This window comes from Sorghum bicolor, chromosome 4, assembly GCF_000003195.3.
Source record: "Sorghum bicolor cultivar BTx623 chromosome 4, Sorghum_bicolor_NCBIv3, whole genome shotgun sequence".
Lineage (NCBI taxonomy): Eukaryota > Viridiplantae > Streptophyta > Magnoliopsida > Poales > Poaceae > Sorghum > Sorghum bicolor.
The window spans coordinates 1810594-2049303 of record NC_012873.2 but is presented as its reverse complement, the minus strand read 5'-3'; the positions used below and the strand labels follow the sequence as shown (position 1 = coordinate 2049303).

General features: G+C 42.9%; 27 protein-coding genes and 1 long non-coding RNA gene across 44 annotated transcripts; 10 read left to right on the top strand and 18 right to left on the bottom strand.

Annotated features, from left to right (window-relative positions):
* LOC110435035 lies at nucleotides 1046-1907 on the top strand. Its single transcript, XM_021460323.1, has one exon. It carries the CDS (start codon nucleotides 1125-1127, stop codon nucleotides 1575-1577), a length of 453 nt encoding a protein of 150 aa, XP_021315998.1. The 5' UTR covers nucleotides 1046-1124; the 3' UTR covers nucleotides 1578-1907.
* Nucleotides 5358-9001, top strand: LOC8055075 (phosphatidate cytidylyltransferase 4, chloroplastic). Its single transcript, XM_002453194.2, has 6 exons — nucleotides 5358-5906; nucleotides 6733-6923; nucleotides 7160-7284; nucleotides 7774-7907; nucleotides 8172-8287; nucleotides 8464-9001. Exons 1-6 carry the CDS (start codon nucleotides 5437-5439, stop codon nucleotides 8553-8555), a joined length of 1128 nt encoding a protein of 375 aa, XP_002453239.1. The 5' UTR covers nucleotides 5358-5436; the 3' UTR covers nucleotides 8556-9001.
* On the bottom strand, nucleotides 9390-11378 carry LOC8055074 (Golgi SNAP receptor complex member 1-2). Its single transcript, XM_002451411.2, has 5 exons — nucleotides 10774-11378; nucleotides 10579-10668; nucleotides 10395-10466; nucleotides 9863-9992; nucleotides 9390-9726 (listed from the first exon to the last, which is right to left on the bottom strand). Exons 1-5 carry the CDS (start codon nucleotides 11128-11130, stop codon nucleotides 9629-9631), a joined length of 747 nt encoding a protein of 248 aa, XP_002451456.1. The 5' UTR covers nucleotides 11131-11378; the 3' UTR covers nucleotides 9390-9628.
* LOC8055073 lies at nucleotides 13503-14852 on the bottom strand. Its single transcript, XM_002451410.2, has 4 exons — nucleotides 14712-14852; nucleotides 14468-14579; nucleotides 14320-14380; nucleotides 13503-14165 (listed from the first exon to the last, which is right to left on the bottom strand). The coding sequence occupies exons 1-4, from the start codon at nucleotides 14743-14745 to the stop codon at nucleotides 13794-13796; spliced, it is 579 nt and encodes a 192-aa protein (XP_002451455.1). The 5' UTR covers nucleotides 14746-14852; the 3' UTR covers nucleotides 13503-13793.
* On the bottom strand, nucleotides 15014-17832 carry LOC8068283 (pentatricopeptide repeat-containing protein At2g03880, mitochondrial). The gene is made up of 2 exons (XM_002451409.2): nucleotides 16077-17832; nucleotides 15014-15373 (listed from the first exon to the last, which is right to left on the bottom strand). Exon 1 carries the CDS (start codon nucleotides 17578-17580, stop codon nucleotides 16288-16290), a length of 1293 nt encoding a protein of 430 aa, XP_002451454.1. The 5' UTR covers nucleotides 17581-17832; the 3' UTR covers nucleotides 15014-15373; nucleotides 16077-16287.
* Nucleotides 17976-24607, bottom strand: LOC110434658 (calcium-dependent protein kinase 4). Of its 3 annotated transcripts, XR_002452276.1 has the most exons (13): nucleotides 24138-24607; nucleotides 22152-22282; nucleotides 21640-21681; nucleotides 21359-21470; nucleotides 21178-21256; nucleotides 20916-21085; nucleotides 20020-20146; nucleotides 19515-19630; nucleotides 19322-19429; nucleotides 19175-19237; nucleotides 18888-19061; nucleotides 18542-18713; nucleotides 18318-18452 (listed from the first exon to the last, which is right to left on the bottom strand). XR_002452276.1 is itself a non-coding variant. In XM_021459220.1 (12 exons), exons 1-12 carry the CDS (start codon nucleotides 24426-24428, stop codon nucleotides 18294-18296), a joined length of 1578 nt encoding a protein of 525 aa, XP_021314895.1. In that variant the 5' UTR covers nucleotides 24429-24605; the 3' UTR covers nucleotides 17976-18293. The 3 variants fall into 3 exon arrangements, 2 of the variants coding, with proteins under 2 accessions (XP_021314895.1, XP_021314896.1); XM_021459220.1 differs by lacking the exon at nucleotides 18542-18713 and having other exon boundaries at nucleotides 17976-18458; nucleotides 24138-24605; XM_021459221.1 differs by lacking the exon at nucleotides 18542-18713 and having other exon boundaries at nucleotides 17976-18452; nucleotides 24138-24603.
* On the top strand, nucleotides 33600-36740 carry LOC8055072 (65-kDa microtubule-associated protein 3). Of its 4 annotated transcripts, none has more exons than XM_002453193.2 (9): nucleotides 33600-34071; nucleotides 34186-34410; nucleotides 34476-34727; nucleotides 34835-35044; nucleotides 35146-35464; nucleotides 35602-35750; nucleotides 35837-35924; nucleotides 36022-36095; nucleotides 36217-36740. In XM_002453193.2, the coding sequence occupies exons 1-9, from the start codon at nucleotides 33985-33987 to the stop codon at nucleotides 36568-36570; spliced, it is 1758 nt and encodes a 585-aa protein (XP_002453238.1). In that variant the 5' UTR covers nucleotides 33600-33984; the 3' UTR covers nucleotides 36571-36740. The 4 variants fall into 4 exon arrangements, with proteins under 4 accessions (XP_002453238.1, XP_021316021.1, XP_021316022.1 ...); XM_021460346.1 differs by having other exon boundaries at nucleotides 36022-36085; nucleotides 36217-36496; XM_021460347.1 differs by lacking the exon at nucleotides 34476-34727.
* On the top strand, nucleotides 37373-41184 carry LOC110434936 (RNA polymerase II transcription factor B subunit 4). Its single transcript, XM_021459977.1, has 12 exons — nucleotides 37373-37540; nucleotides 37624-37712; nucleotides 37843-38113; nucleotides 38198-38244; nucleotides 38403-38440; nucleotides 38517-38562; nucleotides 38761-38814; nucleotides 38923-38991; nucleotides 39745-39821; nucleotides 40014-40109; nucleotides 40707-40815; nucleotides 40927-41184. Exons 1-11 carry the CDS (start codon nucleotides 37510-37512, stop codon nucleotides 40762-40764), a joined length of 876 nt encoding a protein of 291 aa, XP_021315652.1. The 5' UTR covers nucleotides 37373-37509; the 3' UTR covers nucleotides 40765-40815; nucleotides 40927-41184.
* Nucleotides 41188-43272, bottom strand: LOC8055071 (light-harvesting complex-like protein 3 isotype 1, chloroplastic). The gene is made up of 3 exons (XM_002451408.2): nucleotides 42794-43272; nucleotides 41757-41894; nucleotides 41188-41645 (listed from the first exon to the last, which is right to left on the bottom strand). Exons 1-3 carry the CDS (start codon nucleotides 43167-43169, stop codon nucleotides 41398-41400), a joined length of 762 nt encoding a protein of 253 aa, XP_002451453.1. The 5' UTR covers nucleotides 43170-43272; the 3' UTR covers nucleotides 41188-41397.
* On the bottom strand, nucleotides 46811-54863 carry LOC8055070 (probable alkaline/neutral invertase F). Its single transcript, XM_002451407.2, has 5 exons — nucleotides 54741-54863; nucleotides 50195-50624; nucleotides 49472-49906; nucleotides 48293-48848; nucleotides 46811-47472 (listed from the first exon to the last, which is right to left on the bottom strand). Exons 2-5 carry the CDS (start codon nucleotides 50597-50599, stop codon nucleotides 47177-47179), a joined length of 1692 nt encoding a protein of 563 aa, XP_002451452.1. The 5' UTR covers nucleotides 50600-50624; nucleotides 54741-54863; the 3' UTR covers nucleotides 46811-47176.
* LOC8055069 (RNA-binding KH domain-containing protein PEPPER) lies at nucleotides 56405-61488 on the bottom strand. 4 transcript variants are annotated; one of them, XM_021458759.1, is made up of 7 exons: nucleotides 60765-61488; nucleotides 59466-59721; nucleotides 58604-58752; nucleotides 58339-58455; nucleotides 58094-58204; nucleotides 57729-57920; nucleotides 56405-57018 (listed from the first exon to the last, which is right to left on the bottom strand). In XM_021458759.1, the coding sequence occupies exons 1-7, from the start codon at nucleotides 61206-61208 to the stop codon at nucleotides 56791-56793; spliced, it is 1497 nt and encodes a 498-aa protein (XP_021314434.1). In that variant the 5' UTR covers nucleotides 61209-61488; the 3' UTR covers nucleotides 56405-56790. The 4 variants fall into 4 exon arrangements, with proteins under 4 accessions (XP_021314434.1, XP_021314432.1, XP_021314433.1 ...); XM_021458757.1 differs by having other exon boundaries at nucleotides 58339-58512; nucleotides 60765-61487; XM_021458758.1 differs by having other exon boundaries at nucleotides 58094-58201; nucleotides 58339-58512; nucleotides 60765-61486.
* Nucleotides 64106-68829, bottom strand: LOC8055068 (cyclin-P1-1). Its single transcript, XM_002451405.2, has 2 exons — nucleotides 68017-68829; nucleotides 64106-64827 (listed from the first exon to the last, which is right to left on the bottom strand). Exons 1-2 carry the CDS (start codon nucleotides 68817-68819, stop codon nucleotides 64461-64463), a joined length of 1170 nt encoding a protein of 389 aa, XP_002451450.2. The 5' UTR covers nucleotides 68820-68829; the 3' UTR covers nucleotides 64106-64460.
* On the bottom strand, nucleotides 69793-73730 carry LOC8055067 (bax inhibitor 1). Its single transcript, XM_002451404.2, has 6 exons — nucleotides 73364-73730; nucleotides 72327-72470; nucleotides 72088-72179; nucleotides 70637-70823; nucleotides 70341-70496; nucleotides 69793-70191 (listed from the first exon to the last, which is right to left on the bottom strand). Exons 1-6 carry the CDS (start codon nucleotides 73505-73507, stop codon nucleotides 70138-70140), a joined length of 777 nt encoding a protein of 258 aa, XP_002451449.1. The 5' UTR covers nucleotides 73508-73730; the 3' UTR covers nucleotides 69793-70137.
* LOC8055066 (AT-hook motif nuclear-localized protein 2) lies at nucleotides 85672-90751 on the bottom strand. The gene is made up of 5 exons (XM_021458313.1): nucleotides 89948-90751; nucleotides 88504-88571; nucleotides 88176-88307; nucleotides 86468-86629; nucleotides 85672-86299 (listed from the first exon to the last, which is right to left on the bottom strand). Exons 1-5 carry the CDS (start codon nucleotides 90408-90410, stop codon nucleotides 85997-85999), a joined length of 1128 nt encoding a protein of 375 aa, XP_021313988.1. The 5' UTR covers nucleotides 90411-90751; the 3' UTR covers nucleotides 85672-85996.
* Nucleotides 98729-99691, bottom strand: LOC8068282 (probable calcium-binding protein CML11). Its single transcript, XM_002451402.2, has one exon. It carries the CDS (start codon nucleotides 99597-99599, stop codon nucleotides 98955-98957), a length of 645 nt encoding a protein of 214 aa, XP_002451447.2. The 5' UTR covers nucleotides 99600-99691; the 3' UTR covers nucleotides 98729-98954.
* Nucleotides 102208-106584, top strand: LOC8055065 (3-isopropylmalate dehydratase large subunit, chloroplastic). Its single transcript, XM_002453192.2, has 14 exons — nucleotides 102208-102439; nucleotides 102524-102649; nucleotides 102768-103091; nucleotides 103220-103288; nucleotides 103371-103487; nucleotides 103962-104036; nucleotides 104122-104199; nucleotides 104281-104376; nucleotides 104555-104604; nucleotides 104947-105001; nucleotides 105085-105216; nucleotides 105317-105364; nucleotides 105453-105611; nucleotides 106223-106584. Exons 1-14 carry the CDS (start codon nucleotides 102386-102388, stop codon nucleotides 106361-106363), a joined length of 1524 nt encoding a protein of 507 aa, XP_002453237.1. The 5' UTR covers nucleotides 102208-102385; the 3' UTR covers nucleotides 106364-106584.
* On the top strand, nucleotides 118702-127004 carry LOC8055064 (probable tRNA (guanine(26)-N(2))-dimethyltransferase 1). 7 transcript variants are annotated; one of them, XR_002452625.1, is made up of 14 exons: nucleotides 118710-119152; nucleotides 119562-119646; nucleotides 119746-119807; nucleotides 120178-120265; nucleotides 120368-120489; nucleotides 121949-122088; nucleotides 122180-122252; nucleotides 122380-122468; nucleotides 122599-122704; nucleotides 122768-122980; nucleotides 124534-124728; nucleotides 124804-124881; nucleotides 126284-126664; nucleotides 126749-127004. XR_002452625.1 is itself a non-coding variant. In XM_021460166.1 (13 exons), the coding sequence occupies exons 1-13, from the start codon at nucleotides 118916-118918 to the stop codon at nucleotides 126419-126421; spliced, it is 1626 nt and encodes a 541-aa protein (XP_021315841.1). In that variant the 5' UTR covers nucleotides 118710-118915; the 3' UTR covers nucleotides 126422-126969. The 7 variants fall into 7 exon arrangements, 6 of the variants coding, with proteins under 6 accessions (XP_021315843.1, XP_021315841.1, XP_021315842.1 ...); XM_021460166.1 differs by having other exon boundaries at nucleotides 126284-126969; XM_021460167.1 differs by having other exon boundaries at nucleotides 118711-119152; nucleotides 119749-119807; nucleotides 126284-126969.
* LOC8068280 lies at nucleotides 127116-128539 on the bottom strand. The gene has a single exon (XM_002451400.2). The coding sequence runs from the start codon at nucleotides 128233-128235 to the stop codon at nucleotides 127189-127191; it is 1047 nt and encodes a 348-aa protein (XP_002451445.2). The 5' UTR covers nucleotides 128236-128539; the 3' UTR covers nucleotides 127116-127188.
* Nucleotides 131246-132154, top strand: LOC8055063 (GATA transcription factor 5). Its single transcript, XM_002453189.1, has one exon. It carries the CDS (start codon nucleotides 131246-131248, stop codon nucleotides 132152-132154), a length of 909 nt encoding a protein of 302 aa, XP_002453234.1.
* On the bottom strand, nucleotides 135297-137842 carry LOC8068278 (protein LOW PSII ACCUMULATION 2, chloroplastic). The gene is made up of 3 exons (XM_002451399.2): nucleotides 137168-137842; nucleotides 136273-136426; nucleotides 135297-135562 (listed from the first exon to the last, which is right to left on the bottom strand). The coding sequence occupies exons 1-2, from the start codon at nucleotides 137562-137564 to the stop codon at nucleotides 136287-136289; spliced, it is 537 nt and encodes a 178-aa protein (XP_002451444.1). The 5' UTR covers nucleotides 137565-137842; the 3' UTR covers nucleotides 135297-135562; nucleotides 136273-136286.
* Nucleotides 140661-143495, top strand: LOC8068277. Its single transcript, XM_002453188.2, has 4 exons — nucleotides 140661-140830; nucleotides 140926-141009; nucleotides 143061-143142; nucleotides 143272-143495. The coding sequence occupies exons 1-4, from the start codon at nucleotides 140738-140740 to the stop codon at nucleotides 143493-143495; spliced, it is 483 nt and encodes a 160-aa protein (XP_002453233.2). The 5' UTR covers nucleotides 140661-140737.
* LOC8055062 lies at nucleotides 151032-154926 on the top strand. The gene is made up of 6 exons (XM_002453187.2): nucleotides 151032-151487; nucleotides 151624-151783; nucleotides 151880-152062; nucleotides 152158-152241; nucleotides 153789-153870; nucleotides 154000-154926. The coding sequence occupies exons 1-6, from the start codon at nucleotides 151153-151155 to the stop codon at nucleotides 154431-154433; spliced, it is 1278 nt and encodes a 425-aa protein (XP_002453232.1). The 5' UTR covers nucleotides 151032-151152; the 3' UTR covers nucleotides 154434-154926.
* On the bottom strand, nucleotides 156456-168468 carry LOC8055060. 3 transcript variants are annotated; one of them, XM_002451397.2, is made up of 21 exons: nucleotides 166972-168468; nucleotides 165890-166183; nucleotides 165547-165801; nucleotides 165308-165440; nucleotides 165078-165217; nucleotides 164362-164995; nucleotides 163626-163690; nucleotides 163444-163545; nucleotides 163106-163248; nucleotides 162526-162581; nucleotides 161552-162177; nucleotides 161258-161448; nucleotides 160855-161146; nucleotides 160234-160521; nucleotides 160038-160147; nucleotides 159127-159457; nucleotides 158211-158612; nucleotides 157777-158014; nucleotides 157638-157674; nucleotides 156978-157140; nucleotides 156456-156886 (listed from the first exon to the last, which is right to left on the bottom strand). In XM_002451397.2, exons 1-19 carry the CDS (start codon nucleotides 168412-168414, stop codon nucleotides 157670-157672), a joined length of 5748 nt encoding a protein of 1915 aa, XP_002451442.2. In that variant the 5' UTR covers nucleotides 168415-168468; the 3' UTR covers nucleotides 156456-156886; nucleotides 156978-157140; nucleotides 157638-157669. The 3 variants fall into 3 exon arrangements, with proteins under 3 accessions (XP_002451442.2, XP_021314779.1, XP_021314780.1); XM_021459104.1 differs by having other exon boundaries at nucleotides 156978-157080; XM_021459105.1 differs by lacking the exons at nucleotides 156456-156886; nucleotides 156978-157140; nucleotides 157638-157674; nucleotides 157777-158014 and having other exon boundaries at nucleotides 158470-158612; nucleotides 159099-159457.
* Nucleotides 171025-186325, bottom strand: LOC8055059 (probable phosphoinositide phosphatase SAC9). Its single transcript, XM_021458917.1, is given in 12 exon segments — nucleotides 171025-171495; nucleotides 172039-172330; nucleotides 178122-178355; nucleotides 178434-178868; nucleotides 180078-180275; nucleotides 180531-181301; nucleotides 181813-182202; nucleotides 182309-182551; nucleotides 183307-183477; nucleotides 183606-183713; nucleotides 183830-185847; nucleotides 186009-186325. Coding segments are annotated over 10 exon segments (4812 nt in total). The 5' UTR covers nucleotides 185810-185847; nucleotides 186009-186325; the 3' UTR covers nucleotides 171025-171495; nucleotides 172039-172048.
* On the bottom strand, nucleotides 197725-199214 carry LOC110434590 (WW domain-binding protein 11-like). The gene is made up of 5 exons (XM_021458908.1): nucleotides 199119-199214; nucleotides 198632-199027; nucleotides 198286-198543; nucleotides 197995-198202; nucleotides 197725-197783 (listed from the first exon to the last, which is right to left on the bottom strand). Exons 1-5 carry the CDS (start codon nucleotides 199128-199130, stop codon nucleotides 197725-197727), a joined length of 933 nt encoding a protein of 310 aa, XP_021314583.1. The 5' UTR covers nucleotides 199131-199214.
* On the bottom strand, nucleotides 199209-199766 carry LOC110435102. Its single transcript, XR_002452764.1, has 3 exons — nucleotides 199682-199766; nucleotides 199390-199605; nucleotides 199209-199295 (listed from the first exon to the last, which is right to left on the bottom strand). It is a non-coding gene; the product is annotated as an uncharacterized LOC110435102 (long non-coding RNA).
* Nucleotides 227393-231037, top strand: LOC110434589. Its single transcript, XM_021458907.1, has 6 exons — nucleotides 227393-227412; nucleotides 228837-229203; nucleotides 229437-229623; nucleotides 229723-229838; nucleotides 230391-230585; nucleotides 231032-231037. The coding sequence occupies exons 1-6, from the start codon at nucleotides 227393-227395 to the stop codon at nucleotides 231035-231037; spliced, it is 891 nt and encodes a 296-aa protein (XP_021314582.1).
* On the bottom strand, nucleotides 233695-236600 carry LOC8055058 (HIPL2 protein). Its single transcript, XM_002451395.2, has 6 exons — nucleotides 236513-236600; nucleotides 235952-236368; nucleotides 234973-235189; nucleotides 234669-234757; nucleotides 234403-234566; nucleotides 233695-234294 (listed from the first exon to the last, which is right to left on the bottom strand). The coding sequence occupies exons 1-6, from the start codon at nucleotides 236561-236563 to the stop codon at nucleotides 233862-233864; spliced, it is 1371 nt and encodes a 456-aa protein (XP_002451440.2). The 5' UTR covers nucleotides 236564-236600; the 3' UTR covers nucleotides 233695-233861.

The window sequence follows — 238710 nt, the reverse complement described above, 5'->3', positions numbered from 1 at the left end:
GATTGAAGGAGGGGTGAGGCCATCAGCGCCATCCTCCTTTGAAACTTCAGAAAACTCCATTGAGGGTGAGGTGGGAAGATCTTGCACCATGGATGAAGAAGGGAGCAAGATTGAGGTGAGTGATAGAATGTTGGGGGAGAGTTTTGTTGTGTGTGTGTGTGTGTGTGTGTGAGAGAGAGAGAGAGAGAGAGCTGAGAGAGGTGCATGGCAGGTCTAGTGAGGTAAAGGAAACTTGGTATGACATGTAGGGCGACGGGAGTGTTTGTCAGTGCAAGTTGTTCTATCTAGATTTTTTGATGATCAAGAGTTAGGTACAAAGCATACTTTAATTTAACTAAAATTTAATAGAAGGATTTTGAGAAACTTATTTTTTATTCATGAAAGAACCCAATGCTCTCGCTCTTGTCTTTCTTATAAATGTCTGGAGTTGTCGCTTTCTTGCATCCTCTTTCATATGTTTACATGATCAAGTTTGATGAAGACCACACTAAGAAAGCAGAAGGAAATATTATGCTACATGCATGTGGTAAAAAATATACAACGAATATTGTGGGTTGTGAGTCTTTTAAAGATTATGTTTCAACAATATGTAGACTCACCATTGTGTGATGGTGTAAAACCAATTTCTTTTACAAGACGTGTGTGATGGCTAGCGCAAATAGCAAATCAATAAAAGATCCTCCTTTTAATTTTTAAACTATTCTCAACAACATATATCTTCCCTTGAGGGAGTGAATTTAAAATGAGTATATGAGTATATATGACTAGTTACTAAAAAAATGTTCAGACGCGCGCATGCCTAATACTATGGCAACCACATATCTTTGTGACTTTGCGGTAGCCCACATGAAACGGAAAACCAAGAAGAAGCTAGCACATGCACTATACATAGATAGATATATATACATGCAATCAACTAGGACCAAGAGGAGAGAGAGGTAGGGAGGCAAACTCTCATGGCCACACACTTACATCAGTCTCCATGCATTTTGCCACCGATGTGTGCTATATATACATCCAACAACCATATCAGTTCAACAAGCAAAAACCTGTCATCATCAACAACAGCTAGCTAGCTAGCAACACCACCAAATAAACATCCACCTCGCTAAGCGATCGAGAAAATGAAGACCACCATGGCATCAGCCGCGCTGCTCTTAGTGCTAGCCCTAGCGCTAGTGTCCGCCCCACTCACAGCAGAGGCAAAGAAGAAGAAACCGGCAGAGAGCGTGGCCGCCGCCGGCGAGGCGGCGGAGGCGAAGAAGGTCCAAGACAGCTTCTGCGCCACGCTCTGCCAAGGCAGGAAGGGGATGGACCTCATTGTCTGCAAGGAGTCCTGTGAGCTCTCCCAGCGCTCCAACCTGGTGCTGTACGGGCGGATCCAGTGCAAGGGCAAGTGCACCGAGCAGAAGGGCATCACTGCGCCGGCGATGAAGGTCTGCGAGGAGCAGTGCGACAAGGACTACGTGGTGAAAGCGGCGGAGGTCACCGCTGCATGCAACAAGACTTGCGACAAAGAGAAGAACAAGATGCTCAGCGACAATTGCAAGAAGTCCTGCACCCCTCCTGCAGCTTGAAGCATGCACTTCAATCTTCTGCTGCGTGGCATTCAACTCAAGCCGATGATCGTCGTCACTGGCTAGCCGCGTGCAACAATCATTTTTGATGGGTATATATATGGACGAAACTATATATACCCCTATTAATTTGGTATTTTTCTAAGCTAATTGTTTTTGTATGTTCAAAATATATCGCCAATCGATATTGATCCATCGATGATATATAGTTTTATGGACTGCTCTGTAGCAGGCCAATGTAATGTCACGCAAATAAGCATTTGTATTTTTGTTTGATTGATTGAATGAATGAATGAAAAGGCATGCTGGCAGTTGTTATCACTAATTAAATAATCTTTGGTTCTATTATATCCACATTGGTTGAATGAATGTTGTAAATGTCAAACACAGTTTTTCTTTGCTAATGTTTCATGCCTGGATTTTTAGTCTCCATTATGTGTGTGTTACATATTGTGATTCACTAGCTACTGCCATGGAAATTGGTATGTAAGTATTGGCTGATGAGCAGGTTTATATAAACATGCATAGAATAAAGAAATTAAACCATAGTGCAAATAAGTTGATGAAGATTAAAGATGATCATAAGGTGTAAAAGAATATGAAACAAAAATTCCTCCATTACCCAAGAAATATTAATAGGCAGTGGACATTAAGGACCTCTTGGTTGTTGTCCTCCTTTCCTAATAGGCAACACCAGGAAAAATCAATGGCTTAAATTGCTGCCTAGCCTAGACAAGCCTATTTGGACAAGCAACTAAATAAACCCTAATTGGACGGTGGTTGCATATCAGTCACACAATCATGAATACGTTTCACGGTCGAGTACAATTGCACAACACCAGGTGACGATTGGTGAAAGTAATTCCATCCAATTAGGGCCTTGTTTAGTTTCCACCAAAATCCAAAAAGCTTTCAAGATTCTCATCACATCGTATCTTGCGTTACATGCATGAAGCACTAAATATAGACGAAAACAAAAACTAATTACACAGTTTGCCTGTAAATCGCGATATGAATCTTTTGATCCTAGTTAATCTATGATTGGACAATATTTATCACAAACAAACAAAAGTGCTACAGTAGCGAAATCCAAAAAATTTCACATCTAAACAAGGCCTAGGGTAAATGGATAAAAATGTTCTCATTAATAAACGTAACTAGATGAGTTAATAAACACCCATTTAATTCACCGTTTAGTTAATGAGAGCATTTTATCCACCATATTTACACCCAACTGTAATGCCCTAAAAGTAAGTTTCATAACGAGTATTTACTTTATTTATTATTATTTTTACATATGCCAAATAATAGTTCTTTACTCCCTCCGTCCCTGAAAGAATCAATTCCTAGGATCCGTGCCAGTCAAACTTTTTAAAGTTTGACTAACTTTATAGAAAAGAGTAACAACATCTATAATATAAAATACACATTATATGAAAATATATTCTATGATGAATCTAATAATACTAATTTGATACTATAAATCCTAGCATTTTTTTCTAGAAATTTGGTCAAAGTTTAAAAAGTTTGACTTAGGACAACTCTAGAAATTGACTCTTTCGTGGACGAAGGGAGTATTTGTATTTATACTGGAGCATACTATTAGAGGACGTAGCGGGACTACCAGGGGGATCATTATTTTTCATTGAATGATTCTCCCTCCTGTAGCTCTATGGGCATTCAATAGGCCGTGATGAATAAAAGTTTAGGATGCGATGGTTTTTAGCCTTTAGGCTCGTTTTGAGTTTTGGATCATCGGACAGTACAGTCTAGGACATAAGGGTTCTGGTACTACTTTTTTTGTTTGATTTGTTAGATAAATTTAGATTTCACGTGGTTATGTGTTCAGGTTATAAAAACCATAAAAAAATTAGGCTCTCATGTTTACTGTTTCTTGCACCCACCCTTCACCCTCTCGGCCTTCCTTGCCTCCTTCTGTTGGTTATGAGCTCATGAACTTGAGTGGCTATGCCACTATGGGTGAGCGAGGCAACCGTGGTAAGGCCTTGTTTAGTTCCAAAATTTTTGGCAAAATGACCACTGTAGCAATTTCGTTTATATTTGACAAATATTGTTCAATCATGGACTAACTAGGCTCAAAAGATTCGTCTCGTCAATTCCGACTAAACTGTGCAATTAGTTTTTATTTTTATCTATATTTAATACTCCATGCATACGTCTAAAGATTCGATGTGACGGGGAATCTGAAAAATTTTGCAAAATTTTTGAAGAACTAAACAAGGCCTAAGGGCATGACATGGTGGCCCGCATAGGTAGAAGTGTTACTAAGGCCTTGTTTAGTTTTGGAAGGAAAAAATTTCGCGACATTGTAGCACTTTCGTTTGTTTGTGGTAATTATTATCTAACTATGGACTAACTAGGCTCAAAAGATTCATCTCGTCATTCCGACCAAACCGTACAATTAGTTTTTATTTTCATCGATATTTAATACTTCATGCATGCGTCTAATGATTCGATGTGACGGGAAATCTTAAAAAATTTTAGGGTTTTGGATGGAACTAAACAAGGGCTAAGTCCAACATAGATTATGTACTTAGGTGATAGATGTATCGAAGCGTTTTATATATTTTGATCGTGGTGTAATGTGATGACGGTGATATTTATGGACTTCCAATAGAACCTAAGTAGGTACAATGTTAATTGCTTTGTCACACTTATTATTTGGTTCTAAATTTGTTTAGATATACTTCATCTGAAAACGATATGTTTGGATGGAGTATATAATTAATCTCAAATTCATACCACATGCATGCATTGTGTTCGATAATGTATACATCTGCACAACTCAATGCATGCCGTGAGAAATTTTTTCTGCTTCTTCGTGCTTTTTTTTTCTTTTATTTTTATTACTTATCTTACGGCGTGTGTTCAAAAACATTTTTCACGTTTGTACTTAGCGAGAGGTCTTCTTTGTACTCTCCTCCTACTTTCACTAAAGCCTTGTTTAGTTATATTAGTTTTAGATACAGTAGCACTTTCGTTTGTATTTAGCAATTATTATTTAATCATAGACTAACTATGATTAAAAATTCGTTTCGTGATTTACAGTCAAAATTATGTAATTTTGTTTTCGTCTATATTTAATGCTTTATATATGTACCGCAAAATTTGATGTGACGAAGCATCTTAAAAACTTTTTGATTTTTACGGTGAACTAAGACTCTGTTTGACACAGCTCAACTTCACTAGTAAAGCTGATTTTTAGAAAATAACTTTATGAGCAACTTTCTAGATGAAACTAAACTATTTTGAAAAAAGTATTTGGTAAAATAACTTTACCAACTGCTTCTTGCATAGATGAGAGAGAGAAATGAAGGAGAAAGCTATAATAAGCTACTTTTTTCAGCTTCATTCTAACTCATGTTTTTGTAAGAAAGAAAAAAAAACACCTTCATCCATGAAGCTGTTTTGAAAACAAGTATTTAGCAAAACAAAAAAGCTCACAATAGCTCATAAAGATGTTGTGAGGTGTACAAAACATGCTAAGGCCTTGTTCAGTTCCAAAAAAAATTTACAAAATTTTTCAGAATCCTCGTCACATTAAATCTTTAAACATATACATGGAGTATTAAATATAGACGAAAATAAAAACTAATTACACAGTTTGATCGGAATTGATGAGACGAATCTTTTGAGCTTAGTTAGTTTATGATTGGACAATATTTATTAAATACAAAGTGCTACGGTGTCGATTTGCCGAAATTTTTTTAACTAAACAAGGCCTAAAGAACAGCGGCGAAAATTAATGAAGAGAGAAAAAAAATCTCTGTTCATTTCACATCGAAATCTCCGCCTCCGGTCCGTCCAGCGCTCCCGACCCCCACACTTCCCACCTGCCATGGCGGCGCCGGCGCCGGCGGCCACCCGCCTCCACGCCCCGTTCCTCCTGTTTCCTTCCCCGCCGCGACCGCACCCTCCACTACGCCTCCGCTTCCTCCTGCCGTCCCCGCCGCCGGTCCGCCTCCGCCGCCGCTTCCCGCTGCTCGCGGCGGCCGCTGTCTCCACCGCCGCCGCTGGCGGCGATGGCGGCGGCGGGGAGGACGCCACCGCTTCCGCCAGGAAGGCCGAAAAGGCCAGGCAGCTGCAGAAGCGGGTCGTCGTCGGCGTCGCCATCGGGGTGGGCGCCGGCGGCGTCGTGGTCGCCGGCGGCTGGGTGTTCGCCGCCGCCGTCTCGGCCGCCGTACTTGCCGGCTCCCGGGAGTACTTCGAGCTCGTTCGCGGCACTGCTGGCGGAGGCGGGACGCCGCCGCCGCGCTACGTGTCCCGCGCGTGCTCCGCCATCTGCGCTTTCATGCCCATCCTTGCGCTGTAAGGGCGCTTCGCGTTTCTTCTTGCGTTGCTTATCTTTTAGCTCTGTCTCTCGTAGCTGAATTTTGCTTCGAGGGGAGGTGGAATTTAGCTACCATTTGAATGAAGCGTCATCTTTTAGCACAATGTGATTGTGAGCTGCCTACTGCTTAGGCCATAGAGTGGATCTGACATCTGAGTGTTCCAGGAAAGGGAGCTGTGCATAGAACTGATTCATCCTATTCCTATGTGATTTTGATGACAGTTTGAGAACTTGGTTGCAGTGGAAAACTGTTCTGACAAATAGAAGATGAAAATGAATGAACAGCTACATTGAAGAAATATTAGCTTTAGAACTTTTCAGCCTGTGAAAATTAGTATTCTGCTGGTGTGATTATTAACATTTCAGGTTGTGGGATGTTGGGATTATTTGCAGTTTACCAATCTATGGAAATTAGACCAGAGTGGGACTTCAGGGTCCAGTACCTCATCATTATATTCTCATTCCTGAATGCAGTAACGAAGAACTTCAAGGATCATTGCTTATTCTAACATCCCCACAATATAGTTGAATTTAGGCGACTTTGGAGCTTACAAATTGCTTCTTGTTTGGGATTTCTAGCATCAATAGCACAAAACCTCTTTTAAGTCATTAGTTAGTTTTCAACAAGATAAGCTGGGGATTGTCAATATATCATGGTGATACTTAACAAGGATTCACTATCTCATTCTGAGAGCAAAAATAGACCACATGCATGTATTTAAGCATTTTACATATTCAGCTGTCATTTCATGTAAATATTACTATTGCTTTGATTTCTGATGTTTCACCTGTCTATTTGCTTAGGTACTATGGACGCATGGATGTTACTGTGACATTTTCTGCATTCGTCATTGCAATATCATTGCTTTTACAAAGAGGAAATCCTCGTTTTGCTCAGCTAACTAGTTCAGTTTTTGGGTTATTTTACTGCGGCTATCTACCTTCTTTCTGGGTTAAGCTTCGATCAGGACTGGCTGCCCCTGCCTTAAATACAAGTAAGTTGCTTGGTTGAATCGTCTTTTTTGTTCTGCCAGCCTTTGTGCTGTTTAGTTTGCTACTGTTGATACAAATAATATGTGTATTAAATATATTGGCATGTGCCCTTTTAATTAGTTTATGAGGACAAGGATATTTTTATTATCAAAGTCCTTGCAAGGTCATGTGGTTCTAGTGTTTCTGTTTCTTTGTTACGTGTAGGACTGTCTCCCTAATCTGCAGTGTGTTTTGCCAGGTATAGCATACAGTTGGCCAATTCTTCTTGGTGGACAAGCTCACTGGACAGTTGGACTTGTAGCAACCTTGATGGCTATTAGTAGCATCATTGCTGCTGATACATCTGCTTTCCTTTGTGGAAGGGTACACTCTTTAATTAGTAACATTTTATTTTCTTTTCATTTCTTTCTGCTGTTGAGTTTCATCTCTAGACTACCCAACTTGCGTCGGGCTAAAGGCTCTGTTGATGTTATTTATTGTGTCTTTCATAACACCATGGGTTTACTTTTACCAATGCACCAGTGTAATATTGGACTAAGAAACAGGTGTAGTTGTTTGGGTTCTTGTAGGCTTGTAGCTCATTATTTTAATTACAGCAAATATCTATTATTTGTATACCTTAAGACAGTTTTTGAAACGTGTCCTGTTGTTCAAGAATCATATCCAATGAACCATGCGGTTCATCGTGTATAGTGAATCACTGAAGCTTCACCTTAAGACTAGCTGCACTCAACTAATTCCTGCTTTATGCAGTGCTCAGTTAATTTATCAGTATATAACATGGTCAATCAAGTTTACAGTTTAGTAGTTGAAGGAGTATCATGTGACCAAGTTATTTATTCTCTGTTTCAGGCATTTGGTCGTACTCCTTTGACTAACATAAGCCCTAAGAAGACCTTGGAAGGTGCTTTAGCTGGCCTAGCTGGCTGTGTACTGACCACTGTGCTGCTGTCAACCGTCTTTCGCTGGCCAAGATCGCTGTTGAGGTGTGAATTCTGGAATTTCTACTATTACTCTAGGAAAGTGCTACCTAGCACATCAAGAGCAAAACAAAAAGGCAAACTATATTATGTGCTTATTAGATTTTGGACTTGATTATCCTAAAAGGAGTTGCAGCCTGTCGTAACTGTTACCATTTTCTTCGAAGTTGCAACATATAGATTGCGACACTGTGTTCCCTTGTTTGTGAATGGAAAATGTTTGTGCTGCATTTTGTTTCATTACCTAATAGCTATTTTTATTGATATCAGTGCTACAGCTTATGGAATCCTGATCTTTCTGGGTTCATTATTTGGAGATCTTGTTGAATCTCTGATTAAGCGTGATGCTGGTGTGAAGGACTCTGGATCACTCATTCCTGGTCATGGTAAACCATGTTAATCTCCCCTATCCCCTTCTCTTCACTGTTTGTACTGCATTGAAATAATCATCCTTGGAGAAAATATATATATCATAGAAGGGGAGAAATGCATGTGTATTATATTCCTGTTCTATCAGCATTTCATACATCATGCATGAATATGACACAATGCTACAATGCAGGTGGAATTCTTGACCGAGTTGACAGCTACGTTTTCACAGGGGCACTTTGTTACTCTTTTGTCAGAGTAGCTCTACCCTTGTATGGGGTCTGATTAAAGCACCTGGCTTTTTGTTGCTGTCTTTCTCCTGCCATCAGCAATGCAGTCACCATATTTTAACATAACGATGAGTATTGCTGAGGTGCCCTAGATCAGTCTTCATCTCAGGATAACGTGCTCCAACTATCCAAGCGAATTTGGTGGCCGAGTTTCTGACAGGATAGAACCAAAGATTACGGCTGCTAACTCGACATCGACAGTAGTGTTTCTTTGGATTTGAGATGGTCTTTCCAGCTCAACCAGTTCGTTGCAAACTTGTAACTTTGGATGTACATAGTTTATTTTTTTATAGAGTAAAAAGGAAAGGATAATTATTCATCACAAAGCTGTTAACGGTGTATTGAGGCAGCTATGTCAATATGTACCAAACTATACTTGTTGATATCGATCATTTGATTGTCGACCGATGATGTGTTTGGTTTAAGGAATAAGGTGATTCATCTGCTTCTCACTCCTCACCTTTTTTTTTTTGAGGAATCGCTTTTTTATTTGAGGAATGAGGTGATTCATCTGCTTCTCACTCACTTTTTTATTTGAATTGTGAAATAAAATGAGTTGATGCATCGTCACCTCATTCCTCACAAGCTAATAATTAATATATGCATGAGGAATAAGTTAATCCACCAAAATTCATAGGATTGACCTCATGAATCATAAGGTGACTCCACAAACCAAACACACCATAATTTCCTCACTCATATCAGTTTCTAAGGTGTTAATGGATAAGGAGAGCAGGGTATAATTGCTAGTCTTGACGGGTGGATTCCACGCCATCATTTACAACTAATAAAGCTAAGCGTTCGAATAGCACTTTTCTGACAGAAAGCATCAGCTTAATGTTACCATGTATGTGTAATATATATTTACTGAACCAGCAAAAATTCTCTACATATGTGGAATCTCAGAATCTCAGATACAAGGTACAATAGATGTCGAACAAAATCAATGAAAGCTGAGGAAACTGGCCTCTCGTTCCATCTTTCTCGGTGCTGATACACTATCAGATATTATCGGCTAATCCGGGCCAAGAAGGGAGATCTAGGAAGTTTCTTTCAGTTGAGATACCATCATTTTGAAAGCCAGTAAATAATCAAAAAGATGGTGCAGGCCGCGATCACTGCTGAAAGAATTATAGTGTCCTTTGATTTCTTCCGCTTAATGGCGCCTGCAAGGAAGGATAGACATAATTATATGGCTGTAGCAACACAGTGGCTGCAGGGAGTCCATGGAAAAAAAAATACTACACACACAAAAACAAAAAAACAGTGCTGCAGCATGCAAAGATGGGATCAAAATATTACCAAGAAGACCTCTGATTATCGGAAACTTTTCACCCAACTGCTTGACTTTTCCTTGAATATCTCCAAACAAGGCCCTCTGATTGGAAAGAGCTACTCTTGTGCTTTGAGCTTGGCCAATTACCTCATCAATCTGGAATTGAGCAAATGTGACTTAGTTACTTGGCACCAGAGATAGAGATCTGAACAGATGTATGTTGACAGGCATTGGCAGAGTGCAAATCTTCTTGAGTTGTAAATGTTCCTAGCGACCTATTCCTTTACACTCTTTTTGAACAAGTATTCCTTTACACTCGAGATTGCAGAATGAGTGAAATGGGATCTGCTGCAGCAGTGGCTAGTGAAAGATACATTTGCTTCCACAAGTGCCTATCATACAGTTCCACACATGACATCATCCGTATCAGCTTAGGATGAATATTTAATTTCTTAAACGAAATTATTCCAGGGCAAGGTAAGCAACTGTGGTATACTGAAACTACAATAAGAAAAATGTAAACCAGTGCAAGCCTTGTCTGACTCCAGGAAGAGGTACCTGGTTGATGCTGCCATGAATGGAAGCTCGCTCCCTGAGCAAATGCACTCTTGGCGACATGCCACCGGTGGCCTGGCCAGGATTTCCACAGAAGAGTGTTGAGACAGGCACAATACATACAGCAGTGAAGACGGCAAGTACTACTACATTGCAGCACTGGAAGAGTTCCTGGGAAGAAATGAACCTTGGACTCAGTGATGTCGTCTCTGACGGAGCTGAGTAAATCGGCGTGCTCCCTCATGGAGCTCAGGTTCCCCCTGGTCCTCCTGAACTCCTGCCTCCACGAACGAACGAACCACCACTTGAAGCAATTAACCAGTGGTTCAACGAAACAAGAGTGCGAGGAGCGGAGCGGAGCGGAGCGGAGGAGGGAAGGGACCTGCGTGAACTCGTGGAGGATGTCGCGGTGGCGCGCGAGCTTCTGGGAGACGGAGGTGGTGTTGGCGCTGGAGGCGGCGCAGCGGCTCATGGCGTCGTTGACGTCCTGCAGCTTGCCTAGCAGCGACTGGATCTCGAACTCCATGGACTTCCAAGAGGAGCGGTCGGCGGTGGGGGAGGCGGCGCCCGAGGCGGATGCGGCGGAGGAGGAGGAGCGCGCTGCGAGGCGCGCGTAGGAGGAGAGCTTCACGTCGAGGTCGCCCTCCAGCTTGCGCGCCTCCCGCCGCAGCTCCTCCCACCCGGACTCCTGCAGCTCCAGCGCGGCAGCGGCCGCATCCGACGACGACGACGACACCATCTCCGGCTCCGGCACCGACGCCGCGCGAGATCCGATCCGGCGAGGCGTCTGGGGCCGCTTGTGATGCGAAGAAGCGGGGGAAGTGGGGACTACCTCCGATCTGGATCGGACCGCGTTCCGTAGTGGGGAGGTTAGGACTCGCAAGGAGGAGGAAACGGCGGCGGCGGCGGCGGCGGCGGGGAAGGGCGAGGTGAGGTCTGTTCGATCGGTGGCGGAATGGAACTATGGAAGGAATCACGGTTACACCCCTACTTCATCGCAATATTTCAAAAAACTCCCTCCTGTCTCGTGGATTGTTACAGGAGTATATTTTCACATTTTGAAATAGAATTTCGTGCTGGGAAAAAACGGTGGTGCTCTGTTTTGCCACTATTTATATGAAAAAGGTCCGAGGAAATTTAAACTATAGTAAATTTTTGTATTTATACATAAATAAGTGATAGTCTAGAGACACTGAGTGAAAACATGTGAGATGAGAGAAACTAGAAATACCATTGGATAACCATACCTGTCGAACACGAATAGCAAAAGAACTACAAATTTTAGTGGTAAAGTGTAAAGTGCATGTCTGTCATAATTGTTATATGAACCCCATAATAACCTGTTTGGTTCCCCTTGCTAAACTTTAGCTAGCTAAAATTATTTTAGCTACTCTTAGGTGACTAATGGAACTAAATTATTTTAGCTTCTTTTAGTCAATGTGTTTGAAACTTTAGCTACTAAAATGACTAAAGTTTAGCTAGCTAAATTTAGCAAGGGGAACCGACCTTAAAAACTACACCAACCCTTATAAGGATATCTCCGGCTAATAACTTTTTTTCAATATTAGATATAGATAAACGATAGACAATGGTTAGAACAATTACTAACTAGAGTTAGTTTGGTGCTTAAACTAAGGTGTTTAAAGTTTGGTGCTATTTTTCATCTCCTCTTTTATGAAGACAAAGAAATAGTCACATTTAGGGCATGTTTGATTAGTAAGAGTTAGTTACAAGTTATGGCTACAAATTAGCCTAAATTAGTTGAGGTTAGCCAGCTAGTTGGCTAATAATTTTTCTCACTTATTAGCCTTCTGTTTGGACGAGCTAGAGCTATTTGGGTTAAAAATTAGGTGGCTAACAATTAGTTATGTGCATCCAAACAGAACCTTAATTTGTTGGTAGTGTATGCTCTTATGATAACTTAATCAATGCAATGCAAATATACATTTTTAACCATTTAGTTTATATTGTGTACATGTCATAGTCCATGCTTACACATGTTCATTCAACGAGTTCAGGGTGATATTCTAGAACCAATATTTGATTTTCCTTTTGGGTAAAATAGTTTGTCCAATGATAGGATTGGAATAAATTAGGGCATGCAACCATTCGGGGTCTATGACTAGTCCACATAGGCGCTTAGTAAGGGGAACCAATTTTTGACATTTTTGTTCTTTCCTTTTTAGCAGAAAGGGGATGTTTGGATGATGTCTCGAGAATCTTGCCTGGTCCAAGTATCAATCTTAGGCTTTCATTTTTTTACTGTCCGAGGATGGATGCACCTGTCTAGACTAGGACCCTGTTTGTGGAGCAGTCAGAAAAAACGTTTCTTTGATAAGTTGTGCAAATGAAGCAAAAGCACGATCAAAATAAGCTGGTATGAGTATGACCCAGCTTCTATGAGTTTTAGTATAAACTAGCCGGGATCCCCGTGCAGTTGCACGGGGTAGGAACCATTAGAAAATACTAAAAGGTGTGCACTGTTTATTGGACCCACTACTGTTAAACATAATGGGTACGCACTGTTAATTGGATCCATTACTATTTAGCATAACGGGCGTACTGTTCATTGGAGCATAATGGTTACACTGTTCACTGGATCCAATCTGCTAGTGTTATATTTATTGGGTTTACTGTTCACTGGATCCGTTAATGTTAATGTACAGTAAATTGTGAGAGAGGCAGTGGTATACGATTATAAGGAATAAGAGGTAGATGGCGTGGTAAAAAAGAGCTATAAAAATGTACAAATGGACTTTTAATTTCAACTTATTTTATTCATAAGCAGTTTATAAGCGGTATCAAACAGTTTCTAGAGCTCTCAAGCCAAGGCTCCAACCAAACATGCCCAAAGTGCACATGAAGATCTGGCTCTTGGAGCACAGCAGAGGGTATAGTGAATTTGAGGACTTTCTTATGTGAATATGAGGCTGTAGTGATTTTTCTCTCTCTTTGTGCACATATAAACCTGCCTAAGTGCCTCTATGTATAACTTGTCGATCAGCCAGGAATGATGAAGTGAAGTGTTGTCCAAGACATGGATTGATCTTTAATTTGCAATCGAGTTGAGTTAGCTTCGCTATTCTGCAAGGTATCTCAACTGTCTCTTGCTTCAACCCGTAATAACTTGTCAGCTTTTGCCACAACTTGCATGTCGCTCAAAACACTCGTGTTAAGAACGACAGACACAAGAAGGAACATAAAATATGCATAATTAACGCCCAACTTTACATTTTGCACCCATGAGGAGATAGATCGATTATTTGTGCCGCTGTGCACAATAAAATGCATGCTTCATCGAACAATAAATAAATCCCTTGGGTGATGATCATGCATGCATGTTATTTTCAAGCGCATTCATCAGTCAAGAGATCATATATAAGGACATATAGATAAACAAGTCTAAGGCGCCTGGTTTACATCCTTCTGCTCCTCCGCCGCGCGCTGTTTACTGGTCTTCTTCTCCTCCTCTTTGGCGGCGGCGCTCTTGTTGCCCATCTGCCACGCGGTGGCGCCGACGATGCCCAGCAGCGTCACGAACGGCACGAACACGACGTTGGGGACCAGGTCCAGCCTCACGCTCTTCACGTAGGGGATGTGCCCGCTGGCCCTCTTGCCCACGACGGCCGCCACCGGCACCGCCAGCCCCGCCGCGACGAAGAAGCTGTCGTCCACCACCTTCGTTTCCTTGACCTCCTTCTTCATGAACTCCAGAAACAGTCTCTTCCTCTCTTCCTCGTTCTTCTCCGGCTTCCACACGTTGTCAAAAAATTTCTGCGTTGCAACGCATGCATGCCATCATGTACGGTAAGCAGCTAGTCGTCTACTATGCATTCCATGCTGGACAACGTTTACATGGGACTACTACTCTGTATATATATACATATTCCCCACAGAAACGAATGGACTTTGGATTATTGATGGTTACCTGAATCTCCGTAGTTGATGGGGTGTCGAAATCCTGACCGGGCATTACTGTGTTGAAAAACCTGCAGGGAGCAAGGAAGTCTTTTAATTTTGTGACGAAGTGCTAGGGCAGGAGTAGTGGAAAACCACAGAACAGCAAGGACACCCACTTGCAGAACTCGACGTAAGCAATATGGAAATCTTTAAACTCCTTAGTGTCCTTGTTGGCGAAATGCCGTTCATAAACTTGCTTGGTAGTTGCCGCGCTCAGCCCTGGGACTCCTGAGAAGGAGAGCACAAACTGTCAATTCCCCTTCTAAAATGAAACACGGCCCCCCAACTTATTTAGGCAGATCCCTCCAGCATATCGTGTGATACCACAAACAGCTAAAGGAATGATTGAGAAAAAATTACCGAATTTGTTGAGGACACTGAAGTTAAGACCCATCTTTGGTCCAACAGCAGGGCAATCGATCAGGGCGTGCGTGTGTGCTCACAAGAGGCAAACCTGAGTCTGAGTGCTTATATAGTTCCACGGAACAAAAGAAGTGCAAGCTTGGAATGCATTCCTTTCCTTGTTATCATAACAAGGTTGTTTCTGCTCCCTCCAATTCGATTCCTGCCCTGGAAGTCAAGTTAGAGTTGGCCTGCTTCTGAAGCTGCAGGTATCATTTAAGGGAAGGTTGCCAGCCTGGCCTTTTCTGGGTTTCCTGCAACAGTGAGAATGTTATCCACAAATTTTCCAGCATATTAAAAATATGGTCCAAATGAAGAGTCTCTCCTCAGGTCAGCTCTAGGAACGTGAATAGCTGATTTCTGCACAATTGCGAGGTTCCCAAATAGAAATGGACTCCTTAATCTAACAGTGATCTCTGATCTAAACCTCACTTTAGGGTCCTAATAGACATGCTTTGGCACATGTGTATGCTTTCTTGCTTGCACAAGACGAATTGAATAACCATGCTTTATCTGACAAAAGAGAGATTCCTGGTGCTGCTTCTTTTTTGTCTCTTGGATATCAGTATTTTCAGATCCATGGAACATGAGTTGCTAAGTATAGCATTGGTAGCCGGACACTGCATTCACATAAATTCAGTTTTGATATATGCCAGAGTTATGTTTGTCGCTCTTCCACTGCCAAAATTTAGACTATATTGATTGTTAGAAAAAGAATAACCCTTCCAGGAACACCTAATGGTAGAGCAGGAGAGAGCTTGGAAAGGTCATCGGTTCAAGTCGACACTCTGCTTAAAATCAAAGGTACTCAAATCCATGTGTCTGCTCATTTCTTTCTCAAAAGAACAGTAATTCAGTTTAATCATTCAGGCTGGGTGGCCAACTTTTGGTACTAGTTTTGTCTAGGTGATTCAGTACAATTTTAATGCATCTAAAAGAAAAGGTTTTGGCTGGTGTAGCAATGACCAGTTTTTCAGTTTTAATGTGGTGGGACTGATCTATGGAATGTGAGAGCCACTTCAAAGATAAAAATTGCAGGTAGGAGCACACAGATTAGGAAGAAACAACATGTTCCAGTATGAGCACACATAGCAGCAACCATGCTAACCTTAGATTCAGTTTAGTACAAATATACAACTATCGGACCAGGGTATCATGTTCCAGTCAGAAAATTCACGGCAATGTGTCAAAATGCATAGCATTATATCTACTTGTCACAATGCATTGATGGTATCTTATTTAGACTAAACAATGGCAGGTACCAACTTGTTATTATCGTAAGTGCATTGTTGCACGGTGAGCCAGTGATACATCTCAATTTACCTCAGGCATGAAGAAAATGTGGCAACTGTTGGTCTCACTTACAATTCCTCCATGGCTATCTTAATTTCGACCGCAAAGAAAGATTGTGCTTCCAATTTTTGTCCCAGAAAAGGTTGGTTTCTATGGATGTGGTGGCAGGTTATCCAAACATGAAATTGCTTCCCACAACTCCAATCATAATGGTTGGATCATACATCAACATGAAGCATTTTCAAGTTCTTTCGTGAACCAAGCTCAGCCCCCAAGTACATCCAACATCCTTTTCCAACCCTTTCTCCTTCATCACCTCCCGCAGCTGGTCAATATCATCCCACAAGCAAGCCCTTGCATACAAATTTGACAGCTCAATGTAAATCCCAACATTGGTAGGGTCCAATTCGATTGCCTTCTGAGCTGCCATTCTCCCAACCTCAACATTTAAACACGCCTGGCAAGCACTGAGCAGTGCCCCCCATGTGGATACGCCGATTGCACAATCACAGCCATCCTTGGTGGCAATTTCCCACGCCTTGGTCACTTCCCCTGCCCGGCACAGCATGTTGACCACACAACCGTAGTGCTCTGGTGTGGGCACCAACCCGTAATCTGCGTGCATGGATTCAAAGTAGTTGAGCCCCTTGACCACCTCCCCAGCGTGCTGGCAAGCTGAGAGCACAGCTAACATAGCCAATTCATCCGGGTAGACACCAGAAGCCACCATCAGGTCATACATCCGGATAACCTCCTTGCACTGTCCATGCCGCGCATAGGCATTCAACATGGCCGTCCACAGCACGACGTCACCTCTGCCACCAGTCTCCTGCTGTGCAAGGCCGAACACACACTCCGCTTGGCTGATAAGCCCACACTTGGCATACATGTCCACAAACGCGCTGACCAAGAACACATCCACCTCTATACCTCCCAACCTCCTGATAGCATGCCCGTGCGCCTGGACACCGAGATCAGCATTTGCCACCTCACCACATGCCCGCACCACAGCCGTCATGGTGTACCCGTCGACCTGCAGCTGTAGCTCTGAGAACCTCCGCGCGAACCCCAGCACGGGCACCCACTTGGCCGCGCCCACATAAGCGGCGAGAACGGCGTTCCCGAAGACTCCATTCTTGGAAGGACTTTCGTCGAACAGCTTCCGGGCGTCCTGGTACCGGCCGGATCCGCCATAGGACGCGGCGAGCGCGCAGGACACGAAGACGCTGCCGAGCCAGCCAGACTTGGAGGCGAGCGCGTGGAGCGTGTCCGCGGCGGAGGGCGTGGAGCGGAGCGCGGAGCAGAGGGCGTACGAGTCGAGAGGCACGCGACCGGAGGCGTGGGCGAGCGCGAGCGCCGGGAGGGCGAGCGCGCGGAGGCGCGTGTCCTGGGAGGACGCGGCGGCCGCGAGCAGGGAGTTGAAGGAGATGCGGGGAGGCAGGCGGCAAGCGGCAGAGAAGGAGGAGGCCCTGAGGAGTGCCGCGTGGAGTACGGCGGCGGGGTTTGGCGCCAACCGCGGCGGCGGCGGGGGCATTCAGCCTGCCAACGAGAAGCCCGCGCGCGCTTTTTTGAACAGTCTGCTATAGTGCTATCTAGTACTACAGCACATTTGCTTATAGCAGCAATGAATTGCAAATGAAATCTGTCATTACTTTTTATGCTGAAACTTGGTGTCGTGATCTGTGTGAAAACGCATAAATTCGCCAGGATTTTGTACAAATTCTCAACTGGATTTTGTTTTAACCTGGCGAAAAAAATGAATTTAAGCCACAAATTGGAACACATGAATCTTGTAAAGCTATTCCGTGTTCCAAATGAGGCCTAAAAAGATGTGTTGTAAGTTTTTCACAAACCAACAGTTACTGTACAGACCATACTAATTTAGTAAATAGGATTTCATTCAACAGTTTGAAATCACACCGTTTCAAATTATGCAAAGGACCAGCATATCCTCACTGCTTCAGACAACTTTATTGTGACCAACAGTACAGTAAAATCATACGTATTTAGTATACTGTACAGTGTACAGGAAAGAAGGTGAGTCTTGTTTACCATTTTGACCTCGACCTCACATACTTTTCCGTAAAATAAACACTAAATATTTACTTGAAACTTACTCATTGCTGCACACAACCTGGATGCTAAAATCAGAAACATCACATGGCACGCTAAAGAAACCAAAAAAGAACGTGACTACTGTGTGGTATCTTCCTAAATTTGCTCCTCCCTAATGACTGGCGCTGCAATTCACAGAGCTTGAGGATTTGGAACCCCCCTTGGGCTGGGAACGTTGCTCATGCTTGCGGTTCGAAGGAGTTTGCGGAATTCGGACAGGCTTATCTTCCCGTCTTTATCGATGTCGGCCTCCTCCAGCAGCGGCTCGATAGATCCCTTCAAGCCAGTGTGCTGCACCTTGAAAGAAAATCTCAATGAGAATACTGTCGATTTGGGTTTCTATGGTGCAATTCTCAATAATTGTTATTTTTGGTAGAAACCTTCACATGTTTTATCTTTGTTCAAATCTAAATGCTGAAACTGTCACAGCATTAAGATGGTATAGGAATGATTGTTTCGATCCCTGGTGCGTGCAGATCGATTGATATGGAGTGTAGACTTTTTTCTTGATTCAAATATTACAGCGCTTCCATTGATAAATTACTTCATTCACTGAAAACGGAAAATCAGCAAGTGGAACCAAACCAAACACACAATACGCAACTACAGCATCTCATGATAGTCAAGCCAGCTAGTTATTCATGGGAAGCAGTGATGATAAGGATTATGTGAACTGTGCATTCACTGATGAAGCAACATGAAAACAAAATAGGAATAGAAAATTACCATTCTAAGTTCCTCCGGTGTGATATATCCATCACCATCCAGATCGAATTTACTGAAAGCAGCTTGGCAGCGTATACCCCATCTTTCAGAGTCAAGCTCCGCCATCTGGTGTATATGGAGAGTTGCTGCAACGAACTCTTTGAAGTCCACAAGCCCATCGGTGTTGCTGTCAATCTAGCACAAAATAAGATCATAGTTTTAGTTACATCCTCAAAACAAGGCCTGCTATTAGCTTGGAAACAAAGGGGGCAACAAAGAAATGGACAAAAAAAAAGGCTCAAACTTACTGCTTGAATAATCTCGAGCACACGGGGACCCTTCAATCTCCAGGGAAGATCCTTTGCAAGGGCCTAATGAAACATGCACAGATCATCAGCACCTCAGAGTAATTCAGGATCTAATGCATTTTCATCAACAAATACTAACAAACCTACATGGCGCATTTCCTCGATACTAATTGATCCACTTTTATCAATATCAATTGCATCAAACTGATCCTTCAGATCTGCTAGCTCTTCCTCATTAAGAGTACTCGCCAAAGCCTGACCATGCCACAAAGAAATATTGTAAGGAAAAATAAATGTAGTGTTAAATTATTTTTTGTAATCACTATAACTAGTTAATTACCCGAAGTGCGAATTGCTTAAAACGGCTGTACTTGACAAACTGACGCATGTTTGATAACACAGATATGTCAACAGGGATATCGGATGCTTCTCCTCCTTCTCTTACCCACGGATGTGCTGAACATATCAAGAACAATCAGGATCAGTGAAGATGATAGTCATTCATAATACAAATATAGTGGTGGTGGGCAACAAACCTCCAATGACTTAATAGTTCATTATAAGAACATACGAGAACTAGAAAACCTCAGTGGTATATGCTTATTTCATGTGACTTCTCAAATCAGAATTAAACATCTTTTACTAATATATTATGGTTTTCCATTAATGTTCTACAATGGTGCAGGATAGAAAAATCATCGGTCTTGTCATATTCAGATTGTTACAACTGATTGAAAGGCATACTGCAAGATGTATATGTGTTCTCTGTTCTCACATAGAAAAGAAGGTGAATCTGAGCATCATGCCTAGGCTAGTAAATTAATAAAAAGTATACCAAAACTTACAGAGAGCTTGAGCAGCTGTTAGCCTTGCCCTTGGGTTCTTCACTAGTAACCTTTTAACAAAATCTTTAGCACCTAGACTGATGCTTGACCAAGGCCTCTTACGAAAATCAGGTTTGTTCCTTAGAACCTAAATTATGAGAAGTGAAAAGATGTAGAATATCACATATACCATCGCATCATGTCCTTGCTGATTAAAATGCATATAAAGATATTTAAATAGCAAGAAAAAGGTGAAGGTATAATGAAAATGGAAACCATATTGCTTAGCAACTTTTACAGGTAGAGTATTAGAGTTTAAGACAGAGTAAAAAAAAAAGTGACCGCAACATATTTTGGCTGAGACAATGATCTCAAAGGCTAATATCCTATAAAGTTGAATCAGATGTCCAAAACTAAGACGGCTAGCCATATCTGAAGGTCATTCAAGCATTCAAATTAGCTATGCCAATGGCAATGCCTTGGTTTCTTGAGGCCATAGGTACCACAAGTCATCTTCAGACTTCAAGTTAACTAGAAGTGCAAGGCAGTTTTACTACTTATAATCATTTTAAGTTGCATCTTAATGAAGTTTGTGTAACACTGAACATTACAAATCTGAAAGGCGATGGGTGTTATTAAACTGAACACCTGCATAAAGTGGGTTTCTGGTAGCTAGTACAGAAATCACTGAAGGATAACCTGACCAAATAGGTTTCAGTGTTCAAAATAGTAAAAATATATTGCTGAGTGCTGACACTGACAAATAGTTTGACACTGAAATAGTTAAGAAGGTAACACTGCTATATGATGTAGAAACAAATTGTAGAAAATAGTATCAGCACACTGAAAATGCTGGTCCCTGGTACGACACTCTAACCAAGCATATTTTACATGTTATGCAAAAGCCATCCACTTACCTCCTTGAATATACCGTCTTCAGTTTTATCCCAAAAAGGCCGCCTCCCACAGAGCAAAATGTAGGTTATAACTCCTATGCTCCAAACATCTGACTCAGGACCAGACCGTCGTTTTAGTACTTCTGGTGCGACATAGTAAGCACTTCCAACAATGTCATGAAACTTCTTCCCTAAAGCATGCATTAGACAACAAAATGGTCAGCTAAACTGCAGACTTGCCCTGTCAGGTTCCAGGCAGATTCAGATGACCCCAAGTAGCTACCTGGCTTAATGAAATCTGACAAACCAAAATCTGTTGCCTTTAGTGGTGAGTCCTCCTTATTTGATTTGAAAAGGAAGTTCTGGGAAGGAAAATAGGTACAGTCTTACATGACCTGAGGAAGTAATGAAATATCACCAAATGCTTACTGTGTGCAAAGAGATGCAAAGTATTTGATTTCTACCTCAGGCTTCATATCTCGGTGAACTAACCCACGCAGATGACACTCAGCAGCTACTTTGAGCATTTGGCGGACTACCACTGCAGCATCTTTCTCACTATAACGGCTATTCTTTCTGTCCAAACGAACACAACATTAAGTAAGGACCTTGAACGAGCAACTAGAAATCAAACAAAGCAAACAAACAAAATAAAACAATGCGATTTTACAGCATAAAAATCTAGAAATTCAATGACAAAGACTGAGGTATATGAAACAAAGAGATGGAGATCTTGTCTACTTACTTTGCCAAAATCCGGTCCAATAGTTCACCACCCTCACATAGCCTGGAAAAATAGAAGGTAAGACTTAAGAGTTAGTTCTGGCATATAGGAACATTTATCTGAAATAACATGACCATGTACATAGCTACATTTTGGAACCAGGAAGATCCTATAATGGTGACTGTGGAAGATGATGTTATATTATCTAAGAAGTGCATCAAGTTGACAAACATAGAACAATGCAAGGAAAGTGTTAAACATGGTAGAGTTCTGAATTAGTGTTGTAGTTCCCTCCATGAATTCAAATTCAAAATGCAGATTTGAAAGAACAGTCCCATATATCCATATGTTAAGAAAAATGAATCGAGAATGCATCTGGTATAGCTATAGAATGATTTATATTTAGGAATGACATTTTAGTGTCTAGGATTCTGGAAACAAGATAAATATTGTTGGCGTTAAAACTTGGAAGAAAAAAAGTCATAGCAAAATTGATATGCTCTATTAGCAGGAGTAGGTATGGGCCTACTTACTCCATCACAATATACACGTATGAATCATCCTCAAATGCGTTGTAGAAGTGAACAATATTCTGATGTCCTTTAAGTGCTTTAAGAATCTTCACTTCTCTTTTCACATCCTCCACAGCAACAGGACGGGTCATCTGTTATAGAAAATTATAATTTTAATTGTCATAAATCACATGTTCTAACTTTAAAGATGATGTGGAGTAGAAAATATATGAAGGCAATAAGGCATAACAGTACATGACAATCATATAATGCTCAACTGCCTACTTGGATGAATAAAGATAGAATGACAAAACACCTGGGCAGGGTTATGATTTGTCGAACTGCACATGTTTATACTCTATTTTGATTCCTTAACTTACCATCTCACTGTATTCTGATGTAAATTAATCTAAACAGATTATAATCACTAATTATGCAAATACAAATTCATTGATGGCATATTGGTTACTTTTGGAATATTCCACAAATACTAATGACCATTTGGTGACAATATTATTGACATCCATGTGCAACTTGAGGTCATGATCTCCAGGAGGGATACTAGATTAAGCTAACAATGCAAGCCTTAAGGTATACAAGACTATGTTACAAATCATGATCAAAAGAGGTATCCTACTTGTCTGTCTCAAAATTTGAAAACTTGAAGTCCTATAAACATAAATAGTCAACAATATCGCCAGAGTCTATAATCCTATCAGCACTGATGCTCAGACTCCTTCCCTTACAATAGCAGGCCTAATTTTCAGACTCTCGTTTAGTGCCTTTTTGACAAGGATGTCACCTATTCAGCTTTCTAGTAACTCACAGACACATGAACGATGTTTCCAATGACACTATAACACTAACTTCTAAAAGATACTATCAAAGGTTCCACAAAAAATTGACATTTTATTCCAGAGGTTCAATTTTTCAAAAGACTAATAAAGTAACTTTGACAGTTCAACAGAAAGTCCAAAACATTTGATGAAATCAAAACCGCGTTGATTAGTACTGTATATGTGTTTCAAGGTCAAATTAATTATACCTAGGAAAATGTTGTCCACCTATAGTATGGAAGACAGGGAAGCGTTGTCTACTGCAAGTGGGCAATGGTTTTATCTTTCCTGACTTTTTCTTCGACAGGAACCTTCCAAGTCCCAACCATGCAAGGAGACAATCTTAATGATCAATTAAAAAACAAACTATTTGGACGCCTGTGCAAAGATTGAAATTGAAATTGCCTCCCCGCACTCCCCCCTTGGAAAAAAAAAGGTTCAAGAAATGAAGCAAAGACAACAGAGCAATCACACAAAAGCCATAGCTCCATATGAATTGTATGCTGCATAGATCGATCGTAGTTCCAAATAAGAAGCATTGAGGATCATCGCAGTAAACCCAGCACCGTCTTGTCGAAATTAGTAGGACAACCGAACAAAGCGTTTCCATGAATAGCCAGACGGAAACACTTTTTCGGTTTCACAAATACAGTGATTTTGCCATTTCCATGAATGAGTCGTGTACTGAGCTGGAGAGAAACAGCTCGTTCCCAAAAATAACACAGCTGTAGTGCCAAACTAAGAGGCCATCCCGAGATGCCCGAGTCCGAGTGTCAAAACCACCTCCAAATATCGTCCCCAAAGTCGCACTTAAATCCCGCAGCTCATAACCACCAGCAACAAATGACAAAAGCTTGGAAGAAATGAAGCGGCCAAACAGCTAGAAATGGACTGGAAATGAGAGCAATTACCTACTCGTTGAGCTAGACGCATCCCAAATCTACCGGAAACATCCGGCAACAATCGCGTCCCAACTGAAACACCGGAACCTCAGAAAGCAACAGAGTAAAAAAAATCCCTAATTTCATCGGAATTGCACGGAATCCCTCTCGAAATGCACCCAACACAAGGAGGCACAGAGCACAGTGGTTCGATGGACCAAAGGCACGCTCGGAATCACCACCTGCTACTAATACTAGGAGAAGCGCGGCGACTTGGGGCGGCAGCTCACCTTGGCCTTGTCGATGCGCTTGACGGCGACGCGGTCCCCGGAGGCGCGGTCGGTGGCGGCGAAGGTGTAGCCGAACTGGCCGTGGCCGAGCAGGCGACCGACCTCATAGCGCGCCTCGAAGTCCCTCTCGTAGCCGAACTCGACCCGCACGGGGACAGCCGCCGCGGCGGCTTCCGGCGAGGCTCCGGCGGCGCGGCGCCTCCTCTTGCCGTCGTCGTCCTTGGACGGGCGGCGGTCGTCGGCGGCGCCGGCGGGGGCAGCGGAGGCGGAGGAGGAGAAGCAGGCGCCCATGGCCGGAGTCCGGGGTCCGGGGGGCGGGGATAGGGGCTGAGCATATGGATGTGCGCGTGTGGGGGCGCGGGGGGCGGAGGTATATAGGCGGCAGGTTGGGACGCCGTGTTGGTTGGTTGGCGCGGTGGGGCGCGGCGCGGAGGGGGAGGAAGGTGGAGAGGAAGGTGAGGGGGAGGAGACGAGACGAGACGAAGGTAGGGGAACACAGCGCAGACGACGACAGACGAGACGATGCCCATGGTTGGTCAAGCGGTCAAACTGCCAATTGTCAAACACCTCTCACTACTCTCACTCATTCACACACACCTCTCTCTCTCCAATCTTGTTTACATTTGCTATCTAGGCCTTGTTTAGTTCAGAAAAATTTTGCAAAATCGACACTGTAGCACTTTCGTTTGTATCTGACAAATATTGTCCAATCATGGACTAACTAGGCTTAAAAGATTCGTTTCGTCAATTTCGACCAAACTGTGCAATTAGTTTTTATTTTCATCTATATTTAATACTCCATGCATGCGTCTAAAGATTCGATGTGACGGGAAATGTAAAAAATTTTGCAAAATTTTCTAGGAACTAAACAAGGCCCCAAAAAATTTGCAAAATATGAATAGTAGCACTTTCGTTTGTATTTGACAAATATTATCTAATTATAGACTAACTAGACTCAAAAGATTCGTCTCGTCAATTCCGACCAAACTGTGCAATTAGTTTTAATTTTTATCTATATTTAATACTCCATGCATACGTCTAAAGATTCGATGTGACGGGGAATCTGAAAAATTTTGCAAAATTTTTCAGAAACTAAACAAGGCCTAGGATAGATTATATGTAGACCTTGTTTAGTTCATCCCGGAAACCAAAAAAATTTTAAGATTTTCCGTCACATCAAATCTTTCAGCACATACATGAAGCATTAAATATAGACGAAAATAAAAACTAATTACACAGTTTATCTGTAAATCGTGAGATGAATCTTTTGATCCTAGTTAGTCTATAATTGGATAATATTTGCCACAAATAAACGAAAGTGCTACAGTAGCGAAATCCAAAATCTTTTCACATCTAAACAAGGCCGTAGTATGATAAAATTTGTATGTTTTCGTATAAAAATGTGTTTCAAAAAAACTTTTTCACAAAACGAATTATAACATCTCTGGACGAAGGGTTATTTATAATTTATCTTCTAGTTTGGTGTTGATGATATTTAGACCTAGTTTAAATGTACGGCATTTTCGAGATCTTAGAAGATACCAGGGGGGACTGTTCCAGACTTTCGAAAGCCATATAACTATACAATTTCAAAAACCAAATAGTCTTATGAAAACTGTTGTCGTTAGGAAGTTCTTATAGAAGTTTCACTTAGATCTTTTATTTTCTAATTCTATAAGTCATGGGTTTGCGTGTCATACCAGTAGAGTATGAATAGCGAGATTTCCCATAGGTGCATAACCAAACATGACCTTAAAAACCAAGTTATATTCACTAGGATAGCTTTGTTGCTGGCTAATTTTCAAAGAAAAAAATGATTTGTTTGGGTTGTTATTTTTGGTTGCAACCTGCCCTTGACATTTTGTTGGGTTAATTAAGGGATAGTTGGTTTAAAACCTTTGGCTTAATATGTGCGTTTCATTTGTCTAGTTTATTTCTCTTTTTTAAAACAAGCATAATGATGTACATTTCTCCTGCGCGTTTGGAGAAAAAAAACACTTGCTATTTGATTCAACATCACATACAACACATTTACCCTAAAGACCGTACCGGTTCTTTTAAAAAAATACACCTTGCATATGTCTCTCAAAATCTCAAAATATATACCATCAACTGCAAAAAAAAGATGTATGACAAAAGTACCAAAAATGTTCGAGATCAAAATCCGAATAATCACTCATTTCGGTGCTTTGTATAGCCTAGGACCTTCTTTGCCTTGGTAGAACGGTCCGGTTCGCTTGAGTTTATTTTTAGCTGTAAAGTATTTAGCAGTGTTTTTCTCTTACAATTAAATTAGTGAACAGTAATTTCAGTCATGTTTTTTTAGGCAAGTGAACAGGGCTAGTTCCTAATAGAGTTTTTCTCTAACAAGAAGCCTCACACAAAAGAAGACTGTACCCCATAATCTGTCTGCATGACAGCGCTATCTTGGTCAGCGCTCTAGCTCCAGTGCCGCCTCCTTTTAATTTAGGCCTTGTTTACTTCACTCTGAAAACTAAAAAGTTTTTAAGATTCCCCGTCACATCTAATCTTGTGGCACATGTATGAAATATTGAATATAGACGAAAACAAAAACTAATTACACAGTTTAGCTGTAAATCACGAGACGAATCTTTTCATCCTAGTTAGTCTATGATTGGATAATATTTGTCACAAACAAACGAAAGTGCTACAGTACCAAAAAGTGGAAACTTTTCAGAACTAAACAAGGCCTTAGCTACACAAAGGATGCGCGTGATGACTGATCAGTCACTACCGTACCGTAGCTTGTTGTGACTCCCGGTCCCAGGCCTCCTTCCTTGCACCTGGATTACATTCCTCCTTGGAAGCAGTCTTGGTCAAGACCCGTCCCTGTGAGAACACTTATACTTTTTTTCAAACTTTCCACGCATGTAGCATGTCGTTGTCCTATCATGGTTACCCTCATGCCTCAGTTTCATGAATTGTCACCTAGGCTTTGAATTACGCTGTTGCCCGCGTCTTATTTATACCTCCAATTCTAATACTTTCTCCACTCACAAATAAGTAATATGTTAAGATTGTATAAAGTTTGTTAGTACAAACTTTGATTGTTATTTTATACATAGCACTTCCTTTTCCAACTTTTAAGTTGTTTTGGTTTTTAGATATTTAGCTTTTATTGTTCATACATAATGTATGTCTAGGTACGTAAAAAAAACTATATAAAATAAACTTACAATTTGAAACCAAGAGAGTATATCGTAAAATGTAGCACATTTGTAGTACTTCCTCCTTACCTGTTTTTCTTGACGTTTTGGGCGAGATGACGAAGTTCATAAAAATTGACGTCGCGGCGGCGTGGAGTTGCATATGGGCGCAAGTGCCCTTGTGCTCAGCTTAATCGTGGTTCGCTTCATCCCCGAGACTGCTCGGCTATCCCAAGAAAATGGCGTAGCAGTAAAAAAAAATATGGCACCAAGATGAGTCAAAACCAGCCACTGGCCTCAGACTTGGAGGGCTCACCAATCGAGCTACATCAAGTTGTTGTAGAGAAAACACCCACAATACTATTTAATAGGAGCAAAGTAGAAAAACTAATCTCTAATTAATTACTTTTTAGTTACCACAATCCTATCTTAAACGTCAGCTAATTCGAGTACAGAGAGATTTCTTCTTATGAAAGTATATCTCTAAGGACAGATCTACTTGAGAGGCTACCTCACTACCTGGTACTCTCACACATTTAGGTGAGTGAATAAAATACGCATCTGAAAAAATCCAACAAGATATGGATGGATACAGCATCAATCGTTTATGTTATTCATACAAATTAAAAATTGAGCTTTGACAAAACTGTGAACAAATAAAAGAGAGAGAAATTAGAATGATGCAACTATTCACGTGTGATCCGCATCGTGTGCATCAGTTAACATGTTGACTAGTTTCCTCTTTTTGTTTCTCCTTGCAATTTTTTTTGTTTAAGCTTAAATTTCACAATTAAAATAGATGATTGCATGCTCTATCCATTGTTATTAGACCCTTTAAGCACTTATGAGAAGTTTCTCTTTGTTCATGGGAGCACGGGAGCACTGTATATTCTCTACTCATGACGGCCTAAGAAATACTTTGACGGCCTAAGAAATATTTTGGGAGTGTTTAGTTACCTTTTATCCTAAAAATTTTTAGGTTTTGGTCTATTATTTTGCATAATGGAACTAAATATTATGCAATTTTTTTTGGCAAAAAGTGACTATTTTTTTATTTTGAATTTTGGCCTCGAGAGACAAAAAAAACGCAAAAGAGCCTTAAGAGACCCTAATGAGGGTAACAAATTATGCATTTTGGATGGAACTAAACATAAGCTTAATTTTTTTGGTATTTTACATTTCATCGTTCTAAAGTAGTTGGCATTTTGTATTTTGTATTTTATGGAGAACTAAACGCATCCTTTGTCAACAAAGTTTGGAACGACTAAATTATTAATTAAAACAGACCCCCCAAACATCACTTGTTTATCACTGTACTTCTGAGGGAGAGTAACAAGGATGCCACCTTCTTATTTACACAAGCCATTTTTTTCTATAATTCAAGAAAATAGCAAATTACTTTTTAAAAAAATGGAAACCCAACCTGCACAATCTCAAAAGGTGGGTCTCATCCTACTCCAGAGCAGTGGGGCATGCACTGGGAAGTAGGCACGTAGCTGCTGTATGGGCCCGACCGATGCCCAAAACTAAGCTCTCTCAAGAGACCGTACCTTCAATAAAAATATTTTTATGACCGGGTCAGGTCAACAAACAATCGATTATATATATAAGTATGCCCTGCTTACTTCTTTCTTGTTTAATTTCTTCCTCATGGTCCCCTTTCCATGCTTCCCACTGGCGTCCTCCCTGGAAAGCATGTATCCTCACAGCATGCATTATCCTATCACACACATTCTTCCAGCCTAATAGCTAGCCTCGTGGTTAGTACTAATGCACCATCTCAGTGGTGATTTTAGTAGCAGTTCAATGGTATGGTGTTCTAGCACAACCATAGTCTAATATAATAGTAATAGACATAGTTGTTCTATGTTGCCATAGAGTTCAACCTTTTTTTGGCGGCCGCTAAGCCAGAGTTCAACACTACAACTTACTGCCAGAATTTTATGGATCGATTGACATAGACAAATCTATATTAACCTCTCATGTGACAACAGTCGTCAATAGGTATAGCAATTGTTCCATTTTTTTTCTAAAGTGTTCCATTTATTTATGTACGGCGCGTTATAGAATAAAAATTTTCAAAAGTAAACCTTTGTTTGACCATTAATTTCTCCTAGAATACTGTCAATGTTAAGTAATATCATATTAAAAGAAGTTTGAAAATACAATCTACTAGTTAAATTGTCATATTAATTTTATCAATTGTTTGCCAAAATTTACAAAGTTTGATCTTTTAAAGCACAGAAATTTAAATGATGTTGAGTGTACCTGAAAATCAGGTAAGACGTATTTTTGACTGGAGCGGAGGTGTATGTATTCCTTCCTTCCTGAGTTATAGACATTTGGCCTACACACTCTATACTATTACTATACACGCGGCCCCACCTCCAACAAGTCTTTTTTTTCTTATCAGAACTGGGACCCACCTGTACACGATATGTTGGTGATAGATTTCCCATTAATTCTTTTTTGCTTGGCTATATTATGACGTACCATTATTGTAGTATTATTGATGCCGACCAATGACAAATTAAAAAATAGGTATATATATCGACAATGTTTTTTTTCTAGGGTATACATCCATGAAGATATCTGAGTTGCCGAATGCATCGCACCAGTAGCGCATTACCTTAGGACCGGCTCATAAATCAGCCACTCTAAAAGTACAAATCATTAAGTTACATGATATAGTTAAGGTGCTGCATTTTAATTACTTCTTTCTAAAGAAAGTTAAGGTGCTGCAGTTTTTTTTTTCTCTTAAAGCAACACGTGCCGATGCACGTTTTCGAAAAAAGGTGCTGCAGTTTTACCTACTTGTTCCTGCAGTCGAAAGTTCTTTAAATTATTTTTTATTTTGTTAGCTTAGATCAACTCCAAGACTTTTCTTTTATATATCCTGTCTAATCTAATCGGTAGAAATTTAGATATTTTGTTGAAAGAAATAACCTCCAAGCTACCGCGTGTATGACGTATTATATTGCTGATGAAATGCATGCCGACCTATCTATGTAGCACACGTACGTGTGTATGTACATTATACATAGTGGTCAAGCTACTATACCGCTTGTGTGTACACGTACGTACGTACTCTCTCTCGCGCCGTGCTAGCTATAGCTAGCGCAGTAGTTTGAATTCAACGACGACGACGTCGCTCTCGATCGATGCAGCTCTCGACGTGTGTAGATGCATCTAAAAACTCAAACAAGATTCTTCGTCACATCGAATTTTAAGACATATGCATGGAACAATAAATATAAATAAATATAAATAAATAACTAATTATACATTTTACTTGTAAATCACAAGACGAATCTTTTAAGTCTAATTGCTGCGTGATTGAATAATATTTGTCAAATAAAAACGAAAATAGACGAATCTTTTAAGTCTAATTGCTCCGTGATTGAATAATATTTGTCAAATAAAAACGAAAGTATTACAGTGTCAAAATAAAAAAAAATAATCTAAACAAGGCGATTCCATCTCGATCGGCCGGGCTGTGGTTTATTTTATTTGTTGACCAGTGCGGCATGCGGGATGTATTACATGTATATATGCAGATGCATGCAGCGGCGTCCGTACCCTGGCTGCGACGAAGCTTCTCGTCATCACCGTCGACGTCGCCGATAATCTCGAGCTTGCCTGTCGCCGTCGCCGTCGTCGTCATCGACCTCCTTGATCGTCGATTCGTCATGACTAGGACTAGCTGCTCTGCTGCTAGCTAGCAGCCAGCGGACGGCGACTCAAGTCCAACACCGCGTCGAGAAATCGAGGCACGCACGCGCGCCCGCCGTCCGGCCGTCCGACGACGACGACGACGACGCTGGCGTGCGCGGCCCCGCCGGTCCGGGTCGGAGACTTAGAGACACCATGACTGATTGGGGGTGATGACTAGCATATATGGATTTAGGCTTTGTTTAGAGCAACTTCAACCATTATGCAAATGAACTTGGCATTTATCAAAATACATAAAACTCAAAAAAAAATCCCCTCCAATCGTTATGCATTTGAACTTTGCATTTTACATAGCTATGCATTTGGAGGGGAAACTTGACATATATGCCAAAGGAGTCCGGCTATGCAAATAGAGATCACGGGATTCTCGGTTCCACCTCGCGGGCTTTTTTCTTCCCTTTCCGCGGTTTCCCTTTGCGCCGCCACCACTTCGCGCGATAGGATCTTGAAGCCCGCAACTGATAACAACTGCGCAGCTCAGTACATCGAACAAAGACCACATGAATTGGATCAAGATATTCGGCTACGAAGTTCAAACCTTGGCGATGCGCTGTGCAATACGGCTAGATCCATTCTCCGGTACCCTCGATCCCATGTTGGCTTCACGAAATTCGGCTGCTCGCGAGCTGCAACGGCTTGACTGATGGCGGCGACATGCCTTGACGACGAACTGATGGCGGCGACCGGAAACTGATGGGGAACAGGACCTGATGGAGATCGGTACTGGAGCCAAGGGGCGAACCTGTACGACGATGAACTTATGGCCAACAGACGACGAACTGCGCAACTCACGATCGGTACTGCGCGGCTGTTTGGCGCGGGAATTGGTGAACGGGAGACGACGGCGGGCTGTTTGGCGCGGGAATGATTGGCCGCGCGGGAAGGAGTGCCGCGAAACAAAATTTCCGGGAAAAAAAAGATGATGGACTTGGCATTTTGCATAACGGTTGGAGATCACCCGATTTTAGCCTTGCCATTTTCATTTGGGGTTTGCAATTTGCTTAAAATGCATAACTTCAAATGCATAATGGTTGGAGATGCTTACAAAAAAAAAACAAAAACTTTTCACTATTCTTTATCATATTTAATCTTGCAATATATGTATCGAGTATTAAATATAGATGAAAACAAAAAACTAATTGCACAGTTTGCCTGTAAATCGCGAGATGAATTAATCTTTTGAACTTAGTTAGTCCATAATTAAACAATATTTGTCAAATAAAAACAGAAGTGCTACAATATCTAAAATAAAAAAAAATTAAGAACTGAAAAGGCCTCTGGCCTTGTTTAGTTCACCCAAAAAATCCAAAACTTTTCAAGATTCTCCGTCACATTATGAATGTCATTATGAAATATATTTTCATAGTCTACTCTCTATTGAAATGGTACATATTAAAATATATTTTCATAGTCTACTCTCTATTGAAATGGTACATATTAAAAGCATCTCTGTTTTTTTAAACTCACTCTAAATCAACATTTTTTTAAAAAAACATTATCTCTATATCTTTCTATATCCTCCAACAATTTTACTGTATCTTATGTGCACTCTAGAGAGCCAACAACAACACTCTTCAGCTTTGACTAACGAGAAATTAGAAATGAACGATGCCAATAATTGGAGATCTAGTTAAAACAACCATTGGAGTTCTTTTTTTATCAAGATTTTATTCCTATCAATTAGAAAAGATACAAAAAGACTCTTTGAAGTTGTTCTAATACCTCATTTATAAACCTAGTCAAATGTAATATTTCAACTCAGGAAAACCCCCTCAAAGTGCTTATCACTAGTGGAGGCACGCTCTTTATTGAGTGCCTGCAGCACTTTGCAAAGTTCCACTCGGCAAAGGCTTTTGCTGAGTGCCACACTTGACAAAAAGCACTGGTCAAAAAAATGAGTCGGCAAAGGCACCTTTGCCGAGTGCTCACACGACTCTCGGCAAAGAAAAGGTGCTAGCACGGCGCCGAAACCGTTGATGGTGGCTTTGTCGTCATGGTACATTTTAGGTTAGAGGGAGTATAAACAATTTAGTTAGCAAAACCTAGTTCAGATTAGATAGCTACACTATCTACTTGTTCCATTTATTCCATATAAACCTTGTGATGCACCTTAGGGGAAGAAAAGCTATAGTTGTCACAATGTGCTTGTAGTTTATTCTACATTTTGTATGCGTAGAGGTCACCCACAAAAGAGGCTTAAAAATGTGGGGTGAACGAAACACAATATTTTTCCCGCCATTAGGAGAATATATACCTCTACATGCTACTCTATTCTATTACTAGGCTCGTTTTGAGATTCATGCACAAAGAATATAACGTACGCCTGGAGCGGCATTGATGTAATTTTGAAAATTTTCTCCTTCTAATACAATGTACACATAGTCGTGTGTATTATTCGAGAAAAAAAAAATCTTCCCCTCTTGGTCCTAGACTCGTCGTGATACTATTTTGGGCCACCATTGCTCGTGGTCGTGGCCACCCGAACCTCACACACGCACACATATCGATCCATGCATTGCGTGGATCTTTTATTTAGCAATACTTTCCCCTCAATTTCCTCCCTTTCCGCGCGCATTCTGTCCGATTCGCGGGCGGAACAATCCCCGGCCCGTGCAATAATCGCAGTCGTCGTCGTCGTTGTCGTCTGCGCCGGCCGGTCATGATCCACTATCCACGCCGTCAACCTCGTCGGCCGTGGCGTCGTTGTTAATTAGTTGCAGTTACGCTGTTGCTGTTCTTGTTCAGGTAGCATTAGTTATTATCCCGTCGTCGGCCAGATCTGCCGCCATTGCCGCGCGTTGTCCTCGAGCTGCTGGTCGATCAGATCGATCGGAGCCGCCGGCCGGCCGGAGGACAGGATCGAGAGGCGGCTAGCTTTAAGAGAAGGGGGAGAAATCAAAGATATATAGCATGGGGCGAGGAGCGCGCGACGACGACGGATCCCCCCGATGGCGATGCTCTCCCTGAAGCTGAGGGCCATCCTCTTCCCCTTCCAGATGGAGCCCCGCCGCGAGGAGCTGCTGCATGAGCTAGGGGTCCGTCCGTCGTCGTCTCCGTCTCCGTTCGTTCGTTCGAGACCTCCTCCCTCCTCTCCTGCTGTCCTCTCATGGCCATGGATGGATCATGCATGGATGCATGCACGCGTGCAGGACATGTGGGACGAGATCGGGGAAGCGGAGGATGACCGGCGAGGGACGCTGCAGGCGCTGGAGGAGGAGTGCCTCAACGTGTACCGCACCAAGGTGGATCAGGTCCGGCAGCACCGTGCGCAGCTCAAGCGGGAGATCGCCGACTCCGTCGCCGAGGTCGCCGTCATCTGCGCCACCATCGGCGAGCCGCCCTCAACCGTGCACACGGCATGCTCCTCGCTCCAGGTACGCGCGCACAGTTCGGCCGATGGGCAATGGTGATGTCGGTCGTGACGGCGGATTGGGACCAGGGCACAGGGAGCCTGAAGGAGGAGCTGGGCCTGATCGCGCCGGAGCTGGCGGAGATGCGGCGGAAGAGGGAGGAGAGGCGGCGCCAGTTCGCGGACGTCACCCAGCGCGTCAACAGGATGCAGGAGGAGATGAACCTGCTAGTCGGCCAGCCGAATGCTCGCGCCGCCGCCGTCGTCGTCGACGGCTCCGACCTGACGACGACCAAGCTCGACGAGCTCAGAGCCTACCTGCACCACCTGCAGCAGGAAAAGGTCATCCACCTGATTCGTCCTGATCGGCTCCTGGCTGGTGCTGTGCATGCATATATAGTGTGGTTCTTGCTTTCGATCGATCCCGATCTTGACACATGTACACGCAGGAAAGTCGCACCAAGAAAGTGGCGGAGCTCATGGCTCAGCTGCACTCGTCGTCCTTGGTTCTCGGCATGGATTCCAGAGAGACGACCAATGTCGTCGTCAATGGCGGCGGCGTGCAGGTGCAGGCCGGCGACATCAGCGACGGCGCCATCGCGGGGCTGGCTGCGGGCATCGAGAGGCTTCGAGAGATCAAACGGAGTCGAATGGAGAAGGTACGGTACGATACGGTGGCCGTCGACGCCGTTGAAATGCAAATGCCTCCGAGACAACTAATTAACTTTGTTTCAATTGTTGGCAATGAATGAATGGCCAGCTGCAAGACCTGCTTGGGAGCATGCTGGAGCTATGGAACCTGATGGACACGCCGGCGGAGGAGCAGCGGCGGTTCCAGGGCGTGGCGTGCAACATCGCGGCGTCGGAGGACGAGATCACGGAGCCCGGCGCCCTGTCCATGGACTTCATACGCAACGTGGAGGCGGAGGTGGTGAGGCTGGAGACCCTCAAGGAGTGCCGGATGAAAGACCTCGTCGTGAAGAAGCACGAGGAGCTCATGGAGATCCGCCGCCGCGCGCGCCTCCCGGAGCCGGAGGACGACGACGCTGCCGTCTTGCTGCTGGACGCCATCGACAGCGGTATGTGTATATATGTCCGTCAATTGTCATCAACACGCCTCAACTTTTCTTCTTGCTTGAGAAATGCATGCGTGTACTATACGTACGACTGACACGATGGATATGTGTGTCCCACTGTCCACTACTACTGCATGCAGATGCTGAACGGGCTGTGATCCTGGAGCGGCTGGAGGTGCAGATCTCGGAGGCCAAGGACCTCGAGTTCAGCCGGAAGGACGTGCTGGAGAAGATGGACAGGTGGCAGGCCGCGCTGGAGGAGGAGTCCTGGCTCGAGGAGTACAGCAGAGTGGGTCCCTTTCCCTTGTGCAATGTCGTCGTCTCCAACTCCGGTGGAATCACTGATGTGCTTCTCCTTGCTTTCCGTTCTTGCAGAACGAGAACAGATACAACGTCGGCAAAGGGACGCATCTCGTGCTCAAGCGCGCCGAGAAAGCGCGCTCCTTGGTCAGCAAAATGCCGGGTAACATATATAACCTTTGTTCTGCTTGAGCCATGGCGTTCTGAATCTGAACATACATAACAATCCTTCTGATAAGGAATTGATGTGTGAGGTGCAGCAATGGCGGAAGCTCTGATGGCGAAGGTGGTTGCGTGGGAGAAGGAGAGGGGCGCCAAGTTCGAGTACGACGGTGTACGCCTGCCTTGCAAAAACCTCCATCACCTAGCTACGGGCTATATATGGCGGCCAGCGCCATTGCCGTACCTCAAATTTCCTCGGCTCTGCTAGCTCATGCATGTCGTCGTTGATGCAGGAGGTGCTGCTGGACATGCTGGAGGACTACGGCAACACGAGGAAGGAGAAGGAGCAGGAGCGGAAGCGGCAGCGGGACCAGCGCCGGCTGCTGCAGCAGGTGCAGGGCGCGGCGGCGGCGGACCGGGACGTGTCGTCGCCGCTGGCCCGACCGCCGCCCAAGAACATCAAGAACGTGACCAGGACGCTGTCCATGGGGGGGAACGCCGGCGGCGGCGGAGGTGGCAGCGCCAGGAAGGCGGCAGCGCCGGCGTCGTCCAGGCCCGGCACGCCCAGCTTCCTCAAGTCGCCCATGTCGGCGCGCCGCGGTGGGAGCGACGAGGGCCAGATGCTGTCGTCGGACTCCTTCGAGTGATTTGAATTTTTTTTGGTTGTAGTCAGCAAAGCTGGGATGCCCATGATTCTCTTCTCCTTCTGCAACGCCCAAAATTTGGATGGATCCTCCGTTGAATTGAAACATTTTGTTGTAAAAGTTCTCTCATTTAGGCCCTGTTTAGATTGGAGATGAAAATTTTTTGGGTGTCACATCAGATGTGTCGGAAGGATGTCGGAAGAGATTTTTAGAAACTAATAAAAAAATAAATTACATAGCTCGTCAGGAAACTGCAAGACAAATATATTAAGCATAATTAATCTGTCATTAGCACATGTGGGTTACTGTAGCACTTAGGGCTAATCATGGAGTAACTAGGCTTAAAAGATTCGTCTCGCGATTTTCAACCAAACTGTGTAACTAGTTTATTTTTTTATCTACATTTAATGTTTTATGCATGTGTCCAAAGATTCGATGAGATGGATGAAAAATTTTTGGGTGAGGAAGGGCATTAGTGATTTTTCGGGGGTTTCAGACTACAGACTTCACAAAAAAAGTCGAATGTGCATCACTGCATGTAGAGCAAATGCTTTACTAGAACAATGACAAAAATTGGAAAGCATACGGATTTTCATTTTTTTTTTGAACTTGGGTAATTCTCATTGCACTAGTGTTTGACAGTAAAAAAGGGGTTTAAACAGACACAAGAAGACAAACCAGCTGTTGGATTCCAATTTTTAAAAAACATGGGCCTAATTTAGGCCCAAAACTTTTAAGCCCAAGTACACAACATTGGGCCAGGCCCACGTATAGTCCAGGAGAGCAGGACTCACCACAGCATCTCCAACCGCGGCAAGTGCCACTGCCAGCGCCGCCGCCCCAGCGCCGCCGCCGGCGCCTCGGAGCATTGGATTGGCTGGGAGCCTGGGAGCGCGACCCGCCGCCGCCGGCCCGCGAGCAGCAACGACCCCTTCGCCGGCCATGACCTCCGCTCACTCCAAGCTCTACTCCGGTGAGCCACGCGCCACTCTCGCATCCCCCTACTCCGCGATGCACCATGGTTCTAACGCACACACGCCCCGCCGGCGCGTGCAGATGACGTCAGCCTCGTCGTGGTCGTCGTCGACACGAACCCCTTCTTCTGGGCCGCCGCCGCGCTCCCCTTCGCCGACTTCTTTGCGCACGTATGCAACCCTAACCCTCCCTTTGCCTCCTTCCTTGCTCGATATTCAAGATGACTCGTTGCTATCCATCCATTGGGCATTTGCGCTTTGGCTTTCCCCCTTGGTCTTGATGTGATATCCATGTCTGCAGTTGATCCACTTCGTGAACTCGATCCTGCTGCTGAACCACCTCAATCGTGTGGTCGTCATCGCCGCGGGAGTCAGCTCCTGTGCCTACATCCTGGATTCCAGCGATGCCAGCCCCTCTGGCGGCGTGGGCGTCTCGGACACCTTCGACAAGGCAAGCCGCAAGGCGGAGGAGTTCATTGCACAAGACGCCCGTGCCACTGCAGCCAACAGTTCTGTTGCTTCTGCCAATGCCGCGTCGCTGCTCTCTGGGGCGCTGTCCCTCGCTTTGTGCTGTATCCTATCGCATGAAGTTGTTGATTGTTGTGGTTTCTCTATCTTATTTTATGCTTGTGTTGCTTAACATGATGGATGTTTAGATATACAGAGGATTTTCCGGTCTGGGACTCGGCATCCGCAACCTCGGGTGAGTAGCTACATGCTGTCATGTAGAGTTCTGAGTAACATTTAATTTTCATCATTTGTGATCAACAAATCATTCTTTGTTTGGCCCATAAATTGTTGTAGCCAGTATTTTTATACTTTTTATAATGCCACGGCAGTTGATACTAACACAGGATACAGATTCTATGCCTGCAGGGATCTCCAGATGGACCTGAACAGTATGCGTACACCTTCATCAATGCCATCTCTAATTTTTTCAGGACCTAGTTTTCACTTAATCAAATGCACATGCAGATATGTGGCAGTGATGAATTCAATATTTTCTGCTCAACGTTCCATGGTATTGCATCAATTGCTTAATCCATTTTAATCCCTTGAGATTTATTGATCCTTCAATTTCACCGGCCAGTCGCTATGTAGTGGGTTCAGAAGTAGCAAGACATTGAAATGTGCCTATATAGATATGCATCCATAATTGTTCTAAAGCTTTTAATAACTAGGGTGGCATAATGACCAAAACATTTTACAAATCTCTTAGGTACCAATTGATTCTTGTATTGTGGGAACCCAGGATTCTGCTTTCTTGCAGCAGGTAATGCTCTTTAATGTGCTCTTGAAATTTATTGATCAAATTCATCCACATGTTATATACTGTCACAACATCCTCTTGCTGAATAGTTACTGGTGTTATATCATGCAGGCTTCATACATAACAGGAGGAGTTTATTTGAAGCCCCAAGAACTAAATGGTCTGTTTCAATACCTTGCCGTAAGTTATCCAGGGTCCCTCCATTGATGTTGATATATCTTCTCATATAGTCCTATTTTTTTCCCCTTTGGGAGCCTCTTGAGAATGTATTTACATACTTATCGTTATGATCCTTTTGACAGAATAATCCTTTTATGGTTGTATTGTGCTCTCTTATCTCACATAATAGTGAAAGGGATTAGCCTAGGAGCATCGAGCACACTATGCTGAATCTCCTACCCTCTAAAAGGGTGATCACATAACTACCATTTTTGTTATCATACCAGTTGAAAACTTCTTTAGATTCATTTTCCACATGTAATTGGTTTGCTATTATAATTAGTAAATAAATCAGGGACCTTTAGTCTTTTGTGCTTTCCTGAACTGTCAATTACTCAACTGGCATTAAGAGCTGTAAAAGTTTATTGGTCACTTCTGTATCCGTTGTATTAAGATCTTTCTTCATTTTTTGTTGTTTCGCATTAAGTGTTGCGAACATTTATCTGATGATACCTTATATTCGCACAAAATTTTGGATTTTACTTATAATATATCTAAGTAAGAGATTAGCCATGTCTGATAGACAGAACTGGGATCTACTTGTGCGGATGTCTTTCTTCACTCTAGTCTGGCTATACCAGTCTACTAGAGAATTTGTTGTTTGGATATCATATTATTTGATATCCTCTTCCTTTGTTTGTGTAAATAACTTTGTGTGGGCTTATTTCTCTTTTAGTCGCTCAGGCTCATTGACACATTTCAACAATAATGCAGGCTGTATTTGCAACTGATTTACACTCTAGAGCATTTCTGCGCCTTCCAAAAACTCTTGGAGTGGACTTTCGTGCTTCGTATGTGCTTCTAGATTTTCTCTAATAAGCATCAATACTAGACCTATCTTTTTTTTGTGAAAATTTACAATCAGGGCAAAAGGCTGCCACATTAGCAACTCTGGTTCCATTTTATTTCTTTCCATAAAAGATTGCATTCATCTAATATTGGTGGCATTTCAATGCACTCAGTATGATTTTACTGATTTGCAGGTGTTTCTGTCATAAGAAGACCATCGACATGGGATATGTCTGTTCAGTTTGTTTGTCAATATTCTGCAAGAATCAGAAGAAGTGTTCAACCTGTGGGTAAGTTTTATGTTCAAGATTGTTCCTCTGATGACACCCTTTTCTTTTTGGGTACCTTTTGATGATAACAAATTTGTGTTCTGTTCTTGTTTCTAGACTCAAGTCTATAGTTTCATGAATTAAAATTATTGGTTTATTTGCTATGAGCCTATGACCAGTTGACCACCTATGGTCTTATTACCTTCTCCCTCATTTAATTCTTTGTTCCTGCAATTTGGTTATGGCAAATTTGGTTAGGAAAGAAACAATCAGATGCTTACCAAGTTTACTCTTAATTCTGCTCTTTACTGAATAGTTTTACTTTGACTTGCACTGCCATTTCCCCCTCTAATTTCTACCAACCTGATGCAAAATTGAAATCATCTCAATGTTTAGTTAGCTTTTGCAGTTTATATAAGCCTACCACAAAAGCATGTCTTGCCCAGCAGTTTGTACATCTAATTTAGTTTTTGGTATCTGTTAGCATTGTCTTTATACTAGTGATTTTGTCTTGCTGCTTGCATAATGATTGTATAAAGATACTTGTTAAGTTGTTATTGCTTTCTTCTGGTACCATAAATCTAGTCATGGAATTTCATTTGCTTGCTTTGGTTGCAGGTCAGAATTCAGTCGTGTCATGCCTGATTTGAATTCCATGCCAGATCAAAGCAAGTAGTACTCTGTGGAAAGTTAACCATCAAGAGACATGCTTTTCTCAGTGTCACAGGTTCGTTTCGGACTAATCTTCTTTGATGAGTGCCTTAAACATGTACCTGACATTTCTTTGATCGATATGTAAATGAATTCTCTGATATCAAAATATCTGTGAATTGCTCAGGACGGACCATGCGCCACTGTATATCCAAAGGGATGTTGGTTTAACCGAAGGCAATAAGTGGTGTAGCATAGGCAGTGACAATTTTGTTAAGGAAACGATTTTAGGGCAAACACTGTTGCTTTTGGAACATAGTTCTGGCAAGAAGAAATTTGCAAACCTGGTGATAGTGATCTGTTATGAATTGTTGTAAAAAAGAATGAAGACATACTACTGATGAAAATACCATGGCATGGTTGCCCTTACTGCTTGGATGAGAAATGCTTTGAGATGGCAAACCATATAAAGCATTGAAACTGCACGTAATTATCTCTAGCACACAAAGTGAGTCCATACTATTTTACAGGATCACGTAGATTATTACGGTTTGTCAAAATGTTCCTCCAAGCCTCACGAGACGGCGAAACAAAAAGGCCGAAGAAAGAGGTAAAGTACATCACAAGAACGATTCTGCATCTGTATCCCAATGCTGAACTAATTCTTTGGTCCCCCAGTGGAATCATCTTGCCAGGTTGCCTGCCATTGCTTGTCATAGAACGTAGTCTCGTCGATAAGCTTCTTCAGTGATTCAATGTCCTCATTTTTCCTGATTAGCAGTACACCAGCGACGGCAACAAACAGCAGCGTTTTGCAGAAGAAGTTGCCCATTTGGTCAACAAGGCCCACGCCCGTCAAGCTATCCACAAAGTATGCCATGAAGAAGCCAACCATGGCAGCGCGACCTGCATTAGACGAGAATAATAATTGGTTCTGAATGCACAATCCCTAGTAGATACAAAATGTCATTTGCACCCAAAGTTTGTAAGTGAAAATAGAACACATCATATTCAAACCATTTAGCTTCTCGGCTTCAGGAAGGTGGAATCGCTTCATCCATGCCCACCATGGGATAATTGAAGTGTCGAAGACGACAGCCTCGTCTGTGCTAGTGGCCTCTGGATAATCTTCAAGCCATTTCCTTCTCCTGGCCTCTGGAATCAAACAAAGATTAGATGACTGGCATCAGTTGGCTGTGGCATTCCCTAGGAGCGACAATGTCGGGAAGCTAGCAATGCTTGGTTGCCCCTCTCATTGTAGCAAACCAACAAATGCCTGAGTTTACACAAGCATGTCCTGCATATGCATGATTCTTTCCCTAGTCAGTTCACGTGAGCTATAGCAGAATCACAGGGACACAACTGATGAAAAAGCACGACTCCCCAGTTCAGAAAATGTTTTTGCTAAATCAATTCAAGACCAGCTGAGCCTCAAGTGGGACTGATGCATCTTCCTCCCCTCACTTCCCCAGTCCTAACTCCTTAACATCTCTTTAGACTGGAAATCCATCTTCAACCATCAGCTGTTGCTAAGTCGCTATTCTACAACTACGAGGAAAAAAAATCAGATCCAACCCTCAAATCTTTCAACTCTACAACCACAAGAAAAAACAGAAGTTCAGACAGACACTGCAGCCAAGCCTTTGTCCAGTCAGCGAGCATGCCATTCATTTGAGCACACCAGGCTGCGAAAGGATGCAAGCTTTATGCACATTATGTTCACAGGGATGGCAAAGCCATACCCCTGCACACCATAGCTTAACCATCTAGACCTTTCCTTGCCTGACGCTAAGCATTCAGCAAACTAAAGACACACTTGTGATGATTACTCATGAAGCACAGGACGAAGTCGCCACAACCTACAGGCTAGAATTGGAATGGCTGGCAGACAGGCAGCAATGTCCACTCCAGCATGTGAATCCAGTCCAGGGTTCCACATCAAGTTGTAATATCAGCGCACACTCTCCATGACTTGGGTGCTTGCTTAGCAACCCTTTCGCTTGCTCACACTAGCAATCTAGCACGACAGGAGGGAGGAGTCAGAGAGTCCTCACCGGCGTCGATGACGGCGTCCCAGTCGACGACGCCGCCCTTGTCGAACTGGGTGAGGTCCCAGGTGCCGTTGACCCACCTGGCGTCCCGGAAGGCCGGGACCGGCGCGGGCGCCGGCGGGGCCTCAGCCTGCACGGCCTTTGGGGCGGGCGCCTCGGCCTTGACGGCGGCCCCGTTGGAGGCCGCGGCGGGGGCCGGCTCCGCCTCGTCCCGCTGCTCGACCTCGACGGGCGGCGCCTCCCCGGCAGCGGTGGCGCAGACGAGTCTGCCGGCACGGCGGCACGGGAAGGGTAGGAGGCTGGCGGGCTTGGCGCCAGGTCGCAGGGGCTTGTTGAGGGTGGCGGGGCGCGGGGAGAAGGTGGAGGTCGCCATGGCCATGGCGAGCGAAGGGGAGGGGAGGGAGGCTGGCAGTGGCAGTGTGGGGAGAGACGGAGAGCAAGAGCAGAGCAGTGGAAGGAAAGGAAAAGGATAGAGAGGAGAGGATAGTGTGCGGCCAGGGGCCAGCGGGCCAGGCCGGCAGTTGGGCTTTGGGCCATGGGAGAGCCCTTTTTTTTTGGTGACGTGGCATGGCCGCGCTGACGTGTCCGGGCGTGTGGATGGGGTGCCGTCCTGGCTGCGCTGCCATTGGTGGACAGCAGCAGAGCAGCTGTGTCCAGTGTCCGGGTACACCGTAACCGTACACGTGAAAAATCTGTGGCTGTGGACGTGGAGACGGACGCTGAGAGCTCAACGGAAAATCCATAGAGCTGCAACTGTTTCTAGAGTGGCTACAAATGCGTGAACTGGACTGAGGCTTTAGTTCCTAAAATTTTTCAAGATTCCTCGTCACATTAAGTCTTGCGGCACATGCTAAAAAAAATAACTAATTACACAGTTTACTTGTAATTTACGAAACGAATCTTTTGAGCCTAGTTAATCTAAAATTGGATAATAGTTGTCAAATAAAAACGAAAGTGTTGTATTAGCCAAACATAAAAAATTTCACGAACTAAATAAGGCCTGCCCGGCAACAGATTGAGTGAAGTTTGAAAGCTTGAAAAACCCCGATCAGAACTGAGGATTCCAATTTACAAAAAGTGCTAACAGACAGTTATGGCCACGCCGGAGTACCGGGTGCCTCACAAACAAACCCTCAACTAAAAGCCAAACATGGTAACATTCAACAACATCCTCCAACAACAACCGTGGTGCATCACGTCTTGATAAGTATGACAGTCTTGTGGAGCACCACCACCATAGTCTATAGGAGACGCCACAATTTTGTTGTTTTTGAAGACCACATCGTGTCCAGAGAGCACCTGCACAAAAATAATAAAAAAAATGATATACTCCTCAACTCTCACCTTCAAATGCAAATGGTCCAACACCTCAACAAATAACCCCTTCAAATGGTCCACCCCAGCATAGAACGAAAGTAAGTCCAGAGAAAAGGAAGCAACTGGTTGGGACATAATATGAACCAGACCAATTCCTCCTTTTCAGTTGTCTCAACTTGCCCACAAGTTTTACACAGAACAGAAGCACACCAACTCCTCCTTTTTCAGCTGTACACCACACTGAATTCTGTGGCGGTAGACCATCCATAGAAAGATCTGAATCTTTAAGGGGGACCCTGCATTAATTCCCAGATTTCCTTCAACCTTTGATTCCTGACACCACCAAAAAGTCAAGTATCTGTAAAAGGGACTTGGTGGTATATTTGCCTTGAGACTGAGACCTCCAATTCCCAAGACACCTCATTCCAATGGCTCTTGCGCAAGGAAGCAGCAACAACCCTGACGACATCGACCGCTTATCTCCATCCTCTTCATCTTTCACTTCACAGAAATTTCGCTCCTCCCCATGCTGCATAGAACTGAGATGACGTCTGCTAGAATTTATCACAAAGACAATAGAATAGATTGGTAAGCAACTGTTGTCGTAGTTAAAACTCATCAAGAACATCCGCGGTTGTACGCCCACAGCGAGAAAAAGAATAGGACAGTCAGAGAAGCATTGTTGAATAGAAGATGGGTGAGTGATATTGCACACAATCTGAATCAGGATCTGCTAAAGGAATATTTTGAGTTCTGGATGGCTATCGACCGTGTCTCTAGACAAGGCAGGTGAAGACATGATTATCTTGGGCCTTGAAAGTTCAGGTCAATACTCCAGCAAATCAGCATACATGGTTCAGTTTGCTGGCCAAGTCCAATCCCCTTTCCCAGCCTTAATCTGGAAAGCCTGGGCACCGCCAAAGTGCAAATTCTTTTTATGGCTGCTGCTAAAAAACAGACTATGGACCTCAGCACGCCTGCAACAGCGTCATTGGAAGAATAACTACTTCTACGCACTATGTGAAAGAAACCTTGAGACAACACACCACTTATTCTTTGAATGTCCCTACTCTGACTAGTTTGGCAAGCTGTATCTTCCTGGAGTTCATGTCCTAACTTGCAGCCGGCTTCATGGGAAGACAGGAGCCACCTCGAGGACTATTTCAGCCAAACCTTGACAACAGGGGAGAAGAAGGCGCATACCTTGGCAATCCTAACTCTATGGAGCATTTGGAACCGACGAAATGCAGTTGTTTTCAGGGAAGATCGAAAGACGACAACTTCACTAGTTGTGGAGATTAAGGACATGGCTCGCCAATGGTCGTTGGCAGGATGCAAAGCTCTTAGGCCTCTTATGGTTGCACATGTAACTAGTGAGTAATTAGCTAAGAACCAAAGCCCCACGCGGTCTAGGCTGCGCTGGGGAGCGCTGCTCGCGCTTGTAACCCGATGTTTCCTGCTTCTCCCCTTATTATTAATCACAAGCCGGTAAAACCGGATCTTTCAAAAAAAAAGAACATCCGCGTTAGCATCAAAGTTGTATATGCATACAAGCATCATATCACGAGGAAATCATGATCCGGATCAAAGCTAAAGTAGATTACAGGGATGAGCTTAAACCAATGGTCTCCCTGCATGCCTAGGCGTTATATATCATCAAATGAAATCTGTCCACAATTCTAAAAATCAAGCATTTCAATTCTTTGACTATTTTATTTAAGTTCGGTTTCGGTACTAACCAAACTAACCAACTGTTTTAGTCGAGACTAAAACAACAACAACAAAAAGATGTAATTCTAAAGCAAATTTTAACAACACTAGATAATAATAATTGACGGGAGAACATTAGCAATATAGTAACACAAATACACAACATTTTAAATGAGACATCACATATAAACCATAACAAAGTTATAAAATGTAAGTACATGCATTTTAGTTCTTTCAGTTAATTTCGTGAACCGAGAGTAGGAATCCAATTTTCTAATCTAGGAGCTGAGTAGGGAATCGTATCAATTTTGGTTCTTGGGTTTCAGTTAAGGCCTTGTTTAGTTCCAAAAAAATTTAGGAAATGGACACTGTAGCACTTTGTTTGTATATGACAAATATTGTCAAATTTTAGACTAACTAGGCTTTAAAGATTCGTCTCGTAAATTACAGATAAACTGTGTAACTAGTTTTTGCTTTTATTTATATTAATGCTCTATGTATATGTAACAGGGAATCTTAAAATTTTTTGGGTTTTAGAAAGGAACTAAACAAGGCCTAATTTAACCTACTCCTATGTGTGTCAGTGTGTGTGGGTGGTGGTGGTGGTGGTGGGGGGGGGGGGGGGGTTGGAGTCAAGAGTGAAAGACGACAGAAACATCTTCTCTTTAATTACCTCTTTAGGACCCAAATTTTACTCTGAAAATCTTTTTTTTTCTCACAAGTCACTCTTGCAGACTGACTTGCACTGAACTAGAATATCAAAAACAATCTCGTTGGACAGCTCGGGGATACGCCCTGCTGTTGATGTGTCTGTGCTCGTCCTCCTCTCTTCCTCTTTTGGCACGTCTTCTTCCTCTGTTGGTTCATACATACCGTTCATGCAGCGAACAAAGAAAGACTGGAGATTAGTTACGATTCGGCGTGGGTGCGTACAGATCGATATATATAGTCCGTAGACATGAATGTTCCATTTCGAATCGAACACGGACGCCGTATCGGTCTCGGAGCACAGAGAAGATTTTTTTTTTTCTTCGGTTCCTTCAACAGATGGTTCAGAGTTCCGCATCCGGACGCAGCACTAGCCGGACCTACCAAAATCTCCACCAGTTTAGTAGCAATCTGATCTAGCGAACGGATAGTAGTACCTACATACATACTCGGTATCCTGTCATCATCATCCACTTGGTAGCACGCTAAGAAGAATGCACTGCACCGCGTGGGTAAGTATCCTCTCCTTCACTATCCTCCTGCTATCGAGAATCAGAATTCATCAGAACGAAACTTTGCGGCTGTACTCGTAGTCTCGGTATGGGCAAAAAGGGCGTGGGCATGCGGCGCGCGGGGCGGCGCAGCCTGGGGTCATGGGCACGAGTTGGAGCGCTTGAGGAAGGGAGCACGGGAGTGGCCGTCGTCCTCCAGCGCCACGATCCGCAGGTGGGAGGGGTCGTCCAGGAGCATCTTGGCCACCAGGTAGCCGGCCACCGACCACGTCTGGAACTTGCGCGCCTGCTTCCCCACGTACCGCCCCGCCTTGCCGTCGTAGTACTCGGGGAAGTCGTCCTTGGCCAGCCGCTGCTCCATCAGCTCCACGGCTCTCCGCGCCAGGTGAGGGCGCCCCAGCTTCACGCTCACCGCCACCAGCAGCCACAGCAGCACTGCACGAGCACATATATATTTTTGCACATGTGGGTCAAACATATCAGATGAGCAATGCCACATGACATGATTAAAATGGATGCTGATGCAGAGTGAAGGATGCACAGATATCAACTTAATTTGTCAAATGGAATGACCATTCATAAGTATTTTGCTTCTGATTGACAACACAGCCTCCAGTTTCTACATTTATCCTTTTTACCAGCAACGCAGGTCACATTTGCATTTTGCACCCAAAGATGAAAATTCAATAAAGAAAACTAAGGTCGTATTGTTAAAATAAAGTTTAGATTGACATATAGCCAATCTCATCTACTTATTCGATTTTAAAACGAAATACCAAGTTCCTAAACCACATAATGCACAACACATCTCATGGTCATCAGCAGCCAGACCAAAAGGGCTCATGCCATAAAAAGGGGATGCTAATGCAGGGTGAGGAATGTATAGATATCAAGTCACCAAACAAAAGGACTGTTCATATTCGCAAACTCTGCTTTGTTTCAACTGAGGACATATTTCAGTACCTACATATAGTATCTTCTCTAACAGAAGTTGGCCAGTGGATTATGCAAGTACAGCTTTGCTATATGTTCATACCGACAAACAATGTTCATATTACTACCAATTTGTCAAACCCAAAAGATGAGGTTCACATCAGCAAATAACCAATCTCATTTGTTTACTCAATTGAAAATGTAATTACTTACTTCCTATAAACCATAAAATGCAAAAACAAAAAAACAAAAACACATAATTGGCAAGAATGTTTAACAACATAATGCAGTGCTAAATATCAAGTTCCTAAAGCACTCTCACCTGGCCATGAGCCTCCGTTGTGGTAGCTCCACCTGGTGTTCTTCGGGTCGCATCCAGTGACTATCTGCCATTCCTGATTTTCCATCGCAGGGTAGCAGATCTTGAGTGGCATCTCACCAATGAGTTCTTGCCAGCGCTCCTCCACAAGATCCAGTATTGCTTCAGCCTGCTCTCCAGTCGCCAATGATGATAGAATTGCAATGAAGTTGCCCAAGCAAAACCAGCGGAAATCCATCCTTGCAGGACTAACATTACCAATGAAGTATCCACCCCGGCTAGGCATGAAGTCAAATATCCAATCAGGTATCGATTCAGGTATCACATTGAACTTGTTCAAAGCTGTCTGTGAGTACTCTTCAGTCTTGTAGCGGTATATGTCATTAAGTCTTTGGAAGTCTAACCAGTAGTAACTGTGCAAATGGTAGCTCAAAGCTTGGATTCGTTTTGTGATGTGATTCACAAAGTCAGCGTCAGAGTCTTGCTTCAACAAGCTTAGGGCACATCTCATAGCCATGAAAAAGAGAGCCTGGATTTCAATTGGGTAGCCATATATGCCCTGCACAGATTTCAGTCAATAGTTCAATAAACAAGGTGCATGATAAACATGTACAACGTTCAAGACAAGCATTTAGATAACTTGCTGTTCCCAGGACCAAGAGCATCAAAATGGTTAGTAAATTTTCTAGGTTTTTCACGAGATGAATATGTAGTCTACAGGAAGCACAGCCACTGGGAATTAACAATACCTTCAATAAGAACAAAGAACACGATCAAATTAAAAAAACTAACACTTGCATAGAGAAGCTTAAGAAGTTTGACAACATGTTCGCTAACAGCAAAGCAAACTATGCTGTCATTCACAAATCACAACTACATACTTCCTGTATGTTTCCAAAACCCATACACTACACAATCCACTTACGTTCCAAGTATTTGGTCCTGATTTTAATAGCTATAACAGCATCCTATAAATGGTTCCTCCTATTGAACCCAGAGAGGAAAATATCCAAAGTATTGATATATTTTCATATAAGCTCGAGCAGTTTCAGTTATGAACGAGATGGGACTTGCAAGGATGCAATTGAACGATAAGTTTATAGTAAGACATAAGAGGTACAAGATATACAGTGTCAAACATAATAAGAAACAGAAGTAGCTAGATTGAGGTGGGCAGCCTACCATTCTTCGGTCTATCATGGAGCACCCATCAGCACAAAGCAAGGCTGGAGAAGTATCACATCCCTCTGAGAGACACAACCTGAGAATAAGGTGCATGGCCCTTTGGCAGTTAGGACTTTCAGCCAGAGAATTATCCCCTGTCCATTTGGTGTAAGCACGAAGGAGAATAATCCACCATAAGCCAGAATCTACAGGAGCAACCCTCCCAATGGCAGTTTCACCAAAATCAGCCAGTAAGCTTTCTGTCTTCTGGGTAGGATTGCGATGATGCACCTTAAAGCTTGCAGGCATCACACCCTGACCAAGCTTGAAAAGGTCAACCATCTTCTCCCTTGACTGAAGGCGTGCAGTTTCTACCAGAAAATTCTTCACTATCAAGTGTTCTCCTTTCATAAGAAAAGCCAATGCGCTAGGAATGAAATCCCTCATGAAAACCTGTCCCAATGTACGAAAAAAACATAAATCATTGCTGATCATTTTGCATGCCTAGGCACAATGAGATGTATAATTCTTGCATGAGATAGCTATAATGTATTTTTGCAGGAAGTTGATAATGTACACATGAATACTCACCATCAGGATTAGGACTACCATTTATGATAATGATAGATGCAAAACAAACAGTAATAGAAGGGTGTATAGAATAATATGAAAATAGCATGAAATCTTTAAAATTGACAGTGCCACCGCTTTAACTGGAAATAGAAAAGGTCAGTAGATCACCTGGTCATAGTTGAGTGCTGCCCCCTGAGACTTGTCTATTGCAGCAACAGTCCCAATTGGCTGGCCTCTGAAGTAAACTATTGACCTTTTGAGGGCTTCCCAAGCAGCATCTGCAATTGCATGCCTGTGTGATGCATTAGTATCTGTAGGTGTTTCTTCATGGAGCGAACACTGTGATCCTCCTCCTGGGCTTTTCTCAATGGTCTGGAGCAGACGACGAGGTTGCAGACCATTAAGTTCTATGTCAGATAAGGTCACAACACAAGATCTGTGCCTCTCAATGTGGTGCATCCTTGTCCTTTTCTCAAGTTTTGGCGGCGAATCATGGTTCTCATCATCTGTCAGTTCTGTGATCTTACTCTCTGGGAGCTTTAACTGGGGAGGAGGTTGAGTACATTGTACCATCTTTGCTAGTTTTTGAATGAGAGCTCTGGTCAACAGAATGAAAAATAAAAATAATAAGCATATGCATAAATTGTTTCAAAATCTCAAAATCAGGGCATTATACCAAAAATGCATTAAGTTCTCATGTCCCAAAACATATAAAGGAACTGTCCATTAGTTGCATACTTGCATTGCTAGCTCTTGGCACTCAAAATGAATACAGGTACATTGTGAAAAGTTTCCACATCATGAAAATTTCTATTGGAAAAATAGAAAGCACAACAGTCACACAAGGTTTAGTTGAGAAAATAGGGACAAGTAAAAACTGTAAGATCTATTTTAACTAAGCCGCCACTGGCTTTCTTTTTTTACTGAACTACAAGTAAACTAAACTACAATGGGGCAGCACCTGGCCACATATGCCTGAAAGAAAGGAAGTCCATGCAAAAAAGAACTATGTACTGCAAACAACCTATGTATATTCTAGCGGTATGATATGTCAAATACTTCTCTCACATCAAACATTTAAGTCAATACAATTTATTTTTCCTTAAGGTTGCTGAAGCCGATACAACATGCTACTGCAGTACTCTTAATTCTTGATCATACTCTCAGATTTCAATGGCAAATGGCAGGGGCGGGCCTAGGACTAGGGCCACCAGGGCCACGGCCCTAGTCGCGGTCTAAAAATTTTGGGAACAACTCTTGAGGCCTGGTTTAGTTTTTTAAACTTTTTAAGATTTTCCGTCACATCGAATATTTGGAGACATGTATGAAGTATTAAATATAGACAAAAACAAAAACTAATTGCACAGATTACCTGTAATTTGCGAGACAAATCTTTTGAGCCTAGTTAGTTCGTGTTTGGACAATAATTGTCAAATACAAACGAAAGTGCTATATTAGCAAAAACCAAAAAAATTCACCGAACTATTAATATGTGATATAGCGTGTAGTTACTCCTATGTCTATATCTGTATATTTAGGGTACATATGACCGAACGAAATGTATGTAGACGAAGTATGTGATAATACTAGACCATTTAGAGTGATATATATATTAAGTATGCATACATACATAGAGTATGTGGTTATATTTATTATATATACTAGTGGTATTTTAGTAATTATATTAAAAAAATATGGATTTCTTTGAAAAAATTTTGCGTGGTAAGATCTAGAATATGAGTATATAAATATATTCAAATCGATCAACAGTATGAACACATACGCAGTGTTACTCAATAGATTATATTTTAGACCGTAGCTTTTGGATTTTGCCCACTAAAATTTGGCCCTAGTCTTCGCTAAATCCTGGGTCCGCCACTGGCAAATGGAAACTACTAACTACAGATTATTCCTATTCCATAAATAATGACCATTAACTGAAGATAGTATACAACTTCTGGGCCAAAACTGTTACAACAATCTAGTGAATCTAGCACTTTAGAAAGCAACCCACAGAATAACAAGGCATTTCAGCTTCCTGTATAATAAAATACCCCAGTGCACATGCATTTGGCTACAAATTTCTAACGTACGGGGCCGCTTCCCAGTTCCCCCGCATCACCACCCACACCCAATTGAAACTGCACGGAATCTCCAAACCTGATAAGATCGGATGAAGCAAAAGTTCACAAGTGAAACCCCATAAATGCTGTGAGGTCTTGCTGTAGTAGTGTAGTGTAGGTGACGCACACCCAAGACTAGGTTAATAAGGATGTACACGTACAAGAAAAAAGATTGAGAATGGTAAACTTAGATTCATATTCAGGTTTTGAACGTAGAAGCACAACAATGATTAGGTTTTGGGCATCGCAGCCACAGTGCCCTCCTCATACTTGTAGATTCTAGGAACTGTGACGTTTAGCAGAATAGGAAGCAATGATATATAACCTATAATGATATACAACCTGTCACATGCACTGGCACACACATGCCATGTTAACACTTAACACTAAGTTTCAATGAAGCTGCTGAACATTAATCCCATTTATTTATACTTTCCTACTTGGAATTTGTTTTAAATAATAACCTTATGCAGCATAATCTGTACCAAATCAAAGTATCACCAACCCCCAAAAAATTGGAGTTAGCTTGTAAACAGGGGAACAAGCTGACAAATTCTTGAAGGTTTTATTGACGTATCAAAACTCAGTGACATAAGACTAGTAAGGAAATCCCAGAGCACTGAAACATACTTCCTCTGGCCCAGTCTGGAAAGTGAGGAAATCACAGAAAGTACTAGGATGCAGACACTAGGCCATAATAATGAACCTTCCTCCCGTCAGGGACATCAGAATCCAGACCACAAGCATAACCAAAGCACAATAAGCAAAGGTCCGGCTGCAAAAATCCATGAACTAGCAAATAGCATGCTGTTCAGTGATTCAGTGAATGGGATGCAAAGGTGGTAGCCATCTGTCGTTGCCCAATTGACACAACAACTAGATTCGAAAGTACGGATAGAAGCACACACATGGTACATGCATCAATCGTAAGAAAACAGGACCCTAGAAAAACTAAGGCCTTGTTTAGTTCGCAAAAATTTTCAAGATTCCCCGTCACATCGAATCTTTGGTCGCATGCATGGAGCATTAAATAAAGACAAAAATAAAAACTAATTACACAGTTTACCTGAAATTTGTGAGATGAATCTTTTGAGCCTAGTTACTCCGTAATTGGACAATGTTTATCAAATAAAAACGAAAGTGCTACAGTAGCCAAAAAACCAAAATTTTGCGAACTAAACAAGGCCTAAGTCACCAGTCTAGTGGATGTATAGGACTCAAGAAAAGCAACAATCAGAAGGGCATTTCCGCTTGCACTGGAAGCAAACACCACACCGCGCATGCTTTGGGCTACAAATCAATTTCTGACGCACGGAAGCACCATCCATGCGTGGCCACCACCCAGTGGAAAACCCCAGCAAAACCCCAATCAGATCGAACAAAGCCAAAATTTCAGAGGAACAAACCCCTCCGCTCGGCCCCGATCACCGGATAGAAGAGCGAGGAACTCCACATTCCCTAGCGATCCGTTATGTTTAGCTGAATAGGAAGCAACGATATATAACCAATCACATGCAGTGGCGCACACACACCATGTTAACACTTAACAGTTAACACTAAGTTTTGATAAATCTGCTGCACATTAATCCCATTTATTTATACTTGGAATTTGTTTTTAAGTAAGTAAATAACCTTATGCAGCATAATCTGTACCAAATCGAAGTACCACTAATCCAAAAAAGGAAGTTGCACTTAGCTTGAGAACATGGGGGAACAAGCTGGCATATTCTTAAAGGTTATATTGACGTATCAAAACTCAGTGACATAAGAACAGTAAGGAAACCCCAGAGCACTGGAACATACTTCCTCTGACCCACTAACAATATGTACAACTCTAAGTCTGGAAAGTAATGAAATCACAGAAAGTACTACGATGCAGACACTAGGCCATAAGAATGAACGATTCTGGCATCAGAGACACCAGAATTCAGACCAAAAGCACAACCAAATCACAATAAGCAAAGGTCTGGCTGCAAAATCCATAAACTAGCAGATAGCATGCTGTTCAGAATGGGATGCAAGGTGGTAGCCCCCAATTGGCACATCAACTAGATTCGACAGTATATAGATAGAAGCGCACACATGACACATGCATCAATCATCAGAAAAAACAGGACCCTAGAAAAACAAAGTCATCAGTCTAGTCGATCTGTAGGACTCGAGAAAAAGCAACAATCAAAAGGGCATTTCCGCTTGCACTGGAACCAAACACCACACCGCGTACGCGTGCTTTGGGCTACAAATTAACTTCTGACGCACGGAAGCAGCATCCACGCACGCGTGGCCACCACCCAGTGGAAAACCCCACCAAAACCCCGATCAGATCGAGCGAAGCCCAAATTTCAGCAGCGAAAATCCTTCCCTGCGGCCCCGATCACCGGATAGAAGAGCGAGGAAACCCACATTCCCCCGCGATCGGCCGCTTCCCTCCCACGGGGGCCCGGCGGGACGGCTTGGAGTTTTGGGGGGTTTTCATCGTTAGCACGCGGGGGAAATTAAAGCATCGCAGAGACCATTTCGCGGACGCGGTACGAGAGAGAGAGAGAGAGAGAGAGAGAGAGAAGGGAGGGTGAGAGGGGCGGGGGGCTTACCTCCGGCGAGCGGCGGCGGCGGCGGGCGGTGGAGGCGGGGCGCGCGAGGTGGGTTTTGCGGCTTGCGCTGCCTCCCCCTCGCCTGCGGCTTTATTGCCCTCTGCTGCTCCAAGTGAACTCCACTCCAAGTCGCGGGGGGCGACGATGGACAGGACAGCTGGACACATGCGGAGGCGTCTCAAGTACTCAAGCGGCGTGAGCTCCGGTCCTTGCCATTTCGGTGTTCCGGCCCGTTAACCCCTGAACTCGATTTGGGCCCGTGTCGGAATGAGGCTTTTTGAAATTCGAATGCATTTTTCATTTTTATAGCAAAAAACTAGAACCCTAATAAAAATGTTCCATCACAAGAAACTGAATCAAACTGATTAGCATAGTACGGTCTGTTGATGATGGTAATGCAAAGCATATAGGCATCATACGCACCACATGTGGCTGTGGCCTTCGTTTACATCGTGTTTGATTGTAACACATCCTTAACACAAATGGTCGTGTGCTCATGTACACTAACAACTTCATTGTAAGGAAGAGGAAAGATGATGATACATGTGGAGAGCACACATGGCAAAAAAAAATTTGGTCAAAATAATAATTTAAAAACTCGACATTAAGTAGCTGAAGTATATAAGAGCAAGAAGGAGATGATGTATCTGAAGCTCTAAGATCCTAATCTCAAAGTCTAGAGAGTTTGTGATTTCGCAATTGAGAATCAATGCTATAAAGAAAAATGCGAGTGTGATTGAGTATGTATGAGAGCATCCAATGTGCTCCAACATTGACTATAGGAACCAACGAAATTTCCATCGATGATCATAAGCTGTTGGAATACTTTACAAGTACAACATGGAGTTTATATCCTATAAACAAACTTAAACACCTTATATAATAACAAAATTGAGGGTCAGCCAAGTATAAAAGCTATCCATGTCATCCCTTTTAAGTGCAATTACCATTTTTTATGTAATTTATCCACATAAACGAGCCACCTTACCACTAACATTTCAATTTTTTCATGCAAGTAGTCCACATCATCCCCCTCTATGTGCAAAAATTATATATATTATTTGCACTAAATCCAATTACTATTTTCAATCTCAATCTCAATAGGCAACCTATCCATGCCATGCTATTTGTTGGCAACCACATTCTCCTATAATGTGATCCAATATTAAATACTCTTGTTGGCAACCACATTCTCCTATAATGTGACCCAATATTAAATCCTCTTTTTTAGTGGATTCTTGCATTAGGTTGCTTAGTTTCGACTAGCTAGATCTGATGCAATAACGCAAATACAATAATTTTATTTCTAACAAAATCTAGTTGCAACATGCAGACATCATACTAGTGTGGTAGGAATATCTGGTGTTTAATTAGATGAGATTACACCATGGTGCTAATTAGATGAGATTACACCATGGTGGTATGGTGATAGTATGAATGGCACTATTGTTTCGGCTCCTAGATAGAGAAGGTATCGGACGGCAGGTCAGACGAATAGTGCCATAGTGGTGTTGGGTGCAAGGAAATGCAGTGGTGTTGATCATCTGGTGGAATATACCAACAGGCTTTACGTACCCCTGGAATATGGAATTTACTACGTACCCAAATTTCCGATGATTACTAAATCCCAGTCGCTTGTATCCATGACCCTATCAGAAGATGGATTCAGCATATAAACATGTACTCCAGTGGACATAAGAGAAGAAGAGGTTCATCATGTCTGACTGTCTCAGGCCTGAAGAAAGGAAATAAAGGGGCCAAACAAGTGATAGGGCCATAGGGGCAACAACTGATTGAGACGCTGATAAAGTTAGCCATACACTCAAGCTGCTGGGATCAAGTGAGGCTAGCAATGCAAGGTTATTGAGGACTTGTATCTCTCTCTCAAGACTAGAATATACAAACTAGCTAGTTTGGTCAGGTGAACATCGTCTAGCGTCAGGATCGGAGCACAACCGTGGATCCATTTCGTTCTTCCACTCCACATAAATCATCTACAGAAACTTGTCATGATAGCAGAAAACAGTGACTTGGTAGATGAGTTCGTTTCCTATGGCCTGTAGCCTCTGTAATCATAGTGAGTAGGGTTTCTCCAATGGCCATGGGGTGTCTGTTCTTCGTATTGCCATGGCAGGTATTCCCGGCTTGTTGCGATGGCACGTGGAGAGTGCAGAAACCTTGAGCCAACATGTGGAGAGTTTAAAAGACCTGGGTCAGCCCCCTCACTGTTGTAGTAACTGCTCCTGGATGGTGGCGCTCTGTCACCTGATATAACCTCCTGCAGCAATCACAATGAGCAGTGTGTTCATCAACACAGGATTACAGTAACTGGAAATTCATCTCTATAAGATAACTTTATGTCCCCTTTCAAAAAAAAAAGATAACATTATGTCTGTAGTACTCATGCTTTTGCGATTAGCCTCTATTGGGTCACAATGTCGTAGACAAAGTCACAAACAGTTCAACTGTGCATGTTCTCCACTTTCATGGTAATCTATCAGGTGTCTTAAAGTGTAGTGTGTTTTCTAGTTTCATGGTAATCTATCAGGTGTCTTAAAGTGTAGTGTGTTTTCTAGTTTCATGGTAATCTATCGGTTGTTTGTGTTAAGATTCGAGCTAGGGAGATACTTGAGATCAGGTTAAAACCATCACCAAGTGTAAAAACAGACTTAGACAGGAAAATAGATTTCTCCAATCCCTTATATTACTTTCAGGATGAAATTAACTAGCTTAGTCTAACAGATCGTATTTGTATTCTTTGCAATAGACAAATCAAATGTGATAAACGCCTGAAATCTTAAAACATTTTTTTACTATAATCTTAACCCACAAACTTACTAGATAACCTGAGTTCTTGGACTCTAATGGTGCTACATTATCATCCATATAGATAACCTGAGTTCTTGGACTCCAGTGGTGCTACATTATCATCCATATAGCATCCTAGTTTAACTCAGCAACCAAGTACAAGACTAGATGCAAGATCACCTGTACGAGTTGATGTGCAGTTTGAACTTGTGAAGGAGTGCCTTCAATCATAACTTGAACCTCTTGATAATCTCCAATCTCCTCAAGAGCCACAACTGCTCCACTAACAGAACGAATGTATTCAATGTTTTCTCCCCTCACACCAATTACGTCTTCTGCATATGCCAGTGGGACTTGCATTGTCCGTGTAATCTGAAAGCCAAAATGTTATGTAAGTCAGCACAAGTGTCATTGTTGCAAAAGATGATTCCTGCAGATAGTGCTTAAACTTAACAAAAGAAACCTGGATATGATAGCTCATAACTTCAACCAAATTAGACAAACAAGATGAAAAACTATTTCAACTATAGCTATGGGGATAAGACCTTTGTTATTAGCGAATCAGTTGGTTGGCTCAGATCTCGAGAGTATGGGTCATGAAAAGATGGATCACGTCCATATAAGAATCTACTGCCTTTTGGGTTAGCACGACTCTGCTGATCAGACAACAAAAACATGGAAAATCAGATGCAAAGAAAAATGGATATAACCTTTGTAATTTGAATGAAACCAGCAGGAAGCTGACAAAACATCTGGGCTGCAGCTACTAGCTATAGGCTATAGCACACACCTGTATCATTAAGGAATCAGTTGCATGGTGTGGACCGCAAAAAGATGGATCATGTCCATACAGAAGTCTACTGCTTATTGGGTCACCATGACTGCGTTGATCAGACAACAAAAAATCCTGGTTCACAGCAAGAGGATAATTAGAAGCATCCTGTGGTTGAACTACTTCTTGGTTCTGCAAATAAGAAAAACAACTTCAATTCATTAGATCACCAATGCTACAACATTTAGGCATAAGAGAGCAGGAGAAATAAAACTAGGATTACCTTCCTTTCAAAAAGATGAAGCACACCATGATCAACTAAGAACTTCCGGAGAAGTTCAAGCACTGATTTTAGTGCATTCAGAACCTTGAGGGAAGCACCACGTATCTCAACAATTCTTTCATCCACTGTCTCATGACTCAAAAGCTCATCTAGAAGAAACGGATGCAATTGCAAATGTCACACGTGGACTATGGAATTGGAAGTCTATATATTAACATAAATCTCGGAATAAGTAAATAGAAGACATTCAAGGGCATGGAGTTCACGATTTCAGCCCTTTATTAGAAGACTGTAAATTAAGAGAACAGTAAAAGGCACCCAGATTCGAAAATAAAAATTTTTTTACTATGGTTTGTATTTTTTTGTTTGACTTATTAGTCACTACTAATCAAATTAATTAAGAGAAGAATAACAATATTTTCTTAAAATAGGAGACATTCATGTAAATAGGGCTAGTGCACGTTCCGATAGAAGGTTGGGCACTAGTTTTCCTTAGAAAAAAGTCGGGTCCAGACTCTGTAGAAAGTTACACAGAAAATTGTATAAATCTTAACAACATATAATAAACCCTTAATTATGGGTGAGTGTAATTTAGCAAAAGTGAGACAAAAAATGCATTATGCACATTTTTTAATCAAAAGTTGAAAGGACCGATGGTGAAGTATATTTGAGGGAAATAATCCTAAGCGGAAGACATAGGGCTGCAAGAATGAAGCGTAACATTATCACGTCATAGGTAACAAAGAGAAAACAGTAAACTAAAATTAATTTGACTACACATACGACATATCCTAGCTAATCAGCCAATAATGAATGCAACCTTTTAATTGAACGATTTGGATGGAGTTGCTTAACAACATACCTTCGTCTCTAATCCTTACAGTAGTACCTGTACTTTCTTCAATTGACTTAATTGTGACTCCTTGCTTGCCAATTAAGTGGACAGCTTGTTCAAAAGGAACTAATAATCTAACAGAACAAATGTCTGATGCAGAAGCAGATAAGGTTCCATCAGAATTGATCTCTTCTATCTCGTTTATATGCTTGAAGATCTTAATTGCAGCATTCATCGCAGGTGACATCTCTGCTTCAACTTCTTCTTTTGCAGATACTAAAACCTAAATAAAGGCAAGAAAACAAATAAAATAGTGTTACTGCAACTTTTTTCTGGGCACAAATAACATTTGTAGTGACCTCATTTGAAATTATGATATGCGCCGTACCACCTGTACATGTTAGTATGTTACATTAGTTATGTATACCACGTTTTCTACCCAATACATGGTTAAGATCTTTTGTTCCAATGCTTGCAACAAAGAATGAGAATAAAACAGCAATTCAAAGCAAAGCATGAACCATGATTTCTACTGACAACAATGTAGCTTTGTAAAGTAGCTAAGCGAAAAGTCCAAAATAACATAACTCTAACATTAGTGTATAATAAGGTTGATAGCATAAAATAGCATACAGAAAACAATTTCACAGTTATGAATTGAGGCTTGAACCACATAAAGATTGATAAACAAAACGAGCAAAATGCAACAGTAACATGACTGATTACGCAGTTACAGCATGTCTGGCAAACACATTGCAGAACACAGCAGGTATGGTTTATGTCTCCACTCTCCAGAGCAAACTGCAATGACCCCAATTGGCAGGCACAGCTCCCAGAGCAACCCAATTTCTTATTAACATAATGAGGTGAGACTGCATCAAGGCATGTTTCACGTGCGCATACTCAAATAAACAATTGAACAAGCCGATTAAAACACTGCTTTGCTTGGTAGCTTCACACATCAGTACATCGCCTTCATTAACGGCTGCTAGGTGCCGAGGTTCCGACTCCAGAGTCATAAATATAAACCATTTAGAAACCTGTAGCTGGAACGAAACAAATTTTGCGGAGGGAAAAGGAGCGGGAGTCTTAGGCCTCGTTTAGATCCAAAAAGTTTTTGGATTTTGACACTGTAGCACTTTTGTTTTTATTTGATAATTACTGTTCAATTATAGACTAACTAGATTCAAAAGATTCATCTCACGATTTACACGCAAGCTGTGCAATTATTTTTTATTTTTGTTTATATTTAATGCTTCATGCATATGTCGGAAGATTCGATGTAACACGTAATCTTGAAATTTTTTTATTTAAACGAGGCCTTACTATCCGGCAGGCGGCGCCGAGCGGGGCGTCGAGGACGCGGATGCGGGCGCGGGTCTCGTCGCAGAGGCGCTTGATGGTCTCGCCGCGGCGGCCGATGACGCCGCCGACCTTGTCCGTGGGCACCACCAGCCGGAACACGTTCGTGCCGGGCCACCGCGGCCTCGCATCAGAGTCCCCATCGCCCTTCTTCTCCGCCTCCACCGCGGTGATCGGAGCCGGCTGCTGCTCCGGCGGCACGGCCCAGGCGGGGGCGGGGAATGGGATCGGCGGCGGTGGCGGCTCGAGCGCTGCCGGGCGCTTCGGCTCCCGCTCCGCCTCCGAGTCGGAGGAGGACGTGAACCACGGCTCCACCTCCTCCGGGTCCTCCTCCTCCTCGTCGAAGTCGATCTCAGCCTCCTCCTCCTCCTCCTCCTCACACGGGCGCGGCGGCGAAGGTGGTTCCATGGCCGAGTGGGGTTTTGAGGACGCGGCGGAGCGAGGCGAGTGCGAGCAGAGCAACCGCTTTTGGGGGTTTTCCGGCTGGGTTGGCCGTTGGGTGTGGACTCGGAATAATTTGCTACTGGTCCATTCCGTAACATAGATGAGTTTGATTGGTCCGTGCCCAAAATTCGGTCGTCACAATTTAGGCAAGTCAAATTTTTGGTTTGTTTGGTTTAATCCTAAAATCTATCAATACCTCACATTTAGCATGTTAAATCCACGGCAAGTATTTTTGTCTAAGTTTTGTCAGCTTTATCTTACTAAATTTTTTTTGAGTGAAATCTTACCAAATCTTGGATATGATAATTTTTGGTAGCCAACCACCCATCATTAGATATTTAGGCCTCATTTTGTAGAGCTTCTACGGCTCCTCTCTAACACATCATTGTTCACAGAGAGCTCTTCCAAATAGGGCCTTAGATTCATTGTAAAATACTTTCTTCGTTTCAAATTATAAACCATTTTGACTTTATTCATTTTGCTATGTATCTAGATACATAATAAAATGAATGAACCAAAAGAATCAGTTTTCCATTCCCACATTTGAGAATTTGACCGGTAATTTCTTAGATGATATATTAAAAAAAAGCTTTAAATTTATTAGGTTTTGCAAATACTTTTGAAAACTAATTCTACATATATGTTGCATGCCCTCAAACTAAGGCCTTGTTTAGATCCAAAATTTTTTTGGATTTTGACACTGTAGCACTTTCGTTTTTATTTGACAAACATTATCCAATCATAAAGTAATTAGGCTTAAAAGATTAGTCTCGTCATTTACAGGCAAACTGTGCAATTAGTTATCTTTTTTATAAATATTTAATGTTCAATGCATGTGCTGCAAGATTCGATGTGATGGGGAATCTTGTAAAGTTTTGGGGTTTTGGGTGCATCTAAACAAGGCCTAAATTCATTTTAACTTTAAAAGCTATAGATGTTAGTAACTTTTATTTAAGATTTGACATATTACTTATATTTCGGTATCACGTGATTTGACAAAAATGAACTTAACAATAACTTAAACTCTTTTCATTTAAGATGATATCTATATTTAAAATTTGTTAAATGGCCCTTTTGTGTAAGTATGTTGGCTGCACAAAACTGTTAAATGGCTCTCGGTGTAATCCAGTTGGCCACAACTGTTAACGGGCCCTAGCTTTGATAGGACCGGCATCGGTGCCAACTACATCACCCACCTACAATTCAACAACAAAGAAACTAGACGAGTACAAGCAAAATACACACATTGCAAGACAAATCCTTGTGGAACCATAACACTAGTTCGGCATAAAAAAGGGAAAAATATCCTCACTAATCTGACTAGCGTTCGGAGCGTCTAAGGAACCAGTAGGGACCACCATAGTCACTGTGGCGGTCGTCGCGGAGCTCAGCTCAGGAGGAGGGAACGAGGAAGAGGAGGATGACGGTGGGGAATGAACACGAGCAGATACCGATGGGATACGACAGGGATGTCTTTTCCCTTCCCGATCCACCATGGGAGGTCTCACATTCCACGAAAGGATAGATAAATCTTCATTCATTTGGAGACTTATTAAACTTCATCATAGCATAGCCCACTGGCCTATAGATCACAAACTTCATCATAGCATGGCCCACTAGCCTACAGATCACTCGGTACAAGACGAAGACAGTGGGACAGGGCTGCCCCGGGCTACATCCCACTCCCTGACTTACTATAACTCCTGACTCACTACCACGATTACATCTCTCTCGCCAAACTGCTACCTTGCACCTTGCTAAGAACACCCACACATTTTGCAGGAGCCAGCCCTTTATAGTGACAGGGTAAGCTACGAAAACAACGGTCCTCACTAGACTAGCACTACTAGAAATAAGAACTTCCACTAAGACGATACAACTGATACAATTGATCATGATAACTAAAGGGCAATCCGACACCCCACATCCTCCAGTCAAACAGCTACCTCCTCGGCCCCTGCCATCTCATGCTCTGCTGCAAGCTGCGCCGCTGCTGCGAGTGCCGGTCCACTGTCCAAAGATGTTAGCATACGCATTGCCTTGACCCGCTGCTCAGTCATAGGCGCATCAAAGGATCTGATGTAAGCCTCCAATGCCTGCTCACCAATGGGCTCAGAAGGCCCAACCATGTCGAAGGCTCTGATCAGGCGGTCCGTGGCTCTCCTAGAAACTGGCACTGAGTTGTTTAGCGCCTGCTGCCTGGTGCTCTTCCTGGTGGCCTCTTGCCTTACTGTTTTGCCATTGGCCACCTTCTCCATTGCTTTGCTCGGCAGAGGAGCCTCTAACAGTGGCTGTGCACATGGCACAAAGATGCTATCCACGACAGCGTTCCTCCGCTCCTCCAAGATCATGCTGGTCACCTGCTCAGTGGTCGCTGTCTCCCTCTGCTGCCCCCGATCTCCTAGGTCAGCTGGACCCCTGGACCGAAATGTACCACATTGTTGTAGCCCAGCGCTGCTGCCTCCTCATTCAGCTCTGCAACTTTCCCCCACAGGGCGGACACCGGGGTGTAAGTTGGTGAGCCCTGAACCTCGTCACACAGGGATGGAGGTGGGGAGAAGGATAATGGCTCATCCACCATCTTGCGGCACCAGGCGGAGGCCTCCCCGAGCATTGGGTCCTCGCCCAAGGAGGTCCTCGAAACCGCAGCTCCTCAAATGTCATCACCGCAGAAATCCTTGTAGAAATCCATCATGGGGTTTGGGTGCAACGCCGGTGGTGATGGGGCACCTTCGGCCACTCTCCCCTCAAAAATGTGAATTAAGATTCGTATCCAAGAGGAGAGAGATAATTTTTTATTATCTTTCTCCTGGGCATGAATCTCAGAGCAAATTATGTGGTTCGCATTGCGAAGACATATGTTTTTAAAGACAAATAAACTGCGTTATATATGAGAAGCGTCATGAATCATGATGCGCATATCTGTACGTAGATACATATATCGATCCGTCGTGCACTCGTGCTCGCAACAGCTGCTTCTGCACTCGCAGCACAAAAAGTCACGGCCGGGCTTACATACACGCATATATGCATGAGAGTAGTACACGCAAACGATCGAACGCGTTGATTGAACAGACAGCGCGAATTTGTTTTTAGCACTCCACGCACGCACACCCCACGCATGTACAAAGGCTCGAAACAAATGAAAAGAATATATATCATGCGTGTCGACGTGTGTTCTGCCGTACGACGACCCTCTATGCATCTCCGAAGTCGTCATTGGGCGGTCGTCATGATTTGTACCACCGCTCTCCGATGATGATGACGACTCTCGACGACGGGCACGGCGGAGCCGCCGGCGGCAGCGGCGGCGGCGGCACTGCCCTTCTCCGCCTTGGTCGCCGCTGCGCCGTCGTAGTCGTCTTCGGAGACGGCGGGGGACGGCGGCATCAGCGGCAGCGCCACGACGGCGGGGTCATCGGCCATGACGATGTGGCACTCGAGCGCGGCGCAGTAGCGGGCGAAGGTGTCCGGGTCGACGTTGAGGCGGAAGCGGAGCGCGAAGAGGAGACGCAGCTCCAGCGCGTTCATCTCCGACACCTCCACGCCGCCCACACGCGCGAAGTAGGCGTTGTTGTAGTGCCTGCACACGTGTCATGCATGGAGAAATTAATGAGAAGCATGCAAAATGAGTACTCAATCCATCTCAAATTACAAGACCTTTAATTTTTTTTAATATAAAATTTAGTCATTCGTCCTATTCAAAATTTTAAATAAAAAAATATTAATTCTTTTGTCATGTTGTTTGGACTGAAGGCACCTCCGGTGTTCAGTTCGATCCGAACCCGACTGATCGGACTTGGAAAAAAACAGGCGGTTCGATAGCTCCAACTTTAACTCTCACCTCCTTCAATCAATGCATTGTATCTCAGTGACTAATAAGTTTTTTTATTCCCTGTGTCCGAACCATGTTTGAACGTCGAATGTGGAATCGATTTCTACCCTCATTTCTCTCTCCCCATGGTTCGATGTGATAGTACAGTACTGGATCGCTGCGCTCTACTCCCTCCGTCCCAAAAAGAGTGTTGTTTTAGGTTTTTGTGCTACAAGTTTGACTCGATTTGTAGAAAATATATACAATATTTATATCTCTAAATAAATTTGTTAAAAACTAGACTTAAAGATCTTTCCAATGATACTAATTATGTACTATAAATACTAATATTCTTTACTATATATTTAGTTAAAGTTATTTCTCGGGAAACGAAAACGACACTTATTTTGGAACGGAGGGAGTAAGCAACAAGACAGTAGACAGATGCATATATACTACGGCCTTGTTTAGTTCCAAAAAATTTTGCAAAATCTTACACTGTAGCATTTTCGTTTGTATTTGACAAATATTATCCAATCATGGACTAACTAGGCTCAATAGATTCGTCTCGTCAATTCCGACCAAACTGTGCAATTAATTTTTATTTTCGTCTATATTTAATACTGCATGCATGTGTCTAAAGATTCGATGTGATAAAGAATCTGAAAAATTTTGCAAATTTTTCTGGTAACTAATTTGTGCTGCGCGATGATTGATGGAATTATGCAGGACAGGAACATGATCTATGGTGGGTTTGCATTTTTGGTACGTTTAGGCCTTGTTTACTTTAAAAATTTTTGCAAAATATGAATAGTACTACTTTCGTTAGTATGTGACAAATATTATTCAATTATAGACTAAGGCCCTGTTTAGTTCCCCACCAAAAAATTTTCATCCATCCCATCGAATCTTTGGACATATGCATGGAACATTAAATGTAGATAAAAAAATAAACTAATTACACAGTTTAGTTGAGAATCACGAGACGAATCTTTTAAGCCTAGTTACTCCATGATTAGCCTTAAGTGCTACAGTAACCCACATATGCTAATGACAGATTAATTATGCTTAATAAATTTGTCTTGCAGTTTCCTAACGAGCTATGTAATTTGTTTTTTTATTAGTTTCTAAAAACTCCTCCCGACATCCTTCCGACACATCTGATGTGACACCCAAAAAATTTTCATCCCCAATCTAAACAGGCCCTAAGGTCTTGTTTAGTTCTCAAAAAATTTCAAGATTCTCCATCACATCGAATCTTACGGCACATGCATGAAGTATTAAATTTAGACAAAAATCAAAACTAGTTACACAATTTGCTTGTAAATCGTGAGATAAATCTTTTGACTCTAAGTAGTATATGATTGGACAATATTTGCCACAAACAAACGAAAGTGCTACAGTACCCAAAATCCAATTTTTTTGTCAACTAAACAAGGCCTAACTAGGCTTAAAAGATTCGTCTCATCAATTCCCACCAAACTGTGCAATTAGTTTTTATTTTCGTCTGTATTTAATACTTCATGCATACGTCTAAAGATTTGATGTGACGGAAAATCTGAAAAATTTTGTAAATTTTTTTGAGAACTAAACAAGACCAGTTTCTGCATTTTGTTTTGGATTTGAAGTTTCCCTTTTTTTCTCTCTGGGTAGGTGAGCGAATCGAGTGGGCAATTTGGGCATGCATTGAGATGGGGATCCGGACAGCGAGCGAGAGAGCAACGACGACGACGACGACGACGACACGAGCTAGCCTGCCTGGCGAGTGAGAGCGAGCTGGAGGGACGTCCCAACTGACGACCACGACACATGCACCTACCGCTACCGGCTGTCACATGTTGTTTAGTTATAGCAGGTCAGGATGCAGAAATGGCTGTGCTACCTGCTCGCCCGGAGGTAAATGCGAATGATCAATAGGATAGGACCATTTTTATATATAATTGAACATACGTTTTGCATGCATGTGACTACTGGGACAGGGTAGCCGGGCCATTATATATATACTACAGTAGTATATACTGGGGCTGGGCCGGGTACATGCATGTATACAGCATGTATACCGGTTGTATATATATGGTTCCAGATAAATACAGTTGGAATTGGAATTTTCTACTCTGTTTAGCATATCATCACGGCTGTTAACCAATGAAAACCTACTGAATTGGTTGACAGGTCAGGGTAGCAGGTAGCTTATAGCTAGTGGGTGGTGAGGTCTTGTTTAGTTTCTAAAAACATTTACAAAAAATTCAGTCCGTCTGCATGTATGAAATATTAAATATAGATAAAAATAATAATTAATTATATATTTTACCTGTAATTTGCAAGGTAAATTTTTTAGCCTAATTAGTGTATGATTAAATAATATTTATCAAATACAAACGAAAATACTACGGTATCTATTTTGTAAAATTTTTTGAAACTAACAAAGGCCGGTCCATGACACCATGCTGGCTCGCATTGCTCGCTCTACGACTCTGCTCCTCTATCTACATCTCTTTTTTGGCGGGAAATGTTTATCCAAGGTGGTAGACCGCAGGAAGAGGGAGGACACTAATCGCCGGCAGGGCAGTGCTCTGCTACCGTTAGTCCGCTACTACTACGGTTATTTAGTCAACTCTGGCATAGCTGTATCTGTATAGCTGGATTTAGTTAATCGTCCTACGGTTATGTTGAGCGTCAACTCTTCACATTGGCCACTGCAAAGCTGGATCTAATTATTCAGTGGCCGCGACTAGCCGTGGCGTACTGCGTGGTACGTGCTCCTCAATTTCACAGCTGAGCTCGGGGAAATGCAAGCTGATTACTACTAGTAGTATTAACAGCCAGCTACCGATCGATCCAAAGATGAGCACTGACCGAGCACGCAATGGAGACGAACACATGCATGAGCATGATTGATCCTGACCAAATTAAAGGCCACTGCAGATAGATAGATAGATAGATGCATGCTCGACTCACCTGTCGTCCATGAACTTGGCGGCGACCAAGACGGAGGTGATGAGGAGGCGATGGACGGTATACGAGTCGATGCCAACCACCGCCGCGGCCTCCTGTCCGCCGCCGCCCTCCTCATCGTCGGCATCCCGTCCCCGCGCGAGGCGGTCGAGGTAGACGTAGGCGACGACGAAGCAGGCGGGGCTGCACCCGGCGTACCGGTATATCCGCTCCACGTACCGCCGCACGGGGATCCCCGGGAGCGCGCGGCCCCTGAACACCACCACCTCCGCCGACGACGCCGCGGCAGCAGCGCCCTCGGCGTCGCCGCGCTCCGCCGCGCGCTCCAGCAGCCCCGCCAGGACGGACACCACCCGTGGCGCGGCCGCGGCTTTATTCCTGCTGCTCCGCGGCGACGGCGACGGTGGCTCCATGGCGCGCGCGGGCGGGGTAAGGGAGGGAGTGGGTGTTTCTGGTGTTCCAGGCGAAGGGATGAGCGAGTGCCGGCTGCCGGGGACGGGGAGTAGAAGATCGAGGCTGGCTGGTGGCTGGTGGCTGGTGGCGTGGTGCGCTGGCAATGGCAGGGCGACAGCCGACCGACCGGCCGCGACGTTTGCTCGCCGACAAGGGTGAGGGGAGCTGTTCTCGTGTTGGGGGTTTTCCGCTTCTGTATTGCGGAGGCGTAAACTCAAGGATAACGCCCCTTTGGTTTGATGATGAGGGAGAGAAGCTCCTCTGATCTCGCTGCTGTTGATGATCATGCATGGATTTATTTTTATATGTTGTGTAAGTGTAGTGTCCCGTGTCCGCAAGGCTGCTGCAAACATGATGTTCTCTCTCGCGGACGCGAGTCGCGCTCGCGCGTGCTTCAACAAGGACCCGACCCGCAATGGAAAACAAAGCCGAAAGAGACCCCGAACGCGAGCGAGCGCCTGCTGATGCTGTTGTTAAACAAAGCAGAGCCAGGAGCCGACATGTAGGTGCACGAGTATTTGCTATCTGCAGGCTTCTTTGGCCTGTGTCGGTCCAACGTCCAACTCGATCTTTACTGACGCATTGACCATTGAGGGGGAAAAAAAAAGAGGTGGCTTCGCTTGACCATTGAGTGATAAAAAAAAGAGGTGGCTTTCTTGGCTTCCTGTCCTGCGGGCGGATTTGGGGGATTACTGTATGTGCACGCGTTTGAACAATAGCCAGCCTGGACTAGATATCCGGGAGAGAGAGAGAGAGAGTGGGACTACTAGTACCGCAATTCGGTCCACATCGACGAGCGTGCGATGTGATGAGGCAGCCACCACCACCCACCGGTCGACGACAGGAACGACAGTACGCCACGGCAGCGCGCGCGTCGGTCTCACTCGTCCCCGCCGCCGGGCCGCGCCCCGTCATCTGCTCCCACGGGCCCTTCGCTCGTCACGGCAGCGGCGGGCGGCGGCAGCAGCAGCAGCACCTTGGTGTGCTCGTGACAGGTGACGCGTTCCAGCCACCAGTATAATACTCCATCCGTCCATGAAAGAATCAATTCCTAGTATCCGTACCAGTCAAATTTTTTAAAGTTTAACTAACTTTATAAAAAAGAGTAACAACATCTATAATATAAAATGCACATTATATGAAAATATATTCTATGATGAATCTAATCTAATAATACTAATTTGATAGTATAAATCTTAGTATTTTTCTAGAATTTTAGTCAAAGTTTAAAAAGATTGACTTAAAACAACTCTAAAAATTGACTCTTTCGTGGACGGAGGGAGTACATTAACAATCACAGGATTGGAATATGGAACGGAGACAGGATTGGACTGTGCAAAGGCAACATTCTTAATCGCATTCCATCCATCTTCAGAGTTTTCAGGCCGGAAAACACCGGCAAGCAGATCCAATTTGTTGCAGCGCTCGTATCGTTTATGCAACAAAACCTTACCAGACTCAATTTACAGGACAACTAACAGACTAATAAGAGAGCAAGAAAACGAAGAAACACTTTCTTTCAGTTCCATCACAAGCACCCAGTTACTCCTCCTATATATAATATGCAGGAGCTTCGATTCATATTCATATATATTGTACTACTAGTAGCAGCAGGCAGCCCGCCGTGCCTTTCCTTCCTTCAGTGTTGCACTTACGCACAGGTGAGACCGCTCACGACCTCTTCTTCCTCTTCTTGTCCTCCGACTTGTCAGCCGCGTTCTTGAGCTGCATGCATGCGTGCACAGTTCAGTTCAGTCAGTCAGACATTACCACCAGGCCAGAGAGGAATAATCATGCACAAACTCCACCAATAATCCGACAACACTTCATGGTAATCAGGTATGCAATAATCCATCACAAGAGATCGAGCTCACCATGATGACGAGGATGCGGACAAGGACAGCCACGAAGTCGGTGAAGAGGGTGAGGGCGTGCTTGATGTAGTCCATGTCGCCGTGGTGCGCCCTCTCGATGATCTCCTGCGTGTCGTACACCATGTATCCCAGGAAGATAAGCAGCCCAAAGTAAACCTGCAAGGATCAAGTATTCAAAGATTCAAATTAAGCCGGCCGCCTGCATCAAGTATTCGTGCATGCCCAAGTTCTACTGCTACAATTAATATAATGGTCATCAAACAGCAGGTAGAAGCACGTCTCTCATGATCTCTCACCTCAAACATGAAGGTGCTAGTGGAGTGGCCAAAGATGGAGGCGGCGAACTGCAGCCAGAGCAGGATGGAGAGCCCCGAAGAGAGCAGCCCGCCCAGGTAGAGGTACTCCCTGCGCTTGGCAACCACGGCCGCGCAAGAGAAGCACGCGAACGCAATGGCAGTTCCCACAAACGCTGTCACCAGGATGCTGACAAATACAACGACACAAGCACAACAGGAAAGAGTATACTTAGTACGGGATTCAGCATATATAATCAAACATCAATTGATCATGCCAAAATACAAAAAAGAAACAAGAAAAAGAACTTGGACACCATCAAGTGCAAGTAACAGTGCCCAGACATTTCAGGTTACCCAAGTTTTTTTTTTTTGAAGAGCCTGGAAGGGCTTTCGCCCTTGCAGAAAACTTTATTGGAAAAAACTAAATCCTTACGTTACCCAAGGCCTTGTTTAGTTCACCATGAAAACCAAAATCTTTTCAAGATTCCCCATCACATCGAATCTTACACCACATGCATGAAGTATTAAATATAGATGAAAATAAAAACTAATTACACAGTTTATCTGTAAATCACGAGATGAATCTTTTAAACCTAGATACTCTACGATTGAATAATGTTTCTCAAATAAAAACGAAAGTGCTACCGTTACGAAAACTTTTCAGTTTTCGAAACTAAACGAGGCCCAAGTATTCATCCAATAAGGAGAGGATGCACAAGCTAAATGATCAGGACTGACCAATTATCTTCAGAAAATTGTTCAATGCTTAAATTGTCCTAATATACCCATGCCAAGTTCCTATCAAGCAACTAGGAAGCAACTTTAATTTCTTTTTTCCAAATACAAAGTGCTACGACATGCACGTGAAGCACACTTTTGACAAAAGGTGTGTAAGGCATGAATAGGCAAAGCAAAACAAAGGGCAAAATCAATTCTATAACTAGGTGCCGAAATTTTGCAGCTATCAGGGCCATGCAAACTTTTTACTGGCTTTAGCTCCAAAATTGGGATACATAACTAGTGACAGCATCATGCATGTATGTGCCGCATGTTGTTTGAGATCAATTGCCTAGCTAAAACTCATGCATGATGATTCAATGAAACTGACAGTTCTCATAAAGCAAGTTAAAATTCTTATGAGAAGATCGCACTGTAATTTACATGCCAAAAAAAATCCCTGCTCTGACCTCGAAATCCCAGTTACTACCGAAAAACTGCGGCCAAGAATCGAAGCAGATAGCGACTGGCAGGACATGCAGGCAACACACACATCCCATAGAAGCAATTCGTATGTCACTGTCATCATCTAAGCATTTACTCCTATTTACCACAACTTATCCGCTCATGCATGATCAAACAAACTCGTAGTGTTTGGTTTTGATTAATACTAATCAGTCGCGCACAGCGCAGGCAATTTACGAGAGACAAGTGCTAGGTAAGTTCGCTGTTACCTTGGGTCAAATTCCACGGCCAGCTTGATGAGGGGTCCAACCGAAGCCCCTTCCAGGAGGGCAGCCGCCATCAGCAGTCCGTACCTCTTCCTCTGCACAAACACACGCAGTGAGAAAGAGAAAAAAGTCAGCAAACGGCGCCATTGACATTTTCATCAGTTGTCAAATTTCTCGCTGGCGATCCTGCACAGCTCGCAAGATGTAGGCAAGGTCAACTGACGAAGGAGAGACGAACGGACCTCCTCGTAGACGGGCACCGAGAAGAGCCAGGCGATACTGCCGACGCAGCCGAGCATGGTCAGCATCCCGCCGATGTTCCAGACGACGTGCAGGTAAGCGCCCAGCGCCGACGAGGCCAGCGCCACGCAGAGGGTCAGGTAAACCTGCAGGCAACCAAACCAAACCAGAAACCAACAACCACCGTCAGATTTGGATAATTAATCGAGCAACTAACTAATAACCGCCGTTAGAACGACGTGGGGCATCACAGATACTGTCACACAAGATCGCACCAAGCATAATAAAGGTAAACCGAAATGCACGAATGGAATCGACTTGCTAAAAAGTTCAGTATATCGATCAATCACACAATTAACGAATCATATTCTTTGTGACGAATCAATCAATTGGTGGCATTCGCAGTTCTCAACGCAAGGAATCCAGCACGCGCGAATCACAAATTCCTAAGCAACAGCAACAAGCAAACCGGTTGTGATGGTAACAATAAACAGAGGAAATTCCATTGCGCAAGGAAATCCCCACGAAACCAACAACTGATAAAAAAAATACTAAAGGCTAATTGCGTGAATCACAATCACAGAAGTATTATTATCGTTTATTTATATTTATATGTCTGACAACCAATCTGGACAATTCGAACAGCGAGGTGCAATCCAAACCACCGGGCGCACAAATCTAAACCAGGCCCACCGCCCACATAGACACAGATGCCGCAAAGGATGGCAAATTGGCACATACGACGGCGAACAACCGACCGAGCCCAATCGGAACAAAAAAAAATACGCCCCCCAAAATTTGTGAAAACAGAACAGCCATCGAAACCGTGAGATTATAGCACCCGTACAACTACGAGGGCGCCCGAATCCGCTGCCACATTCGACCCTCAATCCCCGAAACGAAGCCAAACCGGCGATTCAGAGAAACACCGGCGACGAGCGATAAACGCACGCACGCACGCACGGCGAGAAGAAGAAGATAGAAGAAGAAGCGCGAACGACGGTAGGGTGGTGGGGAGGAGGAGGAGGGCGGGACGTACGAGCTTGAGGTGGGTCTGGACGGCGGGGCTGATCTGGCGGAAGTTCTTGAGCGAGTCGTAGCCCCAGCCGCTGCCGCCGTACGCCGCCGCGCCGTACGGCCCCGAGGACGACGACGACGAGGAGGTCGAGTAGAACGCGTCCATCTCTCTCTCTCTCTCTTCCGGCTCCGGCGGCGGGTGTGTCGTGATCCCTCTGGTAGACGCGACGCGAAATGGATCGGATCGGATGGGATCGGTGGGCCTCGCACCACACGCAAAGGGGGAATGGATGGATTTGGATTTGGAATGGAGGAGTCGTGTCTCGTGCTGGGTCGGAACCAGGTTTTGTTCTCGTCTCGTGGATTTGATTTGATCTGGAGAGAAATGCAAGAGGGCCGAGGCGGTTTATATATGGGGTGGGGGTCGGCGGGAGGCGGTGGGATTCGCGAAGAAGGAAGCGGCCACGCACTGGGCCGGTACTTTTCGCGAAGGACACACACACCCCCTCTCGCGACTGCCCTAGAAGTTTCCTCAATGTCAAGTTGTACGTCCGTACCGGTTCTACTACTCCAGTTGTACCAATGCGCTGCGCACGCACGCTGTTTTGTTCTCGTTCATCACGTCGGGTCCTCTCTGCGGGTGTTTGCCATGCCAAAAACATTTCCGCTCAACTAACTTCCTTCATCATCATAGAACGAAAATTATATATATAATAATAATGTAGTTTTAGAATAGTGTTCACTAAAACTATTTGTTAGTAGTAACCAAAATTCATATAAAAATATTATTACTTACTCCCTCCATCCATAAAAGAATCAATTTCTAGAGTTGTCTGAAGTCAAACGATTCTACTTACTCCCTCCGTCCCACAAATAAATACATTTCTTTAACTGGTACGATTCATGTTTAAACATTTGTCTTATTTAAATTTTTTGTGCAAATAATAAAATAAATAAATTATTATAAAAATATATCTAACAATAAAATAAGACATAAAAAATAAATAATATTTATTATATTTTTTTGAATAAGATGAATGGTCAAATATGAATCATAGAAGTCGAAGAAATATGTTTATTTGTGGGATAGAGGGAGTACTCTAGAAAGCGAAGAGAGTGTATGCCATCTTCGTTTGTCTATTGAGGCCTTGTTTAGTTGTCAATTTTTTTCAAGATTCTCTATAACATCGAATCTTGCGGACCCACGAAGAAGCTTCGGGCCGGGTCGTGCAGCTGGCAGGCGGGCCCCAGGAACCTTCGGGAGTGGCGCTCGCTCGCTTTGCTGGCTGCGGGCCGCCCGCCCCGCGCACGCGCTTCGAGAAGCTGGTCCCACTGGCCCGTGGGCCCGGCTGTGCATGGCCTGCATGGAATGCGCTTTTCGGCCACGACGTTTCCACGGCTGTCGTCGTCCCTCCTGTCGGGTTTGGCATTTTCCCGTATTCGGGAAGGCCACGACGTGTGTACAGTATGTATTTGAAAAATTCCCGCCGGTGGCTACGTACTGCGCGTATACTACCACTAATAAATAAATACGACCGTATTGCGTATACGGGTGTCAAATCAAATCTACTAGTCATGTATCCTAGACTTCTTCTTCTTGAAGCATAATTCAGGGAAACTTATGCGCTCCTGCCTATAGACTAGTACATTCCTTCTCTCAAAATTCAAACAGAAGATGAAAATTCAGAGAGCCAGATTGATTAGTAGGAAGAGGGGATAATCTTCCCCCCCCCCCCCCACCCTAATTATCATGTTTGTTGGCTGAGCTTAATATATTTAATTTGCGCGCAGGGGACTGTTCACCTACATAAACATTTATTCCTCATTTATCAGCCTGTTCATATAATAGTTTGGTACTACAACACACTTCATTGTTCATGACCTACTTTCTCGTCACAAAGTTTTAAAGCTAGCTGGTCGTAAAATTATAGTCCCATTTTTCTTCTCTTTGTCTTAGCATAAAAGCTTAGACTAGAACAAAGCTTCCTAAGAAAATACCATCGATCATCGTTTGGCAGAGAGACCTTGGTTTAAAGTTGTCCTCATCACCTCCCAACCAAATAAATGGCTTCTTCATAGAATTGGCCACTTTCAAAGGAGCTTCCTCTCCAAGGTAGAGAACCGGGAAGATGCTCGGAAAGATTTGCCTAGTAAAATGGGCAATTACGACTATATAGATCAAAAGACAAAGCACACAATGCCAGAAATCCTAATTGCCAACGCATCGCAGACATGGAAATCTTCCATCTGATGTGATGATGTTTCATCATAGACTAGTAATTAATGACCGGTCCACGATATCACATTTCATCACGTATATACTCCAACACTTACTATTGTTTCACCCGCCTGAGCGATACAAAATACCAACTCCGATGTAGTCTAATCAAAGACATGGATTTATAGCAAAAAGTTTGACTGCTCGAGAAATGAAATGCCTAGTTATTTTAGGACGGAAGAAGTTGAGTACATGTGTATTTGATCTTTAAATTTAACCTATATCATGCCTGATATCTAATCTAATATTAAAGGACCAAAATTAACAAACAAGCGCCATAAGGGCACTCACAATGGAAGACTCTATTACAGAGTCTAAGACAATTAATTACATATTATTTATGATGTTTTGCTGATGTGGCAACATATTTATTGAAGAAAGAGGTAGAAAAAAATAAGACTCTAAGTCTTATTTAGACTCTAAGTCCACATTGTTCGAGGTAATAAATAACTTTAGACTCTATGATAGAGTCTGCATTGTGAGTGCCCTAAGAACATATTTCCTGTGTTAGTGTTAGAGAAATATGTTTTTTTTTATGATGAATACAAAAACATTGACTACAATCTGTATACGAGTACTCCCTCTGTCCATGTGATTTTCTAAATGGACTTGACTGACATGAATTCTAAGAATTATTTTTTTTTGTGGACGGAGCAAGCAGTCATTAGTCAAAGTAAAAAATATTCAAGTTTAAGAGGAAGCTAAATGGTGGACTTGGAATCGAAGAGATTGCCATCTCCGGGGAATTAATTTGCTGAGAAAGTTGCAGTAGGCAACCAAAGCCAGCCACCTTGGGATCGCAATGTACTGTCAAAATTTCGACACATCCGATATGATATTCAAAAAATTTTCATTTCCAATCTAAACAGGGCCTTTCAATCGTACAAATCAAAGATGCACGGAAATCATACCCCTATGCTGCTTTTGTCTGAACTGCAGCAGAAACTGTCGGGGAACCTGCTGCGAACCTCTCGAAGAAGGCGCGAAAGTTTACCAAAATTGTGCTCAGGAGCTGCATGCAACAACAACAACAACAACAAACACGACGTCGACTTGGGTCTTGTTTAGACCTTGTTTAGTTTGCAAAAGCTTTTGGTTCGGGGTACTATAGTATTTCGTTTATTTATGATAAATATTGTTTAATTCTGAACTAATTAGGCTTAAAAGATTCATCTCGCGATTTACAGACAAACTGTGTAATTAGTTTTTGTTTTTAACTATATTTAATGTTTCATGCATGTGCCGCAAGATTCGATGTGACAGAGAATTTTGAAAAATTTTAGGTTTTTGGGGTGAACTAAACAAGGCCTTAGTTCACTACTTTACCCGGAAAACAAAAAAGTTTTTAAGATTCTCCGTCACATAAAATATTGCAGCACATGCATGAAGCATTAAATATAAACGAAAATAAAAACTAATTACACAGTTTGCCTGTAAATCGTGAGACAAATTTTTTGACCCTAATTAATCTATGATTGGACAATATTTACCATAAACAAACGAAAGTGCTACAGTAACGAAATACAAAAAGTTTTCACATCTAAACAAGGCCTTGGCCTCAAGTCCGGAGTGGAGTTGAAATTTTCCATGCGATGGACAAGAGAAAGCGGTGTACGGTGACTTCAGGCTGCTCTAATTTTGGTCATCTTGTTTGCTGTCTCTGTCTCTCTGAATCAGGGAACTGCATGCATAATAAGTACTTTATAAGTGTCGTTCTCAATCGATTTCCAAGAAATCAAACACTTATAATTTTAATTAAACATATATAAGAAAATATTAGTATTTATAATGCATAATTAGTATGATCAAATAGGTCATCGAATCTATATTCATAATAAACTTTTTTGGAGATATAAATATTGGTAATATTTTTAAAAATCTAGTCAAACTTAAAAAGTTTGACTAATTAACACGAATACCGTAGCGACATTTATTTTGGAACTGAGAGAGTATAATATATGCATGCATTTAGTCCCAAAAGATGGAGACTTTGTAGTTTCTTCACAGCTTCGTAGCTCTTTGTATAGTCTAATTTTTTTCTCCAAATGTCGACATCTAATAAGAGAGGCGCCGGCTGCTGCCTGCTTGCATATATAGTCAGGCATACATTATTGAGCGAGAACATTGTCACTGCACACTCTTAGACCTTATTTGGCATAACTCCTCAAGCTGTTTGGAGTTGTTTTGTGTCAAATAGAGTGAAACCAAATCCAAATGGCTTCACTTATTAAGGAGCCTCTTATATCGTGCTTTCACAAAAGATACATGGAGTGTGGAGCCAAAGATACTAAGATAGCAGCTTCACTAGGGTTCACATCTCATCCCGATGGGTCCCACATGGGGTTATATGAGAGCATGTTTTAATTAAAGGAGCCCTATATTGTCAAAGTATCTACCGATGAAGTAATTTATAAAGTTGAGAAAAAAATGACTTCACTGATAAAATGGAGCCGTATCAAATGGACGATAAAGTGCTCTAAGTCCTTATTTAGTTCACCCAAAAACCCAACAAATTTTCAAGATTTTCCGTCACATCGAATCTTACGGCACATGCATGGAGCACTAAATACAGACGAAAATAAAAACTAATTGCACACCTGTAAATCGCGAGATAAATCTTTTAAACCTACTTACTCCATAATTGAACAATGTTTGTCAAATAAAAAACGAAAATGCTATAGTTCCGAAAACCAAAAATTTTTTGAAAAACCTAAGTATATTTTCCCCGAACTTCCTTTTTCATGCCCTCATGCATGGCCGGTCCACCGAACTTCCTTTTTCCTTTTGCATGCCCTCTCATGCATGCATAGCCGGCCGGCGATGGAAAATTTCGCAGATCGATCGGTCGAGAGCCTGCATGCATGCAGCTACAGGGTAACTGAACCTTTAATTTGCTTGAAGAAATTACACTGTTATTACTGCTGGGGCTCATGTTCATGTCTTGCTGAGAGCGAGACGTGCTACTAAGTGCTCTTGCTAAGGGTGTTTGGTTTGATTTATTAAAATTTAATAAATACTGTAGCAGTTTCGTCTTATTTGATAAATAGTATCTAATTATAAATTAATTAGACTTAAAAGATTTGTCTCTCAAGTTACTCTCCAATTTTTTTTTAATTTCGTAAATAATCAATGTGACGGACGGTAATAAACTTTAACAAGGCAAACCAAACGGACCGGTGCAAGCCACGTCGAACGGCCGTGCTGGAGAATCTGAAGAAAACTGAGCTGTGCGGTGGATCGGATCGGAATCGGATCAGCGACGTTGGTTTTAATTTCCGTCGAGGCAGTGTAATTAGTCCCAAGTTAGTCTCCGGCAGGCACCATGCATATGACTAACTTTAAATTGCACACTCCACAGACCACAGATGAGTGTGTGTGGCTGGGGATTTTCTCTTCACCAACGTCCAAATCACAATGCATATATATGCGACCACTCTCTCGGTTATTGTCAAATGGTGAACCGTGCATGACGACCATATGTATATATTAATTATTAGTAGCTCTGTCCATTGACATATCTATCAAATATATATAGGAGTACTTCTCTCTTGTGTGTCTTGTGTGTGTATGTGTTATTGCTTCCTCCTTTTGCTTTTGTATTATATACAGTACCTTATGATACAGGAGTATTCCCGAGTTTGCATATGCGCACCGGATCAAGGACATGACCTTATTACGAGAAAGGAAACAATCTACGGACTCATGGATCTACATCTACCTTTTTTTCCCTAAAAGACTCAAAAAATTCAGGCGTGGGTATACACAGTCACAGGGCATTGTTTTAAAGTAGAAAACCTCAACAACACTGACAGAGAATTTGTGCTGGAGTATTTGGACCTCAAGGAACAATTTCGTTTTCAGAAATGAAGAAGCGACAACAGATAGGAGCAAGTTTATAATTATCCTCAAAGAAGTCTTCAGCCTAGTTATTCTTCTTGCGAAGAAAAAATACGTACATCCCAGAAATTAGTTCATGGCTACAACAAAGGATGATGTAATTGATCTTATCTTTTTCATTTCCTTTTGGGTCTCTTGAACCCTTTCTGTGTACTTAACTTCCATATGTTTGTTTCAGTTTTCTCCTCCTGTTCTCTCAAAAAAAAAATGCTGACAGAGAAAACTCCTGAATAACTTCGGCTTTGCCGACAAGAAGGTTATTTAACACCACGAAATTTCGCGCATGCGAGACGGAGAGTCGAATTCCCAACCATCAGTTGGTTAACACTATGGTGACCCAAATTAAAACCACCGAGACGTCGTTCGGTATTAACAGAATAAGAGTTTTAGGAGCCCAGGATGCCCATAAACTTCCATATGGACAATCCGCCCAACCAATGGCACAAAAAAAAAGGGGTTAAAAATGACTTCTTGCTGTGTATCAGTGTATGAGTGCCAATAATAAGAAACTGAGATGCTTTGCGCCCGGCTGCTAGGCAGCATCACAAGGCTTGACATGCAGGAAATTTTCAGGAACTTGCGTGTATGCGTGTGCAATATCGATGCTGCGAGCGGAGACTTCTGCTCATGCATCTCTCTATCCTGAAAGTTTTCCAGGAGTTGCACATCAACGACGACGACAGCACACAAAGTTCCTGTCTATATCATCTGTGATATATAGCTTTAATTTATCTCTAGTCTAGTCCAGGATATATATATATATATATATATATATATATATATATATATATATATATATATATATATATATATATATATATATATTCTTCGATCAATTCACCCGATGCTAGCTAGCTCTAGCAGCTTAAATTTCTCCTCTTTTTCCACAAGCTGATGGAGCTAGCTCCTCGATCGACGACCATATGTGTCCGTAGCTAACTAGCTGCACCAAGCTTTAGCTACCCTCGAACGGAAGTTACATGCGCAAGTTACATGCATAGTGTACACCAATGCTTAAGCTCATCTGTGGAATAAGAGCGAGCAGTAATTGTTTTGTATTTAATTGTGCTAACCAGGATTCAAATTTGAGATCTCTATCTTTGATATCATATTGAATTAAATAGACCAACCAGTTTAACTCAAAAGTTTAAACTAGTGAAGAGGAATGAACATTTCACTTATATTCCAATATATATAGTCGGCATTATTGAGATACTCTTATCCTAAAAACATTTTGTAACACCCTAAAATTTGCTCCTTTCAAAATGGATGAAAATTGATTTAGTTTTGTATTTTTGTGCTCATGAAAATATAGGAAAAATAATATTTTTATTAATTTAAAATTTATCATAAGGATTTAGCAATATTGTTGTGCATACATGCTGGTGCATTCGATTTGATGTAATGTTTGCTTGTTGCTCATTTGTGTTGAGAGTGAGCAAAATCTTTAAATTGTGTTTAGTAGAACGGTCTTCCTTGATCGGTACGTCTTTATCTTTATCTACAACAAAATTTCTTTGTTTTTCAGCTCAAGTTTTTATTTGAAGCTTCCTAAAATATTTCTTGTGTCACCCAAATCACTCCTTTCAGTTCCTCATCCGTCAAACAATCTCTATAACTTCTCGGGAATTTTTCTGGCCTTTTCCGTGGAACATAATCTAATTTTTAGATGCTCCAAATTACCTTATCATGAGGTCCAAATACTTTATTTGAGTTCCTCATATTCCATATTGTCTCTAAGAATTTTTTCCGAATTTTCAAAGCTTTTGGAGTATTTTTCGTGACTTAACTACTAATTCTGGACTTTTCTAGAATTATTTTATCACAAAAATAATTAATTCCGAAAATAATAAACCTTTTCCTATTTGTTTCCAACGTCAAAGCCCATAATAAGTTCTAAAGACCATGTATTTATTTGTTAGTGGGTTTTAATAATTAATTAGGCCTACTAGTAAAGATGAAGGGTGCAACATCAATTAGTACCATATTGCTAATTGACGTTGAGGTGGGAAGTTCTTCTCCCTATATATACGTACTAACCCTTTAGGCAAAATACAATCAAATCACTTTAACGATTAGCCCTTCATCTATCATCGATTCTCGCTTGAGAAATTCCACAAAGCCTCCAGAAGTCCATGCCCTAGATTGTCTTCCTCGAAGATGTTTCTATCTGCACAACACAATAATCAAATGTGAATCAATCGGAGAAGACCATGTGACTCTCAACCGCAGCCCCTGCTCCATCGTTGCTACAAACAGAGCAAAAAGATCAACGGTGCCACCAGAGAATCGTCGTGCATGCTTTCGTGCAGTTGACGTTGCTAGGCCTTTGCATCGTCCAAGGCTGTCGTCTACATATGGCATCTACGCTGACCGGCCTTCAGTTCATGATCGCCGCAATTGTTTCTGAGTTCATCATCGCCATGCATGCTCTTGTAAGAAACCGATCAGGTACTATCCGTGTACGTGATATACATGCTGAATTTCTATACCAATCTACTCCTCACCAAGTTTGCCACTAAAACTGTGTCATAAGATACTCGTTTTAACTCCGTTTTTTCCATTCAAATTTCGTTAGATCTGTATTTACGAGCTCTACATGTTAGAAGTATTATTTCACTGTTTTGAAACTTTTTAATTTCGTGATCCTATTTAATTAATTACTTTTCTATATAAAATCTTAGAAAATTCATAACTTCTCCGTTTTAGCTCCGATTTTCGCGATCTTTACGTCTATGAAATCGTAGCGATGCGTAGAATCTTTTTATAAACTTTTCATACTGTTTTTATATGATTGGTGTACTGTTCTAATTGTAGCCTTGTTTGCTTCGTGTATGTTATCTCCGTTTGTTGTGTGATCGATGATCGAGTTTAGTCGATGAGCAATTCGTGGTGATCAAGAGTGCTCCAGTGATCAAGATCAGAGCCTTGGACAACTAGCAAGATCAGCAAGAGCAATTAGATTAAGGCAAGTATAACATTTGGATTTTATTTCTGTGACCATGATCCTGTGACTAGATTAATGTTAAGTAATAAATGATAAAAATGACTTTTTAGCAACTTGATGATTTATCTGTACGTGATCACCCGGGACAACAGTGCAACCATGAGGGCTATAATGGCTCTGGCTTTAGCTCAGTATGAAGACCTTTTCTAGCTTGTTAGAGGTTACCCGAAAGGGCGGAGGGGCTGAACCGTTTTGGGTATAGTGCGAGCCCCTGTCCTTATGTGTATAGGCTGCGCGTCATTGTGCCATTTGGAAGGGGGGTATCTATATCTGCGCGCAAAGGAAACCTTGCGGCCCTAACATGTTAGACGAACTTTTGAAAGGCTTCATAGTGATCCCTGCCGACCTTCCTTGGAAGTGGGTTAAGAGGCTGATCACCTCGGGCGAAAGGGTAAATCATGACTCATGGGTAAAGATGTACAACCTCTGCAGAGTGTTAAAACTAGTATACTAGCCGAGCTCACGGTCAGGAGCGGCCTTGGGGACATCTACATTAAGGATGATGAATCTTGTGTGTTAAATATGCTCATTGTTTATTGTTTAATGCTTTACATTATTTATGTCACATTGATCATGAGATTGTGGGATCTATACAATCTAGTTGCTATACTTGTGGAGTTCGACATGGACTCACTCTTGCTATTTCCCCCAAACCTCAGGAGAAGTTTAGGCTTGTGATCAACCAGTCAGTTGGATCCTGTAGAGAGAAGTTAATACCCGAAGTTTGGAGTTGTCTATCCGTTGTTTGCTATCAAAGGTTATCTCTTTTATATTATGTACGTTATATAATTTTTGCATTGTCTTTTGATATTACCCCTTATTTGTAGCTATATGTGAGATTTGGCTTCTAAGACTCACATATGGTGCATATCTGGTTTTGTTCTTAAAATCAGGTATTACACATTTCATTATGATATTTTATTTTTCGAGAAGTCAATAAATCTCAATACAAGTTTAGTTTAATAAGTATCATTAGATGAATGATACAATATACTCTCTGCGTTTCAAATTATAAGACGTTTTGATTTTTCTAGGTATATTATTTTAGTATGTATCTAGTATATATTTATATGCATAGCAAAAGATACGTATCTAGAAAAGCCAAAACATTTTATAATTTGGAACAATTGATTATATTTTATAGTAAATCTGTTTGGAGATATAAAAGTTGCTATCATTTTCTATAAATTTAGTTAAATTTAAAAAAATGACTTAGTTTAAATCTAGGAATGATCTTTTTTGGATGGAGTAGTATATTCTGACTGAATTTCCTGCCCTGGCTGGGAACTTCTTGGACCATCATCGGTCGATATATCTTGCTAGGAGTCTACGACTCTGCCACTGTATTTTTCTATGATGGTGATCGTAGCAGCAATGTCTAGTATTTTTCTACGAGTTGTATTGATCGCGAGGGCGTCGACTTGTGTTAAATATATTTTTTCAGAGCACGTCAAGGTGCATTTTTTTCATTAAGCAGGAATAGAGTGTTTGTTGCGACCTGGTAACACCATGGTTAACAATTAACACCCCCACCCAAGCCCTCAACTGAACGTAGACGATTACATGACGAAAGATTATGCGACAAGGGGCAAGGTAGACCAACAGATAGCCAAGAGCGACAACAGCAACCGCAGCTGTTTGAACCCGGCTTAGCACCACAGCTGAATTGCGGTCGCCATCACCACTGACCGCTCGTCTTATTCAAAAAATTTATACAACATAGTCAAATGTAAGTTATATTTGAAGAACTTTTATTAATAAACCAAGCCACGACAAAAGAAGTAATATTTTGCACAAATTTTTGAATAAAATGAGTAGTCAAACTTGGTGTTAAAAAAGTCAAACGTCTAATTTGGAGTGGATTGAGTACTCTACCAATGCAATGCAACCTCGTACCAAGGTCATACGCAGTCAGCGTTCAGAGTTTTCAGACTTTACTACTTTGTGTTTTCGAAACTGGGCTGCCTTGGGAACTTTTTTTTTTTTGGAAACTGGGCTCTTCATAACTCATTGGCTGAATCGTTAGCGACAATTACAGTTATCTCAGGTACAGAATCAGTAATGATCCCTTCCCCTTTGGTGCATAGATAACCCAAACAAGCCAGCTCATGAGCTGTTTAACATGAACACACACAAAACTTTCAAAATTTGAAGTAGCCTGAAATTGTCAATCAAAAGTCATAAGAATTTTTTTTCTACAAACAATAAAGAAGAAGAGTCTGCTTATTATATGCTGATATAAAAACAAGTTAAACCTAGACGAGACTAAATGTGACAGGGAATACCAAAAAAACGATAGGGCACTACCAACACAAGTCCCAAATTAAACAAAACTAACAACACATAGCAATAGCACAAAGGATTATACTAAAATACAAGGGATTTAAAGGGCGGGATGACATTTGCATTCAATAAGCATGTAAAATTTGGAAAGTACATTATTGTTATTGCCTGTCATTTATCAAGCAATCCCTTTTTGGATATTTTTGTTTCTTTTGTATGTCAAAGGTGGGTAATTTAGGTGATTTACTTCTGTAGTAATTACATGGATAGTTTATATGAAAATTTAGTGTTTTTGTTTCAAATTATATTATTTGATTGTGGTGGAAGTGAAAAATTTAGACGCAAATTTAGCATGTTGCTTTATGATGTTTTTCATAATGATAAAAGTGGGTAATTTCTCAATAAACAAAAAAGATCCAGTGGTTCCGTTGCATAGACCTTCAATAGTAAGACCATGTCGGCATGACAGAGACTTTGATGAAGCAACGATCTGTCATAAGTCGTCTTCTTGTCATTGTCCTGGGTGGTGCCAATGTAAGGTGACAACCAAAGAGGACACGTTCCCTCTATCTGTGGATCATCTAGGGTTTTAGGGCATTCGCCTTATTAGCTTGGCCTCAACATCAGACTGTGTGGAGCCATCTATGACGATGTTGGTGAAGACAGAGTTTATCTGCACTTGAGGTTTTTTTCTTTTTTTTTGTTCCACCATCACAATATCATTGTCAGAGCTTCCTCTATTAATTGTGTTCGCCAATGGAACTAACCTTTTCATGGCAACTTGGTTGGATTACCTTATACTACCTGTTATTTGTGCATAAGCCATAAACAACAATACAACATGATATGTATGAGGCATGAGAACTTCTTGTAAGAGGTCATCCATAGGAGACATCGATACTTCATGCTATGTATATTTGTTTCAGATGAACACACAAAAGTTGCTACTACTACTTAATTATAATACTAACAAGGATACACTGATATTAAACCATGGATAATGAAGCTCCATACATGTATAAACCGGAAAAATGTCGACACCTAATTAAATCATACTTACCACTTTTGTACTAAAATGGCATCATTATAAGGATCATAGATTACTGAGTTCCCTACAAGCTGCAGGGCCTGATGGTCACCAGCCTACAAGCCGGCTAATGTGGAGGATCCTAGCCTCAGCCACAGTCGTCTCACCCTCCGGGAACGGGGACTTTGGCCTCGGACGTCGGCGGCGGCGGCGGTGTCTTCTTCGCCTGATCGGGCGCGGGCGCCGTCCAGTTCTCCACCTTGAACAATGCCATCGTCGAGCTCCCTTTCGCTCCCACTGACCGTGGCTGATGGCTGCCGCTGTACGCGTCGTCCATGTCCCCGCTCGAGATGGTGAACCCGACGGTCGCCGGCGGCGGTGGCGGCACTGTCTTGATCTCTATGACCGGCTTCTTGTTGGCGTTCTGGTCCATCTGGTAACTCGGTAGGAAGCTTCCCACCACGACCTGCCACGCCACAACGGTAAAGGCACCTCAGGTTTTTGCACATTGCAATCAACAAAGATTTGTTGTGTCTTGATAATAATGGACTAGTGACTACATACTAGTCAATCATGTAATTAACCACAATTTTTAATTTCCGTGTTTCAGCAATGGCTCCACATAATGGCATACCTGGACAGGGCTAGCAGCCACGAGGAGGCCGGCGACTCCGCCTCCGATGACACGGCCGTCGGCGGCTGCTAAGGAGACGCTCATCCCACCTGAGCGGCTTCTGGTGCCACCGCTATCGGTGGGAGTGAAAGATCCAGACAAGGAGAGAAGCTCGAACCGGCCCTGAATTAAAAGGATGCATGTCAGTTAAAAAAATCACTACAGAATATGAAACAGCACTTGCTTTCAGAGATCCAAGGATTCAAAAGATTTTGTCTAAACAACACTCATTTTCTCATAATGCATATAGTTTCTCTGCAGCTTCTTACTGGGACGCTACTAGTTTCCATACATTACTTTTTCTCATAAAGAGTCGAAAGGTCTTGATCATGATTGGTCTAGTCACATAAGTCAAACCATATGGATATTGTCAAACAACATACGTATATATATGGCGTTGATGTGCAATTTGACATTCATATTTTGTTTGCACTCACTCTCAATGTTGTGGCAGCATTTCTACTAGTCTGCAACTCTTCCTTCAGAATTTCTATATGAGGAGCCTATTCAAACATGAATTGCTATACATTCAAATTAAAGGATTAATTGCACTAGATTTAGTTGTGATATGTGATTTGACATTCCATTGGGGTACAACATAAAGTAAACTAGAACCTTTCAGTATAAATATTTCCTCTGTTAGCATTCCTCCTGATAGCAAATCCATGACTGAACTATCTATGTACCATATAACAAGACACAAGAACTATCAAACAACAGGCTAGCTGGGCACATCATTTTCCTACGACTATACACTAATATGTAACAACACATGACTGATGCATATATATAATTGTACATGCGTATAGTTTCTCTGCAGCTTCTTCATGGTGGGATGTTACTAGTTTCCATCCATTTACCTTTCATCACAAAGAGTGGAAATGTCCTCATCCTGATTTGGTCTAGTCACGTAAGTCAAACCATACTAATATTCTATAGCAACATATATATGGTGTGATTTGAAATTTGACCTTCATGTTTGATTTGCCCTCGCTCTCAATATGAGGGCAGCATTTCTACCAGACCACGATAGCCACCACTTCTGAGTTATTCAAAAATTAGTTGCTAGACATTCAGATGATTAATTGCTTATTAAATTTAGTTTTGTGATGATATGCAATTTAACATCCCATTGGGGTACACAGGAGTAAACCACAAACTTGTAGAATTTTGCTGCTATTAGCATTTCTTCTCTACTAGCAAACCTATGCTTCAACTTTTCAACTGATACTACAGATGACCAATTAAATATTTGAAATCTGCAAAGCCATTATGGCACATCTTAACTGGAGAGGACTATGATAAAATTAAAGAAGGGAAAGCCATAAAGCTTGATTAGGCAAACAACAAAATCACAGTTAAGGCTATGAAGAGTGTGGAGTTAGTTACAAAGGGTGTTTACTAATGTGGAATGAACAATTGATTGCTAAAAAAAAGTCAAAGAACCCTCTTGCAAGGAACAACAAAAAAAAAAAAAAAAAAAAAGTCAATGTAATCGCTAACATGGAAGTAACATGGTAGGTAAGAACTGAAGTTCATCCATTAGCTTCACTTCTTAAATGAAACGTGGGTGCTTTACTGCTACTGCATATTCTAGAATAATCTGGCCAAAAAACTGTTAACATGTATATGTATATGTATAACTCTTCAGAAGTCAATATGGACAAACCTCATAAGTAACTGTACCACCTAATGAGTCTTGTTGACGCAGTGTAACATTTGCAATAACACCATTGGCCGATAGAATGCAAATTGCCCTTGGACCTTGTTGGGAGAAAGATATGACCTTCATATTGACATCCTAGTAAATAAAATAAAAAGTTGGTAAGATACTGATGAAATTAAAATAAAATGTCTTGTAAAAAGGAAGATGTCTGAATTCTAAAGAATGCTAATTCAAGAGCAAAGGGCATCAATCAAGATGCAAATGTATATAGTGCATCAAGCTATTAAGTACAAAGTCTTTTTATCAAGCAGAGGAGACAAATGATACTTACCTCACCAGCAGCAACATTAATAATATGAGGTGTAAAGTTGGCACCAGAAGCACAAGCTACCAATTCACCTGCCATCACCAAAGATCATGTCTCAGAAATGAAATGACACGGAATTGTCAGGAAAATGCTCACTTTGAATATTCTGTATGCCTTTCTTTTTTTTAAGTGCAGAGGGGGTACAAAGAATACCAGATGGCAGCCCTAATATGCATACAGCAATCTTATTCAACTAATGCACCCAACTATTTTTTCCTATTGGGCTGTATAGCGTCCTTTCTTGGGCTGCCATCCAAGAGTTCTGCCTAATTTGTTAATTTGGAGGAGATTCAGAGTGTAAACTGTTAAGTTTTATTCAACGCAACTCTGATGGTAAAAAAACAAAGGAAAGTTCCAATGACGAGGAGCAGTCAGAACTGTTACTGTAGCACAACCGACAACAAAGTGATTTCATGACAGTGACTTCTGCTGAATCACCTCCGAAATTTGTGTTTTATGCTTTTAAGAGTCCCCATAATCTTTGTATAGAAATTTGTAAGCTATCCCACCAGGCCACCACACTTTATCTGGCTACCCATGCCAAACAGAAAACAGTAGAAACATACAGGTTTCATGGATGAAGGAAACATCATAAACCACTTAAAAGATGCAGATATCACACGTAACCCATGCCCCATCCACCCAAGCAACTTTTTAACTATCTGTTTACCTCCAAAAGGAAGGAATATGCTCCTGGCAGACATCAACTAGTTTAACATCGCTATCAGCCATAGTTATGTGTCCAACTAAATATCAATGAATAGAATTCTAAGTCACTCAATGCGGTCATCTATGATAACACATCGATCATAATCATACAATATGTATATATCGGTGTTTACAGTCGTGAGATTTCTATTGAACTCTCAAAGGCGTAACATTCAGGTAGAGGCAGAATCCCTAATTCCCTGAACAGGCATGACAGACAGTTCCAGTTTCCCTTGTCTTTCATTCTCTTCCCCGGTTTAAGGTACTAGTAAAAGAACCCAGACATGAACAACAATCATCCAGTGGTCAATTTATCAGATAGGGTTGCAAGCATGTCACAGCATGAAGAATGAAAGCCTGAAATCACTTGCAAAGCACAAGTAAAACACGACATGGATACCCGACAGACGCCACGTCTGAGCACTACTGAAGTACTGGTCCAAGCAGAAAAACCTGAACTGAAACTAGTTGCATGTCTCTTTCAGAGTTTCAGTTCACCTACCTAGAATAGCAGAACTCTCACCAACTATGCTCCGACAAAGCAGAGTTTCTTTGACTAATAATAATTAAAAAAACTTTGCAATCTGTCAGTTTCGCCCCCAAACTCCAATCTCGGATCGAAATTGAACGAACTCGCGGTGAAATTTCTCGGAATTATGGAACAAAAGGCGTGGGGAAGGAAGGACGGAGGACGACGTACCGAGCGGCGCGAGCTGGGAGTGCGGCGCCGGCGCTGGCGCTGGCGGAGGCGCGGACACGACCACCGCCGGGGTGGGCGCGGCGGCCGTCACGGCCACCGATATCGGCGTGACGCGGCTGATGAACCCGACCGGGCGTCCCCTGCCCCTCTTCATGACGGCCCCGACGGCCGCCGCGGGCGTGTACTGGCCCACTCCCGCGTCGTCCGGCGCCGACGCAGAGATCGGCGTCGCATTCAGCGGCCGCAGCGGGGTCCCGTCGGGCCCGTACTTCCGCGGCCTCCCCCGCTTCCTCTTCCCGTCTCCCCTCCCCGCTACCGCCGCCACGGACAGCGCAGCCTCCGGAGCTGCCGGCGCAGGCTGAGAGCTCGCCAGCGTCGTCATCGTCGTCGCCGTCTCCGGTGCCGGCGCTGGCGCCGGCTGTGCGGCCGGGGCCGGCGACGGTGACGCCTCCGTGATCTCCATCGTGGGCTTTCAGGCTATGCGCTAGCGCTACCACCACGTCCCTGGTCGGGCCGTGACCATCAGAGGCTCTGTTTGCCTGCTGCTCTGCCTGTTCACAGACACGACTCACGAGCGCGATCACAACGCAGGAGCTCGGAATTATTCAGACTCCAACCCCGGAATTCAGCACGAGAACACGGGAAAGCGAGCGAGCAGCCGTTACGGTTCTCCGGCGAGCTTCCGCCGGCCGTGTTCCGGCGAGAAATTCAAGAACAGAAGCGACGAGGGGGGAGAGAGGAGCGAAGGAAGGAGACGAACGAAGAGATATGGAAATACAGCGAGGAAATAAAAGCGATCGATTGGTTTTTAATAATTTAATTTAAACAAGGACAGAAAGTATTTATTAAAAAAAATATTTTTTGCAAATGGATGGAGGAGGGGTTTAAAAAATTTGGAGTTTGTTCGGTTTGGTGATTGGGGCTAAATTAGTGGGAGATTTTTAATGTGGGAAAATTAATGGTGGGATTTATTTTTTAATTGTTTCCTTGTTTTGTATCGTCTAGAGGGGGAATTTTTAATCCTCGCTGGTGCTAATTTCGAAATATGCGGTGTGACGCGGAATTAGTTTATGGTTTTTGTGTGTTTTTTGTGGGTGAGTCCTTAATGGTTTTTTGAATTTGATTTGAGGTCGGAGAAGGAGTTCGTGTTGTTTGAATGGTTCCCGCTTTCACAATCCTTTGGTTGCTCGACGGTACAAAGAAGAGAAAGCATGTTGTTTTCCTTTCTATATTTTTTCTCTTTCATGTTACAAAAATGTGCCTCAGTTGGTTAGAATTCAAGTGCTAGAATTTATCGATCTGAACATATATGCTCATATTTGACTATTTTCTTAATTGTGATATATGTTTATACTATAATCTACATGTTTTGAGAAAATAATATTTTTAACGGAAAAAAGTCAAGTAATTGCTAGTACAAAGTACAAAATATATTCACACCCGTAGAAAATTTGTATCCATGTCTCTGGTTTTTAAGTTGTATGCAGTATTCGCTGAAGTACTTAATACGTTGTTATGCAGTAACAAATATATGGACCACAAATCCATCATAGATTCCTGTCCTCTTGAAAATGAAGCTGGTGCCTTCCAGGACATGAAATTGTAGAAAGACAAGAGTGTTTTTGCAAAACAATATTCTATATTGAAGTTTCTTTTGTTAAAGCTATATTTTATAGCCTAGCTAGCGACCGAAACATTAAGAAATGTATGCAAAGGGCATATATGTGGAAAGCAAAAGTATGACTTTGTCTAACTAAAAAACTATACATATTATTTATGTGAAATTTCTTTGGTGGAGGAGAGCCTCTTGCGCACCACTAATCTACTTCTTATCTATGAACACTTTAGTAAATGAATTTCTATAAATCAAGAAATATTGTAATATTATAGGTAACTACTACTTTAGTGCCACCTCACATGTGTACGTAAATCATGGTGACCAAGAAGGTTAGGATTAATTAATTGTCCTACCTATCATAAATCCTCATCTCATCTAGACTATGTGTGTTGGCTTACCTTTTTTTTCTTCCTCAATATTTTAGTATTTTATATTGGGGTTCGCACTTTAGATCAGTGATCTATATAAAAGATAACATCGACGTAGTTTGCACTCAAAGTAAACCGGTTTAAGATGGTTTTAGCCATAAATAATCGAATCGTTTTGTATGACACTAATCACCTAGTAAAATATCATTTTATTTCCCTATCCAATATCGACGTATTCATCATCAATGATGTTATTTACTTGGCTACTAGAAGATATATGTATATATACATATATAATACAGAGGCGGTTGGTATTATTATTATCTTAAGCTTGGATCGATGATAACACCTTCAAAAAATAAATATAGAAATCAACATTGCACAAGAAAAGTCAGTACATGCCAAACCACCTTTCGCGCAAGTGGCAATGATTAGATTATCCTAACCGATGACCATCTTGCAATTAGCACATCGGCTCAATAGTTTTATAAATAATTAATAGTTAATGGTTTGGTTCATTCCCACAAAGAAAAGTTTGAATCTTTTGGTTTCTAAAGAAAAAGGAGCTACCAGTTTTTTCTCAACATCTAGTTCACTTTTATTTTTAACCATGGGCGCACACTAACCACTAGTCCTTACACAAATGCATTAGATGCTTTTCTTTCAAAGAAAGAAAAAAATATGTAAGATGCTTTCCGACAAAACAGTTTTGATGAGTGCACTAGTGAGCCTCAAGTCAATCTATTTAGATCCTTAGATTTAATTTCATTATTGCAGCGCAAAACACATATATAGCACCTGTACATATGAGAATATGTCTCAATTCTCAGCTAATGAAAGAAATGTAGCAAAATAATCAGGGCAAAACATATAAAAAACATTTTGTTTCCAACGAAAGCAACAAATAAAAAATGAATTATATATATTTTAAACCCCTTATGTATATTGGGGAAGGGTGTAGAAGCACTACTTACTAGTTAATTACAATTTCCAAAGTGTTCACATGCATCCGGGGCCCATATTTCTTGCAGCAGAATTATATATATACTCAGAGCATCTTTAAAAATATGGTTTGATTATTGAGGCGTAATTTGACTGAATTATTTTTTTAGTGGGGGACAAATTTTGACCGATTTGATATGATCAATGGGACAAGATTATAGTATCTTATTTTACGCGAATTATGGATTTGGGTGATCTAGGTGGTTTAGTCAGTGTGACGTGGTAATAATATTACATTATGTGCCAAAGGAAATGATGTCGATTAGCGTGTTATGGTTCTCTGGCTGCCAAAAATGCTTTTTTAAAACCGTGGGCACATGACGTGTTGCTGTTTGTCGATTAGTTTACACACCCTTGTACAGATAAGTCCTACCCAACGGCCTTATCTCTTTTCCAATTTTTTATATCATATATTAAAGTACATTAAATACTTGATTTTATATTAATTATTGAAATCCCAGATATTTTATTTATTCGTCTATCCTTATGAAACGATGCATCTTCAAATGTATTTCTCTTTCCTATAAATTTTAGTGGTTTTGTATATTCTATAATAATTTCGATAAAAAAAACTCGGCCAATCAAGATATGAGCTCCGCATTATAATTACGGTAGAAGGCCTCAACCACGTTGGCCGAGAAAATTCGTGAACCACGGCTTTTGTTTTTAACAACACGTCGTGAGCTACCCAATCTCGGGCCTTGTGTGAGAATTTTTGGTTTTGAGGTACCGTAGTATTTTCGTTTGTATTTGATAATTATTATTCAATTATAAATTAACTAATCTCAAAAAATTCGTCTCATAAATTATAGATAAACTATATAATTAGTTATTTTTTAATCTATATTTAGTGTTTCATACACGTCTCACAAGATTTGATGTGATAAGAAATCTGAAATTTTTTTGAAACTGAACAAGGCCTTGTATAGTCGTATGCACAAACAAGTCTATTTAAATTTGCCTCCATATGGAATTGAAACTAGAACCTAGGGTAGTGCTATTAATTTGTATCATAAAAACAATCTTGCGAGCCACTTATCTAGTGTATACTCCCTCTATTCTTATATTTCAGAACGAAGAAAATATAATATATCACCAGTTAAAACTCCAAAATTCTATCCACTAGGGCGTCTTAGAATGTATTTTTAGAACACGGAAATTCCACAAATTCGAAATGAAATTGCATTGTTTCCTTGTGATGTTCAGATGGAATTCGATTGGAGTTTTTTGCACCGGAAGTTGGAATTATGCCACTATAATATAGGGTGAGAGGTGCAGACTGCAGATGGCCTCCGAATCGAAGCAAATTAAAACGATGTTCTAAAGCGGGCCGTCGAAACCTTTGCTTCGTTGGGCTGTTCTTCAGTGGGCTGCTAAATTAGCAAACTGCGTGCATCGACCACGTTGCGCGTATTCATCCGCTGTCTGATGACAAGGCCAAAATGAGCAAGCCAAGTCTGCAGATGCTGTCCAGCAGTAGTCCAAGTCTGAGGTTGCATTTGCATGTGTTGGCTCTCGCAGCCTCTTGAAGATGTGGATGTGATGACTCTTGCGTGGCCAAGACTGTCTCAAGGCTAAAAGAAGTACTCAATTTATTCTAAATTACAAGACGTTTAATTTTTTTAACACTAAGTTTAACCACTCGTCTTATTCAAAAATTTATGCAAAACATTGCTTCTTGTGTTGTGGCTTGGTTTAAAGTTCTTCACAAATAACTTAAATTTAACTATGTTTGTATAATTTTTTTAAATAAGACGAGTAGTTAAATTTGAGGTTAAAAAAGCCAAACGTTTTATAATTCGGGATGAAATATTTTTTCCCTACTGATATCTGTTCTGTCCTTGTTTCGTATAAACAATTGGAGAGAGTAGTGGCCAAGAAACCATGAGTTCCAAAAAGATGAACCAAGCAACTAGGTAGCAAAGTACAAACATGGTTGTTAGCAATAGTTGAGCAATTTGTTTTGTTAAGGTAGTTTTTTTTTATGAAATTTGGAACAAGTAAACGAATTTATTACGCTACGGGTTTCAAATTATATGCCATTTTGGCTTTGTACTAAGTCAACCTGCTTTAACTTTAGCCAAGGTTTTAAAGAATATATATCAATCTTCTTTATGTTTGATTTCTGCATTATTATCATATTGGGCAAGGTTGCAGAAGGACGGAGAAGCTGCGCACCTTGGAGGTGGCGATCGATTCCATTGGAAGGGGGAAGTGAAGGTCCACGACAGACGGAGACAGTCATATAACACTGGAGCCACGCGCGCTGAAATGAAGTTGGAAAGTTGGGTTCTTGAGAGATCAACCGAGGGCATGTATTTGCACTATTTCTTCAGAATGCTTATTCGCGTTTTTCATTTGTTGGCGTGAGGGTTAGTAGTTGTTCTCGGTGGACGTTCAGATGGGTTAGTTGCTTGTTGGGTAAAGTGTTGAGCCCCTTGTGTTCACTGCAACTTCGCTTAGCGTACGTTGACCTTTTTTAAAAAAACTCGGCATAGTACATTTCTAAATTACACATGGAAAAAAGTTTGAAATAAAAAATACATAATATTTTATTCAAATTCTTTCGCCGCCTTCTTCTCCAATGGCTTTCCTCAAACACTACAGGAAAACTGGGCTTTGCCGACTGCCAAAATCCTTTGCCACCTGCCAAAGGCAGGGCAGTCGGCAAAGGATTCTTTGCTGGCTGCCCAACTATCCTGGCAGGTGGCAAAGAAAGGCAGTCGACAAAGACATCCTTTGCCGACTGTCTGGCAGGTGGCAAAGAAAGGCAGTCGGCAAAGGTGGCTGCCTGGCAGGTGGCAAAGAAAAGCTGATGCCAAAGGTGGCGGCCAGCTAACGGCCCTCATCTCCGTCCCCTTTGCCACCTGACAAGCTGTTAGGCAGTAGGCAAAGACAAAATTTTTTTATTTTTGAAATTTAAATTTAGGTTTTAGACATTCGATGTCGTCACTTGCTCCAAACTTCCTCAAACTTTTTTCATAGCCTCCACATGAAATAAGAGTGAACCTTATAAACTTTCGTGATTTTGTGACACTTTTTGCTATATTTTGTAAATTAATTTCTTTTAATTGTATTTTCCACCGCAGAATCCTACTTTGAACTGCAGGTGCGTCAAATAATAGAACTTAGCCATTCGAAAAATGATATTCATGTTGCAGAGTCTATTTTAAGGTCGTTTTCCGAAACTCACCTAAATTTTTGATGTCTTTATCCACGGGACATGACTATCCACGTGTGTTAGAGGTGATTTTTAATTATATAAAATTCAAACAAAGTCAGAAAATTACGAAAGTTGACGAGGTGTCATGTTATCACATGTGAAGCTTATGATAAAAGTTTGAGAAAGTTTTAAGGAAGTTGCAACGTCGAATGTCCAAAACCCAAACACCTCTACATATGATCACATACAGAAGTGTTTGGGTTTTATACATCTGACATCACAACTTGCTCCAATTTTTTTCAAATTTTTATCATAGGCTCCTCATGTGATAACATGACACCTCAACAAGTTTTGTATTTTTCTGATTTTGTTTGAGTTTTATATAATTAAAAATCACTTCTACCACACTTGGACGATCATCTTCCGTGGACAAGGACTTCAAAATTTTAGGTCAGTTTTTAGATACGGTCTAAAAATATATTATTCAACATGAATATTATTTTTCGAATAGCTAAGTTTTAGTATTTCATGCACCTATAGTTCAAAGTATAATTATGCAGCGGAAAAATCAATTTAAAGAAATTAATTAATGAAATATAGCAAAAAAAGTCAAAAAATCACAAAAATTTTTGAGGTTTAATGTTATGACATGTGGAAGCTATAAAAAATTTTTGTGAAAGTTTGGAATAAGTTGCAGTATCAGATGAACAAAATCCAAACATTTCCAATATGATCACATATGATCATATGTTGAAGTGTTTGGGTTTTGTACATCTGACATCACAATTTGCTCCAAAATTTTTCAAATTTTTCAAAGTCTTGATGAATGGTTGGGTAAATACTACATATGTTTTACCTTTTCTTTTGTGTCGCATCTTTCTATACCAATATTCTTTTTGGAGCTCCTTTAGTTTCTTTGTTTTTCTATTTTACACATATTCCATCTATTAATGCTTTGGACATAATTATATGTGGCCTTTTTTACCTAAAATCAAAGGGGGGTTAAGTCAATGATCTCTTGGTACAGATATCTGCAGCACTAGAATTGGGATTGGGAGCAACTATGCCATATTAAATATCTGGATCAGTAGAGAAGATGGTGCTTGATGTTTGAAGCTCTAATACCAAGGGTAGAGGGGACCTACTAACTGGTGCATCTTGAGTCATTGGACATCAAGAAAAAGCACCAGCTAATTGAAGCTCTAAAGGCACCTTCTGAAGACAATGGAGTTTGAAGACATGAAGCCATCTTGCTGCCTAGTCATGTGCTCCTGTGCCTAGGCATGTGCTCCTGCAGGAGATGTATTTCTCTATGTATTGTCCCAAGACTTGCAATATCTTATTGGGGCTTTCTGTTCATAACTATCAATACTGTAGGATTGTAGAGCTAGCATGTGTGACTAGGTGATGTTTGTTATTTGAAATTGTTTAAACTGCTTTTTGTATGAATTATAAATATTTTCCCAATCTATGCTTCATTACTAAAAGATATTAGTTCATTGGTTCTTTAATTTGCATTCATAGATGATGTCGTAGCGTTAGCACGGGCACTATACTAGTGTGATTTGATTGCTGTGATGCAAAACAGAAAAAACAGACCAAAATTTTACTTATTCCAGCTTTGCCACCTGCCACGTGGAAAGCAGGTGGCAAAGCTGTAATCTCATGAACCATGACAGCTTTGCCACCTGCCAATAAAGGCAGTCGGCAAAGAGTCCTTTGCCACCTACCAAGAAAGGCAGTCGGCAAAGAGCCCTTTGCCACCTGCCAAGAAAGTCAGTGAGCAAAGAGCTCCGTCATCTCACAACGGCGTTCGTTCCCTTTGCCGACTGCCATACTGGCAGGTGGCAAAGGCTTTGCCGACTGCTTTCCTCTTGGCAGGTGGCAAAGGTTTCTTTGCCGACGAATTCTTTGCCACGTGTTTTTTGCCGACTGCCACGTGTAAAGCAGTCGGCAAAGCCTTTGCCACCTGTTTTAGGGCCTTTGCCGACTGCTTTTGGCAGTCGGCAAAGAACAGAATTCCAGTAGTGAAATGCAGAAGCCAAAGTGCAGTACTTATGTCGAATCCAACTACTAACACCAAAACATTGGACATATGCCGCAAGATTGAACACTTACTAGTTCAAAGCATATTTGAATTGATGAAAGGATATCAATAGTTGCATCGTTGAGTACAATATGGGGTGCAAGTTCATCACCTCAAAACCTTGATCTCTCCGCTCCCATCGACAATGAGATCAATGATCCATAGTAGTTATCCTCGTTAGGAGCGCCTAGAAGCACCCCTCCTCTTTAGATAAAGGCTACTTATTAGTCATTAACACTTGCAATACTGATCTTATTGTGGCAATCACCAAAATCATCAGAAGAATCACATTCCCGACGAAAATCATATGATTTTGGTAAAATATTTATATGGACTAAATCCTAAACAACTTAGATATATAAAACTGCGCGAGAAAGAAATGGGTTTCTAGCAGCGGCGAGGAACAGGAGATGCGACAGGCGGCGGTTGGCCTAGACCCTAGCTTTGTAATAGCGTAGGTTGAACTATTGTGATTTGGTTGGTTAAAAAGTAATGAAATTTAGTTGTTTGCGGTGGAAAAAAAAGACGAACACACAATCAACCATGCATGTAATTTGTCCCTAAATTGATTCCTTTTTTGTTTGATCATCTGTTATTCACAAGAACGCCTCACCTCATCTATAGCTTCCTAAATTAGTCTCAATTAATCTCCCCCACAAAAAGAAGACGAACAAAGTGAAAACTGGGAATGACCAACAAGAACTGAATCGACGAACGATCGACAAAATCGATCCAGGTTGTGGCTGTCAAGCTATCGATCCGTCGGTCGGTCAGTATAAGATGTTGTCAAATGCGGCGGCGGTGATGGCGCGCGAGAACTCCTGGAAGTTGATCCGGCCGTCGCCGTCGGTGTCCGCCTCCTTGATCATCCCGGTGAGCTCCTTGACGGTGAGCGCGTGGCCGAGCCTGGCCATGGAGTGCGCGAGCTCGGCGGCGGTGATGAACCCGTTCCCATCGCGGTCGAAGATGGCGAAGAGCTTGCGGAGCTGGTCCTCGGAGTACGGGGACCGGTCGGCGAGGAGGTCGGGGGCGACGAGCGCGACGAACTCGGAGAACTCGACGAGGCCGTTGGAGTTGGTGTCGGCGCGGGTGATGAGCGCGTCCAGCTGGTCGGCGCTGGGCGTCAGGCCCAGCGACCGGAGCAGGGACCCCAGCTCCAGCTGCGTCAGGCTGCCGTCGGCGTTGCGGTCGAAGGACCGGAAGATCTCCCGCAGCTCCGCCAGCTGGTCGTCGTCCAGCCGCGACGGCTGCTGCTGCTGCTGCGATGCCTGCTGGCTCATGGTGGCGGCCACGGAGCTGCCGCCGCCCCGTCGGATGCTTGCCATCGTCGTCTCCAGCGACGACGGGGCGGACGACGGCGCCTGCTTGCTGTGCGCGGCAGCGTCGGCGGTGGGGGCCGTGGTCGCGTCGCTCATGTTCAGATCTCGGGAGCGCGAGGAGGGAGGCGGCCGGGAGGACGACGAATTGGGTGGAGCGGCCGGAGAAGACGGATCTTCCCGCCTCCCTTGAAAGTCGGCAGGCCAACCCATCTTCGCAACTGCATGCATGCGGTGCGGCCGCCCAGCTTCTCTTGTATTCTACCGCCCATTGATGCTTTGCGATTCGTGCTGGTCAACACCTACTTACCTACTAACTGTTGGAGTTTTTTTTTAGTTTTTTTTAACAAAAGTAAGGAGTATTTTTTAGTGGCCATATACATCTATGCTATACTATATATATGTCCTGAGAAAGAATAATAGTATTTTTTTTATAAAAGTAATTCAAGTAATGTTAGTGCATAGTACAAAATATTTTTCACATCCATAGCAAATTAGCATCCATCTCTCGGATTTTTAATTTATATGTATTTTTCATTGAAGTACTTATACGTTGTTATGCAAGTAACAAATATATGGACCACAATTCCATTATAATTGATTCGATCTAAGTGAAGCTGGTGTCTCCAACGACTTAAAATTGTGTAAAAACAATAGTGTTACTCATGTGGAGTCCAACAAAATTAGATTTTCTATTTTATGATTTTTCTATGATTCGGCCAAATAAATAAAAAAAGAAAGACAAAACCTTTACTGCAAAAGCTTTGTATTAAAACATATCATATTATATATTTACTATGTAGATCTACTTTTGTGAAGTCCAAAAGATTGGATTTTTCATTTTATGATTTTTTTATTTACTATAATTTTTTAAAAATTCAGCCGAAATAATTTAAAAAAAACAAAACCATCATTCATTGCAGCAAAACCGCCTTCGAAACCGCTCTAAGGAGGTAAAATACATGATTTAAAAAAAATTAAGGGAAATAGTTTGCCTGGTTTTAGAGTTGAGGAAAAAAAAGCGAAATTTCATAAAAGTTGGGGAGGAAAAATATTTTTCCAAAGCAAATTAACGAGTCCAAATGTCTTCACCTTGGGCTCCGGTGTCCTAAAGCGGGCCGTTCAAATTAACCCTGCGTGGTTGGGGTGGGCTGAGTTTCAGTGGGCCGCCAAATTAGCATACGTGGGTTGGTAGAAGAGAACGCAAGTAGATAGATGGACATGGACAACGTGCGTGCGCGTATTCATCCACGGGCTGACAGAGACAAAATGAGCAAGCGTAGCGGCCAAGTTTGCAAATGCTGCTGCTTGTCCAGCAGTTTGATATATTTTTTTTTGTCCAAGTCCATGTCTTGCATTTGGATGTGTTGGTGTTGGAAACTGGCTCTCCCTTCTGGAAAGATGTGGATGTGATGACTCTTGCGTGGCCAATTAATTGCCAATTGGGGAGAGTAGGGGCCAAGGAATCATGAGTTCCAAAAGATGAACCAAACAATTAGATATGAAACATGGCTGTTAGCAATAGGTGGGTAGATTTGTACTAGAGCATATTTATGTATTGACACCTATAAGTTTGAAGAATGCAGTGGATACGTAATGAGAAAACAATGAGCAAAAGTAATTTGATGCTAAACATGTTTATATATCTTGTATAAATCTATCAAAATTAAAGAAATGTAAATTTAGAATAAATACCTATAATTTAGGACCGAGAGGGGTAAAAACATAATTGATCATTACTTGTAAATATTTAGTTCTCTGTAACTGTATGAATAGTATTTCTTTCAAAAACTATACGAATAGTAGCTCTGTTGGGCTTCACTTCTTGTAGTTGCAGCTGTTGCAGCGGTAAGAAATTGCAGATGAGCACTCCTTGTGTCACTATAATCTTCTAGCCTACTATATATGTTTTCCAATGCAAGACATGTTATATACTGGTTATACTACTATGTAAGTTTATGGTCAACAATTAGTCCAATATGCCCCGTTACTACAAGATATTTTCCAGTATGTTCCCTTATTATAGTACAAAGTCCACGACTAGGATTATATTGTTTTGTAACTATTGGAAAATGTTGGAATATAAAACATTGAATTTTGTTTGGCTCGCTATGCTGATTTGCTATAAGGCTCTGTTTAGTTCCCCATCTAAAAATTTTTCATCCATCCGGAACATTAAATATAGATAAAAAATAAACTAATTACACAGTTTGGTTGAAAATCGCGAGACGAATCTTTTAAGCATAGTTAGTCTATGATTAGCCTTAAGTGCTACATGTGCTAATGATAGATTAATTATGCTTAATAGGTTTGTCTTGCAGTTTCCAGACGAGTTATGTAATTTATTTTTTTATTAGTGTATAAAAACCCCTTCCGACATCCTTCCGACATATCCGATGTGACACCCAAAAATTTTTCATCTCCAATCGACCCTAAGAGAAAAATATAGTTCTTTTGCTGAAAAGCATGGTTAAAGTAGTAACGAAAAACAGGATGCGAGCTACGATTTGAAAGACCCTTTTCATCTACACCCAAATGTGCTTTTGGACGGATGAAAGCACTCCAAGTAAATGCCATTTTTCCATGTCACAAAGGTATACCGACATCAAAGTCGTGCTGGTTTTGCAAACCCATCCCTTTCTTCCCCCGTTCCTCGTTATATATCGGTCCCATTCGCAGTCACAGCTGCCTCGTGTGCTCGCCCACTTCCCACCTCACCCCGGTGACCCTCGCGGGCCCCACACGCCACGGCGGCCAACACCACACGACACTTGACTCCCCAAGCACACGCGTGAGACGCGCCGCACCACCCCCCGCCCCAAATCCCCGATCCCTCCCTCACTCTCGCCGCGCCCGCCGGGTGTTCGACGCTTCGCCGCCACGCCATGGCCTCCTCCATCTCCGCCGCCGCCAAGGCCTCCACGGCCTTCGCCCACAAGGTCCGTCTCCTCCCCCCCCCCTTCCCTCTCTCCCCCCCGCTCGTGCCCCGTTACTGACTGACCCGGCTCCCTTTCCCGTCGCAGAAGGAGCTCGCCGCGCCGGCGCCCGCGCAGCACCGCGCGGGCTCGAGCCGCCGGACCAAGCCATGCCGCGTGCGCGCCGTCGCCTCGCCTGCGCGCGCTCCCCGCGCCCCGTCGTCCACCGGCTCGGTACGCCCCTCCCCCCCACCCTGAATCCCAAACTGCTGCTGTTGCTCTCTGCGCGCTGCGTTCGATTCACACACACATACGAATACGCGCGGCCACGCGCTTGCTCTCCCCTCTGCAGGTGAAGAGCGCGATGACGATGACGGAGAAGATCCTGGCGCGGGCGTCGGAGCGCGCGGCGCTGGAGCCCGGGGAGAACGTGTGGGTGGACGTCGACGTGCTCATGACGCACGACGTCTGCGGCCCCGGCACCATCGGCATCTTCAAGAAGGAATTCGGGGAGGACGCCAAGGTCTGGGACCGCGAGAAGGTCGTCATCATCCCGGACCACTACATCTTCACCACCGACGAGCGTGCCAACCGCAATGTCGACATCCTCAGGGACTTCTGTCTCGAGCAGAACATCAAGTACTTCTATGACATCAAGGACCTCAGCAATTTCAAGGTATGCCTCCCACTCCTTTGCTTCTCAGTTCATTTAGTTCATATACCTTGGCTTCTCAGCCTCCTACAGTACATTCCTTGTAGTTTTCCACCCTTGCAGAACAGTTTACATTTCAGAGTTGTTTGCAGGCTAATCCAGACTACAAAGGTGTCTGCCACGTTGCACTTGCTCAGGAAGGCCACTGCCGACCAGGCGAGGTACCTTGCTGAGTCTTTCAAGTACAGGTCACATGTGAATGTATAACATGGGAAGCATTAACCTGCTTCAGTTGCTCTCTAGGTTCTCCTGGGCACTGATTCTCATACGTGCAATGCTGGAGCCTTTGGTCAATTTGCTACCGGAATTGGAAACACCGATGCTGGTTTTGTGTTGGGCACTGGAAAGGCTCTTCTCAAGGTATGCCCATGGTTATCGTTACTCTCGGAAGTTAAATTTTAAAATCAGTCTTACAGAACCAGTCATAAAAGAAAAAAAGACAGGGTATATGCATACTGAACTGGACATCTACTTCTTCTATCGGTCAGTAGAGTGACATATTTTTATATTATAAATCAAAGTCCAAGATAGATGAGAATCAATAAAATATTAATGTTGTTACACTGACTTACATTTCATTGAGGGTAACAACAATAGAAATATTGCGTGTTGTATCCAGTATTTCAGTTAGCACTACTTATACATCAGTTATGCATATTTATTTTCTTTTCAGTGAAACAACACATGAAACTGTTATTTCCATGGACTAAGGCAGGACTTTTCTCAAATCTGTTATGTGCATCGTCTTACCGCATTGTCATATATTGTGGATATGCTTCAGTCAACTCCAGAAAAGGAATACAGTGTTTTGATCTGTTTTAATGTTCATTTCAGGTGCCACCTACAATCAGGTTTGTATTAGATGGAGAAATGCCGCCTTATTTACTTGCGAAGGATCTGATTTTGCAAGTAAGCTTACAAGCTGTGCTAAATTTGTTCCTTTCTTAGGATCTACCTCTAATCGGGACTTATTCTTGTTAATTGCTACTTACAGATTATTGGTGAGATTTCAGTATCTGGCGCAACCTACAAATCAATGGAGTTTGTTGGATCAACTGTAGAGAGTCTAACTGTGCGTTTCCTGCTCAAGATTACCTTAATTAATTGCTACACTGCGTAACATTGAACTTAGTCCTTTTCACACACTTGCTAGATGGAAGAGCGTATGACACTATGCAACATGGTTATTGAAGCTGGTGGAAAGAACGGTGTTGTGCCTGCTGATGAAACTACATTTAAATACCTTGAGGTACAAAACTAGTCAGCTTGAAATGCCCATAATAAAGTTGGACCAATATGCTTTTCTTTCATAACATTCCAATAACTTTGAGATAGAGAGTGCTCAGAACAATTTGCAAAAATGAGCTGCTACTGTTTAGTTTGTAGGATAGTTCTGACATCATTGTTGTTGTGCTGGTGTACTGCAGGGTAAGACATCAGTTGATTATGAACCTGTCTACAGTGATGCTCAGGCCAGGTAACTATAGTCCGCCCTTGCTTTCCTTGACCTTTAGCTCATGTTATGTATGCATCTATGTGCATGTTTTCAGTTTTAAAGATATTTGCCTTACAGATCATGAGTCCTTGTTAGACAAAATCGAACTTTGAAAGTAAATGGATAAAAGATACACCACTAGTTTTTCCATGTTCTCTTATCTCTTGTCTTTAAAAGTTGATTATGTTATGCACATACAAGAAATATAATTTGTTGTCTAATTCTTTCCTTCCAGACATTTGACTCTGTAGTCTATGTGTGATCATCTGATATAGCATGCACATGATTTATTGCTTATTTTATTTGATTGCCTTTCTTTCCCAGATTTTTTAGTGACTACCGTTTTGATGTATCAAAACTGGAGCCAGTAGTTGCCAAGGTTTGTTGATGTAGTATTTTGCAATCTTCATCTTTTGTTGATTTTCCTATAAAAACGAAGCAATAACTATATTGAATCTGCAGCCACATTCGCCTGACAACCGTGCTCTAGCAAGAGAATGCAAAGATGTCAAGGTTGACCGAGTCTATATTGGTTCTTGCACTGGTGGTAAGACTGAGGACTTCCTTGCTGCTGCAAAGGTGTTCTTAGCCTCGGTAAGAAGCTTGAATCCTACCATGGTGTACGTACTTGTTATCTTTCAGACCTCCTATCCCATGGCTACTTGACTTACTGGAAACTTTTTTCTTAATCCAGGGAAAGAAGGTTAAAGTTCCCACATTTCTTGTCCCTGCCACACAAAAGGTGATATTTAGAATAAAAATATTCCAATGTGATAACTGTGTAGAGTGTGGACTTGCTCATAATTTGGAATATTGTGAAATCTCTGCAGGTGTGGATGGACGTATATAGCCTCCCTGTACCAGGATCTGGTGGCAAAACTTGCTCCCAGATATTTGAGGAGGCTGGTTGTGATACACCAGCAAGTCCTAGCTGTGGTGCTTGTTTGGGTGGTCCTCGTGATACATATGCACGGATGAATGAACCTATGGTAAGTATCACATGCAAATCTAGAAGCATTTCTATAGGCATGGTACTTAGTATATACCTAGGGTGGGTAACTATGGTTCTAGTGCACAAATTAGTATGTTACTATGTTATCTTAACTATTGAATGATAAAGCTCTGTCTGTCACCTTAAAAAGCAAAGAACTATCGAATGATAAATATATCCTGTGCACATACAAATTTCACTCTGATTGGCTAGCTGATATGCAAATTATGCTTACTTGGGTACATAATTGTACCTCTCAGTTTTGTGCTAGGTTACTGTTTTAATGTTGTTACAAAATAGCTATGGCTGGAATCACTAAACAAAAATGCGCCCTGTGCAGATTTTAGCACAAGCACCTTCTTAGAAGACATTACTACTAGACCCCTTCCCCCTCCTGTCGGGGGATGCATATATTCTTTTTCCTTTTTTTTTCTCTACATATAGATGTTACCAATGGCAGTTAGAACTACAAGTATTGTAGAGCTCTTTGTCATTGATTGAAAGTATGTGAAGGAAAACAGCAAGTGCTCTGAAATTCTAGTTTGTTGACATGGTCGGCTTGGATGAGAGATGAATTTAACATATGGATCTGGTAACCTGGATGTGCAGGTCTGCGTGTCCACTACGAACAGGAACTTCCCGGGCAGGATGGGGCACAAGGAAGGGCAGATCTACCTGGCGTCTCCCTACACTGCAGCTGCCTCAGCCCTGACGGGGTATGTTACGGACCCCAGGGACTTCCTCATGTAATTTTGAAACAACAGAGTTCATGATGTAACAGATTGCCTGTAGCCTCTGTTTTTCGTGTTGAACCTTAGTTTAGGCGTGTCTTTCGTTGAGGAATAAGCTGCATGTCGGGAGGTTGGCATGTATGGTTTTGCATTATTACAGTGTACTACCAATTAAGAACATACTTGAGTGTTACAAGGGAAATACATTCTTCTGAGTATTGATGGCAGTTCCTAGACTCATTTGTTCTTACAAAAAGGCCTGTTGAGTGATCTAATGGTTCATACACTGAACACTTTTTCTTACTATGAATATGAGAAAAAAAAACTCAGCTGATCTTTCTTTATTCTGAATACTCTAGCTCTACTGCACGCCAATGCTCTGTACTAGGAGTGAATGGCATTTTGTGACTATTATACAATCAACCCATATAAATGACAGAATCTATAGCCTTGTCGGAAAGGCTAATGTACACTTCATACTACATCATGCTACTTGAGAATAAATGAAAACAAGGAGCAGGATTCCTGCTGGGGTTTTGCAGTATGTTGTTTCCCACGGAGCCCACTTCTATCTTGCAAGCCGTTGCAATTCTACTAGCAGCATGCTCTAAAGTAACTAGTAGCATAAATGCATAGTCTTGACTGGCATTTATAGATGATATAACTACTCTCTTCTGGGGTGTAGCACAAGCATAATGACACACCTGGGATACTTTTTCCCCTCTGTTACAGTATCTGGTGAGTGGTATGCAGATCCAATCTGTCATTGTAAAGGAATATAGAGAAGAAAATACATGCACTTAGTCCATAATAGTTTTGATTTAGAGCAAAAGTCACTGACGGAGTAGCAGTTTCTTGGACATTGACAAAATGTGTACTTGTCTTCTACATGACACCACTTTTATGAGCAATGATCAATGATAACATATAGTAACAAGACCAGTAAGTACTAGTAAGCCAAGGTGACAAATTAAACAAATCTAGGTTCCACAAGATTACATACATAAAACAGCAAACACTTATTTTGATGTGCTAAGGATAGCATAAACCATACTGTATAAATTAGCTACCATAGAATATGCAGTACCACCAAGTTGTTTGTGCATGACATATTGCACCTCCTTTATAGCAATCGGGCACCTTCAAGTCAACATAGGATCCTGAAAATATGGAACCACCTGCTGATCCAATAATCCAGTCTCAATAGAATAGCTGCTGCAAATCCCACTCCGAAGCCCACACCAACAAAGAGAAACAAAGCAACATCGACACCATGAGAGGAGTTTTTCAGATGTGTTTCACTTGGAATATCGGAAGGGCCACATTTTTTGGAAAGAGGGGGTCCACAGAGTCCTGCATTGCCATCAAATGAGCTCTCCTGGAACGTGTCGAATTGATGTGATTGTGGTATTCTTCCATCCAATTGGTTATTGCTCAAATTCAAGGTGCTAAGGAAGGTGAGATCAGCTAACTCTTGCGGAATCTCACCTGATAGCATGTTGGAAGACAGGTCCAGGGACTCGAGAGCAGTTATGCTACCAAGTTGGGGTGGAATGTGTCCATTGAAGGCATTGCGAGACATGTTTAGTACATGCAGTGAAAGCAGATTTCCAATGGATGTAGGAATGCTTCCTTCCAGTGCATTGTCTGATATGTCTATTGCAGTTAAGGTAGTTAAGATCCTTTTAAAGGTCATGGTCAACCCTTTGCATGATATTGTGATAGAGTCTTGGTAAAGTCCCAGATGATCTATTATCTGTCCTCTGTTGTCATATTGCTTCATTGATACAAAATTTTGAAACAATTGAGGATTCAATTTTCCAGAGAAATTGTTTGAGGCGAGATCAATGATTTGCAAATTTGAGAAGTTTCCTCTATATTTTTCATCTTCAAGAGGACCTATTCCATGGAACTTGTTGGATCTCAAGACAAGTACACGAAGATACGGAAGTCCCCCTAACCAGGACGGAAGAGTGTCTGCAATTCGATTCCTTCCCAGGTCAAGAACCTCTAATTCAGTGCAATTAGAGAGTGCCCTTGGAAGCTGACCTTCAATCTTATTGCCATTCAAATTTATTGTCTGGATAGGACATCCAATTGGAATATTGGAAGGTAGCATCCCTTTGAATTGATTCTCCCTCAAATTTATTATGCTCAGACGACTATTTTCCATCAAGCATCGTGGTAATAGTCCGCTAAAGTTGTTATATGACAAGTCAAGGACTTCCACAGGTGAATCACAAATTGAACGTGTCAAATGACCACTTATATTATTGGTTGATAGCCTAAGATAACTAGTTTCGTTAAGGTATGATGTGAAGTTTGGAAGAAGGGAAGAGAAACTATTGTTTGAATAATCCAATATCATAGCTGATGAGCTTGGCATAGGAATCAGTCCCTGTAGCCTGTTGGAGCTAAGATTGAAACTATCCAAGGTATCACTGAATGGGATAACATATGAATTGAGTTCCATACCAGTGAACATGTTGTCTGCAAGATTTATTGACACGAGGTCATAACTCCATATCCAACTTGGTATATCCCCGCTGATTTTGTTACTTGACAGGTCTAGATGACTCATGTGCTTGGCATGCATTATTAACTTTGGTATTTTTATCATATTGCAACTAGCGAGTCCTAGCTCAACAAGCTGATAGTGATAGGTCGATGAAGAATTATTAATACCTTCCCCTTCTATTACAGTCAGATTATTGTATGAAAGAAATAAAGAAGTGAGGTTCTCTTCCGACAATGATGCAAGATCCACGGAGCCCATTAAGCTGTTTCCCTCAATATCTAGATCCTTCAAGTTTGGGAGTACCAACAATGACTGTGGAATTTGCCCTGTCAACTTGTTCATTTTTAAGTTTACACTCTTCAAGCATGAAGATGCACCATCAAATTCATGTATGGGACCAGAAAGTTGGTTTTGCGAAAGATAGAGGTACTTTGGCGATGATTATCTCCCAAACCACGATGAATTAGGAGATGGTGCAGTTGACAAACTTGGAGAACTAAGCAAGATCTACAACTTTGTCAATTGGAGAAAGAGCTAAATCGGTCTGGATGAGAAGTTACAAGGTTCCCAAAATCCTTAAGGCAATTTGAGTTCACCCCGAGGACTTAGAAATATTCTAAGTGCCAAAACAGCACCCAAAATTGCCTTGTGACCCAAATTTAGGCATGTTGTGATCGTTTTCATGAGATGACCCTAAAACATCTTTTGATCCTTATAAAATTTGCAACAACATTGCTGTAGGGTGTTTTGACATGCAAATATTTTAAGAAACACTTTTTAAAAGGGCAAGCAAAAGAGGTCTAGAAGTCAACCTAGGCCAAACTATGACTTAGAAGCATAATTAGAGCAAATGAACAACATGAACATTGATCCCTAGGACATGTTAAGCATAGATAAACTATTTACCAAGGTTATAAGCACACTCTAGCACAAGGTACGAAGATCATACACATAGAAGGCATAATTAAAACAGAAAGACAAGCATAGCACATGAAATGACATGATGCTCATGAAATGAGATGATAATAATTATGCTCATGTCAATACAACCATAACACTGGGGTGTTACACCAATCACCACTTCTGCACTGCCTGTCACCTTGGCACCAGCAGCCCCTTCGTTGTCGATGCAGGACCCTTTGGTCAAGGTAGTCGCTAACCATGCTCACTCTGTCATCAAAATCTACACTCACCTCGCTGGTGTGGAGATCTAGAGGTTGTCGCTCCTATTGGTCATGGCTTCTGTGCAGCTGGTTCCCTTATGGGATGCTAGGCTATAGCACAACGACACTATCGTTCCTGGGCGCGTGTAGGCGACCGCTCCAGTTCCCTTCCAGCAGCTGTCGTTCCAAGGTGTGCAGACGGCCATACGGTTCCCATCCATCAGCTATGAATGTCACCCTCCCCTCACCTATCTCTTCCTACGTCATGGCTTCAATGATCGGGCCATCATTCACCTTGGCAGACACTTAGCCTTTCACAACCACGACAGCCACCACCAGTGCCGCCCCCATCTTGGTGGCCCGAGCCACTAGTACCAGCACATCAACGGGGACTTCTACGGGGGCATGGAGGGCCATGTTTTCTACGGTGGCAGCTCGTTGTACATGTGTATGGTGCTGTCCTGACCGGTGCATCACCATACCTAGGTGGTGTTCCTGAGCAAGCCATTCCAGGAGCCATCTAGGGTGTGGCTCCTTCACGCTTCTACAAGCTGGAATTCACAACTTATGATGGTGTCGAGGATCCCTTGAACTGGTGAACCTCCGCGAGCAGTTCTTCCACAATTAGCTCACCCTTGCCTCAGACTTGGCACTACGCTCTCGATCAAATCCTAAAGATTAACAAAGTCACAATGTCTTGTTGTCAATAGAAATATCGTCTACCACTGAAAGCACAAACACCATTAAATCCCAAAATATTCGCTCCAACGGAGAGTCGAACCATAGAACCTAAGATGCTACTAAGGCTGCTACAAGGGTACCTACCATTTGCATATACATATACATATACATATACATATACATATACATATACATATACATATACATATACATATACATATACATATACATATACATATACATATACATATACATATACATATACATATACATATGCATATGCATATGCATATGCATATGCATATGCATATGCATATGCATATGCATATACATATACATATACATATACATATACAAAGGTCAAAGAAAATACACAGGTAGATTTTGCCTAGGACCGTATGGCCCAAACTCCTAGTGCCCCTTAAAAGTTAAGGCCCAATCTGATTGGACCATAGACGTTGGTGGCCTAAAATTTCTCTCTAGCCCAATATCCTCTTGTGGCCAGAGGCACAACGGTTGCCTCTGTTTTTTTTTTAAAAAAAAGTCAATACTTGATACTCATCATTTTCTTTGCAATTCAAAAAACACGCATCACAGCATTTATTTCTCTTATTCTTTTTTTTTTAATTAAAAAAAAAGAGTAGGAGTAGCACAGTGGTGTTGTGCTCCCCCCGATTGTTGAGTGAAACGAACAAACCGACCATGTATAGGCTAGTAAATCTGGGATTGCACGACGTGCCCACGTATCTGAATACGTGTATACTGCATGCCAACGAAAATGTGCTGTATATTTTTTTAAAAAAATTATCTACAAACAAGAAACACACAACCGCCAATCGGCGGCGAGCTGATCGAGGGCGACTAACACGATGCGGTCGTAGCTGCGTGCTTTTGTACGTGAGCGCGCGCGTACTAGCTATATATAGGCCGGCCGCCACAAGTAGTGCAGCAGCTCGACGTCGTCCATCGCTTTGCTAGAGCTAGCTCTCTCTTCTTCTTCCCCGGCACCGGCATCGGAGAGAGAGAGAGAGAGATGGATCGAGGAATAATGCTAGCGCCGGTGGCTACAACGGAGCAGCGGCCGGATCTGGTGGCGGGGCAGCCGTATCACCTGCCGGCGGCGGAGAGGGAGATGGGACGAGAAATGATAGGGAAGGTGGTAAAAACGGAGTGGCCGGAGCTGGTGGGTCAGCTCTACTACCCTGCGCACCTGACCATCATGGCCGAGCGCCCGGACGTGACAATAGTGGAGCTCGCGCCGCTCGAGGATCTTCCCTATGCATGGCCATCCGACTACACGCGTGTCTGCGTCAAGGTCGACACTAGGACCATGACCGTCTATGGTGACCAGTCCTACCCGTATCCACGATGTGGCTAGCTAGCTCTTCATCGCTTCTCACAACAGCCTCCTGCTTGCATTGGCGATCTACATATATATTTTTTACTACGCGTGTGTCCAACGGAATAATGCGATCCATGTCTGGTCGATCGCAGTAATAATGCATTTCGATGCATGGGTGTGACGAATAATACATCGTGTATTTCGATGCCTGTTATGGAATAATGAATCATGCATGTGTTTATTTGTTCTCCCATCATGTTTACTAATGCTAGTTTTATACCAAATAGTACTACGTCCATGCATTTTAAGGGTGTTGAGTGCGGTAAAAGTTTACACCTGTCACGCAAACTATTTGACTAAAATTTAGCAAAGAGAATCAATAGACCCATAGTCATCCTCTCCCCCACCCTATTTTCCACTAGAACAAGATCCTCTGCAGTCGTGCAAAGCGACTTGTCTTGGCGTAATCGGAGACGTTGGTTATGATCCAACGGTGACCCCAACTAAACTCATCTAGCAGGCTATTCCAGTAGCCCATCTCAACCCAAACATTTCAATATGGCGGCCACACCATCGCGACTCCCTTGTCGCTAGCCTCGTCCTCTTAATCACCCGCATCGCGACTCCCCTGTCGCTAGCCTCGCTCGGCCACGATCTCCCATCGCCCCACCCTACTGTTGTATCACGACCACCACCCTCAAAGCCTCTTCTACTGTCGGTTAGTGGATTTCCTAATGTCAGAACCCTAACTTTTTCTTCTTCCTCCCAATGGACATATAGGTGGGTCGATTGGGTGCGCGACCTATAGTGTGATAGAGTTTGTGTTGCCCTTTCTCTTCTTTCGAGGCACACAAATTTTTTTATACTTTTGTTTTGGCTTTTTTAGACGAAATATTTTATTTTTGGCTTATCGGGAATTCTCAGTGCTGAAAAAATCAGAGAGCTGCTACACGAGTGTTGCTCCCGTGGATCGAGCTAGAAAAATCGAGATATTTAATTTTTTACCATTATAGCGGTTGTTACCTTCTCAGATATCATCTTAACAGTTGATTACCAGCCAAAAGAGAATACAAATACAAAAATACCACTTTTACTGATGTGGCAAACTAGCTTCTCTTGCCAGCATGGATCCAAGTCAGCTAGGCCTGTGAAATGTCTCTTCTGCCCCTGCTTCTCTTACCTCACCGCAAGCCTCACTCTTATCTCCCGGCCCATTGTATTCTTCGTCCGTGCGTTGGGTTTCGCCGCCTCGGCCATGAACCATGTCACCGCACTCGCAGCTGCCTGTTCGTCGTGGCCTCCTCTGCGTCCTTGGCTTTATCGCAGCCTGCCACCTTCCTTGTGCAGCCGATGCTCGTCTACATGCGCATGTCCCTGGCTGGTGAGTCCGTGAAGTCGTTATTCGCGTGCACAACTGTGGCAGGGCACGTGCTCGCCTCCGGTTCCATCACGAACGCGATCGGCATCCACACGCATCCTGCCTGTACTTGAAAGCCCTCCTGCTAAACCACGGCCTGTCACAGTCAGACGGTTTGAAGTAGAATTTGGAATCAAATCCTAGATCCAACATTCCAGCCATCTGAACTTGAACTTTGATTTCTGGAGCACGGTCAATGCGGCGGCCACCACTAACGCTAGCTCCTGGAGCAGCAGCAGCTCCACGTTCAGAAATCAAATAATGGACGTGGAACGAAGCAGCAGCAGCAGCAGCTCTCCACGTCCGGAAAAACATCTGTTACTCTCTTCTGTAAGCTAATAATGGACGTGGAACGAAGGAGGATGCTGTTACTTTGATTCCTCGTTTTGCTCTTGAAAATCATATGATGTAACATGTTCAGCGTCGCTTCACGTCCAGCCAACGAAACTTTGATTTCTCGTTGCCGGCCACCTTCGATGGGAACAACGACTACTCGATCGAGCCCGGTAGATCGATATTGAGATGAACATATATATATGTCACTACCAATGCAATAAAAAGAATAGCACATACGACTAAAGAATAGCAATTGTGTCCAATCGATGAATTAATTAATCACCACGAGGAACCTATAAGCATTAGTTGATACAGTGTCCTAGACGATAAACCACGCCTAATATCTGGGTTATGAGTGCCCCTGACTCGCTCCCTCTGGGTACATCACACATGCATGTGCTTTGTTTGGAATCATGTTGGGAGCATCAGGCTTGAGTTACACGGCAAACTAGGGCGGTGATTGCAGAGCTACACGCCTCTCAAATCTGGTATTCGACGATCTACTACCCACGTATGCACTTGAAATCACTCCTAATCTCACAAAGATGTTTAATCTATAAAGGAGATAAGTGGAAGGTGTTTGCTTAGGCTCACAAGGATGTCAAGTATGTTAGAATGCCAAGAGGGTGAGCCCCAAGCCGGCCAACATGTATTTATAAGCCCCTCAAACAAATAGAGTCGTTGGCTCCTTCACTGGACAAAACACGGGGGCACCGGACGCACAACCAGTGACCACCGGACGCACAAACCCTACGTCCGGTGCACCAGAAGAAGCCACGTGTCAACCTTTTGAACCAGGCACATTGATTTCTAACGGCCAAACGCGAACCACCGGACGCGCACAAGTTAGGGTGCACACCGGTCACGTACGCAGAGAGATCTGCAAAAATGCACGAGCACCGGACTCACACCACCGGACTCACTCCTGAGCATCTGGTCCCTTACTCAGAGAGGTTTGCAAAACGTGGGGTCATTGGACTCACTCCGAGTGTCCGGTGCTCTTAGTCAACCTCACTACTGAAGTCAAGCCACACTGGACGCAAGAACAGGGTCTAGCCTGTGTCCGGTGCTCAACCCTAACTATGCCAGAAACTAAAGGCACACCGGACGCATAGCCTCAGCGTCCGGTGCCTGCGAACAGAGCGTCGGGTGAGTGTTTTTCAGTGAGAAACACTTCGGCGACTTCTCCAAACTTTCCACCGACGCAATAGAAAATATGCATTTCATTTTCTCAAAAGTGCCGAATCTCGCCTCGCAAGCTCGGCGGGAGGGAGAGAGGAACCCAAACCTCTCTCTACCCTTCAACCTCCATCTCCTTCTCAAAATGTGCCAACACCACCATGTGTGTATCAAAGTGCACGAGTGTTAGCATTTTCACAAACATTTTCTTTGAAGAAGTTAAGTTAGCTCACTAGGTTCTAAATGCATGCACATGAACAATAATACCTAGTGGCACTTGATAACCACTTAGCCAAAGAATTTCTCTCTTTATAGTACGACTATCTATCCTAAATATGATCACACCCTCTATGGTGTATTGATCACCAAAACCAAAACCCTAAGCAATACCTTTGCCTTGATCTTCATAGAGTTTTGTTTTTCTCTTTCTTCTTTTCCAAGTTGAGCACTTGATCATCTTGTGGTCATCACCATTATCACCATGATCATCTCTTGCTCCATCACTTGGCATGTACCAACCTCATTAAGTCTACACAGTATAGAGGTTAGTACTAGGGTTTCATCAATTATCCAAAACCAAACTAGGGCTTTCAATCTCCCCTTTTTGGTAATTGATGACAACCCTTTTTACAAAGATTTTCAATAAATTTTTTTTGGATTAATGTTGCTTGCCCAAGTATTTTTACCATGTACAAAGGTTATGGACAAGTTTCATAAACCCAAAATGGTAGCAATTGCTCTCCCTACATATGTGCTAAGAATTTGGCTTTGAAAGCTTGCACATATGCTTGAATAGGAAATATAGGAATCAATTTCTACCAAATGATGCTAAGGTGTAAAGAATGGACCTTTGAAGCGTGATACCAATTGGAGTAGCCAATATACACTATCCTTAGCACCATTAGTAACTAGACATTCACAAAACCAGAACACCCCGTGAGATCAATATTATAAACAAGGTTCTAGTACCACTTGTGAAAAAAACTAAAATTCTAGTTACACTACCTATGCATACTAGTTCTTTATTTCAACAATCAAACCTATAACTGGCACACACCACACACGCAAGGTGTCGGAGAGAAAACTTTTAAAGTTTGACCAAATATATAAAAATATATAATAATATTTATTATATGTAATATGTATCATTACATTGAGCATGAAATATATTTTTATAATATACTTATTTGTAGATACAAACATTGATATTATTTGATATATTTCTAGTCAAACTTTAAAAAATTTGACTTCTCGGAAAGCGAGATGTGCATATATTTGTGGACAGAGAGAGTACTTGATACTCATCTTTTTTTTTTGCAATTGCAAATACACGCATCACGGCTATTGTTTCTCTTATTCTTTTTTTTTAAAAAAAAAATTATAAAAAAAAAGTAGGAGTAGTACAGTGGTGGTATTGCTCCTCCGATTGTGGCAACGCCGACCATGTATATATTATGGCTAGTAAATCTGGGATTGGAGGCTAGTAAATCTGGGATTGGTGGACGACGTACTGCATACGTGTATCTTTTCATCAAAAACTGCATACGTATCTGAATACGTGTATACTGCATGGCAACGAAATGCGCTGTATAAAATTCTTTTTTTAGTTTATCTACAAACAATAAACACACAACCGCCAATCGGGCGGGCGGCGAGCTGATCCAGGGCGACTGACACGATGCGGTCGACGTGTAGCTGCATGCTTTTGTACGTGAGCGCGCGCGTTCTATATATAGGCCGGCCGCCACAAGTAGTGCAGCAGCTCGACGACGACGTCCATCGCCCTGCTAGAGCTAGCTAGCCCTCTTCTTTCTTCCCCGGCACCAGCATCGGAGAGAGAGAGAGAGAGAGATGGATCGAGGAATAATGCTAGCGCCGGTGGCTACCACGGAGCGGCGGCGGCCGGATCTGGTGGCGGGGCAGCCGTACTACTACCTGCCGGCGGCGGAGAGGGAGATGGGACGAGAAATGCTAGGGCCGGTGGTAAAAACGGAGTGGCCGGAGCTGGTAGGTCGGCCCTACTACGATGCGTACCACGCAATCATGGCCGACCGCCCGGACGTGACAATAACGGAGCTCGCGCCGCTGGAGGATCTTCCCTATTCATGGCCATACGACTTCACGCGCGTCTGCATCAGGATCGACAATAGGGACTTGACCGTCTATGGTGGTGACCCGTCCTACCCGTATCCACGATGTGGCTAGCTAGCTAGCTAGCTTCGCTTCACAGCCCCTCCTGCTTGCATTGGCTAGCTTGTGCTTGTTGCTAGCTGCATGCATGTCCAATCGATCGCAGTAATGCATTTCGATGCATGGGTGTGATGAATAATCCATCGTGTATTTCGATGGGTGTTATATGGAATAATAATGAATCCTGTGATTTGTTCTCTCATCATGTTTACTAATGCTAGCTTTATACCAAATAGTACTACGTCCATGCATTTTAACGGCCAATTTGGTTGAGTGGGTTAAAGTTTACCGCCCATCACATCGATTATTTGGATAAAAATTAGCAAAAGGAACCAACAGACCCATAGTCATCCTCATCCCCACCCCAGTTCCACCGGAACAAGATCCTCTGCAGTCGTGATGCATGCGGCAGCCACTGTCGCCGCCGCCACACATCTTATTGCGAAGCGAGCTCTGGCCTCGGCCGTCGCTCGAACTGTAGTCGACACGACACCACCGCAGCGTCCACTGACCCCACGCCACCACAGCTGGAACTCTTGTAGTCGTGACCCGTGCTGCCACTCCTCTCTCCTCCTCGTCTTTGATCCGTCAAGTTCGCCGTCGTTTTTTCTTTCCTCGTCGTTGTGGCCGGAGGCTCTCGTTGCCGCGGCGGCCGTAGCCGTGCTCCGTCGAGCGCCGATGACCGTGCAGACCTCTCCGGCTCAGCGCGTGCAGGCGACCGTGGCCCCGCACCGTCGAGCACTAGTTTATCTTCCAATCCCCATTTGATTGCTCCTGGAGCAAGCTAATCCAATAGAGAAATAGATGCTCGATAGTGGATCGGAGCACATCCAGTGATGGTGGAGCTGTTGACAGCATGCACAAATGTGGGCGTCACGCCTAGTAACTGCAAGTGTGGTGGTATGGAGGGCCGCGAGATGGGGAATGTCAACACGCCTAGCCATAGAGCGGCATCATCCGCGGCGACGATGTGAGCTTTTGCGATGATGACTTGGTGGATGCGCGCAACATCCTTTGATGGCCCGGCTGCTGGCCCATTATTATGGGTAAGTTTTTTGAGTTGTAGAGTCACGGTTAGATCTGAGATACACGGCTCAGATGGCGACTGTAGAGAAAAGTCGACTGGAGTGACTGCATAGGATCTTGTCCTATTTCCAGCACCTATGGTTGGCGACTACCGCTGCCTCGTCGCGCCACCCACCTCCTACTCATGTCTCTTGACCCCGTCCTCTCCTAATCACCCACATTGCGACTCCTCCGTCGTTAGCCTCGTCCGACCACCATTTCCTATCGTCCCACCCTGTTTGGCTATGGTCTTGTTCATCACCACTATTGTATCGTGACCACCACCCTCAAAGCCTCTTCTACAGTCGGTTAGTGGAACTTTAACCTTTTCTAGATCCTCCCAATGAACACATAGGTGGGTCGTTTGACCGCGCGATCTATAGTGTGATAGCGTTTGCGTTGCCTTTATTTCGAAGCACACAAAATTCTTGATATTTTTGTTTTGGCTCTTTTTTAAACAAAATATTTTATTTTCGACTTGCGGGAAAAACAGAGAGGTGCTACACGAGTGATGCTCCCCTGGAGCTAGAAAAATCTGTCGCGCATCCTATCCTACAGAGTACACAGACCGACCCAAACACTGAAATTTCTTAGCTTCAAAAAAAAAAAAAAAACCACTGAAATTCCCCTAAAACCAGCACGGACCAACTTCACCGGCGGCTCTCCGCCGCCGTAAACCGATGACCCTTGCATTATGCTTCTCGCGGTCAGGGCTTCTCAACCGGCGCATCAACCATCTGGCGAATCAAGTCCTTCGCCTCCACCTCGCATTCTCCTCCTCGGCCTCGCCGTCCCCGTCCGACCCCTCCTCCTCCTCCGCCGCCGCCGCCGCCACCGGCCCCCAGACCACCATCAGGGAAGGGAAAGCGGAGATCTTTTTGGACGAGTCGAACTCGGTCTTCTACAACAAGGCCCAGGTTTGTGTTTTGGATTTTTATATTCCATTTTATAGGAACAAAATGATACTCCGTATTTTAAATGGATGTCATCGATTTGTGCAAACATGATTTATATTTTACTGTAGCATAGACGTCGAGTGGTCGAAGAGCAATCTGGTACCTTTTATGTTCTCAGCGTTTAGCTCCAATTCAAATTAGGGTGCTAACGTTGCTCTTCATTTGCTATACTGTGGAATATAGACAATTAGTGTTGTGGCTTTTTTTTCTAGCACTACATTTCCTCTCACCAATTACTAATTTTACAGTAGTTTAGGTCCCAGAAGTTGTCTTTAGCTGTCGATGGTTTGAATTTTTATGCAAAAATGGCTTCAGAGTGGCGTTTTTGTTATGATTTATTATGATCTTAAGAGAGAGCATTTCTTGCTAGGTTAACAATAGAGATATTTCTATTGCTGTACTGAGATCATTTATTTTGAAAAGACATGAAGAATATGCCACCCGATCAAGAAAAGGTATTGAGCTCGCACCAGTACCGATATTCTACTTTTACACCAGTATACTCCAACTGCTTCTGACTGGGCAGCAGTACTGAAATACTGCAAATATGATAGCAGGAACAAAAGACACTACATTGAGCGAGCATGCTAAGTATAAAGAACCGAAAGTTCTTGAGGTGGGTTTTTTTTTGGTTTACTGCTACTATTATATGGTTATATACCCCCTACATTTAATTGGTAGTTAGTGCAATATTTCACCTTTTTAATCCCTTTGTGTGGGTTTCTAGTTATGCCTACTGTAATGTCTGTATGCAGTATTCTTCTATGCAGATATGATTGATAGATCGTTAAAGAATTTCTGATTAGTTATGAGTTTATATGATGTCACCATATATGTTTGAAAGGAAAGGATATCTGTTTCTACTGTTCCTTGTGAAGTATTTGCTACTAATTTGATTCATGTTAGCTTTGAGTAAACAATCAAAGTGCTGCTGGCATAACAGTGCTGAACTGCTGATCCTAGTCCTAGTCTTATTCTTTTTGCAGGCGTTAGCTGCATCAGGACTAAGAGCCATTAGGTATGCTGTTGAGGTTGATGGAATCGGTGAAGTTACTGCTGTTGACAATAATGAAGGTGCACTGGTTACTTTCAGCATCAGTATTGTAGATATTTTATAGACTCAAGTACAAAGCTTATATTTTATTAGACTGATTCGAAATATTTGCTAAACTGTAGCTGCTGTAGAAGCCTGCAAGAAAAATATACAGCACAATGGCAGTCTTGCATCTTCAAAGGTGGTACCACATCACGCTGATGCACGTGTCTACATGCTCACGCATCCAAAAGAATTTGATGTGGTACTACCTTCTTCCTATTTCCATGTGTGCTTTCTTTTTTCAGCACCACTGTTACAAGGTTCCCTACCATTCTTAGACTTTCTCAAAGATGGCTGTGGCAGGCAAGGAGGCAGGGGCGGAACCAGAAAGGCAGAAATTACTGATAGGAGGGGCCAAGTGCTCAAAAGATATGTTATTAGGGGAGACAAATCAATATTTTTACTGAATTATATAGCAAAATATCATGTGCATAAGAGAAATTCATCTAGCATAGGGGGTGTTTGGCCTCCCACCGCCCCTGAAGGGAGGGCCCCCTATAAGCACTGAGCAGCCACACACAGACAAAGTAGGACATAGGACTTTTATCGGACCAGGAGCCTGAACCTGGGTAAATCGTTCTGTGCTCTTAAATTTCTCTGCCACTTGTGGACACTTGATTATTCTTCTTGCACAAGTACTCCTTGCCAATGGAAGTCTCCACAACATTTCATGATTTAAGAGATAGGAGTGTTGATAGTTTTTCTTGGTGTATTGATAATTGAATTATCAAAATGCTGTACTATTTCAACTGGAACTTTAACACATATAATAGAGAACTAACAAAATTCTCTTACCTTTTCAAAGTTCATAGAACCAGTTTAAGTTTTATCATTTATGTTTATGTGACATTGAGTAGTCAATGCCCCACATACAGACATGTTGATATTTTTTCTTGTGATCCTTCCTGTCTACCCTTTTTCCTAATCAGTTTTGACAACATTTGTCTAGGTTAGCTTCTATAGGTTACTAACCATGAATTTAGTTTCTGTCAACACAGCATGTGTGCATCTTTAGGTGATCATGAATCAATAACACACAGCACATAAGACAACAATGTGTTATTCACATAAACTCTGGCATGGATTAGAAACATTGCATTGAAAGTTTAGAACCTTTTTAATAGTATATAAGACCTGGTGGGTTTAGAAGGAGCAGATTGATTTGAAAGTTTGTTCACTAGTTTAGAATTCAACATGTACATTTCTACCCCTTTAAAAGCCTCTCACATTGCAGTTTTGCACTGGCCTGTCTTGCTAGCTAACTTAATTACTCAAACAAGCACGGAAAAGCCATGTAGTATCTATTGAATCCCCTGCACCAAAAATAACTAGAAAGGGCCAGCCTGCCTAATGCTCTTGGTTGCGCTAGAGGGAGGGAGGTTTAATATTAGGAACATTGTATCATGGAAGTGCTTTTGGTGACGAATTTACATTTGTTGAGTTCATATGACTGATTTAGATATTTGATTACATAGTATTAAATCTGTGAAAATTTGTACCACAAGGAAGCGACAGAGGCATTTACTAACGGAACAAATCATATAATGTACCTGTCACATATTTGCCACCTGCAAATGGCTCATTCTGATTTAAGCATAGGGAAATAATATGGGTTGGCATGATTTGAATTATGTCCTAATGTCCTATACATGCTGAATCAGGTTGACCTTGATCCTTATGGATCACCAGCTGCATTCCTTGATTCGGCGGTTCAGTGTGTAGCAGATGGGGGTATCTTAATGTGCTCAGCTACAGACATGGCAGTGCTTGCTGGTGGAAATGCAGAAGTTTGTTTTTCTAAGTGAGATTTTCAGTTTCTGAATTAAATATGAATTGCTATCTGCAGGACTTACTGGAGTTATACTCATGATACCTGCCATATGCACTTGCAGGTATGGTTCTTATCCATTAAGAGGTAAACACTGCCATGAGATGGCGCTAAGGATCCTTCTTGCCTGCATTGAAGTAAGACATGAGATTGTTTTCTTGTGCCCCCATATATATTCATGATGAATGATCTTGAGCTTGATTTCTTGTGTTTCTATATGTTCATGATGATGATCGCAGTTACATTTTTCTTCTTGCCTTGCAGTCACATGCAATCCGTCACAAGCGCTACATAGTTCCTATAATATCAGTACACATGGATTTCTACATTAGGGTTTTTGTGCGAATCTTCACGTTGTCACCTGCTTTCATCTTTTCCTGATACATTCTTTTCCTTATGGTGAAGATGTGTTGTTTTCTATATGATGGTACTTTTTTGGTATCTAATAACATATCTTTACCAATGTTCCTATATTATATTCAGCTCGGCTAGTACAGTAAAAAGCTCACCACTCAAATTGGCGCATGTTTACCAATGCACTGGGTGCAATTCATTTCACCTGCAAAATATTGGAAGAATTAATTCAAAGGTAGTCTTTCTTATCTTCTTTTATTTATCTTGCATGTTTTAATGTTATAATCATTTGATCCAGGATGAGAGAAACATTGCTGTACCAAATTTTTGCCCTACTGTGCCTGAAGTATGTTCTGAATGTGGCCATAAATTTGTCATGGGGGGACCTATTTGGAGTGCTCCAATACATGACAAGAAATGGGCTACCTCAGTATTATCAGATATTCTTGCTTTGAGAGAAGCATATCCAGCTTATCCAAAAATTTCTTCTATACTAACATCAGTCTCAGAGGTAATGCCCTTTTCTTCCGCTGTACACAGTGCAACTGACATAGAGTGGAAAAATGGAAGGATCGATCTTGTAAGTTGGTGTTAGATTAGATAGAATAGGCTATGTTATGGATGATAGATCTGTAGATGTACCAGAAATTCTTGTCTAGCTACACTCCATCTTGATACATAACTTTTTGTTTTGATCTTGACATGGAATGCTTCCTTGTATTCTTGCATCTTCTGCCTGACCAAGTAGGTGATCTCTTCTGAGGGCAATTTTTTTTCACTACCTGCTGTTTTCCCACCACCATTAACAGATAATATGATAATTTTTGTCTCTCCGTTCTTCAAGCTCCATAAATCTTTGACAACATATGATACATTTTTATGGGCATAATTGCTGCCTGGACACCAGTTTGTGTCATTTATTGGACGGATGAAAAATATTTATCTATTCCAAGGTGCCAAAAAATGGTTTCTTGCTGTATGACAACATGCCTATCAAATATGTCATTGTCGATTCAGGAAACAAATGGTTGCTGAACAGTCTGTTTTGCCTTTCATGAAGTAGCTCATGCTGTTGGCCCAGTTAGGATTTATGACTTTTGCACTGTTTAGACATATGTTTGAGCGATGTTGAGCTCTATTCAGGAGTGCCACCAATAATTTTCTAATCCATCTTCTTGTCTTATTTTGATTAACTAAAGGAACTGGCATCCTACAATTAATACATGTGAATCTGAGACAATCCCTGTATCAGTCTCCTCCCTTATTCCTCGCATATGGAGCCATCATTGAACTGGGTATGCCTCTGTTAGATATTACTGTAGAAACTGAAACATTATTAAACATCTGCCTAGATGAACTGGATCGCTTGTTCCTGTTCTTTATTCCTGTTGCACCTGGTCCACTCCCCAAGGCTGTCAGTTTCTCCACCAAATTGTAGAACAAATCTCAAAGATTATTGTCAGAATGTAATATTTGCTCATCTCCTTTCCTTTTATCCTTATTTGAAAGCATATAGCTGACATATACAAGGAGCTAGTCACATATCCTCTTTCTTGATTCTTTAGAGTCTACTGTCAGCTGGGTCTAGTCGCTTTTGTGACTTCAAAATAGTTTCATTAGCTTCTGAAGTAAATTCTATTAGATGAGATACATATCCAAAAAAAAAAGATAGTATAATTTGTCTCATATATGCTTTAATTTCAAGGATTCAAAGAAAAATGAAAACATGCTGATTATACAAAAATCGTGAGGGGCCTAGAATTAGAGGTTTCTCTCTCCGCCCTGTTGGAAACACAAATTTCTAATAGACAATGCCGTAAAGAAGAGCTAAACTGAAGTGTCCTTGAAGGTCAAGCTTTTAATTCTTTTTTACACAAATGCCACGAATTATGATGGCTGATATTATTTTTTCCTTTCGAAGGCACTGAAATAAAGAATGTTTGTTTTTACTCTGTAGTCCAAGTTAAATGTACATGTAAACATTTTCACATCTATGGATTAATAGTTCCATAGATACTTATGGTCTTTGTGGATTGATGAATCACATCACATGTTTTCATGCAGGAATTGCTGGAGGCACCTTTATTTGTGAGTCTTCACAGTTTGTGTGCAATACTGAAGTGCACTAATCCAACCATGGTTATGTTACAATCTGCTATCAGAAATGCTGGGTATCAAGTATCAGGAAGTCATGTGGATCCACTAGCTCTTAAAACAGATGCCCCAATGTCAGTGATCTGGGACATCATGCGATGCTGGGTATGATGCATTTCTTTGTTTTATCTAGGCTAATCAATCATGTTTGGCTGATTGATTAGTAACTTTGTTTTGCAGGTCAAGCTTCACCCAGTTAAACATCGACCTGGAAATCATCCAGGCAATGTGATACTTTCCCAAGAGCCTAAATTGCAGGTAGCTGATAAATCACAGTTTCGCATCATTTCTTTGAAAATTGCGTGAAAAAAGTTATTATGCAAAAGCAGCAAGCCCTGTATGGAATAACTAAGCTGCATATTATGAACTTGGTTCATTAATGGGGTAAGCACCGCTGGGAAGATACCCAGATGGCGTTGGGTCCTTAGAAGGGGAGTAGACTTGGATTGGGGTGACATGCTTTTTGTAGAAGATCTAGTCAATCTGACTAATCAAAATGTTCTTTTTTTTTACAACAACTAATCAAAATGTTAGTAACCCCTTATGAACAAAGTGTAGAAAATCCACATTAGTTTGTAGCTGTTCTTTGTCCTAAATTATCTTCTCCATCTGTTTTGGACCGGCCCTTTGTATTGGGCCATTTTATCTGTGATGCTGATTGGCTTAGTGGGTGTGAGGTTGACACCCTCTAAGTGCAGGTGCCACGGGAAATTGGCAACTGCCTGGGGGCTGGTGTCTTGGGTGGTCGGTTAGGGAATGAAAAATTGTGGTCAGGGAATTGAGAGACTTATTTAGTAATCAAGTATATGGGATCAGTACTCCATGTAGAGAGTTGACATAAAAAGAGAGAAACAGACAGCCTAACTCAGACTGGCTGCTCGTCTTAAGGGGCTGCCCCTGGGCTGGGCTCCTTTGGATTGATGTCCGTGCCTTCCCAGCCAAAACTTGGCCATTGACCATAGGCAGGATAGTAGTTTGGATCCCAACCGCATTTTGGCTTGCCCAGTATCACACGGCCAACACGTTCATTTTCTGGCCAATGCATGGCAGATTCTTTGGGCTGCAGATTCGGTCACCAAAGTTTGGCCGGCCAACTATTTGGCTTGGCACAAAACACCATTAATCAAAACGTGCGCCCTCAAATGCCCAATGGCCTAGGTACATGTTGGCTCTGAAAAGTAATAGTAAGCATAGTGACCACATTTAACTTCAGTTGAGCTAAGAGCTCTGTAGCTGACTATACAGCTTAGTTGGCTTGTCACAGAACAGCATTAATCAAAACGCGTGCCCTCAAATGCCCAATGGCCTAGGTACATGTTAGCTCTGAAAATTAATACTAACCATAGTGGCCACAGTTAAGCTTGAGCTGAGCTAAGAGCTCTGTAGCTGACTACGCAGCTTCTCTGCATGTTTAATTTGATTTCTGAAAGATATTTTTAGGAATAAATAGTTCTTGGAATGCTTAATTTTTTATTGTTCTTGATTCTGGTTTCCTCTAGCAATTTTGTAGTCATATTTGTTTTATATAATTTTTGACACGTTTGTTGAACAAAAAATGCTCCCCTTGCCATTATAATAAACGTTCAGAAAAAATAGGATGGAGTTAGCATTTATTCCTCATTTAACATTTTCATTATTTCCTTTTTTGAATAACTGCCAGGCAAATTTTTCCAAAGTACTTGTGGCCTCAGTCACTCGGAAGAGCCCAAGATTCATGCCAAATCCTGAGAAGTATTGGGGTCCTGGGACAAAGGCTGGTAGGCATCCGAAAACATTTCAGATGAATAATCGTAACTGACAAGATCTCCGCGCCAGAAGATGGACAAGGGTGTTTGGAGAAGCATAATACAGACTTTTGGCTGGCAAACCCCTTATTAAGTTTTGGGGTATATTATTAATTGCTGCGGGTCCTGAATTTTCTTTTTGCTTGGAGTGCATTTAAGTTTTGGAGTGCATTTTCCTTCCACCAATCTCATCAAGACAAGCGTAGAACAAGGTACCGGGGTTGGAAGAGATTAGGGTTTGGAATAGCAAAAATAAGGTTGATCTTTTTTATCATTATCAGTTGGATTGGATACCTTAATCGATTATGGACCTCTCATCATCATATATATTGAAACATCAGATCGAAAACCAGGTTATGCAGCTCAACAAACAGATCCAAAGGAATCCAATGACCAACGTGAGAGCTTGTGGGAAAGAAGGTACACAAGGTTGCATGGACCGTGAGATTTTGATTGTGTGTTATGTTATATCTTGTTATTACACTTAATGAGATGGGGTTTCATGCAGAACAAGGTTGCATACCGCATCATCCATAGATACTATTATAAGTCATTCCAAGAATATTGTAGAGTCAAAGCATTTCAAGTTTGATCAAATTTATATGATAACATAATAATATCTATGATACCATCTAAGTACTATTAGGTTTTTGATTAGTTATATTTTCATAGTAATATCTGTTTCTTGAAATGACTTATAAATTGGGATGGAGAGAGTAATACTACTGCATTAAAGTTGGATGCATTATAGTTGGAGATACAATAGGAAAAAAAATACTAACTAGAGTATCCAGTATACTGATGCATTATAGTTGGAGAGCTTGATACAGGTGGACCTACGCCTAACCATCTGGATCCTCTGGGCCCCGTCGCCATCGTGTTGTACTTGTACCTCGAGGGCGGTGATAACCGCCACAGGGCATCGCTTTCGCCAACGTTTGTCAGTGGGGTCGGTGGCGAAGAACCTGACGGTGCACAGCCTGCCGCATCCCAGGTGCACTATGGCGGAGGTGTTCCAGAACCACTCCCTAGGCGGCCTGAAGTCCTCCCACACACCGCGCACCTCCGGCGGCGACGAGGCGGTGGCGGTGTTGAGGTCCGCGGCGCAGAGGCGGCGGTCTGGCGAGGAGGAGATGCCGAACCAAAGGTTGCACCCAGGGACGTACTCCGCCTTGCCGCGGAACGGGAGCGCCCAGTCGCCTTCCTTGCGCCAGGCGCGGCGCGCCGTGTGGAAGGAGTAGGTGCCAACGCCATCCACGTACGTCCAGATGGCTGCGCCGGCGACGGCGTGGGAGAGGACCTGGGAGCCGCCGTACCCGGGGTCTTGCACGTACGGCGGCTGCGGGAGGTCGTGCCAGTACCAATCGTCGCGGTCAGGCACGTAGTGGAGGGCCTCGAAGCAGCTGCGCCTCTCGCTAGGGATGTGGTCGAGGACGTACAGGTTGTCGCCGTCGCCGTCGCCGGCGGGGACCGACGCGGAGATGGTGTGGTACTTCTCGGCGCCCACCGTGGGCCCGGCGCGGATGGCGCCGTTGGCGGCGTCGCAGATGAGGGTCCGGCGCAGCTCGTCGATGGACACGATCCGGTCGCCGCCGAGGAGGTGGAAGTTCAAGGCGGTGGTAGCGTCGGGTATCCCGCTCGGGTGCGGGGGAACCTGGAAGCGCACGGCGGGAGGAGGAAGGGGCACGCCCACGTCCATGGCCTCCGGCTCCGGCTCCGGCTCCGATTGGAACAAGGGTTCCACGTCCACCGAGTGCAGCGTGTAGGTCCGGTCCCTGTGGTCGGTGAGACACAGGTGGACATGCCTCCGCTCCGCCGCCGCCGCCATGCCTGACGTCGTCGCTTGCCGTACGAGACAGGAGAAACCAGCTATTTTGTTCAATCACCGGCCTATAATATCCATCCATATATATAGAGAGAGATTAATTAGAGAGAGAAATATTGTCGTCCTCCAGTCAGTCCAGGTCGGTCGAGGACTTGCTGGATCGATTCCGAATTGGAGCGGATCCATACGCCCCTACCTACCAAAATTAATAAACCCTCAACAGGAGGAGATCACATCACATAACAGCATGCTTCAGCTTTCGTCTCTCTGGCCTCGGCAGACTCGACGTCGACGTCGCAGACTGCGACGCCGACGACGATGGTGGCAGCCGGTGCCCGTGCCTCCTCCACAGCGAGCTCTGCTGCCCCAACGATTCTTTGGACGACGACGGTGTCGTCGCCATAGAAATCATCCAGGACGAAGAGTTGTTAAAGGACCTCGCCATAGCCGCGTCGCTGCCAGTGCCGACCACCACCACCGGACACCACAACGAGAACATCAAGTCGGGGTGCTGCTGGGGCGTTTCCTCTTCAGGTGGCTCGCCGCCGGTGCACGCCGCCGCGCTGCTGGACAACAGCTTATTATGGAACGCATGGACTACTACCACGTCGTCCAGTTTGGCGGCCGAGCCGCCGCCGCCGCCGAGTAGGAAACGGGACAGGTCGTCGGCGTCCGTCATGCGCGGCACGCCGTGGTCGTGGTCGTCGGCGCCGCTGGACATGCCAAGCACCCCTACACGTCGCCGTAGCCCTAACAACAACTGCCGCGGCAGTGGAGTCCGGCAGCAGGGCCTCGTCGTGTCACGGCGTCGGGGGCCGAGGAGCATCAGGCGAGTTCAGAGTCGGGTGTGCAGCCGCTGTGACAGCACGGAGACGCCGCACTGGCGTGCGGGGCCGGACGGGCCAGGCACCCTGTGCAACGCGTGCGGCATACGGTTCACGCGCGAACAATGCAGCAAGCCGCCGCTGCTGCTGCCGGAGTACCGGCCGTCGGCGAGCCAGAGCAGCAGGAAGGCGTGGTCAAGCTAGGAGAGAATTGATGAATGATGAAGAAGGCATAGATACGGTAGTCAATCGGCATGCCACCGTACGCAGCTAGCCGGCCGGCCGGCCGGCCACGTGTTGTTTGAATCGATTCCGAATTGGAGCCGATCCATGATTCGATATACGGTTCCAAAAAAAGAAAGAATTTGGAAGCCGAACGCACGATATGATCACATATCGAGAGGAGGCAGAGCCTGAGAGCCTGAAATACAAAATTCCCTTTGTTATTAGGAGGGACAAACAGTACAATTTTCACTAAAATTTGATTGAGTTCAAAAATTTTGACTTCCTGCAATCGTATATCCTTTCAGACGCCCATGTGTACCTACCCTTTCCAAATATATTACGTATGATAATACGTGTGTGAACACTTAAGGTTTATCTCGAGTAAAATACATGAGTGGACTCTAATTAAACTTATCCTAAAATGTCATTCAGGTACTAAAATTCTTAAAATGCCTTTTAGGTCCTAAACATTCTTTTTTGTGTCACTACTCTAGATTCCACACTTTTCAAATGTTATTTTTAGGTCTCTGGACTTGTCTCCTTGTGTCATCTAAGTTCCTGAACTTGCCATGTAGTGTTAATTAGGTCCAAATAGACCCAAATGCTTATAGGAATCCGACTCCATGTTGTTGCTAGAGGCGAGTTGTTCTAACTCGTTTAAATGCAGGCATGAGTCCGAGTCACATACGAGATACTCTAGGGCATGACCCAATATGCATGGGAATCGAACTCCATATTCATCATCGATAGACACAAGTTGTCATAACTCGTATGAGTATGGTCACTAACTAGTCCAGGTCATATACGAGACATGGAGAGCATTAGTGCACGGAAGAAACTCTTCACTACGTGGGCAATTAGTGAGAGATGGAGAAAAAAGTTGGATGGTGAGAAATTAGGTATAGATTAATTAATATTAGGTATAAAAGATATAGACTAGGATAGGAACTTAGAATGGTATATAAAACAATTGTTCATCTACCTCCGCCTAAGGAGCACTAGCTTTGCCTTTGCCACATGCACGCCATTACTGGAGACGTCATGGTCTTTGATGTGGAAGATGAAGACATGGATTGAGGACGATAAGTTAGTGACTATGATAGATTGGAACACAAAGAGAGGGGAAGACCATAGAGATGGAGATAGAAGAAAGAGAGGAAGAACATGTGGATGGAACATAGAGACCAACATGTGGGCTGGTTGGAGTTTGTTTAGACTTAGATGACACACTATAACAATGAAAGTTTGAGGATGTAAAAACGAAATTTCAGAGTTTTGAACCTAGATGACATCTCAAGATAAGTTTGGACATCTAAAATGTATTTTGAACTTCCGGAAATTGAGCAATATCACAAGACAAGTTTAAGAGTTGTTCATGCATTTTACTCATATATCTTCCTTTGTGGCCAACCCAATCCCGTGTGTAATATGGCCAGACCAATCCAACTATCGTAAGAACAACTCTAAGAAACTCTTTGTATTTTTCCTATCCTAATTTATAGGAATAGAGATGTTGGTTAAAAAAATTATTCAACAATCTTTAATTAGATCTTCAAATAGACATCCTTTATTTTAAATTTCTCGCTAGGCAAAGACAAAGAGTGAGAACTACTCTATAGAGTGAGCACAAATATAGAAAAGTTGTTAGAGGATATAGAGATATAAAAAAATAATGTTTACTCAAACTCTTCAAATAATAATTTAAAAAGTATTTTTTTTAAAAAAAACTCTAGAAGATGCTCTAAAGATCCTTATCGACGTGTAATGTACATCCTTATCGACGTGTAATGTGTACACACAATCCTAACCGTAGATATCTCTTCTCCTTCTCTAACAAGGAAGAAAAAAGAGACTTTAAAGTTCACGCGCACGATGTTATATCTTCCGTCCAGTATGGTATTTTAATTTACCGTTTTCACACGTACACCCGGCCGATATCCATGCCAAATAAATAAACCCTAAACATGATCAGGAGACTAGCGGCGCCGGCTGCTTCGCGTAGCATGCTTCAACTCTCGTGTCTCTCTAGTCTCGGCTTTCTCGATGCCGGCGTCGCGGACTGCGACGGCTCGTGCGGCCTCGACGGCGGCGGCGGCCCATGCCTCCTCCACAGCGGGCTCTGCTGCCCCGCCGATTCGCTGGACGACACCGTCGTCATAGAATTCATCAACAACGAGGAGTTCTTGGAGGACCTCGCCATAGCGGCCTCGCTGCCGCCGGGCACGGAGTTATTGCTGCCCACCGCCGAGCGTGGGTGCCAGGGCGTTTCCTCTGCAGACGGCGCGCCACGGCTGCCGGTGCGCTCTCCGCTGTCGTCGTCGGACAACAGCTCATGGATGACGTCCAGTTTGGCGGCCGAACATCCGCCGCCGCCTCTGTCGCCGGCGGTCGTCTCGCGGCTCGTCGTGCCGAAGAGGAAACGGGACAGGTCCTCCGTCATGCGCGGCAGGCGACCGTGGTCGCTGGACATGCCAAACATCCCTACACCTCACGCAGCTAACCCTAGCAGCAGCGGCGGCGGCGGCGGCAGTGAAGTCGTCCTGCAGCAGTGCCTTGTGCCGCGGCCGCCGGCGAACAGGCGGCGAGTTCAGAGGGCGTGCAGCCACTGCGACAGCACGGAGACGCCGCAGTGGCGCGCGGGACCGGACGGGCCAGGCACCCTGTGCAACGCGTGTGGCTTGCGGTACACCTTGAACAAGCTGCTGCCGGAGTACCGGCCGTCGACGAGCCCTAGCTTCCAGAGCGACAAGCACTCGAACCGACATAGGAAGGTGGTCAAGCTAAGGGAGAGGAACGCAAAAGACACGGTGGTCATCAGCATGCCACCGGCGCCGCCGCCGGGCGACGGTGGTGAATTCATGGATCATTTGTGAATATATGTTTCAGTTTCACCACCAGGTCGATGACATCGATCCAAGCAAATTGACTGTAGTCTATTATTTTATTCTTGTTTTGGATTCTAAAGATTCATTCATGGACATGCATGTTTGTAAATGTATATATATCAACATGTTGCTGAGGACATGGTTAACATGCATCCAACTGATCATGGATATACCTTACATGCTTTTGGTTGCGGTTTTGGAATGTGCTACCAATTAGCAATGTATATATATCCATCCACTCATGTAAAGAGCAAATTTAATTGAGACACATAAGGTGATGTATGCTACCAAAATCTTATAAGCATATGCATGGTCAAAATCTCTTTCAAATGTTGGGTAATTATTTTGGGCCTGCGTTCGTTCTTGGTTTTTCTATATGTATATGTTCCTTTTATGTTTGTAACCAATACTTGTAATACATAAACATGCATGTGAGCATAGGTCACTACCACACAATCCTATGATGTTTCATGCTATTGTTGCTTTTCTTTTCTTTTTTGTTTATAAGGGTTTGCCAATTATGCTTACTTTCATGTCTTGTTTGTTCAAATTTTTTTTATCATGAAGCTAGAGTGATTCAGAAATTTGACATGAGATAGGGTGTTAACATTAATTAAGTTGCAGATGTGGTCCAACATGGGACTGGAGAAAAATGGCGATGGTGCTTCCATGGCAACTAGCTTTGGCTTCAACCGAAACATGTGAAATAAATTTATTTTTTAGGATAACTTTCATGTTGATTTGGTGCTCAAACAATTACCTTCATATAGTTAGCATGATGTACATCGGCGCTAGAGGATGGTGGTGAGTTCATGGATGTTCTGTAAATATAAATATATCTTAGGTTGTGTGTGTGTGTGTGTGTGTGTAATCAAATGTCACTACTAGCATGATTATGACATCATTCAAGTGATTTTATCGTGGCTACTTATATACTTTCTTGTTGGGGTTTTGGATATTCTAGAAGTTAGTAATTATCCATCCACTCATGTAAGGAGCAAAATTTAACTCAGAGGCTTCGCATGATGTATACTACAAAAATCTTGTAAGAATGCATGAAAAAAATGGCTTTGCAATGTTGGGTATATATATGTATGTGTTCCTTTTGTGTTTGTAACCAATACTTGTAAAGTATAAACGTGTGCCCAGTACAGAATGTGTGTGTGTGCATAGGTGGACATTATTAGGTTATCACTATGATTTTTTATGCTATTGTTGTTTTTCTTTCCTTCTCTTTTTTTTTGTTTATAAGGGTTTGCCAATTATGGATAGCGTATTATATTCAAATATGTGCCTATACATGCACGTGGTGAGTTTATAAATGTTTTGTAAATATAATAATATCTCAGATGAAGATAGAGTGATTCAGAAATTTCACATGAAATAGAGTGTTAATATTAATGAAGTCACTGATGTGGTATAAAATGGGATAGAAAAAATGGTGATGGTGCTTGACAACTAAAACAACTGGATTCAACTAAAACAATATCTGAAATAAATTTACTTTTTAGGCTAACTTTCATGTTAATTTGGTGCTCAAACAATTACTTCTATAGTCAACATGGCACTAGCACTAGAAGAAGGTGGTGAGTTTATGAATGTTTTGTAAATATAATAATATCTCAGATCAGGGACATCTAAGCAAATTGACTATAGTCTATTACTTATTCTTGCGTTGGATTCTGAAGATTTATTCATGGATATGTTTGTAAATGTATACTCCCTCCATCCTTGAATATAGTGCATTATGGCTATTTTCAGACAAAATAAGAGAGAGAGAGAGAGAGAGAGAGAGAGGGAAAGAGAGAGCAATAGACACATGTACCCCTCATTTAACTTCCTAATTTGTTAAAATCTGATCATATTCCACATGATTAAAGGGTGCAATCTAAAATTCCCTATAGAAAATATGGTAAGCACTCAATTACTTTCATCTCCTGTATTTTTATTTAAGTAAACATTATCTTCTTGTTCCCAAAATGCACTATATTTGGAGACGCCTCTCAAATGCCAGAATGCACTCTATTGCAAGATAGAGGAAATATGTATCAACATCACTAACGACACAATTATGACATCATTCAATTGATTTTATCGTGGCTACTTATTCATTTTTAATTAGAGCATCTCTAGTGGTACCTCAATATCTTTGGGATAAATTTGTTTTTTTATTGCTCCAATAATTTTCTAATACCTCTCCTTTTTTTGGTGGCCACCGGTATCTTCCTCATCTCCCCTCAAACAAAGGACAAGTGTTGTATCTCCCCCAATAGTATGGGGACAACTACTACTTTTCAGCCATCTTTTCTCCTACACATGTGAGACCCATCTTTTATATAGGTAGGGAGATATATCAGCGTATTGTTGTAGCAACTCCCCCAATATTTACGAGGGTTACCTCAATACATACATATTGGGGATAGATTATTAGGGAATTGGTGGAGATACTCATGTATCCTTCCATTCATGTAAGGAGCAAATTTAATTCGAAGACATCGTTTGATGTATGCTACCAAAATCTTATAAGCACGTATGGACAAAATCTCTTAGCAATGTTGGGTTACATTCGTTCGTGATGTTTTTATATATAGGCATATGTTCCTTTTGTGTTTGTAATCAATTTGTAATGTATAAACATGTGCCTATTACAGAATGTGTTTAGAGAGGTAGAAATCATTAGGTGATGCCATGATGTTTGATGCTAAAGTTGTTTTTGTTTTTATTCTCTTTTGTTTATAAGGGTTGGCCAATTATGGGTAGTGTATTATATTAAAGAATTGTGCCTATATGTGCATGTCTTGTATGTGTAAATTTTTATCTTGAAGCTAGAGCGATTCAAAAATTTAACATGGCATAGGGCACTAATATGAATTGAGTTGTACATGGGTGTCAAAAGGGACAGTAAAAAAATGGTGTTCGTGCTTGCCAACTAGAACGACAGGCTTAACATCCGAAATAATTTTTTAGGGTAAATTTCATATTGATTTGGTGCTCAAACGTTTCCTTTCAAGTCCCAAAGAACATTCATATATGCCTTAGCTATTTAGTTATATTGGACCTATACATATTACATATCAAGAGACCATAGTCACAAAAATGCGCCTAAATTGGTTATCAATGGATCAATCAATTCATGATAAACTCTGACAGCAATCTACCATGCAATATGTGTAGTCAAAATATTCTCAACAAGCCAATTAATCGTCAAAAACCGATATACAACTCAACTTAATACAGATTCTGGAAAGTATAAAAAGAAAAATTAGGAATTTGGGATGCAGGATACAAGGGAAAAACTAAAACACACCAGCCTGTTCTCTGGCACCTATCTCCTAAGCTACTTCATACATAACAAGCATTTTTGCTAACTCTACCCTCATCTTTGCTCCAAACATGCTGCATCAAAGAAGATAAAATTAGCAACACCATCAGAGGTAGGGAATGAATGGCAGAGACAGACATAGACCTATGAAAAAATACATGAAAACTTCGCGTGGAACATGATTTTTTGGACATCTAGATTCTAGAAGCTACTAGTATAAATGTTATCATGAAAGTCAATATCATGATAAAACTAATGATATTCGAGTATTATCTACCAGCCTCGTTAATTGAAATGTGAAACTTTTAGAAAAAAATTAAATATGCATGCAAAAAAGGCTTTGTGATGATATTATGAACCCACTTTTTCCTTTAAAAAGCTATTGAAGGTGCATCATCCAGAACCTAATTATGAAGCACTTCACTATTCGGTGTTACTCTCTTTTGCCTCTTCTTGTACCTAGTCTGCAACATTGCAGGATTTATAATTTGTAGATACCACAATAGCATCTTTATGCATTATTAAAACAAATGCAAGGAATAAAACTGTTTAGAGCAACTTAACAACCTATAGTGAAGCTGGAATAAGAGGTTCACTCATCAATCTATATTTCTATTGTGATATCTAGAATAAAAGATCCACTTATCCACCAGCAGCTCTATCGTGAAATTATTCAATCCTGACTTTCTGGGGAAGCATAGCATATCATAAACTATAGACTACTCTGTGAACAAAATTAGAAGTAAATCCCAGATATTCACAAGACGAATATATTTAGTCTCACCTTCATGCTATCATCTAGCTTTTGCTTTTCTCACTTTCAAAGTATTTGAGGACACCATATCCAACCGTACCAGCCAAAAATAGAACAACTGTTGGAGTGAACGATGGATAAAGGTACTTGACAAAGAAGCTGTCATATTCCTCTGGAAGAAAACCTGCATGACATACAAGTTCAAAACATGACTACTTGGCTCAACAGTTCTGCAGTACCAAAAGCTTGGCATATAATTCACTGGATGAGTCAAACTCACAACTTAGCAGTTAGGTTACCCTTACATAGCAAAATGTCCCTTACAATGGTATTACTGCTTCTGGTGCTCAACATTCTCTCTCATTTAGATGACCAAAGGTAAAAATTTTCTTTGGTAGTTTTGTGCATCATGCTACAGAAAAATTCAGTTCCACATCACTGATTACTTCAGCACATCATGGTTCAGGATTCAGGAATCGCGCCTGGCAATTACAGAGTTGTGATGATTGCTGCACCAACATCTTCCATTTGAAGATTTCTCGTGTCTTTAGTACTATAATGTGATTTCTGTTAGGTGCAGTATCGGTTAAAAGTTAGGGTCGTTTCCATGTTTGAATGTGTGTGATTTACTGATTTACCATAGGAAGTTATAGGATGGTCAGAAATCTTTTGCCATGTGGGCTGAAAAGCTACCACAGGGTCACCATCATGGCAATTTTCATCGATTCACCAAAAATTGCTACAAATAAAGCCTCATCCTCTATTGATGTAGCTATATGTACTCACACAGTTCAACACTAAAGTTCCTCTTTTGGGGAACTATAGTGACATTTAAACTGAATTCACCAACAGTCCATCACATCACCCTAAGCAAAGTGAGTGCAGCATTGTAAATTGGAGACCAAATTGCGACTGCAGATATTACCGGAGGCGGCGAGCGCGATGCCCTCGACAAGGATGATGATGCCGAGTCCCAGCCAGGCGAGGAGGAAGGCGTTCTCGTTGGCCTGCCGCTGCCGCAGCTCCTCCTCCGTGGGCCCCTTCCCATCGGCGCCTCCGGACTTGGACGCTGCCTCCTGCTGCTGCTGGAAGATGGACGCGCTTCCCGCCGGCGCGCGGCGGACTACGGGCGCCGGAGGCTCCAGCGCCTTGGTGTCCTTGCCCTTGCTGCCGCTCTTGGGCTTCTTGCTCTTCTTCTTGCTCCCCGAGCCCGACGAAGAGGCGGCGATGCGGAACACGGATGGCGCGCGGAGGAGGGGCACGCCGGCACGGGGGAGGAGCGCGGTGGTAAGGGACGCCATGGCGACGGCGTCTGCCTGCATGCCACTCACGACGGCGACCCGATTTTGTGGTGGCGATGTGCCGATGTGACGCCGCCGGCGAGGGGGTCCCCGGCCAGCCGAACCCGACCAGGGCGGGCAGGGCACCAAGCGAGGCTTGAGCCAACGTGGCGGCGCGGCGTTCGACGGCGGGAAGATTTGGGCCCCCACCGGAATCGACGCGCGCCAGCAGCAACCTCAGCCCCGGCATCCCCTTATCGCTTTGGGACGCAGCGAAGGGCAGGCACCCACCCCACGTCGCCGCACTGCATGCGCCCGGTCCATAGGCGCGCATCGCACGGCCAAAAGAAAAAAGACTGCCCCTTTCATCAAAAAGAAGAAAGTAAATGTTTCAAAAAAAGAAAAAAAAAGAAAAAGAGTGTCTATTTTTCTCTCCTTTTCTCACATTATTTTTTGAGTTTTAATATATCTCACGAACCATGTTATATCAACGAGCCGGCCGGAGCCCTCCAAAAGGACTCTAAAAGTACTAGGAGTCTCTTCCAATACTCCCTCCATTCTAAAATAAATGCCGTTTGCGTTTCCTAATAAAGCTTTGTTTAGTTCTCAAAATTTTTCAAGATTTCTCATCACATCAAATCTTAGAACACATGCATAAAGCATTAAATATAGATAAAAAAGATAACTAATTACATGGTTCACCTATAATTTGCAAAACGAATCTTTTAAGCTTAGTTAGTCTATAATTAAATAATAATTATCAAATAAAGCCGAAAATGCTACAGTAGCGAAACCCAAAATTTTTTGCGAACTAAACAAGGCCTAAATAACTTTAACTAAATATATATTAAAAAATATTAATACATATAGTGCATAATTAGTATTATTAGAAAGATCTTTGAGTCTAGTTTTTAACAAATTTATTTGAAGATATAAATATTGTATATATTTTCTACAAATCGAGTCAAACTCGTGTCACGAAAACGGTCTAGCCCTGTTCGCTTAAGCTTATTAGCTGAATCTGCGAGCCACTTAGTAGTGGTTTTCTCTCATAATAAATTAGTCAACTGTACTTTCTATCATAAGCGAACAGGCTTAGTGATTTTTTTTTCTCATAATAAATTGGGAGTTTTTTTTCATTCCTAATTAAATGGCATATTACTAGGGGTTAGTGATTTTTTTAAGAAAAGGTTTCCCCAGCTTTATTGCCATAAAGCTAACAGTAATGCAGTTCAAGTTCAGAGTTTAAGTGCCAACAAGGGCAGGGCCACATGGCCAAACAAAAAGCCAAACATTTAGGCTATGGAAGAAAACCACACTCTAGCTCACGCACCCTATTACACTGACAGGATATCGCACTTCCTAAGCCCTCCGAAGGCTGAGCAGTTGATTGAGCCAACCCTAATAACTCCACTCTCCACGTGATCTGTGGTGCTGATCTTGCTTCGGCTTCCACTAGACAAACTATCTGCTCCACACTCTCCTAGACCTCCGTTGTGAACATTGGCATCCAGTTTCTCAGCATCCTTCCCAACATAGCAAACACCATCTTCATCCCATCCATGGTACACCCTGAAAGCAAAGAGCATTGCGTATTTCCAGATCACCCACAAGACCGCTGAAGAAACTATATTGCACACCATGAACTTTTTATTTGAGATCCACAAAGAAGCAACATAAATGAAATCATTACCCATGGATCTGTTAAGCCAAAGAGATAAAAAATCCCAGACATTCCTAACCACACAACACTGAAAGAATAAATGCATAATTGTTTCATTTTCCCCACAAAACAAGCAGGTCGAGTCTTCGACTTCCCTTCTTTTAACTAAATTGTCTCTCGTCAGCACTCTATTATTAGAAAGCAGCCAGAGAAAAAATTGCACCCTAGGTGGAATATTAAGCTTCCAAACAACTGGAACAAACACTGGAACCACACCCCTGTGGTTGATAATAGCATACAAGGACTGCACCGAGTACCTCCCAGTGGAGTTGTAGGACCACAAAATTTGATCCTCCTCATTACTCAAGATAATATTCTCTACAGCAACCTTTAGCTCTTCCCATAAACCCATAAGCCCCACAGAAACATGCCTCCGAAAGGAGAGCTTAAGATCCTCACCATCCCATACCTCACTGACCTTCTTGCCCTGTTGTTCATTGATCACATACAGAGGCCAAAAAAGAATAGCTAAACTAGTATTACCTAACCATTGATCTTCCCAGAACCTCACTTTTTCACCATTCCCTACTACCCATTTGATGCCCATATGGGCAGCTTGCATTGCCCAAATGACTCCTTTCCATAAAGGAGAGGCACCAACCTCTGAGCAACAAAAGATATTTGGTTGCTTAGTTTTATACTTAAAATCAACATTTTTTGTCCAAATGGCAGAAGAATTTAAATGATATCTAAAAATCCAGGAACTTAACAAAGCCAGGTTCAAGCTTCTTAGATCAGGTATTCCCAAACCCCCCATTTCCTTTTTCTGAGAAACAAGCTGCCAGTTGGCTAAATGGTATTTATGCTTCTCATTAGTGTTCTTCCAAAGAAAATGCCCCATATGCGTGTTGATCAAGTCAATGGCCCACCTTGGAAACTTAATAACAAAAAGTAAGTAGATTAATTGGAATGCTGGCTAGACAAGACTTAAGTAGATAAGTCTTCCTGCATATGACAGGAGCCTGCCCTTCCAACCAGCAATCTTTTTCACTATTTTGTCAATCACCGGCTGTAGATCCTCCCTCCTTAGTTTTGAAAAATGTAAGGGTACTCCTAAGTATTTAATAGGGAAATCACTTCTCTTACAACAGAAGATTTTTGCAAATTCATTTGCTCTCTCGTCATCCATTCCCGAAACTAAAAGCTCACTCTTGTCATAATTAATCTTCATGACAGCTGCTCAAAACACACTAAAATCCACTTTAAATAGCCGCCTTATCTAAATTGTTTTCAAGAAAAAGGAGAGTATCATCAGCGTATTGTAAGCTAATAATGCCCCCAGGTTCAGACCTACCAGGCGTGATAGGTGAACGGATTTTCAAGAACCTTAGTGTCATGTGCTTATTCTTTTTGCTTAATTTCGTGTTCATGTAATGTTTGAATTTTATTTGGATGAATTTGGACCGGGCCTCCACAGTACCTGAGTAGCAGTATCTTTGAGAACGCTACACCCGAGGAAGTGAGGGACTTCTTCGGGGACGATGAGTTCTGTATGTCCAACAAGTGGGATGATATGCTTATTTATCATAAGACACTAGAGGAGTGCCAGACCACTGGGACGATGAAAGCACATTGGGTCCGGAAGGTAAACGTGTCGTGGGATTTGATTTAAGGTCTCTCTTATTGACTAATTTCATGTCTATCAGCTTTTGGTTTGATCTCTTGCTCTTGTTGTTGCAGTTCCCCTTCTTCTGCAGTGACAGAGAGTACATAATTGCTCGTCGGATATGGAAACTGGGTGGCGCCTATTATTGTGTCACAAAGGTAAAACAGACTTGAAAAACTACTGCAATGTTCTTTTGTAGTACTTCCTTATTTGGGGATTGATTCCAGGAGGTAATGGGACTTATGCTTGACCCCTAATTAAAAATATATACTTTCTTGGTTGAATTTTGTCACATAGCCTGTTGGCTATAGCATACGCTACATATGGACTGTAATGTTGACAATTTATGTTGTTGCCCCACAACTAACTCAGCTATAGGCACAGATGTATGGCTCAGAAGTCAGAAGTTCAGTGGTTGTAGTAATGTTGTTGCCCCTCAACTAACTCAGTTTGGAATAGGCAGACATACGGTTTAGAAGTTCAGTGGTTGTTTCTCAATCCTGACATTTCATGATGGCTATGTGTATCTAATGATACTGACCTGAGGCCACCTGTCCATGTACACTTAGACAAGCTTTTAACATCATTGAAGTTTTGATGTTAATGTTGAGTTGTTGACAGTGAAGTCTCCAATTCTTCCTTCCCATAACTATTCCTTTGAAAACAAACTATGGAGGGAAGAGGAAACCTCTCCATTGAATAGCAACTGCCTGTTACAGCAAGGAGAAGCTGGGAAGTAACGATATATCAATGTTGAACTTAGAAATATGCCAGTTCTGGCTATATTTTCTTGCGTGATGTGTTCTTCCACTCTGTTATCTCAACAAAGAAGCCATAAGCGTTGGCAAAAGGTTAAATAAACAAAGAAGCCACAAGAGCGTATCTTTAAATTAATACCCTGTCTGTGTTTTGTATTTCTACACATGTTTTTAGTTTATTCCAATTCATTCCTGAAATGGAAAGAGCATTCTTAAGGTTTCTTTCTTTTTTTTTCACTCTTAGAGAATCATGTACACTGTTAACAGTATTTCTCCTTTTACTATGCTTCTGTGTTCATATTTTCATAATAAGCTTTCGCCTGTTATTCCATCTCTATTCAATCTTCTATTTCATCCAAATTTTTGTCTCGTTGCATTTTAGAATATCTGTTCCTATGCCTTCACTTAATAAATGGTATCTCACTATAGTTTTCCTTGACTGTCTGTATACTTATGTGCTGCCTTATTTTTACTCCTTCCTAACCCATCACTCTTCACCCAATCGATATAAATAATTTTGCTATTTTTCTGCATCAACTTTTGAGGCCTTGTTTAGTTCCCAAAAATTTTCAAGATTTCCCGTCACATCGAATTTTACAGCACATGCATGAAGCATTAAATATAGATAAAAAAGATAACTAATTGCGCAGTTTATCTGTAATTTACGAGACAAATCTTTTGAGTCTAGTTAGTCTATGATTGGACAATAATTGTCAAATAAAAACGAAAGTGCTACAGTAACGAAATTTAAAAATTTTCGCGCACTAAACAAGGCAGGAGAGAGAGTACAGGGAAAGAGCCCAAACAACACACACGCACGCACTCACACCCACCAGAAGTTAGTTAATATAGGCCTTGTTTAGTTTGAGAAAAATTTTGGATTTCGCTACTGTAGCACTTTCGTTTGTTTGTGACAAATATTATCCAATCATAGACTAACTAGGATCAAAAGATTCGTCTCGCGATTTACAGGTAAACTACGGAATTAGTTTTTGTTTTCGTCTATATTTAATGTTTTATGTATGTGCCGCAAGATTCGATGTGACGGGGAATCTTGAAAAATTTTGGGAACTAAACAAGGCCATAGTATGAATGAATCACTATTTTTTTATTCCATCAGTAAATACGGGTGATGGTTTCCCCTCAGGGTTCTTGCTTGAGCCTATATATAATGGCTGTATGCCTAAAAGAGATAAAATGTTTAGGTCCAAATTGCAGTGGAATCTTTTTTATTTTGTAATATATTGACATGGTTTTTGAGCATATATTCTTTCATATACAGTGGTTTGTAGGATGCTTCTCTAATCCTAGATGTTTTCTAAAGAAATTGTTAATGATCCTGTTAGCAACTAGTAGTTTTGAGGCTAGTTCCACTTGCATTGATCAGATTATCAGGTTACTCATATCATGCGTTCATGCCCAACCATTGATGTATTGGTAATGTGATGCAGGGTATACCATGCTCATCCATTCCACGGCGTAACAAACCTCGAAGAGTTGATTTGTATTATTCAAGCTGGTGCCTCCGTGCAGGTAATAATTTTCCTTGACTACTTTACTTAGAGGTCGGGGAGTAATAAAAGTTGAATAACCAAAAATTCCCTTTACTTTCTGTGGCACTTCTTTAACTAGGAATTTTCTTTTGAACTGATGTTGGAACAGTGGAATCCAAGAGAGGGAACGGAGGGTTGACAGCCTGTGAGGTTCTCTTGTTTCACCATGAGGACATGGGTATCCCATATGAGATTGCTGCTGCTGGAAGATGGACGCGCTTCCAGCCGGCGCGCGGCGGACCACGGGCGCCAGAGGCTCCAGCGCCTTGGTGTCCTTGCCATTGCTGCCGCACTTGGGCTTCTTGCTCCCCGAGCCCGAGGAAGATGCGGTGATGCGGAACACGGATGGCGCGCGGAGGAGGGGCACGCCGGCACAGGGGAGGAGAGCGGTGGTAAGGGACGCCATGGCGACGGCGTCGGCCTTCTGTTTCTGCGGCGCCGGCGCGGCTTATCCGACAGTTTGAGGGGAGATGACGAGGTGGGCTTTGTGGGCCGGGCCAGGCCGGAGAAAATAATGGGCGTCCGTGTGTTGTTGAGTGAGCCACGGTTTCCTTTCATTGGTAAAAATCTAATTTAACTCCCTCAAATATTGCAGTCGGCCGATTTTTCTCCCTGAATTCCAAGATCAGGAATATGGTATAAAGGTTTTGCTATAAAGATTTTTATGTAATTTACTATGATTTTTCAAAGATTCAGCCAAATAAATAAAAAAAAGAAAAGGACAAAACCTTTATAGCAAAAAATTTGTACTAAAGTATACAATATTATATGTTAACTATGTAGATCTACTTATGTGGAGTTCAAAAAAATGGATTTTTCATTTTATGATTTTTTTGTGATTTACTATGATTTTTTAAAGATTCAGCTGGAATAATTTAAAAAGAAAAGGACAAAACCACTATCACTATAGCAAAACTGCTTTTGAAACCGCTTCATGAGGTAAAATGCACAGTTTCAAAAGTTGAGGGAGGTGAATTGTCTGGTTTCAAAGTTGAGGGAGAAAAAGTGGACTTCCGTAAAAATTGGGAGAGGAAAAATAGACTTTTTCCTAGGCTTTACACGTGTGTTCCTGTGCTTCCCTTGATTAAGCTCTGCATTTCTCACCCGTAAAAGGCTATGCATTTTCTTCCCAAAGTACATATTTTTCTGTGAAATATATAGTACAAATTAAAGGAGTACATTGTACTTGATGTTTCATGTTAGGTGATTTATTAAAACTCATAAGGAAAAAGAAAGTTCAGTGGGTGTAGCTTTGACTGCTTTGTTAGGCTCTGTTTGGTTCCCCTTACTAAATTTTAGTCAGTTAAAATTATTTTAGCTACTATTGGGTGACTAGTGGGACTATACTATTTTAGCTCTTTTTAATCTTTAAAAATTTAGCTACTAAAGTGATTAAAGTTTCGCTAGCTAAAATTTAGTAAAGGAAACCAAGCCCTTAGTGAGGCTAACAAATATCCACGATCGCAGATAGTGGGAGTTGAACTGCTTTAATTGGTGATGGTGAATTTTTTTTGTAAAGTTGTTCCAATTATATTATCCTCGTTAGTTGCATCGAATTATCAGTTATATATGGACTGCAAATATAATAGTACTCAGTCAAATCTGAATAATCCGCGCTAGCTAGCTAGTTAGCGACATCCCATGCAACCTCTATGCATAAAACAATTGGTACAAGATCGCCATAGTGGATAAGATCGGCTGGTGTATATAATATGCTTTCAGTTTTATTCAGATGTGTATGCAGGAGTAGCATCTCTGGGAAGCAGAAGACGACGATACCTCAGATTTGTACGCATATGTGTGTAGTTAATAATCATGATGCATGAGTGGTTATGAATGAAAGCTACGTGTGCATTATATTATATACTACATGTACGTGTGTGATTTTAATTTCTTTCATTTCAAAAAAGAAATTAAAGTGCATGCATAGTTGTCATCACTCAACTCTGATATGTATGCATATATAAAATAACTACAAAGAAATTGTTGTTTCCCAACAAATCAATGATTGATGTTTCCCTGAACAAAAGGGGGAAAATGCAAAGAAACAAAGAAATTGCGTATTCGGGGGAAAGATATGTTGTATTGTGGTTGGTTTGTTCCCGATATATGAAGGTATGGTAGTTGGATGATGGTGCCACAATAGAATTTTATTTTTCTCGTCTAATAAAAATTACGGCAAATAAACTTTTTTCATTCTTTCGGAAAAAAAAGATACGATAGTTAGAAGAGATGCATGGCCATCAACGATGTCGGATAAGAGTATAGAGCAACGATTATTATTTCTGTAAAAGAGCTTTTTTAGAGAGAGATAGAGAACTGATAAGTTGAGGTTTGTTGTAGCAGGTATCGTAGGGCCGGCCTACTGAGATTCAGTCTATGATGACTGTGCTCGTGTTTTCAGGTATTTTTTTTAAAAAACATACGTCTGATCGACAGTGAGGTGCCTAGCTTAATTAGTATCTTGAAAATGTCCAAAGAAGTGATTGTGTGTGCGTGTTCGTTTAGAAAATAAGTTAACAATTCTACGTACGTGTTTACGTCAGTGTGAACTGTGATGTGAAGCACATGGTTTATCATTTTTGAACACGTTGTCACTTTAATTTGGTTGACTAGCTAGCTACAGCCTGCTACGCGTACGATCATAGAATTGGAGGCATATCTCACATGCTAACTTTCGGTGAAAATAAAAGCAAGCATTAGCTAGTGGAGACGGTAGTGGTCCAAAAGCTTGATAGCTTATTTAGTGTGGTTCGTCAGTTTCATGTCAATGCAACGTTTAACACACGGCTCCACTGATGAGGAGTTTTAAGTAGCTAGTAGGGCCGGCCAGCAGCCAGCCAGCGAAGCTTTAATTTGCAGCTGTCCCTTGACCTGAGACATGCATCCATCCATATGATAAAATGTAGATCGGCGTCTCACCAACTTGTTGTCAATATAATGATAAAATTGTTTTTATTGCAAAAGGATAGCTGCAACTTGTCAAAAGTTAATTAATGAAGCCATGAGCTTTGGCCTTGTTTAGTTCGCAAAAATTTTCAAGATTCCCCGTCACATCGAATCTTTGGTCGCATGTATGGAGCATTAAATATAGACGAAAATAAAAACTAACTGCACAATTTATCTGTAATTTGTGAGATGAATCTTTTGAGCCTAGTTACTCCGTGATTGGACAATGTTTGTCAAATAAAACCGAAATGCTACAGTAACCAAAAAGAAAAGTTTTTGCGAACTAAACAAGGCCTTTGTTAATTAAAGTCTCGGTCTCGCGAAAAAAAGCTTTGTTAATTAAAGATGTTTCTTGCGTTTAGAACCCTCGACAAATGCAAGTATGCAACCTTTATTATGACAGGCAGCTCTCTTGTTAAAATCTACGATTTCACCATACGATTTTAGTTAAAGGGTCTAATTCTACTACCCTAATCATCAATAGAGTCTATGTTTTTATGATTTTTTTTGTTTGAACCTTACCTAAGGTCCTCCACTTCATTTTTTTCAAAACACAATACAAATATAAAACGCTCACATATATGCACACACATTTTCGCATATATGAACACGTGCACACATCCTTCCTACTCCTAAGAGTACTTTTGAATGACTAGGTTGAGAGATTTTGAGATTGACAAAAATCATCATAAAAGTATGTGTCACAGTCAAGGGATATGTTTTCTATCACAGAAAGAATAGCATTGTTACATCCTCAACTCTGAGCAAGTGTATCCTCTCTCTCTATCTCACTTGTTAAATATACGTAATAACAATGTTAGAAATTTTCGAAAGGGGGGGAAATATTGTGATTTTCTGCCGTTATGCATGAATGGACATTTATACCATCTGTTGGAAAAGACTAATAAAAATAAGAAAAAAAAAAGAGTTCGAGGGGCGGAAGTAGAGCCACTACACTCACGTACTTGTCCTTTGGCAAAGGAAGAGGCCGCGGCCTTCCAATGGGTTGCACTTGCAGTATGCGAATCCATCTCGAGCGGTGGGGAAGCAAAGCTAAGCACTGCAGCTGAGATAACATTCGAGTATCTACTTTCTATAAAGATAAAGTCTTGTTTAGTTGGTGAATTTTTTTGGATTTGACTACTATAATATTTTTGTTTGTATTTAACAATTATTGTTCAATTATGAATTAACTAAACTCAAAATATTTGTGTTGTAAATTACAGACAAACCGTGCCATTAGTTATTTTCTTTATCTATAGTTAATGCTCTATGCATACGTTCAAAGATTCGATATGATAGAAAATTTTAAAAACTTTTAGAAACTAAACAAGGCCAAAATTCGTTGGAACATCAACATGCTCTGCAAATGTGTCACTTTAGCTCTGCAATTTCGCATATTATTTTATAGCTGAATGTCAAAGGCTCAAAGCTACTAAAAGATGGAATATGAGAAACAAAGATTGTGCTATGAATTGAAAACTGTTCACCTGAGTTTAGATCCTCCATTTATATTTTTCTCGATCTATTCAAGACCTAAAGGTTTTACTCTTTCAGTGCACGTCGTGCTTCTCGACAATCTTTCATAGATATTGATATACGTACTATGAAAAAAAACTTACATTTGCGACTTGCTAGAGGGAGAATAATAATAGGTATCAATAAATAAAGATTGGCTAAGAAAAAAATGTCCGAAGTGTTTAGTGCTTGGTTAACTACTAGTAGTACATAGGCCTTGTTTAGTTCCTCACTAAAACTCAAAATTTTTCAAAATTTCCTGTCACATCAGATCTTTGAACACATGCATGAAAACAAAACTAATTACACAGTTTATCTGTAATTTACGAGACGAATCTTTTAAACCTAGTTAAATTAAATAATATTTATTACATACAAACGAATGTGCTACTGTGCTCATTTCGTAAAATATTTTTGGAACTACTATTACCGTATTATCCAAAAGGGGCTGTTACTGACAGGTACAGCTAGGCGTACGTTCATGTGCAGAACCGCAAAAGAAGAAACGGGGTCAACCGTCAAGCTCTCTAGCCTGTAAAATCCTGTTTGACATATCAACCAAGGCCTTGTTTAGTTCCCAAAAAATTTTGCAAAATTTTTCAGATTTTCCGTCACATCGAATGTTTAGACGCATGCATGAAGTATTAAATATAGATGAAAATAAAAACTAATTGCACAGTTTGGTCGAAATTGACGAGACGAATCTTTTGAGCCTAGTTAGTCCATAATTGAATAATTTTTGGCAAATACAAACGAAAGTGCTACAGTGTCGATTTTGCAAAAAAATTTGGAACTAAACAAGGCCCAACCCTGGACGGAAGGCCATTGACCACGCTAGATGTGCTTGGATAACTACCCGCCACGTGTCAACTCGTGCAGCAAGAGAAATTGTACTACGTGTTGGAGAAGTACCAACACCAACAATATAGGTGTAGGCACAACGGAAGAAAATTTGCAGGTTTTTTTTACACTCAGGTCTTGTTTAGTTTCCAAAAAAAATTAAAATCCTTCGTCACATCGAATTTTACGGCACATGTATTGAGCATTAAATATAGAAATTTTTTTAAATTTAGTTAGTCTATGATTAGATAATACTTGTCAAATAAAAACAAATTTAAGAAAAATCCAAAATTTTAAGAACTAAACAAGACCTGAGAAAAATAGTAGTAGTAGCACTGTAGGGGAGGCTTGGAGAAAACAAGAACGACAACAGCTAGTTGCAGCTGCAGCCCCACCACAGAGCACGCAAACGCCAGCCACGGCTGCCTGCCACTCACGACGGCGACCCGATTTCTGTGGTGGCGATGTGCCGATGTGACGCCGCCGGCGAGAGGGTCCCGGGGCCAGCGGCCGAACCCGACCAGGGCGGGCAGGGCACCAAGCAGAGCCGACGTGGCGGCGCGGCGTTGGACGGCGGGGAGATTTGGGCCCCCACCGGAATCGACGCGCGCCAGCAGCAGCCTCAGCTCCGGCATCCCCTTATCGCTTTGGGACGCAGCCAGGGGCAGGGCACCCCCAGCCACACGTCGCCGCACTGCATGCGCCCGGTCCATAGGCGCGCGCGCACACATGGCTGTCGGCGTTCCGTCGCATGGCCAAACGAAGAGACTTGTGCGTGTCCCTTTCATCATAAAAAAAAAATAGAAAAGAGTGTCTTTTCTTTTCCTTTCCTTTCTCACATTATTTCTCTTTTTTTTCTCTCCCATAAACTATTTTATACCCAATATGAGAGAGAGAAAGGGGAAGAGAGAAACAGTACATACACTACGAGGTGTTTAGTCAATTAGCCGCGAACAGTTGACCGCGCATCAAATAACAAAATAGGAAGTCTTGCATGGGCCTTGTTTATTCCTTCTAAAAGTTAAAAACTTTTTAAGATTCCCTGTCATATCGAATTTTTCATCACATACATAGAGTATTAAATATAAATAAAAATAATAATTAATTACACATTTTAGCTATAATTTGTGAGTCGACTCTTTTGAGTCTAGTTAGTCCATGATTAAACAATAATTATCAAATACAAACGAAAGTGGTACAGTATCTAGAAACTTTTCACCCTAGAAACTAAACAAGGCCCAACACACTCTCGGTGTTGTACAATAAGTTTGCTGCATTAACTATTGGGTACGATGCTCATATTTAATAGAGTTTAGAGAAAGGGTCAGGCTAATCGCAATATTATTGACACCATACTTCGATATCCAAAGCTACCACATTACAAGTATTAGATTTGTAGGAAGGAACTCGGTCTCCAATGTATGAAACTCAATTAATTATTTCATATGTTGTGCCTATGAAAGTTGACTCGAAGGATTTAAATAATGTTGAATTATTGGACTTCATTCCAAAAATAGTGTAAGAGCTTCATTCTCTCCCTTAATTATTTCTTTGTCACATAAGAAAAACATCCTACATGGCATCTAATAAATGTGTAACCTATTGGCAGATCTAGCTAGCAAAATGTAGAAAATAAAAGTACAAGGAGCCTCACATAGTATATTTCTCTAAATCCGTCATTGATTGGGAGTTCCTTTTGCATTCCTAATTAAAATGGCATATTTCTAGGGACTAGTGACTTTTTAACATGCCTTCATTTTGTTGATCCCAATATAGGGTCGTTTGTGTAGTTTGGCAAGCCTAGAGCCTAGAGGCCCGAGCCCTAGCACATTACTAGCTCAGTGCCTTTTGCACCTTTAAGGCTTTGTTTACTTCCACCTAAAAATCCAAAATTTTTTCAAGATTCCCCATCACATCGAATTATTAGACATATGCATGGAGTATTAAATATAGACGAAAATAAAAACTAATTGCATAGTTTAGTCGAAAATTACGAGATGAATCTTTTGAGCCTAGTTAGTCCATAGTTAGACAATAATTACCGCAAACAAATGAAAGTGCTACAGTGTCGCGAATTTTTTTTCTTCCGAAACTAAATAAGGCCTAAGGAACAACATGGGAACATAAAACTCTTAGGAAAGCGACTTCACAACCAACAGCTAATGAGATGATGTTGTGAGCACACAAACAACAGCACACTATAGTATATAGTACCTGAGTTAGATCACTAAAGAAGCAACCCACACCTTTTACAAAAATGCTAAAAAATCTTAACCAATAAAGAAATGCCCACCAAACTCCTTAGCTTTTGTTTACCATATCACCTAGCATCCCTACGACGCTGCAAAGTCCAAGTAAACTAGAGAGAGACTATTTAAACTCTCAAGTCCCAAGACTATACAAAAACAAATATTTGGAAAACAGATAAATAGGGAAAAAACAGGAGGTCAAAGAGTGAGGTAGTCCATGCACCATGTCCACCCCTCAGTGACCTCCATCCCTGCCCGTGCACCACACCTTCCCCTTCCCCAAACAAACCAAAAAAATCCAAAAAAAATCGAGTCTTTAATCCTCGCCATAGGCCGCAAAGCCCCCCCATTCCTTCCTCCCTCCCCCACCCTACCTCCACACGCACCGCCGCGTCCGTCCCCCCACGCCGTCGCTTCCCGGCCGGTCGGCTCCGATGGGGTACGTGCTGTCGGCGGTGGCGAGGGTGCTGGAGCAGCCCACGGCGTGGGGGGCGGCCTGGGAGATGGCGCTCCTCGCAGGGCCCCTCTGGGCGGCGGCCCTCCTCGGCCTCCTGCTCGGCTGGGCCTGGCGCCCGCGCTGGGCAGCCGGCCTCGTCGTCGCCACCGCCGACGGCGGCAGCGCCGCTGCTGCTGCGCAGGCGCTGGCGCAACCGCCCTTCGCCACGCTCGACTTCTGGAAGGCCCAGCTCCCCGCCCGTCTCCGCGCCCCGCTTGGCTACGCCGGCGCCGCCGTGCAGCAGAGGGAGGAGGACGAGGACGCCGTGCAAGGGTACGTAACTGTGTATGCTGGGAGGCTATCCGCAGAAATGCGCTGGATGGATGGTTCTTGGTGCGGGGTTGTGGTTCTTTGGTGGTGATTTGGCGTGCCACCTTTGACGGAATCACGGAATGGTGGTGCTTGGCAGGTCGTCGGAGGGGGCGAACGAGGAGCTGGCGGTGGGAAAGGATGACCTGGTGAACCTCTGGAGGCTGGTGGAGGGCAGGGACGGCGGCCCGGCCTGGATCAAGATGATGGAGAAATCGCTGCCCACCATGACCTACCAGGCGTGGAGGAGGGATACGCAGGTGAACGGATTTTCAAGAACCTTAGTGTCCTGTGCTTATTCTTTTTGCTTAATTTCGTGTTCATGTCATGATTGAATTTTATTTGGATGAATTTAGACCGGGCCTCCACAGTACCAGAGTAGCAGTATCTTTGAGAACGCTACACCGGAGGAAGTGAGGGACTTCTTCGGGGACGACGAGTTCCGTATGTCCAACAAGTGGGATGATATGCTTATTTATCATAAGACACTAGAGGAGTGCCAGACCACTGGGACGATGAAAGTACATTGGGTCCGGAAGGTAAACGGGTCATGGGATTTGTTTTACGGTCTCTCTGATTGACTAATTTCATGTCTATCAGCTTTTGGTTTGATCTCTTGCTCTTGTTGTTGCAGTTCCCCTTCTTCTGCAGTGACAGAGAGTACATAATTGCTCGCCGGATATGGAAACTGGGGGGCGCCTATTATTGTGTCACAAAGGTAAAATAGACTTGAAAAACTACTGCATGTTCTTTTGTAATACTTCCTTATTTGGGGATTGATTCCAGGAGGTAATGGGACTTATGCTTGATCCCTAATTCAAAATATATACTTTCTTGGTTGAATTTTGTTACATAGCCTGTTGGTTATAGCATACGCTACATATGGACTGTAATGTTGACAATTTATGTTGTTGCCCCCAACTAACTCAGCTAGGAATAGGCACAGATGGACATGTACGGCTCAGAAGTCAGAAGTTCAGTGGTTGTAGCTTATGCTTCATATGGACTGTAGTAATGTTGTTGCCCCTCAACTAACTCAGTTTGGAATAGGCACAGACATACGGTTTAGAAGTTCAGTGTTTGTTTCTCAATCCTGATATTTCATGATGGCTATGTGTATCTAATGATACTGACCTGAGGCCACCTGTCCATGTACACTTAGACAAGCTTTTAACATCATTGATGTTTTGATGTTAATGTTGAGTTGTTGACAGAGAAGTCTCCAATTCTTCCTTTTCATAACTATTCCTTTGAAAACAAACTATGGAGGGAAGAGGAAACCTCCATTGAATAGCAACTGCCTGTTACAGCAAGGAGAAGCTGGGAAGTAACGATATATCATTGTTGAACTTAGAAATATACCAGTTCTGGTATATTTTCTTGTGTGATGTGTTCTTCCACTCTCTGTTATCTCAACAAAGAAGCCATTGGCAAAAAGTTAAATAAACAAATAAGCCAGAAGACCGTATCTTTAAATTAATACCCTGTCTGTGTTTCGTATTTCTACACATGTTTTTAGTTTAGTCCAATTCATTCTTGAAACGGAAAGAGCATTCTTAAGTTTTCTTTCTTTTTTTTCACTCTTAGAGAATTATGTACACTGCTAAACAGTATTTCTCCTTTTACTATGCTTCTGTGTTCATATTTTCATAATAAGTTTTCCCCTGTTATTCCATATCTATTCAATCTTCTATTTCACCCAAATTTTTGTCTCGTTGCATTTTAGAATATCCGTTCTTATGCCTTCACTTAATAAATGGTATCTCACTATTGTTTTCCTTGACTGTCTGTATACTTCTTTGCTGCCTTATTTTTACTCCTTCCTAACCCATCACTCTTCACTCAGTCGATATAAATAATTTTGCTGTTTTTCTGCATCAACTTTCAGTTAGTTGATATAGTATGAATGAATCACTTTTTTTTTATTCTATCAGTCAATGCGGTTGATGGTTTCCCCTCAGGGTTCTTGTTTGAGCCTATATATAATGGCTGTATGCCTAAGAGAGAAAAAATGTTTAGGTCCAAATTGCAGTGGAAGCTTAGTTATTTAGTAATATATTGACATGGTTTTTGAGCATTCATTGTTTCATATACAGTGGTTTGTAGGATATTGCTCTAATCCTAGATGTTTTCTAAAGAAATTGTTAGTGATCCTGTTAGCAACTAGTAGTTTTGAGGCTAGTTCCACTTGCATTGATCAGATTATCAGGTTACTCATATCATGCGTTCATGCCCAACCATTGATGTATTGGTAATGTGATGCAGGGTATACCATGCTCATCCGTTCCACGGCGTAATAAACCTCGAAGAGTTGATTTGTATTATTCAAGCTGGTGCATCCGTGCAGGTAATAATTTTCCTTGACTACTTTACTTAGAGGTCGGGGAGTAATAAAAGTTGAATAACCAAAAATTCCCTTTACTTTCTGTGGCACTTCTCTAACTAGGAATTTTCTTTTGAACTGATGTTGGAACAGTGGAATCCAAGAGAGGGAACGGAGGGTTGACAGCCTGTGAGGTTCTCTTGTTTCACCATGAGGACATGGGTATCCCATATGAGATTGCAAAGCTTGGGATTCGGCAAGGAATGTGGGGATGTGTAAAGAAAATTGAGCCTGGACTCCGGGCCTATCAGGAAGCCAGGGCTGCAGGGGAGCCAGCGTCACGGAGTGCCTTGATGGCCCGAATCAATACTAAGGTCGGTGACAATTTTGTTCGGTCACTGGAATCCAACAGCGACGAATCAGAAATCGTGGAAGCAGAAGAGAAGCCTGCGAGGAACCACGTGGCAAGGTTCCTTGTACTCGGAGGGGCAGTTGCTCTGGCCTGTACTCTTGATCAAGGGCTCCTAACCAAGGCTCTCATCTTTGGCGTCGCACGGAAATTCGTTGGGCAGAGGAAGACATTGTAGCATCTCTGATCTTTCCCAGCGTCCTCCACGTGGCCCATGTGCTGATTAGACTCGCCCTGATTCGCTGACCTGGAGCGGAGGAAAGAGGTGATTCAGTGGCTGGTTTATTGGCGCTAATTCCATTGTGACTGGAAGAGAGCAGATGAAGAGCATTTTGGTGTACATATATTCTGTGCCGGCTGTCGGATAATGAGGAAGAGGGAATAGGGTAAACGATGTACTTCCCATTTGGAAAAGGAATTCCTTACTATATATATAAATTTGTTTCATGTAATCTTGTATCTCAGAACCAGACCAGATCAGATGATTATGCAGATGAGAAGAACAAGTGTTTTTCTGTGTAGCGTAGCTGTTCTTGGTAAGGGTGAGAAAAAATGGGTGGCACTGATCAGACAGTTTGAATCCATATGCTAGTGCTCGAATTTTCCTGGAAACTTATACTGATATGAGGGTATTGAATGTAGAACTGCAGGGCGACAATAGTTTGAATATATCACTGATGATCTCCGTGGACACGGTTTCCCTGCTTACCTATAGCCTTTTTTCCGTTCTGTTCCGTTTCTGTTCAATCAACGTGGATGGACTCAGAGATCAAAAAAAAAAAAAAGTTGGATGGACTCGACTTGGGGCCTGTTTTGGTTATGAGCCGTAAAGTTTACTTTTTGTTAAATCAAATATTTAGAGATATATATAAAGCACTAAATATAGACTATTTACGAAACTAAAAATATGACTAGAGAAGAATTTACGAGATGAATCTTTTGAGCCTAATTAATTTACAATTAAAGACTAATTATCAAATAAAACAAAAATACTACAATATTTAACAACCCCACAACAGCCCCTTACCGGATTCGAAGTCGGAGCCCCGGAATCGAAGTCGGATCCGGAAAGCGTAAGGAATCGAAGTCGGATCCGGAACCGCCACGCCCGGCACGGCACCATAAATATGGCGCGAAACGAACCATCCAGACGGAGAAGAGAGCACAGACAGAGACGATGGCGGCCGTCGTCTTCGCGTCGCGCAAGCGCTGCGCCAGCGCGTTTCTCGACGCAGACTGTCTCGATGAGCCGGGCCCGGCGCCGCCCCACCTCGCGAAGCGCGGACGGTTCTCGCCCGCGCCGGCAGCCTTCGCGGCGTATCCGCAGCAGGAGGCGGCGGAGTCCCGTGTCGCCAGCGCGGCGGCGCGCGCCGACGGCGACGGCATGGAGGAGTGCGCGGGCATCCTCGTCGATCAGATGTCCGCAGCCGCCGACCTGGGGGACGCCAGGGCCCGCGCGTCGGCGATCCTGAAGCTGATCGAGGCCGCCGTCAGCAAGCGCGCGTCGGCGTCGTCGTCGTCGTCGTCGGCGGCGGCCACGGCGCTGCGGGAGGAGAACGGCGCGCTCATGGCGCGCGCGGAGGCGCTGGAGCGCGACAACGGCGTGCTGAAGCGCGGCGTGGCGGAGCAGCACAGGCGGCAGGAGGCCCTGGAGCGCGACAACGGAGTGCTCAAGCACGGGGTGGCGGCGCTGTACCGGCGCGAGGAGGCGGCGCAGCGCGCCGCGGCGGAGTCGAAGGCGCGCGAGGAGGAGGCCAGGCGCGAGGCAACGGAGCTGAGGAAGAAGGTGGCGGAGCTCGAGGCGGCCAACTACGCGCTCGCCGCCCGGATGCTCGGCAACGACAGCTGCCGCTTCCTGGCGTTCCACGGGCCCGACGTGTTCTGAGACGAGACAGGCGGCGGCGACTTCACCGAACCAGATCCATCTTCTTCTTGTCGTCTAGAGGTTAGGGCTAGCGACAGAGATTAGAAGCATGTTGCTTACGGATCAGATCCATGTAAAACCCTAGATTGATCTTGTAATCGAACCAAAGTTTGAGTACGACTTCTTTTTTGTTCGTAGCAGCAGAAGCAGAATCAGAATCTGACGACTTGTTTCAGGGGCTGTCAGCCCAGATTTCAAACTGTTATGATATCTGATATCAGTTTGTACCAGATGTATGTATAATTGCAAGATGCAAAGAGTATTCAGTTCTGTATCTTTCTCTGTAATAATAATAATAAAAAAACGTCGATCATGTGCATTGATATCAAAACTGACAGTATAGCAGCTATGTACAGAAACTAATCACGATGAACTGCAAGGATAATTGGGCATGCTGTACCAATTAGCCATAGTTAGTTACTCTAGGGCGACACATGCCAGCGCTCCTGTGTTAAGCCTATATACTGTGTATTTTACAATGAGAAATATGGATTGAAGCATCCCACTTCACTGTGAATGTGTGTTTGTACAAGGATCATGTCACCACGTGTATGCTCTGTACAGAAACTAATCACGATGATCTGTAAGAAAATTTCTTCTCACAATTTACTCTAGTTCAGGTTGCCTCATGTTTTTTCTTACTCTGGCCAGTGCTTAGTGTAGCTCCTCCCTAGCCCAAACCACCCTGGCTCCAAATTCCACAAAACCTGGAATTAAGAAGATAAGTTGTAAGCAACAAAGATGAAGTCCACCCAGGCAAATAGCAAACTGGTTCGAAGTAGCTACTCTACCACTGACCATGGTACAGGAAGAGAGGATCTCGTCAGCAAGATGCATCCCCAAGACGAAAAAGGAATTATGTACTGATGAGCAGCTCGATCACGCTGACAAATTAGTGGTCCTTGAAGATTCAATTGTGGTGATGGCATGAAGGAAATTAACAATCAGTTTGAATCTGGTTCTGCACCAAGCAAGAATGTTGGTAGCCTTACTATTAATTGAGCAAGCAATACCAGGTAAGCAATTAACCAACAAAGGAGATGCTAAATTGACGCTCTATCCAACAATCAATCGTTGCAGGTGGATTTCAGTACAAATTCTGAACTCAATTCAAAATTTCAAATACACATGCTTTCCTTTTAGTCCTGCCATTTGGTCACAGCAAGGGATCAAAATAAAATCTCACATAAACAGCATCTAACTTGTGGTGCCATGCTGCACTGTTCCATCAAATGTTTTGCTAAGATTCAAAAGAGATGAAGGTTTAGCATCACTTTGAAAGAGCTACTGCAGTGATAAGTTCAGCCTCATCGTGCATTCAGCCATATATATGCTGGAGTCTTAATATCCTTCTTCTAGTCATGATCTTAAAGACATTCTCCATAGATCTCACATATATTAAAACAAGAAACACAATACAAGCAAGATTACTGAAGGCGTAAAGCTTGAACTACATACCATACTTAACAAAGCAGCAATTCTTTCTTCTATTAACCTGCAGAGGATCAAAGAAAGTAAGCAAGCAAACAGAAGCCATAATTGAATCAGCACAGTGAAATTAATGCTTATGATGTCAGTGACTGGAATATGAACTCACGTAGAAAACTTGACTTTTGTGGATGACGACTCCCAGTCTGTTTTGATTTTTGCTCCTTCATTTGCCATATTTTCTGGGGTTTCTGACTTCTAACTGAATGTTTGCTAGTTTCACCAACTGAAGTGGTCCTCTTCTGTATCTTCTCATGATATATAGCTGGAGGTGCAAGTTTCAATGGAGGTACGGTTTCTATATGAAAGGACTTCTGCGCTTTCTGAAGATTATTCAGTATTTCATACTGCAAAAAGAAATGATATTGGCATATCACATATCGATTAGAAGAGACACAATAGAAGATTAGAACTAGGTACAGTTTCACTTTCCACTTGTCAGAAAGGCGTCCAGTTTTAGTTGCAAGATTTGTAATCCAGTTTTAGTTGCGAGATTTATGATACAACCTAAAAAAGGGTAAGACCATCTGATAATAGTCATACCCGTGACATCTGTTGAAGCCCACGAGATCTCTCAGCATGATCAACTTCATGAGTCTGATGGATGCCATGTGACACTTCATGTTCAGCCCCAGAATACTTCATTAGCCCATTCTCAAACATAGGTGATTTGCTTCGAGATTGCGTATCACTCGTTGAGAGACAGACAGGGCATCCCTCTTTGGATTCCCGATTGGATGATCTGGTCTGCTCAGACTCACACTGAAGATGGGTTGCATGCCCACAACTGAACAACCGTACAGCTGAAATAGCACCTTCTTTAGAAAGTGAGCAGTTGCATATGCAACATACAAAAGTCTGTGGAGCAAACCCATGACAAACTCCTCTCTTTAATAAGCTCAAGGTGTAAAATGAGTCATCCTCAATTACTGACTTAGCTGTTTCCTGCAGATAGGTGAATTAGGTATCAGAGCAGAGAAGCTAAGAATTATTTTCTATCAGAAAAAATATGGGAGATTACCAGAAACTAAAAGCAGTGATGTTTTTCATTTGGCCTTAAGCCAATTGGTACGTACTAGGTAGAGAGCTCAACACTTGAATCATGAGGTAGATTTAAATGAGCAAAACCAAACAATCAATTCCAGGAGTCAATGCAGGAACATATATCAGATCATGGATGAATATTTCTAGTTTAGAACATTATGAGGTAGTAGCATTATTAAAATAAAAAAAATTAAGGGTGCATTAATGAGCTGGTCTCATACTTGGTCCAAGTTACTAACAAAGTAACAAGAATACATGGACCACCAGAGCAACCTTTTCAAACCTTTGCTCTATTGCAATGAGTATGCTATGTGATTCAAAATTTACCAATGATCTTCTACAGTGTTCCACAAAGCAGTAAATGGAGAATGTAATAATAGCCTTTACCTACAAGTAAAAGACAAATGAGCCATACCAGTATTCTTTTTTCATAAAGATACATAGATAACATTCTGTGTATCACAAGTTTGAAATCACCAAACTCTTGACTCCCATTATCGGATAACAGTTTTGCCATGATTGCCGGTAGGGGTATATACCCGGCCATGGCCTCTATTATTTCTCCAACACATTGTGAAAATACTTTTCGCAGAACATTTAGGCACTTTTGTTTAGTTGAAATCCTCATTTGTTGAGATAGTCCTTTTTCCTTCAGATGTTCCATTTGTGCTTCACTCCAATTTGACCTGGCACCTTTTCCACTTACATCCTTGATTCCATACAGTTTTTTCAATGGCTCTGAGAAGCTGAATCAATAATCCAACAGTGTTGGCAGAAGTAATGGTATACATCAGTACAAAAGATAAAATATTTAAATATGAATTCAGCAAACTATGAACATGACAATGTTGAGAACAGTTAGGAAAAACTTCCGCAAATTATCCCACAGCAATAGGCTCGCATTGTCTTTCTAGATGTGCTGTTGGATCTAATAGATAATTTCCTGACAAAATATTTATGTTATTGGCTTATTGCACGACTTTTTATCAGAAGTTAACAACCATAATTAAGGCATTAATAATACTTCATATTCCATTTTCGAGAACAGGGACACATTGGTGTTTTCTATATTAAAAAAAACTAGAGCAACCTAGGAGGAACCAGCTGGCATTTTGTTACGAAGAATAGACACTCAAATTCGCCTCGACAAGGACTTGAACCTGGATGGTCTAGGCATACATTCACACCCTCGACCAACTCAGCTAGCTATGATCATAAGTAGCAACACTGACTCACCAGATGGAAACTGCCAATAGATTCATCATACAATTTTCTTTGTAACACTATAATGCTAGCTTAATAAGTATTCATGTAAGCATAACTTACGAGTCAAGCAATTGGAACCAAAGGGACTGAGATTCCTCTGGGTCCAAGCGCTGTGAATTCCTTTGGCACAATCCAATGGAGGCATGCAATGCATCAAGCACTGGATGAGCCTTAAACAAAAAAGTTGAAAAATGTTAATACCTGCACAGAAGAAGTTAAAAACCTAGACAAGAATTCAAAAGTGTGAGAAATAAACCTCACTCATTTCTAGAACGATGTCTAGTTGCTTAATTTCAGAGATACTTTTCGATGTGACACCAGAGAAAGTATTTTCCACAGAAGAGATAAATAGGCTAATTTTCTCATCAAGTCCAGCCAGAATAAGGTCTAGGGCACTCCCAACATCACCAACCCTCTCTTGCAAGAATGCAGCAGCATCTGTAACTCCATAATCTAGGCAAAGATGCAAGCACCGCTCCAGTCTGTAACTGTCAAAAGTCTCCAGAAACTTCAGGACTGACCTTCGCTCATACTGACATAAAAGCTGTGAAGGAAGATGTGTTAGATTAACAAAGATCATGAGAAATATTCAGCAATAAATTTTATTTTCCTATTATGTATTTTCAGAAAGAAAAAATTTATGCCAGTTACTTCAAAGCTTGCAGCTAACAGCGTGCAACTTTTTTATATTCGCAAAGGAAAATTGCTTATGTGATGCCTAATTATTTCTGGAAATTCACTGCCCTACCTGCCAATATATTTGTAGCTTGTTCTTATAAAATTCATGTACAGTATAGCAGCTAGCACTAAAATGTTCAGTGATTATCAAATGCTCCATACCATTTGAAAGGTGCTAAAGTTCAAAAGCTATCACTACCTCCAGATAAAGTTCAACTAACTCGTCGTCGATGTAAACAGGATTGTGGCATAACTTGGAGAGATTTGATAGCCTCTGCTGATAATCTTCAATGTCAGTAGAAGAGTACTGGAGTTCAACAGTTTGTTTGTTTCTTACTTCAAGCTTACTGATGTCAAGTTTCCCAGACAAGTGTACTTCAATAGCAGTTTTCAAGAAAAGAAAGAGGCTGTGTTGGTCAGAACGAAGCTCTGCTAATATTTGCTGTATCTTATCACAGAAATGATCAATGGCCAAGACAAATGCACACTCCCTGAGAGTCCAGGCATGAGAGAGAATGAGCACATTCAGTTGCAAGACAAACATGAGAGGAAGAATGAAGGAAAAGAATATGATTTGGTTGATAAACAGTTGACAACTTTACCTGCTTAGCTTGACTAGCTCAGGAAAGCGAGACATTACTGTGGTATGAAATGACAAAGCTTCATCATCCACCAATTCTAGTAACTTTTTATCAATGAAGATAAAAGCATGGAAAGGTTCCTCTTTATCCTTCATGTAACTATCTAAAGCAGCCAAATTCTGATTCCTGGTTGTAAATATCAAGCCACAGGCCTGCACAAGCACAAGAATGTTTTCATTCATAAGCTGGCAATTTCGAGTAGCAGTACTACATAAATTTCATAGGAGTGAATCTAACAGAGCAGTGGTAGCAAACCTGATAAAAATGAGCATGTGAACAAAGGTTCAAGACAAAATCCGAATTCCAATCATTTTGGGGAACTGCATTGAAGAGTTGAAGAACTTCTTTTTCTTTCTGAGTCCTTGTTCTTGTGTCATCATATGATGAAATGAGATAAGTAAGAATGTGCATAACAACTCTCTTAGATGCATGAGCCCTTTTGTGAGAAACCAAAAACGACACAAACTCCATTAAATAGCCAAAATCCTTCTCCGAAGGCCAAAATTCTGATTCAGTTTTACCCATGACAACAGAACAAATCACATCATTTTCCAAACCAACAATGTCAACGATGGAATCAACTGCACTTTGTACCATAGTATTTTGGCCCTCTGGGCTTCCAGCGTCAGTACCATCTTCATTGACAGTACTCGGAAGTTCATCTCTAGGTTCAAAGTTATCCTGTACAAAAGCACATTTGAGGACTTCCAAAGTAGCTTCAGTATCCATCCATAGCAGATAGCATATGTTTAGGCACTTTCCACAAGAAGCATTGAAACCCTTAAATACTTCAGAAGTGAGTGGCTTAGACTCTTCAAGCAGAAATTGCAGGAGTTCTTCCCTCACTGAATGAAGCCGGGATCGGGGAATTATCCCATGCCCTTAAAAAGAAAGTCATGTCAGAACATCTATCTGAGTTCTATTTATAATACAAGAGAACAAATCAACGTAATATAATATTTACTATTTCTGGTTCTACAAAAGAATCTGCTGGTAGTGGTGCAGACATTCTGATGACTGACAAAGCATCTTATGGTAGATTCACTCTCTCCAATTTGATAATCAAGCTTTCAACAAAGTTTTACTAACAAAATATACAGGATTCTGGGCCCACCCAAAAAGCAACACCACATGGAAAACAGGAATTGTGGTCTAACGATATACTAATCTGCCATTGATATAATGAACTGGTAAATGATAAATCATATGACACAAATGGAGGCACTAACCTGGAGGAAATGCCAAGCCCTGAAAGCAATATTTCAGATAGACAAGCATCCTATATCTGTTTGAACAAACAATAGGTTAGAGGCTAAGATATTACTGTATATTTCTATCTGATTCTAGCAACATACTAAAACCTAGCAAAACTATATTAAGTTGTATGTGTAGCTTCAGGAATATCTAAGAAAAATTAAACAACAACAACCACATCTCGTCCCTTTATATTCACAAGATTGAAAAACTTTTACATAGTATAACTGTTACATCCATCTGTGCACCAGAAGAATGAGGGAAAAATCAAGATTCATTTATTCTATTCTCATTTCTCAAATAAAAATGATAGCCAGATAAGGCACAACAACAGTGTTCGCTATAAACACTGTTTTAATAAAAGTTTACCTGAAGATACATTTTTATCAGGAATGTCAGAATTAACAAGACCAAGGTCAATTCACAATCCACAACTAATGGACAATATAAAATATTGTATCATGTTATATGTAGGAATGGTGTTCACCAAATCAGAATATAAAATATTGTATCATATTGTTTCATAGAACTACTGCTAGCCAGAATATTACGTACCCACTAGAAGTATCATCTTTACTGTTGGTGTTCTGAACGACTGATAGAAGTTCCTCTAGAGGTGTACGGAAATCATTCAGGCCTTGGTTAAATAAATAAATTAGTGCACCGTATAGCCCATGTTCACGACAAAGTCTGACTACCTGCACACAACAGAAGCATAATAGAATGTGTTGGCAAACTTGAACTATAGCTCAAGCTACAAAACAGAACCACAATAAATCCAATAGCAAATTAAAATGCTACTATTTTCTAATCAATATAGGCAAACAGACGAAGACGATACATAAGAATTTCTTACACTAGTCACATAAACAAATTAAAAATATTTCCTATACCTGATTAAAGTCCAATGAAGAAATATCCATGTGAAGGATGCATTGTTCAACTCGCTGCAACCATCCTTTGCCACTATAATGTTCCACTAGTGCTTGCATGATCTACAAGTACAATTGAATTATATGCATATTCATTTACAGATTGTTATTCTAGCACTAGTACACAACCAGATGATGCTCACCTCAGGGGGCAGAGAACCAAGCATATCCTTCAATATATAGGGCTCTAGCACCTCCAGAAACATACCTGTTATCATGTTATGTCAAACTTTTCAAGTTAGCAACAGTTTAACAACAGATACATGTACATGCACTGTCCCATAAGCCTGCAAGTATGTTTACATATGCAATGTTTATCTAATATAGAGACTACAAATACATATAATCTGATGAAATTTTAAACATAAGTCAGAATATATGTTCCAAGCCTAAGCCAGTGGTGAGAGAGAGAGAGAGTGCACATGCATGGTGAGTGTGTGTTGTCTTTAATTTTTTGCACTATTTCTTCTTAATGAAATAATACACAGTTCTCCTGCGTATTCCAGGGGTGTGTGACTGTGTGTGTGTGGGGGGGGGGGGGGGGGTGTCAGGGGTGTTCAAAATATTCCAAGACAGAAAAAAAAATAAGGCTAATGCGCCACAAAAATATAATAGCACAAGTAGGAAGATGGAAAACCTTCTGCATTGGTTCAGATTTCAAAAGGGATTCATTAAAAGTGGACAGCTTAGATCAGAAGCATGAAAATATCTTTCGATGGTTCTGTGTTTCATGTGAAAAGTTCAACAAAGATCATATGATGGAATGATCTATAGGACATACTACATGTTTAGTGTTTCACAAGGCATGAATAATATAGTTCAGAATTTTCAAAAGGAAATGTTACTGCTTCTACTGAGAGAGAGTTAGAATAAGCCTACCTCCACTTTGTGCAGCAACAAACTTAGAGAAGACTGTATCAAAAAGGATATCATTACGTCCAATGTGGACACAATACTCAACTGCAACTCCTCCTACACGAGCGTACTGCTCATCTCTTTGTGTAAGCAGGGATCGATCTGCCTCTATTAGAACATCTGATTCTCCCCCTTTTCCAGTATGATTTGACAGTGCAATCGAGATATACTCAAAAACATAACTTATGTATGACAGCAGCAACTCTACTAGGTAAGGCATTATGGCTTCTCTAATCAAATCAACTGTTCTTGGGAGATCCACAACACCCTGTGTCTGACCATCATAAAGCCTCATTGCCATGTCTAGTGCACCCATCCAATCGCCGGCCCTCTTTAGTGCTTCAATTCGCTCTTTCCATGGAAGAAGTCGGGAAACCGTGAGAAAAGATGGCCCAAGAATATACACTGTAGCACCTCTTACTGCTACTGAACTGTTAAAATGCCTCTCCGGGTTACCAAACCTGTTAAAAAAATGTGCATGGTGCAATATTGTGTCATCAAAAAGAAGGCCATCAGGAACAAAGGTAGTTCTGCGAAGCTCACTGCCGTCTTTAGAGAATAAACAGAGCTGCCCTCTCAAATTAAGGACAACTAACATCTGAAGAGAAAAGAGAGTAATTTAATTTGTTGCCAAGTAGAGAAGATATTTAATGAATAGCAGAAAAGAAACTTTTGCATACCTGGTCATCCAACCAGGCAACACCAACAGCTGCGCTATCAAGCTTCCACTCCTTGTGTTTAAATATCTTAGATTTAACAAACTTTGCAACTTGGACTTGACGGTCCCATGCAAGTGCTAACCATGACACTCGTTCTTCATCTATAGCATCATCATCATCACTTTAGTCCCCAAAAATTGAAATACACATTAAAGAAAGCACCAACGCTCATGAAAGAAGGCCTACTTTACCTACTGATGATGATTCATTCAAAGATGATGTGTATTTCCAAGCAGCATACGCGATGGAGCCCTCACGTGCTCCATCTGGTCTAGAGAAGGTCTCAATATGGTCAACATGGTCAATATTGGTACGGAGTCTAACCTAACAGGAAAACAATAGAATATTACGCTCATTATAAGAATTCATGACACATGTAATAGCTACTAAAATCACAGAACATGTTTCCAAAATCATAACTGGTTCATACCACAAGAGCATGTTGATGCATAATAAACATGACTACAACACCATCCTCCATTGGAGAAGAGCCTTCATTGAAAAACTTCCATCCAGAATCTACTCCAACCACACCTCCAACAACACCACCCATCATGCTACCAAGACCACCACTGGAGGAAGTTGTCTGATTTCCCTGGGCAGATGAGTTACTAAAACCAAAAGATTCATCCATAACAAGAGGACAGGCTGATAGCACAATTCCAGTATTCCCATCAAAAAGGCGCTGTCAAATTGTAGCAAGGTTTTGTCAGACCACATGTTCAACACGAAAACTAGTGAGCACAGTAGAGTAAAATGATGTTTCTTCATACCTGAGTTCCCTTGACAGTCAAACGATTAATTACGGGGATAATGGAAAACGTGTGCAATAGAACTACCCCCTTTGAATCCCCAGTGATGGCTTTAGATTGGCGGATAAAACAAGCATGCACTACTGGTGCTGTATGCTCGCCATATATAACTTTTGCTGCTGCAGATTTCTGTACATCCCAAATTGTCATATGACCATCACCATATCCTACTAGAAGAAGATCCCCTTGTTGGTTAAAGCACATGGCAGTCACTGGTGATTGAGTCTTCTCGCCTTGGTTCCAAAAGAACAGCATCTGAAATTTTTTTGAAAAAGTGTTTATACCCTCAAAGTGATTCACATAATTTATAGAAATTTTAAGCCACCAAACTGGAACAGGTATTGGTTTATCCAAGTTCGTCGAACAAGATTTTGCATATGGGTTTCTCAGATTTATATGTGCAGCCATTGGTTCAACTCAATGTGTTACCTTTGAAGAAAAAATAATAGCATTTCAATTAGCGAGAAAGAAAGAGAAAACAATGTGATGTTCCAATGACACCATGATGTATGGTGTCCACTAAAAGGGCACAACAAACAATGGACTTCCCTAAGCAGCTTCCTCACAAGAACTTGTTGCATATTCTAATTCAAATTTAGAATCTGATATACTTCTGCAAACTCTACCTAAATGTTGTCTTTGTATCAGATTTTGGTGCAGTAAGGGACACTATATTTTTGGCAGCAAACCACATTCAGAGTCAGTTCGACTTAATTCTTAGAGGTGCAAGTGCTATTCTGATCACAAGAACTCATCTACAGAATTATGGACAAATGCAACATTAGAGCTGTTGCAGAAACAGAAATATAGCAATGTCCCTTCCTGTTTATATTCCTTAAGACAAGAAATTAAGAAAGTCAACACTTCCAGTAAGTTGACACCAAATGATATAGTGATATCCAGCAACAAATGTTTTTGAAAGAACAATCTCGAACTTCCAAAATAATGCATAATAAATATGTCCATCTTTAAGTCAAAATATACAACAATACCAATTAGTGTGAAGCAAACATGCCTTATTCACTCCAGCACCAATGACTAACCTTTGCATCTGTATCATCAGCTTGATGAATGGAATATTTGCTTGGAATGACGATGACAGCACCTTTTGATGTGCCCATCGCTAGATAGCTCCTATGAACAGCCAGCACCTGCGGAGAGCCATGGTCTGACCTAAACGATGGTGAGGACATGGCACGAGTCACTGGGTTGTCCATCTCAATTTGCATGTAACCGATAGCTGGTGGACCCTTTCCGATTCCCTCCAGTTGCATGGGCTGTGCAGCTGCTCCTTCCTCCCAGTGCTGACCAAACGAGGCCTGCCTCTTCTCAAGCTCCTCTGCCCACTCCAATGGTTTCATTGACACCTTCAGCTTCTTCTCTGCATTCTTCTCAGCCTTCCTGCTGGCCTCCAGCTGCCCTACCCTCTCTTCAATCACTTTATCAATTAAGCTCCCAGATTCCACTTGTTCTTCCATGATATTGTCAGATCTTTCAACATGTTCATCATCAGAACTTTCCTCATAAACAACCCCAGTTAGATCCATATCCTGACCTGATTGCACATGATTATCATCTCCAATTTGGTCATCCCCATTTTCCTCATTGACAGCCTCAATTTGATTCCCAACTTGGTTGGTTTCCGCCAAATTGACATCATCATCTTGCTCATGCCCAGTGGAATCCTCCACAACAACAGAGCCTACAGAGTCCAGAGAACTTGCCTCCACCAGCTTTATAGCCTCAGCATTCTCTTCACCTCCCACTTCTGCCTGTTCATCCTCTCCCAATTCCGTACCCACACTCTCACCTGAAGTTTGATCGGTCGCCTCAGCAACCGCTTCCGAATTACCCTTCTCTTCTGCCTGTGCTTCCAAGCTCCCAGTGGAAGGAAGCTCCTTGGAGTCTTTGGAGCCACTCCCCTCTTCCTCCAGAACTTTCTCCACGGGCGCCGAGAGTGATCGGCGGGACTTGATGGCAGCAGCGTGCGGGGTGAGGACCGCGCGGGACGCCGCGGCGGCAGCGGCAAGTGCGGCGCCGGGCTTGGGGCTGGGGCGGACGCCCCGGAAGAGCGAGGGGAGGGGCTTGGACGACGAGGAAGCGCCGTTGCTCGAGAAGGTTCTCGCGACGAGGGAGGAGAGGGTCTCCGACGGCGAGGCCGATGCGGATCTCCTCGGGGGCGGGGACGGGGAAGGCAACGGCGAGGGCTCAGCGGGAGGCGGCGCAGGGGCTTGGACGCGGGACAGCGTCCGGCTGCTGCTGCTGGTGCTGGGGATGCGGATGGACTCCTCGGAGTCGGAGTCCGAGTCTGAGGAGGAGAGGAGGCGGAGCAGGTCGTCGACGGCGCGGCGGTGGTCGGGGTCGGCCGCGTCGGCGTCGGAGGACGCGGAGGAGGTCGGAGAGGAAGGGAGGAAAGCGTCAAGGTCCAGCTCCCGCCGCGGCGGGGCATGCTGCGACGCCATCGCCGGCGACGACGACGCCGGCATCGGGGTCGACGTCGACGCCTTCGCGTCCAAGGTTCTGCGCTGCTTGCGAGCTTTTTTGCGCAATGCGTCTGTTCGTTACTGATGATGACTGCGCTACTTACGAGTACAAACTGGGCCGAGGCCCATACTATCAGTCCGTAGGCCCAATGGGCTTTATCGTTGACGTTGACCAAATGGGTCTTCTAGTTTGACTAGCTCCTTTCTGTTCGGTTGGTGAAAGAAGCCTCGCCCGAAGAAAATTGGCCTGGAATAAGTCTATGTAACCCTCAACTACACCGGGTGAATTATTTCATCCCTTGAAATAAAAATCAGATTTTCTATTCTTTCTAAACCGATTAAATAACTTCTTCAAGCGATTTTGGATAGTGGTTGTGCTACAATAACAATAATTTTATCTTTTTATCTTTTTATTTTTATCTTACTTTTTTATCTTATTTCTTTTCTTCTTTTATTTTGGTTCTTTTTCTTACTATTTTTCCATGATTCAATTTTTTTATTTTTGTTTCATGTGGTTTTTTTATTCTTTTCATTTTTATGTTTTTTATTTTATTTCTTTTGTGGTTACTATTTTTACAATACATGGCTTATGGACGACACGTCAGCCATACATCCCCACCGTATTTCTTTCTTTGAAAAAATGGCAGGAGCTTTGTCGTTCAATTAAGAACTGAAGTAGAAAAGTGTTTTATGTACAAATAGGACCAAAAACAGTCCAGTCGGTACAACAGCAAGAAAGAAAAACTCCCTATTAAAACGCTCTTGTTCTTTGCTCTATGTCGTCTTTAATTCTCGTGGCCACCTGCATCACCGTTTCATAGACATTATTCAATATTCGTTTGTTACTCTCTTCGAGGTTCCAATCCCCACCGTATTTCAGTAGGGATGGTTCACCGATTTTTTTCGTGGGCAGTCAGATCGCTTTGCATCACCGATTCATCAACGCAGACTGTCATATCAAATACGCCGATCTCCACCTCAGGCGGACAGAATTTTCTCTGATACACAAAAGAGAAAACTGATCATCCAAGCAGTAGTTTCCAGTTCAGCATGTGCGCGTAATTTGTTCGGGGCTCCTATTTTACAGTTTTGGAATCCAAAATTGTTCCGAACAGGTGCTAAAAGCAACTCCAAGAGAGTTGATAAAAATGAATGATTAAATTCAAGATTTAGTCAACCTTTAAAATAGAAAATCATAGCTCGGCCTAATAAACTGGTAATTCACCACGTGATATGCATTGTGATATACTCCATCCTAAATTGTAAGTCATTCCAAAAATCTTGGAGAGTTAAAGCATTTTCACGTTTGACCAAAGTTATAAAGTGAAATACTAAGATTTGTAACGTAACGTGAGTATACTATGAAAATATAATTAAGAAAAAATCTAATAATATTTAATTAGTATTATAATTATTATTATTTTATCATATAAATTTGGTTAAATTTTGAAAAGTTTGACTCTCCAAGATTCTTGGAATGACTTACCATTTGGGATGGAGGGAGTATTGTCCACGTATTATAATGTCATCCAACCGTTCTCACAAGTAGCATGTATCGCGATGCACATCCAACAGTTCAAAGAGCAATTTTTTTTAATCACAGCTCAAAGAGCAATTTTTACTTTATCCTGCAAGGTCACGAGTCGCAAGGTGAAGTCCTTGAATGCATTCTTCCCATGCTAGGCTATGATATATATATTTTTTTAAGGTCGTTCATTCTGGTGCTTCCTAACCAGCTCCATGGAGCCGGGAGAACCAGTGGCGGAGGACTCGGTAGGGCGAGGTATGGCCCTCGCCATACCTCAGCTCCGCTGCGTATGCCCTTGCAAATTAGACGCCATTCTAGTGTTTTGTGGTCAAATAATCAATATATATAGTCATTCATACGAACACTGTTGGAGGCCTGGTGTTGCCGCTCTAGCCCTGCAAGTTGCAAGATGCCAAGATCACACAGTTACAAACCTATTTAAGTTACTTTTTGTTCAGTTGTTTATTATTTAATTATTTTTTAACCGAGAGCACAGAAAATGAAACATACTGCCTCTTGATTAATTGTTGTTCGTTCATTACTATTCGGTTGAAGCTATATATCAACTCGCCATACCTCAAATATATTTCGTCCTCCGCCACTGGGGAGAACCCGGTATTCTTGAGCTCCATTCCGGCGTGCACAAGTCACAGATGGAAGACACGTCGGCTGAGGCCTTCTTTAGTTGCGAAAAAATTTTAGATTTCGATACTGTAGTATTTTTGTTTTTATTTAACAAATATTATCTAATTATAGACTAACTAGGTTCAAAAAATTCATCTCGTGATTTATAGACAAACTGTGCAATTAGTTTTTATTTTCGTCTATATCTAATGCTTCATGCATGTGCTTCAAAATTTGATGTGACGTGGAATCATAAAAAAAATTTTGGTTTTCAGGGTGAACTAAACCAGGCCTGAGATGACGAGTCTGATCTCTGATGACACGAGAGTCCTCAAAAAGTCCAAACTATTGATTATTAAGCTTCGCTTTAACCAAACAATATTTGTACAGGATAAATAAATTCCTGCTGCAATATGGTGCAAAAGGCATTACAACTTTATAGACCAGATACTAATTTCAGATGAAAGAGGGAACAAAAAATACAAGTCGATGACATAAAGTTTTGCGAGTTACAGAACCGCATAATGGCCATGTACCATACAAACGAACAACTGGTGCAGCCAGTGCTTAAAATATGTATGAACCCCACCCAAAAAATGTCAATGCAAGTTTATAGCTCTATACAATAATCCAGGTCCCAATACAGGTATTGACAAATGTAACTAGCAGTTTCGGGAACTGTGATCGTATTGAATTTCCAGCTATTCTACATTAAAAAGATGAATTTTCAGAAATTCTAGAGGCAAAATCGCTATTTCCCTTGAATCGGGTCATTTGATCACCAACACAAAGAAAAAGAAGCAAAAAAAAAAGTATTACAAAAGACATCATGTATTTGTAGCAACAGCTCTTACTCCCACATCAACACGTAGAAACAGTAGGTTACAACAATCTTCTAAGGACTGTTAACATCCCAGGTTGGTATGTACGACCTAAACACAAGTAAACACCAAGTTAAAGAGCAGTATCAGACAGTCTACTAAACAGATGCAGGCTTTAGTACACCAATCCACATGCCACACATACCATTTCCATAGTTTCATGCTTAAGTTTCTCATTCATAAACACCAGGGGCAGAGCAAAAGTTATATTGCTGAGTTTGTTAAAAAAAGTTCTATGGCTGAGTCCATGGTTAAAAACGAGATGCATTTCTAAAATCTTAATTCCTTTTAAGGCCTCACACGGGTAAGTCAGTATGAACAGGATCCAGACCCATCAAGTAACTCTAATTCGAAATAAGAATATTGGGCCAGGACCAAGACCATAACGGCTGGCTATGTGGTTGACTCGAGTATGTTAAGGATCCATAACTTAAGCTAGGGAAGAGAGGCTCAGTAGCAGATTTGTATTGTGTGTTTTAGCTGTCATATATCATTTGTTAATTGAAACTTTCTTCTGAATGTCAAAAATCAAGTTAAGAACCCTGTAATAAAACAGACTCATTTGAGAGCATTTAGAACGTCAGATCTTCATACCTCACATACATTATACAGCTGAGAGACTGCCAATCTTTCCCATCTCATATGTATCAGCATAGTAGTACAACTTGATCTTATTTGACAAAGACAGTCCGGTTGCCAAAGGAAGATTTCGCAAGTTTAAGTTCTCAAGCTCAGAAATGTCATCAACAAACGCAGTGACATCACCAAGTAATCTAAAGATAACACAGCGAGCATCATGTCGTGGATCTGGGAAATCAAAATATAGTGGTGTATTCGCTTTTACTTCTGGTAAACGGTATTCCTCTACAACCAACTTGCCAGACTCCTGTACAAAATCACAAGCACAACAGGATTGTTTTATGCACACATACAAAATAGGCACTGACAAAACTACAAGTAGCAAAAGGTTCAACCCTCAATTAACAGCATGTGGAAAATTATTGTAAGACATAATCTGCTGCCCCCTTTCTCTCTTCTTCCTGTCCAGGACAAAGGGCAGTAGTTGGATCAGCTCATGGCTGTCCAAGTCCTAGGTCCTGTAGAGTATATGGCAATAGGCCATACTATGTACTAGTAGAGGTACACCAGCAGTATGGCTGGTACTAGAGTAGTTGTTGGCTGATTTCAGCCTTGTACCTTAGGAGTATGTAGTAGGTAGTTCTGTACCTTAGAAGGTACATGTATTGGTGTATATAAACCAGCCCAATGCAATGGAAGAAGGCAGTTCAATTGCCACTCATTCAGTCCCTGTTTCAGTTCAAGTCTGAAACCGTGTGTGTGCTGTGTGTGTGTGTGCTGTGGGAGCTCAGGGCTCTTCTTCTACCTTGGAGCAGGGGAGAGGGAGAGGGGAGGAGAGCAGGTGCTGCTCACCTCGGTGCAGGGTCCCTGTGCCAACAATTGGTATCGGAGCCGTACAAGCCATAGCTAGGTCCCCTGACCAGCAATGGCGGAGAGTGCGGGCCGGAATGGTGGCGGGGAAGGTGGTGAGCGACAGCTCCAGCCGGCGCCACCGCAGGTTGAGGTGCGCGTGGTGAAGGAGTTCGGTGGCAGCGGCTCCTGGCCCATGCTCACCCGGACCAACTACGGTGAGTGGGCGACGCAGATGAAGTGGAAGCTTCGCGCGCGCAAGTGGTGGCGGGCGATTGAGGAGGATGACCGCACCGAGGACGCCCAGGTGGGAGTCATGGAGGCGCTCATGGCCTCGACGCCGGCGGAGTACCATGAGGCGCTGGGCGCAAAGGACACTGCGAAGCAGGCCTGGGAGATGCTGGAGTCCCTGCGCATTGGCTCGGATCGAGCTAAGAGGGCAAGGATTCAGCAGCTGCGCAGGGAGCTGAACGACATCAAGTTCAAGCCCGGGGAGTCGGTGGAGGACTTCACTCTTCGCCTCCAGTCCCTGGCCACGCAACTGGCCACCTACGGCAAGAAGGTGGACGACGAGGACCTCGTCACCAAGTTGCTGTGCACCGTGCCGGCAAGATACTCGCAGCTCGCCATGTCCATCGAGACCATGCTGGACATCTCCACGCTGTCTCTGGAGGACGTGGCCGGGCGGCTGCGGGTAGCAGAGAGCCGCACCACGCCGGCGCTGGAGAAGGAGAAGCCCAAGCTCCTGCTGACCGAGGAGGAGTGGTCAGCACGCATGAAGGAGAAGAGGCGGTCCGGGGAAGGCTCCAGCCGTGGTGGCGGCGATCGCGGCGGCGGCAAGCAGCAGAACAAGGGGCCGGCGGACAAGAGGAAGGGCAAGAAGAAGTTCTCCGACCCAAACGCCTGTCGCAAGTGCGGCAAGGTTGGGCACTGGGCGCGGGAGTGCCCAGAGCGCAAGGAGAAGAAGGATGAGGCGCACCTGGCTCAGGACGACAGTGACGGTGATCACGCACTCCTGATGGGTGTATACTGCGCAGGGGCGTGCGGTGAGGCAGAGCTGGAGGTGGTGGAGCAGAGGAGTGCACCGCCGGTCATCCATCAGCTCGAGGAGCCCCGCGTGCAGGGGCAGGCTCATCTGGGAGTCGCCGGGGAAGAGACGGAGCAGCGGTGGTACTTGGACTCCGGCGCCAGCAACCACATGACTGGTCTTCGGGCGGCCTTCTCCGAGCTGGACGAAGGACACACAGGGAGTGTCAAGTTCGGCGACGGCTCGTGGGTTCAGATTCGTGGGCGCGGCACGGTGCTGTTCTGGTGCAAGGACGGCGAACACCGTGCGCTCACGGACGTGTACTTCATCCCGGAGCTGCGTTCGAGCATCATCAGCCTTGGGCAGATGGACGAGCACGGAGCGGAGGTCATCATCCGCAACGGCGTGCTCAGGATCAAGGACCAGGATGGCCGACTCCTGGCGAAGGTACAGAGAACGCGTAATCGTCTCTATCTCCTTGATCTGAAGGTTGAGCAGCCAGTGTGTCTGGCGGCGGCGTGCGCGGAGGAGCCCTGGTTGTGGCACGGCCGGCTCGGCCACCTCAACTTCGACGCACTGGGGCGGCTCGGGAAGATGGTGACCGGCATGCCAAGCATCAAGCACGCCGGGGAGCTATGTGATAGCTGCCTCGCCGAGAAGCAGAGGAGGATGGCGTTCCCCAAGGCGGCCAAGTATCGCGCGGCGGAACGGCTCGAGCTGGTCCACGGGGACCTTTGCGGGCCCATTACGCCGGCGACGCACGGAGGTCGGCGCTACTTCCTGCTGCTCGTGGACGACAGCAGCAGGTACATGTGGCTCCGGCTGCTGTCAAGCAAGGACGAGGCAGCGGACGCCATCAAAGCCGTCAAGGAAGGCGCAGAGGCAGAGTCTGGGAGGAAGCTTCGGGTGCTGCGTACCGATCGCGGCGGCGAGTTCACGGCGGTGCAGTTCGCCGAGTACTGCGCAGGCGAGGGAGTTGAGCGCCATCTTACTGCGCCATACTCGCCACAACAGAACGGTGTGGTGGAGCGGCGGAATCAAACGATTGTGGGCATGGCCCGATCGATGATGAAGGCCAAGAGCATGCCGCCGGAGTTCTGGGGGGAGGCAGTCACCACGGCCGTGTTCATCCTGAACCGGTCACCAACGAAGGCACTGAAGGGAGTGACACCGTACGAGGCATGGCATGGGCGCAAGCCTAATGTCTCGTACCTGAAGACGTTCGGCTGCATCGGGCACGTCAAGAAGGTGAAGCCTGGACTGGCTAAACTCGAAGACAGGAGCGTCAAGGCGGTGTTTCTCGGCTATGAGTCGGGGACGAAGGCTTACCGGCTCTATGACCCGATTCGGGGTAAAGTGCTGGTATCCAGGGACGTCGTCTTTGACGAAGCTGCAGCCTGGAGGTGGGAGGAGGCCGAGGCCGGAGGTGGACGAGGCGACGGAGGGATCCGGGACTCCTTCACCGTGGAGCACCTGGTGATCCATGGCCACGGCGAGACAGCAAGGCAGCCGGTGACCGGGGAAGCACCCAACGGGGCGGCAAGCGCTGAGCCGCCAGCTGCGGTCGAAGCAGAGGAGCCTCCTAGCCCGGGCGGGGCTGGGAGCGTGGGCGTGCCAGGATCGATGGGGGATGAATCCCCTGTCTCGCTTGCGCAGAGGACGCCGACGACGGCCACGGTTGAGTATGCCTCGCCGCCGTCCGATGTCTCTGAGTTCGTGGACGCCTTCCACGAAGGGGAGGAGGTACGGTTCCGCAGGATCGACAACGTCATCGGGGAAGCAGAGGTGCCGGGCCTGGCGGCTTGTGGGCTCGGCAGCGACGCTCTGCTCCTCATGAGTGCGGAGGAGCCAACCACATTTGCCGTTGCGGAGCGCGACGCGGCGTGGCGCAAGGCGATGCTAGAAGAGATGGAGGCCATCGAGCAGAATGGGATCTGGGACTTGGTCGATCCGCCGGCAAGCTGTCGGCCGATCGGGCTCAAGTGGGTCTTCAAAGTGAAGCGGGACGAGCGCGGCGCAGTGGTGAAGCACAAGGCGCGACTCGTGGCCCGTGGATTCGTGCAACGCGAGGGGATTGATTTCGAAGAAGTGTTCGCCCCTGTCGCGCGCATGGAGTCTGTGCGGCTGTTGCTCGCGCTCGCCGGGGCCAAGGACTGGCAAGTTCACCATCTGGACGTGAAGTCGGCGTTCCTCAACGGGGACCTGGCTGAGACCGTCTACGTCAAGCAAGCGCCGGGGTTCATCGTCAAGGGAGCGGAGCGGAAGGTTCTGCGCCTGCGGAAGGCCCTCTACGGGCTGCGTCAGGCGCCACGAGCCTGGAACGCCAAGCTCGACGCCACCATGGCGGAGCTCGGGTTTCAGCGGTGCGCCACGGAGCACGCCCTGTACACCCGCCGACGGGGGAAGGAGCATCTCATCGTCGGGGTGTACGTGGACGATCTCATCGTCACCGGAGCGCGCGCAGCAGACATCGCCCAGTTCAAAGAACAGATGGCGGCGCGCTTTCGGATGAGTGACCTGGGTCCTCTATCCTACTACCTCGGCATCGAGGTGAAGCAAGGAGAAGACACCATCAAGCTTGGACAGCGGGCTTATGCACTGAAGCTGATCGAGCGGGCAGGGATGGCAGGCAGCAAGGCGGTGGCCACGCCCATGTTGGAGCGCATCAAGCTCTCGAAGCAGAGCACCGCGGTGAAGGTGGATGCCACACTCTACCGGAGTGTCGTCGGCGGTTTGCGCTGGCTGACTCACACACGGCCGGACATCGCTTTTGCGGTGGGTTATGTGAGCCGTTTCATGGAGGATCCACGGGAGGATCATTGGGCGGCGGTCAAACGACTGCTGCGCTATGTTCAAGGCACGGCGGAGTGGGGACTTGTCTTCCCCAAGCGCGGCGGGCTTCAGCTGAGGGTGTTCAGTGAAGCACCGCCCGAGACCAAGGAAGGTGCGTCGGGACTCACGGTCTTCAGCGATGCGGATATGGCAGGAGACATTGATGGACGGCGGAGCACTTCCGGCGTACTCGTCTTCCTCGGCGGTGCGCCAATTGCCTGGCAATCGTTGAAGCAGAAGATGGTGGCCTTGTCCACATGTGAGGCGGAGTACGTGGCGGCAGCCACGGCGGCGTGCCAGGTGGTCTGGATGAGACGGCTGCTGACAGAGCTCACCGGAGTTCAAGCGCAGCCGCCGGCACTCAAGGTGGACAACCAGCCAGCCATTGCGCTGGCCAAGAACCCAGTCCTCCACGACAGGAGCAAGCACATCGACGTGAAGTTCCACTTCCTTCGTGACTGCGTCGAGGGAGGACAGGTTGTCATCGAGTTCGTCGACACCAAGCGACAGCTTGCTGACATTCTCACCAAGTCTCTCGGGCGCCTCAGGTTCATGGAGCTTCGAGGCATGATTGGCATGGCTGAGGTCAAATGAGGGCAGCAAAGATTAGGGGAAGATTTGTAAGACATAATCTGCTGCCCCCTTTCTCTCTTCTTCCTGTCCAGGACAAAGGGCAGTAGTTGGATCAGCTCATGGCTGTCCAAGTCCTAGGTCCTGTAGAGTATATGGCAATAGGCCATACTATGTACTAGTAGAGGTACACCAGCAGTATGGCTGGTACTAGAGTAGTTGTTGGCTGATTTCAGCCTTGTACCTTAGGAGTATGTAGTAGGTAGTTCTGTACCTTAGAAGGTACATGTATTGGTGTATATAAACCAGCCCAATGCAATGGAAGAAGGCAGTTCAATTGCCACTCATTCAGTCCCTGTTTCAGTTCAAGTCTGAAACCGTGTGTGTGCTGTGTGTGTGTGCTGTGGGAGCTCAGGGCTCTTCTTCTACCTTGGAGCAGGGGAGAGGGAGAGGGGAGGAGAGCAGGTGCTGCTCACCTCGGTGCAGGGTCCCTGTGCCAACAATTATCATAGTTCATAGTTTGCAGGTCATTCGTCAGCTTTGACTACCACCACTATACATAAATGAAGTTTTGACGACAGTTCAGTTGGATATTACACTAATTACTACTAACAAGGAAAAAAATAAATTTTGCAAAATGCAGAACTGTCTGTGACACAGGCCTTACTCGACAAAACTAGGTCACATGACCACGTGGACCCATTCCATGGCGATTTGAACCGTTCAGGGACAAGCATTAAAGGAGATCTCAAGAAGCATAAAATAACCAACCATAGCCACCAAAGTAAGTGAATTTTGAAGAGTGACATTGGCCTATTACCTTAACAACTGTGACCTGTATATAAAGAATTGCGGGATTCAAAAATCTATCATCCATTCGTGTCAATGAAAACTCCCTCATGTCCAACTCTGATGAGGAAGGTGAATGGGTCACACGAGGTCTTATAACACTGAAAAAATCAAGCCGGAATCCAGCTATTCCAGGTGAATTAGCTAAGACATATTGCTCAAGAACAAGATCATTATCTCTCAGCCTCTCAGCTTCAACTGGAATCTGGAAAACAAAGAAGAAAAGTTTCAGTCACAGCTAGAATGCAAAGCCCAAAACTGTCAGCAAAGACAGGGGGTTTACCCTAAATCTCCCCAAGGGTGGTGATCTGTCTAAATAACTTTTCATTCTCATTATTCCCCCTGATGTGTCAGGCCCCACCTCCTTTCTCAAAGAACTACCAAAAACAACAATTCTTTTTGCATGGATAGATGAATTCTGTGGATTGGTTGGCTTCGATTCATAAACTGAACTATCATCCAACGATAGAAGATCAAACTCCTCATTAAACTTTGTTGAATGAGAACCACTATGGGGAAGTGTCATTTTTATTGAAATTATACGACAACGGATAGGATTTGGGAAGTGAAATTTAATGTGTCTTGGTTCTTCACTCAACCTACTAGATTTTTCAGGTCCACAAAGCAGTGGAGATGAAGATATTATATCCTGTACATCCCACTTTCCTATGAATGTACGATCTTCTCGGTGTATTTTATTACTGGCCCATATTTCTACCTGCACAAGCAGCATGGTTATTAACATACAAAGCAAACAAGTAAAAAATGCATCAAAGGAACAGAAGAAATGAAAACAGCTCAACAGGCTAGTTTGTTATGCACAGATAGCTAGCTATGACAGAGTATGGAGACAAGGTTTTGTAGGAAAATGCACTAAAGAACAGAGAACGCTAAGATAGCTCAGCGGGCTAGTTCAAATGATCCACAAGTTGTGCATAGATAGCTAACTCTGCAGTATATGAAAAAATACATCTTGCAGTTCTTGCACATTGCACTAACTCCAGACAAAGATTATGTCAACAAGATATATTTGCTTTTCATAGCAACACTGTATGTACAGAAAGATAGGTGATTGACACAAAACTATGAAGCCACAAACATCATACAGCTGTTAAAACAAGATATAGTAAATCAAATTGCAAAGGACATAAGTTGTTATCTATAATCTTGTGTGTCCATGCATGTGTCCAGGTTCATTGTGTCTAGGTGCAGTCTTTAGTACTAGCAGATTTTCAGCTAGTAGCTAAGGAATGATCATAGGAGTTATGACTGCAGTAATTAGGATGATATCATGGGCAGGTTTATCAGCTATATATATGAGAAAATGGTGAGGGCTGAGAGAGCCACATCAACCAAAAGAGAGATAGAGGGAGTGATTTCCTAGTATGTTTGTGATAACACTGAAGAGAGGAGTGATTTCCTAGTGTGTGTTTATGATAAACACTGAAGACAGAGGGAGTGACTTCCTAGTGTGTGTTTGTGATGAACACTGAAGAAAGGAGAGGGAGTGATTTCCAACATAAGTTCTTTACTTCTTGGAAATAAGTGGGCTAGGAAGTCACAATTATGTAGGTGAAGATAGTATTTTCATATTGCTTAACATGTAGCATGCTCAAGCTGTCAAGGATACAACTGTACTAAAATGTTTTCCTTCTCTTGCTCAGGAAGAACACATATTCAATCAAGCCATGTGATTTTATGATTAAAAAAAATATGATTTCAGTAACTCCAGTAAATATCCTTCTTTGTTCTCAATCATTAAGAAAATGGAAATGAAAGATATACCCATAGTTCCATTAGGATACTGTAAATAGAATATTAAGTATGCCTGGCTAACATTGTCCGTACTGATTTTATAGGTACTGATTCATAGATAAAAATAAGGATAGCATGATGAAGGAAGAGAAAGTAAAATAGGCTATCTTACAATTGGGCAGTCAGATGTTGAGTACCCACAAGAACTGACAATTATAGCAACTCCTGCAACATCTGATAAACCACCAAGAACAATTGAGAAGTCCACTGAAGTCTTATCTTGCGGAGCTTTCCAGTAAGACTTGCACTCTCCAGTCCCAAAAGGCGCCAGTAACGAAAGCAGTGGTTCAGAGTCATTGGCAGTTTCAACCTGAGTACAGAGCATAAGGCATGACCAAAGCATTATCTATGGTAAAGCAAACTTCATAGAAGAAAAAGAGAAAGGGGGGAGGGATCTTAAAAAGAATATGCTATCACAATCACAAGGCCAAGTTTATTGAATGCTTTTCCATAGTCCATGGGCAACATCAATAGTGTGGCAAATACATCAGTGTATGAATAACACAGGGCCACAAATCATGCAGGAGTGCAATTTATGATGACTTGGTACTAAGCTGAGAAATACCATTTGTAAAAAGTTTGCATATGGAAATTCTGCAAGGGATTCTTCACCAGCAAGGATCTGCTTCAATTGTCTCTGACCAAATTGAATACTTTGAGATAGATCAGATGTTTCCCTGTACTCCAGTTGGCAGACCTGATTCACTGCACTCAGTGCCGCTTTCTCTGAACGATCTTTTCTGTGCAAACTATGAAGAACTCGGACATAATCCACATACAATGCACGTTTGACAATTTCACTGCAGCATGATTTGCACACAAAACTATCTGTGAGTGCTGAATAGCCACCACTTTGACTCCCACCATATATCTTCAACTCCCTGTAGGTGTTAAGCAAAAGGAAGGCCCCTTTCCCAGCACAGCAAGCTTTGCAAACTGTCCTTTCACACTGAAAACATTCCACAAATACTGATTGATTTTCTCTAGTGGCTGAAGCTTGTAATGAAGACAGAGCACGAACTTCACATGCCCCATCATAGCAGGATTCATCATTTTCATTGATGTTCCAAAAGTCTATAGCATGTTCACTGCCCTTTTCAAGCCCTATTGAAGCATTCACACGATCCTCAAGGACTGTATGGCCCAGCAGTGCCAGATTATCAGCTAAGCTGGATAACTTCAATAGGTAAGAATAATCAACTGAACGGTTTGGATCTAATGTGGCAGGAATTACACCAATTGATAACAATGCCTGGTCCCTTTCAGCGGCAGAAAGACCAAGACGGAGACGTTTTATTTCAAGCTTCATCATTTGCTCAAAGTCAAGACCCTTTCCCTGGAAAGATAAATAAAGTTTTATGTATTTTGGATTTAAATTCATAAACACCTTTTCAAAATAGGTCTACTTTTGTTCCTTCATTATTATTATTTTCAGAATAAGCAAGTATGTATTGAAAAGCAAGGAAACTAATAATGCCAGAACTCTAAACATATGTAACCTGAATAGACCTAAAGATTCAGATAATCTGCAATAAATTGGAACCTGTCTTAGTTAGGGGAAAAAAGGGTCCAGTAGTGTTGCTACTAGAAACTTCAAACTAGAATGGTAGAACCATCTTGCTCATTTATCTGAACAAAGAAGCAATTCAAGATTTTACTGGCAACTTCAGGACAAGGTCAGTTTCAAAGTATTTTTTAAGGAATGCTCAACAAAGATTCAAGAAAGTTTACTAAGAACAGAACATAGAAGAATAGAAATAAAAGGAGATGAATTTTTCACAAATGGATACCTTATTATAGCCAGAAAGGGATTCAAAAAATTTAAGATAAAGCTGTGTTCTGCCTCATTCTTCAACCTGCTTATTCACTTTAGGAACAGGCACTTCCAATGCAGGGGCAAAAGGATTAACATCAAATCCATCATCTAAGAAGTTTGTTTGTTCCCCATTACCAAAAGTATTTTCAGTTATATGTGGCTCCAACATGTCAAAATCACCTGTGAGAAAATCCAACAAATTTTCTGAACCACCTGTTTGAACTGATGATGAACTTTTAGTGTAAGACCCATCAATACCATGAGAATCATTCCCAGGCATGGAAGAATTTCCAAAAGACTTGGAACCTAGATCACAGTGAAGACTTGATGATTTTTTATTAAGAAACTCCATAAATTCAGGAGCACATTCACCATTGGTTAACATGTCTGCCCATGGAAGAGAAACTCCAAGTACTTCAATCTGTTAAAGAAATTTATACAACTCATCAAGAAAAAGATAGACAAATAGTCATAGCCAAAAGTAACTTTTTAAAAGCATCGCAGTCTAGAGAATTCATCAATTTTACCTCACCAAGAGTAATGGGTGTTCTTGATACAGCGGATGGATGAAAAGATAATGCAACAACTCGATTCAAAAAGTTTAGTTCTCCTTCTAGCTCTTCAAAGTCATATAACAAAGGAAGATAGGAGCTCTCATGAACATTGGGCCTAGCACTTTTCCCTGTAACAGCCAAGTCCTCTGGATCAATTCTCCCAGTGACTGGAATCAGTAAATTTGTCCCATTCAAGCATTGTGAAATGCAAGCACCCTACACAAGTAATTTCCCAATTAACATTCATTAACCAGTTAAGATGTTCAAAATACAACAGAGTAAACAAATGGAAACGATTCAAATGAAAAGGCCATGCTTTGGCTAGTAAAGAATGACAAATTGCCTCACAAACAAGAGAACTCTACTAAAAGGTTAAATATAGTTTTTGATGCCTCTGCATGCTTTAATTGGATTTCAATTCCATTGACAAAAACATATCAATTATTCAAATTCAAAGCTGTTAGCGCACACAGAAATTGTTGAGAGAAACAATTGTATGACCGTACAAAATGCAAAACAACACTTAAGCAATGACACTAATGTATCAGACAAAACCAATACAAAATGAAGCAATAACCAATTTTAAATCAACAATACCTAAACATGATGAGAATAGGATTATGAACCTAACCAAAATCCAGGCCAAACTCAGTAAATGTGGTTAGTTAATCTCATCTCATCCAAAGTAATCAGCACACAGTTCAGCATTGGTTCTGAATCAAGCAGAAGCCATGGTCTTAAAGTCAGAGTTAATGCACATGAAGCTCAATTTTAGCAAGGATGGCAATTTTTGTGTCTGCACCTCTGGGATTTTGACTTTGGGTACAGTGTTGTCAGTTCACCAAGCCAAATCTTAAAAGTATGGAAACTAAATTGGTATTTGCAAAGAAACTTGATGAAACAGCTGGAGCAAAATAAAAGGATATTATAATAAAACCACTAAACCAGTGAGGTAAGATAGAGACAAGGACCTCGACCACGAGTTTGAGGGAGTCTATGCTTGAGCCAACTCTAACATCTAAGGTTGCTGGATATGAAGAATCTTCAGCACCGTGGGAGACAGTAAGAAGCAGTTGACAAACATGACAAGGTTCCCCAAGGTATATAAAAAGTTCAACATAGTCTGCACCTTGCTGACACACCTGCATGCAACAAGAGTCTTTAACATGCTATGTGAAAAAAACACCACAGCAATAATTAAATAAACCAGAAAACTATCAGGAAGACTCTTCCAGATGCATCAAGAAGAGTCTTTAAGGAAGAACTATACCCAAATAAGATCCTTCCTTTTGAAGCTGAGAAGACTGGAACCACCATCAGCCATTGGGGTGATACTAGGAACTGGTTTCAACATGCATCCAGCCGGCCTTGATAGCACCTGAATTGTCAATATCAATAATGTTATCACAAAAAAAGTATAATGTAAATAATATAATACTGCATCAAGACTAATAATATCAGTTTGAAGAGATATACATGAGTAAGTTTACCTACTTTGAGAGGGAACATAGGGATGGACGGGAGATGCTTATATAGCCTCAATCCAAGGAACATCTCTAACTGCTTTTGACGGGAACTATCATTCACAAAATTTTGGTACCTTCTCTGCACCGTAATCCTCACATTCTGAACAGCTGAGAATTTACTAAACTTTCCTGTTTCCTCCTTGAATATGTTCAGAATCTCACTGTGCATAGCTTTTGAGCCAGTGTACAACGTAGCATGGATATCACCAGCCAAAAGAAAAAGTTCAGCAAGGTTGCTCACTGGAGCAAGCATTGTTGAGCCTTTGAACTGATCAAATGTCATATCAAATCTTTTCCAGGGCTTCTGTGGAGCCTCCTGGAATGGATGTTCCCATGTGGTAGTACGTGTATTATGATCGATATAAAATGATTTCCCTGTTACAGAGTCAAAGCGCTCCTCCCATCCAGGGGGCAAAGAACGAGTGTTTCTACCATCATATTCAGAATATCTACTTGACAACCCAAACATTGCATCTATGTCAAGCGAGATACTCAATCAACTACACTGTTCAACAAAAACTTGAAGTGCACCAAAGTAACTAGCAGCATTGGTTCGATCAAGAGAGTCTGCACAATTGAATCGTATCACCCCATTTTGAATACAATCCATGCAAAACCCGCCATTTACATCGTCATTGCAGATAACTGATCCTTTACATTCATTAAGCTGCTGCCTTACATCATAGTAATTCCCTTCACTGAAGCCAATGACCATTGTAGGTGCTTTAAGATGCCTCCATAGGCCCTCAACTGTCTGCTGCTGCCCTTTTAACTTCACAGTGGCATGCCAGTCATAATTTATCAACTGAATCCACGTGCTTCCCAGCTTTCCAGTAGAGTTCATGTACCGTATAGATTCTTTGAAACGATCAACAAGTACAGACTCTGTTTTTCCTTCGCCATATCTTAGCAAGTTAACACAAATAATGGGAACCCTTCCAGATTTCTTTTGCCTGGACACACTCGCTTCAGATGATTTATGGCCGTATCTTCTACCCAACCGTTGGTAGTATTGTAAGCTTCCATTGTAAGGATCATTGGCAACATAAATTTCAGCTTCTACTGACACTGCATTTTTTATTTCTGCGCCCCACCATATTGGTATAGTTCCACGCCGCCAGATATACGAGCTAAAAGGGATACGCTGTCCACCCTTCCGTGGAACCCAAACCAGTTGCTCACACTCAACCTCATTGCCTGTACCTGAACATGCATTCAGTCCACAGGCCAAATAGCGGGTTCCAGGGTGCAATCGACTGCGGCGTGCGATAAGGGCGACTAACCCACCTTGCTGCCCAGCACCTCCAAAGTTCCGGCACTCAGCAAACCCCTGCAGAAGAATGACACAGTGTCCTGGCAAGCCAATGTCCTTAAAAGGCTTCGACAGCCACTCATTCCAAACGAATTCCTCATCTGGTTCCCGTAGTGTCATAGGACTCGGGAATGGCCTGGTAACATCCCTTGTCTCACAAAAGAAGTGCTTCCCGTCAATGTCGAGCTCAGCCAACTCACGTATATTCTTTTGCTCTCCAGTTCCCTGGGATTGAGGGTTCTGCAGCTGGATCTTTATCCACTGGCTCTCCACCACCGTGTATATGCACCCGCCTCCTGGCAGATTGGGGACCGACGTGCTCAGCTGCGTCGCAACCAGAAGCAGAGCAGAGCCTCCTAACACTGCGTACCCCAGCACTGCCTTGGCATATGTGGTGCTCTTGGATAGAACCCTTGACCCGTCAGTGATGTAGTTCAGAGCTGCAGCCTCGGAATCGAAGACATCCTCCCCATGCTTCCCCAGGTAGCAGAGGGCACCGGTGGTCGGATCGACGTATACGACTTGGGTGTCTCTCCTTGTTGACAAGCTGATCACAATGTACACTTCGGTCGTCTCCAGGATGACCACCACCACCGATGTGTCCTTGGGCCTAGGGAGCGACTTGCTGTGGAACATCTTGGATTTCTGGAGAAATGGACTGATCGGATTCGGACCTAACAGAGGAAATGGGTGTGCACATTAACTTTTTGCAAACAAAAAATAGTAAGCATGTATACACTAGGTCAGATCCAGATTCAGATAGCCAAATCGCTTGAGTTAGGGTTCGGGCGATCAGTTTCGCACGGCAGGAAGGGAAGAGAAGGGGCGCGCATACCCAGGTGGGTGCTCGTCGCCGGTGTAGACCTGGCCACACCCCGCCCCCGACCGCGCGCCGCTGGACCCGCGGGTGCCGCCACCGACTTCGGCAGAGCGAATTCAGCGCCGTAGAGGTGGAGCTCGGCGGACGGGAGGTCGTAGAGGCGGACGGAGACGTCCGCGCCGCCCGCGGCACCGCGGCCACGCAGCGCACTGAGCCCGTCTGAGCGCAGCCGCACGCCGAACGCCGGCCTGAGCGATGCGCCATGACTCTATGACGTCATGATGACGTCATATACACTTTTTCCTTTAAAAATCAAAGAAGAAAAGGCTTGGAAAAAATATATATACACTGGGAGTAGGAAAATATGTACATATTTAAGTTGGACCAATTTACGCCTTAAAAAGGTTTTTCCTTTTTTATTTCTCTATGTACAAATTGAGTTTCATTTAAAAAATTTGTGAGGTGATAGAGAACGTCATATTTTGTGTTAGAAAAATACTTTTCATCATTATGTTTGTACAATATTATATCTATAGTGTTAATTTATTATTAAATTTTCTAAGCCATCAAAATAGTGGCGAAAAAGGCATATCTTTCTAACGTAACTTAAGGTGTTCTTGTCACGCGTCAGAAAATTAATATTGCTAACGCTACGGTTTTATCTCGGAGAAGTACATAAAAACAACCAACGATTTTGTTCCATAGTTTTAACTTTTACATAATTATATTTGGGCATGTATACAATCTCGAAACACTTTTGCATAAGAATGGAAAGTAAAGTTATTTCTCGTATTAACCATCTAAGTTACATTTTATCTAAGTCTTTAATCATAACTTGAAGATTTTTAGGGAAGCTGTCAAAACATTCATTTGAACTCTCTTCAAAATATCTGTCAAGAATTGTATCCTCAGTGTGGTTGATAGTTATGTATGGCAGATAGTAAGCTAAGTTATTAACTTCCTATGTAGTGTACGGACTATAATTAAAGAATATTCCCTCCATCCTAAATTGTAAGTCATTCTAAGAATCTTGGAAAGTCAGAGCATCTCAAGTTTGACCAAAATTATAGAAAAAATTATAAAGTTTTGTGGCATCAGATAGATATACTATGAAAATGTAATTAATGGAGAACCTAATAATACTTAGTTGATATCATAAATATTATTATTCTATCATATAAATTTGGACAAACTTGAGATATTTTAACTCTGCAATATTCTTGGAATGACTTACAATTTGGGATGGAAGGAATGACTTACAATTTGGGATAGAGAGAGTATATACTTACAGTGTTGATTGGTGGCAATCTTACGCCATCCTATGACTTCATGAAATCTCTACTATAATGGAACACTTCAAATTATACTAGGTCTACCCAGTAAAACCTCCCCCGCTGAGAGTTTCTAACCTCTGTACACCCAAAAAAATATACACAGGAAGTCGTCCTCATTAAAATCAAGGGCTACGAAACATTTCTCCTAGGCTTCAACCCAAACGTGCGGCCAAGATCGATCGCAGGCTTCAACTCCAGGCTTCAACATTCCTCCACCCGTGCAAAGTGCCTTCACCTGCGATCAATCAATAGAAAAAAACACCGGAAAAAACAATGAAAGAAAAAACCGCCATCGTCCGAGGCTCCGACTTCGCCGCTGCCGCGCCTCCCGCCGGAACAGGAGAACCGAGAGGGAACAATGAGGAGGGCGTCCAGCGGTGATCAGGGTCGAGGCAGCGATCAGGACCAAGACGCAGTCCCCATCTCGGGATCTGACAATCCGCGGACGCTCGCTCGTCGTCGAAGCCCACCGGCCGGTCGCCTTCGAAGCCAACTACACGCTGGCCAGAATCACGGAACTTCGATGACACCGGCTACGGCCTCAGGCCGAATCGGTGGAAAGGTGTGTGCCAGACTGGCTAGACGTTCAACGCGACCAACTGCAACTGGAAGATCATTGGAGCGCGGTGGTACGCCGGGGACGCCAGCGAGGAGGACCTCAACGGAGAGAACAAGTCGGCGTGGGATGCCCACGATCACGGCACGCACACTGCCTCAACGGCCGCCGGCTCGCCGGTGCGGACTGCGGGACGCGAGAGGTGCCGTACATATCGTAGGCTTGCAGCCGAACTGAACGGCTTTCAGTTGATCGGTAGTATGATGTGCTTGAGTAAATAAATAGAACAATGTCTTGGTTACCGTAATGCTAAAATTATATATGAAGAGTATTCAGTTAGAAATATCCTGAAGGATATGCTATCAGATATATACTATCAGATATTTTTTTTTAGATAAGGGATATAAATATGCTATCAAATTATTTACTTAGAAATATCTTCAACGAGATGCTCTATTTGTTTCAAAGCTAAATAATTTTCTACACGTTCCTTGTTAGAGATTAATGAGTAGCTGGATATTCTTAGTAGACTTGCCGTCAAAAAGGAATTTGACCAGGTGCATTTATTGGGATATGGTTATATGATTTTTGATTGCTTTCTATACCCAAATTATTTGGATAGAAAACTCCGTGTCCAACTGAGCTGATATCTGTGCGCGAGAGATCCACGTCAAGCACAAAGCAATATGTCTACGCCGAGAGATATACATGGAGCACACAGAGAAATGTCTACACCGAAAGATATACGCAGAGCGCTAAGCAAATATCACCAACGTCACAAGTGTGCTTACAGTATTTTATTTTTGTATGCTCCTCTTTACGCAATATTGTCATACTAATGGACTAAAGGTGTCGTCCAAACGACCACTTTAGATAAGGCCTCGCGGAAGAGGGATGAAAGGAGCATGTAGTAGCGGAAACGTCATATGTCCATCGACAAAGGGAAGAGGTTAATGAGAAACAACGTAAATACCGACAGCGGAAGAAGGCCGCAGCACAAAATAGTAGCACTTCTGGATGAAACGAGACGATATTGAATGTCGCACGAAAAAGTATCCACTCTTTAGTCTTTTGAGTTGTGAGAGATGAACATGCAAAACAAAACTTTGCACATTATGCATCCACTTCTAAATGAAGTATGTTTCAAGGGTTATGATCAGAACATACCTACATTTCACACTATTGCTAAAAGGTTCCATCTCACCATGAAACTGATAAATTATAAGTGGAACCATAATATTTATGATTGGAAGCGAAGATTCCCTACATGTGTTACAAAAGTTTCAACAAATAAAGACAGGTAATCACTTAGAATATGTTTCATCTTTCTTATCACAAAATAGTCATTTGATTTATATACAACAAATAAACAAATGCTCTTCTCTAGGAGATTGGGAGGCTTCCTTTGTTATTATTATTCTATCATATAAATTTGGTCAAACTTGAGATATTTTAACTCTCCAATATTCTTGGAATGACTTACAATTTGGGATGGAAGGAATGACTTACAATTTGGGATAGAGAGAGTATATACTTACAGTGTTGATTGGTGGCAATCTTACGCCATCCTATGACTTCATGAAATCTCTACTATAATGGAACACTTCAAATTATACTAGGTCTACCCAGTAAAACCTCCCCCGCTGAGAGTTTCTGACCTCTGTACACCCAAAAAATATACACAGGAAGTCGTTCTCATTAAAATCAAGGGCTACGAAACATTTCTCGTAGGCTTCAACCCAAACGTGCGGCCAAGATCGATCGCAGGCTTCAACTTAGTTATTCTATGTTATTCTATCATATAATAATACTTAGTTGATATCATAAATATTATTATTCTATCATATAAATTTGTTTATTTGTAATCTTGAAATAAATTCAGAAAAATACGAGCATCCATGCCAAGTTAAGAACTTAAACATGGTGCTACTATGTTACTTGAGGCTATTGATATCAGTATTTACAAAGTAGGTGGAGACCATATAGAAAGCTAGAGAGACTTGTTACACTTGAAGATACACTCCACCTATATGAGATCTTAGTGATCATATCAAAGGCACAATAAGAGTAATAAAAAGGGTGATGGGTGCATGTTTATATTAGGGCGTATTTTGAGAGAGTTGAGTTGACCTCCAAGCTTGATGTGGAGTGGCGGTGACGTGTGTGGAGTACAACAAGACTCCTTCCTTGATGGAAATTGGAGAACCTCACAACAAAGATGGGCATGCATAAGACTAATTAGGAGCTAGCACGTATAAGTGTTCTCTAGTAGTACTTCGAACAAAAAGACTAGATTATTTTAGATAATTAAAGTACATTTTTTGCTTCAGCATTACAAAATACAGCTATAATGCTACCACACAAATTAAACCAACTGTACTTGCATCAAACAAAACACACTTACAAGCTCATATCTCATGGAGAATGAAGAAAACGCATGACGATCAACCACACACATGCTTTGAAATAATTAATGTGATACACAGGCTTCACTTGGAACACGATTACTACTATTACTGCAGTATCTATTATTATTAAGTGTGCCACCACCACATCTGTTATGCCTAGCCGGCCGTGAGCGGCCTAGCCGACGACGGGAATGGACACGACGGGCCCCAGAGAGGTAGCGGCGTCGAAGAAGACGCGGATGCGCTTGGCGTTGTACCCCGGCGCCACCATGGTGCCGGTCGGGATCACCTCTATTGCCACGTCCGACCTGTCGCTGTTGATTTGTGACACCGCCTGGGTCACCGGTCAACCCACAACCTCCGGCCACGACATCTTCAAAGTGCTCATTTTCCCTTCACACGTGCGACGACAATCTCCTCCCTCCTCTCTTTAAAAACCTGCTAAAGGGATGCATGGTTAATGTGATTCCAATACAACAACAATAACTTGTGTTTGGATGTACTCCTATCTATCCTAAATTCATATTCCATGAGTATTGAGATAGATTTGGGGTGGTAATTAAACTAAGTTTCACCCTTATCCACTTCAACACACGTGAATTGAGATAGATACAAAATCGCATCTACATAAGGCCGACATTGAACAGTGTGTGTATAGGTATGCTTGGATCAAATGCCAACCTGACAAATCTCTACTCCTAAAAAGTCAATACAAGGGACGTCAACACCACTCCAAGTACGTCTTCAACGTGCCCACACTCTCACTCCCAAGGCAGCAGGTGCTGCTTGGGAAGACACAAATTGCTTGAAAGCAAGATTTATAGCAGGGGAAGATGCTAGCGTAGGTTCTATAGCAAGTGATACTTGATTTGAATGCATGGACAGGGGCGGTCGTCCGCTATGCTGGGCGATGTACATTTCCATGATCAGGAGTTCAATCAGGGCCTTATTTAGTTCCAAAATATTTTGAAGAATGAGTACCGTAACACTTTCGTTTGTATGTGACAAATATTGTCCAATCATAGACTAAATAGACTTAAAAGATTCGTCTCATAAATTACAGGTAAACCTTTATTTTTGTATCTATATTTAATGTTCCATGCATGTACCGTAAGATTCGACCCTAAACCCTAAACCCTTGTTAAAATATTTTTATTGACCAAACAAGTCATAAAAAATTAATAATATTTATAACAAACTTTAAATAAGACCAATGGTCAAATAAGAAGAATGAAAAGTCAAAAACGACACTTTTAATGGGACAGAGGTTGTATTGAGAGGATACGACGGGAAGAGAATGAAAAAAATGGAGAGAGAAGAGAATAAATTAGAAATGAAAAAAAGAAATGAAAATAAGAGGGGTATTTTTTTTTATCTCAAGCTATATTATCAGTGCAGAACGAATGAGTTGATATTATTAATATATGAAGATGATACGTCGTTTCCATGAGAATGAGATGATGTACCGTTATATGTGTTAAAGCTAAAGATTAGCTAGCTGGTCATATTGCTTGGGAATATTGATTTTATAAATAAAATTTGTAATGGTACTAGGTTTATTATACGGGGTTCTAAAAGAATACCATAGATACAGAAATTATGTTAGAACAACATGCTGAAAAGAGGATTTTTCTACCTCGTATAGCCTTATGCCCATCGAACGATGAGATGTTCCCATTCCAATTTAAAAAAAATAATTTTGATGAATTGATGTTAAATTGCGTGCCAAGAAAAATTCAAAAAAAGAAATACATATTGATGAACATATATGACGAATTGATGATTTTTCTTAGAAATTGAGCTTTTTTTATTTGCAAGTATATCAGAATAGTATGTTTGTCTATATATTTTGACTCGGTATAGTTTTTTTATTATTGTTGCATTGAAATTTTACTCCCGTAGCAACGCACGGGCATATGCTAGTAATGCAAGAATTGCAGAAGGATGCAGTGTGCTGCTATTGGGTAGAGTAGTACACGCTTCTCTCAACTCGATAGATGTGTCATGTGTGGTATATAAATAGGGATGATGGCGTTAACTATTAAGCAAGTGTGCATACTACATTGTTCGTGACGCCCTTGCTAGAGCTCATCAAAGCTTTGGTCGTAACTCCGCCCTTGGTTACTGACCGAACCAAGGAAGCAGCATGCAGAAGAATCCATGCATGTAGTTTATTTCTTGCTATAATATATACACATGTTTCCCGGCCAAGGGCCAGTACACTAAGTAGAATAGCACCACCCTATTTATTTTATCGAAAACCTAATAAGCACACAAAACAAGGATCAAACGTAGATAATTTTTCCTAAGTAGTACTCCGTAATAAGTAAACAAAAGGGTTCAGCCTTTTTCCCTTCCGGCCCAAGTTGTTGTTTTCAATTTGACTGATAAGCCACAACAGAAAGTACTGCTTGCTGATTTGTTGTGAGAGGAAAAATACTACTGAATGACTGACAGATTCGGCTGATAAGCTCAAGCGAATATGCTGGTGGTAGAAAGTCTTAACAAATGTAACATTTTAAAATTCGAGTTTCGTTATTTTTCTTATCATGAACTGCTAGCAGGGTAGCCTCTGCGCAGTTGTGTGATATAAATTTGTATTTTACCTTACCATTGCTATCTTTTTTCTTCAATCAATCACTATATTATAGTCCTGTTTGGAACGGCTTAAACTCTACGTTCATGGAAAATTTAAATTAAACACTACTCTAACATTGCTACTTTATGAACTTTGAGGACCTATGCTCTCATCTCTTTGGCTGATTTCAAACTAGGTCTAACTTTTCAACGATGCTTCATCAAAATATCTAAACATCACATATTGACGCCAAAATCAACTCTATCATAATCTACTTGGTTCCTAATACATACCACACCTCGACCTTTACAAACTGATAACATGAAACTTGTAGTGCAAGCAGTAATGCACTTCAGATTTGTATATATAGAGCCAAGTTTAAGGTTTGTAGTAAAAAACTTGAAGCCCTAGTTTGAATAACTGTGAAATCCAGCACTTAAAGTATTTTTCCTAAGACTGAAATACAAGACTAAGGTGTTTGGTACCGCTCCGCTTCATGTTTTCCAACTCTACTCTACGGTTTTTTTGCCAAACAGTCTTAGCTCCACGCACACTCTGTTCGAGGAAAAAGAGTGGAGTTGTGAAAGCACCTAAAAAAGGTGCTCCACAAACTAGTTTTTCGTAAAGCTGCTCAAGGTGGAGTTTGTGGAGCAGTTCCAAACACCCAAGGGTGCGATTGGTAGGGCTCCAAACTCTCACATAAACGTTTCAAATCTAGATTCTTTCTAGAAATATTTTAGGTGATGAATTAGAATCACTCTGTAAAACCGTTGGTCGTTAGAATCGATTCCAATCCACATTAAATTATGTTTCCCATTAAAAATATATAAATGAAAATATGCTTCAAAAAATGGTAGAATTTTTTGTGGGTGCAGGAAAACTTAATACAAATTGTTTTATTTTTTGCACTTCAAAATAATAAATTGAAAAAAACAAGAGTTAAGTGCAGAGGAGGGGCTGGGAACGAACCGACTCGAGCGAAACTGGGTTCCAGCCATTTCATTAGCGTACGAAAAATTGCAGAACGGTTCCAACCACTTCTCCTCAGAAACGAATTGGCAAAATACATTTGGTGCGGATTCTAGTGTTTCACTTTCACGTGAGAAACAGAACCATCCCTCATGTCCAAACGCACCCAAGGTATCTATGTTTATGGAGCTGGATTGTAGAAGATTCGATCTATATATGAACTTTACAAAAACCAGTAACCAAATTTGAAATTTTATTATGGTATGACCTTTCAAATGATCAAGTCTATATATGCAAAGTAAGGAAAAACCTCTGGTTTGGACACTGAAACCATAGTCTATGCAACATGATCAAGTACCCATGAATCCATGATGAGAGGGCAATTTCAAATGATTTGTATATAAAACTTGATAAACCACTGAAACAAATAAACTTGTGGTACCATGCTCTACCAATTGGTATGGATATTGATCCCAAATTATCAAGTGTTGATTGTTTTCAATCTGTAAAGTCATAGAAAATTCATAACTCATGACTCTAGCTAACTTAACATTGAAATTGAGTAATGTAATGAAACCGTGATTCTTGATTTTCCCTAAGCTTTATTAAACTAGATCTCTTAAACCAGTCATCAGTTGACCTTTAAGCGCTTACACCAAACTTGTATCCATTGTTACCATCTACAACTGCTAGTAGGTAGTCACTCTTGCGTATCAAAACATGGCATGAAAATGTGGACCTGCCCTGTTTGTATCTTATAATATGTACTATTTCAGAACGGTATCTTATAAACAGAGAGAGTAATTTAAGGTATATCTTATCATACTGTAGTAAGATGGAGACACACGTCACATTATTTTCATCCCATGCATATAGTTACAATATTAATCATCCATGGACAAAAATAATAATAATAATAAGTAGAGATATATATACTTATCAATAATACACAATCTGCTCACGTTTATTCCAAGATATAACCAAGACTCGCAACCGAATAATGCAAGCGAGTGTGATGGCTACCGCCGTACATCCATCTCATACTTTGTCCATGGATGCATGGTGGTAGACATGACAGCCGCTCGCACTGCTCGGTTGCAAGTCTCACACACATCAAAGGCATAAACATAAACACACATGTATTTTGATACTCAAACGGCATACCAGACTAGCCGACGATTGGCGTCTGGGCGACGGTGGTGATCGGCGGCGTCCAGGTTGACGAAGACACGGATGTGCCTGCCGCCATTGCTACCCGGCGGCAGCGCGTCGCATCCACCGGCCGGGTGGACTTTGATCATCCACACACAGCTCCGGCCAGTCGCCGCAGACCTCGAGCATCGTCGGAAAATATACATGCTACATATATGTAAAGTATCGAAGAAGAAGAAGAAGAAGAAGAAGAAGAGGAGGAGGAGGAAGAGGAAGAAGAAGAACTGTTGTCTGCTGCTGCTGTGTGGCTGCGCTAGCTTTTATTAGGTACACATGGAGCTTATTATATAAACATCATGTCATCTATGCATACATACGCGCTTACGAATGTTTTACATAGTTTGCTAGTCATCATCGATGATTGTAATAAAATGTATGCAGGTTATTTCCTCGTCATTACGCAGCTAGCTAGGAATGCATAGCGTAGATCGCCCACACGTTGGTTGGGAATGACACAACTTCTGCATACAAAATTGTTTGCCGTCGAGACATTGCGCGTCCGTCCAATGACTGTACACAATCGTATAGAACTAACAGCTAGCTAGCTAGGAATATGCTATTGGAGAGAGTACATGCTTCTCTCCAATATACTACATTATTGTTCATGACGGCCTTGCCGAAGCTCATCAAGCTTTGGTCATAACTCCAAGGAGCTGTTTGCTTCGGCAAAGGCAACACCAACTTAAAATGAACGGTTACATGGCGGGAATGGGAAGGAAATTAATCAATAATTTACTTACTTTGTTTGGTGCGGCAACCGGAATCGAAGCAAGTTTGTTTTGATGTAGATGCGAGCGTAAGCGATTATTACCACCCAGGATCAGTTGTAATAAACATGCTGAACGGCTGTATCTATTTCACTGAAATCCAATTACACAATATGCGGAACAAACAACAACTAGCGTAAACGAGTACCACTGTGATCGGGTCACGCTACAAAATAAACCAACACTCCGACACAGTTCCTTGTGGCAAATGATTCATAACAAATTTCAAACTGCAAGTTCTTTGAAAAGAAGGGTTGCATGGGAGCCCTCTCTGCTGTGTCTAGGGGCAGACTTGAAACAGTAAATCATATTATCATATCATATATACTCTTATAAAGCTAAACCCCATTAGATGAATTCTCTCTTCATGCAAGGTGTATACATCATTCCCCACTATAAGTGACCCACTAAATGTTCTATCTCTTCATACAAGGCGTCCACATCATTCTCCACTAAGTCTATGTCATCCCATATTAATTACAAAATTTATCCATGTCATCTATATCATATAAAATACTTTAAATATTTAATCTATTAACATACAAGTCATCTACATATGCTATTTGTTTGATCACCTATGTCTCTATAATGTAATCAAATATTCTATTATTTTTCTTCTATTAGCTTAGCGATTGTTTACCAGATCTAATACAACAAAATAACATACAAGTCAAATTTATATATATATGTATACAAAATATATTGAATATCATATAGTAATGCTCTCTATATATAATGATTTATTTTTAAGAAAATTCTGCAGCAACGCGCGGGGAATTTACGTAGTACTCTTATAACCCACTAGATGAATTCTCTCTTCATGCAAGGTGTCCACATCATTTTCACTAAATGACCCACTAAATGTTCTATCTCTTCATGCACATATTAATTACAAAAAATATCTATGTCATCCATATCATGTGAAATACTTTAAATATTTAATCTATTAACATACAAGTCATCTGCATATGCTATTTGTTTGATCACCTATGTCTCTGTAATGTAATCAAATATTCTATTGTTTTTCTTTTATTAGCTTAGTGATTGTTTACCAGATCTAATACAATAAAATAACATGCAAGTCAAATTCATATATATGTATACAAAACATAGTGAATACCATGTAATAATGCTATATATATAATGATTTATTTTTAAGAAAATCCTGCAGCAACGCACGGGGAATTCATCTAGTTTTTTGAATGTGTGTATGCCCGCCAGTATTTGAGGTGCTGCATCAGAGATGCTTTTGGGTTGAATGACTTCGAAATTTCTGTCTGTGATTTCATTTCTAATTGGTTGCCAAGCTACACTACTGGATCCGGCTTCTTTGCCGAGAGCCGCGAGCCCTCGGCAAAGGCCTAAAAGCCCTCGGCAACGGCTTTGCCGAGAGCCTGCCACGTGGCTCTCGGCAAAGAGCTCTCGGCAAAGAAGCTCTCGGCAAAGAATTCTTTGCCGAGAGCCACGTGGCAGGCTCTCGGCAAAGACTTTGCCGAGGGCCAGAAACGCCCTCGGCAAAGCCTACGGCGCCGTCGAAAAACGTCAATATTGACGTCGTCTTTGCCGAGAGCCATGCTGGCAGGCTCTCGGCAAAGATTCTTTATTTTTTTAAAAAAAGCCTTTGCAGAGCCTGTTTGTCTCGGCAAAGGGGTTCTTTGCGAGAGCCCTGCAGGAAGGCTCTCGGCAAAGACCACCTTTGCCGAGAGCCAGACAGCCAGGCTCTCGGCAAAGCTGTAGTTCTTCTGAACCCGGCTTTCTATCTTTGCCGAGTGCCAGCCATCCATGCTCTCGGCAAAGCTGGGAATTTAGTTTTTTTTCTGTTTTTTCTCTGTTTTTTACATGCACAGCCACATATGTATATATATATATCACAAATCCCTTTGTCTATATCACAATCCACATATATATCACACATGAAACATATCGAAGTCCACAGATATCACAAATCCACATAGATATGACAAATCTAACATTACGTCCAACATAAACCATAAGTCACCACAAGTTCATAACATAAACCACAAGTCCACATGAATATCACTCCTCGAAGTCGCTAGCGCCTCACCCCTAGTGCTGTGACTCTGACCCGTCGTCGCCGTGGCCTCCGTCGTGTCCCGAGCCTCCATCTGGCCAAGCCGACCAGGGTGAGTGCCCCCCAGGGTGTGGAGAGCTCGCACCTGCCCACGGCGCCCACATGGCCTGCCCTGGCACCGACGGGTACGGGTACGAGTACCCGGGGCGCGGAGGAGGGCTGCCGGACAACCCGGGGTGGCCGTGCTGCGGATGGGCACCAGGCCACGTGTGCTGCGTACTTGGGTGGCCATAAGTAGTAACCTGCCACCCACTCTCTGGAGAAGGGGTCGGGTTCGAACCCCACGACTGATGCTACATAATATAAAAGCAAACTCATTAGTATCTGCAGGACGGCCGCACAAGCCAAAGCAATAGACAAACATATATACACTCACCGGACTACCTGCAGGGGCAGGAACAGGGGGTGGAACAGGGGGTGGAGCGAAGAGCGAGGCAGGCAGCGGAGGAGCTGTAGAGCTCTGGATGGACTGGAAGTATCCGACTAGGTCCGAGATCTGACGCTGCGTGTGCTGCTGCTGTGCCTCCATGTGGCGCCGATGGGCCTCGTCTCTGGCCGCCAGCGCGGCCGCCAGCTCTCGCCGATGAGCCTCCTGCAGCTCGTCCTGCCTGGTCCGCAACTCCTCTAGCTGCGACTGCAATATTACACCCGCAATGGTTAAACAATGCAAAAGGAGATGTATATATGTAAAACTAATGGACGATGGATAAAGCTGTAGTTACCTGCATCGCAGCTATCTGCTGCACGGAGCTCGGCTGACGAGGCCGTATGGGGACGTCGGAGGTCGAGCTGCTCCCCTGCCGAACCTCGCGGAGCGTGGGTACGGTGGCCGGGTTGATTGCGCTGTGGGCAATCATGTACCGGCCGTGCTGCTTCCCTCCTCCCGTCCTCATGAGCAAGTCCGTGTCCAGTGGCTCGGTGGTAAGGTCGAAGTCATCCCCATGGCGCGTGCGAGCTGCAGTGGCGTACGCGGACATCTTCTCGTAGGCGGCAGTGTTGGTGTATGCATCGGGCCCGTCCTGTGGGTTGTAGACGTTGTTCGGATCCGACGCTCGCCCCTTGTTAGCCAGGGCGTACCCAACATACTCGCTGATGGGCACGTTGCCGTGGGTCTTGCGCTGCGAGAAAAACACAAACAAGGTTGATTAAACGTAATGAGAATAAAGCGTTAGCAAAAATAAATAAACAAACAAAAAAAAAGAAACATACATATGTGTCCATGTACCCTGGGAGGGGCACGCTCCCCTGGTGGTGTGACGCCCCTCTCGTCGCAGCCAGGCGGTTCTCCCGTCTTCTTCTGCGCTCCACGTACCCCTCCGGCCTCTGCCACGAGTCCACAATCTGAGCCCAACAGTCGGTGTGTGATTTGCACCAATCAGCAGGAAACTGCATGACAACGTGCATTTGATATGTCAGAAGATGAATGAGAATTAATGTTTCATACTTATTTTTAAAGGCAGAATAAATGTTCCCTACTTACCTGCATGTACTGCTCTCTGGTGATATCAGTGTCGGGGAACATGATCATCTCCCTGGCCTGTTTCTTTGTCACCTTCTGGCCAAGCACCTCATGGTGGTAGGAGATGACGCACTGGATGTGCGCCTCGGAGTACATGTCCTTCAGCCGCTCTCTGCAGACCTTGTCCTGGATTTTTGCCGCCTCGGCCTCTTTCCCCTCCTCGCACACGAACCACTCCTACATACAAACATCATATATGTTTTATTTCATTATTTCAAAAACATCCAATGAATGCATAGTACTAAAGACTTACCCAGAACTCGGCCTTGATGACCTGCGCAAGAGTGGTGTCGTTTGCCACGACGCTAGAGAAGTGCGGCCAGGAAAAGGGTGGCTCCCTTTTCCCCTTGTGCTCGACCAAGCCGGGGTAGTGCTTCTTAATAAGGAGGCCCTGTATGCTAGTGATATGGCGTGACTCCGTCGCATCCACCTTGACAAAGTTCCTGCACGAGGCATTACGAAAAAATGTTAGTCTGAAGTTCGATTTTCAACATGTCATATGAATTAATCGTAAAAACATGAATGGTTACTTACCTATCACCGCAAGGTGTGATCAACGCTCGGGCGTGTCGCGCGGGCGGCCGATCAGGGAGGCGCGTGATACCCCGCGCGTAGAGCTTGCTCGAGCTAGACGAACTCGCCGCCTCAACAACTAGCTCCTCATCGTCGTCCTCGACGTGGTCACCCTCGAAGTGCTCCTCCTCGGGCTGGGCCATCGGGCTAGAAGACGCCGTGACCTGGCCTCGTCCATGGTCCCTGCTCATGGACGACTCCAGCTAAGGCTGGAGGTCCGTGTCGTCGGTGTCGTCGGTGTCGTCGTGCCTCATGAAGGTCGAGGCGACCCCCTTTCGCCGCGGTCGCCTTCCGCCCGGCATTTTGTCCTGTACCTGCAATGACAAAGCTAAAACCAATTAGTACAATTAAACAAGGAGTACTTACAAAGATATGCAAAATGAACAAAACATAATTGCAAATTAATAACTATAAAAATACAATATTACATGAATTAGAAATTATCTCCACGAACGGCGGTGGTTGGCTCATCGTCACTATAGTCATCATCACTGTCAATATTGTCGAGCTCTCTAAGGTCCTCGACATATCCATTTTCAACACCAACTCCATCGTCCTCAACAACATGTCTATCACGTTGAGCCCTCCATTCCTCAAGCATTATTAAGTCCTTAGCATCTTGCACTACTTCACCCTCGTCCTCATCGACGTCATTGTCGCCTTCCATGCCCATTAGCGAAAGAATGTCTATCTCCAATCTCCCGTCTAGCCCCTCAGGTTGATAGAACTCTCCGCTATTATCTTGTGGGTCATAGTTGTAGTCATCATCGTTTGGGAGAGGCGCTTTACCACGTGGCGATACCAAGTGCACAAGGTACCAACCCTCAAGATCCTTGTCTTTTTGGCACGCCCATGGGAGATAATAAACTTGCGTGGCCTGTTGAGCCACAATATAGACATCTTCTCCTTTATAGATGGAATCTTTTCGAATTTCAACTTGCCCAATGTCATCAGCTCTTCCGATGACCCCAGGATCGAACCAATGGCATTTGAACACCACTGGTTTAAGAGCTTGGGGGCCCTCGAAGTCAAGCTCATATATTTCTTCGACTATGCCGTAATAGTCACGGTCATCGTTGCCGGGTGTACGAACTCCTGTGCATGTGGTCTTTAGGTTGGGCCGACTCTCCTCGTGCCTTCTCGTGCGAAAGCGATAGCCATTCACATCATAAACGGTGAATGACTTTACCCTTGTAGCAAAGCCCCGTGCAACCTGTTTCAATTCACCATCCATTTCTGCATCCGTGCAGGCCTGCAAGGTGAGGCCAGGTAGATTGTTACATTACTCGCTCCTAGGAGCAAAGTGGAATCTCAAAGTTGGAACGAGGTAGGTTGGATGGTACCTTTGTACGGAACCAAGAAATAAAATCGGGCACGGCATTTTTGAGAAGATTGTCTTCTTCTTGGATGGTGGGAGCCCTTCTCCCTTTCCATTGTTCTTTCACAAACTTTCTGAAAAAACAAGAGACAAGCTCACTGTTCTTTTGATATGTAGAGGATATTGACGGCGTATGTAACAAGATCATTGAGAACTTACATTCGATAAGGCTCCACATCGTCAAGGTTCATCAACACGTAGAGCATGATAGTGCGCCACTCATGATCTCGCAACTGCTTGTGGGTACCTGCGCTTCCTCTTCCGAGTTGCCCTTTGAATAAACTCAGGGTCGATGAACTCTCATCGGCGTTGTAACGAGGGGGTGCGCCGGTGGGAAGGTTCTCAGTATAGTACGTCGTTGTGAAGTTTGACACCTCCTCCACTATGAATGCCTCTGCCACGGAAGCCTCAATTTTGGCTTTATTTCTACACTTTTTCCGAAGAATCTTTAGACACCTCTCGATTGGATAGCACCAACGGGCCTGCACGGGACCCCCCAGCCGTGCCTCACGCGGTAGGTGCAAAATCAGATGTTGCATCGGCAGAAAAAAGCCAGGTGGAAAGATCATCTCCAACTTGCAGAGCAACAGAGGTGCAACACGCTCCAGGTCAAGAATCACTGCCTGAGATAACTCTCTAGCACAAAGTTGTCGGAAGAAATAGCTCAACTCTGCTAGGACACGCTCCAAATGAAGTCCAAAAATCACGAAACTTAGCGACGTGTCGTGTTATCGCATGTGGAGGCTGTGTTAAAAAATTCATAAGATTTCGAGCAAGTTGCAATGCCGGATGTCTAAAACCTAGACATCTCCACATGTGATCAAATATGATCACATGCGGAGATGTTTGGATTTTAGACATCCGGAGTCGCAACTTGCTCGAAACTTTATGAATTTTTTACCACAACATCCACATACGATAACAAGACATGTCCCCAAATTTTGTGATTTTTAAAGTTCATTTGGAATTTATATAATTAAAAATCACATCAACGACACATGGATGGTTATGTTTCGTATAAAAGACATTCAAACTTTTGGGTGAGTTTATAGATATAGCCTCAAAATACACTCTCAAACATGAGTACCATTTTTCGAATGGCTATATTTTATTATTTCATGCACATGCAGTTCAAATTTACTTTTTCAAAAAAATGCAAAGAAAATAAATGAATTGATAAAATATAGCAAAATGTTATAAAAAGCTCCCAAATTTTAACATGTGCTTGTATATAATATGCAAGGGCTATAGAAAAAGTCTAGGCACAAAATTCAAAAAAAAACTTCAATCTTTGCCGAGGGCAAGTGCTAGCCCCTCGGCAAAGGTTGTCTTTGCCGAGAGCCTGGAGTTGCCCTCGGCAAAGGTCACCTCTTTGCCGAGAGCCTAACGGCGCGGCTCTCGGCAAAGGTGACGACTAGGGCAGCCGTTCACGGCACGGCATCTTTGCCGAGGGCTTGCCTTTTCCGAGAGCTAAGCTCTCGGCAAATCTGGCCTTTGCCTAGAGCCCCTCTTTGCCGAGAGCCTGGCCGTCGGCAAAGGCTCTTTGCCGAGAGGATGGCAGGGCTCTCGGCAAAGGCTGTCTTTGCCGAGGGTCTGGCTCTCGGCAAAGCAGGACCCTCGGCAAAGCTCGCGTTTCCTGTAGTGCTAGTAGGCTTGAGTCTCTCAAAGGCTCGTTCTTATTTTCTTTGCAAGTTTTGCTTGGGCGGCATCAGTATGGAAAAATAGAAATAAGATGGCAATACGTACAGAGAGCTTTCCCATCTGATCCTAATGTTGTCTTCTGAAGATGGTGTCACTGGCTTGTGGTCGCATGGGGGCCTTTCCCATGGAAGTACGGTGCTGATGGCAGAGACCCGTGGCGACGAGGAAGCCCTCCCATGCATCTCCCATGTGGAGCGGTGGCGTCCTTTGGATGGGTGTGTGGGTGGGGGGCATGGAGATGCAGCAAGCCACCCATGCATGGATGTGCAACCCATAGGGATGCAACGGCTTGCTTTGTCAATGGCTCACCAATGCGGTTGTTGGGGCAACGGCTCATCAGTGTCTCTTGACTAGCCGCCATGACCAGCTCTTCTTGATTGCTCCAATGAAACTTAGGCCTCATGACCAATATTGCAAATGCTGCTTGCATTGACCGCTAGCTTGTTCGTGATGATATCGCTCCCGCTCCCTGAATCAAACCAAAAAAACTAAGATACTTCTATGCCCAGAACCAAACATGCTAGTGAGATTATTCCATCGTCTTAAAAACTAGGGAGAGAACAGTCCCATCTAGGTGTCTCGAAATGAAACACATGTTGTACAGATCATTACTGGATGTAATGCTTATCGACCGCTGGATCGGAAACTTCACATATTGCAGAAACAGAGCACATGGATGTATTGTCTAGGCTCATTTGTAACATGAGATTTTTATATTAACGCCGAAATAGGAGAAATACAATAGTGGACAGTCGGCCAACTTGTTGAATCCTCAGTACCAGAGAGAGGAATGGCCCCCATTGGCCAAAAAACAGTAAAAATTAGATTTATGACGACAAACACCCCTTATCATGTCTTTGCTTCCTAAAGTCAGACTAGTAGTCACTGTTGCGTATCAAAACATGGCATGAAAGATAAGTGGCAGTGTTTCATGTAGTCGTTGTGCCTCTATCTTGTAAACAGGAAGAATAGTTTATTAAGGTATATCTTATTATAATGTAGTAAGATGGAGACTTTATTATTTCCGTATCCAATACTATATCATTACATTAATCATCCATAGACGATAAACATAATAATACTAATAAATAGAGGTATACTCATCAATATACTATCTGCTTATATTTATTCCAAGATACATTCAAAGCTCGCAACCGAATAATGCGAGCGAGTGTGACATCGACCGCCGTGCATCCATCCCATATGTTGTCCATGCATGCATGGTGGTCGATATGACAGCCGCTCGCACTGCTCGGTTGCGAGCCTCACATACATCAAGGCATAAACGTAAACACACAAGTATTTAGATACTCATGCGGCATGCCAGTCTAGCCGGGCGACGGTGGTGATCGGCGGCGTCCAGGTTGACCAAGACACGGACGTGCCTCGCCATTGCTGCCCGGCGGCAGCAGGGTCGCGTCCATGTGGGTGGACTTTGATCCACAGCTCCGGCCAGTGGGTGCAGACCTTGAGCATCGTCGTCGGGTAAACAGGCCATAGCCCACCACCTCTGACCAGGACTTCGTCTTTCCCAGTTATAATGTGTGTGTGATGAGTACTATTGGAGAAGAATTGCTGGTCTGCTGCTGCGCTTCTAGGTACACATATGGAGCTTATATATACATGTCATCTATGCAGACATATATGGGCTTACGAAGTTTTTCTTTAGTTTGCCATGTCGTCATCGATGATTATAATAAAATGCAAAGCAGGTTGCTTACGTATATGTAAGATAGGGATGCATAGCGTAGATCGTTGCCATGTCGTCATCGATGATTATAATAAAATGCAAAGCAGGTTGCTTACGTATAGGGATGCATAGCGTAGATCGCCCACGTTGGGATTGACACAACTTTTGCATATAAAGCTGTTTGCCGTCTAGAGGCAAGCGCCCCCTTGTCCAATAATGACTGTACTCAGTGAGAAGATCACCATATACTTAATTTATGTCATATGAGACGATGGTATCTTGGTATCGTATTGGCATCTTCGGTTTGCCACCCAGCTAGCCGTACTTACTATGCATCTGTACATTTGATATTGTACTTTTTAATACAAACTAAATGGCATATGCTTAGAATTTAACTATCCGGTGCTTTGTCATGCCCTCCCAGCTGGTTGAGCCTAAAACTTCGGTGCAATCTCTGGTGCTTGCACCGGAGAGCTTCGGTGCCTTCCTCTCTCCACCGTGCCACTCAAACTCCACATCTTCCTGTGCCCATTTATGAAAACTCCAGTGCACCCACCGGATAAATTTGGTGCCACCGCAAAGCTCTCTACTACTGCTCTCTGAATGTGTTTTCTTAGCTTCCTTTTGTCTGAGCTTCTTCTTCTTAATGTCTTGAGTTTCTTGTGTTGTCTTCAAGTCTTTTTAGTGCTTCTCTTTGGTCTTCATTTGAGGTGTTGATTTCTTATTCATGTTCAACGTAGCCAAGCTCAAGTTCATATTTTCACCCCTATGACTAATATAACTTGTATACTAGCAAATGTTGTTAGTCGTAATGCATGGTTATGTTGTCATTCAACCACCGAAAATCACTAACCCTTGCTAGATAGGGTCCATGTTTCATATGACACAGATCTATTGGGTATTCATATACTATGAAAGCGGTAACAAGCTACGAGAGTGTTAAACTGGAAGGAGGAAAAAATGTAATACTTGACATATTAGTGCTTTGGTCTAGGCCCATTTGTGGCACATGTGTTTCGTTCTAGTAAAATTCAGGCACCACCAATGGTTTGACTTAGAGCTAGATGGATACTTTTTTAAAGGCTGGATAGTGCAAAAAGTAAGAGACTAGCATGGAGCCAAGAGATAGTCTCACATATTTCACGATATTCTCTCACAGCACAAGGTCGAAAACTGCTTGCTGCAGTCTCTCTACTCCACATTTGCCAACTTAGAGCCAATGCTAACTCATATTTTTGGACACGCCCTAGTCCCACCTTGATTTGTTTTCGGCGATGGCCTCACGACTTGTTTTTCTTTTTTTTTCAATCGATCAATGGAGTCTACTATTGACACAATAGAGGTGGGTGACACCCCTTAAAATCTATAGTATATAATATATTTGGCGGTCTCAGTTAATACTTTTCATAGTAGTGGGGTTACAGGTCTCGCCTAAAACCTAAAAATGACTAGTATTGCTAGTATCGAGGAGGAGCATATCCGTTCATGCCCTAGAAATAATGTATATGCTTCGTCTTCGTATGAAATATCTTGTTTCCGGTGTTGTTCTATGACCTTACCTGCTGGTCTATTAGAGCGTCCTTAGGGCACTCACAATGCAGACTCTATCATGGAGTCTAAAGTTATTTATTACCTCGAACAAAATCCGTGTCTAGCCCGGCGAGAATGTACGAAGCCACCTCCTCGTCGTCAAGTTTCTTCCCGGCCGCCGCCATGTCGTCGGCGAGACCTTTCATCTTGCTGAAAAATTCAGCAACAGTGGACGATCCCTTCTGCGCGTGTGCTAGCGCCATGTGGGTATTGATTACCCTGCCGCGGGATTGAGCGGCGTTCATGTCTTGAATGACCTTCCACATCTCGGCAGAGGTTGTGCAGTTGGACACCTGTACTTGCACATCCTTGGACACAGATGAGTAGAGATAATTGAATATTGTCTGATCCTTACCAACCCATTCATCATAGTCAGGATTGGGGATCAACTCTTCTGGCTTGTCCGCAGCTTTAGCCACCATCCTGGCCGGCATGCCTGCGGTCTTGGCGTCGAGGAAATGTGCCAATCACGCACCGCGAATGGCAGATAGGACGTGGGTGCTCCATGTGGAATAGTTGTTCTTGGCAAGTTTCTCTGTAACTGGGCAGCCGATCAAGGAAAAGGCTGTGGGCTGAATGGAGGAAGAGGCCATTGGAGATTCTTGCGAATTGGCTTGATATTTCGTGGATTGGTTTACCTAAGCTCTGATTACCATGTTAGAATGAATGAATGGTGGTAACGTGATGCCTGTTGAGGCTCACGGTTGCGTGTTAAGTAAAGGTGGGAAAAGCCCCCACCGTGGCTTACAGGAGATGAGTTGTTACAACCGTACAAAGCCCAAAGACAAGGATCTAGTCTATGACTAATGCTCTATGTTTAGTACAACACATATGCATGATCACGTATGAAGAGGCCTACCACTAATACTAGTCAAATGCATATGCATGATCACGTATGAAGAGGCCTACCACTAATACTAGTCAAATGCTGAATATTTCTAACACCCACCGTCAATCACAACTGTCTTGACAAGTTGAGATTGTTCCTGAATTTAATCATCAAATTTTTTGGAAGTGCCTTAGTGAAACCGTCAGCAAGTTGATCCGTAGTGCTGATAAATCTGATGTCAAGTAGTTTTGCTGCAACTTGTTCTCTCACAAAATGATAGTCAATTTCGATATGTTTTGTTCGAGCATGGAATACTGGATTTGCTGACAAGTATATGGCACCAATGTTATCACACCACAGACACGCAGCTCGAGGATGTGGAATACCTAGTTCATCCAATAGTTTACGTACCCACATAACTTCAGCTGTCGCATTAGCCAATGACTTGTATTCTGCTTCTGTACTCGAACGTGACACCGTAGCTTGTTTCCTTGCACACCAAGAGATCAAGTTGCCACCAAGAAATACGGTAAATCCTCCTGTGGACCTTCTATCATCAGGACAGCCAGCTCAATCTGCATCTGAGAAAGCACTGACTAACATAGAGTTAGATTTTGTGATTTTTATGCCTAGACTGATAGTACCTTGGACATATCTCAAAATTCTTTTAACTGCCTCCCAGTGTACTTTGGTTGGAGAGTGAAGAAACTGGCACACTTTGTTGACTGCGAATGATAAGTCTGGTCGTGTGAGTGTAATCTAGTGCCACTTGTGATAGACAACTTTTCAGTTGTACATAATGGTGTCTTCACAGGTTTACATAGTTGCATATTGACTCTTTGCAAAATTTCAGATGCATACCGTTCTTGTGTCATTAGCAATTCATCCTTTTTTCTTTGAACTTGAATACCCAAGAAGTAGTGCAACTTACCAAGATCATTGATTGCAAACTCCTCTAGGTCTCGAAGAAGTGCATCCATGGCTTCCTGAGAAGAACTAGCCACTATAATGTCATCAACATACACAAGCATAAAGATCACATAATTCCCTTTTTTGTAAAAGAATAGTGATGTGTCAGCTTTGGAAGGAACAAAACTGAGACTCTGCAATTTCTTACATAGCCGAGAGTACCATGCCCGGGGTGCTTGTTTCAATCCATATAGGGCTTTATCAAGTTTACACAAGTAGTGAGGTTTGGTTTTGTCTTCATATCCTGGAGGTTGTTTCATATATACTTCTTCTTCAATATAACCGTGTAGGAAGGCATTTGTAACATCTAATTGCCTTAAACACCAACTTCGTGACATGGCAAGAGATAGCACAAGCCTAATTGTAGCTGCCTTGACAACAGGACTGAAGGTATCTTCATAATCAATACCATACCTTTGCTTGAAGCCTTTTGCCACTAATCGAGCCTTATATCTATCAATCGTACCATCTGATCTTCTTTTTATTTTATAGACCCATTTGCAATCTATTACATTCCTATTATTTTGAGGAGGTACTAGGTGCCAAGTTTTGTTCTTATGTAATGCATCAAACTCAGTGTCCATGGCATGTTTCCAATTTTTATCAGCTAAAGCATATTTCAACGTTGGTGGTTTCTTAGGTGAGACAGCTAACTGACCATATCGAATTGTGCCATCAGTGTATACCTTTGGTTTCTATATTCCATGTTGTAGGCGAGTGACACGTTGATGTGTAGGACCTACATGATCTATAGGGGTAGCAGATCTAGCCTCTTGTGGTGACAGAGGTTGGTCGGGAGCACCAGCAGTAGCGCCCAATTCAGCAGCAGATTCAACAGCGCCCTGCTCCCCCATCTGCAACGCACCACCTGGCGAAAGTGGAGGCAGAGTGGACGCGTGCTGCTGATCTGATGCTAATCCGCCTGCAGGTTCTGCTGCGTGCGCTGGGTGATCACCTCCAGGATCTGCACCTGTCGTTGCCAAAAATGGAAAGACGGAGGGAGCATTTTGGATGATATTTCCACCATTTTGTGTCTGGTTTTCAGCAGCTCGTGCATTCTCATCAGCCATATTAGTGTGCATAGAATCAATGTCATTAGTATCAACAGTATTGTTATCCCCAAAAGTAGAACAAGGATTTCGAAGTGAGATAGGAAGGAGAAGTATTTCTGATCTCAATCGAGCTCCTGCATTTGGGTGGAGCTTGGCAAAAGGATAGACATCCTCATCAAAGACAACATCTCTTGATATGTAGATGCGACCCTCAGCTATATCAAGACACTTGAACCCTTTGTGCATATTGCTATAACCAAGGAAGACACATTCTTTTGAGCGAAATTGTAGTTTGTGAGTATTATATGGACGTAGGTTAGGCCAACATGCACAACCGAAAGTTCTAAGTGTAAGATAGTCTGGTTTTTGTTGGAAAAGACGTTCAAGTGGGGTTTGCTCTTGTATGACTTTGCTAGGGAGTCTATTGATTAAGTATGTGGCAGTAAGGAACGCCTCGTCCCAAAATTTCAGCGGCATAGAGGCATGTGCAAGTAAGGACAAACCAACTTCTACTATATGACGATGTTTTCTTTCAGCAGATCCATTTTGCTGATGTGCATAAGGACATGAAACATGATGAGATAATCCTATACGTTGGAAGAATGTATTTAGTTTATGATATTCTCCTCCCCAATCGGTTTGGATAGCAAGAAATTTTTTGTTAAATTGGCGTTCTACCATGGATTGAAAATCATGAAATTTTTGAAAGACTTCAGATTTATGTTTCAATAAGTAAACCCATGTAAATTTACTGAAATCATCGATGAAACTGACATAATAATTGTTTCTTCCAACAGAGGTGGGAGCTGGTCCCCATACATCTGAAAATACAAGTTCAAAAGAAGATGCTGAAATGCTTGTCGATTTTGGATATGGTAACTGGTGGCTTTTTTCCTTTTGACAAGCATCACAAATAGAAGGTTTATTTGGCTCAAAAATAAAGGGAATTTGATTCTTGCTAAGGACCTGATGTACTACTGTAGAGGATGGATGGCCAAGGCGGTTGTGCCACCTAGATGATGACGGCTTGATGGCAGCATGTATTGTTTTATTTGTTGAAGATGGACCGGATGTGGATGGCAACTTTAGTGGATACAATCCACCCTTGCATTCCTCTCTAAGCAGTATGTTCTTCGTGACCTGATCCTTGATCAAGAAATAATTTGGATGATATTCAATAAAAGCATTGTTATTAGATGTAAGGCGATGAACTGAGGCCAAATTTTTGTTAGCCTCAGGGACATAAAGAACATTGTTTAAGATAAGATTGCATTTTGGGGTTTTAACAATACTTTGACCTATTTGGTTGATTCTCATACCTGCACCGCTGGCCGTGTGTACTTGATCATTGCCATGATACTTGTCCCTCACAGTGAGTTTGTCCAACTCGCCTGTGATATGATCGGTAGCACCGGTGTCGGTGTACCAATTTGTGTCGATGCCATAAGATGTTGTTGCAGCTGAGGCCGAGCGTCGCTCCGGTGGTGGCCTGAAGGAGGTTTCAAAACGGTTGTAGCACCGGTAGGCGCTGTGTCCGCCGTCTCCACAGAGTTGACATGTAGTGATGTAGTCGCGGTTGCCGTGGTTGTCGCGGTTGTTGTTGTGGTTGTTGTTGTGGTTGCCACGGCCGCGGTTACGGCCACCTCCTCGCTGGAAGCCGCCACCGCGACCGCCTCCGCCGCCGCGCTGGGAGCCTCCGCGACCACCTCGAGTGGCGGTGTTCACGGAGGTGCCTGAGTTGTTGGGTTGGCGCAGATCCATCCTTTGTTCCCAGCTGACGAGATGCGTGTATAGCTCCCCAATGGTGAGAGACTCCACACGCGACGACATGGACGAGACAACCGGATCAAAATCCGTGTCTAGCCCGGCGAGAATGTACGAAGCCACCTCCTCGTCGTCAAGTTTCTTCCCGGCCACCGCCATGTCGTCGGCGAGACCTTTCATCTTGCTGAAAAATTCAGCAACAGTGGACGATCCCTTCTGCGCGTGTGCTAGCGCCATGCGGGTATTGATTACCCTGCCGCGGGATTGAGCGGCGTTCATGTCTTGAATGACCTTCCACATCTCGGCAGAGGTTGTGCAGTTGGACACCTGTACTTGCACATCCTTGGACACAGATGAGTAGAGATAATTGAATATTGTCTGATCCTTACCAACCCATTCATCATAGTCAGGATTGGGGATTAACTCTTCTGGCTTGTCCGCAGCTTTAGCCACCATCCTGGCCGGCATGCCTGCGGTCTTGGCGTCGAGGAAATGTGCCAATCGCGCACCGCGAATGGCAGATAGGACGTGGGTGCTCCATGTGGAATAGTTGTTCTTGGCAAGTTTCTCTGTAACTGGGCAGCCGATCAAGGAAAAGGCTGTGGGCTGAATGGAGGAAGAGGCCATTGGAGATTCTTGCGAATTGGCTTGATATTTCGTGGATTGGTTTACCTAAGCTCTGATTACCATGTTAGAATGAATGAATGGTGGTAACGTGATGCCTGTTGAGGCTCACGGTTGCGTGTTAAGTAAAGGTGGGAAAAGCCCCCACCGTGGCTTACAGGAGATGAGTTGTTACAACCGTACAAAGCCCAAAGACAAGGATCTAGTCTATGACTAATGCTCTATGTTTAGTACAACACATATGCATGATCACGTATGAAGAGGTCTACCACTAATACTAGTCAAATGCATATGCATGATCACGTATGAAGAGGCCTACCACTAATACTAGTCAAATGCTGAATATTTCTAACAAGTATAAGTACACGTCACTTCTAGCTAACACTAATCGTCCATCTCTCCAACAAGCTGACTCTTGGAGCACTGTCCAAAGCAGCCATAGGTCCCATATGTTAGCGATGGGCCGCTGCGCCGGATATGCAGGCGAGCGGACTGCAGAGAGAGGGAAACAGGAGACGCAGGCCCGGGTGAGCACCTCTGGAACTGGAAGTGTGCGAGCCTACCGACGAAACAATCGCTAGGGTTTTCATTTTTTCTCGTTCTCTCACCTCTAGGTCACTCCGAAATCTGAAGTAAGTAGGTGACATCGATCACCTTTGGGGGCGCCCTTAGACGATACATGGATGAAGCCAGTTGCTAGTAGCAGACTGAGAATATGTATTGGCTAGCTAGGTAGGTAGGCTAGCCGACGACAGGGTGATGGTGACCTTGAGGTTGTAGTCATTGTAGACAAAGAGGCGGATGCACTTGTCGTCGTAGTCTGGCGGCACCTTCGTGCTCACCCCACCAGCACCGGGATCTGCACGTCTGGCCGGTCCTTGTGGATGATGTCATGCGAGTAGTGCCACGACGACCCCACCAGCTCCGTCCATGACCCCTACTCTAGTAGAGAGCTCCCGACAAAGACAGATCACCTCGTACAATGCTAAGGTAGAGCTAAAAGATACAGAAAATAAAATATCGAGGCACTGGCAAGATTGAAACCTGAGCTCCATGAGATTTAACCATTAGCATATCAACATGAAATAGATAACATTTGCAAGTTACTATGGTCTTGTTTAGTTCGCGAAATTTTTTAAGTTTAGCTACTGTGGCGCTTTCATTTGTATTTAGTAATTTTTGTTAAACTATGGACTAACTAGGCTCAAAAGATTCGTCTCGCAAATTACATATAATTAATTATTTTTTATCTATATTTAATGCTCCATAGATATATTCAAATATTCGATGTGATGTGAGGGGAATGTTGAAAATTTTTTAGAACTAAACAAGCCCTTAGATATAATAGAGATATATTCTCTGCCACTGCCAGGTGAGGGTACCAGCTGGGCTCATGTAGTCATGTCCACGCAGCCCGGCCCTGCAGCGGGGAAGGCAGCCCAGCTCGCGTCCACGCGCTGTTGCAGCCCAGCAGGCCTGCAATGGAGAACTTGTACTCCCGGCGAACTGGGCGCCCCAGCAAGCCCTGCTGCCGGCCGCCAAGGCGTACGTCCGCGACGACGGAGCAAGCGAAACGCGGAGCGGAGTAGCTAGCAGCTAGTGATGGTCGGAAGCCCCCACTCCAGATGGCAATAGGGAATTCCCTGTCGGGGATTGACCCACCATCCCCGTCCCCGCGGGAGAAAAAATTCCCCATCCCCGTCCCCGCAAAGGTTGTCGGGGGACATTTTTCTCCCATCCCCGTTCCCCGCGGGGATCTCCGTACCCGACACTAAACAGGATAAAAGCAATGGAGGTCTGGAGCAGTGGAGCTCGAGCTCGGTCCATGGTGGGTCGGCGATGCAACGTCGGCGACGGTCGATGGAGACACGTTGGCGGGCGGCGCTCCGAGCAGCTGCGTCGCGGACCTGCACAGCGCAACGGCCACACCGCCGGAGTCGCGGACACGGGGTGCCGGGGGGCGCGGCCTCGCCACCTTGCGCGCCGCCGTTGCCTGGACTCTGGGAGCGGCAGGGACCAAGGAGCCTGGGAGTGGTGAGTACCCGAGTGGGATCCAGCTATGGCCTGGCCGCCTAGGAGCTTGGCGCCCTGGCCGGACTGGGAGCTGCCGGCGGGTGGCGGGGAGCGGGAGCTACGTTGAGTGCTAACTGCTGGATCCGTGTGGAGTTAGGGTTACCTGGTATCTGGTTGCAATATATACTCCCTGCAAGTTGGGCTGAATGTTGGAGTTGGACCTAGCGTCTTGGGCCGAGTGAGATCTGCATTCTGTAGTCTGTACATATATCTATTAGCGGGGCGGGTTTGCGGGTTTCGGGTACGGGGACAGGGAGAACGTCCCCGAACCCGCTAGACCCGATGGGGAGGAAATTTTCCCCATTAGTCTCCCCGTGGGGAGCAAACTTTTACCATCCCCGATCCCCAGTGGAGGAATTCCCCACGGGGAAACGGGTTTCGGGTCCCCATTGCCATCAGGAGCCCCCACCAGGATTTGCCTCGTCAATTAATGGTCATCTCCATGAATCACGAACTTTTCCGATATGTAGAATACGAATGCTCAACTGGATAATTGTATATAGCGTTACATGATGGCCTTTGGCCATGCCAAGTACAAGCGTGAGCGGGCGAGCGCGCGATGCGGGAAACGAGCGCCGTGGAGACCGGGCATGCGTGCGGGCGGACCTGCGTATATATTATATCAACATCACTAAATACATTATAAAACATAACACGTATATTACACGAACATCATAAAAACACTATAGAACATCATATCTATACCATGAGGACATAAAAAATCAAAAAATATCACATATATAGCACGTGAACTTGTCTACTATATTATTTGAACATAAAAAAACAATATAGAACATCATAAAAAATAAAAAGAAAAGAAAAATAAATAAAAAGAAAGGTAAAAATATAAAAATAACTGAAATAATGAAAATAATAATAAAACATAAAATAGAAAAAAAAATAAAAATCGAATGATGCACGACAAGGAAAATAGAAAAATAAAGAAATATTAAAAAGTAAAAACGTGAATGAAAGAAAACATAATTAGACACATAACACAAAAAATGAATGATGCAAAAAAAAAAGATTAATAACAAATAAAGATTAAGAAATAAAACATGAATAAAAGAAAACATAATTAAAAAATAAAAGGAAAAACAAAATCAAAAGAAAAAGATAAAAAAATAGAACATCAGCACGTGAACATCAAAGGAAATAATAAGAATAAGAAAAAAGATAAAATATACAAAACAAAAAATAATATAAAACAAAAAAGAAAAAGAAAAATAAAAGCAAAAAAAATAGAAAAAGAACCAAATGGAATATAAAATGAAAAAAATAAAGAAAAAAGAAAAAAAATTAAAGAAAAGAAACAATGACAGATTAAGAAATAAAACTTGAATAAAAGAAAACATAATTAAAAAAATAAAAGGGAAAACAAAATCAAAAGAAAAATAATAAGAATAAGAAAAAAGATAAAGATACAAAACAGAGAATAATATAAAACAAAAAAGGAAAATAAAAATAAAGCACAAAAAAAGATAGAAAAAAACCAAACGGATTAAAAAATGAAAAAAAAGAAAAGAAATTAAGAAAAGAAAATATAGCAAGAAAAAGATAAAGATAAAAGAAACAAAAAAAGAAAAGAAAACTAACAGCAACGATTGGGAGGGAAAAAGAAAAGAAACATAAAAAGAAAAAAAAAGAAGAAAAGAAAAGAAAATAAAAAATGAAAAAGAAATAAAAAGAAAACGTACATACCTGGCAACCCATCACGCACTCGCGCGTGCGCGCGGATCATGCGCGGGAATCATCGGACGGCAGCTCCGGTCCGAACGTTCGGACCCAGGGGCGGATCTACAGTAAAGCGTCGGGGTCCGCCGACGCCGATGATTTTCATAGAACCAGCGATACCCTCTGTATTCTCACCATATTAGACCTCAGTAAAAATAAATATTGACCCCAACAACTTCGCAGGCCAGTGCCAAGGCCAACAGGCCGCAAAGGCAAAAGCCCAATATGAATACATGGGGACATCGTGCAGGCAATAAACAACAGAAGCTTTGTGCCGGCCGCCGCCTGACGCTTCGTCTTTCCGATTTAGCGATTCAACTTCTAGATTTCTTCCTTTGCACTTGCACTCGCCTGCCCCTCACTGCAATCAGCATTACAGCCTGAGTGCCAGACGCTACAGCCTGTAGAGATCGACATATCTTGCCGTGGCCAGTGCAGGCGAGAAGTTAGCAGATTCCAGATTGGAGCAGTATCAAGTTATCAACATGTCAGGTAAAAAATTATACGTATGGCTGCAGGCTGCTTGCTATTATTCAATATCTACTTTAGTGTTTAATTGTGCTCACAAATTTGATAGCCAATCAAAGCACAATGGATCGATTCTTGAAAAGAAAGAATCCTCCTGCTGATCTGAACCCTGATGGAGGCACCGCAAGAAGAGATGACAATGAAAATCTTGATGGAGGCACCTCAAGAAGAGGTGGAAGCGCAGGAAACACCAATCATACTACTCTTCGTCTTCGCGAGTCTCACGGTGGGAGGTAAATTTTGATGAGCTTCCATATGATCTAGCGCATAGGAGGAAAATTTCAGATAACATAGTGTTGACACCGTTTTTTGGGCACGTGTTCAGGATGGCAGGATAAAGTGGCAGTATGCTGTTTACAAGATGAATTGCCGATGAAGGAGGGGTCGGATGTGACTAAGTCTGCAGGCAGTGATGTGTTTATGCCGATGGCTATAATGGAGGAGTCTGCCGATGACTATGGCAAGGAGTCTGCCGATGATACGGAGGAGGGGTCCGGAAACTGCTGATCGGTTTATGGAAGAATTTTAGTTTGTCACGGGAGATAGCTTTGTTATTTCCTTATTTATTTAAGTCGTTTTGTATACGGACTCCGTGTAATTTGGAATTCGAATTCTGGTCGTGTTTAGTTGTAGCTCTTTGAGCAGGGTATAAATATGAACCCTAGGGCCTTGTAATGATCTATCAATCAATCAAACACACGTTTTTACTCATATTCCAGCATCTACTTTCCGACGACTTCGTCATATTTTTTCCCTTTCATTACGAGTTCTTAGAAATTCGTCGACTTAAGCTCGGCGTGTTCTCAAGTTCCGCGTGAGTACCTCTTAGCCGTGACATCCGGGCGCATCGCTGTTGTCAGGACTAAAGTATTCGAGTTATCACCTTTGCCGATAGTAAGGTCAAATCGGCTGGCACGCCTTAACGTTTATATCGGGTATTAGCCCTTTGTGTTTGCAGATCAGTTTTGTATCAACACATCTTTTGGCACGCCCAGTGGGACGGATTCAAGATCAAGATCAACATGTCGACTTCTGAGTTTGATCAAGAGAACGTCATCCCCGTGACTGAAGCCAATCTCAAGGATGAGCAGAAGCAGGCTATTGCTAAAGCCATGGAGGATTACAAGCTGCAATGCCTGAAGTCCTTCAGCATAAACAGGAGTGGCGAGGTGATCCAGAAGGATGCACTGCCGGCACCACGGCAGGTGACTTTCGAAGCCAATCCTGGCAAGCTTCAAGATATGGTTGACAGTGCTATCAACCGAGCTTTGATCAACCAAGCTGGCGTACTGTCTAATACGGTTTTCAATGTCGTGGCAAGAACTTTCAGGGAAGGACAAATCCCACCAGATTATGTGGGCCCTTCTCATCATCAGCCAACGTCACCAGAGGTCACGGCTCCATCGGCTGCTACGGCCGCTGCGAGTGCACAGCCTGCCGTCCCTCCAAATACGTTGGGAACTACTAATGCACGATCTGTGCTGATGACAACTAACCCGCAAACTTCATGTGGGCAGAATAAACTGACTACAGATATGTTGGCATCGGCAATGTCAGGGCTGACTCTTCCTCCCAACTGGTGGGGTTATGGTATGCCCCCAGAGTTGACGTCGGGTACATCACAGATAACCGACATGAGGGGCAAGACTCCTATGACATCGGTGCTTCCCTATGCGCCGTTGAACCAGAGTCCTCTGTATACTACAACTACTACTGCAAGGCCTCATGCTGGGAATCCTCAAGATTCAATGTTCCAGATGCCTAATGCATCGGCAGATTCAATGCTGATGCAACAGAGGTCTATAGCCCAGTCGGGGTATGTCAATTCAAGGATGGTACCCAATTACCAATCATCGGCAGCGCCTATGCCGATGAACGCTGATAATGGATGGCTTGGACAGCAAGTCTTTCCACAAACGCCCCAACAGAGTTACCAGGCTACAGGATTCCAGCAAGGACAGATCTATCCCGGATTCCAGAATCAGGGGATTCCCAACCAGCCAATGAATCTCGGACAGCAACTCGGGGGGCAGCAAATCGGTGGACAGCAGTTTGGTGGTCCACAGATTGGGGGCCAGATGATCGACCCAATGTTCCGCGTAGATCGCGCCCCAAACAGACACGTGGAAGCTCACCACCAGGTGCCGGACCCGCAGCCGCCTCATCGGCAGGATGCCGATGCATATTGGGCTGATAAGATCGCTGAAGTAATGAGGGATCAATTTGGGATAAAACCCAAAGTCAACACTTACTCGTACCGGACACCGTATCCTCCTGCATACGATTTGATCCCGCTTCCGCATCGGTACAAGGTACCAGACTTTACTAAATTTTCTGGGCAAGACGACACGTCAACTATGGAGCATGTCAACAGATTCATCATTCAATGCGGAGAAGCTGGTAACCGGGATGAGTTGAGGGTTCGTCTATTTTCATCATCATTGTCTGGATCGGCCTTTACTTGGTTCATATCATTACCTCCTAACTCGGTGATTACTTGGGCCGATCTGAAGAAGCAATTCCACAAATACTTCTTTTCTGGGGTTCATGAGAAAAAGATTACCGATTTGGTCAAATTGAGACAACGCAACGATGAATCGGTTGAAGGTTTTGTGCAAAGGATACGGGAGGTCAAAAATAAATGTTATAGTTTGATTCTAGATGATCGGCAGCTAGCCGATTTGGCTTTCCAGGGTTTATTGCCACACATCAGGGATAAGTATGCCTCTCAGGAGTTTGAAAGCTTAAGTCATTTGGTGCAGAGGATTTCTGATCAAGACATCAAGCCTTTCGAGCCCAAAAGAGCATGGAACAAGAAAGTATCATTTGTTGATGAGGCAATAAGCTCAGATTCTGATGAGGAACCAGTCATCGGCTTGGCAGAATGGGTAAAGAATAAGAAGCCGATGTCTTGCCCTTTTGGGCAGAAGGAACCAGAGAAGTTTGCTTTTGACACTGCTAAGGCCGATAAGATATTTGATTTTCTACTTTAGGAAGGTCAGATCAAGCTGTCTCCTAATCACGTGATCCCATCGGCAGAGGAGTTGAAGAGGATGAAATATTGCAAGTGGCATAATGCAACTTCTCATGACACCAATGAGTGCAAAGTTTTCAGACAACAGCTGCAATCGGCCATAGAGTCTGGGAGAATCAAGTTTGACAGTTCCAAGATCCAGAAGCCGATGAAGATAGACCAACATCCTTTCCCGACAAACATGTTGGATGCCAAGGGAAAGGCCAAGGTTTTAACATCGGAAGCAGCCGAGAAAAGTGCATCGGTAGATCCCCAGCATCAAGTTACTACTGCCGATGCAAGAGGTAAGGGCTTGGTCCAGGAAAGGACCAGTTCAGCGAGGCCTCCTCGGTCTGGCATCGTTATAACTCATAGAAGGCCTCGAGAGAACTGGCAGCAACGGGAAGATCGGTACCGGCGCCAGCAAAAGGATTATCGTCAGGAGGAGGAGAGACGCCGACAGGAGTGGAATCGCCATAGAGATCATTGGAACTGTCCGTTCTTCATCCATTGTTGGGAGAAGAATATTAAGCTTCCCACTGTCAGAGACTGCCCTAAGTGCAACGGTTATGATCGGTACGATAGAACCGATCGGCGTTATCATGATGACAATCGGCGGTTTAATGGGCCGATCAGAGGAAGAGCATCAGTTCATGATCGGCTGGGGGGCAGGCTCAACGTACACGATAGGCTTGGTGATCGTGTCCAATATTTTCCCAGGAATCAGGAAGAGCTCGAGGAGATGGCTAATGCACGAGTTCCCGATGAATTCATATTCTGCAGGGATGCTAACACGCATCGGATGGAGTCAAGAGAGAACCGACGTCCGGTAGCAAGGCAAAAGCCACTCCCTCCATGGTGTCCTGAAGGGTTAACCAAGACACAGAAAAGGAGATTGCAACGTGAAAGGCAAGAGGGGCTAAGCAAAGGCGAGAACTCTGGAAGTCAGCAGCCATCAGACACTAAGAGGGAAGGTCCATCGACAGCAGTCAACATGGTCTTTATGTTGCCGATGGAGTTTCTTGCACCATCTAGCGATGATGAGTTAGAGTTTTCCGATCAGATAGCTCAGCTAGCTCTGGATCCTATGACAGCTATCTTTGAGAAACCTGCCGATGATGAAAGACAGCATCTCAAAGCTCTGTTCGTCAAAGGAAGGGTTGATGGGCAGCCAATAACCAAGATCCTAGTTGATGGTGGAGCTGCTATTAATATTATGCCGTATGCAGTATATCGGAAGCTTGGGAAAGGGGATCAGGATTTGACCAAGACCGATATGATGCTCAAAGACTTTGAAGGAAACGTGTCTCCAGTCAAAGGGGCAATATGTGTAGAGTTGACCATCGGCAGTAAAACCTTGCCGACAACTTTCTTTGTGATCAGTGGAAAGGGTGCTTACAACTTGTTGTTGGGAAGAGATTGGATTCATGCCAATTGTTGTGTCCCATCTACAATGCACCAATGCTTGGTTCAGTGGGTAGGTGACAAAATTGAGATTGTCCCGGGGGATTCTTCTTATGTTATTGCATCGGCAGAGGCAGACGCCTATGAGAGGACCAGGTGTATTTCGGGAGAAGTTTGGGAGAAAGATTTTCTCAAGGTTGCCGATTACGAAATTCCACCGATCCAAGCAGTCGGTTCTGACGAAGATTTTTAATGGATAGGTTCGCCGATGATGGAAAGTTAGGCCAGGGATTCACATCGGCCGATGAGTTGGTAGAAGTAGATATAGGTAGTGGTGATAAGCCTAGACCTACCTTTATTAGTTCTATGTTAAATTCTGAGTGTAAGCAGCAATTAATCGATTTGTTAAAGGAATATAAAGATTGCTTTGCTTGGGATTATACCGAGATGCCTGGTTTAGACCGATCAATTGTTGAACATCGGTTGCCTATTAAGTCTGGATTTCGGCCACATCAGCAGCCAGCTCGCCGATGTAATCCTAATATCCTTCCTGACATCAAGGCCGAAATAACTAAACTTATTGAAGCCAAGTTTATTCAGCAGTGTTGGTATGCCGAATGGATTTCCAATGTTGTTCCGGTCTACAAGAAGAATGGGAAACTTCGGGTCTGCATTGATTTCAGGAATCTTAATAAAGCTACGCCGATGGATGGATACCCAATGCCTGTTGCCGATCTGTTGGTTGACGCTGCGGCTGGTCATCGGGTCATTAGTTTTATGGATGGCAATGCAGGATACAATCAAATATTTATGGCAGAGGAAGATATTCCAAAAACCGCATTTAGGTGTCCTGGTCATGTTGGGTTATTTGAATGGATAGTTATGACCTTTGGGTTGAAGAATGCTGGTGCTACTTATCAAAGGGCCATGAATTTTATATTTCATGAGTTCATCGGCAAGCTGGTAGAAATCTATATTGATGATGTGGTGGTTAAGTCTGGGGATTTCTCAAAGCATCTTGCCGACTTACAAAAGGTGTTAGAGTGCACAAGGAAGCATGGGTTGAAGATGAATCCCAATAAGTGTGCATTTGGTGTATCGGCAGGGCAGTTTCTTGGTTTCATGGTACATCAAAGGGGGATTGAAATTAGTCGAAGATCTATTGACGCCATCAATAAGATAGTGGCCCCTACCAACAAAACTGAGCTCCAGTCCTTGATCGGCAAGGTAAATTTTATCAGGAGATTTATATCTAATTTGTCTGGTAAAATTCGTGCTTTTAGTCCTCTTCTTAAGCTAAAAGCCGATCAAGAATTTATTTGGGGGAAAGAGCAACAGTCGGCTCTGGATGAAATTAAGAAGTATCTAATGAATCCTCCAGTTCTAGTTCCACCTCAGCAAGGAAAGCCCTTCAGATTGTATTTGTCTACCGATGGGATGGTTATTGGTTCAGCTTAATTCAAGAATTTGAAGGGAAAGAGCGTGTAATTTATTACTTAAGCAGGAGGTTGATTGATCCTGAGACCAGGTATTCGGCCATTGAAAAACTATGCCTATGCTTATATTTTTCGTGTATCAAGTTAAGGCATTACTTGTTATCGGCCGAATGCACTGTTGTTTGCAAAGATGATGTGATCCGGTACATGCTATCTATGCCGATTATAAGTGGCAGGATCGGTAAATGGATTTTGGCGCTATCGGAATTCGATCTGCGTTATGAATCGGCTAAGGCAGTTAAAGGACAGATTATGGCCGATTTTGTGACTCAACATTGCGGTGCAGTGGAAGCTTTGGAAATTGTGCCCTGGACGCTTTTCTTTGATGGATCTACATGTGACCGGGGAGCAGGGATCGGCGTAGTATTGGTTTCCCCTAAAGGGAGGAAGTATGAATTTTCCTTGCCGATTGTTGCTACATCAACAAATAATCAGGCTGAGTATCAGGCTTTGATCAAGGGGTTGGAGTTGTTAAGAGAAGTTCGTGCTGACGCTGTCAAAATCTTCGGGGATTCTATGTTGGTTATAAATCAATTGGCCGGGAACTATGAATGCCGAAGTAAAGTTCTCATAGCTTATTACGAGAGGAGTATGCAGTTGTTAAAGGAATTCAAAGATTTCCGTTTAGAGCATGTTCCCCGATTGCATAATGAAGAGGCCAATCGATTAGCTCAGCATGCCTCAGGATATCAGCCTATGATTAATGCAGTATCGGTAATCAGTGCCGATGATTGGAGGAAAGAAATTATTAATTATTTGAAAGATCCATCCAAGAGAGTTGAAAGACGAGTTCGATTTCAAGCAACCAAGTATGTGCTCCTCGAAGATGAATTGTATTATCGAACTATTGATGGAATTCTTCTCCGATGCTTAGGTAATGATGAAGCTAGGAGTTTGATGGGAGAGATCCATGAGGAAGTGTGTGGAGCACATCAGTCAGCTTTTAAGATGAAGTGGATGATTAGAAGGAATGGATATTTTTGGCCAACCATACTTGAGGATTGCTTTAAGTATTTCAAGGGATGTCAAGGTTGTCAAAAGTTTGGTAACGTTCAAAGAGCACCCGCATCGGCTATGAATCCTATTATCAAGCCTTGGCCGTTCCGGGGATGGGCTATCGATCTGATCGGCCAGATTTATCCACCATCTAGCAAAGGGCATAAGTTTATTTTGGTTGCCACCGATTATTTCACTAAATGGGTTGAAGCTATTCCTTTGAAGAAGGTCACCTCGGCCAATATGATTGATTTTGTGAAGGAACACATTATTTACCGATTTGGGATTCCTCAGACAATTACTACCGATCAGGGCACTATGTTCACATCGGGGGAGTTTGATGAATTCGCAATCGGTATGGGGATTAAAGTATTGAATTCTTCTCCTTATTATGCTCAAGCCAATGGGCAGGCCGAGGCATCTAACAAAGGGATTATTAAGCTTATTAAACGAAAGATTGAAGAAAATCCTAAGCGGTGGCATACATTGTTAAATGAAGCACTGTGGTCTTATCGGATGGCTTGTCATGGATCAACCAAGGTGTCAACCTATCAATTGGTGTATGGGCATGATGCAGTGTTGCCTTGGGAGATTAAGGCCGGATCTAGGCGATTATCTTTTCAAGATCAGTTAACCGCCGATGATTATGCTACTTTGATGATCGATGAGTTGGATGATCTAGCAGGGCATCGGTTAAAAGCTTTAATGAGTATAGAAGAAAATAAGAAGAGAGTTGCTAGATGGTATGATAAGAAAGTGAAGGCTAAGGAGTTTGCCGATGGGGATTTGGTATAGAAATTAATTTTGCCAGTCGGAACTAAAAGTGCGAAGTTTGGAAAGTGGTCTCCTAATTGGGAAGGTCCATATCGGATAAGTCGATCGGCTCCTGGTAATGCCTATATTCTAGAAACTCTCGAAGGAGTTGAATTTCCCAGAGCATTAAATGGCAAATATTTAAAGAAGTACTACCCTAGCATATGGGTCGATGCATAAAAGTTTAAATGCCGATAACACTCCTATCGGCTGGATTAAAGTGTATCTGGGGATGGACTTAAGGTTTCAAAAGGTGCCGATAACAGTCCTATCGGCTAGACTAAGACATTAAGAAAGCTGAAATGCAGAAGAGCAAAGGTGTGTTGCCGATGAGAGCTTCAGATGTTCAGCAGCACTTGGATTGCCGATATGGCGCGCAGCCGGATCTGATTGGCTGTTTCTATCTCTTTGGTATCATCATCGGTAGAACCTTCTATTGGCTTCAGCTTCTTCTTCAACTGCAGCGCTTTGCGACCGTGGGCATTTCGTTCTTGCTCGAGGTGCTTGATGGTCTCCGGCAGTTGGCTCTCTTCTTGCTGGGCCTGGGACAGAGCATCCTCTACTTGCTTGAGTTCGGCCAGCAGGGCTTCTCTTTTTGCCGATAGATCAGAGACTTTTTGCTTCAGTGCATCACCTGAGGACTTTAAGGTGCCGATGTTCTTATGCTTCTCATCGGCTAAGAGTTTTTCTTTCATCATCTCCTCAGAAAGCTGGATTTGAGCAGCTCTATCGGCAAGGCGTCGAGTGGCTCTCTGGTACTGCAGCTGGCGGCTTTCTAGGTGTGCGGCCTGGAAGAGTGTTTCCTCAGCATCGGCAGGAATTTGGCCTCTAAGGGTCTTGAACAGGGCTTTGGCTGGGTCAGAATCGTTGACCAGTTGAGCTGTGTCTTGATGAAGTATGGCCGATAGCTCTTCCAGCTTAGCCCTGGTTTCTGCCGATACAGTCCCAACTGCCCGAGAGGAGCTTGCTTCCTCACCTTCTTCTTCGGAGATATCAATGGCGAAGGAGAATAAGCTGTCGGGAAAATCTTGTTCCTGAAAATGGGAATGAAATAAGTCATTTTTTATGGCCAAAGCTTCGGCAGATAATACTGGTGAAAAATTGGATGACTTACTTGCTTCAAGGCGATTTCTTGCCTTTGACTGGGAGGTGCTGATGAAACTGCAGGTTGATCGGCCAAAGATACCGATGGAGCTACAGGTTGATCGGCAAGTGTTGCCGATGGAACAATATCAGCTGAAAGTTAATAGAAAGGGTTATGAGATCGAAAAGAAGAAGCTCATCGACAGTAATTTTGAGGGGAGTACGTTACCTTGAGGAGGGATGATACTTGTCTGAAGTGAGGAAACTACCGATAGTATGATTGAGCCTGCTGGGTCGGTAGTTTGATCGCCTACGTCGGCCGGCACGTCTTCTGTTTGGGGTGCTTCTAACTGAGGTTCTGCTTGCTGGAGTTCTTCCATCTGTGGTGCTTCCTGCATTGGTTGGGGAGACAGTGCTTGCTGTGTCTGGACTTCTGGAGAAGAAGGAGAAGACTCCACCGGAATTGGAGACACCGGAGGAGGAGGGGGAGTTGCCACTTTCTGGCGCTTTGTTCCGGCCTTAGCACCCTTGGTGCCCTTTCTCTTTGGCTGGCTAGACTAGGGGGCATCGGTGCTTCGACGCTTGGCTTTTGCCGATGCACCGGTTTGCTGCAACAACGAAAAGGGGTTTATAAGCACAGATACAGCCGATATAAAAATGGTCAGTGTGAAAGAAAAGGATTTAACAAATTGCCTTGAAAGCCTGCGCCAGAGTGGAAGCAACTACCGTAGGTGATGTCTGAGTTCTCTTGGTGGTGACTTTCCTGAGGTGCACACCCCGATGCACGACGGAAACCAGAGTGGGAGCATTGTGGCCGATTGAGGAGATCGGGCCTGATGGAAACAAGTCGATCGGCTTACCACTCCTGCTAACCGATGGGGGGATGTTGTCAACCTGCAAAAGGAATACAAGGGTAAGCTACCGGTGGAAATAGTATTGAAAAAATGAAACATCGGTTTGAAATGCTTACGGTGTCATCGGGGACTTCGTATTCGGGGTCGATCATGCCGCGGTATGAGAGGGCCGATCTGCAGAATAGATGCTCTTTCCATTCTGCCCACCATAGCTTGTATGCCTGAGTAATAAAGGCAGCTGGAACCCATTCTGACAGATCTACATCTGTATCGGCATTTGGTGGTAGTTGGGCTACTCGAATCCACTCAAGAAAGTTGCTGATGGGTTCTCTGGGTTTTATCACATCGGTATAAGGAAGTGCAATCGGCAACTGGCCGAAAGCTAGCTGGCGAGCTAATGCCGATGGGTTGTAAAATTCGTAGGTTTGGGGAGAGGTTTTTGTGCTACCAAAGAAATTCACTGGTATGGCTCTGGGAGTCACAATTGCCATCATCACCTCATTATCCCTGTCAAGAGCTTCATCAAATGGATTGAAGGTTAGAGGGAGCATACTGTCTGGGTTATCATAAGCCAACCATGGTCGTTCATCCCTGGCCAATCCCTCATACAGAGTCTGGAAGAATCAGCCGATCTGATCCGGATTACTCCCTGAACCAGTTAGAACTATGGCAGCTTCGCCAAAGTTCAGGGGGGCACGTGTTGCTGATTCCTCTTCGCCTAACACATGATTTTCGGCTATATCTCTTGGGAAATGCTGAGTGAATAAGTTGAAGTCAAGGCGCTTGTGCAAATGCAGATTGAGCCACATGTTAATAAACCACCAGGGGCCTCCCAAGTTGCCGATAGACTGACCAAGCAGGAGTTTCTGGGCTACCTGATGGAGAAGATGGTAAGCAGCGCCAAGCAAGTATCGGCCGAGAGGAAATTGGCCACCGTTAGCCAGTCTCTCTGCTGCCGATAGATAGACAGAAGTCGGTCCTGCCGATCGGCCACAGAATACAAACTTGTCCAGCCACATGTTCAGAAAGGTAGTTTGTTCCTTTATGGTGACAGGCCCCTTCACACGGTACTTCTGAATGTACCCTGACCAACCGCCGATTGTGCGAGTCTCCACTTTGGCACTAGGAGCGGTATCAAAGAAGTGGGTGCTATCAGCAGAAGACACGTCCAGACCAGTGAGCATAGCTACATCGGCAAGAGTGGGAGAAACAGGGCCGTGGCCAAAGACGAAGACATTAAGGGTATCTGACAAAAAATGAGACGCAGCTATCAACAGCGACTCATTCCTGTGCATATCGGCAATAGATAGCCTGATGCATTGGGCTAGCTTCCTTTCACCCCACTGGACTTCATAAGAATTGCTGACTCTCAAGAACCAGTCTTTCCACCCTACGGTAGGGCTGGGCCAAGAGCGGAAGGTGTCTTTCCACAGATCTAAAGAAAAATTTTCAGCTCTAAAGGGGATCCTGTTGGTTTCTGCGTTGATAAGGTCGGTTGGATCTGGGTCCCCTAGAGGGCCGAGGCATTGAAGGTGTGGTTGATCGGTAGGGATGACAATTTTGTTGGACAATTCCTAGTGATTTTGGGTGTAAAGGAAATACAAAAGAAAGAGGAAAAGGAAGATATTCAGTGAAATGAATTACGGATGAACAGGGATACGAGAAAAATATACAGGAGACGAGATGGAGATCTGACCTCAGGAACGATGAAGCCAATGGCTATCTTGCTGTGAAGAAAGTGTTTGAAGGCACCGGGGTTGATGAGGAGGAGTGCTTGTCGGAAGTTTTGGAGAGTTTCGGATGGCGCCGCCGCTGGAAAAGTAAAGTTGGGTGGTGGAATGATGTGATGGGGAAGGAGTACCTGAGAAGGAACTACTTATAGGACAAAATGGGCAAGGGCAAATCTGACTTATCTCTTTGCCGCCTCCGAGAAATCCGAGGGTACTCAGGTAGATATGGTAACTGTTCGCACGGTAATCAAGGGATTGCGCAGGTGATTTGATGGGAAGCGGTCATTATCTGAAGATATTTTACTGTGCGAGATCTCCTGGTCGGTCCATCGGCAGCGTTCTATAACGCTCATATTGCCGATGGGCAAATGAAGGGGAGGTAGCCGTTTGTACAAACGTCCTGGTCAGTATATCGGCAAATCTTTGTAACGGTATTATTGCTAATGTACGGTTGAGAGAGAAATGCCCACTTAGGAAGTTGGGGATTTCGAGGAATCTGTGGATCAGAGTTGTTCAGATTGAGGTTGTCGGTTACCAGATTAGGAGCATTAATTGCGGGAAGAAGGCGTCATTACTGCAGAGAATTTCGGAGCATTAACAGTTTTATACTCCGAAATTGGGGGGCATGTGTTGACACCGTTTTTTGGGCACGTGTTCAGGATGGCAGGATAAAGTGGCAGTATGCTGTTTACAAGATGAATTGCCGATGAAGGAGGGGTCGGATGTGACTAAGTCTGCAGGCAGTGATGTGTTTATGCCGATGGCTATAATGGAGGAGTCTGCCGATGACTATGGCAAGGAGTCTGCCGATGATACGGAGGAGGGGTCCGGAAACTGCTGATCGGTTTATGGAAGAATTTTAGTTTGTCACGGGAGATAGCTTTGTTATTTCCTTATTTATTTAAGTCGTTTTGTATACGGACTCCGTGTAATTTGGAATTCGAATTCTGGTCGTGTTTAGTTGTAGCTCTTTGAGCAGGGTATAAATATGAACCCTAGGGCCTTGTAATGATCTATCAATCAATCAAACACACGTTTTTACTCATATTCCAGCATCTACTTTCCGACGACTTCGTCATATTTTTTCCCTTTTATTACGAGTTCTTAGGAATTCATCGACTTAAGCTCGGCGTGTTCTCAAGTTCCGCGTGAGTACCTCTTAGCCGTGACATCCGGGCGCATCGCTGTTGTCAGGACTAAAGTATTCGAGTTATCACCTTTGCCGATAGTAAGGTCAAATCGGCTGGCACGCCTTAACGTTTATATCGGGTATTAGCCCTTTGTGTTTGCACATCAGTTTTGCATCAACACATAGGCCAAAATTTACAAGATGAGATAAGACGAAAATATATGATTAGAGGTCCTTTTAGACCACCACCTGGTTATAAGTATCCAGAAAAGATTATAGCAGGTCAACCACGTCGATTTCACCCTGAATGGTTCACAAAATATGATTGGCTAGAGTACAGTGAAAAAGTGGATAAATGTTTTTGTTTATATTGTTACTTATTTAGAGATTCTAATGAGGGCCAAGCTGAGAATGATGCATTTGTGAAAAATGGTTGGGATGGCTTTAACAAAAAGGACAGGCTTCGAGATCATGTAGGCACCCGACCAAATAGCTTTCATAACACAGCAGTTAAAAGGTGCAATAATTTGATGAAGCCTGATCGATCCATTGCTAATGCTATCAACAAGCAGAGAGATGTCACTAAAGCAGAGTATCTTGCTAGATTGAATACTTCTATTGATGCTGTGCGATACTTGTTGCATCAAGGTTTAGCTTTTCGTGGTCATGATGAGTCAGAGAAGTCCAAAAATAAGGGAAATTTCCGAGAATTGGTACAGCTTTTGGCAAAGCAAAATGAGAAAGCAAAAAAGGTTATTCTAAGGAATGCTCAAATGGTGTCTCCAGACATACAGAAGGATATTGCAAACTGTTTTGCTGAGGTAATATTTTTATGGTTTTGATTTACAATTAAAATAACTTATATAGGTGAGTTAACTGTGTTTTTTTATCCGCAGATAATAGTAAAATCTATTGTTGAAGAAATTGGTGCGATGTATTTTGCTTATTGGTAGATGAGTCAGCTGATGTTTCGGGCAAGGAACAGATGGCGGTGGTTTTGCGATATGTGGACAAGCTTGGGTTGATAAAAGAGAGACTCATTGGTGTTGTTCATGTGAGTGAGACCTCAGCTTCATGTCTTAAATCTAATATTGATAGTCTTTTTGCTAAGTATGGATTGAGCATAACACAAGTTAGAGGCCAAGGTTATGATGGAGCAAGCAACATGAGAGGTGAATTTAATGGATTAAGAGCTTTAATCATGAGGGAAAATAGCTCTGCATATTATATCCACTGTTTTGCTCATCAGTTGCAGTTAGTCATTGTCGCAGTAGCTAAAAAGAATGATGATATTAGTGATTTCTTTGATATGGTGTCTCTATTGATTAATGTTGCTGGAGCCTCTTGCAAAAGGAAGGATATGATTAGAGAAAGTCAACAACAGAGAGTTAGTAAAGCACTATGCAATGGGCAACTCACAAGTGGAACGGGATTAAATCAAGAACAATCACTTCAAAGAGCCGGTGATACTCGTTGGTCCTCTCATTATAAAACCCTTTTGAGGATAAGTAGTTTATTCCTTGAAGTCATTCAAGTGCTCCAATATGTTGAAAAAGAAGGTCCAAATGATGCAAAAAGACGCCAAGCTCGTGGCCTCTTGGACTATATGAGGGATTTTGATTTTGTTTTCAACTTGAAATTAATGTTGCTTATTTTGGGACATGCAAATTCATTGTCACTATCACTACAAAGGAAAGATAAAGACATCTTAGAGGCCATGACAGAGGTGAAGTTAACAAAACAAAATTTTCAGCAAATAAGGGATGATGGTTGAGATTCTCTATTAGAGGATGTAATGTTCTTTTGCGAAGAACACAATATCCCAAAGTTAGACATGGAGCAAGAGTACGTTGACCAACACAAACCAAGGCAAAGCACCGGCCGCACCAACTATGAACACTACAAATATGATTGCTTGAACCCAATTATTGATCTGCAGCTTACAGAATTTAATGATCGTTTTAATGAGGTAAATTCTGAATTGCTTACTCATGTTGCTGCTTTCAATCCTAAGAATTCTTTTGATGCTTTCAAATTTGAGAGTTTGATGGAGTTGGCAAAGGCATATCCTAGTGATTTTGATTCAAATGAGCTGGACGATCTTAGTCTTGAGCTTCATATTTACATTGATAATGTGCGAGCCGATGCGAGATTTGCCCAACTGGATACTATTTCTGAACTTGGTAGATTAATGGTGGATACAAAAAAACATCTGGCTTTTCCTTTGGTATATCGACTCCTCAAACTTGTGCTAGTTCTTCCTATTGCCACAGCATCAGTGGAAAGATGTTTTTCAATAGTGAAAATTGTGAAGACAGATCTACGAAACCGTATTGGGGATGGATTTATGAATGACTGTGTCGTTTGCTTTGTGGAACAAGAATTTCTTAATGCAATCCCAAATGATGATATCATAGTTCGTTTCCAGAATATGGATGACCGTACCCGTCGAGTGAAATTATAAGAGGTAACCACTATTGTATATCTTATTATAATATTATTAATTTTGCTCCTATACATGATGTTTGCAGTATGTCATTGTTATAAACAATAATTCCAATATTTTTGCATGTATCATAGTGTTAGATTACTATAAATTTTTATCATGAGTTTGTGCCGACCCCGGTCACAATTTTTTCTAGATTCGCCACTGTTCGGACCGGAAGATTGCCGTGCGTGAGGGTGCGGGTGGCAGCGCGTGCTCTGCAGGCGAGCGTGGCGAGTACACTGGAGGGTGCGCGAGGCACCCGCTGGAGCCGTTGGTGCATCTGAAGACCCGGACTGCTCTAGTCATTAGTACTGATCCGCTGACACCTCCTCGCAGTGTGGACGTCGGCCGTCGTGACGAAGAGACTGTCTCTGAAGTCGAAGAAGAGTGTCAATGGCAGACCCTCGGTGAACACATCGGCTAGCTGGCGTGCATTGAGAACGTGTGTGACGCGACAATGGCTATTTCTCATGAACGAAATGAATGTCAAGCTCTATGTGCTTATTGGTACGTCGGTGGTGGATGGGTTCCGAGATATGTAGACCGAGGAGATGTTGTCGCAGAACGCAACCGTGGCCATGGGGACCTTGTACAACAGCTCACCGAGTAGTTGTTGAAGCCACGAACATTCGGAGACGGCATTGGCAATGGCGCGGTACTCCGCCTCGGCACTCGACCTTGACACCGTGGTTTGGCGTTTAGATGACCACGATATGAGAGAGGAGCCGAGGAAGACGTAGAAGCCTAATGTAGAACGCTTGTATCCGGACAGCCAGCCTAGTCGGCGTTCGAATAGGCGGTGATAGATGGAGTCGAGACGGCATGCAGCTTGACGCCGAGATGTGCTGTTCCTTTGATGTACCGTAGAATGCACTTCAACATGGCTAGATGCACGTCCCGCGGTGCTTATTGATGTACCGTAGAATGCACTTTAGGTTGTTAGATTAGATTGTAAATGTCTTCTATAATCTGTAACCTAAGAAACAACCTGAGATCATGTAACTTTCCTTGTAAGCCACGTGAGGGGCGGTTCCTCACCTATTTAACATGTAGCCGAGAGACCTAATCGGTCATATCGTTCCATCATTATTTTACATGGCCAACGTTGCAAATGGTGCTTGCATTGACCGCTTGTTCGTGATATCGCTCCCGCCCCCTGAATAAAAAAACACTTATATGCCCAGAACTGAAGATGAGAATAATGCTCTAAATGAGTACCCACGGTTCTTCTTTAGTTTAACTTAATGAACAAAATATATATTTTTCTCTCTTTTTTATTTAATTTATTAAATTAGACTTGATAAAAACCACGACTATCCATTTGGAGCACCATCCCATCCTTACCCAGAACCAAACATGCTAGTGAGATTATTCCATCTTAAAAACTAGGGAGAGAACCGTCCATCTACTAGGTGTCTCGAAACCAAACACATGTTGTACAGATCATTACTAGATGTAATGCTTATCGACTGCTCAGAAACTTCACATATTGAAGAACACAGACCACATGGATGTATTGCATGTCTATGGCTCGTTTGTAACATGAGATTTTTATATTCATGCCGAAATAGGAAAAATACAATAGTGAGAGTGGGCCAACTTGTTGAATCCTCACTACCAGAGAGAGGAAGGGCCCCCATTGCCCAAAACAGTAAAAATTGGATTTATGACGACAAAAACACCCCTTATCATGTATTTGCTTCCTAAAGCCAGAGTAGTAGTCACTCTTGCGTATCAAAACATGGCATGAAAGAAAGTGGCGGTGTTTCATGTAGTAGTTGTGCCTCTATCTTGTAAACAGGGAGAATAGTTTAAGGTATATATCTTACTATTATAATGTAGTAAGATGGAGACACATGTTTTATTATTTCCATCCCATACTATATCATTACATTAATCATCCATAGATGGATGGCAAACATAATAACAATAAATGGAGGTATACACATTAATACACACTGTTTGTTTATGTTTATTCCAAGATACATTCAAAGCTCGTAACCGAATAATGCGAGCGAGTGTGACATCGACCCCCTTGCATCCATCCCATATGTTGTCCATGCATGCATGGTGGTCGATATGACAGCCGCTCGCACTGCTCGGTTGCGAGCCTCACATACATCAAGGCATAAACGTAAACACACAAGTATTTAGATACTCATGCGGCATGCCAGTCTAGACCCGACGCGGGAGACGACCGGCCGGGCATGCGTTGCGGGTAAGACAATGGATACTAACACAGGTGGTAATACTATCCAATTGCGATATACTGCACAAAACAAATATATAATCAGGTATCCCTCGTATACTATGAACAAAAGTTACATCATATACTATGTATAAAAAAAATAAATACGGAGTAAGCACAGAAACATCTCTGTCCCCGCCAGACCCGACGCAGATTGATTTCTCCCCGTTTCCTTCCCCGTGGGGGCTAAAATCTTCCCATTTTCATCCACTAATAGAGAAATTCTCCATGGGGAATCGGGGATCGGGTCTCCGTTGCCATCTTTAGAACTACCCTCTGACCTAGAGTGTCAGTGGATGAGTGGTTTTTGGAATGGTTCTGGTTGTGTGGTTGTAGAGGAACTTGAAGGCCTGAGTGCAAAGTAATGTGTTGTTATATTTCACTTTAGTCAAAAGTTGTATAAGTGACAAGTCAAGAGACTGTGTGTCCCCGTAGCAACGCACGGGCATTTTTGCTAGTCATATACTATGTATAAAAAAAAAATAAAAACGGAGTAAGCCTGAATAGTGGATCTCAAACCAAAAGATAATATAAGTGGACCAGTTCATATAGAAAACCAAACAAAGGCACACCCAAAATGAAAACCTATAGGTACAAGATTCTTCTGAACCAGAGAATGAGACGGTATAGTATACAAAAGACCAGCGACTCTAAAAGTCAGAACGGTTCCTGCGCTAGTATTTGACGATGACGTTGTTGTTGTTACCGATAACGTTCTGGGCATTGGCCTGATGATTGTTGCCGTTGTTGTTGCAGCAATTGACTATGATCTTGTAGCCCACGTAACCTGTGAGAAGAGCCCCTGCCAGGCCCCCTATGGCACCAAGGACCCACTTGAGAAGGTTCGTCTTAGATGTTGGATCCTTGGGGTTCGTGTCACATAGGGTGGGCTCCACAACCAGATACGCGCCGTTGGTTGCCAGCAGCAGCGCGTTCTTGTCTGCATCTTCACCAAAGGAGGTAACGGTGCCGGTAAAATCGCCGCCGCTGCAGGAGGGAGATGCAGTGGAAGCGGAGCATGTGACCCTGATGTCGCGAGCGACGCTCACATTGCGGTCAGGAGATGTCACCGTCATCCACAATTTCGAGCGGTCCATGTAGATATAGCTGTGTATAGAATAGAAGTATATATATATTAGTATATACACATACATGCATGCCGCGCACTGGTGAAATGAAACGGAACACCGCGGCAAGTCGTCGGCCTATTATTACCTTCCGTGGAGGGCGTTGTCGGCGTAGCCCCGGTAGAGCAGCCCACCTATTATCGATGGTGGGATGGGCCGCTGTTGGGCCACAATGAGCGTGGGGCTTGGCGGGGTGGCAGAGGTTGATGGAGCACCAGGGTCCGAGATAAGATACACAAGCTCCTGGTCATCCTGCACGTTACAAATTGGATGAGAGACAGCACTTGCACACACACCCACACACACACACGAGATTAGAGAGAGAGAGAGAGAGAGAGAGAGAGAGGGAATTACCTTGACGATAGCACAGTAAAGGTCCTGACTTCTCTCGGTGTCGAAAGCGCATCTCCTCGGGATCCCTAGCCCTGCTGCATACACATGGCCTGCGTCGTCCAATGGAGAGATTGTAGCATTTCTTGATGCAAAATTTATTATGTTTTCATTTTGGGTTTGTTTGTTTGCTTGCTTGAAATACGATATGATTGATGCATGACAAACACCTTCATCATGTATTATTATTATTATTATTATTATTATTATTATTATTGAATTAATAACTTAAAAAAAAACAAAACACATGGAGGTAAAACGTACATACCCGAGGCGTTATGTTCTCCAACGCTGAAACGTACAATTTGGGCCTGTAGCTGACCGTCGCTCTGGGCTGGGCCTGTGATGATGTAGATGAATGGATCGCTGCTGGTGGGCCGACTCATGATTTGACCAGCGTAGAAATCGACAGGAAACGCTGACGACGAGCGGGGCTCTGCTGCCGCGATGGAGAACACCCGACGAGTCGTCAACGTAGCCTCAGCCTGTATGTAGTCACAGAGTAGAGTATGTATGTATGTATGTATATATGTATGTATGTATGTATGTATGTATGTATGTATGTATGAGCGACGAGAAAAGGTAAATAATCAGGTAATCATAAGCAGTCCCGATTCTCTCGCCCATAGTGTCACGTCGCCCGTTAGGCGGCTGACCGTTCGATCCGGCAAACTAGGATGATGGCGGACGTTCAATTGTGGATCGGTTTGGTCTCTACCCGTTTGTTTGTCGACCCAAAACCGGCACTGGCGTCAGCCACCAGCGAGGCGGTGCAGCCCCACAGCCGCGGGCGATCAGCCGAGCGCGGCCCATGCGTGCAGGCGCCTCTCACTCGTTTCTCGCGCCGCCGCCGCCGGCGGCCCGCCGACTACGCGCGCTTGCGAGCGACACCAAGACCCTAGACCCCCACTGCACGGACAGGGACGTGGAGTCGGATTGAAACAAAATTTTGGGACATGTTTTGAGAAACAAAATTTGCCAAACAGTACAGCTCAAGATGCTCATGGTGGATCACTTCATCCCCTAGCTAATAAACTATAAAACCATACTAGACTTTAATTTCCAAAACCGGTCAAATAATCTCCTTAATTAACCTTAATCCTATGGAATATATATATATATATCCGTTTGTTGCTAGCTAGTCTCCAAAATGGACTCACACACACAACAGTATCGCATGCAGGTTGGCGCGCATGATTTATAGTAATAAGGCACAGAAATACTGGTGATCAGAAGTATGTACTGACCTCATTCTTCCACCCGGATGGTGACGACAGCTCATCGACGACGAGGGAGGCGGCGCTGCTGCCGTTGGGGCTAGCGCTGTAGTAGGACAGGAAAACTCGGCCGGTTGAATGATGCACAGCAACGCCAGCAAGGCCCCGCGCGTCGGCGTCCTGGCTCTGGCTGAGGCGGCCGCCGAGATCAATCAGTGGCTTGTCGCGCACCTCAGGCGCCCAGATCTTTCCTTTCCTGCTCCAAAAGAGCAGAGGGCCAGATCCATCCTCATCCTTCAGCGCCACGACGCCATCATAAGCCTCCGGAGAAGCCATGCGGACGCACAGCGAGCTGCCGCCGCCGCCGGTGACAGCAAGGTCGTGACGTGTGGTGGTGGTCATGGCCGCCTCGACGGTGGTGTTGTTGTTGTTGGGATCGGTAGCCACCTGCGCGCCGATGCAATGCATCAAAAACCATAAAATAATAGGTGTACTCACGCACGCTATGCTGCTGCTGCTGCTGCTGCTTAATCGATCGACGAGAGGAGTGCGGATGCATGTATGCAAAAGTGAGGGAGCAGTACGTCTTACCGCAAGGCCCAAGAAGAAGAAGAAGGTGAGGAAGATCATATGCAACTCCATGGAATCAGCCACGCCAAGACGACTGCTATGCTGCGCGCTGCCTGGAGGGAGGGACGACGACGCGTCTTATATATATATAAAGGCGCGAGGGCCGAGTGGGTTGGTGGGTTTTGCATACGCGGCTGGCCTGCAGAGTTGCTGCAAATAATTCTCCCCTTTTCCTCCCACCTCTCCCATTCCTTTCGAGCAGCCGCGTTGCTTAGGGCCTGTGATCCGCTGACGACGCGTCTTAGTTGCGAGCTTTTGTCCGATCCTGTGTGCCCGCCAAATACACACGTACAGCCTCGAGGGGAAAAGCTAAATCGGCAATCGATTTGTTCGTCGCTCGCTAGAGAGAGTACGTGGTTCTCTCTCATCCTTTTGAACACTCCACGTACGGTCAGATATTATTATCCGACTCAGCTAGCGATTTCGCCGATATCATTTTAGGCCGCCCCTGAAGATTGTTCCGCTGACTTTGTATGCATGCGCACGGCCGGCCGGTCAGCAATGGTCGATGGCTTTCTGACTAGAGAGTGCCCATCTCTAGTCTCTGAGTTCACCTGCCTCCACGTACGGTCAAAACCGAATGCTAGCTAGAAGTAGTGATATTACACTACACAACCAAATTAAATATAGATACTAACAATACTGTTGCTTTTAGGATTTGCCTGCAACTTTAATTTTAATTTGGAGAAGGCCACCAACGTACCTCTTTTGGAAAATCAGGCAGCGTCCACGGTGCCTGATCACCACCATTTCATCGACCAAACACATACGATGATACGTGACTAAACAATAGTCACGCATATGTGTATTTTCAAAGAGAGAAAAGAATATAAATACTGTGGTTTGACTGCATGCACACGTTGCTCGATCGAGTGCCCAAGTAACGTCAGAATATAATGCAGGTACTACATACTAGAAGGCAAGAGAGAGAAAGAAAAAAGTATATATATAAAAACGCCGAGATCACATTTTTAGGTTAGAGCAAGCTAGCTAGGCTAAGTTTAAAAAACATACGTACTTCTGGTATCTTGGTGTTCCTACTAACAATAATTAATCAAGACCACAACCACCCTTGCAATCTTTTGCAGTAGGTGAGTGTGTGACTATTATGCAGAGGCTAGGCTGGGCATCGTCGTCGTGTGGCGGTGTGGACACAGATAAAGTTGGGGCCAAGCAAATCCCTGCAGGACGATGGACTTTGACTGGGGCACTGGCCGGGCAGAAGATAGGACGTGAGCGAGTAAAGCCTCGTTTAGATGTGATTTTTTTTTTTGAATTTTGCTACTGTAGCATTTTCGTTTGTTTGTGGTAAATATATTGTCCAATCGTAGATTAACTAGGGTCAAAAGATTTGTCTCGTATTTACAGGCAAACTATATGTAATTAGTTTTTGTTTTCGTTTATATTTAATGCTTCATGCATGTGTCGTAAGATTCGATGTGATGAAGAATCTTAAATTTTTTTTAGTTTTTTTTAGGTGAACTAAATTGGCAGCGCCGCAGAAGCCATCAAAAGGATGGCCGGTCATAGTTCAGTCAAACTGGGGAGTGGCGCGGCATCGCAGGTTTCCTTGAGGGTCCAGATGCAGGCCGCTTTTTGTTTTGTTAAAAAACGATTGACACGCTTTTTTTTTCATTGAGAGTTTACGTTCAGTACATCTTTCACTAGCACAGAAACAATCTTTGATTCCTCTATCAAAATTGGCTTGAGGTCTGAAATTCTGTGCGTCTGCGATTAGAAAAACCTTTAGTACCGATTAATTAGATACTCTAACTATAGTACTAAAGACCCTAGCCCAATGGCTACTTCGTCATGGTTGTGTGGCAGAGGACCTTTACTCCCTCTTTTAAAGTTGTAAAAATTATTTGCGGTTTCTCCCTCTTGTCTTGTGTTCAATATATCCGCGCGCTTCTGTGTATGAGAGCAGCCGTACGTTTGTATTTCTACCGGTGCGCGATTTGACATCAGTGGGAACATATAAATCACGCATCATGGCATTAGTCAGTGATAAGGACATATAATAGCATGCATGGCATGCAGTATGTTATTGCATCTAAAACTTTGTTGCTGTCCTTTTTGTTTTACGGAAAACTTTATTAATTTGTTGCTGTTGCGGCCAGGGTCAGCAATTCTTCCTCTGGGCTGGCCTCTTTATCATA

What these genes read in the sequence shown, in the direction of transcription:
- LOC110435035 (XM_021460323.1), top strand. Translation starts at nt 1,125, where the DNA reads ATGAAGACCACCATGGCATCAGCCGCGCTGCTCTTAGTGCTAGCCCTA.
- LOC8055075 (XM_002453194.2), top strand. Translation starts at nt 5,437, where the DNA reads ATGGCGGCGCCGGCGCCGGCGGCCACCCGCCTCCACGCCCCGTTCCTC. An exon ending in TTCATGCCCATCCTTGCGCT is followed by an intron (nt 5,907 to 6,732) that starts GTAAGGGCGCTT and finishes CTATTTGCTTAG; the next exon opens with GTACTATGGACGCATGGATG. An exon ending in TGGCCAAGATCGCTGTTGAG is followed by an intron (nt 7,908 to 8,171) that starts GTGTGAATTCTG and finishes TATTGATATCAG; the next exon opens with TGCTACAGCTTATGGAATCC.
- LOC8055074 (XM_002451411.2), bottom strand. Translation starts at nt 11,130, where the DNA reads ATGGTGTCGTCGTCGTCGTCGGATGCGGCCGCTGCCGCGCTGGAGCTG. An exon ending in TCCTCCACGAGTTCACGCAG is followed by an intron (nt 10,669 to 10,773) that starts GTCCCTTCCCTC and finishes TCGTGGAGGCAG; the next exon opens with GAGTTCAGGAGGACCAGGGG. An exon ending in GATAATCAGAGGTCTTCTTG is followed by an intron (nt 9,727 to 9,862) that starts GTAATATTTTGA and finishes CCTTCCTTGCAG; the next exon opens with GCGCCATTAAGCGGAAGAAA.
- LOC8055073 (XM_002451410.2), bottom strand. Translation starts at nt 14,745, where the DNA reads ATGGGTCTTAACTTCAGTGTCCTCAACAAATTCG. An exon ending in GCTTACGTCGAGTTCTGCAA is followed by an intron (nt 14,381 to 14,467) that starts GTGGGTGTCCTT and finishes TGCTCCCTGCAG; the next exon opens with GTTTTTCAACACAGTAATGC. An exon ending in CATCAACTACGGAGATTCAG is followed by an intron (nt 14,166 to 14,319) that starts GTAACCATCAAT and finishes GTTGCAACGCAG; the next exon opens with AAATTTTTTGACAACGTGTG.
- LOC8068283 (XM_002451409.2), bottom strand. Translation starts at nt 17,580, where the DNA reads ATGCCCCCGCCGCCGCCGCGGTTGGCGCCAAACCCCGCCGCCGTACTC.
- LOC110434658 (XM_021459220.1), bottom strand. Translation starts at nt 24,428, where the DNA reads ATGGGCGCCTGCTTCTCCTCCTCCGCCTCCGCTGCCCCCGCCGGCGCC. An exon ending in TACGTGTATATTGTGATGGA is followed by an intron (nt 21,682 to 22,151) that starts GTAAGTAGGCCC and finishes CTATTTTTCCAG; the next exon opens with GCTATGTGAGGGTGGTGAAC. An exon ending in AAGACGGTATATTCAAGGAG is followed by an intron (nt 20,147 to 20,915) that starts GTAAGTGGATGG and finishes CTCATAATTTAG; the next exon opens with GTTCTAAGGAACAAACCTGA.
- LOC8055072 (XM_002453193.2), top strand. Translation starts at nt 33,985, where the DNA reads ATGGCGATGCTCTCCCTGAAGCTGAGGGCCATCCTCTTCCCCTTCCAG. An exon ending in AGCTGCTGCATGAGCTAGGG is followed by an intron (nt 34,072 to 34,185) that starts GTCCGTCCGTCG and finishes GCACGCGTGCAG; the next exon opens with GACATGTGGGACGAGATCGG. An exon ending in CTTGGTCAGCAAAATGCCGG is followed by an intron (nt 35,925 to 36,021) that starts GTAACATATATA and finishes TGTGAGGTGCAG; the next exon opens with CAATGGCGGAAGCTCTGATG.
- LOC110434936 (XM_021459977.1), top strand. Translation starts at nt 37,510, where the DNA reads ATGACCTCCGCTCACTCCAAGCTCTACTCCG. An exon ending in TCGCCGACTTCTTTGCGCAC is followed by an intron (nt 37,713 to 37,842) that starts GTATGCAACCCT and finishes CCATGTCTGCAG; the next exon opens with TTGATCCACTTCGTGAACTC. An exon ending in ATTCTGCTTTCTTGCAGCAG is followed by an intron (nt 38,815 to 38,922) that starts GTAATGCTCTTT and finishes TATATCATGCAG; the next exon opens with GCTTCATACATAACAGGAGG.
- LOC8055071 (XM_002451408.2), bottom strand. Translation starts at nt 43,169, where the DNA reads ATGGCCATGGCGACCTCCACCTTCTCCCCGCGCCCCGCCACCCTCAAC. An exon ending in GGACGCCGTCATCGACGCCG is followed by an intron (nt 41,895 to 42,793) that starts GTGAGGACTCTC and finishes GTTTGATTCCAG; the next exon opens with AGGCCAGGAGAAGGAAATGG. An exon ending in TGAAGCCGAGAAGCTAAATG is followed by an intron (nt 41,646 to 41,756) that starts GTTTGAATATGA and finishes CGTCTAATGCAG; the next exon opens with GTCGCGCTGCCATGGTTGGC.
- LOC8055070 (XM_002451407.2), bottom strand. Translation starts at nt 50,599, where the DNA reads ATGGTACAATGTACTCAACCTCCTCCCCAGTTAAAGCTCCCAGAGAGT. An exon ending in CAGCACTCAACTATGACCAG is followed by an intron (nt 49,907 to 50,194) that starts GTGATCTACTGA and finishes ACATTGGGACAG; the next exon opens with GTTTTCATGAGGGATTTCAT. An exon ending in CCATGATAGACCGAAGAATG is followed by an intron (nt 48,849 to 49,471) that starts GTAGGCTGCCCA and finishes AAATCTGTGCAG; the next exon opens with GGCATATATGGCTACCCAAT.
- LOC8055069 (XM_021458757.1), bottom strand. Translation starts at nt 61,208, where the DNA reads ATGGAACCACCTTCGCCGCCGCGCCCGTGTGAGGAGGAGGAGGAGGAG. An exon ending in TCGGCGCCGCCTGCCGGATA is followed by an intron (nt 59,722 to 60,764) that starts GTAAGGCCTCGT and finishes GCCTTTATTTAG; the next exon opens with GTTTTAGTATCTGCAAAAGA. An exon ending in CTGATTCCTTAATGATACAG is followed by an intron (nt 58,205 to 58,338) that starts GTGTGTGCTATA and finishes TTGTCTGATCAG; the next exon opens with CAGAGTCGTGCTAACCCAAA.
- LOC8055068 (XM_002451405.2), bottom strand. Translation starts at nt 68,819, where the DNA reads ATGTTTGCAGCAGCCTTGCGGACACGGGACACTACACTTACACAACAT. An exon ending in GCCAAGTTCATGGACGACAG is followed by an intron (nt 64,828 to 68,016) that starts GTGAGTCGAGCA and finishes ACACGTGTGCAG; the next exon opens with GCACTACAACAACGCCTACT.
- LOC8055067 (XM_002451404.2), bottom strand. Translation starts at nt 73,507, where the DNA reads ATGGACGCGTTCTACTCGACCTCCTCGTCGTCGTCGTCCTCGGGGCCG. An exon ending in GCCGTGGAATTTGACCCAAG is followed by an intron (nt 70,824 to 72,087) that starts GTAACAGCGAAC and finishes TGTATTTGTCAG; the next exon opens with CATCCTGGTGACAGCGTTTG. An exon ending in TCCGCATCCTCGTCATCATG is followed by an intron (nt 70,192 to 70,340) that starts GTGAGCTCGATC and finishes GCATGCATGCAG; the next exon opens with CTCAAGAACGCGGCTGACAA.
- LOC8055066 (XM_021458313.1), bottom strand. Translation starts at nt 90,410, where the DNA reads ATGGAGATCACGGAGGCGTCACCGTCGCCGGCCCCGGCCGCACAGCCG. An exon ending in CTCCCAGCTCGCGCCGCTCG is followed by an intron (nt 88,572 to 89,947) that starts GTACGTCGTCCT and finishes TGGTGATGGCAG; the next exon opens with GTGAATTGGTAGCTTGTGCT. An exon ending in TGGCTGCTAGCCCTGTCCAG is followed by an intron (nt 86,300 to 86,467) that starts GTATGCCATTAT and finishes GTGGCGTGGCAG; the next exon opens with GTCGTGGTGGGAAGCTTCCT.
- LOC8068282 (XM_002451402.2), bottom strand. Translation starts at nt 99,599, where the DNA reads ATGAGCGACGCGACCACGGCCCCCACCGCCGACGCTGCCGCGCACAGC.
- LOC8055065 (XM_002453192.2), top strand. Translation starts at nt 102,386, where the DNA reads ATGGCCTCCTCCATCTCCGCCGCCGCCAAGGCCTCCACGGCCTTCGCC. An exon ending in TACAGTGATGCTCAGGCCAG is followed by an intron (nt 104,605 to 104,946) that starts GTAACTATAGTC and finishes TTTCTTTCCCAG; the next exon opens with ATTTTTTAGTGACTACCGTT. An exon ending in TGGAGCCAGTAGTTGCCAAG is followed by an intron (nt 105,002 to 105,084) that starts GTTTGTTGATGT and finishes TTGAATCTGCAG; the next exon opens with CCACATTCGCCTGACAACCG.
- LOC8055064 (XM_021460166.1), top strand. Translation starts at nt 118,916, where the DNA reads ATGACCCTTGCATTATGCTTCTCGCGGTCAGGGCTTCTCAACCGGCGC. An exon ending in TGCTGTTGACAATAATGAAG is followed by an intron (nt 120,266 to 120,367) that starts GTGCACTGGTTA and finishes GCTAAACTGTAG; the next exon opens with CTGCTGTAGAAGCCTGCAAG. An exon ending in ATCCAAAAGAATTTGATGTG is followed by an intron (nt 120,490 to 121,948) that starts GTACTACCTTCT and finishes ATGCTGAATCAG; the next exon opens with GTTGACCTTGATCCTTATGG.
- LOC8068280 (XM_002451400.2), bottom strand. Translation starts at nt 128,235, where the DNA reads ATGGCGGCGGCGGCGGAGCGGAGGCATGTCCACCTGTGTCTCACCGAC.
- LOC8055063 (XM_002453189.1), top strand. Translation starts at nt 131,246, where the DNA reads ATGATCAGGAGACTAGCGGCGCCGGCTGCTTCGCGTAGCATGCTTCAA.
- LOC8068278 (XM_002451399.2), bottom strand. Translation starts at nt 137,564, where the DNA reads ATGCAGGCAGACGCCGTCGCCATGGCGTCCCTTACCACCGCGCTCCTC. An exon ending in CATCGCGCTCGCCGCCTCCG is followed by an intron (nt 136,427 to 137,167) that starts GTAATATCTGCA and finishes TATGTCATGCAG; the next exon opens with GTTTTCTTCCAGAGGAATAT.
- LOC8068277 (XM_002453188.2), top strand. Translation starts at nt 140,738, where the DNA reads ATGTCCAACAAGTGGGATGATATGCTTATTTATCATAAGACACTAGAG. An exon ending in AAGCACATTGGGTCCGGAAG is followed by an intron (nt 140,831 to 140,925) that starts GTAAACGTGTCG and finishes TTGTTGTTGCAG; the next exon opens with TTCCCCTTCTTCTGCAGTGA. An exon ending in CCTATTATTGTGTCACAAAG is followed by an intron (nt 141,010 to 143,060) that starts GTAAAACAGACT and finishes AATGTGATGCAG; the next exon opens with GGTATACCATGCTCATCCAT.
- LOC8055062 (XM_002453187.2), top strand. Translation starts at nt 151,153, where the DNA reads ATGGGGTACGTGCTGTCGGCGGTGGCGAGGGTGCTGGAGCAGCCCACG. An exon ending in CCTATTATTGTGTCACAAAG is followed by an intron (nt 152,242 to 153,788) that starts GTAAAATAGACT and finishes AATGTGATGCAG; the next exon opens with GGTATACCATGCTCATCCGT. An exon ending in AAGCTGGTGCATCCGTGCAG is followed by an intron (nt 153,871 to 153,999) that starts GTAATAATTTTC and finishes ATGTTGGAACAG; the next exon opens with TGGAATCCAAGAGAGGGAAC.
- LOC8055060 (XM_002451397.2), bottom strand. Translation starts at nt 168,414, where the DNA reads ATGCCGGCGTCGTCGTCGCCGGCGATGGCGTCGCAGCATGCCCCGCCG. An exon ending in TGCATCAACATGCTCTTGTG is followed by an intron (nt 165,441 to 165,546) that starts GTATGAACCAGT and finishes TTTTCCTGTTAG; the next exon opens with GTTAGACTCCGTACCAATAT. An exon ending in GGGCTTGGCATTTCCTCCAG is followed by an intron (nt 162,178 to 162,525) that starts GTTAGTGCCTCC and finishes TTTCTTTTTAAG; the next exon opens with GGCATGGGATAATTCCCCGA.
- LOC110434590 (XM_021458908.1), bottom strand. An exon ending in CTGCCCCTGCAGGTAGTCCG is followed by an intron (nt 198,203 to 198,285) that starts GTGAGTGTATAT and finishes TATATTATGTAG; the next exon opens with CATCAGTCGTGGGGTTCGAA. An exon ending in CATGTGGGCGCCGTGGGCAG is followed by an intron (nt 197,784 to 197,994) that starts GTGCGAGCTCTC and finishes ACGTAATGTTAG; the next exon opens with ATTTGTCATATCTATGTGGA.
- LOC110434589 (XM_021458907.1), top strand. Translation starts at nt 227,393, where the DNA reads ATGGCGCCGCCGCTGGAAAA. An exon ending in TGGAGCAAGCAACATGAGAG is followed by an intron (nt 229,624 to 229,722) that starts GTGAATTTAATG and finishes TCATTGTCGCAG; the next exon opens with TAGCTAAAAAGAATGATGAT. An exon ending in GAGAAAGTCAACAACAGAGA is followed by an intron (nt 229,839 to 230,390) that starts GTTAGTAAAGCA and finishes ATTGATCTGCAG; the next exon opens with CTTACAGAATTTAATGATCG.
- LOC8055058 (XM_002451395.2), bottom strand. Translation starts at nt 236,563, where the DNA reads ATGGAGTTGCATATGATCTTCCTCACCTTCTTCTTCTTCTTGGGCCTT. An exon ending in TGGAGAACATAACGCCTCGG is followed by an intron (nt 234,758 to 234,972) that starts GTATGTACGTTT and finishes TGGACGACGCAG; the next exon opens with GCCATGTGTATGCAGCAGGG. An exon ending in TTTACTGTGCTATCGTCAAG is followed by an intron (nt 234,567 to 234,668) that starts GTAATTCCCTCT and finishes TGTAACGTGCAG; the next exon opens with GATGACCAGGAGCTTGTGTA.